At 40.1% G+C, this 238,702-nt stretch overlaps 8 protein-coding genes and 2 non-coding genes across 22 annotated transcripts; 4 read left to right on the forward strand and 6 right to left on the reverse strand.

Moving 5' to 3' along the window:
• Positions 1-2,192: 2,192 nt before the first annotated feature.
• LOC146550213 (uncharacterized) lies at positions 2,193-6,225 on the reverse strand. Its single transcript, XM_085260830.1, has 5 exons — positions 5,963-6,225; positions 5,485-5,622; positions 5,150-5,290; positions 4,514-4,654; positions 2,193-2,747 (listed from the first exon to the last, which is right to left on the reverse strand). Exons 1-5 carry the CDS (start codon positions 6,072-6,074, stop codon positions 2,599-2,601), a joined length of 681 nt encoding a protein of 226 aa, XP_085116956.1. The 5' UTR covers positions 6,075-6,225; the 3' UTR covers positions 2,193-2,598.
• A 7,665-nt stretch (positions 6,226-13,890) lies between these two features.
• On the forward strand, positions 13,891-28,718 carry ccdc30 (coiled-coil domain containing 30). Of its 2 annotated transcripts, XM_085260436.1 has the most exons (28): positions 13,891-13,972; positions 14,693-14,892; positions 15,558-15,740; positions 15,930-16,050; positions 16,244-16,434; positions 16,657-16,737; positions 16,828-16,902; positions 17,511-17,667; positions 17,924-17,995; positions 19,050-19,165; positions 19,278-19,381; positions 19,473-19,665; positions 20,622-20,720; positions 20,925-21,053; positions 21,246-21,383; positions 22,360-22,538; positions 22,782-23,049; positions 23,155-23,259; positions 23,642-23,812; positions 24,279-24,488; positions 24,889-25,046; positions 25,155-25,320; positions 25,813-25,934; positions 26,040-26,181; positions 26,303-26,439; positions 26,751-26,868; positions 27,083-27,147; positions 27,243-28,718. In XM_085260436.1, the coding sequence occupies exons 2-28, from the start codon at positions 14,878-14,880 to the stop codon at positions 27,451-27,453; spliced, it is 3,726 nt and encodes a 1,241-aa protein (XP_085116562.1). In that variant the 5' UTR covers positions 13,891-13,972; positions 14,693-14,877; the 3' UTR covers positions 27,454-28,718. The 2 variants fall into 2 exon arrangements, 1 of the variants encoding a protein (XP_085116562.1); XR_014890222.1 differs by lacking the exons at positions 26,040-26,181; positions 26,303-26,439; positions 26,751-26,868; positions 27,083-27,147; positions 27,243-28,718 and having other exon boundaries at positions 25,155-25,527.
• Positions 28,719-61,087: 32,369 nt separating this feature from the next.
• Positions 61,088-143,384, forward strand: LOC146550215 (TOX high mobility group box family member 2-like). 5 transcript variants are annotated; one of them, XM_085261131.1, is made up of 9 exons: positions 61,088-61,754; positions 90,766-90,858; positions 101,537-101,596; positions 119,272-119,535; positions 135,178-135,408; positions 137,609-137,689; positions 139,477-139,875; positions 140,567-140,706; positions 141,619-143,384. In XM_085261131.1, exons 1-9 carry the CDS (start codon positions 61,650-61,652, stop codon positions 141,662-141,664), a joined length of 1,419 nt encoding a protein of 472 aa, XP_085117257.1. In that variant the 5' UTR covers positions 61,088-61,649; the 3' UTR covers positions 141,665-143,384. The 5 variants fall into 5 exon arrangements, with proteins under 5 accessions (XP_085117257.1, XP_085117258.1, XP_085117259.1 ...); XM_085261132.1 differs by having other exon boundaries at positions 141,622-143,384; XM_085261133.1 differs by lacking the exon at positions 90,766-90,858 and having other exon boundaries at positions 61,089-61,754.
• A 2,452-nt stretch (positions 143,385-145,836) lies between these two features.
• LOC146550216 (large neutral amino acids transporter small subunit 1-like) lies at positions 145,837-158,160 on the reverse strand. Its single transcript, XM_085258935.1, has 11 exons — positions 157,793-158,160; positions 156,771-157,304; positions 156,524-156,649; positions 154,876-154,981; positions 154,744-154,788; positions 154,251-154,374; positions 154,034-154,137; positions 153,744-153,840; positions 149,548-149,697; positions 148,244-148,418; positions 145,837-148,020 (listed from the first exon to the last, which is right to left on the reverse strand). Exons 1-11 carry the CDS (start codon positions 157,854-157,856, stop codon positions 147,944-147,946), a joined length of 1,602 nt encoding a protein of 533 aa, XP_085115061.1. The 5' UTR covers positions 157,857-158,160; the 3' UTR covers positions 145,837-147,943.
• A 1,972-nt stretch (positions 158,161-160,132) lies between these two features.
• Positions 160,133-160,393, reverse strand: LOC146550217 (RNase MRP). Its single transcript, XR_014890306.1, has one exon.
• A 943-nt stretch (positions 160,394-161,336) lies between these two features.
• LOC146550218 (Nuclear RNase P) lies at positions 161,337-161,645 on the forward strand. Its single transcript, XR_014890307.1, has one exon.
• A 5,070-nt stretch (positions 161,646-166,715) lies between these two features.
• LOC146550219 (N-terminal EF-hand calcium-binding protein 1-like) lies at positions 166,716-188,276 on the reverse strand. Its single transcript, XM_085258470.1, has 12 exons — positions 187,731-188,276; positions 182,908-182,932; positions 177,232-177,340; positions 175,867-175,892; positions 175,490-175,587; positions 171,121-171,379; positions 170,925-171,004; positions 170,003-170,056; positions 169,791-169,903; positions 169,550-169,627; positions 169,308-169,399; positions 166,716-167,893 (listed from the first exon to the last, which is right to left on the reverse strand). Exons 1-12 carry the CDS (start codon positions 187,845-187,847, stop codon positions 167,865-167,867), a joined length of 1,080 nt encoding a protein of 359 aa, XP_085114596.1. The 5' UTR covers positions 187,848-188,276; the 3' UTR covers positions 166,716-167,864.
• Positions 188,277-190,091: 1,815 nt separating this feature from the next.
• LOC146550220 (5-aminolevulinate synthase, erythroid-specific, mitochondrial-like) lies at positions 190,092-197,970 on the forward strand. Of its 3 annotated transcripts, XM_085258469.1 has the most exons (11): positions 190,092-190,279; positions 190,360-190,524; positions 192,306-192,660; positions 192,798-192,890; positions 193,029-193,251; positions 193,962-194,146; positions 194,254-194,433; positions 195,291-195,455; positions 196,361-196,629; positions 197,115-197,277; positions 197,548-197,970. In XM_085258469.1, the coding sequence occupies exons 3-11, from the start codon at positions 192,327-192,329 to the stop codon at positions 197,709-197,711; spliced, it is 1,776 nt and encodes a 591-aa protein (XP_085114595.1). In that variant the 5' UTR covers positions 190,092-190,279; positions 190,360-190,524; positions 192,306-192,326; the 3' UTR covers positions 197,712-197,970. The 3 variants fall into 3 exon arrangements, with proteins under 3 accessions (XP_085114595.1, XP_085114594.1, XP_085114593.1); XM_085258468.1 differs by having other exon boundaries at positions 190,092-190,524; XM_085258467.1 differs by lacking the exons at positions 190,092-190,279; positions 190,360-190,524 and adding an exon at positions 191,176-191,319.
• A 60-nt stretch (positions 197,971-198,030) lies between these two features.
• On the reverse strand, positions 198,031-213,735 carry ttc34 (tetratricopeptide repeat domain 34). Its single transcript, XM_085258466.1, has 8 exons — positions 213,429-213,735; positions 209,991-211,737; positions 209,602-209,824; positions 208,956-209,148; positions 207,198-207,364; positions 199,703-199,976; positions 199,314-199,528; positions 198,031-198,967 (listed from the first exon to the last, which is right to left on the reverse strand). The coding sequence occupies exons 2-8, from the start codon at positions 211,706-211,708 to the stop codon at positions 198,422-198,424; spliced, it is 3,336 nt and encodes a 1,111-aa protein (XP_085114592.1). The 5' UTR covers positions 211,709-211,737; positions 213,429-213,735; the 3' UTR covers positions 198,031-198,421.
• Positions 213,736-214,676: 941 nt separating this feature from the next.
• On the reverse strand, positions 214,677-233,499 carry LOC146550222 (tumor necrosis factor receptor superfamily member 1A). Of its 6 annotated transcripts, XM_085260139.1 has the most exons (14): positions 233,300-233,499; positions 233,070-233,193; positions 231,895-232,022; positions 229,033-229,132; positions 225,429-225,525; positions 225,197-225,322; positions 224,387-224,512; positions 224,218-224,257; positions 222,447-222,520; positions 221,837-221,962; positions 221,479-221,625; positions 220,784-220,821; positions 220,458-220,566; positions 214,678-216,627 (listed from the first exon to the last, which is right to left on the reverse strand). In XM_085260139.1, exons 5-14 carry the CDS (start codon positions 225,511-225,513, stop codon positions 216,287-216,289), a joined length of 1,212 nt encoding a protein of 403 aa, XP_085116265.1. In that variant the 5' UTR covers positions 225,514-225,525; positions 229,033-229,132; positions 231,895-232,022; positions 233,070-233,193; positions 233,300-233,499; the 3' UTR covers positions 214,678-216,286. The 6 variants fall into 6 exon arrangements, with proteins under 6 accessions (XP_085116267.1, XP_085116265.1, XP_085116263.1 ...); XM_085260137.1 differs by lacking the exon at positions 229,033-229,132; XM_085260140.1 differs by lacking the exons at positions 233,070-233,193; positions 233,300-233,499 and having other exon boundaries at positions 231,910-231,924.
• Positions 233,500-238,702: the final 5,203 nt, after the last annotated feature.

A 238,702-nucleotide genomic window follows, 5' to 3' on the forward strand; every position in this document is an offset into this window, starting at 1 on the left:
TTGAGGAGCATCTTCCTTCAACAACAAAGAAGGAACTCCAAAGAGTTTGGGGTTTGGAGAGTTATTATAGAGGTTTGTTTTACTTTATTGATTTATTGATTTATATAGCACTCTCCACAATACTATAAAACAGATGAACATAAAACAGTACAGTCAAACTTACAGCAAAAATCTAATTAAAAGCTAGTCTAAATAAATTATTCTTAAGATGATGTTTAAAAGAATAAATACAATCCAGGCAACGTAAAGATGGAGGGAGAGAATTCCACAACCTGGGGGCCACCGCTCTAAAAGATCTATCACCTCTGGTTTTTTAAAACATGTTCGGGGCACTACGAACAGCCTTTGATTAGATGATCTCAGGCTGCAAGAGGGAGTGTGAGGCTCTAAAAGATCCTAAATGTAAACAGGAGCGTCACAATTCAAAACTTTAAAAGTCAGTGAAGCCTGTGAACTTCAAGTTTAGTTGATTTCCAAAGGCGTTCTGCTTTCCTAAAGAGTCAAAGTAAAAACCTTTCCACTGTTGTATTCCCACTGACTGAGTTGTTGAAGTGTGCGTCCTGCATGACACATTGCCGCAGATCTCAAAATGGTGACGCGCGCCTAACAGTTTTATTACCAGCTCTCTCACTCTAGTCTAAACAACAGTGTCTCAGTAACTTTCCCCTAGAAGATGGTCCCCTGTTATCTACTTTTTCCCAGGCAAGCGTAGGTGAGAGTCTACAGCATTCTACGCCCCAAGGACATGTAGTCTAATGCCTTTATTTCAGGGCCGTGTCCACTTAATACTACACTATATGGTTATATGGCATTTTAGTTCATATAAAGCATAGAATTAAGGCACTTGAAATAATTTCATCTCAACAATGTCAGCTAGCGTTTGACAATGTAAAGCCTTTGTTGTGCTTCCCTCCTGTTTTAGCAGCTCCATATTTTGATAGTGCATTTACAATCCTGGTGGATGCCAACCAAGTGAGCACGGGGGCAGTCTTGCTGCCGTTTGTGACAATGTGTCATCAATTTTCTAAATAAATAGCCCCCAAAAGTTGGTTTTATTCATCTAGACAGAATGAACAGTATCATTCTCAGTCGGAGAAATGTTACGTCATTCAACCAATTGACTTCTTGACTTCGAGTGACTGAAATGAGAAACTTTCAGTCACTATGTAAACATACTGTTTACAAGTAGATTTGCTTCTCCCACTGAAAACGTTACGTCCAGATGAATAAAATCAAATTTTGGGGATTTCTTTACCTGGATAATTGAGCATGTAACAAGACTCATTTCTAAAGGTGTTATTGACATGAAATTCTCACCCGATGTCGTCAACAACCCATCCAATTCACACATGCAAAGACATCAACCCATATATGTCCATAAATTACATGTAATAATGAGAAATGACACAGGGGAGCATCCTTGCTGGAAATGTATTTAATACTTCATACAAACGCCTTTCTCGGTGATGATAGCTTCAAGACGCCTCCTGTGTGGAGAAACTAGTCACATGCATTGCTCAGGTGGGATTTTAGGCAAATCGTCTACTGATAGATGACAGCAGATTTTCTTAAAATCAAGAATGTGTCATTACATTTTTCTATTCATCCTTCCTTTAGTTATAGGAAGCATGAAAAACAGCCCCACACTAGGATGTTCCCAACTCCAAACTGTTTGGGGTGAAATGCAGTGCTTTTTGAACTCCATGGTGTGTATTATGGTCTACAGAAATTTCTGTTTTGGGCTCATCTTACCACAGAATATTCTTCTTCCAATATTTCACAGGCTTGTCTAAAATGTTTTTCAGTAGACATTAAACATTCTTCAGCATGCTTGGCAGCAATGGAGTCTGGTGTGGCGAGTGTGCATACAGGGCATGGCCTGAATGCATGACCTATTGTCCTCACCACCAGGTGGAGAACATGTTTCAGTGTTTCTATCAGACTTTTATCTTATTTTTGGTTCTGTTTTTTTTGTATCTGTGTGTGCTTTTTAGCCCTTTACCAAAAATGTATTTTGCACTGATTTTAGTTACATTTTGAATGTTAAATACAAATATTTAAGCATCATAAACGTTTGCATTTGATCTGTTGAACCTCACAGACTTTTGAAATCAGAGGCCTATTACAAATGTGTAGCAAATCAACAGGTGAGGGGCAATTTATATTGTTTTACATAAAGAAACAACACACAATGCATCATTCTATAACTCTTTTATTAGAAGTGGAACAGATATACTACTCATTGTGAAACACTGTTTCTTGAATACAGTGTTTTTACACTAAGGTAAGATTGCATGATGTAAATAAGAAAACAAGAAAATAATGCAAACAGACCGCTTTTTCTTTGTAAGAGACATGATTATCATCAGAAACAGAAAGTCTTAATAACGTTAACGAAAGAAAAAAGGGATTTCTAATCAGCAGAGCTCACCCTCACCCTGACCATCATGATAGTACTACTTGGCACACATGTGGAGGCCTCAAGTGACCACCGCTCGGGGGACTTTACAGATACACCAAAATAGAGAATATGATTTGTTACAAAATGCCTTTAACCACTTAAAAAGTGTTTAGGGAGTGTTAGCTACTTATCATTGTTCATATCTCACCCATGTAAGGCTCTATGCAATGACGACCACATTCACTGAAGCAGCACTTCTCATTATCGGGGCAGTCAATGTCATTAGAGCAAGATTCAGCACACCTTCTGTCATCCAACAGTCTGAGAGGACACACTCCCGGCTTCACTGAAAAAAATAAGAAAACATTAAAGACAAAGAACTTTAACCAGAGAGTGTTACACTTTCCCTCTGCAAAATATCCCATGAGGCTATTAAACCCCAGCAGTGATGGGAATAACAGCGTTACAAGTAACGGTGTTAGTAACGGCGTTACTTTTTTTAGTAACGAGTAATCTAACTAATTACTATTCCTATCGTTACAACGCCGTTACAGTTACTAACAAGAAAACGCGGTCCGTTACTATTTTTCAACAAGCAGACGGTTGAAGCTGTGTTCAGCTTACCGCATTTTATATCAATTGCACGGAAGTAGCTGACTACGTAAGTAATCTGGACGCTACAGCTTTAAGCAGCTGCGCGCGCTCCCGCGGACGGTAATCACAATCACTGTCTACCACAACACCTGGAGCTAAGGGGGCAAAACAATTGCATGAGTGCTGCTGTTTGACTGAGGAAGAATAAAGTAGTCGTGGTGAGCCAATCACACGACCACTTAAAGACAAAGCAACAAGGTGATATATACCAGTTTTTAAATTGTGTCGATGGGCCACGTAAAACCAGAGTCATGATAAACAATATATACGCGGCGTTTTTTCCTCAATAGTTTCGTCACGTTTACTGTCTAAGGCACAGGTGTCGAACTCCAGGCCTCGGGGGCCGGTGTCCTGCAGGTTTTAGATGTGTCCTTGATCCAACACAGCTGATTTAAATGGCTAAATGACCTCCTCAACATGTCTTGCAGTTCTCCAGAGGCCTGGTAATGAACTCAGGTGTGATGACCCAGGGTGAGATCTAAAACCTGCAGGACACCGGCCCTCGAGGCCTGGAGTTCGACACCCCTGGTCTAAGGGCAGCGCTAGCAAGCACTCTCTGCTTATGAGCAAAAAAACAAACAAATTATTTTTTTGGAGTGGCACAAATAATTTGTGTGGCATCTTATTGAATGCAGAACAGCTGATTGTTCTGTAAATAGTTTGAAATGGTTATTTGAAAAATCAAGGTAAAAGGTAAATGGATGCAAATAACTTTGTTGTTTGCAAAACTTGTGCATAGGATTTTAAAACTGACAATTTATATTTGCATTTAAAGTTATGAGATATGATTCATGTTTGTGGTTGTTACAGTAAAAAATATAACTTTTCTACTCTGATTTTATGTTTTTGTCTGATTTTAGATCAGTTGTGTTAATACAGTATGTCAAAATAAAAACATAACTGTAAATTCAGACACGTGAGGTTGTGCTAAAAAGAATAATACCAAACAAGACAAAGTAAATAGTTTTTAAAGGTAAAATGTCGAGGTAAAATCAAAAGTAGTTAAAAATGGCCAATTATACCCTGGACCCCAGAGGGTTAAACGTTTTTTTAAAGTAACGCAATAGTTACTTTTCAAGTAATTAATTACTTTTAGAATATTGTAACTCAGTTACTAACTCAGTTACTTTTTTGAAGAAGTAACTAGTAACTATAATTAATTACTTTTTAAAGTAACTTGCCCAACATTGAACCCCAGTGACCACGTGGTTGTTTGCAGCATCCAAACAACCGCATGGTCATAAAGAAGAACTACTTTTCACAACATGATCCACAACTCATCATCTTTTATCTTCTCTTTTTTCTTAAAAATTTCTTAAAATAAAAATACTGTAACTAAGTTACTGCTGTAACTTTTGAATTTCCCCAGTGTGGGATTAAATAAAGTGTATGTCGAGCTGTTTTATATGATGTGATACAAAAGATATGCTGTAAACAGTCACTTTGTTCATTTCTCACCTATGTAAGGTGCCATGCATTCATGTCCACATCCATTGGAGCAGCACTTCTTTTTATCAGTGCAGTCGCTGTCTTTAGAGCAAGATTCTACACATGGTCCAAAGGTTGGGGGATGCCCGAGAGGACACACTCCTGGCTTCACTGAAAGGAAAACAAAGTCAGTATAAAGATATTTGGAAATATGGACTTGAAGCTGTAAAGCCAGAAATAAGTGTGATCAGCTGTAGGAAATGAGGTATGAAGTCTGTGATTTGTGATTAAAAAATGAACCAAAATCTTATCTAAGAGTGTGTGACAAATATGAAACATTTTATTGTCTTTTTAAGATGATGTGTACTCAGCACTGTCGTCTGATTCAATAATCATTTCTACCCTGCGACTCATTATTTAACTTTTTTTTCACCCTAGTGATCTTTAGTTCAAGTTCTTAGCTCTCTGTTTTGCCCTGATTCTGTTTCCCAGTGGGAGGCTACTGTACCTCATACTGGTGATGAGGTACCATCATGATTAAACTGTAGTTTTAAGTCAAATTTACAATTTATTCTTCATATACATGATACAGATGATATAATAAACAGATATCCTGTAGGTCATTTTCACTTTGGGGTGGTCTTTGCTGCTTTGTTGTTTTTTCACCTATATCTGGAACCATGCACTCATGTCCACATCCGTTGGAGCAGCACTTCTCACTATCGTGGCAGTCACTGTCTGTCGAGCAAGACTCAACACATGGTCCAAGGGCTGCGGGAAGCCTGTGAGGACACAATCCTGGCTTCACTGAAAGGAAAACAAAGTCAGTCAGAAAATATGGACTTGACGCTGTAAAGTGAGAAAGAAGTGTGATCAGCTGTAGGAAATGAGGTGTGAAGTCTGTGATTTGTGGTTGCCAAATTGGTTGCTGAACAGAAAGCAAATGAGAAAAAAATCTACATATTTAGATATAATACAAAGCTACTTTGTTCATTTCTCACCTATGACTGGAGCCATGCACTCATGTCCACATCCGTTGGAGCAGCACTTCTCATTATCGTGGCAGTCACTGTCTTTAGAGCAAGATTCGGTACAATCTGCATGTATGTAGTACCTGACAGGACACACTCCTGGCTTTGCTATTTAAAAAAAAACAAGAACATCCATTTAGACAAGGAGCTCTCGAAAATGCAAATGTGGCTTTTATTAGAAGAAACGTAATTTTTGTACTACTTCGAGTGCTTTTATTTAATGAGATTGTTCACACACACTCTTAAGAAGACATTAAACATTGTAACACGTACTGAAAACAGGAGGGACACAGACTTTTCCACCATCATAGTTACAGCATATTTGGTCTCTACAATAGTTGTCATTCCCATACATTACAGAGCAAGATTAAGGTGCCATGGGCATTCTCCTGATTTTAGAAACAATCAATAAGTAGACAGATTGCAAACAAAGACAAAGGAAACTCACCTGTCGAAATGCCACCTCTTCTCAAAGCATGTGCGTGAAAAACAGTGCCAAAGTGCGGAAATGCACAAAGTGCTACAATCAACACATAAACTGTAGATGACAGTTTGTCCATGTTCACCTCTTGCTCCAAAGATTGTGCACAACCACTGACTGAACAGGCCAGTTAAAGGATGCCAGATCCTTGTGTGTTTAGAGTTTTATTCTCTCTAATAAGGTGTCATATCAGGCACATTTAAGGTTGATTTTTTTGTTCTTTTTGCTCACATGATGATATGAGTCTTGTGTTTACATATTAGTAATGCAACAAGACAGACTTCAGTATCTTCTTTATCCAGCATGACGACAACCACATGGTCATAAAGAAGATTAACACCGCTTCAATGTTAACTTTTTTTCATAGCAATAGACCTTGTTGGCACCCAAGGTTTATCGTTTCTTGGAAATAACATATTTTTGCTTGTACTCTGAAATCTAATTGTTAATCTCTTGTTCAGTACCATATGTCCTTGTTAATGTTTTTAAAATCATTTGTTTTTTGGGGGGTTTTTTGTTTTGTTTTTTTGTTTGTTTTTTTGCCTGTCCCATTTGGTTCTTTAGCCATCAGAATTGTTGTCTGAAGACCAACAAGGATACCCAATGGATTTACTTTGCCAAACGGATCATCATGGCCTTGCCGTATTGGTCCATTTGATCGACCTTTGTTTTTATTATTTATTATATTTTATTTTCAGATGTTACAGACGGGACAGACATGAGTGAGGGATAGGAAAGGGAGAAAGAAGAGGAAGGAAAAGAAAAACAGAAGGGGAGAGGGACAGTGAGAAAGGGGGGGAGAAAAAAAATCTCCTGGATCACCTGTTGAGAGAAGAAGAATAGAAAACAAGCAAAAAAAAAAAAAAAACCAAAGCAACATACTAAACACAACACCATCGCATTAATCTAGCTAAGCGTAAACAGCAGTAAATACTAAATATTCAATGTTGTTGTGCAGCACGCAGGACAGACAGCCCACAATGTGCTTTGAAGTAGCAGCCAAGAAAGGTGTAATTTAAGTCTACGAGCAGTGAACACCCGTGTGCACACCTGTGTGGATCAGCGCGCTTGTATTCAAATGGTTTCCACATGTAATGGTCTGCAAGAGGATGTAGCGAGCCATAGCCCCGTCCCCCAGGGCATGAAGCAGGCATGGAGGAGATCCAGGCCCCAGACATCCAGAGGCCTCAGAGTGCGAGAGCCCAAGGAGGACCACCGGAGGGGCATCCGTGCCACCCTCATGGGAAGGGCTGAGGATCCCTTAAAATCATTTGTTATTTGTTGTTTTGTTTTTTTAGTCTTATTTTTATCGCTAGGATTTCTTTTTATCCCTTCATTCTCTCTCAACTAATCTATACAAGTGAGATTACTATTTTTTAGATAAAAAATGAATACACTAAGATTAATCCAGTCCACATACATGCATTTTAAATATTTTCTTCCCTTTCATATCTTGTTGGTTGAGCATTTCGATTACTGCTCCAAACAGGCTTGTTGCACACTGCTCACTTTTTCTTCTTCTATCTCTTGTAGATTATTCTTCTGTCTCTATGAAACATCAAAAACATCACTATATGATATCATACCCATGAACCATGATAGTAGTGATAGGGACAAATTAATGAGATGATATCAGTCGGCACAATTGTATTTTATTTCTGCATGAGCTGACACAGTCTGTGTTAGACTTCTGATCACTCTGCTGTGAGACTGGACTGCCAGACTATCTGATTCGGTCCCCTGATTTTGATAAAGTGGTGCCAGCACACATAATCTACTGTACTGTGTCATGATGTACAGTACCACCCCGAAAACATAAAGAATGCTTAAACAAAACATGTCTAAGCATTTTTTTATGCAGTAAAATGTAGCCCAAAGTAATTGAAAGTTAAGAAATGTTTCCTACAAAAACAAATAAAAGTAACCATCATAAGATAGATCATTGCAGTATACTAGTATGTTTAAATAATAATACAATTTCATTTAATATAGCACATTTCAAGATAAATATCATAGAGTCAAGTCAACTTTATTTGTATAGCACATTTGAAAGATATCAAATGTCAGCCAAAGTGCTGAAAAGAAGAACAAAGTTCTTAAAAGTTTAACAAAGTTAAAATAAAATAAAAGATTAAAATGAATTATCTCAAAACATTACCAAAAGTCCATATACACGCACACATACCTATAGAAACATATATAGCATATACATGTGCAGTATCTCAGCTGTCCTGGACGGAGATCTTGGATGTTGTTCCTGGGATCTGCTGGAGCCACTCGCCCAGCTTGAGGGTCACTGTACCGAGTGCTGCGATTACCACTGGGACTACTTTTGCCTTCACCCTCCACATATTCTCGAGCCCTTTTTTTTAGCCCTTTGTACTTCTCAAGCTCATGTTCCTTCTTCCTCTGTTTCTCTGAATCACTACATCTATTACTACAGCCGACTTCCTCTGCTTGTCCACTTCTACTATCTTTGGTTGGTTAGCCATCACCAGTTTTTTTGTCTGTATCTGGAAGTCCCACAGGATCTTAGCTCGGTCATTCTCGCCCACCCTGTGGGGTTTGTCCTATTTTGACCTCGTCTTTACGCAGCCTGCATCTTGGGTCTTGCCTGGTGTGGTAGACCCCAGCCTCTACGGATCTTGTACTTAGAGCTTGTTACTGTGCCGCCATGGTCAGTTCCTCTGTGCTGTCTTTCAGTCCAGCTTTGTCCACCCACTGGTAGGATTTATGGATGTCAGCCACTTCTATCTACCGGTGGTACATACTGTGCAGGGGCCTTTCATTCCATGATGGTTCCTCCTCTTGGTCCTTTTCTTACTCTGCTTTCTGCTGCCTGAGGTATTCACTAAGCACGCAGTCGGTTGGGGCCATCGTCCTGATGCACTCATGGATGTTTGATATCTCATTCTGGACAGGTGTTCTGACACTCACCAGTCCTTTAACGCCTGACACAAGCTTCAGTGTGGTACTGAGGGAGATTACTGGCCGGTAGTTTGATGAGACCGGTCCTTTCTGGGGATACTTGGGGGGAATACTGGGGATCTGGCAGTTGGTTCATTTGTGCTGCCAGATGCTCATGGAGTGCAGTCAGCTTCTTCAGCCAGTAGGCATAAATCATGACCAGTTCTTTATAGTGGAGAACCTTTCTTGGATGTCTTGGATGTCTGGATCCTGGCTCAGGGGGTTGGGAAGCGTATCTGTAACCGGAAGGTCGCCAGTTCGATCCCTGGGCTCTCTGTCCTGGTCGTTGTGTCCTTTACCCTGCCTCCTACTGGTGTTGGCCAGAGGGGCTGATGGTGCGATATGGCAGCCTCGCTTCTGTCAGTCTTCCCCAAGGCAGCTGTGGCTACAACCGTAGCTTGCCTTCACCAGTGTGTGAATGCGAGAGTGAATGAATAGTGGCATTGTAAAGCGCTTTGAGTGCCTTGAAAAGCGCTATATAAATCCAATCCATTATTAATATTATTTCTGCAAGCACTCAACTTTTCAGCAAGAATACATTAAACAGCAAGTACTGGCAATTATCCAGGGAGAGGAGTTCAAAACAGCAGCTTACCTGGCTATAACAAGACACACTTTTTGTTAAAAAATATATTTTGTAAAACAAAAATACCCCATTTTGTTGAGACATCAACATTATCTTGAGGGAATAAAAATGCATTAAAAGTGTCAGAATATTTAACAGTAGTAGAAGAAGAGCGAACCATGTAGCAAACAGGAGACAGAGACACAACAAAGGACAAGTGAAAAAGAAAACTGATGATCAGAAATAAAAATGTCCTCAGAACAAATACAGTCACCAACACTTTTTTGTTATTGTAGTTCACATTTTAGGATGAATGAAAGAAATCCAGTCAATTTGTTGCCTTCTAGTGTTTATGGACTAATGAGAAACAAAGAAAACTATGACCTGAGAACAGTAAATAAAGCATGACACTGACAGGGTTTTTTATGTATTCATTCTTTCTGACTTGCCAGATTGTCAGGTACTAAATCAGTATCTTTGTGTTACAGGGTGGAAGTAGTTTTCATGTTTTTATACTGTGTGCTTTGTTGGTTTGGTTTTATAATATAGTTTTATGCATGTTTGTATATTTTTTGCATTTATTTTGAGGTTGTTACATGTACCTACCAGTGACTATTCAAAGAAATTATCCACACCTGCTCACTCTGCATAAAGATAAGAGGTGAGGACAGTCAAGGAGCTTGTACAGAAGGAGTGCAAGCCACAGCGGAGCATCAGCAGCAACAGGATGGATAGGTCAGAAGGATACTAAGAAGATGGGACTGGAATTGTCTGTGGAACCAGTGTTGGAACCCTGTAGAAGGCCTTTCCCAGTGAGACAGAACCAGTGAAAAGTGTGATTTCTGTGATGGTTGGTGCTAGAGCATCTGTTTCAAGACTGTTACACCTGTGCATATAATATATAAGTGGGGCTTCTTGTTTGTCTTTTATTGCTTTTTAAATTCCCTGGGCCTGTTTTATTGTAAATAAATTACTGCTGCTCATGTGTTTTGTACTCCTTGGCTACCTTTTATTTTAGCTCCTCTCCAGCAGATGGAAAAGGACCTCTCTCTTTCTTCTCCTTTTCCCTCTTCATTACATTTAGTCCACATCAGCATAGGTGAGCGCGAACAAGAAGAGTAGAGATTGTATTATACACTGAACAAAAATATAAACGCAACACTTTTGTTTTTGCTCCCATTCCCCATGGGATGGACGTAGAGACCTAAAATTCATTCCAGATACACAATATAACCATCCCTCCCAAACAGTGGTCACAAATCAGTCCAAATGTGTGGTAGTGGGCACATCTGCTATATTGAGATAATCCATCCCACCTCACAGGTGTGCCACATCAGGATGCTGATCTGACATCATGAGTAGTGCACAGGTGTACCTCAGACTGCCCACAACAAAAGGCCACCCTGGAAGTTTACAGTTTTTTGTTCTATTGGGGGTCTGGGGACCCAGAACCGGTCAGTATCTGGTGTGACCACCATTTGCCTCATGCAGTGCAACACATCGTCGCATGGAGTCTATCAGATTGTCAATTGTGGCCTGTGGAATGTTGGTCCACTCCACTTCAATGGCTGTGCGAGGTTGTTGGATATTCGTGGGAACTGGTACACGCTGTCGTATACGCCGGTCAAGCACATCCCGAACATGCTCAATGGGTGACATGTCCGGTGAGTATGCTGGCCATGCAAGAACTGGGACATTCTCAGCTGCCATCTGCCCTGAACAATGTGAACCATGATTCATCCGTGAAGCGCACACCTCTCCAACGTGCCAGACGTCATCGAATGTGAGCATTTGCCCACACAAGTCTGTTACGGCGACGAGCTGGAGTCAGGTCAAGACCCCGATGAGGACGACGGGCATGCAGTTGAGCGTCCCTGAGACGGTTTCTGACAGTTTGTGCAGAAATTGTTTGGTTGTGCAAACCAATTGTTCCAGCAGCTGTCTGGGTGGCTGGTCTCAGACGATCTTGGCGGTGAACCTGCTGGATGTGGAGGTCCTGGGCTGGTGTGGTTACACGAGGTCTGCGGTTGTGAGGCCGGTTGGATGTGCTGCCATATTCTCTGAAACGCCTGTGGAGACGGCTTATGGTTGAGAAATGAACATTCAATGCACGGGCGACAGATCTGGTTGACATTCCTGCTGTCAGCATGCCAATTGCACGCTCCCTCATTGCTTGTGGCATCTGTGGCATTTTGCTGTGAGACAAAACTGCACATTCCAGGGTGGCCTTTTGTTGTGGGCAGTCTGATGTACACCTGTGCACTACTCATGATGTCAGATCAGCATCCTGATGTGGCACACCTGTGAGGTGGGATGGATTATCTCAATATAGCAGATGTGCCCACTACCACACATTTGGACTGATTTGTGACCACTGTTTGGGAGGGATGGTTATATTGTGTATCTGGAATGAATTTTAGGTCTCTACGTCCATCCCATGGGGAATGGGAGCAAAAACAAAAGTGTTGCGTTTATATTTTTGTTCAGTGTATGTACGGCTGGGTAAAATAGTCTGAATATTGCCCATTTAATTTTCCCAAAGGGCCACATGAGAAACTCAGACTGTTTTGGAGAACTGCACCAAATGTTTTTTGGGTTTTTTTCTGATGCACAATGTTTTGGTGTATAGTCTGAATAACACATCTGCCAATCTGACAGCCAACCATGAGCACACATTTCTGTATTGGATCGAATTCACTAAAGGCCATTCTGGAAAATAAATAAATAAATAAATAAAATGAAGGGGTTGTCTTATATAGTTTAATTTCATCAAAAATATATGTCTCATGTAGCTTTTGCATGTACAGTGTGGCTCACACACAACCCTCAGCCAAACAGTCATCAAAAGAACTTCTTAGGCTTTATACCATTTAGTCAAGCAAAATTAGCATATCATATATTCAGCAAGAAGGCTATCATACAGCCACCTCACAGCAACCTGTTTTAACAAGCTTGATTTGGGAGCCACTGGTAGAATGAGATATTAAATATAACAAAACACGTCCTGATCTAAAGGTAAAGTAATAAATCTTTATTTTTTTTTCTTCCTTGCATTACATATATTGACCTCCAAATGAATACACAGACCTTTCTTTGCAGTCTTTAAAGTTGCATGATAACAAGTCTCCCACTTCAGCTGAACTTGTCTGTGTTTAACTCTAAACCAAGGCACAATGTACATTTCAATTCCTTTAATTTTAAATATGTTTATATTGTCTATCCTGTAAAATAGTCAGATATCTATTCATATTAATGTACAGAATTCACCTGCTTGCTGCTACTACTGCACATTCACCCAGTGTGTGTGTATATATATATATATATATATATATATATATATATATATATATATATATATATATATATATATGTATATATATATATATATATATATATATATATGTATATATATATATATATATATGTATATATATGTATATATATGTATATATATATATATATACATATATATAATGTTCTTCCTCTACACCCCCCCCCAATTTTTGCACATGTCGAGGAGCGTGTCAGGCTACATTTCACTGTGTGTTATACTTGTATAACTATGCATGTGACAAATAAAGAACCTTGAACCTTGAACTTGAGCTTTCATTTTGTAGCCTTCTGTCAGTTATGCTTGTTAGCTTAAAGGTGCTGTGAAGGTGAGCTTTGGGGTGCACATCACTGTGCATACCACATTTTGACAGGCCAAAATTGATTAAGAACCTGTAGTGATATGTGGGCAGGATTGAAATTTTGCAAATGGCTGGATTTGGACACAGCTGCACCGGGTTCATGCAGCTGCTTCTTTTCACCAGCAGGTGGAGAACATGTTTCAGTGTTCCTATTTGACATGTTTCTTAGTTCTTTTGGATGATCTACTTGAACTATTGTATAAAGTTTATTAAGTAATCATGATATCAAGTCATATCATTTATAACACTGCAGAAAACTCTGAAATGTGCGTCAAAGAAAATGTGGATGGACATACTACTAGAGTAATTTTTGATGTGCAAATACTTTAACCCTAGTCTCAAGCAATGAAGTTGTTCGATAAGGAATCTTCCAGTTGTCAAACATTTGTCGCCCTCTACAGTTTTCGAGTATGACCTGAGAAATGAGAAATCCTTAAAGACGCTATGAACTAATATAGCTGGAAAGAGTGGGATTCTTCTGTATTCATGGTTATTGACTTGCCAGATTGCCAAGTACAAAGTCAATCTGTACGGCCGTATAATGACGATAAACGTCATTCTCTTTTCATTCTAGATCAGCAAGATCCCTAATAGCTAATCTTCTAAAAGCCTAAGTGTTGTGTTGGTGGTGACGTTTCGTGATCGATTGTCCCCTCTGCATCCTTTTAATGGTACGGTCCGTTGCCTAGGTGCTGGTAGAAGCCAATTTACACTGCCAAGCCTGTCCACAGCCGTCCGTATTTACTCTAAAAGGTTCGTAGAACTTTAACTTTGCATTATGTGCTCAGCTTTACCGCCTCGGAGAAGTTAGGGTTAAGTAGGAGTCTTAAGATATCACAGAGTCTATCTTTTGCTGCCAAGCGGCCAGTGGTAAAAGCTATGGCTACCGTTAGCGAGCTAGCGTTAGCTCAATGTGAAGTATGCCTTGGTAAGTTTGGAAAGAACTTTGCTAACTAGCATCGTGGGAAGTCACATCTGTCTGTTTTCGTTGTGTAATATCTTACTAAAACAGCTTGTCTTGGTTAACACATCTGTGATTGTTACATATCTCTGACTGGAGATCTTGCCAAAAGAAATATAAAAATCCCCGTTTGCTCCTCGTCGTCAGACATTTTGGAAAGAAAGGTTAGCCGGGAAAAAAAGATGTTTTTTTAAACAAAATTAAATGATCCTTGTCTATTATTGGGAAGACACTTGCATTGTTTTTATTGCAGGGAATTTTCATAGATCTCCCTGCTCCATGAAATCTTCCTAAATGTTGGAGAGGAAGCTTAGGGCTAGATGTGTTATCCTTACCATTTAAGGAAACAGCAGATAAAATAGCTCACCAGTTTGGAGTTTTGCATAGCCTCGGGTGATGCAATGTGTGTCAGCTGTTAAAATGCATGTGCCTGTAGTAGGTAGATAATCTCTAAGCTTATGACTGCCTGTCCTACCTGGCAGCACTGTTCTAAAGAATCGCGTCTTTCACAGAGCGGACATGAGATACTGGATGGATTACTCCAGCAATGTGAGTGCTGAAGTTTGAGGATCTGCTGATCTCTGGCGCATCGTTGGAGCCTGAGTTAGCAGAAATGTTGTGTGGGATCAGTACTTCGACTGATGGAGATAAAATTCATCCCTTACAGACGCTGCTGTGCCAAACTTAATTTGTAACGATGGATAATAAAGAGGTAACACAGCATTGGCTACTTTTGAGATACACTAGACCTATCTGCTATGCTCCTATGTGCTGGCCAATGTAACTTTTCTTCAACTATGAAAACACTGTACCTAAACTGGTTTTGGTGGCGAATAAATCTTGCACGCACAATCACCAAATTTCTGATCTTTTAACCATTTAGTCCGCGATAGCATAGACCAGGTGGTGCAATGTTTGACTACAACAAGTACATGAGACCTGATACCCAACCTGTGACAATATGCAAGATGTTGTTGGAGCCGTGACAGCTCCCAGAGTAGTATGCAGTTTGCATGACCGCTGGCTCCAGTTACCAGCCCTACAACGTACAGTGTTGAATTCTGCAACATGTGTTCAATGTCACATCATTGAACCGTGTGCCACTGCAAAAAGATATACCATTGTTCATTATGCTTAGTCTTGTAGTTAGCTAGCAGGAAAACTGTATAGAAAAATACTCAAAATGTAAAACCTTTTCACTCTTACTTAAATAACACTGGAGTTGAATAAACATTAGCAAACAAAGAATTATAATACCCAAAGCTGCATATGCAACGGCAAGATGACTGGAAGGAGTGTACATGTATAAATTCTTAAAAGCTGCAGGTAAACATTGCATTAAAAAATATGATAACTGGACCTTCTCCGGACCTTCAGGTGTTGACGGAGCTGGACAAGATTTCTAGGCGGCTCCAGGAGGATGGCTTATCGCCAGGGGCCAGTGGAGAAGAGAAGCAGTGCCACCTTTGGCAGCAGCTTCTCAACAGTGAGGCGAAGCTTCATGCAGCTACCCAAGAGGTGCAGACCCTACGTGTGCAGCAAGCCAATGAGATGAAGGAGGTGAGACTCTCCTTTGTTGTTTTATTTGACCAACTTTCATCATAGAGTGAGCCAATGATGTGTAATGAAACGCCCAAAAAAACAGTCTAAAAAGAACGTGTCACTTTTCACATGAAGTACAATCATGAACATGTGCGGGACACATCAGTGTCACAGCTAAATTACACTGCAATTCTTTTTGTCTATCAGCTGGAGAGCTATGTTGCACATATTCGTGGGCTGTTAGAAGAGCGAGAGGGCCTGGCTGCAGAATATGAAAGACACAATGAACAGCTGCAGCATGAACTTCACCAGATTCAACACCAGCTGGGTGAATTTTTCACAACTGTAGTACAATGTGTTGGGCATTTTTTCCTTTGGGCTATACCCTAGCTTTGCTTACCAGTGGAAATGTACTTTGTAATTACTATGTTGCTGTAGAGCATCATTTGTTCGTATGTGGGGTTTTTTTATAATTGTACATGACAAACTGCTGACCAGAAGAAAACCCTCCTTTCTTCTAGAGAGTCAGAGCAAGGAGTTGGCAGAGATGCTGGCTCAGGAGGACCTGGTGGAGATGGGCTTGACCAGCCCCAGTGAGATAGTGGCCTATTTACTGGTGGAGAGGGCCACACTGCTGGAAAGGTTGGAGGCTACTGAGAGGAGACTGGAAAGTCAGAGTCTCAGTGTTAACTTGAAGGAAGTTGACCACCAGGTAAAGAGCTGACCTACGTAAATCAAAGGCTTTATTTGGATGTCAGTTATCTCGTGGGACCAACGTAATTTTGAAATGTTTTGAGAGCTAATAGAGTAAAATAGTATGCCCAAAGGCTTCATGCTTGTAGTGAAAAGCAATGGTTAAAGCTAACACGTGCAAAGACTGTATGTGTATGTAAAATGCTAAGTAAGGCCTTGTCTCTTTGTGACATTTGGACAGGAGTTTATTTGCCATATGAGGGGGGATGACCTGAGACAGCAAAAGGAGGATCTCCAGAAGACCTTCAATAACGCAGTGAAGGTGAAGTGGCGTTCATTTTGCCCTGGCTGAGATCCATGTCCGAATAGTGTTTGTTGTGAGTGTGTATACAGTGGTTTTTCCTCTCAGCAGTGCTCATCCCAGAGTCCGTGGAAGAAGCTGTTTGGCCTTCGCAGGTCTGGTCAGAGCAAGCACAGTATTAACCCTGTAGGTCTCCACTTTATAGCTTATGCTAAGTAATTTAACAGTGGTATCATGATAAAGAGCCAAACTTCACCGGCTTGTTTCAGAGGGCCACTGCTTTTTGAAATGTTTTCCACATTAATAATATACCTTGTTATCTGCATGACTGCTGTGCTGCAGAGCATTTCACTAATACATCTATAAATGCATTTTTTAAGGGTGTCCCTGGTTCTTAATGGTTACAAAACATTTGACTGTCTGCGTGGACCTTTGCTGCATGTCATACCCTCCTCTCACCTCAACAATTTCCTGTCTACTGTGGCTGTCACAAAAAAAAACTGATTTAAAGAACATAATTTATCATAGGGCAGTGATGGCATAACACAGGTAACAGCATGTGCACTTTTGGTCTTCCTGGTCTCTCTGTGCAGGTGAATGCTGGGATATAAATATATACTTAATTTCCCCTGCTTTGTTCCAGGCCTGCAGAGATGATTACTCGCAGTCTGAAAATGCATGTCTCTAACAATTGCATGTTGGGTCCATGCATCTCCAGTCTACCATTCCTACCATTTTTCTTTCCTCCCCTTTCTCCTACTCCAGTTGTTAATCCCTTATTTCCTGTACATCAGGCCCACAGTGAGGAGATTTCCCAAGAGCGAAATGAGCGTCAGCGACTGGAACGGGACTTAGAAGAAGCATCCCGGAGGCTGGCGATGGCTCATCAGGATATCCGCAGACTCACTAATGAACTGGATGCTGCCAAAAACAACAACCCAGACCCAAGCGGTATGTTGCAGTTACAGTATGGTCCTAAATTTCTGCCCTGCACACACATCCTATTAACCTTTCCAGTGTTTAAAGTCAGCATAACAGTAGCTTTGATGTCTTCCCCTAATGAAATGTCAGTTACCTGTTATTTATACCCATAGATTTTGGTAACATACCTCATCTTTGACTTTACTGAATGTTAATATGAATAGACACAAATTGGCACCAAGCATATTTGTGGTCCACAGAATTAAAAATGTGCTTTTAATCTCAGGATCTGAGCTTCAGGGAACCGTCCAAGAAGTAGAGAACCTGAGGAAGGAAGTGGAAAATCTTAAACACTCTGGTGAGACAGATTGATGGAAACTTTTCAGATGTTTTTTTTTTTTTTTTTTTTAAACTATTTTTAAATTTAGGTGGACAAAAAAATCACTATGTAGATATTTTGTATCTCAGTATAAACTGTGCTTGTTTAGTTTTGCTTGTATTTAATCTGTATTCATAGGAAAAATAAGGATAATGTAAAAACTTTACTCATCTAGTAAATTGTTTATTTTTTATTCTTTTAGATTTAATACATTTTAAGACTTTAGTCACTGTTAGAGAGAAGCTACTTGTAATTCTACAACACTGGAGTAAAAAAAAAATCATTATATAAATGTTACAAATATTTCCCCTTTGCCTGATATTCAGTTCAGTGACTGCAACATAATTCGTACACCACTATGCTTGACAGTTGCTATGAGGTGTTTGTGCTGGTCTGCTGTGTTGCTTTTCACCAAACGGGGTGCCATGCATTATGGCCAGGCATCTTTACTTTAGTCTCATCTGGGCAGTTTTTTCAGAAGTTTTGCGCTGTTTGCAAACCTAAGCCGTGCCCTTTTCTTTTTTAGATAGAAGAGACTTTCTCTTGGCAGTCCTTCTAAATCACCATATCATGTTCAGCCATTTTTTAACTGTGCTGTCATGAACTTTAACATTTAAAATGCTAAATGAGGCCTGTAGAGTCTGAGTTGTAGCTCTTGGGTTCTTTTGAATTTCTCAGAACATTGCATGGTCAGACCTCGGGGTGAATGACTGGCATTGTTTTAACACATACCTGCTCCAGAGCAGAAAAAACAGCTACTCTTGCTGCTTCCTTGTCTCAAGAGGTTTCCACAATCTGTGCCTCTGCATATTTGATTTGGCAGATTTTTATACCGCTCCTCATGCAACCCTCAGGGGATTTGTATCCTCTCCTTAGATCAAACTGGGCATCTATGACTTGTTAGACAAATATGTAAACCACTATTACTATGGCTATACTGCAAACTGCCAAAACCTTCTGCTTTTATAGGGATGATCACATTTGCTGATCACCGGCATTTTAATCTTACATTAATACATTTTTCACTCCACAGATGTGATGAAGTTGCAGCAGGCTAAAGAGCAAAATGACAAACTAGATGCTGAGAACAGAGCTCTGAGGGACAGAGTGCGTATTTTGGAGTCAGAGAAGAAAAATCTCCTTGACCAGGTTAGTATTTACAGAACATACCTATTAATTTATTATAACAAAATGAATAAAATAAGTTATGATAGAAGCTTGGCACTGACTGGTGTTGTATTTTTTTTTTCACTTGGCAAAGAATGATGCAGCCAAAGAAGATAGAAAAGATAAAAGTGTTTGCAGTGACCAACAAAACAATCTGTCTGCTTTATCAGCTCAAGAAAAAGACCACATTCACAAACGGTAAAAACTTGAATTCCTGGATAATTACATTATGATGGGTATTCACAATCTGCTCTCTCTGGCTGTTTAATTGTAATTTATTGACGGTTAGGTGTCAAGAGGCTGTGGAAGATGGGCTTGTGCAGGTGAAAGACCTGCAGCGACAACTGCAGAGGCTACGCAAGGAACATGAAGAGCTGGAGGAGAGGAACGAGGAGCTGGAGGCCTTGCTGGGGGAAGCCCAGAATGCTAGCAAAGAGGAGAGGCATCGACATGAGGGAGAACTCGAGGGCCTGCGAAGAAGGGTACTTATCAGAACTGGTTCAAATATCAAATATCAAACTCATTTTACATTGTGGGCCACAAACAGCCTGTAAAAACAAATGTGTAAAATTACAGAAAAAGTTCTGGTAGCCCATTGTCCAGACTGTCATGTAATTATAAAACACATTTTTTGTTAATTCACAGAATTTTTTTTAACCATGGACCTGTTGTAAAAAAACAAACAAACAAACCAACAAAAAAAAACATATGCTTCTATAATAGTGTGTGTGTGTGTGTGTGTGTGTGTGTGTGTGTGTGTGTGTGTGTTCCTGTCTAGCTGTCTTTGTGAGGACTGAAATCTGCATTCTACCATACTTGTGAGAACCAACAGTCACTTGTGAGGACACACAACCCGGTCCTCACAAATTTGAAGGCATTTAAAGGCATTTTTGAGGCTCAAAATGTGGTTTTAGTGTCAGGGTTACAATTAGGTTATGGTTAGGTTTAGGGTAAGGGGCTAGGGCAGGGGTGGGCAATTCCAGGCCTCGAGGGCCGGTGTCCTGCAGGTTTTAGATCTCACCTTGGGTCAACACACCTGAATCACATGATTAGTTCGTTACCAGGCCTCTGGAGAACTTCTGGACATGTTGAGGAGCTAATTTAGATCAGCTGTGTTGGTTCAAGGACACATCTAAAACCTGCAGGGACACCGGCCCTCGAGGCCTGAAGTTGCCCACCCCTGGGCTAGGGAAAGCATTATGTCAATGAAGGTCCTCACTAAGATAGCTGAAAGGGGTTGTGTGTGTGTGTGTGTGTGTGTGTCTATTTGTCTGTCTGTCTTTGCCACACCAGTTCTGGCTCCAGACCTTATGTTTGACACCCCTGCACCAGAAACTCTAAAGAAAGCTGTTTTCACAGTCATTAATTACTAATGGCAGTTTACTATAGTTTAGTTACAGATTTACCTAATGACTAATAGTCTTACATTTCTATGCAGATCACAAACCTGGAGGCAGAGATAAAGAAGCAGAAAACCCAAGAGAAAATGTTGCAGAATGGAGAAGAGGTCAAAACCACCGAATCCTACTTAAAGTTGGTAAGAAATGCCCTTTAATCATTACACAACAATGTGCGGTAAGAATGCAGTAGCCGTGGAGGTCACAAATTTAAATGAGTAACTAAGGTAAAGCTCACTACAAAGTACAAAGGGGGTGCGAGTTATGATGTGACATGAATAACTTTTTTGTTTGTTTTTATGCAGTATGTCTGTTTCTGTGTTCTTGTCCCACCATATATGAAGCACCTAAGGAACAGTGGTCAAGAGAGCCTGGCTATGCTTGAGGCTCGTCTGACTGAGGAGAAAGACTGGAGGAAACAGCTGGAGTTGGACCTCAGTGCTGCACAGGCTGCCCTGAAGAAAGAGAAAGAGGTAAAAACTAGACTTTCGCTTTGTGTGAAATACAGAACAGAAACGCCACACGTACACAGAAATTCAATTTAGGACTGATGCAAAGAGTTATGGTTGTATTTTCAGAATGTTTTTAACAATGTTACAAACTAAATGCCACACAGTTACCACGTGTATTCTTTGGGTGTTATTCTTTGGTTCTTTACACCAAAGGCTTTGCAGATAAGTGAGCGAGAGCGAAACAAACTGAGACTTGAGAACAACAGCCTTCATATAGAATGCCAACAGGGGAAAACACTCATCAAGAGTCTCACTCAAGTCAAGGTGGAAAAAACACTTCTGGAAGAAAAGGTTTGTTAATTTTTCATTTTAAACATAATGAAACGGTCACAGTCTTTCTTCAGAGGAAAATGGTTATAGACTAGAAACATTTTGGCAGAAATAGGCCTTTGGTGTAAATGGTTTAAAAAGTAAAAATACCTTGCACACAATACAGCTTTAGAGTATATGAAAACAGGTGTGTGTATAATACTAAAATATCTTGACTCCTAATTAATTAAATAAGTTTACCAATGAGTCTAATAAATCCCAGATAAAATCAAAAAGCTCAAGTGCAAGTGTGCTGTTAAGTTTGTAGGCGTCTTCACTGTGTTTAAATGGTGAATGGACAGAAATTTTAAAAAGCACTACAGAGAGACTGGGGATTTCTTTATTTAATTATTCAAGTTTTATTTATGATTATGGATATATGGGACATTCATTGGGGGCAAGAAATGAAGGAGAAAATTTGGAAGCATAAACAGAGAAACTTGAAGCGGCTTTGGGATTTCTGAAAGACACCCTTCTCTTTCAAATCTGACTTTATGAACTAGCTCTTTACACCCTTGCAGGATGATAACCACTGTATATGCAGGCTATTATGCATATGATAAAATAACAAACTGATATTTGTGTTCTTTGTATTTACTCTATTAAAAAGAGAACATTTCTTGACTAGAATTCCACTGGTTATCATATGAAACAAAAGATTTTCCAGCTTCAAATTGACTGGTTCATGATTATTAGGTAATACAAAATTATAGCATATTAAACAAACTTCAGACTCTTAGCATTAACATAAGGTATTTCTGACACTGAAAATTAGAAGTACATTTATTAACTATTCTCCAAATAATGTACTTATTTTACAAGACTTTCGTGCAGGGCTGTACATTACGTGTCAGTATAAATATGTCAGTATGAATTTATAGCATGCATTAGTTTGACATTTACACCCCCCAACTTGAGTTTCTCATCACCTTACTGTCTTTAACTCTGTGGCTGTCAGGTCTCCCAGATGGAGCGTGCCTATAGCAGACTCCAGGGAGAGCTGCAGTGCTACAAAGACAGTAAGCAGACCCAAGAAGAGATGAAGGAAAACATGCTACACGTCAGCCAGCTGCAGGAACAAGCTGACCGGCTTACTGCTGAACTTAGCAGCCTCCAGACAGCACACAACAGCCTGAGGTTGTTTTTTAGTTCCAGTCCTACAATAAGATAAGATATTTTATTCATTGCATATTTGGGAAATTCAAATAATATATAGTACATGTATGGTATTTATGAGATGTGGATTGAAGTGGATCATTGTTGGATGAGAACTGATATCACTGCCTCAGTTGTTACTTGTACCTTTTTTCATAGTCAGTGATGAGATAAGACTGGAACATTGTAGCTTACTTACTTTGCATATATGTGAATATTTCCCAGAGATGAGATGGCTTCTGAGCGGATGCAGACTGCAGAGCTACAGGCCAGGCTAAGCTCTAGTGTTCAGGAGAAGCTAGCAGCAGAGGGCAAACAGGAGAGATTGGAGCTGGAGATCCAGCGCCTCGTTAAGCAGCTTCAGTGGCACCAAGACCAACTATCCACCACGAAGGAAGTGCTTGGCAGCAGCCAGAAGCCTGAACTGCACATAGCTCATTTTGAACCTAGAGTCAGTCCAGTGGAAAACCGCAGAGAAGAGTGCGTGGCTCAGGTAACTGGATTGGTTTCTTTAGGTGGGTTAGGGTAAATGGGGTATTTCTTATGCCAGAACTATAGAAGATGGATATAAATGTTTTCACTGCCTTCTTTGGGGCAGGAGCTGAGTGATCTACAGAATAAGCTAGAGAAGGAGCGGCAGCAGGGTCTTGAGCACAAAATGGCCCTCGAGGCTCAGGTCAATGAAGCCCAGGCACATATTAAGGTACATATGAAAAACAAAAATCTATTCTGTAGGTTTATTATGTAACTGGCTCTTTATTGCTATAATTGTCATACTGTAGCAGCTGCATTAGCCTTTATGCTTTAAGCAGCTGACATCTTAATATTCTTATTAATTAGCAACTTCAGCAATCTTACTGAAAGACAGAAAGCCGGAATTTTATGGCAGTCTACCTCTCTTTTGTATTGTAGTAATAATAATGATAATAATAAGTAATAATGTTGTAATTATTTTCATCATTAACACAGAAGCTTCAGATGGCCTTCTTTCACTAATGTTCCATTAAAATTACAGAAGTTGACTATCTCTGTTCATTTGCTAAATCAGCATAAACATGAACACTGACAACAGTGTCCATCTTTAGTCCCAAGATTCGGTGCTGAAGCAGAAGACAGAAGAAGCTAAACAAATGAAGCAAGACCTGCAGAGGGCCCAGAGCCTGTTTACCTCAGCGGAGAAAGAGTTACGCTATGAGAAAGAGAAGAACTTGGACCTGAAGAGACACAACACGCTGCTGGATCAGGAAAAACTCAAGGTGAGTATTCCCTGAAACCCTCGGTTTATCACTTAATTTACTTAGCACTTCCTCATCTTCATTCCACTGTTAAGAGATGTCTAAATAGGAAGCGATTCACAGCAACATGACGGCCAAAGACCGCTGGATGATTTTAAAGTGATGATGGGAAAAATAACCACAAATGAAGTGACTACTGTGTTAGCAAATAATACTGTAGATTGACATATGAAACTGGTAACTACATAGGAGTGTTACTTGGGCGATCATAACCTGAAATCTTCGTTATCAACCAACCATCAGCAGCAAGGTGATGCGCGACATGCAGATCACTTTCTGTGTGGACAACCCTCACTTGAGCTACTAGATACTTATATTAACTTATGAACAAATGTGTAACTGCAATCAACATGTAAATGAACACTCAACATCTTTTTTTTGTTTGTTTGTTTTTTTACATCTGCTGTCCTCCCACATGTTTTCTCAGCTTAGTGCAGAAGTGAAGCAGGTCCAGACAAAGCTGGTACAGATGGAGCAGAAAGTCACTGGTCAGGCGGCCGAGTGTGAACATCAGCAGCAGAAAATCAGGCAATTGGAGCTGGAACTGGCTCGTAGCTCCGCAAACCGCAATGCCACTACTAGTCTGCAGGGGGACCTCCAGGCTGAGAGGGCACGACTCATCGCTGCTGACAAGAAGGTTAGCATAACTGTAAAGACTCTAGTCCGGTGTGAAATCTGGATCGCCTGGTTTGTCAGTGTGTCAACTGTTATTAAAGGCTCCAAGTGGTTTTATTCAACAGTTATGTTATTCTTGCTGTAGTTGTTCTTATCAGTGAAATAACCAGTGACACCATACTGAGCGCTTAATGGAATATCCAGTCTATGACATGTTTTGGTCCTAAGCAAATGAAGTTAATGCTTTTCTGAACATTGAGTAAGATGAAGAAGCGGTTGCAGTCAACATTATTTGCGAACATTGTGGAGTATTTTTTGTTTGTTTGACATCATAAGGAAATCCTGACATATTTTGTTGATGGGTGTAAAGTTAGGAGCTTGTGTTTTTGAGCAAAACCTGTGGTTCTGTTGTGGTTTGGAAGGTCCTGGAACTACAACAGCAGCTTAAGTCTGTCCAGCACCAGCTGCGTGTGGAGGAAGCTCGTGCAGGCGAGACCAACCGCTTGGAGAGGGAAAGCAGGGATCTATCTGACGCCTTGTTAGCTCTGAGAGCCCAGCAGCAGGAAGAGCACATCACCAGGTTCCACAAAGTGCAGCACAGCTGACACTGTCCTTTTTCTTCACCTGCTTTTTAAGAGCTTTGAATAGTCTTTTTTTTTTTCTTCTTCTTCTTCCGGTCTCCTCTCAGGAAGCTGTTAGAACAGCGCGAGGAGGAGCTGCAGCAACAGGTTCGCTCCTTGAGGCATAAGGAGGCCTCATTGACCAGGACAAATGCAGAGCTCAGCCACCGTGTCCAGCAGCTGGACACCCGTCTATCCGTCCTGGAGGCTGAGCTTAGCAATGCTAGAGAGGAGGTGAGGAATGGTGTACCGTGCTTCCTAAGATCTGCTGTGGCACTTGAGGTCTCATTGAACTGAAAGTTTTCCCTGAAAAGTGACAGTCAAAACATACACCCATTCCAAGTTTGCTACACGCCTTAAAAGGAGTGTGTTATTAAGTGTCTTGTTTGTTTGTTTTTTAAGGCGCCCTGCTGACAGCCCAAATCAAACATTGTTTGCGCAGTATGTATCTTCTGTCACTTCCTCTGTTTTCGAGCTAAGATTTCAATCCTTTGCTGCAAACCAGAAAGTTTTTCAGAGGAATGCGTACTCAGTTTTGACAGTAAGCTGCTATACAGGGCACATTTAACCTATTAAGTACATTATTTAAGATTGCTTAATTGCTGACAGATATACAAAAAAAATCTATCATATTGCAAGAAGTTTGCTGTCAGCGCTTCACTGTGTTTAACACGATTGTACATTTTATGCACTTGTAATATCTGTTGAAATGTATATGTTCTGTAGGGAAAGGACAGCCAGGCGTCACGTCAAAAGCTGCAGGAGGAGCTGTTGGCCAGTCAGCAGGATTGTAAAGGACTGCAGGATGAGCTGCAGCAGGTTCTCCTCCAACTCGACGTGCATGTCAGGTTAGATGCATCTAACAACCATAATATAAAATAAAGTAAATGGTAATTAGGTTACATTAACCTTTTGCCTTTCTTGCTCTCAATCGCCTCTGCTCCACCAACCAGAAAGTACAATGAAAAACAGAGTCAACACAAGACCAAACTGCGTCAGGCTAAGCTGGTGTTTCTAAAGTCAACCGAACAGAGAGACAGCACCATCCAGAAACTGGAGAATGATCTCGAGCTTGCTTCCATGCTTTCTCAGAAGGTCACACATGAAGCAGAATGCTGACTCCTAAATATTCCTGAAGAGATGTGAAGCACTGTAGAAAAGTGTTCTTCAAAATCTGTTTTCATTCATTTTTCTCTTGTCTTCTGAATTGTGATAGGACAAAGAGAGGATCCAGTTAGTGATGGAAGTCAATGAGAAGCTTTTGGAGGAGAAGAGAGAACTGGTGCAGAAGATAATTGAGGCCGAGGAGATGGGCAGCAAGGCCACGAAGACCGCCTCAACAGTCCAATATAGGTATCCTCAGTCACTGTTTACACATGTACATGATGCAGAACAGTATGAATATTACTCTTTTAATTATTTCAACCAGAAGTATAAAATACTATTTGTTAACTTCATTAGTTGCATAATGCAGTGCTAAGAAATCACATTTACTTGTACATATATTGAGATGGTTGGAAAGCTTTATATTTAGTATTTAACACAACAGAATCATGTTTTTTAGTTGTTAGCCTGAATGTTTTTGTAACTAAAGATGTGAAGAATATGTTGGAAAAATTATTGTGAAGTTGTGAGTGAATGTTGTGAACATTATTGTGTTCAAGGGTTAACCTCTTAGAAGTGGAAAACAAACAACTGCAGGACGAAACCTTGAAACTCTCCAATCAAGTCAGTTCTTTAGAGCGTGCTCTGAGGAATGTCCAGTCACTCTACAGCATGGAGGTAGCTCTTTATACATCTTTATGTTGTTGCAATATTTTTCTATACTCATATTAAAAATGACAGGATTGCCATTTCACTAAATGACTGGTGTTTTTTTTTTTTGTTTGTTTTTTTAATAAAAGAAGAATAAAAAAACTGTAAAAATGTTTCTCATCTCACTGTATTAAAAAAAATATGTTGGCATGCTTGCTAATACATTTTAAATGATCAACAGAATGCCAGAAAAATGCTTCCCACTGATGCTCTCACTGACAGCATCCTACATACGTCTGCACTAAGGTAAGACAACTTTAAGAGAACAGCTTGCTGACCTAAAATATTGATTGATATTTGTAATTTGGGCAATTTTCATATCATCTGTGGTTTGTCATCAGTTTGACGTCAGGTTCTGGTAACAAACTGGGCTTCCTGGATGCAATCTGTCGGGTGAAGGTGGACGATGGTGTGCTGGCAGATGGCACCCGGACACCTTTCACCATACACCAACCTTCAGAGCAGGGATACCTGAATCTCACTTCCCCATTGATTCCTCTAGCCTCTGCCAAAGGGGCGGAGGAGAGCTCTAAAAGCAGTGACCCGGTATAAGAAATGGTACGATGTCTGTCTTCATCTACAGGGAAAAATCTGTGTAGAAGTAATGAATATATATTATATATAGAATCCAAATTATCCTTGTTAAAAGAGTAATAATGAAAGGGAGCTTCCACTACATTTCTGCTCAGGACGGTGTCTACGTTTGATGTGTTAGCAGGTTCTTCTTTGGCTGGGAGGTACATGTGTATATATCAAGTCAGATTTTGGACGAGGGAAAATTTGGGGGGTTTGTAAAAAAACAAAAAATGCCTGTGCTAGTGTCAATACGATATTTTTATTACATATTTTCAAGGGGCATTATCTAAAAGGAGATTTGACTTGGTAGCTGAAGAAGTGAATCGATTTTGTAAAAAAATCTTAAGCCGTCTAAATATTTAAAATCACATTAGTGCTTTTCATGCTAATGCAGTGAATGTCTCTTCATGAGGAATATTTGAATGGTACTAGTTTAAACTGAGCACTTTACAAGATGTTTAACTCGTGTTTACATTTGGGGAAAGTGTGGGATATTAAAGGTATGCATTTTCCCCAATTAAATTTAACCTTGGCAGTGTTCTGATGCCGGTGAGTGCGAGCGTGTGCTGGTGGATGGTGCCCGGACACTTTTCTCCACACACCAACCATCAGGGATACCCGAGTCTCTCTTCCACATTGATTCCTCTAGTCTCTACCAAAGGCACAGAGGTGATAGTAATGAATGTTTCAAAGACATTTTAAAAAGAATAAGCATTTTTACAAATGTAAAAAAATCGTACTCATTTCATATCAACCATAAAGACAGACTCAAGATAGACAAGGCGGACTCACTTTTTCGTTTAATAAGAGATTGCCATACACTGAAAGTAAATACTGGACTCTGTTCAGAGATGAGTACTTGCTACAATCAGTGCTTTATTTACTATTTATAGTTTTATTTTAGTCTGCAAAGTCACACAATTCCAGGCATTTTTTTCCTCTTTTTTTACACTTTTTTTCTGTTCTCCAAGGACCCGCTGTTTAAGGTATTTGTGCTTTAGTCACAAAGACGATCAGCAGTAAGACTTTAGCCATTTGCACATGGTATTAAATACAGGTTTTGTATCCACCGTTATACAGTGTCTTTGGTTTTGTCTTCAACGTGCCTGAAATGACGAAGTGTGAATACATCTGATAACAAAAACGACATGGGAACAATGAGATGTAGTCAATAAGAAACTTTCACTCCTGTTGTATTTGTACAAATGCATTTTTAAAAAAAGCTATTTTCATAAATAAAGACTGATAAATAAAGAATGCTTTTTGTTTGTTTTTTTATTTCCCCTACATCTCAATGTGCACTGTTGTGACTTAGCGAAGGATGCAAAGCTGCTTTAATTTTACACTGATAACATTGAGTTTAACATCTCTGGAGTTGTTTTTTTGTATTTGTAATGAATGAAAATATATGAAATATTTTAGAATGAAATTACTGCTATTACCATCTGCTTTTTAATAAAGTTGCTCAGGAGAGTTTTCACTGTAATTGTTGCCTGACATGCATTAGCTTTAAATCCTCGTTGAGCAACAATATTATTATAACTGCATATTATGCATTTCACACTTCTCATCTGTGTGGGTATCAGTGTAAAAACCAAAAACAGGAAAAAAAACTCAAAAAGCATATCAATCATATTTGGATTTTTTATTGTGGTTTGCTTTATGTTTTTTTGCTGTAACTCGACAACAAGGCGAAGTATGGTATCAAATTGATACCATAGGTGTATCTACTAGAAAATCGTTGAATCTCAGTATCTTCCCCCTTAAAGGTCAGAGGTCAAGTGTTCTGAAAATCTTGTGATTGCAAAAACTTGAGAACAAGGCGATGTAGGATTTTGAAATATAATAGGTGTGTCTACTAGGAGGCTGAGGGGGTAGCACTGGCAGATGCCAGTATTTTTATAATTTATAAAGATATAGAAATAACTTTAAGAGGGTCTCTTGGAAATTTTCCATTCAAATCAATTTAAAGCTGTTTGTCGTTTTATCATTGGAGAAGAAATTCTGTCATAATCCTTAAATTATGATATGTTTTGAACTCAGTTTTGTAAATGAGAACAAAATAATAATTTTATATTTTTATTGTTTGGATGAAAGAGTTCTAAAGTTACTGTTTAGGGTGGGTGTGGTCCTTTTCAAAACTCTTTCCCTTAAAAAAAAAATATATATAAATAAAATGCACAGAATCCTATTTAGTATTATGCATGTGTGGAGGTTTTATGTTGACATGATAGTGAATAAACTGTATTGCAATGCCTGTTTTAAGTTCTTAAATCTTTCCTCCAAATAGCACTAAACAGATACCGAAATGCATGTTACACAATAAAAATGAAACTGAAAAAAAGAAAAAGTAGTTGAAACTAAAATCAAATGAACAATCTGATCTAAATAAATGATCTAAAAAGTACAAATAAAAGGAGCATTAATGTTAAATAAAGTATTAACAAGCACAACCTAAATGATGTGAAATGCTTCCCAAAGTGTTTTAACTAAGTATTATATAGCGAGGCTCTTGCGGTGTCAGCAGCTCTGTCAGCGGTTTTAGTGACATTTCGGCCATCGCAGTAACAGGAAGAGGGCTGTAAACAGGAAGCCTTAGTAGCTGGTGAGCATCCTGCAGGCCACAGATGGGCTGTAATAACAGTTAAAGAAAGGATCTGTCATAACTGGTTTACTTAATAGGAAAAAGAACCTCAGTGTTGATATGAAATATGCTGATAAAGGTTTTGACAAATGCTTTTAAAGTAATAGTGATTCCTTAAAGTGCATGGCAGTGCAGGCAGACATGCACAGGAATAGTTTGGTATTAGAGTAATAGACATGCATGAACTGTAGTACCTCTTTTATCCTCTGGGTGGCTATCTCCATTCGAGGATCTCAGCAAACGAAACCTTTTTTTTTAAATCATCCTCCAGTCAAATAAGTTTATTAGAGAAACATAATTGCTGCTTAAGATGGATCACTTCCTAACAATAGCCAAGATTAAGTGTTTCATTAGATTGCTTTAATGTTTAGATCAAAATTAGGAAATCTGATAGTCTCATAAATCTTGTTCATAAAAATGGCATTATTCAGACAATATTTCTTGTCAGTGTCTCTGAGATGCTACACTGTGGTATAACTATGTAAATATATTCTGTGTTCCTTTGAGATGATTGACAGGCATCCCCTGAATCCTCAAACAAGGAGAGATATTATATATGGGTTATTATACGGGGTGCAGTGAGTAGAGAGGACTAATTTTACCCCCAGGAGTGGAAAGGCCGTGCAATTTACATGTCCAGCCGTCATGCCTATAGCAAGCTTAGTAGCCAGTGGGATTTCATCGGTGGGCTTTTCAAGATCTGACATTTGTTCTTACTGTCAGCTGGTTTCAAATGTTGTGTGGAATACTGGACAGTTTGAAAGGTTTGTATGCTGAATACTTTTGCACATGCATGTTTCAAACCCATAAACAAGATTAGAAATAAATATTTTCATAAATTGGTTTTATTAAAAGAAAATTGAGGTATGTTTCACTTTGCATTCTCAGCCATCCGAACCTTCTTTCATCTCCATTGCTTCCCCTTTTATTCCCTCTTCCTCTCGTCCTTGGGAATTCAATCATGGAATAGTGTTGCTGGAAACCTTTCCTCTATGTATTCATGTAACAAGGCTTGGCTGGTGGGTGTTATTGTATGTCCTTGAAATGATGTAGATGCTATCAGTTTCACTGCTGGCTGTGAATGTTGAACGTGTGAATGAGGTGGAAAAAAAGATGGTTCGGTGCGACTGTAATCGAGCAGGTGACGGTGGTGATGACTGGAGTTGTGAGAGCTTCAAATAAGGTCATCTGCCCACGTTTATGGCCGTATTATTCCTTTTCTACTGTCCTCAAACACAGGCTTATAGATGTGGCCATGTAGCTATGAACAACAGCAAATTGATATATGCACAACGTGGACAGGGGGGATTTTATTTTTTTATTTTTTTAAGGATGTCTAGCTTTCTGAAATTAAATATGGACCTGTTTCATGAACTATTAAAGAAAATGTTGATGTTGTAACAAAGATATAAAAAGCTTGTACAACCTAGGTTTCCTTTCTCCAGCATCATGACAAAATCAAATGACAAACGTGATAAATGGACATAATTCAACTCATCTTGTGCTCTTGTGCCCCAAAACAAGACTCGGAGCCACCTCTTGACCTCTAGGCCCCTCCCCTCTAAGATCTGCTACTGAATGATGTATTGCATTGTGCATTAACCTGCCATTGACCTCTCTATGCTAAACCCAATTGCCATATTATCTCCACTGTAATGTCCCACTCCCAGTGAATCAGATTTTGTCTCCCACTTTACCCCCGGGCTTAAAAAAAGAAGAAGAAGAAAAGTCTTGAATGAGCGAGAAGAATTGGGGGTTGTGGGGTGTGAGGGGTTGGACCCTGACTCACCAAAAAGTCAGGTAAAAGCACACACTGAAGAGCTCCAAATGAAAGGGGAAATTTCAGGTGAGCATGTAAAGCATCATTTTCTGATTAGAAACAGAATTTAGCTCTTTAGCGCTGGCCTCTCTGACGGACACCTGACACTAACGTCTCCAATTATTGCCAGCAGGCTTGACAAATAATTACTTTTCTTATTACGATCAATGTGTTTGACCCACGTGTCCGCTTGCTGTGCTAATACCAAGAATAATGATAATCCCTCAGATAGTGTTTTGAAGTCAAAATAATACTAATGCCTGTAATGATGAAGCATGCTCGCAAATCCCTTCCCGTCATCCCATTGTCTCCTGTGGTGAAGATGCTGGCCCCCACGGCCCCATGGGATATCTGTAATGTATTCAGCCAGGCCTTGGGAGTAAAATGAAAACAAATGTGGTGTAATAAAGGAGAGAAGATGAAGCGATTCTGTGATGATGCTCTCTACTAGCCTTATAAATCAAAATAAAAGTGGAGCAGGTCATATGTGCCCCTACCGTCAGTGGATACACCCACATCCCCCCATACACACACATATATATATATATTGCATGTGTATGTATATACATATATATGTGTGTGTGTGTATAGGCACACATGTGTACGAAAACCTGGGGTAAGAAGAGAAGAAATCAGAGGAAAAGTCTGTGGAACATTGTTTTATTCATTTTCATTCTATTAAATCAGAATACAAGGTTGTATTTATTGTCCACACAGAAAACGAAGCCCAGTTGTTCTTGAATTTTTCTCCTTTACACTTAATCACCAAAACAAGATCGTAGCTTCTTTTTTTTAAAACCTTTACAACAAAGTATTTGTGGCCCATTGTTTTGGTCGTACGTCATTCACGACCTACAAAGAGATTTTTTCTTTTCTATTTTTTATTTTAATGTGCAAGTTTATTTTCCTGCCCTGCCCATCTTATTTTTAGATGTCTAAAGAGGTAAAATTAGCCAGTAATTCACAAGCAAAGATTAATAGAAGCGCCCGGAATCATGAATTTAATTTTGCGCAGTATAAACGTTTTGTCTGCTTCCCTATCCCGTTAATCGTCTCGTGACCTTTTGAATTTATCTTGCAATCAACCTGCAGTTTGGAAACCTCTATTACTGTAATTAAACCTGACTGGAGCTGATGGCAGCGCCGCTGTGTACCTGTAGGGGCTGCTGTGGTGTTGGTGTACTGTATCAACTGGACGGTTGATGATGGTTACAGTAGCAGCAGCAGCAGCACTCATTATACAGGAAATCCAGAAAATTAAAATGTGGGGGGAAGAAAAAAAACAAACCTCACAAACAGCTGGCCCATATTTTAATCAGATGATTGAAGACTCAAAAATGTATTGAGAGGGCGAGTATGGTTGATTTTAAAATTGCCACCCTCACAAATCCGTGGCTTCGTTTGCCAAGTTTTACAGTCCTAAATAATATTATTTTATTCTTCTTTATATTGTTTATGCAACATTCGCAAATACAACGTCCCTTTCAAACCTAGAAACTCTGACAACACATTTGAGACTTCAGCTGACAAGGGGTGCTGCTTATTACATGGATAAAGAATAGTAAACAAAGGGTACGATAAATTATTGATGCCTAATAAGTTGAGGCGACTGCACTGAGGTTCCTTTTATTATTATTATTATTTTTCTTTATTTCTGGCCAAGAATAGAGAAAGCCTCCTGAGTTGTTTATTTCCTTCCTCCTTTTCTTTCTTTTCATGTCCTTCTCATTTTACGAGCCATGAGTCAACACAGCACACGTAAATGATATTTTGACACAGAGATCCATGAATAATGTATTTGAATTTACTTTTATGCCAGAGTTAGACCCCTCTAAGCACCCTTCTCCCCCTCCTCACCTTACCTTTTTTCCCCCAATATCGGTTCCCCTCTTTTCTCCTCCTTCCTCTCAATCCACCCCTTTCCTCTTTACCCCACCCTCTGCTTCCCCCCTTCTCTTCCTCTCTTTTCACTATTCCTCCTCGTCAGAGCCCAACCTCATTTCTCCTCTAGGGGCCCCTCCCTACTCTTCTCTCCTTCTGCATGTGGTTTGCTCTCCACCTATACCTCTGCCAGACAGCAGACAGGAAACAGTATGGTATCTTTTTAACACTCAAGATCACATCAGTGTTTCCTATCCGGGTCGTGCGCAGCTGGCTGCTCACTGATAACATTTTATAATCATGAGATCGGGAATTGGGACAGACACATGTGACTTCAGTAAGCTGGACAAAGGTAAATAAAGTCAAATGAAAAAGGAAGCATAGTTCATCTAGGAAATTAAAGGAAATTCCAAGATAATTTGCTAAAAAGCGAGGATGCTGGGAAGGGGGGAATTGGCTTTAGCATGTCGCCTCGCACTACATAATGAAGGTTTGTAAGGTCAGCAAGGCCTCCAATGAAGCCAACGGCAAGCATTGATTCAGTTTCTAAATTAATCATCCATAACTTGATCTGTTCCGATAAAGTCATCAGCAGCCTGCATACTGCATGATCAGCAGCAATCATTCTTCCCTGCCACGCTGCTGATATTTAGCCTAGGGCCCACAAACTGCCAGGCACGGCTGTGTTTTAAAAGTAAATTAAAAACATTTATTCTCATGCTAAGCTCGCTTGTAGTCATGGCGAACAGAGGAAGTAAGGAGGAAGGAAGTAATGGTGAAGTTCAGGATCCTCTGTCCGTCTGATTGTTCTCTCCATCGCCATCACTCCCAGGCTGTTTCAGTTCCTCCACCCACGCATCATTATTATCATCATCTTTAAGCAAAGCCGAGCAGCCATGTAGCCTTCCCGTTTTTCTATAAACTGAACCGTCACTTTGATCAGAAGCCTGTCTTAAAAGAAAACCCCCCAAAATATATTCGGTCAAAGATCAAAAGTTACATAAATACATTTGAAATACACACACATTAGTGATTCAACAGTGACTAAAAGAAAGCCCTCAGGAGAAGTTTTTTCAGATTAAACAACTGAAGATTGAATCCACCGTATATCGATAGTAGTCTTTGACATTATAAAAAAGTTTGGGGACCCCCTGATCCGCACCATAATCCAGATGGTGATACCAGTCGCTGTCTGCAGCCTGTAATCTACTTACTTTACACTACTGAGTAATACAGTCCTCATCCCTTTGGCGTGAAATCCCTCTGCTGAGAAGTGGCATCGAAGGAAGCAGGGATGAATAATCTGCATCATCCTCTTCGCCCACAGAGTGGTTCTTCATTCATAATTTACTGCCACCCCATTACATTTAATGAAAGCCACTGACCCGAAAACACAGAAGGAATGAGTTTCTACAACTATGGCATCGGGATTGTTTCCGTTACCTCGTAAACATCAGTGAGAGAATCCAGTGTCAACGCTGGGATCTGATGTCCTTTCTGCTCGTGCTCATGGGAATATGAGACTGACCAGAACTTCCAACTTCTGCTTCTGTGAAGAAGTGTAACATCATCTCAAATAGAATGAGCATTTATAGTTCCTTTTAAAAGAACAGAAGAAGTGTCATGTATTTGCGGCTGTCTGATATTCAGTTACCAAATCTGAATTGTAACAAACCGTTGCACACAGAGATGGCTTGTGAGTAATAAGCCATAGGGTGGCATAGGGTGTTTTTGACACCACAATGCAATGCTTTTACAGGGTATGCATGTGTCCATGAAAAATTATAAATTTACTGTATTAAATGCAGTTATACACGGCTCTTTTCTTCCCCCTGCTGTGACCCAGAAACTGCAGCGTTTGAAAAGTGCAAAGAAACACTAATGCATTCATTTCTTTTTAAATTGTGGCGTGTGCTCACATATTTGTGTGTGTGTTTAGCTGCAGCACACAATTAGGGTACCTTTTGTGCTGGCCGTACATTTTCCTGAGCTCAAGCCTGTTTTAGATGGCATCCCTTTGTTCTTCTGTATGATTGCATTGTGACAAACAATGGAAACAGCTTAGTCCACAATAACAAGTAAATAACAAGTTAGTGTATCGCCCTTTTCCTGTAACACCCTGCCCTGAAAACAAAAGTAAGAGTAAGTAGGAGCATTTTAAATGGTGTGAGCTATTTGATGAATTTTAAAGAGAATACATCAATTTTTTTTTTAAGTAGACCCAAAATAATAGTTATAAATATTAGTTATATAACTACCCTTTTCCCCCATGTTTTTCCTTTTATTTCTTGGAAAATGTGACCAGTTTTCACATTAAATATACAGTATAGCCTGTTTAATCACAGCTAAATGCATTAGTCACTGTGCTGGCCCCAGGCATTTGGGGTGCATTCACAGCGCATCATTTGCTGTGATATCTAAAGCTACAATATCCCTTTAAGCTAGTTTAACTGTCTGTATTTCTTGTTGCTGTTAAATGCATATTTAACAGACTTTCTAGTTTCTTCTGCACAGTTATTCATATCAAGCTTTTCCAGAGATAAGCGAGTCTTACACACACACACACACACACACCACCCAACACAGCCATCCCCCAGACAAGAGTTAAAAAGTAGAACAAAAGGAAGAAGCTCCAATCTTGTCAAAACTATACCCATCCTGTATATTGCAAACCTTGGTGTGACTTCAGCTCACCACATGAGTCATCTGGGATTGTGAGTCATATTTTACCTGAGTACAAGAAGAGCCTTACCGCACTCCTACAGACAGGAAAACTTTTCACAGTAGTTACCACTGCAGCATACCTGTGACTGTTGACGCACTAAAACTGGGGCAATAGCTTCTGTTTTTTTAATGTGGTGCAGCCTAAAATTTCAACAGAAGTGATTAGATCCGGTTTAAACTGATGTTGGAAGGTAAACATCCCCTTCAGCTGTGAAAACAACCATGACTGACGTGTAGCAGTTGACCTTTCAAAATATATTTCAAAATTTTCATTCGTTTTTTTTTTTAATCCCAGATGTGCAAAATCCCAAAAGTTGATAGGCTTTTTAGATCGTTACAGGCATATATAGAAACAGCGTCAATGACCTAAATTAAATCATTGTTGCATACAAATTCATAAAACCAAAATAGTTGCATGTGAAATCTCAAACAGTCAAATGTAAACATGCAGGAACAAAAAGCCCTACACTCGCGCTTCATCAGCCAAACTTCATATGAAGTTGCAACCTCTCTTTGAAATGGATGCATCTGTGCCATTATATGGATATAATTGTGGCCACTTTCATCCTGAGCGCAATTAGTATCTCTTCTGTGAAGTTATCAGTCAGATAAAGCACAAGAGCAGACAGAACCTTTATCACTTTAATCATTCCTCTGTTTTTTCCCCCCATCGCTGGAGTGGACTGAGTTTCCTGCAGCTGAATGTCAACAACTCAAAATGTCCTTCAGTCCTATTTCACATCATTAGTGCTCTTCTTTCAGATGATGTTGTGACACCATCAACCTGTGCTGTATATTAGTGTATTTAGAAAGAGTGTGCACTGTGTCTGTTGTATTTCCTGAAACAGCGGTCACGTTGTCTGATCACCATGAAAACACACAGTATATGAAGTAAACTAAGTTAATCTCAGCACAGTTACCAGAATCAGACTTAGTGATGCAGGGAAGATAGGATAATATACCACACTGTGCAAAAGTCTTGAGCAAAAGTCTTGCTAGGAAAACTGGAAATAGGTGCAGCATTTTTTTGTTTTTTGAAACATGTGCAAACATAAATGGAATTACATAAATAAATAAATAAATAAATACATGGAAACATTGTAAGAAGCTAAGAAGCTTAGAAGTCAGTATTTGGCATAACCACCTTCATTCTTCAACACAGCCTGAACTTTCTTAGGTAAACTTTCATGTAATTTCTTTAAGTAGTCTTCAGGAATAGTTCTTCGGGCTTCCTGAAAGACATTCAAAGCTCTTCTTTGGATATTTACTGCCTTTTGTTTTGTTCTCTGTCAAAATGACTTCTGTCATGAGTTCAATCTATGACTGATGGAGACAGTCTACCATTATGTTTGTTTTTTGTTTTTTTCAGTCCAGATATATGGTAGTTGTTTCGGGATTACTGACATGCTGAAAAATTAAGCCATTGTCAATCAGATGCTTTCCAGGTGGTACTGCATGGTGGATCGAAATCTAACTTTGCTGCATTCACAATCTCTTTATTTTTGACAAGATCCTCAACACCACTGGCTGAAATGCAACTACTAACCATGACAGAGCCTCCGCCGTGTTTTACAATGATGATGGTTGTAGACACACACTGTTGTACTTCTCTCCTGACCTCCTCCATATACATACTAATTTGGATTCATCACTCCATAAGACCTGTTGCTAATTTACCATCCAGTACCACAACTGTTTCTCATTGTTTCCTTCCTTAAGAATGGCTTCTTGACAGCCACCTTGAGATCATTTCTGATGAGGCTTCAGTGAACAGGAGATGGCCTGCAATGTGTTCTATTGTCTTCCAATTGTCCAGTTTCCTTGTATTTTTTAAGGATGCACTTGCTGAGATAGGCCAAGTTTTCATCTAAGAGCTCTTTGGGATTCAAAAATATTTCCAAAAATACTCGCTGATGCTTGTCAAACTGTGTAATCTTCGGCACTTTCTGTGGGGAACAAATAATGCATTTTACAAATGGTAGTAACAGCCTAAAAGTAGAATTTAGAGTTAATTTTATGCTAATTTATCTGTTATGTGTTGACACAATGCTGGTTTAACCCTTAAGCTAGGTGCCTTTTTTATACTTGAGTGATTCATTCAAAAAACATTCCCATTGAAATGGTCAAAAGAGTGAAAAAGCATTTCCAAAGGAAACCTGGAGAACTACAGCTCAAGAACACTTTAACTAATTCCAAGGAAGGCGTATTTATCTGTATTTATTGATTAATTAATAGAAAAACATCTGGACCTGATTAATGTTAAGGCATCAGTAACAATACAATAATAGAATGTAATATTCTAAAAGAGCATGCTTGGCATAAAAAAATACCTTTGTTTTTAAAAGATGTGCAGATAATACTGCCATGCTTAAGTAAAAGTCACAGATAATCGTATTCCTGCCTCTTAAGTATTCACTCTCTCATTTTGCAATCTTTGCCCTCCTACAATCACGCATAAAGAAACTTTTTGCTTATGCTGGAGCTACACTGAAGCTGAGTGAATTAAAGCTACAGTTTGACTCCCCACCCCCGTATACCTCCTAATAAAACTGATTTGCTTTGGCATGTATTGTTTTGAAAAATAAATCAGTCGACTCGTTCCACTTCATGCACTCGTGACATCATTTGTTTCCCCTCTTAACTCAATTATTGTCACTTAGTTCATCTGTGGGCCAACAATGACCTGTAGCTACAGCATGCAAGGCCCTTCCCACTCTCTGCAGCACGACACAAATGAGTAGGTAACAGTTAATGCCTTGAGCCTGTAAGTTTGTCAGAGTTAAATGCAGCTGGGAGTATTACTCGCCTTATTATTCTGTCACCCAATCCTCTTTTGCCCGCCTTGAAAATAAGCTTTAAGGTAATTGTGTCATTGTGTCATAAAGCACAGGAAAAATGGTAATCCATTAAATTGTATTCTGTGTTCTTTGCTCCTGTTGTAGTGCAGAGCGACACCAACGGATTTTGGAAAGGTGAATTATGAATAATTACCTTTGATCTGCAAAGCCTGACGAGTAATAACGATCAATGAAACGAAGTCTTTGGCCTTTTCTTCTTTTTGTCGCAAAGATCAGTTTTGCAGAAGGTGCCAGCATGTTTATTATCACACTTACAAAGTGAAGTTGTATTTTACATCAGCTGTACTACCAGGGTCTTTACTTTGGTTTACTTCAGTTTAACCTTTTAACCTTTGCTGCCTGACACTCACATCAGTAGCTGAAATGTTGAGTTGTTACTAGTTTGGATGCCAAACACTGAATTCTATGGCTGGTAAATAATTTAGCCTTAAACATGAGAAGGACCAGATGTTACTGAACGCACACATTTGAAAAGGTCTTTGTTGTGTCAATTAGTTGATTAAGTATCATCTACTCCCCTGCAGTAGGGAAACTTGATCTGTTTTTAAACGGATTCATATTACAGGGGCAGTAGAGAGCAAGAGAACGGCAGCATTTTCAATTACATGTCACCTTATTTGACTGACGGTGAGCCACCATTTGATCAGGCTTTTACTTTAATTGCTTGCATTTCATTGAGCAGAAGCATTTATGGTAGAATTTAATCAGCAAGGATTCAGCTACATGCTCAGAAAAAAAGTAAAAATGGCACGCAGCTATGATCGGGCCCTTTTACCTTTTGTGCTAGGGTGCTACACAGCTAGTAGCAGGCAGGGTGGGTGGGGGGGTCATGTAGATGTCTTCAGGCTTGGGCTTTTATCAATGTTACACAGAGGTGTAATATGCTTGCCTACTAAGTCAGATGATCGAATGAGCAAATCAAGGCAATGTCCCTGCTCGGCCAAGATTCAATTGTGGCCGGGTCCTTTGAGGCATGTCATCCACAGTCAAATCAGATGACTTCCTGTTAACTGTAGGGGGGTACTGTGACAGTGACTGAGTATTGATGTGTGTAGGCTGAAATGATCACCAAGCACAGACAATGTGAATAATGTGCGCTGTATTGCAACCACAACTTTATGCTTAATGGTGCATGTTCCCAGTTTCAAGAGTATCTAGACCCTGACATAATTTTTCTGCTTCATGGTTAAAAATTCATAATTTGCTGTGCTATGTTTTACATGAATGCAATCAGCGGCTACAGCAAAGTTTAGAACTTTTGCCAGTAGGGTACACTATAATTTAAACTGAATATTAAAATTGAAAGTTAGTGTAAAAATAAAAATACCGTAACCCCGCTGCTAGGGGAAAAAAACACAAACTCTTTAGATTTGGATCATTTGAATCATCATCATCAAGTTTCTAAGGGCACACTGTACAACCATGTGCTTCCTGTTTAGTGGGTGGTTCCTCAGAGGAATTTTTTGTAGGTCAAGGTTACTTATGGTTACTGAATTTTGCTTCAGGGGCACCTTCAAGCTGGGGGCCAGGGGGGGCACTGACCCCCACCCAGGAAAAAATGCTGGAACCCAACAGTGGCCCACCCTGGCAAGACTGCCCCATGCTGGTAATAATTTTAACAAACATGACCAAAAGAGAAGACATCGTGCAATGAGTTCAGGCATTTACTTATTATTTATAAAAGATAATTATCAATTCAAAATGTTATTTGTTTTTCATATGTACCCATTTTCAGTGATGTCAGCTTTAAAAGCAGGAAATTAACTAGGCATACAATTCTTTTCTTTCACTCATTTTTGCCATATTTTTAAGTAACATATATTTGACAAAAGCATCATAAACATGGAAATTCTGTTTTCAGTGTGCCACCACAGTTATTTCAGGGTTGGTCCCCATATGGCCACCCCTGAGAAAAAATTCTGGAGGTGCGCCTGTTTTGCGCATGTAGCAGAAACATAGTGCAAGGAATCATTTTTTGAAATTAAAAGGAGAAGGTAAACAGTCATTTTGCCACACTTCTGTAAGAGACAGAAAACATGCAAAATGATGGATAATTACAAAATGTTTTGTTTTTTGAAACAACAGTAATCATACGATGGGGCCTGTAAAATTTTAGCTCTCCTCATTGTTAGTTTTTGGTTTATTTTGGCTCAAAACGCTTAATTTAACATACAAAAAAATCATTTTACATGCCAAAGACATCCATCAGTGATAAAGTGTGTGAAATCAATATTCTTCAGCACTAAAATATGGAATTACCTTTGTTAATATTATTTAATGACAACAAAATTTAACTGCTGGAAATTATCAACATGGTTCATACCAATCGCATCTAAAGCATTCAAAGAAAACTCAAAGTCCTCTCTGAGAACTGAAACCCTCTTTTTTTGTTTGTTTTTTAAATGTTTCTTCCCACACAAAATCTCTTGGATGCCGACAGTAGATGTGATCATATGCGGAACAGAAGACAACGCTGGTAGAGAACAAGGACACACGGGTGAGCTGTATGCAGAGTGTGACTGAGAAACAGCGATGGAAAAGAAAGCCTGATCCAAGCCTTATGATGACTGCTTCAGCCCAGCAGGAAGTCTTTATCCTCCTAAATATTTAGTAAGCACCTGATTCTCAGCTGATAGTCCAGACCTAGCCATATTAGGTCAGGGGCATCACAAGACTTGATCCTCCACCAGCTGCCAGAAGGACACACTTCAACAGCTCCTCTCTTTTTCTGTCAACTACTCAGGTACACCTGCAGGGAGGAGATTTTATTTTTTATTAAACTATTTTCTGTACAGAACCAGATTATCCCTGAAACTCATGGAAGATATGTCACCTGTAGATTTGCAAAAGAAAAAAAGGAAATCCTTGGTTTGCTGATCAAACAAATTTTAATCCAAAGCACTACAGATAATAACTCTGCCTAAGTTCTATCAGTAAAGCAGGAAAAAGACATTCCAGCATAACAGTGGACACACGGTGGTTAAAAAGGGACGCGTTATACCACAGATGTTAATTGGATTTTTAAAGGTCAGGTCTCCAAAGTTGCATTAAAAACACTTACTTCAAGTGGTAATCAGGTTTTGAGATTTATGACTGAGATTCAAGCAACATGTGGTGCAGTTTTGATCTGAGCCTCTTTCTTCCAAAGAAGTAGTCCCCGCTGAGAGCACTCAGTGAATTATTCAGCGTTGCTGGGACAGGTCCTTTACTGTTGAATTTTTACAATGCAGTGTTTTAAAGACACCAAAAACATCAACTCAATTAGTTCACCCCTACACTGGAAACTGGGACTCTTTCCTGAATGTAGCCGATCAGGCTGAGCAACTGCAGATGTGCGCTATGACAGAGCCGCGTCTCTTCCCAAGAGTGGGAAGTCAGAGGACCAAAAAACAACAGAGAGAGAGAGAGAGAAGTAAACTAATGGAAAACAAAAAGGTGACCATGCAAACATTGTTTAACGATGGTGTGAGCTAGGCAGTCAGCCAGAAGTTCTGCATGATAGCTAGATTCATTATATCTGGCAACACAGCAAAGCTTAACATCATGAAACACTGAGTTTCAGAAACCAAGCCATCAAGAATGTTACCAAGCATGCAGTCAAAGTGAGCTCATGAAATGGCAACTAAAGGTTATTAACAAACTGCCTGAGGTGCCGCCAACCTTGTGGTAGAAACTATTCAGCTTTGGAGCACACTTCTCACTTTTTATCACTTTTACCAGCAGGGTAGCCAGTTTGGTATGAATTGATTGATTTTATTTGTGATATAATAAGGCACAACCACACATAACTTTCTACCCTTTACCTAACCCTGGTAAAGAGTCTTATGTCTGAAAATGTTATATTATATTACACTGTAATAAATCTGCTTAGGTTTAGGCAAAAATTATCTAAAGGCAGGATCAGTTAAAATGAAGTCTTTTACAACATTAAATGCATGTGAAGAATCTCTGTTTTCTAGGAGTGAAAATCAAATTTTGCTTACAGTCATTCACACAACCGCTATAGGCCATTTAATTTTGAAATATGTATCCTTTATTTGTCCAGGTAAAAAAAAGTCTGATTGATATTAAAACTCTCTTTTTCAAGAGAGATCAGGAAGGGGAAAAAAGGGCAGCAGAAATTATTAATACAACAATAGGTTTTAATAAGCTGCTTGGTCAAGCGACCTGTGGGATTTTTTTTCTACTTCTTTTGAGGACCTTCATTTTCAAAGGGCTCAAAGTAGGGCAGCTTCAAGAGCTGAGAAGGAGAGCAATTGTAACCCAATTAAAATGGAAAATTTTCATTTTTTTATATATAATATTTATTTTTAGTTGAAATATTTTTGAACTATTCAAACAGGAAAATTATATTTAAAGAAATAGGCTGTAAAAAACCATAGGGAAGTCTGGTAAAGTAATACTATAAGCAGTTCTCCAGTGCAGGTGTTACCAAACTAAGGGGGGACTTGTTTTTAACATTATTTTGTATCTAGGGAATAACAATTAGTCAAATAAAAATGTAAACTTTTTTTTGTCTTTTTGCCTTGAGCACAATGCTGCAAACCTCATTTAACCAGCGTGAAAGTTGGGGGTTAAAAAAATATCAGTATATTGTGTAGTGTAAGTATTGTAGGGTCTTGTAGGGCACTATTGTTGCTTGTGTTTGAAAGATTAGTTTTATATATTTACATATAAATCTGAATTAAACTGAGCTGAATTGACTTGGCTAAAGAAAATAATAATAATACACTCGCACTGACACCATAATGCAGTAAATGAATGCCTTTTTAGTTGTTTTTCTTCTTCACTCTCTCTCACATATTCCATGATGTAACTACATTTAAGTATTACAGAATAGCAGAATCACTATACAGTGATGCCATTGTTAAGGTGTCCTGTGTATAGTAAGAGTACTGTGTGATTCCCACCGCTACGAACAGAATCACACTATAATTGTAGACTACTGGTGAGACTGCACTGACATCACCGGGTGTTGTTGTTTATGTGGTGTGACCTTGATAAGCGCTACAGCTTTGCTCAGTTATTTTTAATATCACTTCAAAAATGCATGAGAGCTATTGATTATAATAGGAAGGGTGCCCACAGAGACTAGTTATAAATATGGCCCAGAATGTTGTGCTACACCCCTGCTCAGCCTCACCGACCCATTGATGCACTGTTTAGACCAGTGACAGCCCTCTCATTTATTAGGCACCTGTGTTCTCATGTTGTTGGGTTCCAACTTTACTAAAACATGCTAAGATCTTACCAGTGCGGTGTAATTCCATCAACCAGTCAAATACATGCAGGGCACAAAATTCTGGTAGATGACTTTTCAATTTCAAACCAATCTGTCTGCTGTGTTTTGCAGTCACTGTAACATGATACTTGCCAGTGGCAAATTTCAGGAGCTGTAAAATACCATCTACAAACCTTTGTCTTTAATATAGAAATGATTCAGTCCTCAGACTGGTGAACATATTAATGATATCTCTCAGCTGGCTTGGATTCATCAGCACAGAAATCTGCTGCAAATGGTTGATGTCAGGATCATGTTTTAAACTTATTGCAGTTTATTCAGTTTTGGACACTACACCCTCAAATCTATCCAGTTATCTCCAAAAATGAACAGGAATTGATGGTAAAACTGCAGGAGACCAGTAAAGATAAACCCTTCCTTCTGCCTACTTTCACTCACGTTGTCTCTAAGGGAGAAACTGGGGGGGGGGGAATGCACGGTTTCATTCATCCTATATGCATAATGCCTTGCGTGGGTGTTCACCTAACAGATGGACACCCTGATCTAAATTATAATCAGGTTATCCAGTGAGAAGATGAACTACTCATCACTGATGGACATGCAATTTGCATAAAAGTGCACACTACCTTAACCTCTTAAGCCCCAAGCCTAACTGATCTCCTGCCTTTTGCCCCCGTATCAGGGGTCGTTGGGGCTTAAGAGGTTAAACACCCCCATCGCCTTTGACATGCGCCTTTACCTCGTGTTTTTAGGAAAGCGTATCACCAAAATCACACAAGACAAGACAACAGGCAGGTGAAAAAGAGAGAGAGACAGAGAGGAAGAGAGAGAAAATAATTTACAAGTGTTGTAAGGAAGCAGTTCGTTTCTCTTGTGCCATTTGCTTTTTCATAAATACCACAGCTCTGAGTGCTGTTAATGCTTTGTGAATCACTTTGTTCTTGTTTGCCAGACAGTGTTCAGAAACAGCCTCTGGGGCTTGTCTACAGTCAAACAGGCTTTTCTTTCGCTTTCTCTGTTTTCTGTCATTTTTAAGTGATTGTAGACAAGGGTGAGGAATGTCAGCAACAAGCACCCGCACAGAAGTGTGTGTGTATGTGTCATGTGTTGATGCTGGTCTGTTCTGGCACATGTAAGAGCTGTCACTTTCCTTTTCAATCACAACATCTTAAAAGTTTCCAAACTTGCAGGAAGAGGTAAAAAAAAATCTCATCTCTGACCAGAGTATTCAGAAATCTTGACAAAATGTTACTTCAAAACTGAACAAAAAGAAATTACAAAGTTGATGCCGGAACCTGTTAATATTCATTAAAAACATGCATCACAAAATAAAAAATGACAAAGAAAAAAAATGCTTTTTTTGTTTTATTTTCTTAGTTTCCTGTGCTTGCTCTTTTGTATCATAATGGCTGCATTTTCACAATGTTCCCCACCATCTGTGGGAATGTGATACCTTTCTATAGCTGAGTGAAAGAAGGGTGGGGGGAGGAAGTGGTGTTCTCTAATCCCAGAATCCCTCACATCGAATCATGCAAATTTGGTGCACTTTGAAGCGAATCCAGCTCCTACCATATGCAGAGTGAAAACAACAATCTATTATGCATGCATTGCACCAAGCTTATGGTAATGTTATTTCACTGCTATTCCTATAAAGTCAAATTTGCAGATGCACCACATATCTAAAGTTTCTTTTAAAATAATATTTGTCTCATTGCGGTGTGTATTTGTGAATAACAAGTGTTCGGAGGTAGCTGCTGAGATCTGCTCGCGTCTTGCTATAGAAGTGATGCTTGGAAATTCGATGGGTGATATTTTCTTCTCCCAGTCTGTGTTTGAGAGGTTGTGTGTATGTGTGTGGGGGTTTTTTTCCCCTCTGTTCACGCAGGAGTACATTCTGGATTCAAGTTATGCTCTTCAGATACAATAGCACAATTAAAAACTTCTTGCAATACAGTGCCATTTGTTTTTCAAGGTTGCTGTCTCTTCTGAGCTCCAATGAGCTTAGCATTCATTACCTCCTTGTCTTGTGATCATCAGACCAAGTTATCCAATCAGACCAAAAATGAAGCTAGAAATCTGCATCGACCACATATACAATTTTAATGACAAGGTATGTATTTAAGCTCCCAGGCTGCTCATCGCAACATGCTGCTTTCGGCAGTCTTACATTTTTATTCCGCAAGCCAAAAAACTGTCAGAGTGCTTTGTTGCTCTCTGTCTACGGTTGGATTGAGAACACAACATCAGTGATATTTCCATTTGTTCAATGGATAATTAGGGCCCACGACATGCCAAGAATCATTTTCCATCTTGGCTCATCCTAATTTGGGGGAGGAATCATGCAAAGTGTAATTGGCAAGACGAGATGTGACTGGTGTCTCCCATGCGGATCCATCCTTTGTTACAACATGCAGTTCCTAATGAAGAGACCAGCAACTTTCTTAATTATGTTGTGTTGAAGGAAATCATATGCATGAGCTTTCGTGTGGAACTAAAACTTGTGTTGTTACCTGGCAATCAATTTATTTATAATAGATAGATAGATAGATAGATAGATAGATAGATAGATAGATAGATAGATAGATAGATAGATAGATAGATAGATAGATAGATAGATAGATAGATAGATAGATAGATAGATAGATAGATAGATAGATAGATAGATAGATAGATAGATAGATAGATAGATAGATAGGTCTACCTATCTATCTGGTTTTAGGTCACATTTCATCTTTTTTTCTCTCTTTCTCTGAGCTTATCTAACTTTACTAAAAGCAACATCAGCAGGTTTGAGACTGCCTGGGTCAGTGTGGGTGGTTGCTTAAGAAAGGATTGCATACCACTGAAAGGACACACACACACATATAGGCAGACAAGCACACTTTGCGGTGTACCTGTGGCAGTACTGTTATGAAAAATGACAGGGTGTCAAACAGTTTCTTGTTGATTATGAAACCTTTTCACAAACTGAAACAATGGCATCCTGCAGTTCTGCATGTGCCCAAACTTTGTACATACACAGTGAGTTCTGAATGTCAGTGAATGTCTCTACACAAGCACTGCATATTGATTTGGTTTGAAATGTTTTCATTTTTCTTCCAGTGTTGGGGTTACTTTAAAAAAACAAATCAGTTTCTCTGACTGAAAAATATCTTCATATTTCAAACTGTCTGACGGTTCTAGCGTGATTCAGCTCTTTATCCAAGTTTAGAATAAAAGATATTGTTAAACCACTAAATCTTAAAAGGTTTTTTTTTTATGTCTACATCATTTATGAAAATAAGCCCAACTTATTTGGCATGCTAATAAAAATTTGTTGGCATAAACAGTATCGTAATTTGGCATTACGGTACTTTTTTTATCTTTATAAGTTTTGGGGGGGGTTAAGCTCTCTGGCTTTGAGCAAAGAATAGCTGCACAGCATTGGTTTGAAATGACTGGGCCACCAACGGATCAAAGTGATTTACATGTTATAGGTTACATAGAGCTCTGGTGTGTAGAAAGCATATAGGAAAACACTGGAAAACAACAGCCACACTCGCACATCCATTATGCACTCAAAGCCCTATGGCGTAAGTGTACACCTTATAAATCCGCAGGATTTGGGGAATAAAATTGTTAACCTACTGTTGAGAGTGAGTGTAGCTCTGCAGGGGCAGCTGCATATCATGCAGGATGAGAGGAGGGACGTGGGGTGGCTTTATCACTCAAACTGGCCTCATGGAGCCCGGTACTCTCTGCCAGCCAGACTCCAAGTTATTCTATGCCAGTGGAGCATTGATTTTCCACACTGTTAGCTCACATTATTCCCCCTTTCCTCAGAGGAAAATTGCTGGGAAGAAAAAAAAAGGACTCCCTGTGATCGATTGGTCCACTGCGCTACTGTATTCAGGTTACAAACTGAGGGAGATGAGGGAGGGGGGAGAGCAGGGTGGAAGGGATGAACGGAGGATGAAGATGGTGTAAGGAGGGAGGTTTGCATATTAGTCTTACTGATGTAAATATGGGCTATAAAACTAGGACTGGGGAAGACTTGAAATACCTCAGTGTATAAGATTTATAAGAAGCCATTTATTATTTTGTATTTTTATAAATAACATTATATATTATTACTGAATAAAAATCATCAATTCTGCACATTTGTATGTAAAAATCAATGCGCTATTAAGTCTTTTGCCAGAAACCTTACAATGGCAGTTTTAATACACACAGTCAGTTACAACCTTGGAGCCTCCTTTAACTGGTTCCTTTTAAATGGCCTTAAATTTAAAAAAATAAAAAAAAAAGTTTCAACTTAAATGTATCTAATAAATTGATGTAGCTCTTGATACTCAGAGATCTTAAAATATCTGTCGCTGTAATCTTCAATGAAAAGACTTCATTTTTGGCCACAGACATGTTACATGAATTATCCAAAAATACCAGATATCAAGCCGACAAATCCAACAAGCAACGGAACTGAAGAAAAACATGGAAACAAAGCCCATCGGCTATACAGGGATGGTATTAAAATAGCTCATGCCATCAACAGCCAGTCACTCAGCCATTTATTAATAATAAATAATGCTCTGTCTTCCACTTAGCCATTGCCTCCACTGGTTTTAAATGGTATACATTTTCATTAATGTCAGTGGGTTCTTCTTTATTGTGCCATCTTGCATGTTAGGTGAGCCATTCTCCCAGCCTTTTAAGAACATTATGTTAGCAGCAATGCACATGAACTCACTTTCTCATGATGGATGGGAAGGATGAGGAGAGGTACAATGGCCCATACAGCAGCTCAGGCTTGAGCGTCACAACAGGAGCTTCTTGTGGTTTTTAGCATTAAACATAGTGTTGTGTTTGACAGTTAGCCAAACACAACACTTTGGTTGAGACTGAATCTCAGTGAAAATTATTTAGTTATTTATTTATTGGACTGACGTGAGGGATGCAGTCTAATTTGCAGAGGTCTCAGCTTAAAAGTATCAAACTTTCCAAACAGTGCACTACACTGTGAGCAGATTAAAATATGCATATTAATCTATTAATAATTATTCCATGATGTTACCGCTGTGTTGGCAGGAGTCTCAGAGATAGATATCTCATAAACAAATTAAAACTAAATAAACGATTTTTATGTTTAGACAGCATTATAGGTAAATTAGAGAGCACGGAAAATGACTGTAAATGAATGTTATTGCAAAGATAGGCACAATGTCCACATGTGGTCTTGAGTAGGCTCGCCTTGCTACCACCAGGGAAACTATAAATGAAGTGTGCATTTTAATACTACAGAAAATGTATTTTATTTTATTTTTTAAAAATTAATTCTAGCTTTACTACAGTGTGTAGTTTTGACCAGATAAAAGGTCTTGCTTGGGTTACAACCATGCAAACTCAAGAACTGAATAACAAATCCAAAATGAAGTGCAAAAAAACTGCAGTTCCTTCAGTGGCCACTTGAGGCAAACAGACAGGCAGAAACGGACAGAAACAGGCAGACAGAATAAAAGATGGACTTCTGTGACGTCGCCCACTGGTTTCTGAAGTCCCGCTTGAAGCCTTTGGATGAGCATTTCCACTGTTGACGTCTTTGTTGCAAAAAACAGATTTGACGAGCAGTGCTGGGTTGAACACATTCCAAAGTATCTCATTACTGTAATCACATTACATTTTAACACACTAAACTAAATTCAGTAATAACATTCCAGTTACAAGTTCCTGTTTCTTGTGTTACAAACATTCTTCAGTTGTTTGTATGCTAGGCATGCAGAAAAACAAAACATGTAAGTGTTTTTGAGTAACAACTGTAACAATTGATTAAAGCATCGTAAAAATCAACATTTAAAAAATAGACTTAATTTACCAGTTAATAGGAATATAATATTTGAGCCCCAAGACTCAATACGAAAATGTTTGTAGTTTATAGTCTTCTGGGGGAGCAAAAACCTTTGTGCAGCAAAAGCTATCGCCACGTGGTGGCCTTAAGAGACGATGCAGATTTTTAGGCACTTCGTCACTAGCCTAATTTTTCCAACTGCCTTGGAAAAGTAACTAATTACCCATTCTGAAATGCTCAGCTTTACTTTAAAGTATTTTAGTTTTATGTTACTTTAATCACTAAAGAGCAGGTATCTCTGTATGTGTGCAGTGCATCCATACATTCTATGTATTTGCTTGTTAATCAGTCTTATCAACCTTAGCTAATACCTTAGTAGACCACACTCCAAATGTCCAAATGTGGTCACTCCTGCTGCCATTGACCATAAAGTTAAACTTAAAATCTCAAAAAGAGACTCAAACTAACAGGGAGGTCATTGTGTCTACAGCTATCTTTTACATTCAGCCTATGGTTAAGACTTACATAAACATTTGATGTTGTTTGATTGAGATTTCCTGTTGCAATGAATAAATCAAGTCACACATTTTCTGTCAGTGATGAGGTAGCACTTTAGTACTTGACTGAGCAGCATGTCATAAAGATTGCACTTTAAATCTTAAATATTGCTTGTATCAAGGCAGAAAGTACACATAGTTTTCTAAAAGCCAAGAGAATTAGTAAAATTGTGTCCAAGAGCATTGCTGAAGATTACCAGAAGATATCAATAGGTCTAAATGTTAAAGTCAATCGACGTGACAGGAGTAACACTAAAATATGTAATGTACCTTTAAGCTATAAGATACACACATAAAGTTAAATAAAACTTTATAGAAACATTTTTCTCATGAAAAGTTAATTTAAATAAGTTATCTTTAGGGTTCCTCGAAACATTGCCAGCTTTATCTCTGTAAGTAACCTTGTTAAGACCAAGATTGTCACTGTATGCAAATAATTCATTAAAGTTCACACTGTTCCAGTTATTATCTCCAGACACAGCAAAAGCTAAATTTAATCTCAACTTGATCTAAAAGGCCAATAATCATTGTTTTCATATTTATCTAAATGGGATAGTCCCTTCTTTTGGGGGCCAGGATGGGTGATAAGCATTGTCACTTTAATTACATCAAAGTAAATATTTCATATTGGCCAAATCAGATCTTGTGGCTGAAACATTCTTGTAAATGGAATTTTATCTGTAGCTCGGGACCATTAGTGGCACTGAGTTCTGAGGCAGCCTAGAGGATGGTAATTAAGTCCACTCAGCCGTGACTAAACATTTTTGACATTTTTCCTAGTCTGGAATGAACTGTCAGTGTGCAGAGAGAGTAACCATCTTGTCACTTTGTGTTTGTATAAGAATAGCAGAAAGCTGGGTGCTGCGCTGCGAGTCCAGAGTTTCATATCCGACATTTTTCATTATCTGAAAAAAAGAGGGAATGAAATGCAGAAAAAGGGAAAAAAATTGCAGTGCCTTAAACATGGGTTTTTCTGTCTTTTCCCCTCTGTGTGTGCGTGTATGTGCACGTGTGCATGTCTGTATGCGAGCGTGCGTGTGTCTGTGTGCGAGACCGAGATAGAGTGAGAAGAAGAGACAGACTGTAACCCATTTCTAATTCTAACTTGCTTCATTTCAAAACAGTGCTGAGGGAGGAGCAGCCTAAAATACTGTATGTGTAAAAATTCTGAAAAATGTTTTGAGCTCAGTCAATGCAAAGAAAAGTAGGGCACATTTGACTTTGCTTTGCATCATGGTTTGCTGATGGATCAAAGCTGTCAGTATAGCCCAGTTTCTCATGGGTGCTTTTGTTAGATTTTCTCTGTATTCATTTGGACCTTCAAGGTGTAAGTTAGCCTGTGTACGTGTGTCCGTGTGTGTGTTTATGCGTGAGTACATTCATTAACTGAAACTAAGAAACTAAGGTCGATTTCAACAAAGTTACTGCATATTGTGGCACATTTTGCATCTCATTTCAGAAAGGTACCAGGGTGCTAATATGTTTCTCCTCTTGTGCTTGCAGATATAATGAGTTACAGTGGTATCGAAGACAAAATCCAGAGATAACAAGGTGACTTTGAACTTGCCTCTGAAGATATTCCACTGGCATCCTTAAGAAGAAGAAGAAAACAAGCAATGCCTTAATAGCCAATACAAGCATTCCATCAACTTTGGTATGCTTGAGTAAATTGAATACCCCTGCTTTGCCTTTTGTTCTAGAAAATGCATCAAATTGATTGAAAGAAGCAATTACGGTTCCAGGGAGCAGTATTGATTTTATGAAAGTGTGCAATTACTTTAATTGGAATAACCGTGTCTCGATTAGATGTTTGTAGTAGACTATGTTCAAAAAAATGTCTGCATTGCATACAGTTGTTTTGATTTTGAGCAAATTCCATTTCCAGTGCAATCCAGCCTTTGTGCCTGATTAGCCTGGTTATTTTTACATATAAGCATTTTTCTTGGGATTCAAAAGACATTCAGTCAACACGAGTTCAATGGTAATGAAAGTCAGTGGGAACATAAGTGAAAATTCTTTTCATTGTCATATAAGTACAATACTGGATATGATTTTTTGCATCACAGCAGAAGCACACTGTGCTGTGAAAGTCCCGTATGAGCAAATGAGAGCTGTGTTTTATCCCTCGGTGTGTTGGTTGCCAGGTACGATAGCAATGCATCTTCTGTTCCAGCAATGCTAAGTTAGAAGCAGTAAAAAAGGGGGGAAATGAACAGTGAAGTCAAGCCTTAAATCTGGCTGCATACCATGTGACCTGACATGGAGCAACCAAATGAAAGAGAGAGACTGAGAGAAAGAGGGAAAAAAAGTGAAAGAGTGAGAGTGAGACAGAGAGAGAGAGAGAGAGAGAGAGAGAGGAGGGAGAGAGCAGAACCCCCATAAAACCATCACTGCTTTCAGTTCAAATAGGTCCTATCATCTCCATGACAACAGTCGTAATGGTAACATGGAAATATATTAATGTAAAACCATGGCAACGTTCTCCAATTGAATTAAGCAGCACCTGTGCACATTACAGAAGAAGATAAAAGACAAAAGGAGCCAGTTCCTGCTTGCCAAGCAGCTGTGGCTTTCAGACCTTAAAAACCCATCTACATTTCCTGAACACATTTGTTTTCCAATGTTTCTCTGCAGCAAATTACCGTAGCGTTGAGCAGTTTTTAAGGCTTTTCTGCCCTATTTGTGCAAACAGATGAGAAACTGGATAATTGTGTTTCTTTTTTTTTTCTTTCTTTTTTTTTAAACCATAGAGTATAAGCCCAGCTCCTCTGCCAGAGTGCTGTAGCGGGATTAAGAGTATATGTTGTTTTGTTTTTTGTGGGAGGTTTTTCCACCATTAAATCACATAATGGTGGGGCAATCATTCGGATAGGTATAAGGGCACGGTGTTTGTGCACAAAGAGACATGTTAGACACACAAACTCGGTACACTGTGCTCCCTTTCATTCAAAACACAGAGTGTGAGAGAGTGAAAGTGCTTGTGTTCTGCCATCTTTTCTGTGAGCTGAGCTAAAAAGAGAAAACATTATCTACATCACCATGCCATCAAATCTGATGGATTTTATCCCATCCCACCCCTCCACCCTACTCCCCCTCCCTCTTTCTTCTCCCTCCTCCTAGCCTCTCTGTTCACTGGTAATGGCAATGTAGCATTCTCTCACCCTTGAAAATATGAGTCTCTGTGTTTGTTTGTGTCTGCAAAAAAAGGAATAAAGAAGGGGTGAGGCTGGTGAGGATACACAGCCTAAGTGAAATTACTCTTAAAAGGATATTGTTGTTCCCTGAGTGTTGAACAGTGTGTTCAACAGCCATATTTTATTCATGCAAGCAGTCAAGTCCAACAGAGAGACCCATACAGTACACGTACTTTGACTCAACTCTGTCTGTCTTTGGAAGAAAATCTTCATCCTGTTGCGAGGTAGCGTCGATAAAACTCTAATCTACAATCTCTCAAGGGATCCACCGACAAACTATGTTCTCCATTCTGCTTTCCAGTGTGCAACAATGCCGCTCCTACCAGGCTGACAGAGCTCCATTCTGTCATTACTAAGTGTGTTTAGACATGATAAGGCACTCAGGCCTCCCTACAGGCACCTTCGCTACAATAGGTCAAAATTACATAACAGATTCTTTCAAATCACCCAGGTGTTTAATGCTGTCAAAAAGGTATGGCGGGGTTTAATAGCACATAAACACTGAGCAAGAATATAGTCCAGATTGGCTTGCTAGCCAACACAAAGCACACCATTGTGTGTCCACTGCAATAAAACCTTGGTTTGACTTAAAGCATTGTACAGTGACGCATAATTGCAATGAGGCATCAGAATGAGCAGTAACCTTTTCAGGAATTTAACCATTTTACCATTTTTTTCTGCATATTTTGTAATTACAGTCATTTCTCTCTACGTGAATCTTCTTGCAGAGTAGGAGTAAAATATTTTTGTCCCTTTAACACTCATAATTCTTATTCTCATGTATATATCTCATGTATATCTCATGCACATATCTTTCTTTCTACATAGCACTTTAATTCTTATTGTCTGCACTGAAGCACCGCAGCAATTTCCTAATGTTGTAAACCTCAACATCTGGCAATAAACCCATTCTGATTCTGATTCTGATTCTGATTCTAAAAAGGCTGACGCGAGAAGGCTTTGGGAACATAGCCTTGAACTGTGAGCTAAACTGACTAACTGTTTTGTGTGCTGGGTAGAATAATAATTTAAGCTTCTTTCATTCAAATTCCTGTCAAAATTTAGCTGTGGATTTAAAATGTTCCTTTGGACAAAATGTTTTGTCTATAAAAACAAACAAGGCCAATTTAGAGTAGTCAGTGTTTCATAGGGAAGAAATATGTTACCTACAAAATACAGGATTGCTATAAACTGCTATAGTACAAATAGCTTTGTAGTTAAATTTATGGACACTTGTATGATCGTTTTAATCACTAGGAACATTTTAACTCCTGCTAACAAAAACATATCCTGCTTGACGCTAAAGCAGTCCTCCCACTCTAGTGTTTTAAGTCTGCAAAGTTACAAAGACATACTGGGTGTACTAGTTTTTCCCAATTTAAAAGCTAAAACATAGAAGAAGAGCTTGTATAATGTAGGCTAAATAAGTGAAATACTTTCCAATTATCCAGTGAATAACAGGATCTCTTTTTGATTATTTGTAATATTTCCTGATCATCCAGTAAACAAACCAATATATTCTAATTGAAATTGTCACTTCTACCACTGTTTTTATTAAAAAGCGCTTTAGTTTGTAAAATGTTTTATACATAAAAAAAAATAAATAAATAAATACACGAAACAATATAAAAATCTGAAACTATTTCGACGTGTCCTTTAAATTTGTGATGTTTTTCTTATTTCAGAGCTTACAGGACCTGGATAAGGCCAGTGCAAGCATCATACTTCAACCCAGATAAAGATCAAGTATGCTTCATTTAATCAGTGGCTGGAACATGGAAACAAAAGAACTCCTTCACTACCGTGCATGATAGAGATTACCTAGTTATTTATTGTTTTACTTACTTACTTACTTCTATAGAAATTTATGGTCGTTCCATATTATACATATACAGATCTAAATAAATTAGGGATACCAGTATCTGTTATATGAAATGAAATGATACAAATATAACATGTTAGCACACTCTGTGTAAATTAAAAAAAAATGCACTGACTGAAAAATAAAATGTGTTTATCAGTTATTATTTCTGCATGAAAAGATGCATGAATCCAAATTAGCCTATTTTTTTCTTTCTTTTTTTTTCTCCCACTTGATAAAAACATATGTAATTTGAGCACTCAAAAAGAGTCCTAATTGCTCATCTGAAAGGGACCATGATTGGATGCTTGAATTTCTTTATATAGAAATGACTCATAATATCTCCGCCTGAACGACAAACAATTTTCGATGTCAAATGATGCCGTGTGCCACGTTGATTAGGAGTAAGAATAGGTCCTGTTTCCCTGCGTGTGCACAAAACATGCACTCGCTCATATGTATCAGATAAGATATGTCCATAAAAATAAAAATCTTGATCGAATGTCGCCGACTTGCTGTGATCGCGCATACTAAACACAGGCAATCAAAATAACGCACTCTTTGTTTTTATTCAGACATTGTTGGCCCTTTTTAATGATGTGAAAGAACAGTGACGTAAGCTCCTGCAGACTTACAGTATGTTCTTACCCAGAATGAGAGCTGAAATGCTATAGGCAATTAAAAGACTCTTAAATTTCCTTGAAATTAAGTGCTAAATGAAACGTGGTCAGACTGACAAGTCTGCTCTCTTTCTCACTGAGCTTCTCTGTCTTCCTGCAGCCATTCATGCAGAGGGGGAAAAGGTATACATGTCTCTTTTACCAAATCAAGAGTCAATGCATGTAAGCCCTGTGGTGATTTTCCTTAATTATGCTTCAGGCTGATTTGCAAGGTGGATGACACAATGAGGACATGATGTCAGTCAAGTAATATCTCAGCATTTTCCTCGCTGCTAGTTCAGATTTACAGGCACTGTGGCTGTTATTGAGTGAGCATTTTCCTTGTATGAAGTAAGTCAGGAAAAACCACACATGGACTTAATCTTTTAGTGGTTCAGATTTTAAAGGCTTAAAGTCCAGCAACAGACTGTGGGAGCTGACCTCTGGGGAAACTAGGTCATGACCTCCTTGTCTGCAGAGCTGCACTGTGGACAATATACCACCACCTCTAATCTCTTCTGTTTCATAATGCATGGTTAAAGTTATATTCGCGACAGATGGAAAATTACCCATCATTCTTTTGTAAATGAATTATTAACATCTTACTTTATCTAATGTTTGTAAACTTAGATCAGGTTGTTGACACACTGCTGGTTAATAATCCAGGTTGGTGCAACCTGACAAAAGGGGTCAAAGGTCAGCACTCCTGGACAAACTGTTTCCCCTTAGGTTTTCCTCAGGTGACAGAGTTACAAATAATAGTTAAACTCACGGCACCAGGGAAAGTAATTGTTTATATTCCTACTCCTTTCTTTTAAAAGAAGAGTAATGACACGGGTCCATTAACAATTTATGAAATGATTCTCAGTAAACTAACAACCTTTTGAATGTATCCCTTAGCCCTGAGATGAATTTAACTGGACGTGCCCTGAAGGCATTCATGAATTTGCTGTTATTTATTATGGAGTGATGGCAAGGCAGGTATGGGAGTAGGTAATGTGTTCTTTGGAAGAAGCTGTATATACTGTAAGGTTTATTTAATGCTCATAAATGACAGAATAATCCTTCCTGGTTAATGTAGGGGAAGTTTTTTTTTAATATTGTTTGTGTCAATAACATGGATACATATCTTAACAAATCTACCATTAGGTACGTAGTTTTCATGAACAGAACTAACTAGTACAAGTAAAGCATGCACTACTCTGGGTTTGTCATATATACACAAGTTCATATGAAACCAAAACCAGAACAATCTTTCCTACACAAAATGGCATGTAGGTCATTCCTTGTTATTTCAGTTTCCTTATATCTAAATGATTTTAAAAAAAAAATCCAACAACCTCAAATTAACTTTTTTAAAAGAAAAAGAAAAAAAATAAGAAATTAGAAGTCATGCTCTCATGTGGTATAATTCATTCAGCTGCATGCAAATGAATGTTTATTTCTAATCTTATTACATAAAAGAATTATAATAATTTAAATTCCCCTGAAAAATACATGTAGTCACACGGGCAAAGTGCTAATGTGCTGCTTTATTTAAAATAAGGTGAGGGGCTACCTGCTAAGAAACGTGTGAGTTTATATCATGTAAATTTGTTTTAGATTCAATGCAAAATAATCACTGGAAAAAAATTTTTAAACACACTTCTTTTAGATCACCTACATTTACCCCCACACGGCTTTCTGTGTGACAAAAACATTGTGCAATTTCCTTCTTTTGTGTGTCGCTTTATGTAGCAGTTATAAGCAAGTCAATGTAAAAAATAAACTAATAAGGATAAAAAATGAGATAATTCAATAATACTAAAAAGCTGGTTAAGAATCAGAATGTAATAAGTAACAACAGATAGATTACTTGGTTTGCTAACACAATGAGGCTGAAGAGGTGAAAAAACACACACTGTATAACCATTACCATAACTTTTTGTGCCTTTTATTCCAGCTTTACCTCTGACTTACTACCTAACTACTATACTGCCTGCTCCTTTATATATTATTTTCTTGTTAGTGCATATCGCAACTATTGTCCTCTTTGCCACGTTTTGTTGCACTCTGCAGTGTGCTAAGAGTTTTGTAACTGAAATTCATCAGCAGCTGTGTATGCATGATTGTTGACAGAGAAGCTAGATTGCCAAATTCCAGATAAATTGCATATTGTTCGACTCTGTGACTTTGTTTATGAATTCTAGTTTTAATTAGTAGAGGCTATCACTGACACGTGTAGCTTCACTTTACTGTATGTTTTACACTAATTTTGAAACTCCTTTAACAATGCATGAACCCGCTTAGATGTTTAAAATGGATATGATACTTTCGAAACTGTGAAAAGTCTGATGCAGAAGGGGGGAGGGAGGGTATTCAGCAACTGCTCAAAGTGAAAACAAAGAGAACAATTTCAAATTTGAAGTTATCTTGTCCCAAGTTGAAATCTTGTCACAGTCTCCTTGAGAATAAACTGATATTGAGCATAGCTACATATTGAGTCCTAGCCACTATAAATATTACACAGGTTCACTTTCCCCTGCCCAAGCTGGGTCTGAACAGTTCTTTCAGTAAAGAAGTAGCTCAGAAAGGTGTAACACAGCTAAAGAGTGACTTTGCAAAGACACTGTTCTTTTTCATAACGGCAACTTTGTAAGTCATATTTTAATGACTTCAAGTGTTGGAGGCTTGCCTGAATATTTTCTACAGTAACTTGGAAACAGGTTTTCAGCATCCACATTTTTTGGCTATTTAGCTGTCCAAGGTCACTGAAATATCACACGCTGAATCTGTTTTGAGATGATTTTCAGTTTAAATTAGCACGGTCCTCAGCAGTTCTTTTGTTGTTCCACGCTTTACCCAAATCAGGCATCATTTCTGCAGAATGAACCGAAAGCCAAATTATCTTATCTACCTTTCATCTTCCAAATTTTTTCATCTGCATCACATTTTATTTGAGATTAAAGTAGGGCTGTGTCTTTGTGCAGCACTAATTGCCATAGAGCTTCGGTAATTAAAGGACAATAAAGCCTTAGTAGTAATTAGTTTCTCTTGTTTGGTTGCTAGCCCATCAATTGTGCTTCAATAATACTGATCATTAGCATGCGCCTGGGCAGTGAGGGATGCTGGGAAAGGAGCCCTGCACACACAGCACTCCACATTCCATTCCCATGAAGCCATGGCACAGAGCCATGTGGTTAACCCTTTGTGTGCCGGGCCGTGGCAGGACGTGCCTACCAGTGTAGGGCCCTCACTGTTAAATAAAGAGGTTGCACTGCAGCATAATAGACCTGCTGGAATAATGACCGGCTTTTTGAATTTCAGAAGGTTGGGAACATAAGAACTGCAGCAGTGGGCAGATGCTGCTGTCACGGTTTGTGTGAAAACAATTACACCCTTCCTCTGTGTTACATGCGCCCTTATTCACATGCAGGTTCACCTAATGAAAGCCTGTCTGCAGCACTATAAAGACTGATAAAGAGTCCAGATTATCACTGTTTTAATGCAGATGCATCCCAAAAAGGATCAAATTAGGTATCTTTAAAGTGAACAGCAAAGCAAGAGGACTGAAGAACATTTCTGTGCAGGCACGGTGTATGGATTGTGCTGTAAACTGTGGCATAGTAATAACGCCAGGCAGCAGAAAATGTGCTCTGTTCTGTACTTTGCCTTGACATGATTGAAAGACAATGGTCCCATGGATAGGCCATTTCAACATCAAATGTGCATGCACATCACAGGGCAAGGGTGTGCTATCCATCACATTCAGTGAGCTGTCAGATACAGCTCTCACAAGCCTAGCTAGTCTCCATACACATTTGCAACTGTGTGGCAATACAAGATTAAACCTCCTTGTACTTATTCCACTCTCAGCACTCCATATCTTATACACCTACAAGGCAGCATCTTTGTATTGCATTGTTGTCTACTTTTTAATGTTTCTGGGTATATTTTTGCAAAACACTATATAGACCCTACATAGATAAACATTTTAATCCCTGTTTCAACACCGAAAACTGTATAAAACTTTAATAAAAAACGAATACAGTAAATCAGAAGATGGGCATACATGTACATTCGTACTGCTTTGGAGGGTGATGGGTCTTTATATAGGCTATAATGGAGGCTATAATGGAGTGATATATATATTGTAAAGCTCAAGGAGCTTTACAATGTCTAAAGCAGATGAAAAATGAAAATACACAAAAAACATGATCGAACTACAGAAAGACTGTGCAATCTCCTCCCTTCCGCCTTGACACAATAACCCGAATGGAAGCCTTTATGAAGCTCTGATGGAAGCAGAGTGCGCTTTATAATGCACGTTCGTGCACACTACTACATTTCCAGCTAATCAGAAGCGCGCAGTTGCAGAAAGGAGAGCGGTTGCCAAGGCAGCCACCAATCTCCCCTCCCCCTTCTCCCTCCGTTCCTCTTTCCCGTTTATTATCGGCAGAGGTCGCATGGCAGAGGGAAGTCCAACCACTTCTGTACTGGAACCAATGCAAGAATATGCACCTCCATAACAAAGCCTGTATGGAGTCCTGAGAGCGGCGGGACAGGACAGGCTGCAGGTTTGCGGGCTGCTGTTCAGCTTTTAGAAATACCCAGTAAGACAGGATCTAAGTTGGATGTTTGCATTGTTTTGCCAGCACGTGTGTTATCTGTGAATTTGTACTCTCGCTTTTGAGTGAGTGACTGAGTGAGTGAGTGAGTGTTTCGCATCCCGGTGCGGGGCTCTGAGGAGGACTGCGCATCACTTAGAGTTGGTGCCGAAGTTCGGCCGCGAACGGATAGGAGGGAAGAGTGCGCCGAGTAAAACTCCCTCACTTCTTTTCGTCTCTCCCGCTTTGGCGCTGTGTTTGCCAGGACAATAGTACGTCAAAGACGCTGAAAGTGATTTCATGCCTTCAGTCTCGCACAGTCTGAGATGGACGTGAGATTTTATCCTGCGCCCCCGGCAAATGTGGGTTCATGCTCCCTACCGACTGATCCAAGTTGCCTGAGCTCGTTGGACTATTATCACACGAACAAGGTAAATAACTATTTGTGTAGTCTCGTGCACTGAAACGATGTCTCACCTGTCTGTCTGCACGTTCACGCAATAAAAATGCGTGTTTTGGAGGCGTTTTATACAGAGGCGCCCACTTGCTCCGAACGCACCTGGGTCAGGGTGCACTGGTTTTAATCTAGTGCGGAGCAAGACTGTCACAATTTATATTACTTACTTTAGAGTTAAACTTGTAATCTTTTCTGTTTTCGTGTTTTTTTTTTAATGTGCGGCACAACTTTTCTTTTTTCTTTTGCAAGCATGTTTATTGTGTTGTTTTCTCGGTGAAACTGCAGTTGAATTTTGCGCAAAGCTAACATTAAGTGTCCCACCCGATGTGGAATACCAGGGACTGTATAGAATCCATACTGCCCCGCTCTGCTCTCTGAATCCAACATTATCTTCCCTCTCAATGATTTCTTATGGCTTACATGGTTTTTCCGCTGGGAGTTCAGCGATTAAATGGATCCGTGCCAGTAATGTACCGTTAATTACTTTGCAACGAGAAACCACAGTCTGGCTTGTACAAGTATCCCTCTTCTCTCCTTCAGTTTTGACACCCGCGCCTTTAGCCTTGTGAACTGCACTGACCCGAGTGAGGGAGCAGGTGGCATTTAAAACAACATTATGAATATTTTGCTGTTTGACATTTTCCAAAACTACGAAGCAGAGAAATAAATCAGCCCATGAAAGAAAGACTTAGCAGTGTAAAAACAACAACAAAAAAAGACTAAACAAAAAAACAAACAAATCCAGAAGCTGGAAAAACACTAGAACTCCAAATGTATTCAACTGAAAAGCTGCCATGAGAGATAAAAACACCACAAAGGAAGAAGAGATTACAGGTGACGTACTAATAAGTACCGCAAAGTGAACGTATGGCCCGTGGAAGTACTAGCAAAACAATTTTTAAACTGCCTAATTTACAGCTTCCGCTAGTGTTAACAGCATCTCAGCCATCTGCAATCACTGAATAAGAGTTTGTTGTTTTCACTCACCGTGCTTGGAATATTACAAATCACCAGGCTCAGGATGCTGACCTGCTGCTGTATACTTCTTATAAGGCAACGGTGCTTTGGAGCTCTTTGGCTTTCTCAAATAAAACACGGCTTTCAGGTATGACAATGAGGGAAATCATGCAAAAGACAGTTGGGGATGTTTTACTTTCACTGTGTGGGCAATGGAAAATCTTTGTAACTGACAGGGACATTCCAGTAATCAAGTGTAGATACATAGATACAAAAAATAAACAAAAAACAGCACAACAGTAATCTTTGTTAAGGTTTGATCACACAACGCCCAAGTGTCAAAGACAGATAAAGTGAACTGGACTTGGTTTTTATAAGCGCCTCCCATTTGATCACAAATAAGGTCCATATAAAGCTTTTATCGATACACCTGTGACACAAAAATGGGCCCATATAACTGTCTCCTCTGCACAGGCTATCTTTTTTTGTAGGTCAAATGAATTGAGATCATCCACCATGCGGATAATCCTAAGAATATGCTGATATCCAGGCACTGCATGAATCTCGGAAACAAAGCCAGTTGATATTAAACGATATAAAGAGCTTTCGCAGAGGAGAAACCAACTATTGTCACTTAGACATAAAGTGTGGTGGCCCTCGAAAATACAAGTGTTCATTTGAATTATTGAAATCCCCCTCACTGCCTTTACTTGGGTTTCTTTCCACCAGGGGAGGAATAATTTGTTATCATCACATGTGTAACACTAACTACCTTCACTAGCAATGCAAATGAGGCAGGCCCCAGCAGGGATCATTTGGTGTCCTGTTGACACAGTGCACAAGGTCAAGTTCCTTTCCTCAAGCACTTGTCAAAGCGACTGCGGCATAAAACAGACATCAGATTTGTTGTGTAGGTACTTTATCTACAGATCACATCGCCTGCTGCTAACCATCTCTGACAAAATTGGTTGGCCAGTTTCAAATCCCATCCCGTGTCTCTTTCTTAAGCTACGCACAGAGCCAAAAAAAAGGCTAATCATAGCATTGAGGTCAATTGTTTTGAAGGGCTTACTTTGCATATTCACGCGGGTATTTTGGTTTGTAGTTGAATTTGTTGGTGGATTTGTTGGCTTTCAGTTTAGCTCAAATATATTCAGTTGGGATTATTATTATTGGAAAAGATTCAAAATAATTTGAATAAAAAGAAACACCAGATGCGATTTAGCATTATTTTTCTATGGCTGCTTTTTTTCCCTTTTTTTTTTTTTAAAGCAATTTACAGTCTGAGAAAACATTTCTCCTTTTATCGCTGTGAAATTAATGGTGTTAATCTGAGTCACGCACGAGTTTAATTGGATAAAATGAGCATGTGTTTGTATTTTAGCTGTTTATTTGCAAACCTCTTTTTTTGTGTGCTGCTGTTGCTGCTGACTCAATTTGGATACTGTGTGCGGACACGAGCTGAGTTTGAGTAATTAGCAACTTTCTGTGACTTCCAGGGCACACGTGCTCCTGTCATGCTTTCGACCTTTGTGATGTTGCTCATTTGGAGCCGTCGTTGGTTTCATTCATGTTTCAGTGCATGTTCTAGGTCAGGTGTTTCTTAGTCTTTCTGTAACATCTTCCAATATGACAGTGCATAAATCACTTCTGTTAAATTGGCAGTGTTGTCCGCATTTTGCAGGTAGGAAAAGTTTTCCAAGGTTTTGGAGCAGTTATCTTTAGTTATCCATTAAAAAACATGAATCATCTGCTAACCAAATCAGTTTGTGGTAAGGCTGTGTTTACTGATCCATTGTTCAGTGGAAAAAAACAGAGGGTATAAAAGCAAAAAAAAATGCACCGAGAAGGTACTTTAAGTGCAGATTGAGGTGATTCACAAAGGTCTATAAATAACCTTGAAGATATCTAGCTCAGTACTTTCAATACTCCCTTTATTTCACTGTGAGAGTCTGTGTTATTACTGGGGTGAACTCCCACAGCCAGGGAGAAATCACACAAAATAATACCATTACAAAAGCTTTGTGCTCTGATGGTGATATGAAACTGTACCGTGTTTTTAATGCTGTCAGCTTCCTGACAGACTGCAAGGCACAGACATTACTCATATATGCTGTGCACAAATTTGCAGTGTAGTAAGCACCGAAAGTAAACAGATACATCTTGTCGTATACAACATGTCCAACTGTAATTGTACTGCGGCTATTCGTTTGTCCAGCACTTTTGGTTTGCTCTGTGAAATGGGAACACAGTGTCTGCTCCTTTATTTGAATACCTTAATCAAACATTGCTGACTGCTGCTGCTTCTGCTGCCGCTGCTGTAGCTGGAGTGAGGTGCTGCCTACAATATAGCAATAGAGTGCAGAGATAGTAAGGCCTGTGTTTATACACTCAGGCCCCACCCAGCTCATATATCCTCCCAACAACTGATATCTGGTTAGATAGAGCAGAACTGAAGAGCAGGCTTTGTTAGTTGGTGGTCTCCCCTGCCTCAGATAAGCTGGGGAATGATGCGCTCCATTTGAATGCCTTATCTCAGTTTTATTTTTTATTATAGGACTACCTTGTCTGTGCTGTGCAAAGGTTTGATTACTTTGCATTAACATAGTCAGCGAGCTTCCATCAACTGATCATTCTCAACTGAAACAAGCTCTTGAATAAACACTGTTCATGAATTTACGGTTCATTTTGCCTCAATCTACTAGGGGCTATTTTTAATAACTTAAGTACTTAAAGATGGCTGACAAATTAGCCAGTGCCTGTAATGCTGGCTGTAGTGCCTGCTCATGTTGAGCAGTGTTTTCACTGTTGTAATAAACTCTGTGGTATGTGACAGAGAGGCAGAAAGGGAGAATCAAAGGATGAGCGTGAGTCAAATGGGTTGAAGTAATCAGTGGCCCAGTGTGGGGACACTGTGAGTGTGTGTGTGTGTGTGTGCCCGTGCATGCTAACTCGGGGCCATTCAAGCGTTTTGCTGACTACAGAATCACAATCACAATTGCTTTCATAGCCCTGTGCAGAGGAAGGCCATGCATACCACAGTAAGGGCCGGTGACACACAGCGAACAGGGGCAGAGCAAAAACAGCTACTAAATCATATTCTCCCTGCCCCGACACACAGAGGAGGTTTTAATAGGGATTCCAACCATCTGAAATCATTTCACTAAAACTGGAATTGGCTCTGACAGTGGCTGAGTCACAGGACCCAGAGTATGGCACAGATATTTCTTGCCATATGATCTTTTTGTTTCATAAGCGACTTTGCTGGACAAGTCTTCTTCCCAAATAAACGCAAGATGCCTGCATTGGTTGTTTTCTGCTTTTTTTGCCAGCTGTGTTTTGGATGGATTTTGACAGATTAAGGAAATGAGACACACGATGATACACGGCTTTAAAATGCCGCATGTTTCTTGGTTTGGCCCTTAAAATGTAGTCGTTGTGTTTGATCTAGGTTATGAGTGTCACAGTATGATTGTGTGAGTGGTGAGGGTGGGGGTGTGGGGGTTCCCTGTGCTAATTATTGGCAATGGCAGCACTAAGCTACTTTCTCGTTGGTGGGCACCAGTGCATCCCCCTCAGCGTCTGTTACAATAATTAAGACCAGCCGCCCCGCTGCAGTGTGCTTACATTTGTCTGCCCGGGCCTTCCCATGGGGCAATGCGATGGCATTCTTATTCTTATGGCAGAAGAAGGAGAAAGAAAAAGAAACAGAGCCAGCACCTGCTGCAGAGTAGGCCCCTGGGTGTTTAGTTAAATGTTGATTATGTTTGTTAATGGCTGAAAACACATTTAGAAGATGCGTAGGGTGGGGGAGTGCTCTATTTGTCTATCTGTATTGGTGACAGAGTTCATTGTGGGTTTATATTTAATAAACTTGCAGCTGTTTCAGCTGGAAAAGCTACACTGAAAAAAATGTAAAGGAGTGCAAAAATGTGCCTTGAAATGATTAAAGACTTACGTATTTAATCAGTTAAGTCATGCATCCAGAAAACAATCCCTCTGTTCTCTGGTTGTGTGAAAAAGGACTTGTCTTCCTTCTTTTACATCACTGTAAATGTGACGTTGTGTAAATGTTGCTTTTTGACTTTGGCTGACTGTGGCGTGGGTCTCTCACTAATCACAGGGTTGGCAGTTCAATTTCCCGCTCCTCCTGTCTTTATATCTTTGTGTTTTGGGGCAAGACAGTTAAATCTTTGTTGTTCCCCGTGTTCTCGCCAAGACGTAATTGGCTGAAATAATGAATTAATAGCTTGATTAACCACAATTTAAAGCGCGTGTGTATTTACTTAATCATTGCATGTAAGTGCATATGTAAATACTCTACATATTTACTGTGTGTATCTAATGTACAGATCTACAGTCTTGGATACATTTACTGTTAATATGTACGGTCATATAAACAAAATGTCCATTATGTGATTTATGTATGTACTGTGCTGTATGTGCTGCATGTATGTGCTCTGCCTATGTATGCATGGAGGAGGCTGAAAGCCGGACAAACACTCTCAGCTGTCTCAGCTTCCTGAGGTATGTCCTGTGCAAACACCATAGGCCATGATATAAGTGCCTTGCCAGGGGTTTAAGGCTCTTTCCCTCCCTTGTTTTGACTCAGTATTCTTTACAAATATTACCAGCCTGGCGTCAGTACCATGATCTTATTGTGGTCTGAAGGGAGAGTGTCCAAACTCAGATTACCTCAGATTATTGTACATGCAGACTGAAATGATCAGAAAGTCTCTAAAGTAAAGCTTGAATTTTGAGATATTTCGACCTCAATGCGGGGCTCATCTGCGTGGATTTATCTCACTCATGGGAGGAAAAATAATCTGTAAGAATGTTTGTTCTTCCAGGGTTGCCATTCACTAGCAGATCTTTGGCTTGCATAATTTGAGCGACTGTTGTCTTTCATGACTTCACTGGCATGCAGTCATTTGGACTGTTAGAGGTTTCCACTTGAGCAAGACCGGGTTGATAAACCCATGTGATCATGTCTTTACTTTCTTTCCTCTTTTCCCCCGACTGTGACTACTTCTTCTTGTCCCTTGTCTGTCAGAAGCATGTGTTTATTATGTGTGACATATTTAGCAGGCAGATATAATTGCCTGTGCAAGGCTGTAATCGTCTGCGTCCAATTCAGTAAGCAGACCATAGAGCCACCGAGGTAATCAAACTGTGGCTCATTCTTCCTCTTCAAGAGCTAATGATGAGCTCCACGATCGTTTACAATGGACAGAAAACGAAGCACAACAGAAAGTACAGAGGTAATAGTTTTTTAGTGGCTTTTTTTTCAGCGCTTTTCGTTTAGGTAATGGGATGGGATTTTCCTAAAATAGAGAAAAAGGGAAAAGTTTCTATAGAGTGATGGAAAAAGAAATGGCTAGAGATAGACGTTTAAGAAATAAGAGGGTAGGCAGATCAGAGGAAGCTTGTGGATTGTGAAAAGGGAGGGAAGGCTAAAGAAAGAGGCCCTGTCTTTGTGTTGTCGACCTATTTAGTCTCATGCTGGCCGTGAGCCATGCTGATGAGTGATGTCGCTAAGAAAAACAAACAGAGGATAGAAAAGTAGGATTTTGGAAATTATGACATATGGTCAGTGGTGTTGCTGCTATTGGGGACTGTCTGCATGTTCGCTAGGCTTCAGCAACCTCATAGCAGCTCAGCAAACTTGTTAACACACAGGAAAGGGAAACTTGAGCGGATCTTTTTATAGAATTGTTAATAACACAGTAGACAGTAGTGAAAAACCATAGCCTAAAGCAGCACTTACTGGCACAACCCACGTGAACCAAGCAAGAATATGTGTATGCATATGCCTGCATGCTTTTATGTACATTGCTGGTGGAACATGTAGTCAGGGTTTTTCACATGCAAGTAAAGAATTCAACATTTTGCCCAAAAGTAGCAGGGGTAGTGTACCTTGTACTTAAACTACATAAACTTAAGCTCATTTTGCACTGAATGCTAGCCAGTCAATGTTATCTTATCTTATTATCAGATCATTACTAGTGAAATACAAGCAGGGTCAGCACAGTGGTGCAGTGGTAAGCACTGTGGCCTCACAGCATGAAGGTGCTGGGTTTAAATACACTGTCCTGCTGTGGTCTTTCTGTTTCAAGTTTGCATATGCTCTCTGTATGTGCACGAGTTCTCTCCAGGTATTTCGGCTTCCTCCCGCAGTCCAGAGACATGCATGCTGGTGTAAATGTGAGTGTGCTAGCCGTGTGATAGACTGGTGACCCATACAGGGTGAACCCCGCCTCTCCGTCTATGGCAGCTGGGAAAGGGATTTAAGTGTTGTTGGCTCAGAGGGTGTGCTAATTTTAACCACTTTATATATTCTTGGGTAGTTTGATGCCTAAGAGTATATAATTTTTTTTAACTCATAAAGCTACTTCCTTTAAAGTTAAAACGAAAAAGCCAGTTCACGTATTGAAAACCAAGTTTAAAGGCCTACAAGGGATGGTGTAATAATTTTACACTAATGATGGGGAATTTGATGATTTAAATTGTGGGTCAACCTAAATGTTAATAAAAACCTCTTTGCCCTATGCTTTTCTTAATGAAATGCCTTTCCTCATTATTTTGTTTTGTAATTTTGTGAGTATTGTATTTTAGTGTCTTGCATCTAACACAATAAATAAGTGTTTTTCTTTGGGTCAAGGACCTTTTAGCTCTAATTGATTTCTTTTTTTAAACCCTGAGATATCACGTGCCTTGGTTGGGCTTTTGCACTTTAATATATTTGTTGCTGCACTTAAAAAGCAACAAGTGCAGTGTGGTTACGAACTTTGCAAAGCGAGTGTCACAACGAGAAACAAGTGTTTGTGGCAGCGGGGCAGGAAAAGCAAGTGAAACTGAGAGATGGTCATGTTTTATTAAGCCTGATAATGCAGCCTAATCTGTGGCTTGGGTTACACATTGCTTTGTGGGTAATTAGAGATCATGTCGTATGCCTGGCCTGCTGAATAATTGCACTCCGCCCTAATCCCCTCCTATCCGCCTTTCACCCGGCACCTCGCTGCTTCTCTCTCTTCATTCTCTCCCTCACGCTCCTAAAATCCTACATGCTTCCATAAGAGCTGCCGTCTTGTCAAGGAAATGCACAAATAAGCAAACATAGCAGCCATATTTCAGGTAGCTAGTCATCCGAAAGTTACCTTGCTGTAAGAGACTTGAAAATGTGCTTATGTGCCTAGAATTCAATAGGAGGAAGTCAACAGTAGAGCACTTTGTGGTTTGCTTTGTGGAACTTGTTAGATGAATGACTAATGCCTCCTGGCAAGTGCCCCAGGTTTACTATTACCAAAACAATGGCACTTGATACAGAGCACCGTAGCCCTGGTTTTCATGCAGACAGGAGCTGCTGTTTTCTTTTGAATCCTAAATGCAGAATGCTCATTCATGCAACATCCCTTGAACACAGAGACGCACACCAAGGAAATTTTCAACGGACACGGTGGCTTGTTGGAAAAAAATCCCACAAATTTCTTTTCACGTGTTGTCCCCAGTTTTCTCATTGTTAAAAACTTAGAAGTGTTTTCCCCCCACTATCTAGATCTATTGCCATTTGTAGAACTGAAACAGTGTTTTGATATGCGCACAGTTAAATAATTGCTGGTCTTACACAGAGCTTGACAGAGCCGTCATTAAACGCTGTACATATTTCAGGTAGAAAGTCGCGGATTCTGTTATTGGTATAGATCAAAAGCATCTACTGCCCCCACCGTACACTCAAGAAACCGTACAGGGGTAAAGACAGGAAGAACTGCAGCTTTAAACTATAAACTCTGAGATGAATTCATACAGTGTTTCCCCTGCAATTTTTTTTTTCACGCCTTGTGGTTTGAGCTCAAAATCCCCATTACATTTAAGAATACATGAAAGTAACAAAATAAAACCCACTGTATAGAAACTAAATGCATTTATCGCCTCTGTATCTCAGACAAAACCTCATCCTACAGTATGCGCTCAATGAGTGACTAAAGAAAGTGTGCTAAAAACTCGTCAAATCTTTTCGCTGTGAGTAGAAATGACAGTATAATCACCCCCAAATAAGTCACAGTACTTTAGTAATGTGTGGTTACCCACATGTGTTGCACTCGAGTTATTAATATGCACAGCCACAATAGGAGGGCTCACTAATAATCATTTATCCAGGTCAGGCCAGTCCATTCACACACACACAGACGCTGGGGTGTCAAATACTGCTGTTTTGTCACAGCTTTCTGCATCTCACAGATATACACAAGGTGTTAGTGTTCTGATGCACCGGGTTACTTCCAGCTTTTCAGGACCCTTGGCATCACATTCAAGACACTGTTTAGGCTTAAGCTTAAATTTTCAAACACCAGGGTTAACGTTGCATATTTTAACTGAAACCACAGTCTCTTTGCAAAGCCCAAACAAGTACTTTTAATGCCTAAACCCTACCCGCGAGTGAAAGCAAAAGAAAAAAAAATCTAGTGAAAACAAAGCGAAAGAACGCGTAAATGCAAATCGGAGAAACTGAGAAACCAACACTTTACAACAGGACTGCAATCTCCCTGCAGTCCAGTGTGTCAAGACACGTTAACGGACACGTTATTCAATTCAATTTATATTGTGCCAAAGCACGATAAAACCGTACCAATTAGATGACCCCCTTTGAGCAAGCATTTGGTGACACTGGGAATGAAAACCTCCCTTTTAACAGGAAGAAACCTCCGGCATTCGAGGGGAAGGAGACAGGACAAAAGACAAAGTCTGGAAGAGAGAAAGAGATTTACGATAACTAATGATTAAATGCAAAGTGATTTATAAACACAAAGTGAGTGAAAAGAGGTGAATGAAGACGAAATGCTATTTAACTGTGAAATTAAGTAAACATGAGATACATTGAATCTAGACTTATGAAGCCAGGGGTCAAACCAAAGCACGTTTGTGTCTGAAAGAACTTTGACCTTGACTTTAGACTCAGTTACAGGATCATTTAGATATTCCCTGACTATACAAACATCCATTTTAAATCGTTGTAATTTTCTAACCTGTGCTATGGGCGAAGTTAGAGATTGTATTGGTTCTCAGTCTTGCTGGAGTTTTAACGTCAATATACCCCGTGCTAGTGATAATTCTTTAATATTTTTAGTATCCTCCCACGAGCCTCAAAGCATCAGATTATTCTTCTGTTTGTCAGTATTATTTATTTAAAGGCTAACATGGTGTTTGATGCCTAAAGTGTGGGATCGTGATGCCAGTCTCACAGAATCATTTGATACATTTTGGATGAAACTGTTCACAAAGACTGCCAATATGGGCAATGATTAGGAATGGATAAGTTCCAAAATTAAGACACGTAAGGCCAAGTTGATACCAGGACCACACGCAGATACATGCACGGGGTCAGATAGACTCGTACTTGCTCACTTTTTCTTCTGAAGCCCCACCATGTGCATGCTCGTGGACACACACACGCACGTTTCCCACATAGCTTCAAGGCATTTCATTTCCTCTCCTCCTGAGACAACATCACAATATAATGGGACATGGTGTCACATGACAAGAGCAAGTACATGTAGCGATCAAATCGCTCTTTCAGTCTCACTATAGCTTGAAGGGCAGAACGGTCAGTCGTTACATAAACTAGGGTTGGTTCAATTACAGAAAAATGTGCTTTGTGTCCTTGTCATAAGGAGAGTGATGAAGCACATAAAAAAAAATCCCAGTTTATTGTTGATGTTCCTTCATGGCTTTGGAAAAATTACCTCACTTTCTATATTCACATCCACAGAAACATACAGTATGGACACACACGTATTTAATTTAGGTTTGCCTGCACTACTGAAGTGTCTGCATGGAAACACACCTGCACTGCTACCTTAAAGAGTGACCAGCTGATATTCAGTGTATAAGGAATATGTGCACAAATGGTAATTCCCGTCAGTGAGTAAAGCTTTCCATCCAGAGGAAAGGACAAACTAATACTCAAGAGTGAAATACCAAATGTCCTATATAAGGAAATGAGTGCCTTGAGAAATATAAACTCACCGACATTTGACCTTTTCCCTCCCTTATGAGGCATCCCAAGAAATAATCAAAGACTATCGGGGTTGTGCATTTTCTATGTAGTTTGTAATTTTTCAGTGCTTAACTCACATCATGCTAAACTAAAGTAAGTCTCAAATTGTAGCAAAACAAAAAAGTGTCTTTATTCCGTTAAGCTCACAATCATCTCTTCTGTCTCTGGATGATTGTCCTTTCTTTTTTCTCTCAGGTGTATAGCAGAAGTTCATTCTTCACATATTCAACCTTGTTGTGGCTGACAGTTGCTCCAGGTATTCACTGTGTGTTGCCATCTCACAGTTTTCAGACACACCGGTAATTAAGTCATCTTGAAGCCTTGAGAGTGCGACTATGGCGTACTGAGCTGAGACCAATCTGCCACTAATTGTCCCGAGTTTTAATTTCTAATGGAATAAAGGCCAGAGGGAATGACGCTTAACGAGACGCAGTTAATGTGTGCGCGCGCGTGTGTGTGTGTGTGACTGTGCGCTCTGTTTACTGTAACTGCTATTGCTCTAGTAAATAGAGGAACAAGAGTGAGAAAAGCAAGATGTTTCCTTTTGATTTTGTTGTCTCATTTTGTTGTTTATTCTACATAGCCCTCAGGATATCACTGTCAGTTCTGTGCTTTTACGTTTGCATGTGAGGAATGCTAAATGTGACATTATTGAGTGTGCTTTCACAGCAGAGGCTAAGATAGCCGCACAAGTTGAGGAGCGCCCTTCTTAGTAGCTGTAACAGTGGAGACCCCTTTAAAAGTGAGAAATGCTTTCTTGCCTTGGCATTCAAGTTATTGCTCAGAAAGCATGGGTGTGCATTGGAACTGGAAAGGTTGTTTACATAGCCTTGGGAGTGTTTGTGTCATGATTTAGATTCCAGGCATTTCAACATCCAAATAAATCAGTTTAGCCTTCTGAGGACGAGTAAACCTCCAAAAGAAGAAATGGGCCAGCTGTGTTTAAAACCTGTTAGGTGGGTTTATCTCTAAAGCGATCTTCTTTTCAGTTACAGGTGGAGGAAGTACCAGAACACTTGGTGATAAAGATATTCTATCTTTTATTTACAACTTAAGATTGCATTTACCACAATTCTATGTTTGTTCTATTTTAAATATGTTTCATATGGACGTTTATCCATTATATCCATGATTCTGATGACAGAACATGCCTCCAAATACAAAAACAGCCGTCATGTCCTGTCAGATTTTACACAAGTGAAAAGTCTGTCACCAACAACATCCAGAAATATACATCAGATCTGGCCCGAGGATGCATGCCTACATGATTATTTTATTTTCAAACACTTTGGTGACTTCACAGTAATTTTTCTACCTTATCGCTTTTTAGTGGGGTTTGCTTTTGCAACTGACTCAAGGCCCTTCCTCTTATTGTTTCAATATGTCTGAGCATTGTTTGAATGAGGTCAAGCATTACCGATCTGGCCTGGGGCCAGCTTGACTTCAGCTGATTTAATTGAATCTACGACATGAGTCAAACTCAAACAAGCAGAGACTGCTTTGCCATGACAGCCTCATTACTCCACATTAAGAAGTCATTTCACAATGCATTGTGACTTTGGGCTTTGACAAATGGTGAAAAGGGATGAAATCAAATAAGTGAGTACATTTTGGAGGACTACTCTTGAAATGCTCTGGCTGGAAATACGCCAGTACTGTACATATATTAGGAGAGAGCGCCCCAAAAAAGAGTCTCTCTGCTGTTTTGTATAAGTTAATGTGAATGCCTTCTGGGTTAAAGTGTTCCCATGTTTGCCATCTGCAGTAATGGAATGACATTCAATGCCATTTTCCCTCTTAAATGGAATTTTTGTCAAAGCGTTATGAATTCAACCTGCCTTGTCACTCAAGCCGCAGACATTGCTGAGAGGGGAGAAAATATGCGAATGAAACCTTTCACTGCAGATTTTACTGTTAGCTGTGAGCAGACCAAATAATGACGCCTTTATCACGTCTACGGCACAACAAACAAAGAAAGCTTTCTTGTGACATACCAGAAGATATGATATCAGGCAGTATAATGACATACATTATGTATATAACGCATACACAACATTCATAGCATCTCTGCAGTGTACTACTTACATTTCTGCATTTCATCATCTCGAACCTCGACTAAATTTCTCAATTAAGCATGCATTCTTTGAGAGCAATTGGCAGCTTGGCTAAAGCTTGTAGGGGGGGGGGGGGGGGGGGAAGAAAAAAAAAGAAAAACATAGAGCAAGCTCAACATGCCAGGGCCTCCCTTCACAATAGGGAAGGAAATGTTGAGACTGCAAGGGCTGTGGAGTGGAGATATGGCAGTGTTTGCTTAGGGCTAGGTATCGGGCACAAAAACAAACATGGCTGCCCTTAATGAGTCTGTTTGCCTGCCAAAGGTAAAGACAGCTGTTGTCTCTTGCCACAATGGAACAGACCACAGTCCCACGGAGCACAGAGGAACACGCCGCGTCCCCATAGTAACACTCACCTTATGTTTACTCAAAAGTCAACTTATGAAGTCTTCTTTACAGATAAATAGTGAGTAAAATGTAAATGATGAGCCCATACGGCACTTTCATGAGGTCTGGCTGTGAAATGGAATGGTCTATTAAGTCATTAGGGCGGTAAAAGCGAATTTGCTTGTGGGAGTGTGAAACGGCTGTGCAGAGAGTTTAGGCTCGTTATAGGTCACAGTAGTAACGAGTGAGAGTTGGGAAAGTGTGACTTTCATTGTTTAATAAAGCAGAGCACATGTTATTGGACTGTTGAAAAGAGCCATGCTTTTTTAGTTTTTTTTTGCATCTGTCTTTCAGGACTAGAGAAAATCTCTCAAAAATCTCTTCTGGTGTCAAGTGGCTTCTCAAAAAGACGCTAATGCAGGGATATAGGCAAAGTGGGGCATACTGAAACCTCAAAAAGCACTTTTCTCCCCTGTGAAAAAAATTAATACATTCTCGCTGTACCTGTCTAACTAAATCAGCACCAACAGCTTGCTGTACTCCAGGGCTAATTTTAGAATTAAGAACATGAGTGAGATGACTGCACAAGCATTTTGTTAAGAAAAGAGAAGCCACTGTGAACATTAAAGTTCCAACCGTCAATTGCATCACAGCTTCTGTTGAACCAAAGCCCTTCCAGCCCCCCACCACCACCACTTTCCTGGCATTGTTTGCTGTGAATGTTTTAGTCGCTGATTGGACGGCAGCTTTTTCCATTGTTACGCTGGCCCCCTGACAAAACCAATGACAATATCATAGATAAATAAAAGTGTTCAATACTATATGGGTAAGTATGATAAATTGACTTTTTTTTAAAGCTCAGCCAAGCTTGTTAGTCAACCTCAGGTATACATAACATTACAAGAACACAGGAAATAACTGAGAGGTAGCATACCTAAAAATAGTCATGCAAAAGGGTAATAACATAATAAAAAATAATTAGAAATTATGTTGTAGCATTAATATTTATGTCTGTATGTGTCAATATTACACCTGAGTTCTAAAATATGACAAATGCATATGTCTTTCCGAAATTTCAAGCTTTAAAAAAACATTATGAATAGACTTTCATCATTTAAGCAGGTTTAGATGAATTTCCATCTTAAGCAAGAGTTAACCTTGATGACTGGAAATCATATCCATGGTTTACATGTTCGCCATTTCCCAGAATGGTAGATTGCAGTTAATTACTCTACAATTATATTGTGGCCGCCAGATAACTGTCAATGACAGCTGAAAAGCACATTTCCTGTTTGACTGTTTCAAAGAAATGCAGCATAACTTAACCAAGGAAGTATTGTGACTAGGCTGAAAATGTACCTGACCACAAGTGGGTTGCTTCAAGTCCTGAGTAGTAACTATAAGTGACTGGCACTTTCTGCCCTACATATTTGCATGAATGCCCCACATTATTTGTGGCCTTTGGTGTTCTTTGCTCTGCAAGGCAATGCTATTGTATAGAACATGTAGTTTCAGGAGACCGTGGTGCTAGACATGTTATAGAACAGCTATAGTACCGTATCCGGCATTTGGTCATGAGGGCAAAATGAATTCACAGACAGTTGAGAAAATTTGAGAGCTTTTCTTCTACCAGCAACAAGTGCCAGAAATTACACTTAATTTTTATTTGGTTCTCCTTTCAAGGGGACTAAGGAAGCACTCAGAACTAAATGAATAATGAATGAAGTTCAAGAGTAAAAGAAATCCCACTGCTCTGCCTTACAGCTGCTATCAGTCTGTCTGCGGTGAATCGTTAAGACATATATTTTGCCGTTGCTTATTTTTCTGGAGCTCGTTTCAGGGTTTAGATCTGGGATATTTGGCGTTCTGGTTCTCTCCATGGCTAAAGTCTCCCCCTGTTTGTTTGCAGTGGTGTTGTTCAATTAAACTGCAGGTTTTTTTTAAGAGATTTGGTTTTCAAGTGACTCCCCAGAGAGACAGCAAAGGAAATGGCTGAACACATCAGACACATTCGTCTTCTCTGCTTAGTTACTTTCTAGGGGGAAGATGGTGATACCTATTTCCTCTGCCTAATGTGTTTGCTTTACACCATATGCCAAGTGTCAACATCCAGCTTCTTGACAGTCATTTTTCATTTACAGCAACTAGCCAGGTTGAATAACCTAAGGCGTTGCACTGTTTTTGTGTTTCGCTTTTATCAGCCGCGTGTTTTTAAGGTAGCAAACTTCTAACATGGTTAAGGTTAAATGTGGTCTAGTCAGAGATTATTGCTTAATAGCCTTGGCTGGTTGTTGATTGAGAATAAAAAGCCAATTATCATAATAGGATATGGGACATAATGACAGAATTAAATGAGTGTGACAGACACACAATAGGCCTGCTCTGTCATCGCCTTAGCCCAGCACGCTTATTAGAATTAATCTGGCCTGATTAAAAATGCAAATGGCTCAAAGTCATTGATGGAGTTTACATGTTGTTTATAACATTTAAATGATTTAATTACATGGAAAATGAAATGGTGGGATGTGCGATTGATTTTTGTTCCTTCCTTTTTCTTTTTTTTTTTGGTTGAATATTCTCTCATGCCAGGAAGAGAAGGTAATGATATTAGTGCTCTCTGTTTCTCTGTTTCTGTCTCCATCTCTGCCTTTCAGAAACTGCTGGTTTGGTTCATCGAACCAAGAAAAGCTGCTTTATTGTTATCACCGAAAACATTTTATCTTTGTCTTAGAAGCACCTACTGTGTTGTGTGGGCAGAGACCTTCAAAAATTTAAAGTGTTTCCTCCTACAATGCATCATTTTAAAAGACCACTATATGATTTATAGCCAAGAAGTGACACGCATTCTTTTGTTTCCTGATGCTATTTTTTTTTAATAAACAGCAGTGTAGATTAGCCACCTGAGATCTTCAAAGACAGATTTTAATAGTCTAAAGGTGCAATGACATGCTGTACAGCCTGTGGCGACTTGTTAATGTACGTGGCATGCTTTGACATTTAAGTTTTGATTCCAGGAAGGTGTTTTCCCCCAAATAATTATTTGTAACATAACATGTAAAGACAGGAAACATACTAATTTATCCCAAAACCTTAGGATAAACACCTCTGTTTCTGTACAGTAATATGGTATGTGTTGATTGTGCAGTTATTCAAATTAATAGATTGTTTATCTCATGTACAATTTTGAGTGTGATAGAAAATTGAATGAACATGATCGGGCAATATTGAAAATTTGACAATAAAACACAAAGAAAAGGGAAATCGATGCCTGAGCATCATAACCTTTCCCTGCAAGTTTTCTTGACTAGTCTGGATGAGTAACACTAATTAAAAAAACTGATTTATACAGCAAAATCCAAACGTTAGGCACAGCAGAAGGTCAACAGCTTGTCCCTTGAAGTGGATCATCAGCTGCTGTTTGGAAATACTTTAGATTTGTTGCAAGTGATGTCAACCGAGAGCAAATGACATGCAGAGTCCATAGGTCTTTGTGTGAACTGCAAAGCAACACATCTAACTCATTCAGCTACCTGAAGTTACACCACAAACTGTATAATGAATGCGTGCAAGGCCAAGAAAAACAATGCGGTGGTTGCTAAGGTGAATCATCAAACGTGAGCTGAGATGTTCATAAAAGCCTGTACAGCACGTCAGGGTATCGATCCATTTCAGAAATACCAAATGACCACTAACCATTCGCATGTGGCCAGAAATAAATTCTCAGAGAGCAACAAAGGCTTTGAGAAAATGGTCAACTGAATGGATGAAAGATATGTTATCCACTCATGCAGTTATTTTCTTAAAGTGGCTTTAGGGATAGCTCAGTAGGTAAAGTGGTCGCCCCATGATCGGAAGGTCGGCGGTTCGAATCCACTTAACGGCTACCCTGAGGTACCCCTGAGCAAGGTACCGTCCCTACACACTGCTCCCCGGGCGCCTGCTTAGTGGGCTGCCCACTGCTTCACTGAGTGAATGGGTCAAATGCAGAGAAAAACAAGTAATTTCCCCATGGGGATCAATAAAGTATCCATTATTATTAGAAGTTTTGCTCACGTCCATCATGCAGGTACACATGAAGGTGAATAAACAGGTTAACTTAGGCCTGACTAACACCTTATTTGTCTTTAAAGATTTATTTCTTAATTTAGCACAAGTAAAGGTGAAGGCGGTTGCCTGTTGATTTCTTGTTACGTTTTGGTGCAATTTTTTTCTTCCAAGATGCATCGGATTTTGTTGCATAAGGATTTAAAAAGCAACGTAGTGTTTACATGACACAATAAAAACACTTTTGTCAGTAGAAATCAGTGAATAACAAATAACCGTGATCTCAATATTGATAAGCTTGCAGTCCGGCTGTCAGGGTGTACATGTTGGAGTGTAAGCAGCAAGCCTGAAGGTAGCAAGCCTACCTTCTTGCCAGTAAAGGTTTCAGAAGACAGTATTTTCAGACTGTGTGCAGTTTGCACACTACCAGTACAGGTTAATAGTTTAGCGTACTTGAAATATGCTTGGTGTTTTTGCACCTTTCACTTGTGGTTAAAAAAACAACAGAAAAACCCTGCTAGCATGGGTTGGACGTCTTGTAGGGGAAGGAAATTGACTTTTTCTTTGCTGGTTTGGTTTTTGTTTTCTTTTTCAGACAGGTTACCTGAAACCAGGGTTTTTGTTGTTAATGTTGCGTTTTTTGTGTGTTTAAAAAAAAAAATATATATATATATATATATATGCACTTGTCAGCCACAACATTAAAACCACCAACAGATGAAGTGAATACATTTTTTTTCTTGTGAAACACTGCGCCCTGGCATTCATGTGGATACTACTTTTGATCCGTACCACCCACCTAAAGTCAGGTTTTAACAGCACTGTTTAATCCTGACTTTAGACTTGGTTTAATCCCAGCCAAGGTGTCAGATCTCTCTTCCAATGGATCAAACCTCCACAGAATGCACCAGAAAAAAGAGTTGCATCCAACCTCCAACCACCATGCCCATATGGGTTAGAGTTGCTCTGTGAGGGGGGATCCTCTGAAAGCAACTTTTTTTTCTGTTTGGATGCAAATCACCTAAACCACTAAAAAGGCACATGGTTTTAACGTTGTGGCTGATTTGTGTACACGCCTTTACTGAGGGTTTTATTAGGGTATTTATAGTCATATCAATTCACAGCTGTTATGGAAAAGTTTTACTTGATTCAGTGTGTTTTTCTTCCAATAATAAAATTTCTGTGAGTGGGAAAGAAGGTTTTTTTTTTAAAATGTTATTCATATGAGGGGGCCACATGTTCAGTTTTGATGTTGATGGGTAGAGTTGTTTCCACAGCTCTGTTTCCCCACCGACCTTGCCAAATGTCATCAGCAATGCCGTTTTTGAATGCCTAATGTAGATGTCAACATTAAGCTGTAAGCAGATGTGAAGTTGTGAATTGTAGCTTCTTTTTTTTTCGTTTAAAGACTTTCCATAAGAAGACATACAGACCTAAAACTTCGTGTTGACAGAACAGGATCAATTCCAACTGTGTGTCCGAACATCAGCTCAGCGTGTTGAAATGGAAAGTATGCTATCGATCTGTGTGCATTAGAGCTCTACTGTAACACGAGCAGTGAGTGGCAGAACAAAAGAGGCACTGTGTGTGTCACACAAGAGGAGACGTGAAGTACAAAGAAGGCCGCTAACTTCAGGCTGTCTGTTGGCATTTCATTGTTTACCATCTTGAGTCTGACCGGTATATAACGTATATTTGTGTTTCGTGGAGGAAATTTAGTCGCTCACGTGCATCTGGATCTGATTTCGAATGGTTTGAACTTTAATTGCCTTGGAGAGAGAAAAGTTATTCAGGTGGGTGGTATCAAAATGCTTCAAAAAGTATGACATGATATGGGCTGACTTAAGAAAATACAGAAGAAAGCCAAAAAAAGACTGCTGTGATAAAGGTCAGGCAGCGCAGTTTACATCCTGAAAATCACATTAACAAACACCCCCTGCACGTTCACAGTTCGAAAAAGCTGCTCACCTAAATTCATTGCAACTTAAACGTTATTCACAGCATCAGTTATATTCTTTCGAAATGTTATCCCAAAGCGCATTTGTTGTTGGTGTCAAAGTCACCATTGCAGCCTGCTTGTCTAACAGCATACTGAAACCACGTGCCCATATGGATAAGAGCTACAGAAAACAGTCTCGCTGTAACTGATGCTCCTGTGATCTGAGCTGTCACAAAGTTTACGTTTGACTTTTTGGTGATCTCCTTTAACATAATGCAGACACAAAACAGCTTCATTCACCTGGTTTCAATTAGTTAAAAATCTACAGTATTTAAAAAACAAACACCCAGTTTCTCATAGTCACTTGCCTCCAAAAACAATGGATCAACCCTGAAAGGTTGTTGATGTAGCACTTTTCTCCTTGTGAGAGTAACACTGACCGTTGACCACTGCTTATTCGAATGAGACCATATCAACCAAATAACTGATGGGTCGACTCTTGAGACTGCAATTTCCAACAGTTTAGACACTTTGTACACTGTAAATGTCTACAAATCACTGGATATTGTGTATTTTGGGACATGGCTGTAATCTCCATGAGCTGGTCTCACTCATAACTGGATTGTCTCATAAGGCTGGGAGCCATACATCCTGTGTTGATATTTCTCCTCTTGCAACTCTCCTAGGACCAGAACACAATTATTCCTTTGTGCCACGCAGTACAGTATATCACATGCTGCACATTTCTGCTAGAGGAAACACAGTGTTGTGTTGTTGCATATGGCAATATGATAAATAGGCCCATGCTTTAGACTATGAGGATAGAAGGTCCTCATAGTCTGAGCACAAGTGATTGGATTATATTGTAAACAAAGTGGGCTATACATTGTGTGATATAAATATTTTAATCCTAATCCTGAGACCGAAGGATTTAGGTTCTCTAGTACTTCCACGTCTGAGATCACGATCTTTAGCTGGAAAAGGGGAGTGCTCAATCCGGGTCAGGGAGGGAGGAGTTGCTTCTGCAAGTGGGGGAGTTTAAGTGTCTTGAGTGAGAGGAGTGGACAAATGGATTGGTGGTCTGTTGTGGTAAATAGAGAGCTGAGTGTGAAGGCAAAGTTATTTATTTACTAGTCAATCTACAGGCGTAACATCGCCTATGTCCACGAGCTCTGGGTACAGACTAAAAAATGAGATTTCGGATACAAGCGTTAAAAATGAGGTTCCTCCAAAGGATAGCTGGGCACTCCCTTAGAGGCATTCGGGTGGGTCTCAACGCAGAAACACTACACCTTCACACTAAAAGTAGCCAGCTGAGGTAGTTCATTTTTCTGGCTAGGGTGCCTGCTTGATGCCTCCTAGGTGAGGGGTTTTAAAGGCTTTCCTACTGGGAGTAGGCCTAGGGCAGACCCTGGACACACTGGAGAGATTATATCTCTCGGCTGATTTGGCCTCGGTGTCCCCACAGATGATGGAGGAGGACGAGGTAGGTCTGAACATCTTTGCCTAAACTGCTGCTTCCATGACCCAAACTCAGATAAACGATAGAAAAATGAATGTATGGCAAACAAATTGAGGATAAAGACCAATATTCCTGGTTTAACTGAACAGTCTAGCACAGCACAGAGGCGATTTTTCAAAATGAATAAACTATAGGGTGTGAAAGACAAAAAAGGCAGCAGTGCATTGGATGTGAAGACAAAGATCTGTGACCACATCTGAGAAGACAGAGAAACAGTCAGTGTCAGGGCCTTTGCAGTAACTGCACTGTTCAACTGTACCTACACACGATGACAGGAAACGTGGCGGTGACAAGGAAAACCCTGAGATGCCACATGGAGGGGTAAAAATAGGCCACTTGGCACGAGAGACGGTAAAAGAGGGGGAGGAGAAGAATCAGAAAGAGAGGAAAATTGGTGCACATTCTTCTTGTAGGGACTTTCTTCTGCAAGCCCGAGATAAGAAACTTAACTGTTGGCAAGTTGTTAGATCAATCTCATTTTTCTCTTGTTCCTTTTCAGAGAGAGAGGCAGAAAGAAAAAAAAGATTTTGTTTCCTCTAGTTAAACAACAAAGGAACATTGAGCAGTGCTCTGTTCTGACTTTACAGTCTACACCTCCTACACCTTCACTGTTCGAAAAGCTGCCCACTTAGACACATTACAGCCTCAAATATGTCATACTTACAAATATGTCATACATACAAATATGTCATACATACTTCTTAACAGTGTCAGTAATAGTCCTGCTAAATATTGACACAGGGAAAACCCACATTTCATGTTGGGTTCAACACTGCTTTTCACACTCAGGTCGATGACAGGGTTAGTCTGCAGTGATTCAATTGACACAAACATAGTTGCACACTGTACTAGAGCTTGACACTGGAAGAAAATAGCGTTGCTTTGTGAATTTAAAGATCCTTTAAGGGTAAAGTGACTATAAAGTGTACGATTTTACAAGAGTTTTTAATAAGGTCACCCAACAGCCACTTTCATTGTCTTGAATCGGCCCATTCAGAACTCTGCTCTATTATACGGTGCCGGCGACTTACAGATACACACAAGGTTGTCCTTTGGCTTCGGAGCAACGAACTCCTCAGGTTATGCTGGTACTGAGATCAGGCCACGCTTGTAAACGAGCCCTTGGCATAACATTTACATAGTCACTTTCAATGCAGAGGGTTGAAATTGCACAAGGGGATAATTCAGCTAAAACCCTGTCCTCCTAAACCTAAACTGCCCAAACCTAGCTGAGTAGTTTTTAGTGTTTAGTTAGAAATAGATGCAAAGTGGGAAAATAAAGCAAATCACTGAGTAAAAATAAAGTGAGCCTTTTGGGTGACTCTAACATCCTAGTGCAGATTTTTATCACTCTTTAAAAGAGGACCCTTATCTCCCAGTGTCTAATATTTCCACTCCAAGGACACCTTGTGTTTATCTGTTCAGCATCTGACAGAGCAGCAGTATTTGACGGCATGGGATAAGAACCAATGATTTTATAAAATCAACTTAGCAAGCACAGCAGTCCTTTAAAATGTGTTACATTAAATAGTAGATTGGAGATGACATTTGCTTCAGATAAACAACAGCTAAACTACTCGTAGGGGTAAATTTCCATAGGTATACGGGCAGACTGAGGGACAGACACGAAAACTGGAAAAAATGTGTTCAAATTGAGTCATCTGCGCACAGTTCATCTGCAACCTTTGACCAGCAGACGTTGCCAAGTGCAGGTGTGTCTACATTTCTACGAGTGGTCGCAGTGTGTACATGTGTCAGCTGAGCCTGTTCTCACTAGGCCGCTGTCTCTGATCGAAGTCGTAGGACCCGGTCATTCAGAGTCCGCTCTTGGCCTAGAGGAATGAAAAAGGATATCTCCTCGTGGCTGCTCCTCCTCTGCATATCTGCTCATTCATCTGGACTGTTCATTAAAGGGTAATTACCTGTAATTAGTGAATTATGTCGCTTTAATGAAGATGTTGAAAGCTGCTGGTGCCAGAAGGGTTGGCCTTAATTCTGAGTGATGTTCAAGATTAGCAGCAGACAGGAATTCAATAGCAGCACAGAGATTAATGAAATGCTAGCATGTTCTTGCCTGTGCCATAGGTGGCTTGTATTATGTTTATATTTCACATTAATTTTCAATTCCAGTGGCATCCACACCTGGCTCTAGAGGGCAAGTACATGTTGCAGACTAATAGGAACAACGATGATGAAGCTGTGTATCTAAGTACGTCTGTGTGTGGTGTCTATGAGAGCAACTGTAATGCTTTGCTCTAATGTGTGCTGTGCTGAGTGTATGTGTGTGTCTGTGTGTGTGTGTGTGTGTGTGTTCCCTGGCGGCGTGGTGAGTGTTTAATCTGGCCCGGTGGCGTGCCGTTGGCCCGGCTAATCACAGTGTGTCTGTAGGAGTGCGCTGAGCCAGGGGAGCACGCCGTCGCTAACAGCGCCTGACAGACTCATTAGAGAGACCTGGCACTGAGCTCGCAAGGCGCACGCACTCACACACACACACACACACACACACACACACACACACACACACACACACATTGAAACACTTTGAAACACACACAGTGGGAAAGGCACTCAGGCTCAACTGCACACACATCAGGCTAAATTCACACACTTACACACTTCTTTTTCTTTCTTTCCTTTTTTTTGATGTTCTTACGCTCTCATTCATATAATTATCCATAGACAAGTGTGTGCTGTCTTTCTTTCACACACACACACACACACACACACACACACACACACACACACACACACACACACACACACACACACACACGTTCTCAGTGCTCCACGTGTGAGACAAGGCAGGCAGTGACCCCTCGCAGTTGCAGCCCAAACACAAGCAAGAGCTGAGAGGGCATCTGGGAAAAGAGGAGGGAGGGGGAAATGGAGGGTGGGAAAAAAGCGAGAGGAGGCGGAGTAGCCGAGTGAAGAGCAGATAAGGGAAGGGTTGGATGCAGCAGCGTTTTCTGTCATTCATGAGGTTTAGAAAGGCAAGTAACATTTTCAGAGGCTAATTATCTGCAATCAGATTACGTGCATCAAGTGAAAAGAATTTAGCGCTGTGTGAATATAGGCCACATTTATAGCTACTGTAGATCTCAGAAGGGTTAGATGTCTCGCCTCTCTTCTCTTCAGAGTGGGAAAGTTAAAGTAAAAAACATTAATTTTAAGACAGTGGGCAGAATGACATTTGGGGAAGTTTGACAAACTGCTTTGAAAAAAAATTACTCAAGACTTCCTTCCCTTGCGCGCACAGCGAGGTTAATTGTAGCTCAGCTGCAGCAGAGCCAAGTGGAAACATTAGGTTGAATAACAGGTGAATGCAAAACAGGTCAATACGTGGTTGAGTGTGGGCCTGCCAGCTGTTCCCTCCCTCCGCTCTGCCACCGCACATAGCGACACACATGCATTAACATGTTCATGGTTTGCGCATAAGAAACGATAGGGAGAAAAGACAAAAATGTAAACAAGCAACAAAAAAAAAGTCATCGATGTTTCTGTATTTATCTTTCAAATGAAATCAAGTGAAGCAATTGGAGTAAAGTAAATAATACAAATGCAGAGTCGCTGCATTAAAAATAAAACTGGGATTTTTCTTATTAACAAATAACAAAAGCAGACTAAACCCAACATGAATTCATTCTTCCAAGTCTTTGCTCAAAGTCAAATACAACTACGTCATCTCTGAGACTTGAAGTCCAAGCTACTGTGCGTGTGTGCCGTCATTTTCCACTGGTGGACCATTAGATAAATGCCGCTTTATTCCAGTGTTCGCTCTCTTCCTCTCCACTAAGTTCAGAAACCAAAAGTTGCTCCACATCGAATAAAACCGCGCAGTACGACCCCGACTTCCCCTTCAGTAAAAACAGGGATATAAAGCATAATGTAAACACATTAATGAACTGTGAAAAATGTGCTTACATTTGGAGAAATGCTAAATCATACTTTTGACACCTGATAACTCTCTGAGAGGAATGTCCTTCACGAAAGCAGACCCTAGTGTGTAACAAAAAAATAGCTGTTATCCTTCACTTTCATACACTGACATCCTTGTCTGGATTTTTAATCTGGCCTAGTAACAGACACGAGTTTTGCTGACAGTCTTGTTTCACCTAAAAGCCAAATAAAACTGTCTTTAATTTTCTCTACCACTCTACCGTATAACAGAGCAAATCTTCTCTCTCTCTCTCACACGCGCATGCTCACACACACACACACACACACACACTCGCAACACACACACACACACACACACACACGCACACACACACACACACACACACACACACACACACACACACACACACACACACACACAGAGTCTTCCTCAAGCACAAGGCTATGACATTGAGGGAATGTGATGTGATGTATTGTAGTGAATAATGTATTCTGCAAGGATTGTACAGAGCGCGTGGAGCAGATGGCAGCAGGTTGATCTCGATGTGTGTGTGAGTGTGTTTAATGATGGCAGCGTGTACATGTGTGATGTGTGTATGTGCGCACGTGTGTGTGTGTGCTCAAACAGAATGGGGGAGGAGGAAAAGGGCGGTAGGGAGGGAGAGTGGGGGTTGTTGCATATGTGTGTCTATGTGAGCCTCCTTTGTGAGATAAAACATGCAAATGGTGGATTATTTTAATGCAGTTTTTTTCTAGAGCCCTGAGCCTTAATCCCTAAAGCAGTTGAAATGAAAATTGTATATGTTTTCTTTCAAACTCTCTCGCTCCCTCCTACGGAGCCCCCCAGGGGACATGGGAGAAAAAAAAAAATTACGGAGGAAAAAAAAAAAAATTAGGGAGGAAAAAAAAAAATTAAGATGGACTTTTGCGAGTATTGCGAGATCTCGCAATAAGTATTGCGAGCGCTCGCAAAAGTATTGCGAGATCTCGCAAAAGTTTTAGCCGCATTCTTCGGAGGCCGCCAGCTCGAAGCCGACCGGGAGGTCGAGGCACGATGTGCCGGGAAAGCGGTGTTCCTCCCGGCTGCAGTAGGTCTCGACCTCCCGTTAGCTTCGAGCTAGTGGGTGTCAGATCTCCAAAAACGTCGGAGCTCTTTTGCAAATATGTGATGTCTTGTAAACCGAGCAGGTATCTGACGTTTACACAACTGCATTCACGCCTCAAAATATCTTAAAAGTGTATTTTGTGACCCAGAAAGAGTAATATTACAACTAAGTAGCTGCCGCCATTGTTGGAGTTTTGCGAGATCTCGCAATACTTTTGCGAGCGCTCGCAAAAGTCCGTCTTCATTTTTTTTTTTCTCCCTAATTTTTTTTTTTTCCTCCCTAATTTTTTTTTTTTCCTCCCTAATTTTTTTTTCTCCCATGTCCCCTGGGGGGCTCCGTACCCTCCTTTTTTTTTGGTGTTTTTTTTTTTTGTTTTTATACATTTTTTTAATTCCCTGATAGGAATTTACAACTACCAGCTGTCTAGGAACAGGATCCTTTGCGCATTAATTTCTCTGACGTAGTTACAGCCAGAGACTTACAGCTGGAGAGCATGGAATTGACTAAAGCTAGTCAGGCCTGACCTGATCTGTTATATAGTGGAAATAACATGGGTGTGATTTTTCTCCGATCGTGCGGTGATAAAAATGTTGAATGCAATAATAGAGCATAACACGGTTTGTCACTCCACGTGAACAGATATAAAGCATGTGCTTTTATAAACACTTGCTAACACTTACATATACGTACGCCATTGCAACTGGTGTTTTAGATGGTGTCTGCTAGCCTGCTTTTCTGATATGTCGCTGCTAACAGCTAACATGCTTTTTTTTAGCATCACCCACACCACAGATGCAAAAACAGAGAAAAAGCCACAAACCTGGTTGTTGCAATTTCTCTGAAAATGTTTTTATCAATTAATCATTGCTATCCGGGGGAAGAGTTTTGCTGAAATATCAAAGCTGAATCAGAGCATACGAGACAGCAAGCAGAAAAAAGCTTGACATTCTTGGCTCTTTAATTGCGGGGACAGTGAGCATAATTGAGTAAATGTATTTAAGTATTTGAGTGAGCTGATTCTGGCTCTCTGGGATGGTTGATATTGTACTTAGGAAGAATGTTGCCCAAGGCAATTCATTAGTGGTAAATAATTGAGAGGCTCGGATAGTGCTAAGGTGAAATGCCTGTTATTATTTCATGGAGTTTGTGTTCTTAGGGCTCTTCAGTTTAAGACTATTAAAAATGCACAAGCCTTCCCACAAATTACTCACTCGAAAGATTCACAATGGGTGCTAATGACTAACCATCCATCTTCCATTGTTTTCAAGCTCTGCGGAGCTGTGTCGCCGCATCATTATCAATTCTATTTCTGCTTTTGCTAAAGTTCTTTCATTTCTTAGACGCTGTTTTGTTACTCTTGTGCTTTTCACTCATTTAGTTTCAGGTAATTAAGGCACATCAACTGCAGCAGGATGCATGCAGAGACATTTTGTCTCTTTCCCTAAATGGTAGCATCCTATAACCAATCAATAGATGGATGAAATTGAGCCATATGAACAGGCTATACACAGTTTAGGCAACTGCAGATTTGGAAAATAAACAAAATTGGCACAATTTCAGTGTTTCAGTGCATCTGCACCTATCTTTAGATGTGGTCGTGTGAATTTCACCTGTGCTCGTAGGAACTTGGTGTTCAGCTAAGTTTTTCTTTGCTGAAAGTTTTTCTGAAATGTTCCTTTGAAGCCGGCTGTTTTTTGGGTTTTTTTTTTTTTTTTACCCCTCTGTGTTATTTGTGTCTGTGCATACTTGAGAACCCATGGACTCTTATCTGGTAAAAATTGTCACCTTTGCGTGTTGGTTTTCTGGTGATGCAACTTAAAGGCCACTGAGGTTTTATTTAACATATTATACACCCACACATCACCACGTGACAACCAAGAAATGGTTGAGAATCTGAAGGCCTAATCAGTTATTCACAGAAGTCTGAGCTCTTTGCAGTAAGAGAATGATATGTATAGCCTTTGGTTTGTGGTCTGGACACGAAATACAATTGTCCCTTAATAAATCGGCTGTTTTATCTATTTGTATTTTATAGTGTTTAGCAAGTTGGTAAAACCTGTGGTTGAATGTTTCTTTTAGCTATATGAGCAGCATAACTTTTTATGGGTTATGAATGAAGAAATAAATGCTCTTGACACGCTGGTAGATACGTTCACAGCCAGGCGAGGATGAATCCTCATAATACCAGATATATGTGAGTCCCAACGCTGCTAAATTTCTCCACTTTTTTTTAAAATTTCACATTATTTTGCATGTCAAAGTGGACCTGTTGCTTCACTTGCTGCCTCCATTCTGCTGTTGGTGTCCCTTCACCTATAGTATAGTACAGTACAAGTATGATCAAATGTAGGAATTTTAACAGCGACTTTTTGCCATATATTTTTATGCCTCTGATTTCTGATGCATAACGAGTCTTGCATCTTCCCAGTTCTTGATTGCATTAGCTGAGGCCATATTTCTAATGTAAATTACATTAGCTCACGTTCACAGTTGTTCATAACCCAGTTACAGCTGTGAGCTGTGTGCACTGTATGTGAAGAGAGTGTAAACTGCGCTCTTGCCACATTCCTTTGGTGCACCAAAACTTGTCTCGCTGCCAGCTTTCACTCCTCACTGTCTTGCCGGGGTTTTTGTGTACATGCTTGTCAGCGTGTGAAAGAGAGCAGGGAGGTTGGCATGGGGAGGAGGCGTGTTCGAGGTGGAGGGTATGTCAGCTCATTAACCTCCATTCTTCCCGTAGCACAGCGCTGCATGTCACTGTGTAATTCTCATGTCGTTACTCCTCCCCCTCCACGCGTGCGCGGCGTACTAGAGGAAGAGCAGGGCAACCGGAGAAAGGGAGAAGGAGAGAAAGGTTCGCGACAGAGGGCGGGAGGGCTTGACATGTTCCCTTTACAAATGCCCTGCTTGTACCTTGCAATCTAAAGCCCTGTCGTCTCCTTTCCTTCTCTGCTTTTGTCTTCTCTTTCTCTTCTTTTTTTCCTGTTCGCTGTCTCTCTCTTTCTCTCGCTCTCTCTAACCACAGGCCCGGTACAGTGTGGGTGAGCGAGGGGTTAGGCTCCACACTGCCCCCTCTCCGGCCATCAATCCATCTAGGAAAAGACTACCCACTGCTGTGGTGAGATAGCCAAGCCCCCTTATTTTTTCCCTAGCCGGTTGATTTGGAAAAGTGTACCTCAAGGTTCTATCCTGGGCCCTGGTCAGTTCTGGAGGCTTTATGCTGAGATGAAATTGCTCTCCGTATTTATGTCGAGCTCCCTATGAGAACCTTCACATATATATTTTATACACAAATGTGTGAACACATATGTATCATTTATAGTGTCTCTATTCAAAGGCAACCATTTTACTGGAATCTATAAATCATGTCAGGAGTTTCTTAATTACGGTATGTGTGAAAACATGAAGAAGGTGCGAAATACGCCTCGGTAGTTGTTATGATCAAGTCACATGGTGATGTGTTATGTTATGATCAGGTCGCATCCAGAGAGACACATTAACTCTAAATAAAGTGCCTTTGACATGTTTAGAGTTTAACTTTACTTTTTATTTAAAGATCTCATGAGGCTCTTTATAACAAAAGCTGTCTTTTTGACAGAATATACCAAAGTTCTTTCTAACAGACCTTGTTTTTTTAATGCATAGCTTCATTTCATATGAAATGTTATCTGTTTACTTAACTCTGAGCTAATAAGTTGTTAGATATTGTTGCTGATAATCAATATTACTTCCCTATCTAGTCAAGTCAGCGTGCTGTGTGTTAACCTGTCTATGTTGCGTTGCTTGTGCTATTCTAAAAGGTTGCTTGAAAGCGAACACAACACCACCTTATTGTCAGGTGTTCTCTTTGTTTATTTGTTTTTTGTGCTAAATGTTTAAATCTGTGGCAACCACCATGAAAATAGATTGGTGCCTTTCCTACGCTCGTAATGATTTATTTTAGTCACTGACTGAACAGTCAAACTTTAGACTTTTTTTTTCTCCCTTTGCTCTTTATACTTCATTCTGTGCAGAGGCAAGAGAACAGTAGATCGCAATGAGATAACCAATTATATGCTAGAGGAAACCAGACTTTTTTTTTTCCTGCAGCAGTTATCTGATGTTGTGGTGAGCAGAAGCAAAGGGCTGGGGTAATGTGACATTCACTCTGCCCTTTATCTTCTCTCATCACTGTTTACCCCAGTCAGTTAAAAGTGGCTTGTGCTCTGCATCCTCTCCTGCTGCCAGAGAAACCTCACTGACAAAGACTCACCTAGTGACATGCACATACTGTACGGACACGCATACTGTGCACACACATGCACAAACGTGCAAATACACATTCACACCACCACAGACAGCGAATGTCAGGTAGTCTGGTGGGATAACTACTTTCCTCTCGTTGTTAAGTATAGCAGTACAGTACTACAGCACCTGCTAGCTGCTAGTTGCATGTGATGCTGTTGTGCTTGATGCTAGGAAGGTGTTTCCCAGGACTGGTTAGCCGACAGGCCGTTGAAGGCTACCACAGTAAGCTGAGGGAGGCCGTGTGGGTGGCACCTTGGTCTGACATTTGAATTCTTCTGTTATACCTCTGCACATGCGCTTGCACGTGGCTCATTTCATGGCTGTGACCTCTTTTGCACTCTGATACATATACTGAACAGACAGACAGATACTAATCAAGGTTCATACAAGGGGTGGAAATCATTGAAAAGGATAAATGTTTAACGTATTGCTTTAAGGTTATTTTTCTCAAAACTGGTTGGAACTGCAGTTGAACTGCTTGCATAAGAAATCTATAAATACTAACCGCGTACTTTTCTAGATAGAAAAATCATATAAATAACTTGTGAGAGCCTAAATAATTTTGTCTTTCAGCTAAAATGAAGACTGCTGGAGTTGGAACTGCCACTCCGAGTCTGAGCATGTTGTTACAGGTTGATCTGCCGGTCTTTTTCATGTTTACCCTCTGATGGAGCATTTAGTGGGACATGACAACGTGCTTGAAGTCGAAAAACAACTACTACACATCATGGTTGAAATAACGACCACATCTTTTAGTAGCTCCTGTAAAGTCTGCAAAAAAAAAATTCTTTTGTTTGTTTGTTTTTTTACAGGAGAGACCGCTAGCTTCTTCAGCAACTGAAAAGGATAGCAAGCATTAGTTAGCCAGGTAGTTGACTTGCTAACTGCTTGACTTGTTGTACACTCGTCGTCCCCCATAATACAGTTGTGGTTTACATACACTCATGATCAGGATGAACGTCCTGGTAATTTTTGGCTTTTAATGAGTTCTTGATGATTTCTAACTGTTCCTTTGATTGTACAGTACAGAATAATTGTGGACAGTATACATCTTTATTGACTATAAATTAGATTTTTTTTCTCAACCACAGAGGGTTAATGTATACATATAGCCCCCATACTATACGGCTAATTTTCCCAAGGCCCCAACCTCAACCCTGTTGAAGATTTGTAGACTGGGTCTGTGACAGGAAACCAACTAATTTAAATGAACTCTGCCAAGAAGAGCGGTCAAATTTCCAGTCAGAATTATGACAGAAGCTTGTTGATGTATACCAAAAGCATACGGTCGAGGTACAACTTGCTAAGGGACATTTGACCAAATATTAGTAGGGGTGTATATATGTATGTGAGCCTGCATGTATACTTGTAGAATTAAGAGAAAATCTAAAATGAGTTTGAACTTGTGCATGTCATTAAAGATGTGTACTGTACAATAATACCATTCTAGAAAAAGAAGAGTTCAAAGACATCATTCAAAGCCCAAAATTGCCATGACACTCATGCTCACAATGAGTGTATGCAAACCACAACGGTGCACAAACAAACCATACGTTGACCATGACGTTGACACAGTACAAACATGCTTCCTCGAACAAGGTGGTCCTTTGAGCGAATGCTTGCGGGTTTGTTTATAAAGAAAATCAGTTGGCTTTTGAGCTACAAACTTGCACCAAAGGACATAGTAAACAATAATACTCATGTAGACTGGGAAGTGAATTGATGCTGAGTAAGTACTAAGACTCAGAAAGTGCCTGGACAGTTGATTAAAAGAAGGATGGATCCATGCTTTCATGATCACACCAAATTCTGTGCCAACCACCGCTGGAGGCAACAAACCAGGCAATATTTGTCTACTCTTCTATTGTCAAATGGTCTGTGCAAATTGTAGCTACAGTTTCCTATTCTTAGGTGACCGTGTGGTCTTCTGCTGCTGTAGGCCATCTGCTTCAAAGTTGAGTAGGTTTCTGAAATAATCAGACCATGTTCAAAGTCACTTAAATCACCTTTCATCCCAATTCTGATGCTCAGTTTGAACTTCAGCTGGTCATTTTGACCACATCTACATGTCTAAATGCTTTGAGTTGCTGCCGTGTGATCGGCTGATAGGATATTTGTGTTAATGAGCAGTTGAACAGATGTAGTGGGTGAGTGTATGTAGCAACATTATCTCTATTTTGTTCTTCCTTGACTCCTGGAGGAATGATTTTCTCTGAAAGAAAGCACCACAGATGAGAGGCGTGAGAGAGAATAAGCAAAAAACCAAAACAATAAGAAAAATGTTTTTCTGAGAACTGACGCATTCTCAGATAAGCGTGAACTAAAATGAGATTTTCCACTTAAAAGCAGTGACACACTCATGATGGATACCTTTTGGCCACGACGGATCATTGCATAGGTTTAAATCTCGCTAATTCTGTGACACAGAAACTCTGCGGCTGGTGCACAGAAAGAGAGAGACGCAGAGGCTGGGGTGTTAGCACGAACGTATGGTAACGTAGGATATACCGAAGAGAAAGCTGAATCATGGTTAACCTCATTTCCCATACAGTAAGAATGAGTTAGCCTTCTCTAACAGTAAGCATAAGCTGAATAGCTGAATGTACGTAACATTTACCTATTTCTTTTTCTAACCTTAAAAAAACTACTTTATAGTTTTGCTAACCCTACGAAACATTACAAAAAGCATTGGCAATGACCCTAATGAGGTAACCAGATAAATTAAGCTTCCTGTATGTATAAAATGAGCAAAACATCTTAAAAATAGGAAATTCCCCAGTGCTTATGCTTAGCTCATTATGAACTTTTTAAAGATACAACAGTGGAAATGCAAGCACGAGGTACTGTAAGCTTCTATTTGACACAGCACGGTTATCTTATGTTTGGTTTTGCCTTGTGTACCTGCATTTGGAACAAAAAAAAAAGATCTTATCTGACTTTTGAAAACAGAAAACAGGAAAAAAAGAAGCAAAACATAAAATTTCATTATATTCTCAAAATCTGTCAACCTGATATTTCCATTAGAAGGTGTGAACTACATTATCATCGCCGTTGAGATTTTTATCGTGCCGTAAACTCACCAAGTCACAGTGAACCCAAGTTCAGGGTGGAAACAAAGCCTTATTTAGCATCAACCGACCTGTCTCCCCACCCACCTCCACCCCCACCCTACCCCACCCTCCCCACTCCCCCCACACCCCTTCCTCCCCGCGCAGTCTCAATCTCCCTTCCCACCTCTCACCACCTTTGCTGCTAACTGTTATTTCTGTTTTGTGGTTGCTCCAGTACAACTGCAGAGTAGATGAATGGGAGCTTTGTGTGTGTCTGTGTGTGCGTGTGTGTGTGTGTGTTTGTACGTGTGTGAGTGTTTAAGTTGCTTCTGGTGGGAAGGGTTCATTGTGTTTCACTAGCACGTGTTGTTTGACTAGTTATGAGTTGATGGATTGCTTAATCAGTAACAATAAAGCCAAATATTTCTTAAACGGCAGCCGTGGGAGAGGTAAGCAAACATGTCTTGTGATGCTTCTGAAACTCTCCTTTGAGGAATGCAACACTAGAACAATTCGTGCTCTCCAGTCCTGTAAACAAATACTATGTAAGATGGCACCAAGCCAGATATAACTCCCAAAAAAATTCCATCAAAATCAGCTGAGATATACAAGAAGCTGCTTGTTGTGTCAATATCTGACCATGCTCTGTGTGCTCCACTGACCAGAGCACAGTGTGTTCAGATAAACATAGCCTGAGCTTTGCATATGAAAATGAACCATGCAGGTGATAAAGGTGAGGGTACATAAGATGCGCGGCGTTGTGGATGTGACCCTAGTGGTGCTGCAGCTCACTCTGCACATGCACGTGTGGGTGTAGTGTGTTTAGTGTGTGTGTCTGTGTGCGCAGGATCAAACTCTCACACCCAGGAAGAGGCCCTGTTTCCCTTATCTAACGACAACAGAGCATGTGTCGCCATGGCCACAGGCTGTGCTTTTTATGGGCTTTGTGTGTCTTTGTGTGTATGTGTGTGTGTGTGTGTGTGTGCCATGTTCATTGTTTGCCTATGTTCATTGTTTGCTTGGGGCGTGGCGCAACACCAGAATTGTTACTATAGTGTCTTTTCTCTTCGCTGTTTCTCTCTCCTCCTCCTATGTAACTCTGAAAATCTACAGCACTTTCTTTCTTTCTTTCTTTCTTTCTGTCTTTCCTCTGCATCTGTTTCCCTCTACTTTTTTAGTCTTTCTGTCTGTCATCCTTTGTGGCTTTGAACCAGCACTGACAAGTCGGGCAACATCAAATCCAGAGCCACATTGTCTCAGGTTCAGGTTCCTACGGCTTAATTGAACAGAGGACTGGTGAGAGAGAGGGAGAGAGAGAGAGAGAGAGGAAGAGAGAGAGAGGGGGAGAGGGATGTAAAAAAGAAATAAAGAGAAGAGGGGGAAGATGAGGAAGAAGGGTGCTCAAACAGGCATACATATTGCATGAGCCCTCACCACCACCACCACCACACCCCTTTCTTCACAGAATAGCTGTGTACTGTTCTGGGCTTATTAATTCCACTCGGTGAGAGAATTATTTTTAGAGACTTGGTGTACTGGCAAAGGCTTTTAAAGTCACAAATATTACATATTCTGCTTATAGATTCTCTTATATTAACTGAAAAAGTAAAAAAAAAAAAGTTGTTTCGGGTTGTTCTTTAACATGATAATGTATGGGGGGGGGTTCTATACAGTTTTTCCTTTCTGAATGCTTTTACATACATTACAAAGGTCTGTAGGGTGTTGATTGCATAAACGTGCAAAGTTGCCGCCGATATCTGATTGTATCTGCGGCCACTGGCGTTGTGCTGTGATATTTAATAAGGTGGTAAACCCCAGTGGGCGTAATGTTCTATGATAATGCAGTTCTCCTGTCATAATGAAAGAAATAATAGGGAAATCTCTCATGTTTGTCTATACTGTATAATTGGTTTGTTGTTATCTATACTTATACATATTTTAACAACATTAAAACTTTACAGCTGACATAGATCGTTCTAATGTTGTAAATCTATAAGTTTATTAAGTTTTGAGCAGTTTATTCTGTACCCATGGTTAGTAATGTATAATTTGATATAATGCATTGCATATGAAAGCTTAGTATGTCAGCTGAATGAGACATTTTCCCTTTAAAGTGTAGCTGGAAAAAGAGACAAGTAGCATAAAATTCCTCAAACTAATCATATCCCAGTATTTATTTATTTATTTATATTCTTGTGACTGACCGGTGACACATGACCTATATATGTTGCTCATTTCTACTATGTGGGCTAAATGTTTAGTACTAAATAAAAGTTACATGCCATATGTGACGGGGGTTTCCTACTCTTTTTGACAAATGTACTGCCTCACACCATTTTCTGGAAGTGTCATTAACTTTCACTGGGAAGCCAGTTCAGATAATGCCATATGCTATTTAGCATATCCATGACATCACTGCACCGTATTTGCATTCTAGCTAGTTCAGCCAGCTGTTTGCGTCTCTCCTACTCTCTGTGCTGACATATACTGTATTTTCATACAGGCAAATTTCCAATAAAGCTCTTCTCATTTACATATTTCTGCTTATGAGACAATGGAACAAGTGTGAAATAATGACAGGAAGGTGACCAATTAAGACTCCCTCGTTAACAGGCAGCCGATTCCAAGATGCACTTCTGCACTGCTGAAATCCTGAGTTTTATAACCTTGACATCCTCTGACAAAAATTACCATACACTTATGTTACAGATAATGCCAATTTGGATATATTTACATGCAAAGTGATCACTTGAAAGGAAGTAAAATGGCTCAGCTGCGGTGCGGACGGTTGAATGTGCTACTGCCACTCAGCGAGCGCAAAGAGTTGTGCCTGCGGCAGAAAAGCAAGAGCTCGTGCTCATGGGGCAGCCCTGCAGCCCAGTAGTAACATAAATGTACTTATGTACTTTTCACAATTCCTGCAGCCCATAGAGACAGGCTTGTAATAAAATGCTTAATGAACCGAACTTGAAATAAACGCAGCCGCTAATATTAGCAAGCATGTGATTGTGTATTTGACATAATTACGTCCAGTTGTGTAAATTCAGCCAAATTGTTGTGATGCTTTGTAGCTTTTGACATTTTTCATTACTACAAGGTGATTTGTCTCTCTAATCACTGAGCAGTTTGGGCGTTACACAGACACCCAGAGCAGTTGAACTCCACCCCACCCTCTTCACAAACAGATGTTTCCTAGAAGTCTCGTGTTGTCCGTCAATCAAACGCGATCCTCGGCGGACTCTGTAATTCTGCCTCCAATTCCGTCATCAGCTGTCTCAAAAATATAAGATAAAAGATCCCAGCATTGTATTGCCCCATTACCACTGTGTAAATATTACATGTTTTCCCTGGATATGCTAGTTAGCATTACTTCCACCTTGTGGCTTCATTATTTTTGAAACGCTCGATGATTGCACGGCATGACCTAGTTCTGGGACTCTGTCTCTCCGTCTCTCTCTGTCACTGTCTTTACTTTCTCACTTCTCTACCTAATTTACTCATTCTGTGTGTCTCTCTTTTTTTATGCCCTCTCTACAGCTCCACCTCATTTTCTTTTCACACTGAACCTGTCTACCTCCTTTTTTTTGTCATTTATTCATTGTCTTTCTCCATTTACTGCCTCAGCATTGCCTTCATCCTTTCAGGCTGCCTCTGTTCTGCCTCTGTGTTACTCATCCTCCTTCTCTCCCATGTATGCATTCTTTATTTCTCAATTTGTCTCTCTTCCACAGCCTATTATTATTTTTCTCTGTTCTCACCCCCTCTCCTTCCCCCCTCTCTCGCTCTCTCTACCCCTCCCTTCTTCTCCATGTTTTTATTCCTCTCTACCAGCACCACGTGTGCCACGGAGGGAAACATCGCGAGCAGTGGTCCCTGCTGAACAATTACCATGCAAAGCAATCCAAATAGAGATGTTTGCCGAAAACAACATGTGTGTAATTACTGCTTAATGAGGCCCTTGTCTCAGGCAGAATGCCCAATTAGACTGCCGATGAGAAAGTGATGCCAAGGCCCGGTGAAGAAAGAGAGAAAAGATGGGGCAAAGAGGAGTAGGCAGGGAGACAGAGAAGTGGAAGTAAGGAGGTTGCAACATGGAGAAAAGGGTGTCGAGGATGAGAAACACGGGGGGAAAATGGAGCAAGGGGAACATGAGAAACTGTGAAAAAAGGAAGGATGTGGAAAGAAAGATGGAGAGACTGAGGGGAAAGGGGAAAGATGAAGAGAAAGGGGAATGAGAGAATTTCTGCGGTGTATATGTGGAGTAATGGCAGAGTTGATAGCATTGAGCCGAGGATAAATTGGCATATTAAGTGGGAGAGTGAGGAACTGCTAAGGAGAGCTATCAAAAGGAGCAAGAGGAAAGAGCTTTACATTGCAGTCTGTGGGCAGCCATGTTGAAGCACAAAATGGTTGACCTTTCTGGGCAGTTTGAGCCTTTTTTTGGTGAATATTGCATTATAGATGTAATTGGTGGAAATAAACATTATCTCACTTCATTTGTTCCTTCAGAGCAGGGCAGAAACAAACGCCGTCGAGGATTCGCTCTCGAAGAATTCACGTGGCAGAGTTAGCTGTAATGAGAGCCGTGGCGGCGTTCGCGGGGTTGAAAATGCCATTGTTCGCAGTCGCTTTTTATCCGAGAGAATCTTATTCTGAAGAAGCTCTCGGAATGGCTTTATGTCACCAGTGATATCAAAGTGGATTTCAATGGAATGAAATTGCTCAGTTAGGCGATGACAAGAGGCTTTCATGTGCGGAGTGAAGAGTTTATTGCAGCTATGTCACCAAGGTCAACATTAGTTTGGCCCTCTCAGCGAGCGGCAGTCACTTCCCGCCGCAGTTCGGTCAGATGATAGACACCGGCATGCTTGATTAAGCAAATTAGCAGCTTTAGCATGTGGCATTGAACAATTATCAGTTTAATGTGAAGATGAGATGTCAGGGTTTTTATTTTCCAGCTGCTGGTGCAGTGATGTTGGATTAATCATGTCAGGTGTGAACGAGGCTTAAATGCACCTCTTGTGTCAGTTTCATGTTTTCGTATGAATTTAATCATTAGAATAACCAAGTGAATCCTCGCCTGGGTTTCCACAGTATGCATCGTTAGCCAAGCATTGCCCCGAGGCAGGAACTCATTCCCCCGTCCTTTCTCCTACAATAATGTACAGTAATTTCTCTTTCTCACCACTCACACGCTCATTTGCTTCGACTTTTTCCTGTCTACAAGCGCAGATATTAGATTTCCCCCTCAGGAATTCTGCCCATTTCCGTCCATTAGTCTACTTATTTGGTCACTGTTTTTGAGCAGGTATGATCCATTTGCGTCCACTCATATCCAGTGCGTGTCTATTTTTCAAGGCTTTGGCCGCTTTCGTTGCCGACACAAAGCAGACCACCCGAAATGAAAAGGGCCTCCCATATCTTCACATCTGAGGAATTTGACATGGAGCGCTGTGTAGTTTGATCGTGTTTTTTCTCCTGTCTGTTTCCGAGTCAACTGCGCAGTCATATTGCAAAGAACGGCCTCCATCAACAAACAAAAAAAGGGAGCTTTATTTGGCACATTGAGTTTCTACGTGTACGTGTGTTCACGTGCAACACTACCCGCTCCAGTCAAGGTTTTTTCTATTTGCCGCAAGTGCGCGGTGACAAACCTTGATGCCTTTGGAAGCCAAGAGCATTTCACAACGATGCTCTCCTTAACGTGGTCACAGCTTTTCAGTCACCTTGGCAGCACACAGGTTCCGTTACCGAGCCGTTTGTGGCGGCTGAATCTTATTTCCGCTTGAGCTAAAAACAGAATCCGTCTGTGGTTTTTTTCTTTATTCGTAGCGCACTCATAGTTGATCTCGATGGGGAATTTAGCTCAGTAACATGCTAGACATGAAGGCTAGCATGTTGCATGAAACTCTGAAATGGTGACCCAGTGTTGCTTCCCAGCATCCCCGTGGGTCAAAAGTAATTTGTTGTTATGTGAGTCCTAACCCCATGACAAGCAATGTTTTGGCACCTGCAGCAAGCGATCCTTCATTGCCTGATTAGCTCAAATCTAAAGACGCAGCATGCCCTCATTGTGCTACACACACACACCAACACACATGTGCAAGCCTCTAAGCCACGCACACTTTACTACAGTAAGCACTCACAGATTCACCCGCACTCATTCTCTTTCTCGCACACACACAGCACAGCCCAGAGGGAAAAGCCCATCTCTCATCACTTTGCTCATGTAGCCTAATTACCGGCCCGCTGACGAAACAGTAATTACCCATGCTGCCATGCCACCACGAGGTTTAACCAAAGTGACAAAGTCATTAGTCTCACACTTCAGGCCACCCATAAAGAGCTTTTCCTCTTTAGTACCTCTTTCACAGACCCACCACCCTTTTTAAAAAAAAAAAAAAACAACCTCTTCTTGCATACAATGTTTATTTCTTTTTTTCTTTTTTCTGTTCACAGTTTGATGGTGACAACATGTACATGAATGACAATAACCAAGAGTTTCGGTCACCAAACCAGGTAAGATCGCCCACGTCTTTTCCTGTAAGCCCTGCAGACTTAAATAAATAAATGTCTGAGTAAGCTGATGTCACCCTTTAACAAGAAGAGTTTATGGATTGTTATGTTTGGGTGTAGACTGGAAAATGTGAAATGTACACATTTCTCAGTGAAGAAAAGTGGAAAATGGACAAACAAACCATGTGGTTAGCATGAGAGGAAAACACAAGTCAAAAGTGATGTGTCGCCTTTTTACCGCCACTGTTGTGGGCACATTTCCAAGTTATGCTCTTGTCTCTGTGGAAATTCTGAACATTAATAAAAAATGACTATGTCCACCAGTTTCTTTCTCATAGGCCTGCATCAGAAATGTTTCCATCATTTGATGTGACAGTCAGTGTGTTTCACAAGGTTTCAGATCAGATTTAAATATTAAATATATGATTGGAAGGTTTGATTCTTAATAACTTAAAAGTTAAATTTTTTTTATATCTATTTAACGTCTGATGGATTAATCCATAAGCCCTCACAGTTTTGGCAACATGTCAGCCCACTGAACCAGACAAAGCAGCAGTAATAGTTTACAATAACAAGCTAGTTGGATCTCTGGTCCCACTCTGGAGCATCATGGTCCCAGTCGCACATAGACTCAGTGAATAAGACAGGATCGGTGCTGAGTGCTCCCAGCTGGTAGATGGGAACACATGGCTGGACATATGGCAGAATTCAGAGCTCCAGGATTTGTTGATCCAGCAGCAAGGTCTTCATGTCCTGACAAAACACGATGAGGTGGAAGCTCCACATCAATTAGCGCTTTTCCAAATAAGTCAGGCCAAGGACAGCAGGATCCATACACACCTTCAATCACACACAGACATAGACACGCACACACTGTTTCATATAAACATACTCGTTTACTGTAAAAGGAAGTGACACGTTTTCTGACACAAAGTAATTCACAAGTTATAAGCTCACGTGCAAGAAGCTGTGTAGTTTCAGTCGTGTGAAAATCGTGCACTTTCTAATATGGGCAAAGCGCCGGTAACTGTGAAAGCACACTGAAATAATGCATTGCCCCCATAAGGATCAGCATAACCATCATGACTATTAAACCACTATCCCAAGATTAAGGGTCAGTTCACCCACTTTGCAAAACATATCTTTTTGCCTATTCCTTTATGATGCAGAGAGGCATTTTCCCGGATTTTTAAAAAGAGGAAGGCGCAATGAGGTCTAACAATTCGGACAGGATCCCACCACAATCTAGCTGCTGCTGGTAAAGATACACATGATACACTGATTGGCTTGCTTGAGGTGGAGGACTAGGTGCACAAAAGAGTCCACATGGGATAATAAAAGATGAGCAGTGAGATTTATAGTACACAGAGTGGAGACAGATTGATTTGAAGTAGACGGGCGAAAAGATGATTGGACTAGAGCAGTGATGTCAGCATTGAGTTTTACAACACGGGAAAGGGGAAGCGATGTGAAGAATAGACTAGCAGCCAAACACCTGGGAAATGGATAGATGTTCAAGATACATCTAAAACTTTTTCCTGGGTATTCCAGATAATCTAAGATTGATGCTTTAATCTGTTTTTCAAAGTTTGCTTTAAATTTTTTTTTAATCTTGTTTTGTAAATTGTGTAACTGACCCTTTAAAAGTTAATGTATTTATAACACCAACCCCTCCCAAAACATGCCTCTACTCTGACAGCCCTTTGAAGAAGTAAAGATCCGGCAAAATGCCCTCACTTTCTAAAAATGTGCTTAGTCTCACGATGTAACATTTAAATTGGGCCTTTTGATGAACAAGAACATATGTACGTGCTCTTAAACACACCCACATATATACCCATAAACCCGTACACACATGTTCTCATAAAAAACCCTCACACATGTATTCACACGCCATCATCCTATAGCCGTAAGATTGCCTTTCCTTTGATGTTGGGATTGAGTAACTATAGTGAGAGGTCGAGCAGGAGCTTTAGCAGCTTATTGTCTACTTACGGCGCACATCGGAGACCTCGACGTCCATCGTTGTTAGCTGCATTTCCAAATCTGCCCTAATTATGTCACTTATATGCATTTGCTTGTGCTAATTGGGATAAATGTCCAGCTTTGTAGTTTCCCAGCTGCAGCGGTCATATGTCAATCACCAACACCCACTCCAGGTCTGCAGTGTTGTGTCAACAAATACCTTCTTAGTGGATAAGGCAATTTGGGCTTTTCAAAACATGTCAGTTGCAGCTCTGTCGGTGCTGTCAAATAGACTCTTACACACCAGTTCTGAATAGCACTCTGAACACAGAGTTCACTGTTTGGTGCCTGATCCTTTAATAGAGAACATTAAACGTGAGATTTCAAAGAGGATGTGCACCTTTTGCTCAGGAGCTAATGGTTGCAAAGGGTTTTTAGCACATTTAATAAACTATATTATGCTAAAAAAAAACCAATAAAGGTGTGACCATTGTGTGAATTTTCTCTTTCCCTTGCACTCTCTCTTTTTTTTTAAACAACCATCCACTACTATTTGCTGCTTTTGTCACCTAATAGATAATATCTTTAGGTCTTGGATTGATGATCAAGTAATACAAGCACAAAAAACATGATACATTGAGCTTTTTTGGGCTATTTTCTTACTAATAACAAAAATAATCATAAAAATGAACCCCTGCTGAGAACTACCTGACTGGCATTTTTCAATAGGGAAGTTTTCTTTAGTCTAACTACATAAAAGCTTCCCTTAACAATTTTGCGAGGGCTGTCCAAATCATTATATTTTAGCTGAGTTGTGTAGTATTTTATTCGTATACTGAGATTTCAGAAGAGGTTAACCCATGTATTTCTTCAAAGCCATAACATTCAGGGAATGTGTCTGCATTTTCTTTTTGCAAAATTCGTTCTGACCGCTCGCTGTGTATACAAGTCAATCATTTCCCAATTGACGCTTATGCATTAGCTGTGCGGCGGTTTGTTACATGTGGTTTTCTTTTGAAGTGAAATCAGGCAAATTAGTATGAGGTGCCGTAAGGGACATTATTACTGAAACGCTCTCACACACACTACTGAAATTTTAGCTCTCACACACACAACTGAAATGCTCTCACATACACTACTGAAACGCTCTCACACACACTACTGAAACGCTCTCACACACACTACTGAAACGCTCTCACACACACTACTGAAATTTTAGCTCTCACACACACTACTGAAACGCTCTCACACACACAACTTTGGGCGTGTGTGTTGTCGACAATGTCGACAATGCTCAGAAATACTCGACCCTCACAATTGGTAAAGCTTTTTGTGAAAGAAGCCCATAAGCTTTAATGCAGGTTTTAACACTGCAGTAAGATACCCAGCCAAGCCTTTACATGATGTGCGCCTGTGAAAAAGGTGCATGTAGCCAGAACAGAGACTCCTTTGTTTGCATGTCTGGGGTCTTCCACGGCGTACACACTGAGGTAACAGTCCAACACAGCCAGAAGATTGCATTACACATAACATCTCTGTGCTTTTTAAAAGTGAAAACCACAAATCAGAAACAGTTTTGATGGGGCAGCTCAATGTACACCTGGACACAGTCCACTCAAGCAAGATGTTTTCAAGGCTTTAAATACTCTATGGTCTCTGTACAAAATATGCATGCATACTGCACACATGGGCAGTTTGATGGAATTAATATTTTCCATGTGGTTTTTCCTGTTGCGATTTCAGCTTATAAGCAAAAGTGTGGGTGGGTTATTATGTTTACTGGCTTTGCTTGTATCTGCCCACACACACAAAGCTAAGTCGATAGTTTGTAGAAATAAAGATTATGAAATATCTCAATTATCCCAATTAACTAAAACATGTTTGTGTAAGCAATAAAGAGTTTTAAATCACTTTCCTGACTCCAGACCTCCAGCGTGCCATATGTCACATTTCTTCTTTTTTTTTCTTTCAGTTAAACACACGGACGTCTAGTGTGCGCTTATTGACTGCTAACTCCCCAGCTATAAAAACAATGAGCCAATCAGCCAATTTTCTGACTGGGGTAAAAAAAGTGAATATTGTTTACAGAAATTCCTAAATCAGCACTTTTTTTTTCCTTCCCAGAAATGTGAAAGTGTTGTTTTGAACAATAATTACTGCAACTTCTGTGTTAACTGAAAGTGACAAAAATATGACAATCTCTGCTGGAGGCAAAATAAACCCCAACTCAGAAAGAAAAACTGTTGAATTTCAGTCTTAATAATATAATGAAAATGGCAGCGTGCTAATATCAGCCTTGTATATGTAAAATAATGCTGGTTGCACTGTATATTTTTGCAGCACTGTAACAGCGGCATGGGAACGATCACAGCCAAACCAAAATGGCTTCCTTCACCCACGCCAACACAAATTCTAATTTTGTATAAAGAGAAGTGCTTGTGATTTGGATTCATATCAGCCCGATCAGTCTGCAGGATTTCACTGACTTTTACGTTCGTATATATTTCTCTAGATTTTTTGCACACCTCCCCTCGCCCTAAAGTGTAATAAGAGTCTGTGTGAAGAAGTCCATGTGTGTATATGTGCGTGCTGAGGATGAAGCCAAAAAACTGAAGATAGGAAGGAAAATTTATTTAGACAAATATTAGAGAAGGAAAAAATGAGCCAGTGGCATGGGGTCGAGGGGGGCATACTTGTTGCATTGTATCCCATTGCAGAAGACAAAGCTTTGGGGCCACTAGTCCTTGGAGAAGCAGCAAGTTTCAGCCTGTTTATGCCATTGCATTTTTGGCTTCAAGGTGTCTCGCTGAGCTGCGCGTCTCTATTGATTTGGCTGACTTTAGGAGAACAGTGGCTGATGGTCGAGATCAGAATAGAAATCTAACTTGTTGGATGCAGACTTGATCTTTTTTCTCTTCATTCTTCTTTTTCAGGCTATAGTTCAGTCTGTTTATTTTTGTATATTTCTTAAGTCTGCCACTCCACCCAGCGCCTTTGTCCCGAAACTGTATTGCTTTCACACATGTGGATTTGACTAAGCTTCATATGCACAAACTAGTACGTCGGCAGTCGCTTTGGATGCACTTCAGTTCAGCTGAGTGAAAATTTGTTGGCTTTATGGTTTGGTCAATAAGGAATTTGTTAAAGAGTTATTATACATCGCATTTCAAACCACTTTTCTTTTGTATAGAAAATTTATTTTCCTTAAAAAATAAAAGTGCTTTGTCTACCTTAAAACTGAAGTTAAATGCTACATTTGTTTATTACTTGTAATGCAAAAGTCAATCAAATGAGTAAATTTACCTTAGCACAGAACGTAAGTTTAGTACATGAATAACTTTTTTTTTAAAGAAGAACCTTTTCACAGGACTCTATGCAATCCTATTGACGACTAAGTACACCCTTACTGCGTTCATCTAAAGTGAGAAGGTAAGTAGCAGCCAGATGTTGAAATCAACTGCACTTGATTAACTGATAATCAGCAAGCAATGCTGCAGTTATCATGTTAAACGCTAAAATTCAATACATTTGGAAAAAAACAGAACAAGTATGGCTTGTTTGGAAGGTTTGCCAGGAGAAAGTGTTTTGTCTGTAAAAAATGAAAAAGAAACCAACAGAAAAACATGACAGCATGGCTTAGATTTGCATCCGAACAAATTACGAGACTTATGGAACAACGCCCTTTTGGCAGAAGAGACCAAAGTGAAGGTGTTTGACCAGAGTTCACAGCTCCCCATTTGGCAAAAATCAAAGACACCATATTAGCACAAAAACCTCACGCAAACTGTCAAGCATGGTGGTGGAGGGGTGATGATTTGGGCATGCTTTGCAGTCATTGGACTGGGGCATTTTACAATTAATGTGTTAACCGTGAATTGCTCTGTATACTAAATTATTCTCAAGTCAAATGTGAGGCCATCTGTCTGACAGCTGAGGCTTTGCTGAAACTGGGTCATGCAATAGGACAATGATAGCAAGCACAGCAGCAATTCTGCAACAGAATGACTGAATAGAGAGAGTTGTGCATCAACTAACACCTGTAAACCTCAATAAAAACTAAGATACGGTGTAAAGAAGAGTGGGCCAAAATTCCTCCACAAAGGTGTGACTGTGATAAAGTCTTACAGAAAACAATTAGTTCAAGCTATTGCTGCTAAACGTGTTCCTACAACCCACTGAATTGTGGGGTGTACCTAGTTTTAAACAGGACTATTTATAGTCCTGTTTAAAACCTTCTCTTTCATATTAATGTATATGAGGTTTGGTGTCTGATATGTGGATTTTATTCTTGCGGATACATTTTAGCCTTACTCATAAAATGCACACTTGCACTTTTGCTGTATTGCCAGCAGCTACATTCACATCAGGATCAGTGCTGACCAATAAAAGAAGTATTTGAAGTACCGTAAAAGGACAGAGTGTGGGGAACGGTTAAAGTGGACATTTCTTCATTTTGATCAGGGAGAAGATGGAAATTCTCTGAGATAAATGTATAAAGGATGAATAGCAAAACCTCATCAAGTAGCAAAGGAAGGCTTTCTGAGTGAAATTAGTCCAAATGCATTGCTTGCTAGGAAGTATGCATATCGCTTCTCTGAGAGAGCTTAAAGGATTAACATTTTAGCAAATGTGCTCATTCACTTTCTTGGCTAGAGTCAGATGAGAAGATTGATACCGTTATAACTTCTGCTGAGTAAATGTGAAGCCAGACAGTAAGTCTAGCTTTTTCAAATGAAATCAAAAGCAGTCTGGCACATAACCCCCATAAACAACATTTAAAAAAAAATAACTTTAATTATCACGTTAAATAAATGAACTATATCTTAACAATTAGTTAATTGAGCTTTGAGTCTGAGGTGCTGCCAGGTTTTATTTCCAGTATTCTCCCAGATTAAAAAAGTGGATAGCTCTCTTAAAAACATCTAACATGATGATATTTTGTCAATCAGTCAGTCGAGCTCCAGATGTTGTTTGCTCGGTATAGATCCAGCGCTCCCTCGCTCTATTTTCTCTACCTCTATATTTCTTTCTCTCTCTCTCTCCTTCTTTCTCTCTGAGTCAGAGATACCTCAGTACACCCTGGCACCGAACACCCAATGTGGGCGATGCTGATGTGAAAAGGCACCGTTACTTAATAGTGACTCACAGTGCACCATTATACCCCCACCACCATGACTGCAAACTCTTCTCACTTCGCAACGCTCTATCTCCCCACCAAGCTTCCCCTTATACTTCAGTCTTTCTATCGTCCATCCTTGCATTCTTCCCCAGCAAGATGAAAAACAGGGGGACATTTGAGACAAAGGATGAAAAAATAAAAATTGAGGGTCTGAAAACGCCAACACGCATCTCACTTCTTCTTTAAAAGCTGCACAGAGCCGCTGGCAAGGTCGGCAGAACGAAGTAGAGATACATATTGCGCGGCGTGTATTTAAATTTCAAGAGAGCGTACAATTCAGGCGGAAAACAGCTATGAACCAGCGCTGAGGCGTCGATATCTGCAAACAATGCTGGAGAAACATCAGAGGAACATCCTCACAACATCCACACCCATGCTAGGAGGGATTGTAAGATACAGTTGGAACCAGGAATTGTTAGTTCTTTATGTAGGTCAGTACATGTCAGCCAATAAGTCCAATTACCATTGCTCTCTGAAATAGAATGGGCAGTGACCTCTACTCTGCTGTCATAGGACTGAAATGGATGGAAGGATGCCTCTGATATAAGTGATATATATTTTCATTCAGAATAATAATAAAAAAAGATAAACAGAGTCTAGAGTAGATGACAGGATGACAAATGGTTCGAGAAAAGGAGTCCAAAGTGATGTGAGAAAGTCAACATTTTCATTGTTGGAATATGAAGAGTTTAATCTATCATCTTTTGATATCGGAGGCTTTAAAGCACGTCTAAACGATCCACTGTCACACTCTTTTTAGTGTACTCCCTCAAATAGTACAGTACATACCCCGCAGAAAGGCAGCACTCCCCGAAAACAGCAACTTATCAGCAGCAAGAGTGCACTCAATGATTCATACACTCTTTTAAGAGAACTTGAAACCTTGGCTCTATTTTGGTCCCGGCCTCTCTCCTCCTCTCTCTCAGTATATGCAGCACAACGGAGCACAGGGATTTAGTGGGACTAAGTAGTTTGATATTTCTATTGGTTTTCTGCATGTATTTCCACTCTCTCTTCCCTTTTCTCCTAGTGATCTTTCTCATCATATGGAGACCAAGGTCATGGCTGATTGAAATATAATAGAAGTGTAGACATCTGGCCTAATACTGTGGGAAGTTAAATCTATTTTAATGGCCCCTGCCGCAGTGGATTCTCTCTGATGCACTCTTGCGCTTCACTGACAGTAAATCACAATGTTCTCTTATTGCCCTGACTGGAATGAGGGCATAGAGAAAGAACAATGAGGGATCCACATCATTTGTTTTCACCCCTCCCTTGCTTTTTCCTCTCCTCTGTGCTCCTCCTCTTCTCCCCTCTCCACTCCGTTTGCGACTCATAAAGCAAGGGGCTTAAAGAGAGTGACATCATGAAAATAAAAATAAAGGGGATTATGGGCAAGCTATTGTGCCATATGTGATTACTGGGGCTTCCATGTTCCCTAGGGGAAGATGAGTGACTACGAGACAACATATTTTATTTATTTATACAATTCGCTCTAATGAATAAGAATAGGAAATGTGGCTGAGCCCACTGTATTGTGCCCTTTGTCAGGAAAAAAAATGAAGAAAAAGAACTGCAGCCCTGGTCCAAACATTAAAGAATTTTCTGCTTCTCTCTGTTGCAGTACAAAGATCACCCTTCATCTTTAACTGAGTTGTTTTTTCCCTTAAATCGAACTGACATAAATGTGCAGCGCATGGCCCTTTTTCACACCTTTTCAAAATACTTCCTTTGCGGCCGTGTTTTTAGAGTTCACGTACAATCTAGTACAGGTCCACCCACATCTGCAATGGAGAGTCAGGTCCTTTTTACCCACCTAAATGAGATCCATTTTGATGTGACATTTGAGAGAATTACCAGTGCATAGGGGAGCAGGGAGGAGGTTAGCTCACTCTTTAGCGATTGGTTGAAGCTTACCACAGCCCACCTGTCCTTTAGTGACGGACGCTACCTATGACCCTGAGCTACTATTGGATGCGGTGAAATAGCCCCCCACACACACACTTCACTTATCCCAGTTCTTTCTTTCTGTCAGTCAACCTGGTGGGTCTGCTATTCCATTCTCCTTCCATTGTACTTCGCTGTCTGCTTTTCTTGATACATCACCCAAATGGAGTTCCTTGGCGTTTAAAAGCCAGGTCAGATAGCCTCTGTAGACCCCGCAGACTGCCGCTGTAATGTTCACTTGTGTGGCACGCTTTAGCTCAAACACACATTGATGATGAGTTTGATTTCTGCCCTTTCTCAGTGCTGCAAGTTTCATCTTTGAAGGTGAATTTTAAAGATTTAGCATTGCCACCCGTCTATCTCGACCACACAGGGTGGACGTGAAAGCCGTTATATATGCATGGCCAGCTGTTGTTTGTCACCAAAACCGTGCTGCTCTGTCATTTTTAACAAAGAAGCATATGGCTGAATGACTTTCCATAGGACGCTTTATACTCATTCAAAGTTATCGAGTTTTGTAATGTATGTGTGTTCTGTTAAAAATAAAAATAAGGGAACACTTGCACAATTTTAACTTTTACTTTTGGTGTAATTTTGAATCCAAGTCTCAAAGTGTTGATGATTATGGTTTCCGCCGACCATTGTCAGTTAAGATCTTAAACTTGAGTATTTCATTCATCGAGTGTTTCCTTAATTGCAGTAAGTGGATAATATCAAAAGAAAGACAGCTAAAACGCTAATAGCAAAGTCCATCCAAGACAAGCCGCTCTTGGCTTTGGACAGTTCACCTCTCTTCAGCCATGACAGGCTCTCTGCGTACTGTGCAACATTTTCATTTTCCTGTATTTGATTAACATGTTATTGTTCCCGCAAGAGCCGTCTTCCACTAAACACCTACAAATGATTCCATCGCCGAGCTAATGACTTCATCTCCTCTTCTCAGCCATTTGGGTAAAGAAAACTTTAAGTTAAGCCAACTAACACATTTATGTTTAATGATAAGTTAATTACTGAAGATTGCTTGACAAACTGGAACGGTGTTTGGCTGCGGAATTTTTAACCTGCAAGTTTACACATAAAAGTGAAATTTTCAGTGTTGAGATTGCCATGTATACTGAGAGTTTAACAGCATCTGCTGTGTGCATAAACTGAGCAAACACAAGTTTAACAGGCTTTCAGGTAAAAACATTGCATAAGGCAGTGACTATTTTGCTGAAAAAAATAATTCATTACTGTTCTGCTAACTCTAAAGGGGGAAGCGCAATATCTTGAAACAATACAAGCAAGAATCAAATAAAATTTAAAAAAATACTTTGACCTTGAGAGCTGTTGAAGGGATCGATCTGTTTGATTATAGCTTTCCACTGAACCCCTAAGCACTGTTGTTTCAGTATAAAAACTACCATTAGCTAACTAAAAGAGAAGTTAGCCGAATTCAAAGCATGAGTAGACTCACAAAAAAACCCTTTAGATGTATTCCCTTTGTACTGGTCATCTCCATCAGAACTCCATAAAAATTTGAGTTGTGCAGCTTGCAACTATGGGAAGGTGTTGTTGTCTGTGACAACTTGCAGTTATAAAGCCTATCTCTGAAGATATTACATGCATGGTTTGTTGTCTTCGCAAGTAATGGTGCAGCTCCTGAGATGAGCTAATAGAGGGTATCAGCCGCACTTTAGATAGAAAAGATTCATCTTAACCCGACCATCATTCACGGATTAGAACCCGAGGTCCAAAATGCCGTAGAGCAGGTTACAAAGACAAGCCATTTTCATATATTCATTACCTCTCCAACTTCAAAAGTCTGCTCCTGATCTCAGTAAATGTAATAAAGCACATTGTTTTCTAACGCTGATATGTATGAATCTACCATAGCGGAATACTTCTTTAATATTTGCAACTGGCAACATTTTTTGTCCTATTAAAAATAGAAATGTTTAATATTATCTTGCATTAAATATTGAATTTAAGCAGCAAGTGTCCAGAAAAAGATAAGTAGAAGACAGATTTAATACTGGCATGCTAAACTGTATTGTTATGTTTAATTGGATCCCATATGTCTAAAGAAGAAAATGTGAGACTGAGGATGCTGTGCAAATTAATTAAATTTTTTAAAAACTACATTACAACATTGTTGTAAATGCTGTGGATAAATGTTTAAGATCTGAACTCCTAATTACTTTGTTAATGTTACACTGGCAGCAATAATAAACAGTCTAACAGAATGTAGAGGACCATTCTGGTTCCTGAATTATTTTAGTAAGGGAAAAACACCCAGTTTTTTTCATAAATCACACCCTGTTTATGAGTGTGTGCTGGACGACTGCTGTATTCCTAGTGAGTTTCTGTGGGTGTACCCATAACCATTGCAAACCTTTTCAAAGTCAGACCATAAAACCTACCATCAGTTAGGCTCGATGGTCACTCCAAGTTTTTTGCATTTTGTATTCTGGATAAGTTTCCTCCCAGATGAATGTAGAGGCCAGATTTATAACTAGTCCGGTACCCCTTTACATCAACAGATAGGTTTAACCTCCAACATTAGCGGTCTGGTGGTTTGTGTGAACAGAGTGGCCACGGATAGAGTCAAATGGCTGGCTTGAATTATTGTTTCATTCTGCCTCTGTTCACTATATATATTATAAGAGTCTGGATCGACATGAATGGAAACTGCAACTCAACTGGTTGGAGAAGACATACAACCACAAGGCAGTAATTCTAGTTGTTTTCCAAAAAAAACAAGGAGTGGTTTAAGCATGATGATAGGTACTTAAGAGCCACAAGTCGCATCTGTGAACTTAGTTATAGAATGTGAAAAATAGGTGTTTTGATGTCAAGTCACAAGTGATGTACAAAAGAGATTTGGTACCATCATGTTTAACTCAAAGAATAAAGATAGATTAGAAAAGAACCAATAGAATCCAAAGTAATGTCCTTGTCTTCAAAAATGACGGATTTGCTGAAATTTCACCTCTACAGAGGAGGGTGAAGGTTAGAGAGAGAGAGAGATGGCTGAATCAACATTTGGTGTTTCTTTTTGACCTGTCTCTCTTTTATCCACTCCTCTCCTTGTCCTGAAAGACAGTATATTTATGAATTATTTATCCATGTTGGAAAATGTTAAACTTGTGATGTCCTTGTCCTGTGTCTTATCTCCAAGGGCATCATAAGAAGCTGTAAAGAAAAAATAAAACATTTAAAAAGCAATGGAAGGCACAGTCATAAAATAGCCTTGACAGAATTCAAATCTTGGTACAGGCGTACAGTATATATGACAACAGCAATGTTTCTTCTTACGAAGAAGAAATGTCCCAAATGCAAGATGTGTTTTTCACTGTAAAATTGTACCAATCCTGAGTTGTTTAAATCCCCTAAATCTCTGATCACAGTTCTAGAGATCGTATAGTAGCAGTATTAACTATTCAGCATCATTTTGGCTATTCAGTATCAGTGTGGTGTCTGGCACATTACTCATCCTGATATGAACAATCATACAGTGAATTTCTTTCTAAAAGTTAATTAATTGGCGATAGTTTAACCTCTATGCCTCTTATGTACCTTTTGAGGGGGGTTGAGGATGACAGCTACTCATTAATACCAAACAAGCCTCAAATTCCATCCTTACATGAAGATTGAGACTTTAATGATACATTGGCAGGGCAGGACAATATCAACAGTAAGCGCGTTAATGACACTTTGTTTGGTTTTTGCACTTTTTGCATTAGAATGTAGCTACTGGTACTTACTTTGGTGTTCATCCACCCATTTTCTTCTGCTTACCCAGCTCAGGGTTGTAGGTGGGGCTGGTGCCAGTCTCAACTCTCATACACCCTGGACAGTCTGTCACAGGGTTTAGACACAAAGGTAGACGGCCATTAATACCCATATACAATTTAGAATCACTGATCAACCAAACCCATGTTTTTGGACTGTGCATGAAAACCACCTGGAGAGAATCCAAGCTTAGTGGAAACTTGCAAACTCCAAAGAGAAAGGCCTCCTGGATTTGAACCCAGGACTTTCTTTCTGTGAGACAACAACGGTAATGACCACAACACCATGCTGCTCTTTCTTAGATGTCACATCATGTCAGAACCTGTTCTCTGGTGACCTCTCCAGCCTTAGTTTTGTGCTTGGATGCTCAGACCATTACCACCATGCTGTATATGTAGCCATAAGTCACAACATTATTATCCTATACAGGGAGTGCAGAATTATTAGGCAAGTTGTATTTTTGAGGAATAATTTTATTATTGAACAACAACCATGTTCTCAATGAACCCAAAAAACTCATTAATATCAAAGCTGAATGTTTTTGGAAGTAGTTTTTAGTTTTAGCTGTTTTAGGGGGATATCTGTGTGTGCAGGTGACTATTACTGTGCATAATTATTAGGCAACTTAACAAAAAACAAATATATACCCATTTCAATTATTTATTTTTACCAGTGAAACCAATATAACATCTCCACATTCACAAATATACATTTCTGACGTTCAAAAACAAAACAAAAACAAATCAGCGACCAATATAGCCACCTTTCTTTGCAAGGACACTCAAAAGCCTGCCATCCATGGATTCTGTCAGTGTTTTGATCTGTTCACCATCAACATTGCGTGCAGCAGCAACCACAGCCTCCCAGACACTGTTCAGAGAGGTGTACTGTTTTCCCTCCTTGTAAATTTCACATTTGATGATGGACCACAGGTTCTCAATGGGGTTCAGATCAGGTGAACAAGGTGGCCATGTCATTAGTTTTTTCTTCTTTTATACCCTTTCTTGCCAGCCACGCTGTGGAGTACTTGGACGCGTGTGATGGAGCATTGTTCTGCATGAAAATCATGTTTTTCTTGAAGGATGCAGACTTCTTCCTGTACCACTGCTTGAAGAAGGTGTCTTCCAGAAACTGGCAGTAGGACTGGGAGTTGAGCTTGACTCCATCCTCAACCCGAAAGGGCCCCACAAGCTCATCTTTGATGATACCAGCCCAAACCAGTACTCCACCTCCACCTTGCTGGCGTCTGAGTCGGACTGGAGCTCTCTGCCCTTTACCAATCCAGCCACGGGCCCATCCATCTGGCCCATCAAGACTCACTCTCATTTCATCAGTCCATAAAACCTTAGAAAAACCAGTCTTGAGATATTTCTTGGCCCAGTCTTGACGTTTCAGCTTGTGTGTCTTGTTCAGTGGTGGTCGTCTTTCAGCCTTTCTTACCTTGGCCATGTCTCTGAGTATTGCACACCTTGTGCTTTTGGGCACTCCAGTGATGTTGCAGCTCTGAAATATGGCCAAACTGGTGGCAAGTGGCATCTTGGCAGCTGCACGCTTGACTTTTCTCAGTTCATGGGCAGTTATTTTGCGCCTTGGTTTTTCCACACGCTTCTTGCGACCCTGTTGACTATTTTGAATGAAACGCTTGATTGTTCGATGATCACGCTTCAGAAGCTTTGCAATTTTGAGACTGCTGCATCCCTCTGCAAGATATCTCACTATTTTTGACTTTTCTGCGCCTGTCAAGTCCTTCTTTTGACCCATTTTGCCAAAGGAAAGGACGTTGCCTAATAATTATGCACACCTGATATAGGGTGTTGATGTCATTAGACCACACCCCTTCTCATTACAGAGATGCACATCACCTAATATGCTTAATTGGTAGTAGGCTTTCGAGCCTATACAGCTTGGAGTAAGACAACATACATGAAGAGGATGATGTGGACAAAATACTCATTTACCTAATAATTCCGCACTCCCTGTATGGAGTACAAAATGGAGCCCAACTGATTTATTCGTGTGCTACTATTAGCTATTTTGCAGATTATTGTATTTATAACAGCTGTTAAATTAAAAATTAAACATTATAATGAAGACACAGGAGAAACACCCTTCAACCATGTTATGGTTGGACAAACCATTGCATCTTGTTAAATGTAGAGGTACTCATATAGTGTCTTTCCACTGCAAGTGTCAGTGTTCCAGTCACATATTCATCCACACAGCACTTTTATCTGTGCCTAATATCTTTCTAACATTTTCACACACTCCGATGGATACATAAGGAGTAACTTGGGATTTGGTATCTTGCTCAAGGATACTTCGGCCTGCGAACCAGAGTTGAAGAATCGATCCACCAATCTTCCAACTTGTAGACTACTGTATATACAGCTGCCCCGAGTAGAGTTGACCAGAGCATAAACAAGTAAATAAATAACTATGCGTAATTAATATTAGGGAAATCTGTTTGTGTTTCGTGTATCAGAAAGAAAAAAATATCGGCTGATGTATCAGAATATCGACTTTTTAAATCACCAAATATCGGTATCAGTATTAAATATTCCATATGCATTAGGCTCTAGTGGAAGGTGCTAGAGTCATTTTATAAGTGGGGCTACACTGGCAGTCTGACCCTGGGAGTTGAATTCACACTGCTCAGCTTCATGAATGTTGAAAACCAAAAAACCAACGAGAACGCTCTCGGTCATGCCCTTGGCCTGATAGACCACCAAAGGGTTCGACTCTTCCACTAAAAACTGCTGTTTGATCTCTTGATGCAGTCCTGTTGTTCTCAAAGTTCTTCTTGAACGCTATATTTCAAAAGCCGAAAAAAGAAAAGTTTATGCTCCACACTCTCCAATTTTTAATTAATCAAGAACAATTTTTTTAAGAAAGATCCAAGAATTTCAGTGAAATAAAGGTTAGCACAATAACAGAAACAGCTGTGACTCAGTGGGGTCTCATGAATCGGGCTTGTTTGCACATACCCTCACAACGTTGGGTCCTGAGCAGGCTGGATCAACACTTTGGGGATTGTTGTGCAGGGAGGGCTTTTACCCTGGGGTGCTGAGCTTAGGTGTGTTTTTTTTAATCGTCGAAGTGGGTGATAAATGTCACAGTAACATTGCCAAGACCCAAGGTTTCTTAGCAGAGCATTGCATTGAAACAAGACAGTCAGTGTCATTCACTTTACCTGTCTGCAGCTTTAATGCTGTCGCTGATCAGTGTGCAGTCAAGTCAGTTTTGTTTGTATTCTTAGTAAATTTAATCGGCAGCATTTGTCTGTTAAGCGTAATAAAAAATGACAACAATAATAAATGTTAGACAAGGAACAGACATTTGCACAACTTTTATCATGGGAAAAGAAATTGTCAGCGATAATATTTCTAAGCAAGTGCCAAACAATGCGAGCGAGTGTTGTGAGAAAGAGAAAATAGCACATCATCCCCTGATGGTAAACATACTCCCTTTTATTATTATTATTTTCTCCCTAATGATAGTTCACATTATGAGACTTTTATCCTATCTTCAAGCACCAGTTCTGCTAGTGGGGACATTGTAGCTGTTCCTCAACATTTCTTGCCATTTGTTTGCTAAAAGTATTTGTTTGCAAGATGAATTGCTGCACTGGCAGGCGAGATGACAGCCTACACGAAGATGATATTGAATTGATTTCTGAAATGTTGCAGAACGGACTAGTTGATGTGTACCACGAGACATGAATAATAAAAATTCTATTAAAAAGCTCTTGAATGGCTGACAGTGGAATATTATTTGTGATGATTAATTTTCTTCAGTCATTATAAAGGGGAGTTGGCATCAGATTGCCTCTGACAAAATTGCTTTTCACTCCCTGGTGAATACCCTCTGTATGCTTTTTGAGAGCACAAAACCATATTTCTCAGCGCAATATTATGTCAAGATAGGCCCTGGAAAAGACATTTCTCATGTATCACCTTATTAGTGCCGTAAAATCTGTGCTGTTTTAACTGCTGGGGTCATTTGGCATATTCTGCATACATTTCACAATGACTCTGAGGTTTGACTAGTCCAGTTTTTTCCTTCCATTTCTAAAAATATGATTGGCATTATAATTACAAGCTTATAAAATAGCCTCTAAGTGACTGTCTGTCAGTGGCGTTTTTCAACGTAATGAATTTGATTAACTGTATCTTAAAGGCGTGCAGGCTGACAGTTTGTTTCTTCAAAGCTGTCAGGATTTCTGAATTATTCTGTGCAACATCTGTTGTCTAACTCTAATTAATTTGCGGCGTACATTTGCGTTGAATGATTTCTTTAACTTTTGCAAGTGCGACAAAAATTTGCATTTCTAATTAATTTTATTTTCAGCAAAACACACTGAATCGACTGCCGCAGTTCAGCGGTGTCTGGAAGTGTCTGCACAAACAACACGGAAACAACAGAAATCAGCAGGTGCATTTAAAAGCTAATTATGAAGCTTTTTATTTACTCAGGAGCGTCTTTTGTTAGCTGTTTCCTTCCCCGGATGATTACTCAAGTTTGTTTTGCCATTCAAATGCTTTCTAATAGCACTGAAAGGGTTTTATTGATATTGTAACTAACTATGACACTGCTTTGACATGCAGGTACATAAGCGCTCCGGGGCGGAAGGATCGCCCATAGACAAGACCTGTCCTTGCATTTTTCTTTGTGTTTGTTGATAGACTGTGTGCTAGGGGGAAAAAAACGAAAGTCTTATTGCGACTTTGTTCCCAAAATAAGTAAACGAACCTGTCTTCCCCTTTCCTCTTCATGCTCTTCTAAAAAACAGATTGCTTTTCTTCTGCTTTTTCAGAGCTACTCCAGTCAGGGCAGAGGCGGCAGTGGTGGCGGAGGAGGAGGAGCTGGGGATGAGGACTACGAGATCCCCCCCATCACACCGCCGAACCACGCCGACCCTTCTTTGCTCCACCTCATGGAGCACGAGTCAGGTTACCCCTTTCACTCCCTGCCACACAATGGCTTGCTCAACACCTACTCCTACCCCGAGCTGCCCGCACTCATGATGTCCAACATGCTGGGTCAGGAAACTCACCTCCTGTCTGGGCCTATGCACTCGGTGAGTACTTTTTTTTTTTTGTCCACCTTTTTAGCTGTGGCACTTTCTGCTCATGCAAGTCAAGCGCTGTGCCAGGCTATTAGTCTTTGTGGTCAGAGGATTGGAAGGTATCCAGCAAGTCAGCATAGAGAGCATTTCGTCTGAAGGTTTTACATGTTCTAGTCCTTTTAAGATTTTATGTGCTGTATCGAACAATATAAACATATATAAACTGTAAGGCCACAAAATAACCAACTCTTCTGCATGCTGATCAGGTTTTTTCGTAATGGGAAAGCATTCTTCTATTAGAGTCATAATTAACTTGGTTCGAGGCCAAGGAAGCAGCGCTGAAGTCTGAGCAAGGCCAAAGTCTAAGCATAAATACAGAGAGCTGCTGTTTCCTTAACACCGAGACCACTGCAGCAGAACTTCTTTAATATCTGCACAGCTGCGCAAGTCAAAGATTTCATTGCCTCGAAAATGAGCCAAGAAGGGATGGAGAAACTCATTGTGGCGCGTTTTCTTTCGTTACAATCAGCAAATCCAAAAAGGAGAGGGGTAAGGATGAGTGGGTGGGGGAGGAGGGAGGGGATCCCTTGTCAGCTACTTTTTTATTTCAAAAGGACGCCAAGGACCTCCATTCTTCCCCTCAGTTAAAGGGACTTTCTCCCGTGTTAAACATGCTTCAGACTGAACATGTAAACACCCCCGGCGAACACATTCAAATGCTTTAATCATAGGATCGAATCAAATGAATTATAGATGGCCCGCGTGGTGAATTATTCAGCGTTATATACTTTCATCTGACATAAATATTACTTTTTTTTTCTCCGTGGCCTCCGTCATGAATATTTATGCTTTAATGTGAGCATCCGTGGCATTTATCCCCCGTTAATCAGGTCTTATGTGATTTTCAGAATCAAACCGCATAAGATGCAGACTCTTATTTTTTTTCCGTGGGTGGTAGCTGAGGCCTCCATTAAAGCCAGTCTTCAGGATTAGGTCACAATCCACTGGCTACTTTGCTGAATGTGCTCGGGTGCAGGAGGACGATGCCGCTGGCTCGAACGTCTGTCTGCTTTTTAGCGCGAGTGAACGCTCGAAACAAAGTGTTGATTAAGCTTTTAACATGAGAGCGCATACCCTGCGTCAAATGCGTGTGCACGGCACGTTTAAAGTTTATGTTATGTCCGTGTATGTATGTTCAATAAAGCCTCCAACCCCCTTTTTTTGGCCGGCAACAATTTCGAAGCAAACAAAGAGGGAGTACCTGCCTCTTAAACCGCTTTTGTTTCACCTTTGCAATTATTTATTTTCAAATAGCCCTTCAGGGTAATGTTCCATTTTCTTATTTCACACCCCCTTTTCTCATAAATGAACCGTCATTGTAATAAATCACCGCACAAACAGAGACTTGCACACACTGTGAAAGGTCCAGAGATTTATGTAACACATTCATGTTTCCCACTTCCACATTTTAGTACTACTCTAGCAGAGGCTGGCTAATAATAGCTGCTATTAATATTTCTTGTTGCCTAGCAACCCCAGCAAGTAATAGCTTACTCTGGAAAAATAGATGACCGATAAGGAAGAAGGAGGAGGGGTGGTGGTGGTGGGGTTGGAATGGGAAGGGGGGGATTCAATTCATTTATTATCTCCTGGGACAAGAGGAGCTTATTTCTGAGGCTGAGGAATAGGAAAGTAGGCTGTATATGAGAAATATTTTAACGCAATTGGAGATGACGTTATTTTCATTTTGCTTCCATTAGGGATGTTTCATTTGATGTTTCCCCAGCAAAGTCAATTAACCTTAATTTCATACTGATAAAGGTATAATAAGGAAGATTGAATTTATGTCTGCTGCATGCTTAAAGAATAATAAGGGTGGATAGAAATAAGCTCTCAGTGTAACCAGGGGCAGCAATGAAGAGACAAGCCTTTACCTTTGTTGTATTGTATTGACAAAAACCTTACAATAAACTCACAAAATTGAAGGAGATAACTGGGAAAAACCAAAACGCTAATCATTCAACAGCCTTCTTTCACCACCGCCGCCGAAGCAAATAAAAAGTCGACAGCATTACCTTAAGGATACGCTTCTCTTCAGTAACAGCTATCCTTCACTGCACATTTAAAACCTCCTACAAGTACAAGCTCAGCTGGAGCAACAGATACGCTTCATCTCGAGGGATGTTGTTGCTGTTTTTTGTACAACATTTAGCCTAAGGCTAATGCTCTGTAAACTTCTCGCTGCTTTGGGATTCGCTTTTTCAGCTCACATCGATCCTACAGCAAACAGAGTTAAATCATTACAGGATTGAGAGCAGTGGATTGACCATCACAGTGCTGCATGGGCACATACAGTAATTTTGCATCAGTTTGTCCTTGTAGCTGTAGTCTGTATTAATAATCTTGAGCTTTCTGACCGCGCGGAAGTCATTTCTCTTCAAAAGCCCTGTTTTTTTTTTTCTTCCTTTAGTCAGACAAATTTCTTTTTTCCATCTAATTGTGATTCCACAGGCAGCTGAACTATTACAGTAGCTGGTGAATCAACGAGATGCGCAGTGGATGTAGGGAACAAAAAAAAAAATCTGTCAAATAGATGCATTGAATGTTTCAGATTCACTGATGTATGTTTTTGTTTTGTTTTGGGTTTTTTTCCATTTTTATTTTCATCTGTCAAATCCAGCACTTAGTTGAGATCCAGAAGTTGATCCTTTTTGCTGCGGTTGCGTGTTGTTCATCATAGCAGTTCTCAACTGCCAGTTTTGACCCATTTCTTAGACTTAAAATTACACCTTTTACAGGAACTCCAACAAGAAGCAGCATCAACACTGCTGTTATAAAAGACAGAGCTGTCTATCAGCGAAGCTCCTACATTCTCAAAACTCCTCCTCACACCGCTGACCTAGTCTGTCAGCTTCTCTGAACCGAGCCAAGTCTTGGATGACTGGATACTGTGAAATGTAACATGCTGTCGTGCGAATGCTCATTGCTGAGGGAGAATCCCTGTCTCATCCTCAGCTGCCAGCATTTCTGCCATCCCGGCACTTGGTGGAAAGGTGGCACCCAGGGGTCTCGTGTTCAACAAGCGCCCTGATCATTCAGGTCTGGCTGATGGCACAGTGGCGCAGGGGAGAAGGGGGGGCTGGGGAGGCGGGGGGGTTGCAGGCAAGGTCAGTCTCTTATAAAAAAATTAAAGCAAGAGGGACCCTCGCTGGGAGGCAGTAATGAGAGGTCGAGGAGGAGTTTGTACAGCGGCCCCAACGTGGAGCCTTGAGGGGGGGCCACTGTGTTTAAATATTCAAACAGAGCATGAGGCCCTGTCTCATTACTAGTGTAATCAGGCCAGTTACAGAGCAGGAAAACCCCTGCCACCAAAAAGAAGAAAAAAAAACACTGGCCAATTTCACAAGTTTCTTACACACATCCAGCCACATGACTCCAGCCAGGAATTGTGTAGAGCTTTGATAAATATGTGGTTCTAGTTTAATATCTCTGGCACAGCGATGTGTGACTAACAGGCCAGTTTTAACCCTCTGCTGACAGGTTGATGTTGATATCACGGACAAGTTGTCAGTCGGAGTTGTTTTGGTTGGTTGGTCGGTTCATTTTTGGTGGCTTGTGCATAGAAAACTACAGCAAGCTCAGCATTCACTTTCATATTTAGCCATCTTGATTGAACATAAGCATTAATTTTAAGATGCAGTGCATCCAATAAAAGGTCTTACTTTAGTGCAGTTAAAGGTGTCTTCACATCATAAGTAGATCGTGTTTGCACCCTGCTACTATTTGTGCAGCATGTGGGAGCTCGGTATATATGTGTGTGTTGACCATGTGCGTGTATATTTACAGATATATGTGCGTGTGTCTTTGTTTGCCTTTGTCTCCAGAAAAAGTAGAAGAGTAAGCTGCAAGGTTAGGTTGGCTTGGCTTAATTTGATTTTGTTTAATCTGGAGAAAGAAATTCACTTGCACCGCTTGGCATTTGCGACAAGGAACGGCTACGGAAAGGCCACAACTGTTTTAGGGCGGTGACATAAAAATCGTATTGACAGCTGTGGTTATGGAGAGTGCATGGATGTAAGATGAAGCTATCGAGCTATCGAAGAGATCAAAGTGAGTTAAAATAAAGTGCACACGGTCATGTTTGAGATATTTAGGATATTCGGAGATGCTGAGTTTACAGAAAGTGTTCATAGTAGAATCTGTTTGTTGAGTACTTAGGGTGAAGTGCAAGGTGTCAGTCTTTCCTTTGTCCGCTATTTAAGTAGATTTATCTAAAATATTTTCTCAATATTTGGAGTTGGGTTTGACATGACATGCTCAGTGAAGCTGGATTTTTTTTCCTTTTAAATTGAAACAGCCATCTTTTTTCCATCGTAGGTTTTTTAAGACATATCTCATATGACCCGCTTGCTCTGCTGCCTTTCACTGGAATAGATATGACATCTTGGTGACGTTCCCAGATAAATCACTTTTGGAACAGTAGAAATATTTTCTGTTGCGGCTTTCTATTTCACAAAAAAAAAAAAAAAATTGAGAGAGGAAAAAAGAAAGAAAAAAAGACAGATGCCCTTCAGTGCTACACTCCACAACAGGGGTGAACAATGTGTCTTGTAGCTGTCAAAAGAAATGACGGCAAGATAATTGGTGGGGCATTCCCGTTTCGTTTAAACCGAGACAAGTAGGCTTCAAAATAGAATCGGGCTTTTTAAAAAAGTAAAGCTTTGTTTTGCGCTGCTCATTATGCAGGGTTCAAAATGGAGTAATGAAGACGGGCATTAACGGATTGAGCTTTAAAAACAAATGCACATTCATTGGGGCTCATGAATATTCATGCCGCTAATTCAAATAACCTTAGGCAACTGTTACATCTAATGAATATTTAAAACAGCTTGGTCACAGAGATTTGAACACTGCATTATATCTGACTTTCTAGGATCATCGTGTACAAGAGTAAACAATTAGTAATGCCAAAAACAGATTCCAGCGGTGATGAAAATACGTCTGGGAAACAGTGTCCCGTGTTGTCACATTAGTTACAGGCCGTTGGCACTCCGAAGGCGAGCGCGATGCCATGCGACGGTGTGAAAAATTGTAAATAATCATAATAATTGGTGAAATGATTTGTTGATTAATCGGGGAGCCTAATCAACAAAATTATTAAGTGGAGCAATTTTGAAATCATAATCAGTTATCACGCAAAAATGCTGCAAATGTGAGATTGTGTTGATTTTCACCTGTTGTGCTTGGGAATCGAACAGGTTCAATGTATTATTCGGACACCGAACCAGTCATCAGATAAAAAAAGTGATATGTTTATTTAGATATGTATGATAAAGAGAGAAAAGTCTTTGTTTTGGGGGGTTTAATCATCATAAAACAAATTAAAATGATCATAAACCTTTCGAGCTCGCTCAGTCAGGAAGGTAGAGTTAGCAGAACGCGGGGAAAAAAGCTGCACCTGGCACAGTGGGCCCTTGGGCGACACGAGGGTTGACTAAACATGTTTATGTTTACCGCCTGGCGCCCTTACATGTTACAAGGCAGAGAATCCCATGCTGGCCACTTAAAAGAGGGCCTTCCTATGAAGGGATCAGTGTGGTGACTCGTCCTCGCCACCACCGCGACGCTAATTAGGCCCACCGCAAAGCCAGCCTGTGGGGATAATGTCCCATTATTAGAGTCATTTGTTTCAATTAACCGCTCTGTGATTCTACAATAGCACTGCGCAGCCCAGCGCAAAGAAGCCATTACTCTCGCCCAGGGAACCAATGAGGTCTGGGACGAGAGTGTTTGTAAGAAGGTTACGGATACCTGCCGCTGCCAGCAGTCGTGCTGTCGTGCTCCGCATTTAGCCCAGTCTCTGATGAGTTGTTTGAGCCCTGGGAGAGTGGAAAAAACTCCTTATTCAAATCTTTTTCTAGAGCTTTTAAAGACTGTTTCTGACTATGCTGCTTCTGAAAACGTGAGATTTTTGCTTCTGTGCATTTGACTGAGAACTGATTGAAGATTTGTTGAAAGATTGTTGACTTAAGCATAAACCGCTGAAAACTATAGGCTGTTCACGTACCCCTTTACAAGCTGAGAGCTTTGTGGTTGACTGAATTACTATTCTGCTACTGTATACTTATGGTCTTTAAGTCATTTTTAGACTGCAATCAAGTTACTTTCAGAACACGAGGCTCTCTTTTTCTTTCCATTTCATGCATTACTCTTGTTAGTCTTGTTACTTTTGTAAATTCAAAGACTGCGTTCGTGCATTTTAATTCCACCAGTGGACAAAGAAGGCAGATTGCTTTGATAATTCCCGCTGCTTTAAATGGGAATTGTGAAATGACAATTAGTCTGGTGCCTTTGCGGCCAACAAAAAGCAAACCCTTGATAAAAGCTGTTTGTGCACTTGTATGGTGCCTGTTGTTGGTCACAGCTGGAGGCCACCACTTACAGGGTACAAAGAGAGATTATGAGAGAGATTATGACTGTGATTTCTAGCTGGTGTAAGAGGCACAACTTTGAGAAAGTCTGTTTGTATAAATGGCTTTGATAACCATCCAAGTGATTCTTCAAGCAGCTAAACCAGGTGAATTATGTCTACAAGAATTAACTCATTCCTTGTAACATCACTCTTTTCTTGTCATTTGCATAAGATATTTTCTTTTAATCAGCCAGACGCTTTTCTGAAAAAAACACCTAGGTGTTTTCGTGCATTTAACAGCACAAGTACAAAGACACTTATCAACTCCAAATGCTTCAAACTGCAATGTTTTAGAGCACTTTTCGGTCCTTTCAGCTCTAGATAATGGAAACTTCGATTGATACCAAGAGGTTGCTGCCCTGTGATGCCTCTGTTGCCAGGCTCTCTCATTGGCTTTCTCCCCCCGCTGCGCAGATGTTTACAAAGAGACATCACCAGCTCACATTAAAGGGTTCAAGTTGTCCCCTCAGGCTGTTGCTATGGAAATAACCCTGCTACGGTCGCTCATTCATGTTTGATTAATTGTTTTTTTCCTTTCTGTGCTGTTGCCTCTACAAAGACCTCATCATGGGAACATATCATCTCGAAAACAAACAATAGGAAAAGATGAATATGTTCAAATCTGCTCTATTTGGACTTGCAGATGCACTCTCTTCCTGCTTTGACATTTTGTGGATGTGGTGATAAAAGTCGAGTAACTGCATTAGCATTGTATTAACACTGATAAAGCTCGCTTGTGAAGCCACGCAATCATACAGATATATTTTTTATTTCGTTCCCCAGACTTACCTGGACAGAAGATAAGCTTTTTTTTCTTTTGCCTTTTTCTCCTCTTAAATTGCACTGTGTAGCGCTGAGATACAGCAACCCACTGGGGCCAATTAGGATGCCAGCAGAGCCAGGAAGTGCATAGCAGATGCTTTTGCCACTATTTATTAAAATCCAATCTGCGGGGGCCCCTCCAACAGCTCGTTAAACTACCGTTAATCTAATTAGCTCTCACTTGCCACTGTTTTCACCACATTACCAAATACAAGGGCCTCGACTTTGCAATTTAGGCTGATTAAGTAGGTCCAGTGCTGTTAGGCAGAGCTTGTAGGGAGGAGCTTCTCAGAGCTGTCAGTCATTCTCCCGAGTCAGATAAATCATGCAGCTTAGTTCAGCAATGGCTTTGGATTTAAAGTATCAGCAATAGGAATGTTAGTTGAAATCAAATCCACATTGCAGCCCAAAACTGTAGAAATACTCCATCATAATGACCCTGTGTATTTGTAATGGCATGGTACCAAAACTGGATACAAATTCCATAATGGCTTCTTTATGTATATATAGATATATGTATATATCTATATATCAGGTCTATACGATTCTGCTAACATCCTTTCATGTCTCCTAGATCAAGATCACGAATGTGCACTTCCGGTTCATTATTGTTTAGGCCAGGCTGTATTTTTTATTTGATGAGTGCTGCTCTCTGGACGAGTGCCTGGTTCCACTCAGAGATCTTTGCAGCGGCTTTGACATGCAGTCCTGCTTATTGCTTACAGATGGGCAGTCTGACATAGAGCTGTAATTGCTTCCAGATGAGGAGGGCACTGCATATATTTTAAGACATATTTTAACCTATCAAGTCTTCATCCTGAGCTGGATGTGGGGAATACAGAGAAACCAAGCTAACATGGCGTTTGGTAGCGTAAGATAAGAGGAATTTGTGTTAACCTGTATCCAAAGTTGACTATGACATGTTGTGTATCATTCAACCTGTGTGGGGGAAAAAAAAGTTTAACGATCATCTGGAATTTTGGATGCCAGTCCTGGTATTTACAGTCACTTTTAATTTAAAGAGGACTGACGCGTTCAGATGTGTTTACATTCTCATGTAGCCTGCCAGCATTTTCTGAGACAACGGGCCTGACTGCATCATGTGCAGGTGCACTTTCAAATGATAGCTGAAAATGATATCTAAATAATGACTAAGAGCATGTTATAAAATAAAAAAAAACAAAAAAACAGCAAAATTACAGAAACTTAACAAAGACTTGCTTATGTTTTACATACATTTTACACAATTGCTGTTACAGATGTTTGGCACAATAGATTTTTGTACTTCTACAGCACCTATAAGAGCTCATTCTCGTCTTATTGCCCTGAGTTCCAGCTTGTGGTGAAAATTACAGGAAAAGAAATTATATATAGCATCTTGAAATCGCATTATTCTCACTGCTGGTGCTTTAACTGTGACTATTTATCTATTTATTAACCCAGAAAGGCTTAAGTGTCTGCAACCGCCACACTAAGCTGTGCAGCTCTTCACTGAGCTACTGTGAAGAGGTCCGCGTTTGTTTTGCTGAAAGATGTATTCCACTGTAGTGCAATCTAAATATATTATTGAATTTCCTTCATTGTTTATTAAATTTAAGGCTGTGGTTATTAACAGTGGATCCTACAAGCACTTGTGTGTAATAGTGGTCGGTCATGGTAATGAACTCAATGAGAATTATCTACACATTCTACTCCCATCAGGTCTGTGAATCATATTTCAGGTGTTTTCCAAAACAAACAATCAAAAAAAACAATAAACACACATTTCCTACACAAAACCAAAAGCCAGACATTCAAGGTTAGCCAATAAAGAGCCAGTTAGCAGTTGGTGAGGAGCCAAACTGAGAGGAAAACAAGGAAATGTTGCATTGAAATTCATCAGATGGACATTAGAGCAACACCAGTAATGAAAAATGTTGCTGTGCCACATTTCCTGTAAGTGTGAAAGAGGAAAGCGGTTTGCTTCAGACTCGCTGTGTTTACAGCTTGTGTCCGCTGCCCCCATGTGATCAAAAAAAAGAAAAAAAATAGTTAGTGCAGGTTGAAGAACGAACCGTTGGGTTTAATCTGCTATTACTCTGCAATCACCACTTTGAACAACAGTCACAGACAGTTTACGCAAATTGCATCTGCAATCGCTTCATCATTTGCTACTTCCCTGTGTATCAAAAACGCAGCAGTTGATTGTACAATGAAAAGTGAATTGGGGATTGCAGCCATTTATATGTCATCGTTCTGCATCATCACTGAGAAGTGTAGAGCGTAAGTGTTGGAGAACCTTTAAAATACGACAGAAAGTAGTGCGCGCATCAGGGATGTCGCATTTCTTTCCATTGTGGGAATTTGTGATGCAGATAGGTGAAGAAACAGTTTACGTTCAGATTTCCAGTAAATAGCCACATCCTCAGTTTTTCTTCATCCGGCACTTCTTGCCTCTTTCAAAGTGTACTTTATTCTGGAGATAACATTAAGGTGCTAATCTGTATCGGGAAAACAATGTTAGATGATTTGTTATTGAGACGTCGGCTTGTTAAATCTGCTTTTACAGTCCTCGGCCAAAGCTTATTTCACTACCGGCTTTCGATTGATGTTCTTAAACTGCAGATTTAAAAACCCTCTCATAGTCTGTTGCTCATTCTCCGGGCCACTGCACACTCACTGCAAAAAAAAAGCATGTAAAAATAGGTTTTTATCTTCTTCTTCTTCGAGCTACTGTGCAGATCAAACTGTGTAACACACTCAAAACCAATAGCGTTTGTGTGTGTGTGTGTGCATCTATGAAACAAGGTGTGTAGATTTTGCAAGTGCATGGCATTCATTTTGATTTAGCGCTGTGCCCAGTATTTGCTTTTGTGTAACAGTCATCATTGTATCACCTTAGAGTAGTTCCTGTTTGTTTTTATGGCCTTTCAAAGCTGATACATTATGCAGCACTCTCCACTTTGCTGTTCACTGTATATGATAATGACTATGATAAGAAGACTGTGATTGGAGAAAGACTTTTATACACTCTCATGCTATTATCGGATTTTATTGTCTAATTTTCATCTGTCTTAAGCTTTGTCAGTCACCGCGCGTGCACACAGTCCTCGTTGCGAGTCCTCTTCTTTCTATATCTTTCCACTCCTGTTTTCTTTAGATCGACTCTTCTTTTCTTTTGCATCTCACTTTCTTCACTATTCCCCAAATCCACCTCCACCCCTCTCTCTCTCTCTTTGCTGTTTTGATAGTGACGCAGTTACCAGGCTGTCAATTCTAATCTTGTCTTGCCAGTGCAGTGCTGTCCATTCAGAATCACAGCTACCCTCCTTTTCCTTATCTCTCTCTCTTCACCTACCACCCCTTCCATCTCTCTCTCTCTCTCTCTCTTTCCATCACTATCTCTCTCGCTCTCTCTCTCCATCACTATCTCTCTCGCTCTCAGACAACAGAAATGCTGATGGGATGAGCAAGCTAAGGCTGACTCTATAGTTCAATCTTTTCCTGGTAAACTAGAAAGCTGTGTTGGAAATAAATTTAGTCTCTGTTGCTGTGTACAGGACACGATGTTTTTTACCTAAGACATCCGCGTGCTGTTTCTGGTCGACCCCCTAATTGCAGTCTTTAAAAGCTTTTTTACCATCAGTGTATGTCTGCTCTGTGAATGTGCATTGTGTCCTCTTGCATGGAGAAAATTGGCAGGCAATTACTTAACTTTAAAAAAATGTTATTAAACGCACTCATCAGCCAATCTGTTAGGTACACCCTGCAGGTTGAACTTCCCTTTGCCTTCAGAGCTACTTTTATTCTTTATCCCAAGGGTGCTCTGTTGGATTGAAATCTGGTGACTGCGATGGCCTCTTGAGTGCAGTGAATTCACTGTCATGATCAACAAACCAGTTTTGTGACATTGTCCATTATCCTGCTGGAAGCAGCCATCAGAAGATGGGTACACTGTGGTCATAAAGGGAAGAACATAGTCAGCAACAATACTTGACAGTGACATTTAGGTGATGCTCAGCTGATATTAAGAGGCCCAGAGCATGCTGAGACAACCCTAACACCACCACCACCACCATTCTGAACTGTTGATACAAGACAGAAATTAAGACTCGTCAGTGTCTTCCAGTCTTCTGCTGTCCAGGTTTGGTCTCGTCTGCTTCAAGATTCCATGCGTTGTGCTTTCAGAGATTCTGCATGCCTTGGTTGCGAAGAGTGCTTGTTTTGAATTATCAGCTTGAAGCAGTCTGGCCGTTCTCCTCCGACCTCTGACATCAACGAGGCATTTTCGCCCACCGGATATTTTTTTGGACTATTTACCGTAAACGTTAGAGATGGTTGTGTGGGAAAATCCCAGTAGATCAACAGTTTCTGAAATACTTAAATAAACCTGTCTGGTCTGGCCTGTCTGTAATGTGAATGCCGGATCTTATATGTAAATGCCAAAGACATCATGGTAAATTGTTACAGGTGGATTTGCTTTGGTACTTTTTTCCACAGTTTGTTATTTACACGTTTTACATTTTTATGTACAATTAGAAGATAAGCCAAAGGAGACCTCTGCACTGCTGCAGTGAATTTAACTGTTGTGGCTGCACTGAATCCATCCAGCACTGTAAATGTGAATACTTATTAAACAAGAAGGCCTGTGTTTAAACTAAAGTTACAGCTTCAGATTGTGAGGGGCTGAGTTTTCCCTCTCATTTCCCTTTGTGTTTCAAAATGATAAAAGATAAAAATGATGGCTAAATAAATTGGCAAATAACATGGCATCATATGTTAAGCTAGCTTTAGCACAATAACAGTGATGCAAGACAAGAAATAAATATCAGTCACGTTAAAATCTGTCTGTTGTAAGCATATAATAAAAAGAGTTTCAAGTTTTGACATTTTGCATAGAGAGTCCATCTCGCAAGAGCACAAGATACCAGTCTTCTCAGTAGCAGTATCAGAAAATAGACCACAATGCACTGGAGCCACGAGATGTTGCATTATGAATAAGGGATGTGACTGTCTCTTTTTCTCAACTGACAACAACAGTCATTACTGTTCACTGCACCTGCACGAGAGAACCCGGCAAAATAAGCTTGATATTGTGTAGTTGGCTGTGTGGTGGGTAAGTGTTTATCCAGCGTCGATAGTTTGTAGGGCCAGAAAGAAAAAACTATAGTGATGAATATGGCTGCGATCACTTTTTCACTTTCTCATTTGAAAGATATTTCGTTTTACAGAAGACTGTGTCGGTTAATGAGACTGGTCTTCTTAAATATAAAGTCAAAGCTGTGGAGTTTTCTCTTAATAGGTGTTCAGGGCTCGAGTGTGAGGAAACCAGGCAGAGCGCATTAAAACAAAAAGATTATTTAGCAGGCAAAATGACAGGCCAGTGGGCCTAGTTTAATATTCTAATACAAAGTGTTTCTCTGTGGTACTTTGTTAAGGAAGAAAAAAGATCCGATGTTAAATTGCCTTTTTTGCAGAGAAGTTTACATTAAGTTGTTTTTTTAATACATATATATTTATATATAAAGGTAATCTCATAAATGAAGGAAACCACTTTCACAATTAGATTTAGATGAAACATGCTGAAGAAAGATGAGAACAAATTAATCATCTGAGGGGGTGATTTTTTTTTTTCCTGCTTATTTTTCTGGGAGAAAATTATTAATACTGTGCAGAGTGCGCAGTTTTCACTTACTGTTGTCTCTTTAGAAGTATGTGAGCCATCTTTATTAATCTTTCAGAGTCACTGTCAGCTTTTTACTGTATATACTTGAGCTGAGAACATGAATCTCTGATTATAAGACGTGGAAATAAAGAAAGAAATGAAAGAATACGCCCTTTATTCTCCTGGTTGATTGCATTCTGCTGTGGGCTGTTGTGTGTCATCATTCTTTCCTCTGTATGAATACATGTGAATTTTCCTGGCGATTATTTAGCCTTCTTCTTCTTCTTTTTTATGTTTTGTCATTCCATTAGCTCTACCTTCAGTTTATTCTATTTTCACTTCAAAGGCTTGGGTGGAACAGATGTCGTTTCAAATGCCTGTCTTCTGCCTCATTGCCTAAAAGTGAGGGATGATTATTTTTTAATGAAACTGCACACACTCGCACGGGGGGAAAAAAAAGAATATTACCTGTAAGCTGTGAAATAGACAAGCAATACTTTCACATCATCCTGAATGGGGAACATTCATTCATTTCACACCACAAAGGCCATTTTGAAGTTTTCCTTAGCTGCCAAATGTGCTTCTGGACCTTGAATTTTGATTAGTTAATTTCATGCTGTGTGGAATACAGTATGTTGTTTGGCAAATGCCTCGCTAAAAACAATGCACTTTTCAAAGGCAGTCGTTTCTTGTTTTCCAATCGACGGTGAAAGGGGAAAACACGGCTTTTGCTTAATCTAGTGATAAGTATGCACTGAATGGAAATGAACGTCTTTAAATGTCCTAAAGTTGCTGTTCGATACTCACGCGGGGACAAATCTTTTTTCACGGTTTGCACCCACACTGAGCTTTACCACTGAACCCCCTGGATGAGTGGATTATGAAAGCAAACATTCAAAGATGGTTAGAAGTTTTTTTAAAAATGCAACATGATTAAACAGGAACTTGGCCTTGGAGATGATGCGCGTTTGCCAAAATAGAGAAGAATTCGCTGTCACTTCCCTCAGAGCTCTTAACAACGTTTGAGTAACTCGGCGTAACCCGACAACCGCAACGAGTGCACATCAGCATCTTTCATTTGACTTAATACCAATGTATATCATCATATATTCCGCATGTCATTATTTCTATGATATGGATGGAAATTAGATTGTTTTTTTTCTGCCTTTATAGCAACCAGGAAATCAGGTTAACTGATGTTTCACTGCTACTAATGGCAACATCAAGCCATCACTTTTTCTTCACCGTCTCTCTCTCCCTCTCTCTCCTGGCTCCCTCTCCCGTCTCCGTTCATCTCCGTAAAGAAGGCAATTTCCATATAGAATCACATCCAGCATCAGGTGACCTGGATTTGACTCCCAGTCAAAGCCCTGCATGGAAAATGAGAATGTATTCATGTGTATTGGATCAAGTACATCACACAGATGTGAACAGTTTTGCCTCCTGAAAATGTCGAGAGATTGCAGTGTATTATTGTTGACAAACTGGGTGTGTGGAAAATTCCCTCTCTGCTGGTTTCCTGAAAACATGCCATTATTTCTGGTACACTTGAAAGAAGCATTTTTTAAAAAAAGGAGGAAAAAAGGAAAATATAAAATATCTATTAATTCTGCAGCCATTAATTTAAGCAACTAGTGACATTTTGCAAACTTACTGGGAAATGTCCCTATAACCCAAACCTGCTTAAATTAAACTGGAACTGAGATTACTGTATTTATCACATAGCTGCATTTAAATCTAAAATCCTGAAGGCACCACAAACAAGGCAAGAGGTCAAGTTCAGTGAGTTTAGTGGAGGTGTAGATGTCTGCCTTCCTCCACCTGTCAGTCAAAGTGAACACACCCTGAACTTTACACCTTAACGTTCACAAGGTTGAGTGGAACTGTAAATCCTCCCACTCAGCTAAGTGGCTAATTAGCTATAGAGACCAAAACCATCTTTTTACAGCTGTTTACCCCTTAGAGGTAAAAAGCTGATGTGGTGTTGTCGTCACACTATTAGGTAGGCTGGCATCCGGGTTGCCAGACAGGCAAAAGGTTCGACTTAATAGTTCAAGAAGGAAGTCATGTGGGATTTTCACATTTATATCAGTAGGTATCACTGGCAGTATTTTATTTATGCTGAAAAGTAAATAACACAGGAATCTAACCAGCTATTTTTTTTTCACATATCCAATTTGGGGTCACTTCAACTGTCATAGGGTGAAAAGCAGGGTACACCCTGAGCAAGTCACCAGTCTGTTGCAGGGTTAACACAAAGAGATGCTCATATTCACAGCTATGGCCAATCTAGAATTGTTCATTAGCCTAACCCATGCCTACCTGGAGAGAAGACATGCAACGCCCACACAGAAAGGCCCCAGCTGGTCGGTGGATCCAAATCCAGGACCATGCTGTGAGGCAACAGTGCTGCTAAGCACCTGACTGTGCTTCCCACAAGAATCTGTGGGACAGTTTGGACACTAAAAGTACCGCCGTTTTTTGCACGTTTTGGTTGCTACTGAAATTTAGTCCAACTTTCTCTAAAATTGTGCAAAATTGTATGTTTGTGCATAACCTACATATACTGTACATGATGCCCTGGAAAAACTAGAGTATCTTGTCCAACCAATGCATCAGGCACATAAAACTTCTTTCTGCGGTAGCTGATATTATGAAGTGATTTATGACGGTTTCCTTGTCTCTCTTTCTCCCCATCCATTTCTTCTGTCTTCAGATAAGCAGTGAGAAGCGACCCTCAGCAGAAATGATGAAGCCCAAACCCAAACCTCAAAAGAAGAAGAAGAAGAAGGACCCCAACGAGCCACAGAAACCCGTGTCTGCATATGCGCTCTTCTTCAGAGACACCCAAGCAGCCATCAAGGGCCAAAACCCAAATGCTACCTTCGGGGACGTGTCCAAGATCGTGGCCTCCATGTGGGACAGCCTAGGCGAAGAACAGAAGCAGGTAAAAACTATTTCGTGTAGGTGCAGAAAGTTTAAAACAACATGCTGTGCAAAAGTCTAGGCACCAAAATGAGCTTTCCAGATGGGAGCACGCACAGTGTGCAATGACGCAAACACGCGTACACATTTTGATTGCGGTCGCTCCAGTAGATGGCGCATGTGCTGCAGCAGAGGCAGGCAGCCTTTCGTTGGCATTATCTGCCGTGTAATTACCAGAACATTGCTGTGAGATACAGCTCACCTTAATGAGCTAGTTCTTCTCTTTCCAAAGATAATCCATCCGTTTATCCCCACTCCCCTGACTCTCATTAAAATGATTTTCTTTCTAAATTTAATTCTACCAAAGGGAAGGAAGCGGAGGGAGGGGGAGTGTTCTCTGCAACAACAGCCATAAAACAGTCTGAGACTAACAAAGTAGGACATTTTATAGGCAGGAAATGGTCAGTATGGGAAAAATATAAACATGCTTGGGGAGATTTAAAGAGTCTAGGACTGATAATGTTATGCAGGAGGTAAATACACACATACTCACGCGCTCGCGCACCTCTGCAAAAGCAAGCAATCACATGTGAATGTGATTACTATCAAAGCCATCTATCTTAGCAGTGTAGTGTCCATAGAAAGTGAAAACGGCTTTTCCAGAAATAAAACAGAAAAATTGAAACTCATCTTTGCCAAAAAAAAACCTCCCACAAAGCGCTAGGCCAAGGTAGTGTCCCATTTCCTCTGTCCCACCAGCCTCCACAATATGTATCTTCATTGGCCCTCTGACAAGCTGGAATGTGTGAAGTTCTCATTTCCACTCTCTTTATTTATATCTCTCGCCTTCTATTTTGATCCTGCCTAGAATACAGAATTAGTGAGCTCCCTCCACTATCGACTCATCCTTGGATTGAGCTGAAGGGCATCTTGGCTATCCAGGAGGAGCAATCTATTGTTTTTTTTTCTCTATTCGACATGATCTCTAGTTTCAGTTCAGCAGTAATAGGTGGGAAGTAATACTGATGACAGATATAGACGGCCATCACTTTATTTTTCGTGGGTTTTCACCTGCAAGAGAAATCGCAGTTGTTAGCTGTTAATTAAATCGTCTGTTTCATGGGATGAACAAAGTGTAATTTTAGGAAAGGATGTAAAAGAGTTCAGACAGGGCTCTGCAAAGCTCCTGTGTAGCTTCTAGACTAGCTTAGTGCTTTACCAGTGTACATCAATCACATAAAAAGATTTCAAGTTCCTGCATTGTGGCTTGTTCTCAGAAAACTTTTAAGATTATTAAAGTTTCACGTCCTTTGCTGAATGAATAGACGTGTTTGTGCAAAACATTTAGAAAAGTATCATTTTGATATCAGTAAATGTGTTCATACCGGCTCCAGTACTGCAACAACAGTACAGTATATAAACACATTTTTTTCCTACTAAGAAGGATTTTTCTCTATCTTTTCTTTTTGTTTTGCATAATAGACATCATTTTGCCTCATTTTGCCTCATAGCCCTTATAGTTAATAGCACCATTTTCCATCATGGTGTTGCATCCTACACAGACACTCATCATTACATATATATATATACACCTATATATGCTGGCAGAAAATACCTGTATAACAGCACACACGCAGAGGTCCATGTGCGCTCACAAACTCACATTCTTCATGCAAACACACTTCAGTCTGTTGGAAAACACATGACATCAGAGGCTTGTACATCCCTCTGACAATATGAAAGGCAGTTTCAAACAAAACTCACATCGTAATGTGCCAAATGACAACAACCATTCTGGTTTATCACTAATGTACTGATAGTGTTATTGTGGAGCTAAAGGGACAGAGAGAGAGAAGTTCCAGTTCATTTCTCTAGGTGGATTGGAATGGAAATGATGTGTCGCTACAATAGAGAGAGACACATTGAGATGAGGGAGTATTAGTGCTGTGATGAGGAAATAGAGGTGTTCTGTACCATTGGCTCTGATGGAAAGGGAAACATTAAGCATCTTTTTATGTGTATGTGTGTGTATGTTTGTGTGTGCGTGCATGTTCATGTGCGCAGGATGTGTTTAAGAGAGTGTTAGAGTTTGCCTTTAAAAAAAAAGTCGTGTGTGTGTGTTTATTGACAGATGTGTGTGTCTGTGTGTGTCTGCACGTTTATGAGCGAGTCAAACTCTGCTCTCACCTGAAGCCTCTTGTTTTGATTTTATTTCTTCACAGGGGTACAAGAGAAAAACCGAGGCGGCTAAGAAAGAGTACCTGAAAGCCTTGGCCGCGTACCGAGCCAGTCTGGTTTCCAAGGTAACGCTTATGACACACAGGCCCTGGCTAAGACTGATGATGGATTGGATGTAAAATACTTGCTAATGGGCTGGGAGGACCTTCTTTCGCATGAGCTGGTGGTGGTGAAAAAGAGTGTGGTTTGGGGGGGGGGGCATGTGATGCTCAAAGTACAGGCCCTATTTGGAACAATACTTGATTTCCATAGGGTGCACAGTGGGGGTAGGGGTTTGTAGTTGGTATGGTGATATAGGGTGAAGGGTTGGGGGAGGGGTCGGCCAGTCAAAGCACACATCCATAATGGCCATAATGTGTATGCGGCTTAGAGAAGACAATATAATAACTCTCTTATGCGCTATGTGGGCTATCAGATACTCTGTACTGTATGTATCTTTGGAAATAAGCAATCATTAATTTACCTGTGTCCTGCATTAGTTCCTCCTCTCGTCATCTAGAGCTGGAAGCACATCCAAATCAGCAGAGGCATTTGTGGGCTTTGCTGCTATTCCCACCTCTGACACTTTCCCGCTAATTCAGATCTATGACATCCTTTTTGCCCCATGAATGATGCCGGTTTGTATAAACCAGCAACGCAGCACAGAGAATAACGAAAGGCAAGGAGGAGGGCTGCGAATTGCATTGTTTAGTGCCGTCTTGTATTAACAACACACAATGTAGTGTGGTGAAGATTCCTTTTGTCATTCCATTTGTTCTGCAGGCAAACAGTCTCATTTCTCTGCCTGGGGTCCTGCATATATGTATGTGTGTGTGTGCACGTGTGTGTGTGGGTGTGTGTGTCCCACTCCTTTTCCCATCTATCTGTCAAGGTGTGTATTGATCATTACCTCGGCCCCTTGCTCTATTCATACAAATGGGCTCCATTACCTTCTAATCAACACTGATGGCTGGAGATGAGCAATCTGACAGCTCATCACAGGAGCCTGGAGAGGGTGGGGTGAAGATAGAGGTGGGGTGTTTTACGGGTGTTGCTCCTGCTCAGTGTGGTACTGTCCAGCCTGGGAAAGGTCAAATTCAGAGGGGTTTTTTGGTGAAGTTTACGATTTTTTTGTTTTTAATCTGTACAATCTTTGCCCATCTGTCAGCTCCTCTACATGGGTGTAGAGGTGACAACTGTCGCATGCTTAAAAGAAAAATCCAGCAGGGGTTTATTCTCATATTTTGCGCATTATGAATATTGATATAGATTATATTTTACGCACAGCCTGGAGCCTCGTAGAGATTTAGTAAACAAATCCTCAGTCAATAAAGAAAGTAATTTGTGCAAGGGTGCAAGCTTTCCACAAATAATTCAGCAGTAAATGTAACGCTTTAGGAGATAGCCTGTTTAGGTTCTAATTAGATGAAAAAGCCTACATGCTTAATAAGAAAGCTAGCTCAGCTTTGCATAAATACTAGATCAGGGGAAACAGCTGCATGGATCTGTTGATTTTTCTCATCGAAATTTTAGAAAGAAAGCAAAGAAGCAAAGATCTCAAACTATTGCTTTAAAAAATAATTCTCTGTAAGTCCAACAAAAATGTATGATGGAAAATAGCAGGATATCCCTGTGGCTGTGATAGGAAACAGATACGACCTGGTTTGCTTGCTGGCACTTTCCTGTAGCATAACAATGCGTGCAGTTTAAAAAAAATAAAACCTATTCAACAATACAGAGCATGACGGGGAAAAAAAGTTTCTCTTTAAAAGGAATGAGGGAGACGTGTTATTATCAGATGAATATTGGCTGATGAGTGCAGTGTCCTTAATGGGGCCTTTCTTGTCTTAATATGATGTATTTTCATCCACAGACATACAATGACCCTGAACCAAAAAGTGCCCAGCAGACCAGCCAGTCCTCCCACATGATGCCCCCCAAGCAGCCTCTGTACAGCGTGCCCCCTCAGCCCTCCTCACCGTACCTGGGCCCGCCGGGCTCCTTTCCCCTGTCAGACCTCCAGAGCTACGGCGGGCCACCCCGCCACACACTGGCGCAGACCCTCGGCCAGTCCCAGATGCTCCCACCCAGCATGAGTGCCTCTCCCCCAGCACCCTTCCAAATCAGCCCACCTCTGCATCCGCACGCTCAGCTCTCCCTGCATCAGAGCTCCCTGCTCAACCAGCCAATCCGAATGCAGCAGTCGCAACCAATCATCTCGCACCAAATGGGGCTCCAGGCACCTCTGCATTCCCCTCCTCTCAGCCAACAGGTTGGTCTAGCTGTTATTAAAATTCACTATGCATGCTTCTTCTACAGATGATCAACAACACACATGCTAGCAGACATCATGAGCTACTTTCAGCTTCTCGATTGTTGGGTCGCCACTCGAGTAGCTCTGCATGTTTCATTTGGCAGATATTTTCCACCAGATGCCCATTCCTTATATAACCCCAAAGGGATTTGTGTTTCCTCTAGACTCACTTCACATACAAATATACAAATATCATCACCTTTATTTACTTCCTAATTAGCTTCCATAGATATTCAGCGTCTAATGCTTCTCCCGTTGTGATTTAATATAAAATCAACAACAGTTATTCATCGGTTACTGCTGTTTTCTAAAGAGGAAAAACTTCCAGTAAAGCCTCGCTCTCTAATAAAGAGTTCTCAATTCCTCTTTTAACGCATAAAAGACCCATTTAGTCTCAATCAAACTGTTTTCTCTTTTCCCTCTGAGTCCATAATGTTTCCATTCCAGCAGCAGGGTGTCTTGCCAAACTAAGAAGGGTGATTTCGTCAATGCAATGGGGCCAAATGTGAATGCGTAACAACTCATATAGACCAGTGGCAACATTTAGCCTTATACAGTATCATGGCTCAGCAAACTCTGATGGCTGGCCATCATAAAGCTGAAGTCGTGTAACATCCTGTGCTCATCTCGCCTCTCCTGCTATCTGCAGGGTTTCTCCCATATTCAAGCTGATTACCAGAACAGTGTTGGGGGCTCACAGTCTCCCGGGGCCCCCAATCCAGTGCACGGCCAGAACCCCGACTGGGATAGCGAGTACTGCAACAGGGACTGCGGACCCAACCATTGCAGGTGAGCTCTTTGCACCGCTTACAATATTATGCTGTTAGTATATTAGTTCTTTCCTTACGGGAATTACAGAGTCAGACACACACACACACAAAAAGCTCTGTCCCTCTGTGAGTGCAATCCAAGACATTTGATTGTTGAGAATACTAAGCAGCTGTCTGACAGTTACTCATTTTCCAAATGAGTTACTCTAAACCACTTCACTTTCACACTCAGAGACTCAGACAGTATTAATCATAAACTGCAATTTCCCTGCTAAAGCAAAGCATCTCCTTGAAATTGAAATGAGTAATGCAGCAGTAGAACAATGCTATTACCAAGCTTGGAAAAAAGTGTGACATCCAATTAAGTTTCCCCGTGTTTCGCTCGGCACACGTTGCCTTATTGAATCAAGATATCCGAGCAGGCACGAGAAGAATGTTTTGTCTCACACCTGAAACGCTGCGTTGCTACTTTGAGAGGCAGCTGAGCTGGAAGTGGGCGTCTCCTGTATTTAGAGCTGATTCATCTGGATGTCAAACGGGATCACGCCTAGGTCAAATCATGTTTGACAGTCTTTGAAGTAATATTGGGTGTTTGCTTAAACCTTTACTCTCAGTGTCAAGTCATTGTAGTTTGTAGTTTTGGAGGGAGCTAAGTTGTCTCCAGTATGTCAGTAGAGATAACTGGAGAACAGACTTTGTGTTTGACATTTCAAGTAACAAGTGATCTTCAAATTTTGGCTTCACGCTTATTGATGTGCGCGCTTCATCGTCAGCTTTTATGTTTGTTCTGAAGCCGCTCTCTAATGCCAGTCCCGCCGTGACAAATGTTTAACAATCCTTCAGCATTTTCCCAGTGAAATATAGGATAACACCCCCGTATTCACACGTATATCCAGCCATACATTAACGCTGTTTTTCTTTCTTTCCTCAGCAGCAGCGGCATGGGAGCTCGAGACAAGCCTCTCTACCTCACTTGAAGTTGAAAGACCTCCAAATGTCAGACTCCAGGGAGCTTTCTAACATAACAACAACATCATCGATGTATCTGCTTCTACACCATTTTTTTTTCTCTTTCTCTCTCTCTCTCTTTTTTTTTCCTGATGGATTTCAAAAATCCCAAAGACTGCTACAGTAACTTCACCTATTTGCCAAGCACTTAGATCGGCCAGAAGCCCGAGGCACTTCTCTTGCTTTTTTTTTTCCTTATCAGTGAACTTTCCATTTTTTGAGGGGGCAGTGAGTTTTAAGCTCATGCCAACATACTGGAAATGAAGACCAAAAAAAAAAAAAGAAAAGAAAAAGAAAGAAAAAAAACATCTTCTCATTTTGTCTAGATTTTTTTTAAAAAGATGATTCCACTCCTCTTTGCTCCATTACGCTGTTTGCCATGGACTGCCCTTGTTTTGGGGAGTTAAAATGCTCAAAGCATACTCCAAGTGTAGGGTCTTGGGTAGAAAAGCTAACGCAGGAAAATAGAATATAGTCACCCCATCGGGGTGGATGTTCTTCGGGACAGACTGAAACACCCGAAGTGAGTGAAAGCAAAGCGACATTTAAAATGAAGGTATAGTCACAAACGCATTTGTAAATCATCCTTGCCCTCAGTAGAGGACTTCATCCTTTCCTTTATTTATCACAGCGTGATTGTAAATATCACCAAAATGGATTCCTCTTATGTGTGTATTTAGCTGCAGTCCCTTGCCTTTTTCTTTTTTCTTTTTTTCCAATTGTTTTTTTTTCTGTGCAGGCGGATTCAGTGAGGGAATACACACACTAAAACTCGTGTTGAAACTGTGTTCACCAGTCTCAAATCTCTCCAAAATAAAGAGGGAAATGCAAAGACTGCAAAATGCTCAATTTCCTCCACAGCTGGCAGAGCTCCGGCAGAGAGTGTCGCACTCTCTTCACATGGCCTCAGGACGCTGCAGAACTGTAGAGGTCAAAGATTGAAACCTCTCCTTTTAGCTCCTCCTACTTACTAGGTCAGTAAAGACCACACCCTCCTCCCCTACACCTGTGACCCCGCCCAGCCACCCCTTAGTCCCAGCACCACTTGTACAGGTGAATAACAAAAAAAAAAAAAAAAGTTGCTAAATGTGAAATGTTACTAAAGGTTAAAAAAGAAAAAAAAACATAACAGTGGGTTTTAAAGTTTTTGACTAGTTTTATTAGGTGTTTTAGAATTGTGTTGAACTCATCTTTATCTTTTTTTTCTGTAAAGAAAAATAATTCTTTAAGATTTTCTTTTTTTTCACTGTAGCAGGATTTTGTTTCAGAGGATTGCTCGTCAGGACAGATATTTTAATTTTGTGTATAAACCTGCCAAACATACTTCTTTTAAAGTTTTAAAGCCAGTGATGAGAGAACCCATTATGTTTTTGTTAAATATCATATGGTCATTCTATTTAATTTGGTTGCAGGTTCCACATCTATTTATAAATGAAATGAAGTAAAATTTTGGCTTATTTTAATCAGGGTGCATTATTATTATTATCATTATTATTATTATTATTATTATTATTACTATTAATGATCAAACTACATGATTATTAGAATAATATTTTTTCAAAAACTGCTGTTGGTGCTAATGTACCAGCATTAGATTCTTTTTTCTTTTCTTTTTTGTGTCACAATTACTTCTTTTTGTTTTCTTTTGTCTGTAATAAAATGTTTAAAGTGAAAAACAAAACAAAAAAAGGTGTGCGTCTCTGCTTGTTTTTGACTGCATGGCTGTCATTAAGTCTTAACAGATTCATTAGTGTTTTTGATGAGCTCTGCCTGATCGCTACAGCAACCTGTAAACGCAACTTTGCATTCCCCCTGCATGTGTCTGGGGTTAATTAGGAGAATTACCTTTGATGTAGCAGGAGTTGATGTAGCTGCTGTCACATGGCTCATTAGGTGAAAAGTTAAGGCTTGATAGTGTAACTTCATTTAACGTGCTTTTAACCTTTTCGCTGTTTCTATTTTTTCTTCCCCACCCCATAAAATCCAGACTAGATCAATATAAAACACCAAGCAACATTTTTTTCCTGCCCCCTGGCCATGTTTTTTTTTTTGCTAAAAGGTGCCATGATGAAACTCAGAGTTGATGCAGCAGTACACGGCCTTTCAGAGAACTACCTGAGAAGAAGAAGAACAAAATCTGCCTTTTAGTTATGAATTTCACAGTTGGATTAAAGGTAAAATAGAAATGGAATCTATCAGCCTTTCGCATCAGCGCTTTCTCTACCCTTTCTACTCCCCCTCTCCCTCTCTCTTTTGCCCTCTTGCTCTCTCTTTCCATCGTGGTGATGGCGCAGTGCCCCCTAGAGCCGATTCACAAAACTATAACCTCCCAGTTTGTTAGTTCCCCTAAAGCGGGTGTCTATCAAAGCGCCCAGGGGCCAGAATGGGCCTGTCAGAGACTCCAATCTGATGCATTACACGGCTTTCGAAAATGTAAAGAACAAAAATATAAAAAATGTTTACAAGCTTATAGTTTCATAAGTTTTATGGCTTTTTCTACTGATAAAGCGCTCCCCCGTGACAAGTCAGAGTAAACAAGTAATAGATATACAATGAAATAACAGAGTGCCTGTTTTTTTTCGCCAGATGCTATAGAAATGTTTGGTTTTTACGGTAGGTTTACTGTCAAAAATCATGTTTAAAAAACGTCATTCTGTCAATTATTACAAATGTTCTGTTTTATAACTCTATGACAGTTTGTGCAATAAGCTAACAGAACATTTATTTCTTGCAGTTTAGGTCCAGAGCAACAGTTATTTCACATGCAGACAAACTGAGATGTACTGCTCAAACTGAGTTTCGTGTTCTTATATTAAAATGTCTCTGGGATTAAATGTGTAGTTAAGCTTCTTTACGCTAACAGCCAGGAGAGTTTCACTGGTCTGTCCCACTTATGATCAAAATGGGTTGTACCAAAATATAAAATGAGTTTGACATCCTTGCCCTAAACCCTCAAAATAGAAAGATACTTTAATTATAGTAAATCAGATTCCTAAAAGTGGGACGCTGATATGTTTTAACAGTGATAAAGGATATCAAAGGCTTCACTATCATTCCCTCTTCAGTTGTGCCCTTGAGCAACCCTCACCCATGGCTCATCTTCATCTGCAGCATGTTCGTCTTAGGAAAAATACTCTGCTAAAACACAGGTAAACTAGCATTTGTTAGACTAATTTAATAATTTGTGAACGGAAACGTAGAGATTAGTAATATTAATAATAAGGTTTGCACAGTTTCAAAGGCAGACGTTCTAAATTTAATATGTTTTGTTGTTTTATTGCGTGGGTGATTACCGTAGTTCGGCAGTTTCCTTTCAGTGATTCGCCATCATCTTTCTATTGATGGGCCTCTATCGCCACCTGCTGGTGAAATCTAGTATTGGCTACACAGCCCTAATGTTGATGCCAAAAGCAGATGAAAGTTTTTTTGTTTTTAGAAGCTGTAAAACGATGATCATATGTTATAACAAAAACATTTGCAATAGTCGGCTTTCTGTAGTCTAAACTAATTGTATAATATTATATACATTTTTTTTTTTTTAAAAACTGATTTTACCCACACTGTCTTCAAGATAAAGAATACACTAACACCTCGACTTCACCACATCTTCTGAAAATGCTTTGAACCCTTTCCCCACTTCCATCTTCACTTAATATATCAAAATACTCTGTATTTGTAGACGTGACTTGCGCATTCATCGGCTCCTTGCCTGTCCAATCCCCCATCACTAATATTGTGTCCAGCAGCTCTGATAAGAGCTCCATCAGCAGCCATCGGGCCGTCTCATTTCCTCTTCAGACGGATATGAAGTCCCCTGACAGCACAGCGGGTCGGCAGCGTCATTGTCTGAGAGCCAACAAACAAGACAGGACAAACAAGAAGCAATGTGCATGTGACACAGAGCACTACCAAACATTTGATGGCTGAGATGATAACGCTATTTTGAGAAACATCCTCATTTGGACGTTAGGATGTCAGGTTCAGAGAATCTTTGTTTTATCTGAAGCCGGTGCCTGAAGAGGGGCTTCGGCCGGCCTTTTGTCGACCAGCTGCTGCATTTCTACAGGAGAAAGCAATCAGATTTTAATCCTCTGACTCCTTTTGTTGGCCGTCTGCTTTACAAAAGCGCAAACAATCAAACTTTGAACAAAATAGTTTTATTTTTTACACGTACAGTACCTACTATGGTCACTCACAGACAACAGTTACAACAGGTACTCTCGATTATAGAATCAAAAATATGAGCTTCCTTTATTCTCAATTACATTTGCGTTATTGATTTTCACATATAGTAATACTTTACACACACAAACGCACACACACCGATGCAGCACGTTGTGCATAAAATAAAATATATCAGACCGCTTATCATCATAACTGGAATCAGTGTGTTTTTAGACACACGTGTGTGTTCAGGGCTTTAATTTAAGTAGATTCATTAAGTAAGGGGCGTGTCTTCGAGGACTGTGTTGTTCATTGGTGTGCTTTCAGAGAGCTCACCTTTAAAGATGGCCACAGTGCCAACTTTGCAAGCATTTGCATTCAGCTATTCTCTTTTTAAATCTGTATGCAATCTGCATTAATAAAGAATCCGTATTAAATACTTTAAGTGGGAGAAATATTGTTGCATGCTAATTGCAAATGTACTTACATGTTTGTATTTAAACTTCACATTTCCATTAACTTATACAAATAAGATTAAAGAGGGTTCCTTTAAAAAAAGAAAAAGAAGAGCTGTTTGTGTCTCACCACGGAAAGTCTGATGTTACCAGTGAGAATGTCAAAGGTCATTTTTCTCACAGACTTTCTTTTGTTCTTGTCTGAAAGCTTCTGCTGCATTAATGTTAAAGGAATAGCAACCAGTATGAATTAGTATGTTTTTTCAGACCTTTCCCTTCACTGGAAAGGGGCCTGTGAAACCTGGACTGCCAGCACAGTGAGTAGGCTGACAATACGTACATCTGTGGTAGATTTGTAAGGAGACTGTCTCTCCTTTGTGTGCAAAAGTAAGAAACCTTTTTCCCACTCCACATGATTCCAATCCCCCTTAACATTCCTCAGAAGCTCCTCCCTTCCCAAGCCTTCACTGGACCAGGAAATACGCTGGGAAAACCTCAAACCTCTCTCCAGGTACATTTCCTACAAAAATTACAAGCAAAGCCAGCATCTCTAAAGTTGCAACATTCATTTTGGTCATACAGTGACAAAAAGAAATAGAATATCAGCACTGGCACGGCTGGCACAGACATCAAATACGTTCAGTACAAACACTAAGGCTAACTACGAACACTACTACGATATCTGAGCATATCTACGCTGTCTCACAACAATGGCGCACAAGCGGAGATGCTGGTATCGTTTTCATCGAGTATCGTCACACGTGGCGCCGATGAGGTATCAGAATGAAATGATACAAGAAACAGACCTGATTCACAGTGCAGCTCAAGCAGACATCACAGACACTCTTTCATCTCCCTTTAGCTTGTGCTTTACGACAGCGCTACAAGTTCATCTTACCAATAAATAAAAAACAATATCAAGTAAAATGTGAGAATGAATTACTATTTAACACAAACATTAGTACCATATGAGAAAATGAAGTAAGTGCTTTGTTAGACAACCTCTTCCTCTTCCAAATCTGACCTTAGTTATAAACTCTAAGTGACGTTATTATAGCAACTATAGCAAAATCCTTTATTTTAACACAATATAAACTATAAATATAAACCCTAAACTATAATATACTATGTCTAGTTTGGTTGTTAGTGGTATTAGACATATATTTTCCCGCCTAAGCTATTCATTTGTACACTTCAGGAGAAAAATATACCTGTATGTCACGGGCCACTGCAGCTCCTGATTGTGTACTTGCAGTACACAAGTAATTATATGCCTGCAGCAGTCATACACTTACAGATGGCTTTCCATTAGCTAACATGGAACATCAGAGCATGTTTGACCATTTAAGGAGATATGCTGAAATATTAAAATCAATTCATAATAAGGAGTGTAAAATGCCCGGTGGTCTTCTTTGCAGAAAAGTTGCAGTATTCATAAAATATTCATAAAACAAATCCTCCATTTGTCAGGCCACTCTTGCGAATATTGAATATGTTCACAGTTACCTGCCTGGTCAGATAAAGTTAAAACAAAAAAAGTCCGATCACATGTGGATGATTGTAAACATTACAGGAATGTCCAGACAAAAATATTGACCCAGTCTTTCATCTTGCTCGGTTTGTCCAGCATTATTCAGCCGCCCCATGTTGCTCCTTCTCTTCAGGAACAGACATGAAGATCTTCTGACAGAACATGGTGAAGATTTCTGAGGAGAAACAACTTGTCACGTTAGCCACGTCTGTTTTCTCTTTGCTAGGCTACTACAGGTCAAATATCGGTCTTTTGCCTGAGTCCTCCGGACCAACTATGTAAACAAAGGAAATGTACCGGTGCCCACAGCAGAACTTGAGCAGATAATCTCACAGGAATTTCACAACAAACCACCTTTGCCTCACTCTAAAAAAAACAAATGAAAATCTCCAACTCACCCAGCATCTTCTTGACCACATGGGGTTTTTTCCACTTGTAGCCCAGTAGGTACGCTGGGACGCCTGTGAGAATAATGCCGCTGCCTAGCAGACACTCGAAGGGAGCTGCCCAAAAGGACACGACGATCATGAAGACGCAGCTCAACACAAAAGTAACGGGGATGAAGAGAGAAATCTGCAGAGAGAAAATACAAAATACATAACAGATGAAGATGTGTTTCGATTTACATTAGACGTGAGCAGATAAGATACAGTTTATAATTGTTGAGTGAAGATGTCTCACACACTGAAAAAGAAGAAAATATCATATTTGGACTTTGGAATAATGCAACTATAGCTAACGATTAGACTAATGTATAATGATTTTGATGACAATACTTCCCAAGTTTAGATTTTAGATCCTGTAACTTCTTCACTGATATCTGTTTTCTGCCACTTTGTTTCCATTAAACAACAAGAGGAGACAAATAATTACTAAAGTTTTTATATTAAGACATTTTCAGTACCGATTACTTTACAGATCAGACAATAATGCAAAAAAAAAAATCAATCAAATCAATACAAATTCAAACTATAAGACTGTGTATGCAAAGTTGAATGATGCCTGACTTCATCTAAAGATCTGATTTTGAAACAATGATATGTGCTATAGTTGATACTAAATACATTTGTACTCTTACTTAAGTATTTTTCTCATACTGGCTTACCCTTTTTCCTTAAGCGTCCCCAACAATTTGATCACAATGAAGAAATTATTATTGGCTAAACTGTTATGTTAAGAGCTCCATACTGTTATTGCATTCAGTTATCAGTTAAACTGCTTGAGCTGACGGTTTGTTTTTCTTTTTTCTGGGTTGAAACTGACATTTTTTATGAATGGTTTACATATAAATAGCTCTCTCTCTCTCTCTCTCTCTTTTAATATGTTTATAGATGATTTTATAAAATAACTGAGCTGAAAGCAGTGTGGGCCAAAGAGAAGATGAAAGACTGGTCAGCCAAGGTAATTTTCCCATGATGAAATAGAAACAAAGGATCATGTATTCCTCCAAATACCCCTCCCTCCTGTCTTGGAAAAACAGTATGTTTCCAGTTCCACCTAATAACAAGAGTAGCGATACAATGGTGCTTTCACTAAAAAAAAATAAAATAGCAGATGCTTTATGAAACTAGAAGACATGTTGATGTTTTGCCAGACAAGGAAGGTAGGGCTAGGGTCACCTTTCAGTGAGACTCATATCCATCAAAATGGATCTTCTCTGCAACACGCACTGAGCAGCTACTTTAACCCCTAAGACGTTCACCTTAATGGGCCTTCTGAGGTCGGGTTTGGTAAAGCGCAGCCAGATCATGCCAGCGATGGCCATCCCAACACACATCCAGGTGAAGAAGCTGAAGAGATTGATGACAGAGAAGATGTCCTGGGAGATGGCATACATCATCGATAGGAAACACTAATACAATGAAAAAAGGAGTAAAGATTGCATTAGTTTGCTGGAAACATTAGATTATAGATAGTAGATGGATAATAGATTATAAACACACACAAGGCTTCTGAATCCTCCTTAGTGATTTTCTTGAATAGAGCAGTTATTTAAGGCAGGTAGGTGTCACAGTACTGGGTCTGTGACCCAGGGTTTTGTGTTTGTTGGTTAATTTTTATTCTTTGATTATTGTTATTCATTGTTTTGGTTCTCTTTATTGTGTTCTGCTTGTGTTATATTCTTAGGTCCTAGGATTTAGGTTTCTGTTACTTTGCCTTCCCCGTGTTCCTCGTCTAGTCACTCATCTCCATGTTCTTTCTGTCTCCTCAGTCAGTTATGTCTCTATGTTTCAGTGTCAAGCAATGTTCCCTCTAATTTTTCATGTGTCTGAGCGAACACACAAACTCCCTGAGCGGTCCCTTGGACCACTGTGAGCAACATTAGACGTGTGCACTGTGGTCACGCCAGCATCAAATCCATCCAAGTTACATGGTTTATTAAAATAATCAAATTACAGCATTTACATTTATGTTAGACTACTTTTAATTAACTGCTTTAGCCCACCTACAATGAAAATTTTAAAAAAAATCTTGTGTAGTATGTTAACACTATTGGAAGTAAAAATAACTTGGACTCCAATTTTGAAAACACAACTTTCTATTTTTATTTTATTTATTTATTTTTTTGTATTATGAGTATGAGTCTGTGGTCTGGGAGAGTCCTGTAACTCTCTGTCTGCAAAATACAGAATATAATGACCAACGTTGGGCAATTAATTATATAGTTACTTCTTCAAAAAAGTAACTGAGTTATGCAAACGACAAAGTTTTTTGCAGCTGCTTACCTAAAAATGCAGCCAAGGCGTTTTTTAAACAAACATCTCAAACTATTTACAGAACAATCAGCTGTTCTGCATCAAATTTGATGCCACACAAATTATTTGTGCCACTCCAAAAATAATTTCTGTCCACTATGAGATAAAGGAGAACAACAGCCTGATACCTGCAAGCCTGACAACAGGAGATGTATCACTGCTGTAACACCTGTAACATTCAGCAGTCACCTCATTGTTCTGACACACACAACAAAACTATTGACTACACTACACACTAACTACACAAGATTTGCGCTAAACGTCGCAAATCTCTCACATCTCAAAACACTCCTAAAACTACCCCCTTCCTAAACATCTGTTGCCATATCACTTGGTACATTTTTCGACCAATAGGAAAGGGTGGGGTTTTTTGGTTTCGGCTTTTCTCACAGGGAGAGTGCTTTCGAGCGTTTTCCTTATAAAACGCCGTTTTTACCGTTTCTTCGGGCAGTAAATATAAACAACGACAGTATTCAGGAAGAAAACCAAACATTGCATATTTTTATCATAACTCCGGTTTTACATGGCCGATCAACACAATTTAAAAACTGGTATAAGGTCCACAGTTTCCCGTTAATTGTTCCGTCTGTCCTGCTCACATCTCCAATGGTTGTACACGTTATTAACGTGGCTTCACTTCACATCAGCCACGCCGCTTTGCTAGCTAAAACACCGGTGTCGGCACATAAGAACGCTGTTAGCCTGTCAACGACGTTGATTAGCTGCGTATATACGAATGTGAATCGCATCATTGGCTGGACTATGGGATAAGGTGGCATCGTTCTAATCCCATACGGGAGCAGCCAGTCACTTACTGACTAACACTGCAAAACTGAATTGTTAAAGTTTTAATTTTAATTTCAATTCAGGTTAGTTTTTTTTTGTGCGCAACGCGTGCCAGCAGTGCGCACGCGCGCAGTTTATAGGGAACATTGGTGTCAAGTCTACATCTTTGTGAATGTCTCTGGTTTCCTGTTTTATTTTTATAGGTCTTATGTCCTGTGTTCAGTGTTTAAAGCTTTGCTTCCCCTTTATCTCGTCATGTTTGATTAGTCCCAGCTGTGCTCTCCATTCCCGTGTTACTCCGTAGCCCTGTGTTTTCCTTTGCCCTTTGTCGCAGCGTAGACCCTCACTGCTGTGTGTTTCTCTCATGGCTCTGTTTAGATCTCTAGTTCTCAGTTCCTGGTCTGTTTTCTTTTGGTCTAATTTAAGTTCCAGTTTCCCAGTGTTTTTCAGTTCTTAGTTCTCATGTTCAGGGTTTTGGTTTGTTTTTTGAAAGTTTATTTAATGGAGGTTTTTCCAATAATAAAGCTGCCATTTTCAGTTAACTTCCCATGGGTAGTCTAAGGAGCTTGGAAAGACAAGCGTCTGGACTTCTTTGAGTTTTCACACACTTTCACACCTTGGCTCATGTGATTAGGTAGAGGATCATCAGGGGGTCCTTTGTCCCCTCTTTGGGGGGAAACTCCCACTGGGTTTATATCTGGGACGCCCCACCATTGACCCTTAGAACTGAAGAAGCTTCTTGGATGAGAGGTGAAACGTCTTCAAGCAACTCAAAGAAGTCCAGACGCTTTTCTTTCCAAGCTCCTTAGACTACGATGATCTGGATGACTGAGAACCTTCACAGACATATTCCCATGGGTAGTTTGTGTGCTTTTTTGCTACTGTTCACCACCACAGCGAATTTTAAACCAAACAATCAACATGTGATTGATGCAGACCTTAATTTGAGAAGACTGCATTAACTCTTTAAGAACTGGAGCCATTTTTAGACATAGTTCCAATTTCAAAGGCTCAAAATGAACTGAACAAGTTAATATCACTTTTAATGTAAGGGTTGATTTTAGTCAGTGTGTTAGTCACCTGAAGTTTAGAACACGTGGACATCACCAGACCTTGTGCTTTCTCCACTGAGATTGTCTACCAGTACTTCATTGCAGCATTCAGGTTTTTATTTAATAATGAAAAAACACGCTTTGTTGGGTCGACATTAGGTGACTGACTTGGCCTTTGAAGTATATCCCGTTTCTTTGCCTTGAGAAACTCCTGACTTGGTTTTACAGTTTTTGGGTCATTATCCACTTGCACCATGAAGCGCTGTCTGATCAGTTTTGCAGCTTTGGCTGAATCTAAACAGAAAGTGTAGCCCTGGACACTTCACAATTCACCCTGCTGTTTCTATCAGCACTCACATCATTAATAAACACCAGTGACTTAGTTCTCCTAGCAGCAACACATGCCAATACCATAACAGTGCCTCCACCTCCATGTTTGACAGATGATGTGGTATTCTTCACATCATGGAGCTGTTTCTCTTTTTCTCCATACTTTTCTCTTCCCTTCACTCTGGTAGAAGCTTATCTTGGTTTCATTTGCCCCCCCCAAATTTTTTTCTCAGAACTGTGCAGTCTCTTTTAGATGTTTTCTGGTAATAATCTAATCTGACCTCCCTGTTCTTGAGTGTAACCAGTGGTTTGCACCTTTCTCTAAACCCTCTGTATATACTTTCTTGAAGCCGTCTTGATTGTAGACCCTAACAATAATGCATCTACCTCTTTGAGACTATTCTTGACTTGGTCAGATGGTTTGAAGTTGTTTTGATATTTAAAATGACAATAAAGAGCTAAATAAGAGCTCGAAAATAAAAATGCACCACTTGGAATCAACCACAGATACTAGATCTGCTTAGTTTGTCATGAAGTAACATTCAAACTGCTTGTCAGCCAATTACTTTTGAGCCTCTGAAAATGAGGCACTGTGTATAAAAAACTGTTGTAAAGTCCAATTCACTGAATCAAAGCTGCAAGTCTGCACTTCAATCACATCTTGACTGTCTGATTTAAAAGCTACTGTGGTGGTGCACAGAGGCAAGATCATAAAAAATGCACAAAAATCCAACAAATTATGGACTTAACTGTAACTCTTCACTGAAATAGTTTTCTCGAACAAAAATAACTCTACAAATGCTTCACAAATGTTTTGTATCATCAAAACAGATTTATATACACTTCCGTATAATACCTCAAAAATGGGGACACTTTTGAGGTTTTTAGCAATGATCATACATGATTTAACACACTAACCTAATCTTATTGGTAGCCAGCTGGTAAAATGTCACTGAAAGTATCAGGTTTCTTACTGTGAATATGAGGGATGGCACTGGTGTGAACAGGTCTGTGTGGACCAACCCCAGAGCAGCAGGGAGTTGACCCTCTCGAGCTCCAGCATAGAACAAACTAGAAGAGAAATTTCTTAAAACATTATTTATTCCAAAAATACAGAGACTTTAATTTCTTAAGCCCCATGCCCACCTGATCTCCTGCCTTTTGCCCCCCTATCAGGGTGCGTTGGGGCTTAAGAGGTTAAACTATTAATACTAAATGTATAAAATGCTGTCTTATGTTTCATTGTACACATGCAAACACACACCGCGCTGAAGTAAAGAGTGATCCATTGACTGCACCAAAGCAGGACAGTCCCACAAAGACAGGAATGAGCCAGGACATCACACCAAGATGGTACTCCCCAAAACTCTGCAGAACAGAAAGAAAAAGCAGATGAGGAGAATTTGTGACCACAAACAACCAATATGCATGTCCCAGTTGAGGATGAAACACATCATATTAAAGAAAAGCAGTACACTCACCACAGCAACAGCCTCTGACTCAATCATGACTTGAGGAGAGATGGTGGTGAAGTAGGCCAGGTTGGTTAGAACATATACCACCGTGACTATAGGCATGGATATGATGATGGACAGGGGCAAGTTCCTATGGGGTGAAAGGTCGAAGGTCATTTGAGGAAAAAAACAACAGCGTGTAACACTGTATGTTCTGGTAATATCAGACTGTGTTATGAGATGGGACTGAATTCATGCAGGGTATGCAGTGAGGAACACGACTGCATAATTTTACTGAATTTTATAAATCATTATTATCACATTTTTTTGTAAAATGTAATATTTTAGTTCATATTTAGTTCATAGTTCAGATTATGTCAGTATCGCTTGGATACTTTATCTCTGTGGACTGATGATAGACAAGCTCAGTCCTGGATGAGAGCAACCATGCTCTTGGCAGATATTTGCAAGACAGTCTGTGCCATCATCACCAAAACAACCGTCATTACATTTAAGTCACCTCTCTGGGTTGATCATCTCCTCCGTTACATAATTCAGGTAATTCCTGGGGGGGGTGAATAGCAAAGAGGTCATAAATCTTTCAAGCAAAAACAAACAGAAGCTAAAAATAATTCAATTTTATGACCCTCACCAGCCTCCAAAAGCAAAGAGACCGCTGTACAGAGCCAGGACAATATTCCCAACTCCCAGTTTGCTCCCTTCAAACGCCTTTTCTGGGGTCAGATATGGCACATCACCTGGTCACATACAGAAAGAAGAAGAAAACATCTGAAAGGGAAGCAGTTCTCCCACTGCCAGGTGTAGCGCCTGGAGGAGTTATGTGCTTAGACATTGAATAGATTCTTTTTGTGCTGCCGACACATTTTGTCTCTTGTACCAGGCCGGCCTGTTGATGCCTGCCCTTTGACATGCTTGTCAATGTACCATGGTAATAACAGAAGCAAAACGCAATATTGTGTCAGGACAATTCACTATTTATGCACAATAAACAAAGGAGCATCTCCTCTGGGGTACAGAATCACGATCAGTTGACATTTAAATATGAGAAGAAAAATGTTCTCATAAGTAAACTTCAATTCATTTACACAATACACTGCAGTCAATGAATCCAATGTGTGTGTGTGTGTGTGTGTGTGTGTGTGTGTGTGTGTGTGTGTGTGTGTGTGTGTGTGTGCATGTGTGAGACAGAGAGAGAGAGCCTGGCATTTTGGTGTCTCTCTCCCTCTACCTGTCGCTTTCAGATGGTAATGACCCTCCTTATTATTTTCCAACTCTGTTCTCTTGCTGGTCTGCTGAAAAAGTGTGACAACAGCCGGCAAGCTTCACTGCCTAGTTTCCATGGTAACAGAGTATGGCGCACAAAGGTGGTAGGCGTGGCCTTGTGTAAGGAGGGGAGCAGCAGATGCAGCGTGGAGCAAGTGTGGCCACGCTGTCTTCCCGCGCTCTTGTATTGTGAATGGCACAGCTCGGACGGATTAACGTGCGTTGCTTTTACAGTCTTAGACGGCACACGTGAACCCACACGCTTAGGGCTATCATATAGAAAAATGTTACTACAATGCCAATATTTCAGGCAGTAAATTACTGTCTGTATAGTCACCTTATTTTCTGTACATTTTCATTTCATTGCAGTTTCATTTGCACGATCAAAACCATCCTGGCACGTTCTGATGCCCATGTTCATGTCTGCTCAGGCTCAATCACGTGGCTCTAGACAGACAAGCTCTGTGTTCCGACTCAGTAAGTGTGCTAACAAGCTGAAAGCAAAGCAGTCTGCTTCGTTAGGCTCATTAGCGCTCGTTAACAACTTGTTTACCATTGGAGATAAAAGAAGTAAACCTCACATAGATGTCGTGTAAAGACGAGAATCATAATAATTGATGCTACTATATAGTTTGCAAAAAGCCACATAATGCAATGGCATTTACTTTACAGGCATGCTGTTCCATAATTACTCCAACTAAAATATTGAAAACAAAGGAGCTGTGTTTCCAACACAATGAAGGGAAGCTGCATGTTTACGAGCAGATCTGAAATGACAGGTTCAAAGTGAGGACACTTTTTGAGCATTTTTTACTGACTATTAAAGTAGGTTAAATATTGTTGAGGATTTAGATTTTATTACACTCACAAAACCTGTTTTTCCAGCTTTGACCTGAAGCTTATTTTACTTCTCTGTTAAAAATTAATAAGTCTTGTGATGAAGGCATAAGATTTGTTCTCAACAGCCTGCAGTCATGCAGCTGACTTGGTTTGTTCTGTGGTATTTTGCCACTCACCTGTGGAAATCTGAATGAAGCCAAAGAGGATGATGATGATCAAGGCTATCAATTTGGAAGCGGTGAACAAGTCCTGGACCTTGGTTGCTGCTTTCACACTGATACAGTTTACAAATGTCAGGGAGGCTACAAGCAGCGGGGAGACACAAAACACACTACAATCAAGAATCTGGTGAATGACCAGCTGCAATGAAGTGTCTAAAATGTGTATTTGACCTAAGAAAGCCCACCAACATCATGTACTCACTAAGACATAGGCAGGCAATGAGCTTGGCTGCGCTGTCGGGCACGACGCAGTTGGGGTAGAGAGGTTTCAGAAGGTAGGTCGCAAACACCAGTGACACCACATACTGCGACGACGGCCGGATGATGAGCATCTCCACCCACAGCTTCAGAAAGGCAGCCAGTTCGCCATATACCTCCAGGATGTAAGTGTAGTCTCCTCCTGACTTGACAATAGTTGTACCCAGCTCTGCGTAGCACAGAGCACCCATGGTGGATATCACTCCACAGGCGGACCAAACGATCAGAGAGAGCCCAGCAGAGCCGGTCTCTTTGACAACACCTGTGGGAGTGACGAAAATGCCCGAGCCGATGATGGTGCCGATGATCATTCCGACACCGTTGAAGAGGGTGATGCTGCGTTTGAGTTCAATCTTCTCCCCCTTGCCTGGCAGGCTGTTGGTGGAACCTGTGGCAGCAGGCGGAGAACCCACGGGGTCAGATGGAGATGCTGGCTGCTCCACAATGAGACCATCTTGCTCAGGCTCTGCTCCAGTCGCTGGTGGTGAGAGGACAGCAGAAGGGGAGACAGTCAAATTACAGAGTCTGGCTCATTTTCAGACAAATGAAAAGAATTTACAAGCTTTCTCGCTGAGTTGTTTTAGGCACTGGTTACTTTGAAAAACTATGATTAATAAAAACAAACAAACTCTTGTGTTACTAAAGGAAGAATTCATATAATTTTTTAAAAATAGACATTTTTGGAAATCAGCACCTATGAGATTTTCCTTCTGAACCTGCTGTCCTTATTGAACTCTTTCTATCCGTGTAAACACACACTGCATCTGATAGTTGTGTTTTCATACCCACGTTCCTAATATGTGCCATTTGTCCACACCTGTCACCTGCTACCATGAAAGCATCTCCTCAGCATCAACTCTACAATTCTACTCTTGCATCATCAATGTTGCATCAGAGCGCATGGTGGAATAATGCAGCGCTGCACCATGTGGCAGTTAGAGGTGCGTGAGCATGCACTGTACCTACCCCCCATCTTCTCCTTAGCGACGCTCTCTCGGCTGCCTCTCGATTTCAGCTCCGGCTCAGCCATCTTCCCTCTCAGTCTGAGACCCCTTGTCTTGTCTGCTTCCTCCTGCAGCCCTTTTTCTTCCTTTCTTTATGTCCTCTTCCTCTTTCTGTTGATTTACACTCTGTCGGTCTCTCTCTCCCGGACACACACACACACGCGCGCGCGCGCGCAGGTCTCTCTACTTCCTGATTCGTCCTCTCTCACTCCTCTCTGTCTCTCTCGCTCCCTCTCTCCCTCCCATCCTATATCAAGCACACAGCAGGGAGGAGCTGAACCTTTGTGATGCTGCTGCTGCTGCTGCGTGAGCCTACGCCCATTCCAGGGAATGATGGGATACCTAAGAGGGGGAAGTAGGTTGTGAGAAGGCACCATTTGGAAGGAATACCATGTGACGCTGTAATCTTTTTGTGTACTGCCTAATCCTGCAGTATACAGTATGCCTATGTGTGTCACTGGGTGCTTTCATGTCAGAGGCGATTAGAATAAATGCTGTAGAGCTGGTTTCCCTCCCTACTGGGGACCAAATGGAAAAAAACAAACTGTCTTTATTCTGCCTGAAAGGTGAGATCACAAAGAAAATGGAGATCCATTGGCCATTTTGAGTGCAGACAGTGTGTAATAACAATGACGAAGCTCGTTTATGTTCCTGTATTCTTTTATGGGTTACAAGGTGTTTAAACTGGACCATACTCAACAAAAATTACAATATCATAACTACTCATCAGGAGTGACTTTTACAATCAATTGGGGAAAGGATTTGGCCTGAAGTTATTGGTGCTTGTAGGGTATGCATGTTTTATCAGAAAGAAGAAGAAATTGGGATTCTAAAGTACATGTAAATAAAATTTAAGTGCGATGATTTGCATAATATTTAAACTCCATATTTAATTGGGAAGGTGTTATTTTGAATCGTTATATCAAAAAATACGCTTATGTTCAAAGTCATTGTAAGGCATATTTAAAATAATGTTTGTTAACATAAAATTGCTTCTCGTGGGTGCATGTAGCGCTGCTAAGCATCTCCCTTGCATTCATTTTTTTGGCAATAATTCACGAAAAAGCTCTTTATAGTCAGTTATTGCCTAAATATTCACCTTTGGCTGCCATCCTTGTTTTGACCTTATGTGGAGTGGTTTCACTTAGACTCCATTCTTCTTCGCAACACTGCTCAAACTCCATCAGACTGAACAGAGATCTGCTGTGAACAACACCTTTAATGTTCAGTGACAAGTTCTCCGGCCTGAGGTCTGGCCTCAGACAAACAGCTCTATGTTAGTTAAAAAAAAATATTCAGGGGGGCTGACGAGGAAAGTGTGAAAAATATTTTTTTGGGAAAATCACAAACTATCAAAAGAGGGAGCACCTGGCTGATATCAGCATCTGCACAGAAGTCTGCATCTGTGCTTGAATGGGAGCATTAGTTCACATTGCATGAGTAACGAACCAAATAACATACAGATTTTAGGGCATCAGTGCCTTTTTCAGAGAAGGCCTTGCTTAATTCACCAGCATTTCTGCTTAAATATGGGAGTATTTCTCACAAGCTTTTCTTTTTCTAAAGTAGGTTGTAAATATCAAATCCTGCAACCTAAAGCCCCCCCAATACCTATATGCAGAAAGTACCCCATACAATAAAACGTTTTACAACTATGTCTGATTATATGGAAATAAATCCGACTCTCAGATTGATTTGCCTAATATATGCCTGGATTTATTGTATGAGCCCTGTGCTCGGCGCTAATGAGTTGCATGTCCAATATTTCACCGCAAGGTGGAGCCCTAAACACAATTCAAAACCTGAGATATATTTTTCTTCTTTCTGAAGATGAACCTGGTCAAACTCACGGTGCTTAAACAGGATTTGTCTGTTTTTTAAAAGCTCAGGGAAACTTACTGAGGAACTTACAGGAACATCTTAACAATTTGTTTGATCAAATAAATAAATATGGCCAACACTACAAAATAAATAAATCAGAGAAATCCTTACACCCTAGACCTGGCATATTTGTTGTTAAAATAAATCACTTCAGACTGTTTTAATCTATAAAAACTATATTGTTTTATAAGCTTTTCTTATATTTTAAATGGTAGAAATGCTAAACAGGAGGGAATGTCTAAATGAACAGTAATTAGGAACCTTACCGTAAGGAAACTGCAGCCTTACCATTTTTCATTCATGTTTATAAGGACCTATTATTATATTGACTGCACCTGTTGCTCCAAACCGCAAAAGTACGTGAAGTAAAAGTGGGCCCATATATTCACAGACATGCTTGGACGAAGTGAACTATAAAAGAAGCATTCGGAGAATGAGCCCCGTTCTGTTAAGGCGTTACTAGCAGCTCTCTTGCATAACTATCAACGCTGACAAATTCGACCTGCGATCACCGAGCTCAGTTCAGCAGAACATCTCAGCTCACTAGTGGTGGAGCGCAGATCGATCCTGGTTTTCTAGCCAGGGCACTTTCTGCCAGGTGTCCGGGGACTTTCCCCTGGGCGAAGAGAGGAGAAACCAGGTTCCCTGTATGTAGCCCAGAGTGCAAGCCTTCTGAATGCCCGGATGTCATCAGCAGGAAGCGGCGCATAAATAGAGGGGCAGGCGGCACATGTTCAACATCGCGGTGTCTCAAAAAATATGAACAGCTGTATCAGTGTTAACAACTATTTTACAAAATGAGAGTGAATATGTCTCAGCTGTTCTGTCCCAGAAAGAGCGTCTCCTCTTGTTTGTAAGGAGCTCAATTTGAACGGATCAAAGCCGCGGGGCATCATGGGAAATGTTAAAGGCGCAGTAATAGGTAAATATCAAGGGGCCAGAGGGGGTGTTTTTTTTTTACACTAGACGCTGTACCCACGTCTAGTGTATCACTTTTAAATAATTCAGTAAACGCAGTAATGTCCCCGGGGGGCTGGAGGGACACTAACATCCCTTTTAGCTTTTCAGAAAATGCCATTATAATTGCTGTAAATTATTCAAAACACCACATCTAAGACAATAAACTCCACACAAACGCCGTGTGTTACGCACACATGCATAAATTCAGAGCTGACTTAATTTACTAATTTGTATTATGATAATTTAAGAAGAAATAATTTGCATTTTTATCCCTTGTTATTTTTCCCGTTTTCAGTGGAATTATCATTTATATTAGCGCACTGACAGTGTCTTTATAAATAGCAGTACGTTGTTTATAAAGGTATTTTAATGAGGCCAGGTCTAATATCATTATGCTGTCTCTGAAGAAGCCATTTGATTCGTCTGCGGTGGTCTCTTTCCCAGCATGCCTTGTTTCCCAGCATGCCTCAGCACCATATTTCCCATCGTTTCAATGGACAGGTCATTTCGGATGCAAAATTAGCGAATATAATTTATTCTTACAATAAAGCAACACTTTATGTCATACACGGCTTTTATTTAGGGAGGAGTCCTCGCACCGTAACAAAGGCTACCGTCAGATTCGTCCCTATATAAATAACATCCAGTGTTGCTTACGTCTTCCGGTGGGAGGAAGCTCATTGTAGAGGTCACGTGCAGAGTGCTCGTCACTCCTCCAGTTACCTCGGGGAAGGTCTGAGACAAGAGCCAATAGCTGCTCTTGCAGGGCATCACCTGATTCGGGTGAGCGAGTGAACAGAAATAGTGGTGCCGACGCGAGCACGTCTCACAGGAGAAGCCAGGTGGAGCAGTTTATCAGCTCCTCCGGTGGATGTGGTGCTCGCTGGCTTGGAATCACTCGCGGCTGGCGAATGAGTGCGATGTATGAGGTGGAGTACAGCTCCAGAACCCAATTCAGACTACTCTCCTTCCACCTTTTCTTCTCAACTCTTCTTTTATTCTGTTTCAAAGCTCTGAAACCCAGAGAGTAAGCATCCTGCGTGGCAAAAGCGTGTAAACGTGCTTTAAACTATTATCCAATCCAAAGTTAGGATCATTGCCCGCACGAAAACAGTATGAAGCACGTCATATGTTTATGGCTGATAGATTTGCATTTGGTGTAGCTGGTCCAATAAATCCATTTTAGCAACTTTATTATAATATTACATTTACAGTATTTTCCCACTAAAAATATAAAGAGGAAAACTCAAATGTAAATGCCTCAGCAATATATTAAAAAAGTAAAATTTCAAGTGACTTGTCAGTAACATTTATAAACACAGTGTGAACTTGTTTATCATTTTAGGAATATCCAGTGGATACAAACTAAACCGTTTGAGCAATATTAATTGCTTGTGTTCCCGCTGTTGTAAGAACATCAGAAGGTCTTAAGGGGCCAAACAGCTGTGAAAAATAATCATTATAATTCTTCCTTACTCTACAGTTCAGCCTAGTAGGTAATGCTTCATTAAGGCATTTAAAAACACACAGGCTGGAAGAAAATATCACGCCTTATCTATAGCATGACTAACAATTCCATTAAAATCTCCTGGATTTATCTAAGACAAGTGATGTAATGTTACAAGCAGTGAATATTATCATTACCATATTACAGTAGACTGGAGTCCTGTCCATTGTGTACTCGCTTTTCCTGCTATCATAGGCTACAGTCCCCAAAACACTGATAGAGGAAGTGATTATTTTAAGAAAACGGTGGCGAATGAGCCTAAAGAGTGTCTTTTAACTTAACAGGATGTAGAAAAAAAAAACATCATTCACAGAGCAAGAACATTTTGACTGTATGTGAAGAAGTCTGCAGAGCAGGACTTTGTTGGGGGCTGGTCTAGAAAGCTGCGTCTTAATTTGAAAGCTGTATTTCAGAGTTGCATTGATGCAACTGCATGCATGCAGCTGCATCAATATTTTCCCCAAAATCTTGCAGATCATTAAGTTGTTTGTTGGGAAATTTGTGTTGTTTTTTTCCTTGGAGCTCTCTCGTTGATGCCATTTTTGTCCAGTCTTTTTCTTATTGTTGAATCATGAACTCTGATCTTAACTGAAGCGAGGCCCGCAGTTCTTCCATTGTTCTGGGTTCTTTTGTGGGCTCCTGGATGAGTTGTTGACACGCTCTTGGAGTCATTTTGGTAGGACGGTCACTCCGGGGAAGGGTCACCATTGTTCCAAGTTTCCTCCATTTGTTGATAACGGCTCTCGCTGTGGTTCACTGGAGTCCCAAAGCCTTTAAAATGGCTTTGTAACCTTTTCCAGACCGGCAGATCCATGGCTTTGTTTCTAATCTGTTTTTCAGTTTCATGAGCTCATTTCTCAGACATGTTGGTGTCTAGGGGATTTCTTGTTTGACCAGGTCACTCAGCTTGCCCCCCCCCCCCCCCACAAAAAAAAAAAAAAATCCCAGTTAATTCATGATATAACAAGATTTTACTTTTTCACACAGGCAGGCAGGTTTGGATAGCTTTCAACCCTTAATGAATGAAATCCTCATTTCGAAACTGCATAATGTATTTACCTGGGTTATCTTTCTCTAATATAAAATTAATTTTGATGAAGCATGTAAGTGTGACAAATATGCAAAAATCGAAGGAAACTCATCTCTTTTTTTAATCAGTGTAATATCCTCCTGTCTCTCTTACAGTTTGCTTTGTGTGATGGCCTACGAATCTGAGTCTATCATTTCTTTTTTATGTTGTTTTCCATGTTTTTCTTGGATTGCTTTCATTTATTTTTGTCTTTGCTATTTTTACAGCCCTTCATTGTTACTTTGATGCTTCCGGCTTTCTTCTCACTTACAGCTATCTCCTATGTGTAATCTTATTTCACAGGCTGCTTCACTCTGGTCTGAATTATGCTTTTTTTAATCATTACATCTTTTTTCTCTCGCGTGCTCTCTTGTGCATTTTCCTCTACGTATCCTTTTGTTGTCCTCCAAGCATCCTGCCTACACTCCATCCTACACGTCCTATACTGCAGATACCTCTTTTTATTGTTGCTACTATATAAATTAGGAGAAGCATTAATAGCTTCATGGTGAATGCACTTTTAAATGACCCAAAGTGAAGCAGAACATCAGAACAATTGGGTCTTAAAAAAATTGCCCCAAAGTTAAAAACAAACTCACATGCAGTACAATGTAGATGTATGAATCTACATTATGTATGTTGCATTTAGAGCACAGTTGTTATTTTTGGCATTTCTGTACGGACCTCATTCAAAACAGGAAAAAGACAGCACCGTAAAATAGAGATGTCCACAAACATTTGGATATTTCCTCTATCTCATAATGTTTCATTCGAAAAGTTTCATGTCCTGTTTCTTTACTCATTTATTTTCCTCCTGTCTTCATCACTAATTTTTCCCATATTTTATGGTGCAAATTAAACATCCCTATAACACTTCAGAGCACAACCACCTCCAGCTGCCATCACCCGCTGGCTTTCCTCTCTGTTTCACATTTCTCTTCATGATGCTTTTCATGAGCCCTCCTCCACCAAAAGCTCTCACATTTCCCTCCGATAACCCCGCTCAGCCTCTGGAAGATAATGATGTTCCAAATTGGATTTACTTTGCCGCCCCCTTTCTTCTTCTCTTCAGTGCTGTACTGTGTTTTTACCATTTTTTCTCCTAGTTTTTCATATAATATGTCTGTGAGCGAGTGGGCTTTTCACTGCGGTGCTCTGGGCTCTCGCTTCCTCTTGAACTGCTCCATTACTGTGAGGGTGCTCTTGTATATTTTGTCTAGGCAAACTGTCCAGCTTGTGACTCAGTATATAATTAACACACTGTGATGCTGCCTCTATTTCCACCCCAAAAAATACAATCACAAATATCTGAAGGTCATTTTTCAGTGATGTGAAGCTTTGTTAGACAGATGTAATTATATGCTTCCAGGATTGTCTCCACTGGCATCTCTGTGGTTGCAAAGCCCTTTAGCAACCCAATATACACACTCCGCTGCTCGCAGGGAAGATTAATGATTATGATGTATAAAATGAAATAGCTCTGACTTAAACCTAATCACGTTGTGTTTTGCAGCTCCACAGCACTGAAAAGAGAAAAAAAAATCCAAAAAGCTACATGGCTTTTGTGTTTATGAGCCACTATCCTCCTCCGTCTTTGTTTGTGTCATCTGCTTCTAATGTAAATGTGTGACCAATGAAAGTAGGCAGTAGAGCCCATCTGATAAGACAGATCAAACGCCTTCTAATTCCAGAAATATATCATCTGCCCTGGGCTGTCAGTAATCCCTCCTTGATCAGCCGTCACTAAGCAGGCCTGGAAACAGCAACATGATATGTAACTGTATCCATTTCTGTATTCTCTCCTTCCTTCTGTTATGCTACAGCTTAGCAGATGTCTGCCCACTGGTCTGTGAGCATATGCGTGTCGAATATGAAGGACTCAGAGATCAGGGTTTCTACTTGACTTTGCTTTCTTTCAGCCTCAACGCTTCTTGACAGTTGACCCTGATTTTCCTCTGCCAGTCTGTCCCAGTCTCTTCACGTACTCCGCCTTGTCCCTTCTCGTCATGTCTCCTTAGCCTGTTTATCCTTCTTCATCTGGTGCTCAACAGTTTTCCCCACTAATTTTTTAATGATATGCATGCACAGACACTTGCAAATAAGCTCCTAATTGATCAAATGACTGTGTAGTGACACTCGGGCACATTAGCGTCATAGACGGTCTGCTAATGGTTGCCAAACATCACAAACAGAATTCATTTACAGGCAATTAATGCACTTCCCGACTTACCTAATTTTGCGTCTGCAGTACTGTCTAATAGATATTTGTTATCTTTTGCACAATTCACACATGGAAATTTTTAAAAGACCATTAATGTGCTTTATATAGGTTTCTGTGGAGACTGAAATCCATGCTGCCTGAGTTTATGTCTGAATTCATGCCTTACAGACACAGTGGAACATATATATAGGCCACATAGCTGGTGGTTGTTCTGTCCCTTGCATCTTGCAGAAGTCCTGCAGTCACCGGGGAGAAAAATAGCAGCAGGGAAGGACTGTGGCGTGAGCTCTGAAGTGAAAGAACGATTTCTTTCCAGCTGTAAAGGACCTCCTGCCGTCACCGTCTTCCTTTCCTATAGTTTAAATCAAAAAAGGAACCTTTGCTTTTTCTCAGGAAGCAGACATTGGGTTTCATCCCATCCACCAGCAGGGCATAAGATTTATATTTTATTATAATCATGTGAGAAACTCAGACTTAATGTACAAAGTACTTCATTTCTTACAAATGACCTGACTAATGCTATAATGAGAGACAACGTGCTACAATGAACCTTCTCAAAGCCAACCTGTGGATAATAAGTGTAATGCAGTAAAACAGTGTCAGCTCTCAAAGGAAATCCTCCAGTGTGAGGTTTATTGTACATATCTTAAGCTTAATGATGATTAGCTCTCGAACACAAAGTGCAAAAGAATCCACAACTTAAAAAGCTTATTTGCTGTACGAGTCCAATGCGACCTGCTACGCGCTCTGACGAATGAAAATAGACGGTGAATGCGAGCTATTAGCTGCTTGGTGCAAAGTTGGGGCTTAAACTTCCCAGGTTCTTTCAGGTTGTGCGCCGGGGGAGGGATTTTAAAGAGTAAGAATGAGCTAATTGCCCCAGTTTCAGTGTGAGGTGGGCTTGAAATTGCTCCGCTGCTTTGTAGACGTTTCTCAAAGGTTCTAGCTGCTGATATGACAAGCTTACATTTAAAAGATATTTCAGTCTGTCAGTCTTACTCAGGCGGGGAGAATGTAAATAATTTCCTCTTTTTTCCTGTTTCTTTGATGGCTTTCTCATATGAATTCTAATGAAATGTAATGCTGAAAGTCTTTTTTTTTCCATTTTAAGAGCAAAGAAGAAGCTTTTATTTGCTTCTTAGGCTGTATAACACAATGGAAGGACACCTTGAGATAAAAATATATAGTGCTCGATACATGGAGTGTGCAATAACAAGCATATTGACCCTTAAGAAATGACGCCTGTCTCCATGTCAGCAACATGTCAAACTTTAATTCATGCCGAAAACAAACATAGCATCCACATAACTGTACAATCTACACAAAGGAAATGAGAAACACTTTAAATGAAAGATCCAGCACATTCGTTCCTCACATTATCAAAATGTAACGTACCGAATGTCTGAATATACATTTACCAGTGATTTACAACAACTACCTACAACCTACAGCTTTCAATAATTACTGTACACGGTTCAATACACAGAACAGATCCTGCCTAATTTCTGTACTCAAAATATAAACTTATATTTGTTTGTACTGTACCATTAAACTCTTCAGATTACATACTGCAAATGTAAAATAATGGCTTTTGTTTTATATCTAGAGTACTGCTCCTCGGTGCAGCTCGACGCCTGTTATTTCTATATTTTCAATAAACAATCTACTATAAGTATCAGTTCTTCACAATAAGGTCCATTTTTTTCTAAAGTGCAGGAGTGACACAGATGATCAGATTTCTAGATGCAGACTGTGACTGATAATTAACTATTTAATGGCTTGTCTACACCATAAGCAAAATGAGCGCTTGGTAGCAAAAGCTTTGAGGGAGACAGCAAAGCACGATACCAGAGAGAGAGAACAAAAGGGGAGGTTAACCCTACCACGATGTCTGTTTTCATCTGTACTGAGGGACAGGTGTTGAGCATTGATGGGTAGGATCAGTTATTGGTCATTGTTGACAATTATAGCTACTCTAATATGAAGCTTTGAGTGGAAAAAAAGAAAACTAGCACTGAGAAATAAGACATCATGCAAATATATTCTTTTTTCTCTTTTTTTAAATATTTGTTAGTCTATTAAATCAGCAGCAGGAAATGTGCCCGCACTGTGAAATGACCATCAGCACAGATCCTGATCACACAATAAAACGTTGCATCGCCTCAGTTCTTTCTCCCCAAGGTTTAGGTTTGTTTCACTGTGGACTGATTTAACTGACCTGCCGTCTTTTTTGTTAGAACCTTGCAGCATAGCTTCGCTGAAACAATCCTGGTCATGCCATTAGGAAAAAGTTAATATCAAATAACGAACAAAAAGAAGAAGAAGAAGAAGACGCGATTGTACAATCGCCTTGTTCTCCTGCTTTCAGGGTGTATGTTAACAGCAGCTCCGCTCCATCAGTTGTTGTTCATAATCCACCAAGAGGCTGTCAAATGAAGCAATAATTAGACGTCAGTGTTTTATGGCCTCTGCACGAGCTAAACGCATAAGCGATGGCAACAGAAAGAGAAGCTTACAATTCATGATCTAATATGGCATGGGGTAATTTACATATTAAAGCACCAATGATTGGTTTTATTGCCATCGGAGGGCAGCAGAAACAAGCTGCAAACACAATAACAACGTGGCCAACTTGTTAACGAATAATTGGCTGCCAGCACATGCAGAGTAATAATTTGTAGTCCTGTTTCAGTTCGGTTAAGGGTAGCATTGACTCTGTTTTCACCTCTGTTAAACCTGTGCAGGATACAGACAGTGATTATGTGAGATTTCTTTTAAGGAAAACATGGATAAATAAAATAGGAAGTACAATGTTGGATGGTGATCATTATCAGACTTCTTTCAAATACTTCAATACTTAATGAGATACATTGTTGACAAATATTATTACACATGAATTACCTTAACTCTACAATTTCCTACAAAAAGAAGAATTAAGCTGATGGACAGAAAGCCTGCATTAACTATGTGGACCTAAGTATCAATATTTTTACATAAGTCAGTGCTTATTTTTTAGATTTAAAATTTAACTAAGAATAATTGACGATTAAGAATAATTATCAATTGCTAAGCTTAATTGGTTCATGAATCAGTTCTTAAAATGATTCATTAATGGCTCAGTCACACTAGAGAAAAACCTGAGGTTTCCCAGTGATTGCACTTCATTTTTTTCATATTTAGAAACTGATTGCAAATACTTGCAGTGGACCGTAGACTGCAGGGTGACAGGGTGACAGCATCAGGTCACCTTGAGGGAGGCCGTCTGTCTCCAAACAACTGCTGCCCAACTTGGACTGACTGCAATCACTCTCAGACAGATTGGCAACGGCTTGCAAATAATTGCTGTCTAGATTTCCAACAAGCTTCCATCAGTCTGAGTCAGTCTGCACCAATAAAAACAACTCATCTTCAACATGCATCTTTGCAATAGGGGACTTGTAGTAGTAGTTAATGTTAATTTCTCTTTAATGTGACATCTGGTTGTGTAGATAGCGACAGACTGAAACAGAACTGCCAATTTATCACAGTTAATCGCTGTATTATCACAAATTGCATGCAACTGTCAAGTCGTTCCCATTCAATTGCAAATTTAATTGCAGACTGACTCTACCTCATTGCTTTTTTTTCCCACTATCTTGACACAACAAAGTTGCTTTGAAGACAGCAGTTGAGCTAGTCCCTGTCTATAAAGCGACGAAAATCACAAGTTGATTGCAGATGTTTGCAGGAATTTTTAATTCCTCTAATGTGACTGTGCCATAAATAATTTGTGATTTCTGTTTATTAAATGAGCAGCTTTCAATGAGCTGCAATAATCAATTTGTTGTTTTGTTGTGTACCTGGGAGAAGCATGGTTGAGACCATTTCTGGCTCTTCCAGCGAGTCAATAACGCAGCCCTGGAAGGTCTTACTGATGGACGACTGCAGGTAGCTGACAGGAAGAAGGGATGAAAAGGATGAGACTGCCAATTTGCACCCAACAAGGCAGGAACACTTTAAAGTGAGTTTGTGAGCAGCTCAGTGTGCTGATCGAATTTCACTTGAGCACTGAAATTCGCAAAAGACATCCTCGAGTTCCTACCTCATCCAGGAGAGACGGTCCTGCCAAAATTCATACATGATGAAGCATGATCTGTCTGGCAAGTTCTGGACTGACACGCTAGAAATGAAAGGAGACAGAGTGAGAGAGGGAGAGAGAGAGAGAGAAAAGAGGGCAGTGGGGTTATCCCATGTCTGGGAAAATTGAAGCAATTTAAAGCAGCTGCATCAAATCACAGAGAGATCCTGAGGCAAACGGCACAGAGGCAGATAAAAGGACATACTGCAGGTTGTTTGGCTGGATGGTAGTGGCATCTGTGTAGATTTTGAGAGCTTGCTGAAACTGCTCCACGTCTCTCTCCTTCACAGACATTTGTCTCTGGACCAGAAGTATGTTCTAGCGGAAATATTAAAGTGGCATCAGTGTTTTACATGCATATACATATAGTATCTATGTGTATATAGTAAATCTGTATTTGGCACACACTAGACTCACTGATTTATATGTCCCTGCCAATGTGTCTTCTTTGAGAGGTTCAAGATGTGGACTCTGAAAATGGGGTCATAAATATTTCAGTCAGCCACGAGCAGAACGAGAACCAGCAGCAGAAATGGCTCAGCCTCCAGTTACAGCCTGTCACAAACCATTGGCTTCCACAAGGAAGAGATCACCATGTTCATATTAACCCTCCTCCAGCCCTCACTTGTACTAAATTCTTTTCTGCAAACCCAAGATAAGAAAATGAACATGTTAACAGGCTATTTTAACATCCCCGAAGCACTGACATCTGTCCTACCTATATTATCACATGACAATTTAAATTCTAAATGAACTCTCACACCTCCAATCAAAATAATGGCTTCCTATTGCAAACTATAAGTAATTCCAAACCTTTGTACTTAAGCACCATTGGCTGTGAATTTAATCAGTGTTCTCCCTGATTGGAGCCCAACACAGTATATATGTATTCTCAGGCTGATGTATTATGCATGCTTTCCATTGTGGGTGCAGAGTCGCTCGGGTCTGCGCTTTCTACAAACTGACTCCTCTGTCAACAAGTATCTTATGCTTCAAGCAGAATTCTTGATTTGCAAACACACAGTAGGCCTTGAATGGTGTGCTCAACATTTCTATATGTAACAGCTAAGCCTGTGGTGAACTTTGATCCTCCCAAAAGCAGACAAAGCCTTAATGCATCTTACACTCTCTCTACCCAGCTTAGCTTCATACAGTTTATTGTTCTCTTAGGTTCAAAGCAAACCGATAAATCAAGATTTAGTGGAACATTTTATTTGCTTTCCCTCTGAGTTGATTCTGCTGTCAAAAATAAAATGCTAAAAATACACCCATGACACAAGACATCAAGCACATCTTTTGAAAAATGGAAGAAAGTGACAAAAACTTCCTTTACACAAACCTCACACTCCATCTTGTCTATGAGCTGCTCCAGCTGGTTGATCTGGGAGCCCCAGTGGTTGTCTGGCTCCACACTGACCCCTGATACCAGAAACATAACTTCAGCCCAGCCCACGGAGATGATTCAATCTTAATTTTTTAATCAAACTTTATGAGAATGACCTCACGCATCCTATTCCCATTTCCCTGAAAAGTACCTGTGGTGAGCATGCCAGAGTAAGGGTCTGTTGGGGAGAGACACATGTTCTTCTGGATGCGTCGACCAGGCCTTTTGGCCATCCTCTGGATGGGCAGGTCAGCGGGCTTCTTCACTATCCTCCGTCCTGTGCAGCCCTGGTCGTGAACAGCCTCCATAGCACAATCCAGCGATGACTGAAGGGACTGCAGCTGGGTGGTGGTTTCCCTCAGCAGGAAGCGTGTCACAAACTGACCCAACACTGACGAGCCCTGATACTCCTTCAAATACAAACGAAGAAAAGGAATCAGCTGTGATAGAAGTATCATTTGTGAAACAACTGTTACCGTAGTCCAACAATTTTTTATTTGGTCTGCTCCACTGTTGTAATAGCTGGTTCAGCCAATTCAGTTTTTATCTGAACTGGTAAGCATTGAAAATTGCTTCTTTAACTATAGAATGCAATTTCTAGAGAAACAGCACTGAGCCTGTTTTTCTGCAGGGCGTGGTTTGTGGCTTGCTGCTAAAAAAGTTAGAGGTACACAGTTTGGCCAGAAAAGCTGAAGGGAGAAAGCATCTCAAAAATTGTCCGGCAATTTTATTAGGCCACAGCGCTACCTAATAAAGTGGCCACACATGCACTTAGTAAAAGTGGCAGCAGTGAATGTAAGAAAATAGGCCATAGGTGTACCTAATAAAGTCAGAAGAGGTGTACTTAATAATGTGGCAAAAGGGGTACCCTATAAAGTGGCTGGCCATAATGATCAGGTTAGGCTATAACCTAATAAAAATAGGTTGCCGGGTAAACTATTCGTCTGAGAAAGACTTGAGTCTGTGCTTGAAAACACATGAAATATTTCTAACCATCACAGAGAGACATGATATTCAAAGTCTTATCCAATCACAGTGAGAGACGAGATTTACATTAGCCTGTCAAACGATAATAGACCAACGAAGCAACTCATCAAGTGTCCCTGCAGTGAGTAACCATGGCGATGGCATGAATCTGAGTAACCAGAGGAATCTGCGTTAATCTGTGCCGAGTTTCACGCAGCACTACTCGATCAATTAGTCCACTCTAACTCTCTCAGTCAGTGGCTCCAAATTTTAGTAGTTACACATTCGCTGAACAAGCAAAAGCTCCCCAGTTTGCAAACCCCTAAAAGATTTGTGTCAGGAAGTGTATCCAGGGTAGAAATCTGCAAATATATGGAGCTACACGCTGTAACGATCGCTTGTGAAAAAGAAGCAGCCAAAAGCAGCGTTTGGGGATTTTTTTTGCAACTATGTTTTTAAATGATTAATAAGCTCTCACCCACCACTGAGCCAGTTTAGTGTGAGAGCTGTGTTTCTATGACAAACCAGATCCGTGCTGAGTAATATGAAAACATCATTTAGCCAACAACAACATATAGTGGGATGTGTTGCTTTGCAGCTATCTCACCAATAATGTAGCCTGGGGCTGATTTTCAGACATCTCTCTGAGCACTGTGAGCTTCAGGGCAGTGTCTGCTGCATTTTAGAAATCTATAAATCTTTTCAAGCTCACTTTTTGAACACAATGACCCTCAACACACTGACCATCGCACTGTGCCATTTCCAAATTGAGTTCAGGAGAAGTGACAGCGAGACGTGATAAATGTTGGCCAGTCTTGTTCAAATCCGTGTTTCTGTACGTGTGATTTATCGGCAGAAGACAAGCTGTGCTGCACAAGTAACCTCTGTCTTTTTTTCTGTTTTTTCTTTTTGATGAGCAGACAGATGAGCTGCAACGCCAGAGTGGATGTGTTCTTTTCACCCCAGGAGATGGTAAAAATGATAAAAATAGCTATACAATTAGTAATATGTTTGGTGTAGCAATTTATTAAGTAACCCTCGTTGTAGGGAGGGCTGAAAAACGCCTCACCTTTTCAGGGAAAAGAAAGCTTTTTGACCAACTTGAAATATGAAAAATGCATGAGCTATAAGCACGTGTGATGCAGAGAAGAGAGATGAAAAGCCAGAAAGCAAGGCTGTGCTGAAGATGAGAGATGTAGAGAGAGAGAAAGCCGAATATCCTCCCGAGTGAATAATAAACCTGGACACTGAAAGAGGAAGAGCAAAAGAAAGAAATGCAGTCATGTGGTTGTGGTGCATTTGCGCGACGTCACGTCAGTTGGACAGCTGCTTGGTTTGTCAGCCTTAGTTACTGTCATCTACACTCCACTACTGCCCAAGCACAGTCATCAGTCACTGCAGAAGCTCCAGTGAAAATAACCTCCTGTAACCGCAGAAAGCAGCCTCATTATAAGTCTGAGTCCACATCCATTTATACTCCACCTGATTCTCATCGTTTGCCAAATACAAAATAAATATTCACCAGTCGGCTTAACAGAAAGGGCTACTCGAGATCAGTACAGACTGAGCTAAGCTATCGATTAAGTCTTAGTGGAAGTTCTCTGATGCTGTTCTCCAGTGTGCCCGCCTAACACAACAGGATTACAGCCCTACTTGTCAGGGCAGGACAATTAAATCCCCACTACATCTCTTGCAATATTAAGCGTGCTGTTCTGCTCGAGCAGGTCTCAAAATAAGATTTTATAACGCTCTAATTAGCATGTTTCACAGTCCAAGGCTACTGTTTCTGTGAGATACTGTTTCTCTTTATCTGAAGGCAACATTCTACTTTGGGGTAGAAGGATGTGAATGAGCCAATATAATGCCGTACTGGTTGCTAGATATGAAATAATGGTGTTCAAAACAAAAACAATGAAGAAATAATGTGCATTTTAATGCTGCAGCTCACTGATGTGTTTGTAAAAAACCTAGACAGGTGGATGAACACACAGCAAGCATTATAATTCATATTTAACTGTTTCACAGTATCTTTGCCTGTGTGCTCTGTTAATTAGTTAGTTTACAACTCATTGCAGTTTTCATAATTAAATTGATTATTTTAGCCATTTTAAAACTGTCATTTTAAGCCATCTGAGCCAATCATGTGTCAAGGATGTTGTTTTTTATTTAAACTTACTGCCCTTCAATTTGTAAAATCCAGGTCACAGTAGCATATGTGATTTGGCTCTGCCATTTCTTTCTTTGCCTCCTCCATATGTGTCTTCTCCGCCTCCAGTATTTCTGCACTTGCTTCAGCATCTTTTCCTGACATTCATTATCTTGATGGTCCATCATATTCTCATTGCAGATCTTTCCTTCCATTCCTCACTTGTCGATTTTCCTATTTCAGATTTTTATTTTGTCGCTTCATTTTTTTGTAGACTGTCTCCTTCCACCTTCTTCTTTGTTATTTATTTAGGCTGTATTTAGTCTTAGCTTCATTCTTCTGCACCACATTTTCTCTCTCTGCTATCTCTTTTCAGAGGTTCTCCTCCTGAGAGCTGCATTTTGCCATCAAAGCCTTTCAGTGAGCCTGGCAGAGAGACGCTCCTTCTCATGCACCAGTTCCTGTATTTTACCGTCCCTATGCCTGAGCTGGTCCTTCACTTCCTTTACCTCCTGCTGGTATTTGCTTGATAGATTTTCTCTGTGTGCCTCCAGCTGTCTGCACAAATAAGTGCACACATTAATATTCCCATCAGCCTCAGCTTTACTTTCTGTTTTATACTAGTTAGACATTTCAGCCATAGTAATATATGTACGGCACCGGCCACTTTATTAGATACGCCGTTCAACTGTTCATTATTGCAAATATTTAACCAGACAATCACATGCATGCAACTCGCTGCATTTAGGCATGCATTCTGATGCAAAGCGAGCATCAAAATGGAGAAAAAGGCGAGTAAAGTGACTTTGATTATAGCATAATTATTGGTGCCAGACAGGCTATTTCAGAAACAGCTGATTTACCTGAGAGCTTGACAGTCACCAGCTCTCAACCCAACAGAGCACCTTTGTGATGTGTTGTAACAGGAAACAAGTATCATGGATTCAGTTTTTTACATCATTAATATTTATATATTCATCTGTGTGGCCATCTTTAATAAGTCCACCAACTCTAATTTGACCATCTGCAAATGAGGTCAAAATGTTGAGGTTGCATGAAAACTGCTTTACTCCCACCTTGCTGGTTAGTTACCCAGGTGATTTACAACAGCAACAGCTGCCATGTTTATCAAGCCTTGTAAGAGAAAGCATCTTCTAAAGGTCTTTGAGCTCATGTTTGAAAATGTACTGCCAGAGTCACTCACGATGGGAAATATTCACTGCAACAGCACACTGATCGCAAAGACTGTGGCAGCGTTTTAAACTGACAGCTGAGACAGTAACAGGAAAGTTTTAACACATCAAAGGATCGAGGATGCTTATGGATTACTGGAAAGATATTGTGCTGTTTATATGTCTTGGCATGCAAAAATCCACACAGCACAGGGGTGAAAGGAACCATAACCAACCTCTTTAGTTTTATCCATGGCCTTCAGAATGGCCACATTCAGCTTTTCCAGAGCAGACAGGACGTTGACGTATTCTCCCAGGTGTGGAGTGAAGTACTCTGGAATGGGAGAAGACCTGTTACTTATTATCATCTGGTTCGTGTTGGACTAGCACAACACAAGTAGTGCTTTTCACAAGAGGATCAGTATCTGGCAACAAATCAGTCAGCAACACTGATGCACACACATCTTTGAGTTATTGTCACTATCAGACCAACATCAACAGCTAAAAGCATCAAAACTTCCCCTGTTCATGATACACACAGTTAAAGTGATCTAATGCACCACATGAATTTTAAAGTAAAGTCGGTAAAATAAAATAAATAAAAGATAGTTACCGGAGAGTTTGTCTATGTCCAGGTTGCTGTGAGGGAGTCACAAAGAGACAAAAGAACCATGTTAATGAAACTTGTCTATCACGCTAAGGCCTCAACTCTTCCTGTCAAAGACCACAAAGACTCTTTTTTAATGGAGTTTGCATGTTTTTCCCATTCGCCTGAGTTCACTCCAGGTACTCTGACTTCTTCCTACATTGTAAAGTATGGTAGGAGCTGATGTTAATTCAAATAGTAGTTGGTCTCATCGTGTGCAAGTCTTTTGATGCGCTGGCATCTTATACATTCTATACATGGAGTTAGCCACCTCTTGCCCAATGCCGGGTGGAGCAGGGATACAACCTCCAAAACTCTAGCTGGATAAGCAGTTACGAGGCTTGGCCTATACTGCAAAGGGGATGATCCCCACTGACTGACTTAAGGTAACTATCTTGTTTCTGTTGTTTCTTCTACTGAGACAGACACATACTCTACAGGAAGCTTTTTGAAGGACCAACTGTTTTTGTTGAATGGTTCTGGTTACCATCTTGGTGAGCAGTTGGAGCTTTGGCACAGGGTGTAAACATGGTGACACTTCACTTAAGATGCTTAGTTTAAAAGCCCTCGGTGTGTGACTCTTACAGTTTGCGCAAAATCACTTTTCCTCTTAGTCATCTCTTAACCACAGACACGATAAACATACCTGTAGATTCTGACAATCTAAGATAATTAATACTGAACAAAAATAGATTAACTGCCCACTGTTAGTAAATGTTATAAAAACACCAGGAATAAAGCAAAATACTCCTCATATTTATATATAGCTGTCCATAGATTCGTAACTATGCTGAAAACAGAAAAAGCTGTTATCTCCTTCAGTCACCTTTCATGGATGGTTATCTGATTGTGTAACCTTATAAAACATTTTGTTTTGTTATAATTTGTTATAAATTTGATAATTTAGCGTTTCATTGCGATGCTGTGCAACCCTCTTGCTAACAGTATAGCAATGAAGTTGAGTAGCATAGATTAAACCACCTGAAATGTCTTCACTGTGACTGGTTGGCATATAAGTGATGCCAACAGCACAGAGCTTCCATCACTATTGTTCTCTCAGACACAAAAAAAGGTTTCTTGGGTGTTTTTATACCAACAGGCATTTTACAGGTGAATGTTTATATATCTTACAGACATATCTTTGCTAATGAGCTAATCAAGCAGGCTGCTGCAAGCCCTCTGGCTTTCACACAAGAATTAAGGCTTTATGAAATATTAGCATCATATTATTTGAAGTGCAGTATTGACATTTCACTGCCAGACAGCAGGAAAGCAGGAGGGGCTACAGATGGCAGCAGAATTGGAGGACATCCAAAAGGAAGATCAGCTTACTCTGTCTGCTGCCTGTCGATGGAGTAATACAGCTCCTGCATCTGCTCATCAGTGAGGATGCCATCGGTGAAATATGACTGGAACTCCTCCAAGTTCAGCTTCCCATCATCTGAAAGGAGAGATGCTTGTGAAAGTTACACCTAGCTGAAGCCTCAGTGTTTCAGCATCTGAATGAAGAGTTTGCCCATAATCGAGTGTAAAGGAACAAAGACACTTTGTCTCTGTGATGCAAACACATTACTGATGAACTCAGAGGTGTTACTGCAAAAAAAATACTTCTGATGAACCGCCCTAGTCCTAAATTCTGTCTTGGTTTACAGTAATGTAACCCTAAAAAGATGGTAAAACTTCCCCTCAACCATTGTTACAATAAATCATCATTCTTTTAATACTGATAAGAGCTGGATTTCCAACTCTCCAGAGTAATAATGATCTAACTGAGCACCAGATTTTCTGTTCAAAAGTTGACTATTAACACCGTCTGATTTCTTCACTGAAACGAGAGAAGAAAATTGGCAAGCCAATGTACCCGCTGTTTCAATTTCTGCAACAGTTCATTTCCATCACTCCAGTTTCTGGACAATCATCACATGAGCACAGTTTGTAACCAGTCTGATACCAACATGTTCAGCATCTGATGCCTTGTGCCGCACAGCTTGCAGGGTCCAGACCTAACCAGTAACAAGAGGTAAACGCAAAGCTCACAAACACGCCACCACCAACGTCTTTCTGTAGGCGCTGAAACCTTCAGAGACCCACATGCCAGCCCTCGCTCACAGCCCTGAGCCAGAAGTAAATCATGTCATATTTTGACTTCGCATCAGCTCGCGCTGTGGATAATTCTGGACACGATTCACTTGCGGGAAAGTCCTCCCAGCAAAATGTATCATCACTGAACATTTGTTGCAGTGTGGCTGTGGAGAAAGAATCGCAGTGAATTTCTCAAACTTTCCCTGTTTAAAAAAAAAAAATCTCCACAAGATGTGGGAGTAAACACAATCTGTTGCACCTCTGACTCACTCTCCAGCCTTCTCCATCGGAGTTGCTTTGGGTTTGAGATTCACACCACATTAAGGCGGCCGAGTGCAGTGCAGCTCAGATGGCGCATTATGCAAGTGCAGCTTTAAAGATCAAAGTGGCAGTGGTATAACGGCTGATCTCCTGGCTATCCGCAGTGTTTATCTAGCAAACTAATAGAGTATATTCATGTACTTCATCTACAGGACTCCTGACCTGCCCTCAGTTTCACTATTTAATGGGCAAAAATGAGATCTAAAGATACTAAGTAATTATAACTGATAGCTCTTTTAGTTGTCCCCCCAAAAAGGATAATAATCAAAGGAAAGGATGGGAGAAAGTACTGGATTGGTGCATCTGGAATAATATTAGTTGATCATATCAGTGACACCTTCAGGTGTTTGATAATTTAAAAAACGACTACAAAATAGACTTCATAATTACAGATATTCTAAATGTACATGCATGTATTTCTCAAACTATAAATACATGCTGTAAATTCAACATAAAAACATAGCAGGCTATGACAGCAGTCTGCATATTTTCCTCCATAACACCCAGGAGCGTGCACAAAATGCACAGCGGTGCATAGCACTAATGCACAACACAAACGTCTTTCTCTGAGGCTGCACACTATGAGAGCGGCCAAATTTCCTCTCAAGAGAATACTGTGAGTTATTTTATTATGAAGCTCGTGCAACACTTTTTCACACCGTTTAGGGTGGATCTATCTCATCATGAACGTGACTTTGTTGTAATGTGTCTTCATTCCACTGTTAGTTAAAGCTGGCTAATGTCACCTCTCAGACAGAGATTTAATTAAAAACTATTCCTGTTTTGCATCAGTTTATTCCAGTTTATTTCGACAAACTAATGTCAATAAACACCTCCACAGGGAAATTTAAAGAGCTACTAAGACAGTTGCAAAATCTCATGACAGAAGCAAAGCAGCTCGCTGGCTTTAATTGTCTCACTTCACACTGACTAAAACTGCAGCTCTAACTGCAACCTAAACGACACGATCGCCCCCGTACTGAAGAGCATTTCTTTCCAGGAACACTTCCCTTGAGGAAATCCTGAACCTAAAAGGGCTAAGACTGCAGCACTGCTAAAAATTCATCAAGCCCATCGGTGCGATTCAGTTGAAAAGCAGAGGTGAGAACAGGCCGCAGATAAAAACATCCTGTATGTGTTGCCTCAAAGAGCAAGTGTATGAAATCGATTACCAATCAGCAGAGGAGCGGAAAAATGAATGCGCAGCAATATTTCCCAAAGTTCATTTCCAACCATGAATGCCAAACAATGCCAACAACAGCGGGTTTATGATATCTTTAGACTATGAATTATTGGTCATTTATTACTAAATAGACTAACTGATGGTTAATTGCAGACCTACTAGTTTATTGAATTTGTTGATAGTGATTTTTGACCACATTTGCATCTCACAAACTGAACAAGATGACAAAGGTGATGTAGCGATACAGCGAGCGCGGCATCACTTTTGCACATCCCTGCAATTCTGCTGCTGTTGGCACCTGTCTCTCTGCTCCAGCACCAAATGCCTTAACAATTAGACAACTGCAAAAGATCATGTATGTGCAGCCAAAAACTTACAAAACACCCTCAGATATCAGCCTTTTTTATATTTTTTTTAATCTACTAAATGCATTTGAAACTTGGTTTTGAAATACAAAAAGAACAAATCAACAACAAAAGGAAAAATGAATGAAAAGAAGCGTAGAGAAAAATCTCTGGGTCGAGAATACACCTCATCATATAGAGCACATCTCCATGAGTTGATTTGTTTTTTCATCTCCAGACCTAATTGCTGATTTGTGCTTTTCATGGCTGTTATTGTTTTTTTCCTGGTGATAAAAGTGAATCTCAGCAAAGTGAATCTCAGCAAACAGCCTGTAGATTAAAAGCATTTAGCATCTACTTCATATTTGTGCAGTTGCATTTTTGGTCTATTAAAAATGTAATTCCTGATTACAATAGCAAAGAGGAGTGTAGTGGGCTGGCAGACAGCCCTCATTAAAATCCACAGTACAAGAAGTATATCATGGCAGCCTACTCAGCACTGATTGGAAGGCGGCACTTTCCTCTTCAGTGCACAGCTCAGTGAGTTTGAGGAAATAAGAGCCAAGCAGAGTTTAGCTGCAAAATGAAGATAACGAACACAAGAATGCTGCAAAGTTTTCGTTCTTTCTACAAAGAGTGTGAGCGCCGGGGCGTGTCAGGCTGAAAACACAAACCACGAGGAGCAGACCTGAACCGTCACAAAATGCTGTCACAGCACTGTACATTTTTATGCTCATTAACATCATTTTCTGAAGAAAAAAAAGGCAGAATTTTTGTAGTTGCACTAGCACACTGAATTTTAATTCATATATTTAAGTGCAGACATTCAGCTTTAATTCAAGGTGTTTAACGGGGTTTTGCATTTACTTTTAAGAATTGCAGTTATTTTTATTCACAGTCCCCTATTTTTGGAGGGTCTAAACTAATTGAACATGCTAATTTTGAATTTAAGGGCTGATTTTATAACTAGAATGAAAAAGCCTCGCAGAGAATGACTGCCTGACTGCCATCACATACCATGGACATCATCAAATGCTGTGTTTCTTCCCTTGACATACTCTGCTAGGTCTTTACTGCAGCAGCCTGTAGTTGCTGCTTGTGTTTGGGTCTCTCTGTATTCATTTTGTATTTGATAACTGACCTGAACTGACTCTGCCTTTGAAGTATATCCCATTTCTTTTTCTTGAGAAACTCTTGGGTTGCTTTTGCAGTATGCTTTTGGGTTGTTATCCTTTTGGACTGTGAAGAGCTGAATGATCAGTTTTACAACATTTGAATGAATGAATCTGAGGAGAGTATAGCCCTGTACACTTCACAGTTCATCCTGCTACTTCTATCAGCAGCTACATCGTCACTTAACGCCAGTGATCCACTGGCAGTCATTCACACCACACCATAACATTGCCTACACCGTATTTGACAGATGGTGTGGTATGCTTCATGAGCTCTTTCTTTATCATTCTGGTACGAGTTAACCTTGGTTTCTTCTGTCTAAAGATTTTTTTTCCAGAACTGTGCAGGCTTTTCTAGAAGTTTAAGTCTAAGTTCTTGACGTAGATGTTTTTTGTTTTTTGGGGGGCAACCAACCAACAGGGGGTAAAGTTGTTTTTAGTATCCAAGGAAATAATTCTGTCATCATGCACTTTACTTGTCTTCTGTGGTCTTTCAGTCTGAACTGGTCAGTTAATTGGTTCCTTGAATAAATTTACCAGATTACAGATTTGGCCGCTTCTAAAATTTTTATCTAATAGGGTTGTATTGGGGGGGGGGGGGGGGGGGGGGGGAGTTAGTTACAGTGAAAAGACACTTACGACATTATGTCATGAAACTCCTCCATGAGCCTCTGGACATGGGGGATTGTGCATTAAATTGGCTGCAGTTCCCAAATAATTGATGCATATTTCTTGTTCAACCCCTTGAATAGAAGCTTAAAGTCTGCACTTCACATATTGAATATTTTATTTGTAATTCACTCTGGTAGTGAACAGAAGAACTACAAAAATTAGGTCTCTGTCCAACAAATTATGCACCTTACTGTACACTCCCACCTTTGCTGCCTTCCAGCTGCTATGCTCTTCACTTATTATCACCTAACACTCAGCCTCAAAGAAGAAAAATCCACCCGCCCTTTATTTCTATTTTCATAACAGACCCAAAGAAAAAAATTCATCTTTTATGTGCCAATTTATAATTCACAAACTGAAGGGCTGTTTTCACATCTCAGTATCTTCACACGAGCTGTGGGGCACCCCGGAAAACCTCTGCTCATGGCGGCACGTTGCATCATTAATCCTGCTCTTACGCAACACGTTCAACGTCCTCCAGAGGGAAGCGATCAGAGTCCGTAGATACTCTACACGCATTAATAACTCAACACTTTTGCATTTTACATTCCATTAAATGAAGATGCAGCGCATGAATACAAAATTGAGAACAGAAACATTTCCCTGTTTGTCAGCTGTGTTTTTCAAGCAACACTAAATTCTCTGCGTTCTCCTAGGAGACATTGATGTAGCAAATTCCCTTTGAAGTAAAGAGGTGAAACTGCATCGCTTTAATCAAGCGAAACAGGGACACGTTTACGAAGAGAAAACATTGAATTTACATTTATTGCAATTCTCAGGTGAGTTTGCACCACTCGAAGTTAAAATGTGTTTTCTACAAAGGAGAGCAGAACCAGCCAAGGCAACAGTTTTTCTATAGTTAGATCATTTGCATATGCATTACCTCACAATATGTGTTATTTATATCCATGACTATCACTGAGATGAGCAGTGGTGCTGGCAATGCACTGATATGAACAATGCTTTTAGGGGGAACTGTAGGAGTTCATCCTGTCAAATCCAATCCCATCACAAAACCAAAAAATAAATAAAAATGCAGCTGGACCTGACCCCAGTTATTCAAATCCTCTGCATCTCACAAGGATGGCGATACAATTAAATGATTAAATGGAAGAATAAGTTCCACCAAGGCCACTGTCTGAACGAAGCCACCAAAGCTACATCCTTCAACAAAATTTTAATTGAGTTTTAATTAACCGTTCAATCCAATTAGATTTGCATTTTGCTTACTCACCGTTTTTGTCTGCACGGCGTAAAATCTGCAAGAAAAGAGAAAAGTTGTGTTTAGGCGTTAAGGTCTGCAAGCACAATATTTTAACACGGGCAATTGAGATGTGTAGCACTAGGCTGACATTAACCGACACAAGGATTTTTGTATTTTGAAGCCATCCAGTGAGAAGTTAAAGATGTATGAGGCAATTTATTTGTGTGAGATGAAACTTAGCCCATTCTTCTCTTTCTGTATGAGCAGCAAAATGTTTAAGGGGAGATGTAATTTCCTCATTTCAATAACAAAAGAGACACGAAATATCTCAGGAAATGCAATACTGACATTTGTGTGGCGCCCAGAGGAGTTTCAGAGTGAAACCTTTCATGCTTTTTTTCCTCCGCAGGGGCTGTCATGCTTACAGTTTTGTGAAAAGACTGCAGAAGCAACACTCCTTTATAGTCACTATTTATACCATGAATAGTAATCCTTCTTATCTAAAGCCTTATCATCAATAACACCAAATCTTTTTTTGCTAATCAGTTACCGTGTGTGGATCAATAGAGTCCAGTGTCTGACGGATTAACCGCGTCATTACACTGGAGTGGTGAAGCTGCATCCAGCTGTCACTTTTCAAGCACATTGGAGTGTGAAGGCTTCAATACACTCTGCTGACATCGAGCATTTAAACAGAATCCCTCCTCCATTGAAGACACACTGTACTGTGCAAAAGTCCCAAGCGTCACTTCTTTTTTTTTAGCATTGAAATATGTGCAACCACACATGGAAATACAACATACAAGGAAAACACAGAGTGCAGAGTTCTAATAACTTGAAAATCAATATTTGGTATGACCACCATTAATAATAATCAATATACCCTAAACTCTCTTAGACAAGCTTTCTCGTAGCCTTCAGGAATAGATCTCCAGGCTTTGAAAGAGCTGTTTTTAAAATTCAGTCACAGAGCAGATAATCAGTCAGCAGGCAATCTTTGGTACATCCCCGAAAAAGGTCTAGGGGGTGAGGAGAGGTAACGTAAAAGTGGAAAGAGGTCAGTTTGAAACGTTTTACTGCTGAGAGGTTAACAGAGGGAAGCATCAAGCATACATGACTTAGCTTCAGGGAGACCCAAGGCCAACACAACAAACAAAACAGCTCTAACTTAAAGCGAAACTTAGCCAAACAAAAAGACTACACTTCAACTTCCTATCACCCAAGGAAAAACAGGGGGAAAGGGTGGATATTAAAAAAATGGCAGCTCTCCCCTATAAGCTTCCTCCAGGCACTGTAGCAGAAGGTAAACAAAGGTCAAACCAGCTGCAGTTTACAATCGACATCAAGCTAGCCAGCCAGAGTCCTAAGTGTTTCTAACAATCAACAGTTTCAACTGTATGACCATGAAGGGTTTGGACATGGTGTGTGCTGGATAGTTTACGGCAATATCTTGCATTTATTTTGAATCAGACTTAAAATCATGTTTATGTGTGATAAGAGATTTCTGAATTTGAGCAAAAGCAGGCTGTAGATTTGCAATGGCCAGATCATGAGAGGACCCAGCTACATAATAAATTATGTCATCTATATAAAATTGCATAAAATTTTATAAAATATTGTATAAAATTCTGTCTCCCTATGCTCTCTCCTTTTCTCCTCACCCCAATCGGGTATGGCAGCTACTCCCTGAGCATGCTTGTACCAGAGGTTTCTTCCTGCTAAAAGGGAGTTTTTCCTTCCCACTGTCACCAAACGCTTGCTTGTATGGGGGAAGTGTGGTTGTTGGGGTTTCTTTCTAATATTCTAGGATCTTGACCTTACAATATATGGTGTCTTGAGGGCACTGTTGTTGTGAATGGCTGCAATATAAACAGAGAACTGGACTGAATTGAGTTTTCTGAAGTGGCAGAAACAATATTGTTTTTGCAGCTCTGAATATTTAGTGGAGGATATATAGACTCAGAGATGCTTTTTCTTTGTTACACAAAAAAAGTCCAGTAGAACTGTAGGGGTGATAAAAAAGCCTTGCAAATATCTGACTTCCTAGTTATGTGCCGATTTTCAAAACAGTTTTTTTAAAAGAAGGGACGGAGGCAGACGTTTTAAAGGCTTTCCAGAGATATTTGTGTAAAAATAAATCAGATTTGGCTTTTCTAATGAGTCTAATACAATACATGTATACTTTGTACTAAAAATGTTGCCAATCAGATTGATGGTTTTTGTCAACTTCCAGACTGCATCTGAAGCATTTTCTTTAGATCAAAACTAAAGAAAATGGAACAAAATGCTTATAGATGGAATTAAAAATATGTCCTATGCTAAGCTGTCTGTTATGTGTAGACACAGGACTGGTTCATGCCTTGAGCAGGGTGCCTTTTATATGCTTAAATGAGTCACAGGTCAGTGCTGGGTGACTTAAAAAACAAACAAACTAAATTCCTCTGAAAAATGTTGGGTACAAGGACTGGACTGAAAAACCAGGAGAAATTTTGCTCAATACCACGTTTAAAAAATTACAAGAAGGTCTGGCTCATTGGCAGGAAAATATTTAAAAATGAGGGGTGTCTCAAGACTTTTGCACAGCATGTACACAACAAAAACTGTACTCACAATTCAATCCAGTGACCACATAAGGGCAATGCTTGAACCCGACTACAAATCATGTATTTGCATTTATTATTGTTGAGTGTAATACCAACAAAATCATGTTGTTACATTGTGTTTTCATCAATAGGTACATCAAAACATTAATGTAACAGGGACAAAGCATAATACAGACCTGATGTTCACTAATGATGACATGTCATTAGCTGACTGGCTAAAGGGTTACTTGTGATAAAGCTAAGATGGCATAAGGACTTGAATACAGGTCTGATGAAGTACAAGAGCTAAGATTTACTGCCCTTCTGTGGGAGGCTGGTGGAGTCGATGGTGGTGTTGTTATCCCACAGAGCCAATGAAGACATTCTAAAAGTAGCAGCATGGATGCTACGCAGTTAAAAAAAAATCAGTCACTGCGGTAAGCTGGTAAGTCACAGTGAGTCCTTAATAAACTACAGAGAGCTACATCTTCTTATCTCTATGCCATCCATTACACGGACGGCACTGAAAATAATTATTATATCAAAAAGACTAAAAAAGAGAAAACTTGGGAATGTGAAAGATTGAAGTCTGAGTCTGTTAAACCGAGTCCTTCAGTGTATCTAATTAAATAGACAAATGGTAAAAAACACAAAAAGCTCCCTGAAGCCAAACGGAGCTGTGAAGTGACTGTGCAGAAAATGAAAAGCATATTAAAAGTAACATATTACGCTAATTTCTGACATTTTCTTTTAGCCATGCATTACTAAACCTTCAAAATAATCCGTATTTCTCTTATAGTGGATCTTGATGCTGCACCTCATGACCTCATGATTCAAATGTTTGTCCATGTTAATTATGAACATACATGCCTGGAGTAGTAATCAAGTATATTAACATGGCAGAAAATAAGAAAAAGCTTACAGGATCTCTTACTACAGATGTAAGTGTGTGTAACAGCATTAATTATTTGTGTGGAAGACAGTAAATAAAAATAGGGGACTCACTGCAGGTTAATGACATGCTATTTGGAGCAGGGATGTATAGAGATCATGACAGTAAACAGAGAAAAGATGCTTTAAAATGAGATCCAACTCTTATTTCCTACAACTAGAATACATGTCATTCATAAGCCTCAACATTAGCAATGCCCACCACTTGGCTGCCACCTGGAAACACATCTGGGCACTGATTTGAGCAGTTATTTTAATGCTTAGTCTCAATGAAGTGTAATTTCAAGTGAGCCAAATCTAATCACTAATACTTTTGTTAATGCAAGTTAACACAGGTGTGTGTTAATGCAGGCTTTAACCGCCTTTTCCTCACTGAAAGCTTTACTTCTGCCACTGTCTTAGATTTTCATTTCAGAATTGCTGAGTCCCATGTCTCTGTTATTATCTCTCATACTGGGTTCATTAAAGAAAACGCCTACTTGGAGGTAACGCAGTGCTGGCTCGAGAGAATGGCCGCTAACTGCGTTTAAACCAATTGTGCACTCGCTGCAGTCTGATTTCCCCGTTGCTGGCCAATGATCTGCCTTGAGGAAAGTGAATTTAATTTGCAGCCTGCTGTCAGAAAGTCTAACACTGGGAAATTATGCTGCTAATTCGCTGTCTTCTTATTTGTGGCTAACTACGGAGTCATTGTGTCACAAAACACAAAGCATTTCTTTGAGCAGCTTAGTTGGGGCACATTTATGTAGTAGGATATTGTAATTTCCAGAGTTAAGAATTAAAAATGTAGGATCTTTTTACTTGTGAAAGGCATTTTTATTATTATTTTCAGAGTGAGGGGAAAATCATATCATGCAGTAATAACATATTTGATCTAGTGCATGACCCTTAATATTTTGTTAGAAATTTGAAATAAAAAGGCTGCACTGCATTTCTTAGCAGGTAAAAGGTCAGTCCCATCAAAGAAAATATGTCAGATTGCTTCGTCCGGGATATCTGTGTTTTGTAATTGATGCAATGATGTGCATGCATTCACCTTTCTTACATAATAGTGCTGCTGCCAAACTCACACGTGAATAGTAGACTGGCATTAACTCAGTATGAACCAAAGAGAAGAATGAAGAACAGTGGATTACTCATCCTGCGCTTTTGTTAAACGACCCCCAGAAGGTGGACACGAGCAGAACACGTTCAAATTCAATCACACACAAGACTACTGAGAAAAATACGTTTTAAAAAAGATGTATTATTAAGAAATGACATATGTGTTTCTTTAAAAAAAAAAAATCTTCCAAATATAAAAACACACTATGTACTTACATCCTGAAATAATGAGATCCCTTGATTGTGCTTGTGGTCAAGCTCCTGCCGCTTTCTCAAGTGTTCGTGCTTGGCAGACTGAAGACACATGGTGATGAGCTCTGTGCAGGCCAGCATCTTGCTGCTTCTCTTCAAAATTTGATGCTTTTTCGTCTTCTTCTTGTTGATGTCTTATGGAGAGGTTGCCCTTGCCAGGGAGGATGATGATGCTGGTCCTGTGATCCAGTCAGGGATGAGCTAAACCCTGCCTGCTGCCCTCTGCCTGCAGCCCGCCGCCTGCGCGTCTACGGCAGCAGAAAAACTCCGCCTCTACACGACCCCGAAGCAGCGATTCATAAAAGTCCGAGGAATGCATCATCTCCACCTGCTGGTGAGAGTACACAGACGCTGTCACGTTATAGGCTGGCTGAAGGAGGATAAAGAGAGAAAAAAAAAAAAAAAAAAAAAAGGAGCTCCTGATATATTGATTTATTACTCGCACTGTGATCAGTGATGCGTTTAAGAGAAGTGAAGAAGAGAGTCCAGGCAGGGTGGAGAGTACTGTCGTGGTAGAGGTGGGGTATCTGTGACAGACGGATGGCAGCAAGAGCTTTTCACTCTTGCTGAGACCTGCTAGATGTGTGGTTTGGTGGAGACGGTGGCTCTAAAAAAAAAAAAGACAGAACGCAGAGGTGGAGGCGGCAGTCAATGTTTCCATTGGGGGTGACCGGGATGGAGAGGATGGTAAATGGTAAATGGCCTGTATTTATATAGCGCTTTACTAGTCCCTAAGGACCCCAAAGCGCTTTACATATCCAGTCATCCACCCATTCACGCACACATTCACACACTGGTGATGGCAAGCTACATTGTAGCCACAGCCACCCTGGGGCGCACTGACAGAGGCGAGGCTGCCGGACACTGGCGCCACCGGGCCCTCTGACCACCACCAGTAGGCAACGGGTGAGGTGTCTTGCCCAAGGACACAACGACCGAGACTGTCCAAGCCGGGGCTCGAACCGGCAACCTTCCGATTTCAAGGCGAACTCCCAACTCTTGAGCCACGAGATGAGTAAGATGGGACAGCTCAGGTTGAGCGGTTTGGAGAGAAAGTTCGAGAGGCAAGGTTGAGATGGTTGGGACCATCTTAACTAAAACTAAACTTAAAACTAAATCTGAAAAACAGTTAGTTAACTAAAAAATTGGAAAACAAAAACTAACTAAACTCACATGAAATTACAGAGGAAATCTGCTTAGTTAGTAATTGTTAGTTTAGTTTAAACATTTTTTCTAATGACAACTTGCCTGATGAGGCATTGATGGAGGTGTTTACTGAGACTTTGGATATCTACAAGAAGCTGTCAGCAGTTAATGGACTCTATATTGTTGTTTATTATGAAATATTCTCTATGTGGTTCTTAGTTTGTTTAGTCTTTACTTTTTCATCTTATATTTCCTTATTATTTTGAACCTTTGTTTCTTAGTTGAATTTGCTGTTAGTATGAGAGCTTATTAGTTCCTTTCATCACTTTGTCCCCATTTCAGGTTTATTACCGTCTGTGTTTACAGTCTGTCTACAGAGTCTCCATTTGGGTCATCTCATTCAACAGTTTACGACTATAATCAGTATGAATTGAATGCTCCAATTATGTTTTTAAATAAACCTTTTAAGTGGCAGTGCAGTGCCGTTGTAAAGTAAGAAATGCCACAATTATTTGTGCTGTTTATGCTCTAGGTAGCCCTTAACACACTTTTAATGCAATCAGCCAAAATTATAATATTTCCAAAGCCTTAAATACACCAAAACCTTTCCTATAGCCAAACCATTGTTTTTATTTGTGTTCTGTAAAGTCTCTTTATAGTCACAATGGAGATAATAACACTAGCGCCCAGAGTATAAACACCCCAAAATACAAGTATTTAAAGGAAAATGCAATACATTTGCAAGTAGAGCAAATAATTTGTGAACATTTATTTTCTCTAACCTTCATCTGTTCTGTACTGTGCTCTACTGTATAAACTGTTTCTGTGTGAGTACATTACAGTATCACAGAGACAGCTTTTGCTATGTTTTTTTTTTTAAAAAACCTATAAAACTGTATGTGTTATGAACATTCATAAAGAAACGTTAATCATACAATGTCCTCATTTCTCTGTTAAAGTAAAACACAAAGAGCCAAAAGAACCTGATAGTGTGGTTTATTATAGGAGATGGCGGTGGTTGACAAATTAAAGGAAAAACACCCATCCTTTGACCCTCTACAGTTGAGGGATCCGGTGTCTCTTTTTCGTAAAGTTGCTGTGAGTGATTAATTAGTCTTTGCTTAAACATTTTTCTCCAAAAGGGAGTGACCTCTTTATCAATGAAAACTCCCCCATCTACAGTGCACTAGTCACTGAATGGTTTTATGACTCTGAAGATTACATACTGGTAAGTCATAAACCATGGCCTTGAGATTCACCAGTTTTCAATCAAATTTAGCATCATTTGGGCTGACATGTTCTCCACCTCCATCATGAAAACACCAGATCAAGGATCAGCTATTGGAAAAGTTGTGCTTTTTCCTTCAGTATGTCACCTGTTTTAGATCTTAAATACTTGCTACTCTTATACCCTGTTGTTCACCTAAACACCGTTCTAATTTTTCAGGTGCCATATGTCCTCTGGAAGAGCTGTGCGATGTAGCCCATCGTTACGGAGCGCTGACATTTGTTGATGAGGTTCATGCCGTGGGCCTGTACGGAGCCCACGGAGCTGGAGTGGGCGAGAGAGACAACATTATGCACAAGATTGACATTGTTTCTGGAACCTTAGGTGAGTTATCCACTTCTCTCACACCAGCAGTTTTGTCCTTTCATCTTGAGGATAAGCTCAGGGGCGATCGTGGCTCAAGAGTTGGGTGTTCGTCTTGTAATCGGGAGGTTGCCGGTTCGAGCCCCAGCTCAGACAGTCTCGGTCATTGTGTCCTTGGGCAAGACACTTCACCTACTGCCTACTGGTGATGGCCAGAGGGGCTGATGGTGCGATATGGCAGCCTTGCCTCTGTCAGTCTGCCCCAGGGCAGCTGTGGCTACAACTGTAGCTTTCATTCACCAGTGTGTGAGAGTGAATGAATAGTGGTATTGTAAAGAGCCAAAAGAACCTGATAGTGTGGTTTATTATAGGAGATGGCATTGCTTTCTATATTGGTAGAAAATTGCAGTGTGACTTGAACATGACATCATGTCATCTGATAATTTAGGCTCATCATCTGCGGCATCTTCGTGCACTCTTTGTTGTGGTGTAATAGATCTCATATTCACAAGCTGTGGAACATGAAGATATTGAGATTGTTACCACAAACTTGTTCTCACCATTATTTTAAGTGGCAGCGCGTGCCACAACACAGCGTGTGCCGATAGGAACCCTATCAGTGTCTTTGCACCTCCCACAAACACAAACAACACCCTTTTGTGGCCCCCCCAAAGCTGAGATCCGCAGACACCTCTGATGGGTGGGAACTGAGCTGATTGCATAATGCGCCTCAACATCTGACCAGTAACTTGTTGACACTTACTGACCCTCTGCCTATTTGCTGTTTGGAAGTTCGTCCTCAGTGCAGGTCAACAGGTGAGTTTTCTTCATTATTAACCCTGCTCTGATCAATTATAGTCATTGTTTTTATTTTATTTTTGTTGTAATTGTATATGCTTGATTTAAATATTCTTAACTGAGATAAAAACATCTGGTGTGGATACTCCATCATTAATTAATAAATGAGGATGTATTCATTTTTTGTTGGTTAGCTGCCTTCTTCTTCTTGTTGCTTTGTGCGTCAGTATTTAAATGTATTTAAAGTAATTAACCAAACAATCATAAGGTGAAAAAATAATTTGACCTACTTTTGTGGTTTAAATGGAAGTAGCAGTTAAAGATAACATCAGACTTCAAGAGAAAACCCAGACTTCACAACAACTGCTTCCCACACTATTTCTGCTGACTACAAAAATAATGTGGGAAATCATAGAACCTGTTCCGGTAGCCAACTAAACTACACATACAGGTGCTCACCAGCAAATTACAATATACATCAGTACATTTGTGTGGTAGAGTGTGCTTTAGTGAGTATTTTTCCTGAGTCTGAAAAACTTTTCGGACTCAGGAAATAATGGCCATTAACCAAAAAGAAACGTCTGTTTTATCGGATTATTTGAAAGCTTCCATGGTAATCAGACTCAGCTGATGATGCAAGTAAGTAGCTCTTACGTGCCTGCAGAGTTAAGATAAGCGGCTGCTCCATGCCGCACCCAGGAGGAGGCACCTACTGCTTTCTAAGCTGAGCCATTACCAGTCAAGTTGCCATTACCAGTTAACATCATTTTGCATTTTTGCATTTTTTGCATTTTTGCATGTTAAGCTAAGGCATGAGCTTTAGATCATTTGTGAAGGGAGTTAGGGAATTACCATATAGTGTATTTGACTAAAACAGGCTATTTTTACCTAAAGTAATTAAATAAATAAATCTGGGTTGTATCACAGAGACTCTATGCTATGTAATTTATAATCTTCACCCACGTAAGGCAAAATCTTCTGTCCCATCTTCTGTCTTAACCCAGAGTAAGAACAGCTTCAGTATCATGGCTGCCTTCCTCCATCACTGCCCCTTCCTCAAGTTGGCTCCAAAGCCGGCTTTAAGGAGAACCGGAGCCGCCTTGCTGTCTCTTGCGAATCACTGCCCCCTCATCGCTCGTCAGATCACCGTGAGCGGCCCGGGCTCTCTGGAAGCCAAGCTGAACGTCTCGGCCCCCAAACCCCAGGATCAACAGCTTCCCACAGCTGAACAAAGGAGGCTCTTTGCTCAAACTGCTACTCAGGTGGCTGTGTCCGTATCAAAGGGATGCCCTTTTGTCAGCTCCCAGATTGGAATGGTCCGAGCCAGCCCTGAAGTACAGGAGGATGTTCAAGAAAGTGGTAGGAATTAAGTACCTGCAGCGATGCTGTCATCAGAGTAGCAGAATTTGAGCTTTAATAGAAGAAAATCTGACGAATTACAAAAATAGGGGACAAAATATTTATAAATTTGACACAATCACACTCCTCTCTGACAGGTTTGATGGCTTCTCTGAAAGGTGTAAAGGATTCTGCGTGCCCAACTTCAGCTCAACCCAACAGTGTTACCCACCTCCTCAAAGACAACATGGGTATGTTATACAAATAAAAGGGCTTTACCCCTCCAGGCATTTCATTGTAATATTCTGTGGTAAATATTCAGCAATAAAAAGCTGTCTATTGGATGCTGTAGAGTAACTGAAGCCCAGTCAAAACTATTCTTTCCACAGCTGGCCCCAGCTATGACTATGATCAGTTCTTCATGGAGAAGATTGCTGTGAAAAAGAAGGACCACACATACAGAGTCTTCAAGACAGTGAACAGGAGTGCTGAGGTCTTCCCGTTTGCTGAGGATTACTCCATTTCTGGGCGGGAAGGCTCCCAGGTGTCCGTCTGGTGCAGCAATGACTATCTAGGAATGAGTCGGCACCCACGGGTCTTCAGCGCCATCAGGTAACAGGACCCAGCAAATATCATATTACTTTTCAGCGGCTCAAAATTTTAATCTATGCACTACTTGGTTTTGGACCACATATTTGCAGATACTGTTTGGATTTGAGTAATTAATTATCCTTATGGCGATACAAAGCTGTAGACTGGCTTGGGTAATCTTATGTTTAAATTGCATCATTCTTGCAAGAAGTGAAACCAAATAAACTCAAAGGACTCGAGAATTTGACGGAAAAACATAAGCATACTGGGCACAGTGTAGAAGATATGCGATTCACTTCAGTTTAATGCAGTTTTATTTATCTATTTTAAGGTATGGTTATAGAGAGAAAACCCCAACAATCAGAAGGCTCCCTTTGAGCAAGCATTTGGCAACAGTGGGAAAGAAAAACTCCATTTTAACAGGAAGAAACTGCCAGCAGAATCAGACTCCGAGATTTCCATTTGCAATGACTGGTAAATGGTGAGGGGCAGAAGACCGGCTGTAGAAGAGAGACAGAGATTAATAATAACTAAAGACTGAATGCAAAGTGGTGTGTAAACACACAGAGAGTGTGATCCACCCCGGACTATAAACTTTATCAAAAAGGAACATTTCAACCCTACTCTTAAAAACAGAGAGTGTGTCTGTCTCGCAAGTCGAAACAGGGAGCTGGTTTCATTGTTTTGTATCTGGGCTTGATGTTGTACCTTTTTGTTGTGGATGTCCACAGAGATGCTCTGGACAAGCATGGTGCAGGAGCTGGTGGGACGAGGAACATTTCAGGCACCAGCAACTTCCATGTGTCTCTGGAGAAGGAGCTTGCCGAGCTACACCAGAAAGATGCAGCGTTGGTCTTCTCCTCCTGCTTTGTGGCAAATGACTCCACCCTCTTCACTCTGGCTAAGATGCTGCCAGGTAAATAATTACCTCAACATTAAAATCAATGTTAACTATTTATTAGTTATTTAGCAGTTAGCAGTTGTTTTTTATTTGTTTAATGATCTATTCACTGTTTTGTACAGGGTGCGAGATCTACTCCGATGCTGGGAACCACGCATCCATGATTCAGGGCATCAGGAACAGCGGAGCCAAGCGTTTCATCTTCCGCCACAATGACAGTCGACACCTGGAGGAACTGCTCCAACGCTCAGACCCTACAACACCAAAAATAGTGGCGTTTGAGACTGTGCACTCAATGGACGGTGAGAACCACGAAGTCAAACGTTTGAAAAAGCACTTTTGGAAACAAGACTCTTATTTTTCCATTATCTCTTTCTCTCAAGCTGCTTCAGGGGGTCATCAGCTGGAATTATAATACCTTGAAGGAGTTCCCTTCTAAGCAGATGTTGGATGCACCTCCTTTAAAAAGTTCAACAATTATCACCAGTATAAGTTTAAAATGATATTTGATAAAGAGTATTGTATTGTTCTCAGCTCAGTTTTTTCAGCATATTACACCAGTGACAGCTCCATAAAGCACGAGCTGATCATACTTTTAAAAGCAAAAACTGATATTAATCATGTTTTTTAAATTCTTTTATGTGTTCTTTTATGATTTAAATATTTGTTTCCAAAATCTGTGAGAATAACTCACCACATACTTCTTAATCACACATTTTGGATGCGGTGGTTGACAAATTAAAGGAAAAACACCCATCCTTTGACCCTCTACAGTTGAGGGATCCGGTGTCTCTTTTTCGTAAAGTTGCTGTGAGTGATTAATTAGTCTTTGCTTAAACATTTTTCTCCAAAAGGGAGTGACCTCTTTATCAATGAAAACTCCCCCGTCTACAGTGCACTAGTCACTGAATGGTTTTATGACTCTGAAGATTACATACTGGTAAGTCATAAACCATGGCCTTGAGATTCACCAGTTTTCAATCAAATTTAGCATCATTTGGGCTGACATGTTCTCCACCTCCATCATGAAAACACCAGATCAAGGATCAGCTATTGGAAAAGTTGTGCTTTTTCCTTCAGTATGTCACCTGTTTTAGATCTTAAATACTTGCTACTCTTATACCCTGTTGTTCACCTAAACACCGTTCTAATTTTTCAGGTGCCATATGTCCTCTGGAAGAGCTGTGCGATGTAGCCCATCGTTACGGAGCGCTGACATTTGTTGATGAGGTTCATGCCGTGGGCCTGTACGGAGCCCACGGAGCTGGAGTGGGCGAGAGAGACAACATTATGCACAAGATTGACATTGTTTCTGGAACCTTAGGTGAGTTATCCACTTCTCTCACACCAGCAGTTTTGTCCAGCTGTGGCTACAACTGTAGCTTTCATTCACCAGTGTATGAATGTGAGAGTGAATGAATAGTGGTATTGTAAAGTGCTTTGAGGGGTCCCGAAAAGCACTATATAAATGCAATCCATTATTATTATTAAGCGGGACAAGGTAAACAGCTTCAAACTCTCACAGGCTCTGCTACTGGCCCAACTCCCATTTACAGCCTCTGCTGCAGTAACTGTCACTGTCGCATTGCCAACAAAGGAGCAATAACTTTTAACAGGCATGATACTGCGCCCCTGTTGGTTCAATAAGGTCAGGAGAGAAGTGAGCTCTCATCACAGGAAGCAGAGGTTTTATCAGCTGAGCGTCAGTTCTACTCCCTCTCTGGCTGTTCTGATAAAACTGTCCACAGGCAGACTGCGTGGTGTCAAACTTGATGCAAGGCTTTTGGTAGAAATCCTTGTGAATTAATCCTGGATTACAACATCAGACTTTTTCAAAGTCTGGTTACAACAGTTCACATGACAGTAAATGAAAAAAATAATGATGAAACTTAACTAAGAAACTGATACAAATTGACTTGGGAGTGTTTTAGCTGGTGTGTTAGAAATATTAAAATTCATTTGATTCAGACTTAATACATTTTGTGTAAATTTTTTATGCATTCTGCTTTTTTCAATGTTTATATATTTATGTCACAATAATCATATTTTTACAATAAAAATGTAAATAACTTAAAAAAAATTTACACCTGTGAAATGTATTAATGTAGAAATAATAAAGTTATACAAAATGGCAATGTAAGAAAAAAAAAAGTATGTCATTTTTATTTACACTTAATAAATGCTCTCCCCACCACTTTACATAGAATCTGTCATTTGTTACTATTTCAGGTAAAGCCTTTGGCTGTGTGGGAGGCTACATCGCCAGCAGCGCTGCCCTGGTGGACACAGTGCGCTCCTACGCAGCCGGCTTTATCTTCACAACGGCCCTTCCCCCGATGGTCCTGGCCGGAGCGCTGGAGTCTGTGCGGGTCTTGAAGAGTGAAGAGGGGCAGGCACTCCGCAGAGCCCACCAGAGGAATGTCAAACACATGAGGCAGCTGCTCATGGATAAAGGCCTACCGGTGGTCAACTGCCCCAGCCACATCATCCCCATTCGGGTAAAAAGATTTAGCACAGCTAAATGGACACTGGATTACAGCCACCGCTATTTCAGTATCACTTGTTAGTTAAACCTGATTTTCCTTATTATATATATTATAATACTTATTCATTTTATAAACCTAGAAAGTACAACGTAGGTCAGATGAAGTCGGGAGGGTAACACAGACTTAGTTATAGTCTTTAATCGTGATTAAATTGCACAAATAAGTAAACAATTAAGTAAACTGAGTCTTAAAATTGTATAATAGGCTTGAACAACTGCATACCAGTTTATTTAATTAGTTTAGAATTTTTTATTATTTTTAACAGATTGAAATTTTGAGTAGAACTAACCAATTAAGCAGCCCATAATTATTCCAGAGATCTAATCTAGACTCTACAGGCTGAGTAAAACGATTCATCCATGTATGCACTACCTAACTGTGCAGAATAAAAGTTTCTCCTAAATGACACGTGCCATCTTTTATGATTTATTTTCCAGGTGGGCAACGCTGAGCTGAACACCAAGGTGTGTGACATCCTTCTGGAGAGGCACAACATCTACGTACAGGCCATCAACTACCCCACAGTGCCTCGTGGTGAGGAGCTGCTGAGACTGGCTCCATCTCCTCATCACAACCCCAAAATGATGGAGTACTTTGTGGGTGAGTGTGAGGCCACTTGCTGTAATTAGGTCAGAGGTGTTCTGCTAAATATCTGGCAAAATATGGGGATAATGGTCAGTGCAAATGTTTTCCCACAAGACATTGTGGCTCTCTTGACATTGACCTGCTCCCCTAAATGACCGTGCTCTATGGGGAGCTTAAAAAATGGCACGTGCTAGAATAATCAGACCAGAACTTTTAAACATTTTAAAAGAAAATAAATATCAACATTTAACTGTTTATTCTTACAAACACTTTTATCATTCACAGGGAAACTGGTGGATGTTTGGCAGGAAGCAGGTCTTCTGCTCAATGGCCCGGCGACCGCTTCCTGCACCTTCTGTGACCGCCCACTGCACTTTGACCTCATGAGTGAGTGGGAGAAGTCCTACTTTGGCAATATGGAACCACAATACATTACTGTGTATGCATAATACCACAGTGAATGTTTCATCTCAGCTACATGAGCAGTATATGCATAAATCTAATGCTATATACATCATACAATGCAAAAAGTCGTAGTAGAGGCACAGTGAAAACTACTTGTGTTTTGACATTATGTTTAATTATTCTCCAATGGCAGCAGTGTGAACTAAATTTCAGTATTTATAATCACATGTACTTCTGAGTGCTAAATTGTGTTTGCCACCATGGATATGATTAAAGATTTGTCTTCATTTGAAAAGCATAAAACCTGCACACTTGGCACTTTCTTATATCACTTATCTAGGTGTGACAGCATTGAACGCTGAATGATTTTGCTTATACATTATGATAGCATAGTTATTGTTTTTTGTGATTATCATATTAATTACATTGCTAATGTTTTATGTCATAAGTGTTTGTGGTGTTAAATATTAATTCACTTACTCCTCTTATAATAAATATTTTTGCTTTGATGTAATCGTAAAGACACTGATGTTAATCCTGTAAGTTTAAACTGAACTTTGAGGGAATAATATGAACAGTAGCAATGGGTGCTCTGGAAGCACCAAACATCCCATGAAATTTAGGAAGCTGAGCATAACAAAATGATTGGGATTAGGTTTTTCTTTTCTTTGTTTCTAATTTTGAGGTAGGACATTGACCTGATTGGAACTTTTGCGGCTCCACTGGAGATTCTGTGTCCAGTTCACAGTCAACACTAGTTCACGTTGCAAGGATTGGCCACTTCTCGTTTGACTTTTGCCCTCAGTCTGCGGAGCTCTGTGTTCTCACTGTCCAAAAGGAGGCCACATTCAATCAAGGTCCAAGCCTTACTGAGATGTTGCTCCCCATAATGCTGCAGCGCCCCCCGCAGGAAGCACTCAGCCAGAGGCAGTTTTCCTAGCCCAGCCTCCACACACTTGATGGCCTGTTCTCTGTTGAGCTCCAGGGCCCGGATGAAGTCCTCCAGAGCTGGCCCTTCTTTGGAGCAGAGCACCAGGCTGCGACCTCGCAAGCACAAATCCTCCACCCGGACTTGAGGGTGGTCTGAACAGCTGTAGTCAGGTCCATCGTGTTTCTGTATAACTCTGTCCAGATCAGATATAGCCCGCTCATGTAAGCCCAGCTGTGCCAGGCACACAGCCCGCTGGTGAAGATACTCCATTCTCTGACTGCCCCCTGATTGTACTGCCACAGTCAGGAGGGTGAGCGCCTGCTTCCACTGACCACATGATGACACACTGTTGGCCTCCTGAGCTGCTTCCTGTCCCAGTGTACATGTAGTTTAGAGTAGATATGTATCAGATTCACATTATTGACTTTGCCATCTAATTTAGGCATCTAAGATAGTCATTGTGAGATGGTGGACCCGCCACATGTTTGTACTGTATTTTACCATAAATGAAAATACATACATAGAATATATACATACAACTATAACACCCATTGGTTCAATAGAGAGAAATAACATGGGGTTTTTGTAATATCATGGAAATATCCTGACATAAACATTTTTTTTTTTGATGAAAAATAACGCTGACAAAGCCAGAACAAACAACTTTGGCAGATCTGCTCATCTGGTACTAAATCTGGGTTTCCTGTACACTTACCTGTGCCATGCATTTCCGCTGATTAAATGGGATGAGAGCCAGCAAGAAGTCAAAATAGGATGAATCCTTCTCAGCCAGTTTGCTGAGCCTGCGAGCTGCGCTGCAGTACTTCTTCTGCCAGGCATCCACCACACCCACCCGAGCCTGGGCCACTGCATCTCTTGGCTCCTGGCCAAATATCTGGCACAGATGCACACCTGCTGATTTGACCTCACCTGGAGCAGGTGGACCATAACAGAAGTATGGATTACTGAGAACAGGGGATGACAGGTGCAATAGTGCTTTTTGTCAAATTGGAAACGTCACACAGCCTAAGCCATAAGCTGCTAGGCAGATGATTTCCAATCCTAGCAAGGATCCGGCTCAGAAAATTTCCCCCACAATCTCACCTTTTGCCAAAAGGATGTCCACATAGAGCAGATGCCATCTGGGGTTTCTACAGTCAGCCCTCATCAAAGCTCCACCAATTATGAAAGCCTCTCTAAGCTGCTCTTCATGGCAGGGAACACCATGAGTGGCCACAATATCTGACAGATTGGTACGACAGAACTGATGCAGCCAATCACAGACCAGCTTCTGTGCCCTGTCCTTGAGTGAAAGAATGTCTTTGGTCACTATGTCAGCATTTATCTGAAGTGCTGCCAGGATATCATGAGTACATTCCTAGAGGGAGAACAGAGTTCAAATGTTATACTTTATTTCAACATGCAGTCCAACATGCATATCATACTTTTCATAATTTTTCTAGACCATGTTAATAAGTGTTAGCATAAGACTGGTATATTTATAAAGATCACAATTCTGTGGCACCCCTTTTTCAAACAGATTTCCCCAGAAAGCCACAAGGTGTCGCTTTATGTTTAGGGGAAAACTCAAATTAGGTTAAAGGCTCAATGATACGAAGAGAGAAAGTAGCCTTGGAAACCTTGGCATTAATTTTTATTCTTAATTCAACATTAGGGTCCCTGTGGGGCATTTCACCGAAAGTGATTTTATTATTACAATATTATAAAACTGAAGCAATTTCTCTAAACACAGACTGATAAATTAACACTTTAATATCAAGGAGGCAAGGTGTAAGAGTAATATGATATACGCTCTCCAGGCTACACCAAAAGGGCTTTAAACTAGCTACCACTGTTACATTTAGTCAGGTCCTGGGTTCATTTTCTGCAATTACTGAAAATAAATACTGAAAATGTCTTTTAAGAGACATTTCTCAGGTCCACCAGAAGAAAAAAAACATATGTGGTGAGGCTTTATCCCATTATATAATTGTACAGGGAGTGCAGAATTATTACGCAAATGAGTATTTTGTCCACATCATCCTCTTCATGCATGTTGTCTTACTCCAAGCTGTATAGGCTCGAAAGCCTACTACCAATTAAGCATATTAGGTGATGTGCATCTCTGTAATGAGAAGGGGTGTGGTCTAATGACATCAACACCCTATATCAGGTGTGCATAATTATTAGGCAACGTCCTTTCCTTTGGCAAAATGGGTCAAAAGAAGGACTTGACAGGCGCAGAAAAGTCAAAAATACTGAGATATCTTGCAGAGGGATGCAGCAGTCTCAAAATTGCAAAGCTTCTGAAGCGTGATCATCGAAATGTCTGTGAAGGTTCTCAGTCATCCAGGTCATCGTAGTCAAAGGAGCTTGCAAAGAAAAGCGTCTGGACTTCATCATCGAACATTCAAGCGTTTCATTCAAAATAGTCAACAGGGTCGCAAGAAGCGTGTGGAAAAACCAAGGCGCAAAATAACTGCCCATGAACTGAGAAAAGTCAAGCGTGCAGCTGCCAAGATGCCACTTGCCACCAGTTTGGCCATATTTCAGAGCTGCAACATCACTGGAGTGCCCAAAAGCACAAGGTGTGCAATACTCAGAGACATGGCCAAGGTAAGAAAGGCTGAAAGACGACCACCACTGAACAAGACACACAAGCTGAAACGTCAAGACTGGGCCAAGAAATATCTCAAGACTGGTTTTTCTAAGCTTTTATGGACTGATGAAATGAGAGTGAGTCTTGATGGGCCAGATGGATGGGCCCGTGGCTGGATTGGTAAAGGGCAGAGAGCTCCAGTCCAACTCAGATGCCAGCAAGGTGGAGGTGGAGTACTGGTTTGGGCTGGTATCATCAAAGATGAGCTTGTGGGGCCCTTTCGGGTTGAGGATGGAGTCAAGCTCAACTCCCAGTCCTACTGCCAGTTTCTGGAAGACACCTTCTTCAAGCAGTGGTACAGGAAGAAGTCTGCATCCTTCAAGAAAAACATGATTTTCATGCAGGACAATGCTCCATCACACGCGTCCAAGTACTCCACAGCGTGGCTGGCAAGAAAGGGTATAAAAGAAGAAAAACTAATGACATGGCCTCCTTGTTCACCTGATCTGAACCCCATTGAGAACCTGTGGTCCATCATCAAATGTGAGATTTACAAGGAGGGAAAACAGTACACCTCTCTGAACAGTGTCTGGGAGGCTGTGGTTGCTGCTGCACGCAATGTTGATGGTGAACAGATCAAAACACTGACAGAATCCATGGATGGCAGGCTTTTGAGTGTCCTTGCAAAGAAAGGTGGCTATATTGGTCGCTGATTTGTTTTTGTTTTGTTTTTGAATGTCAGAAATGTATATTTGTGAATGTGGAGATGTTATATTGGTTTCACTGGTAAAAATAAATAATTGAAATGGGTATTGTAGAATAAGGAGGGGATGTTTTTCTCATTATCATTTAATATTTTAATGTGCCATTATTAGTTCATTAGAAGTATATAACCAGCTTTGCATTAAGCATAAATTGAAGTTTTTGATCTTACATTATTCTTTGCATTACAGTGATGGTGATAACTTTAGTTTGATCTTTTCTTACAGGTACCAGAATAATAACATGATTTTCCATTGCAGATGTAACCATGATCATTCCATACACATTGCAGTTTGTTGCTCATTCTAGAGTTGTGCTCAAGGTAATTAAAGGTTAAAAGCTACAGCCAGTGCGAGTCTGGCTGATCTATGGAGGGCAAAGGCTTTGAGCTTGGAAGGCCGCACGCGCTTACACAGCACTTATAAGATGTCATTCTTGGTGATTTTGTGCTTAGTCATGTTTTAATATGTTTTAAGTAGAAGTAGCTGATCCAGCAATATTCATTTAATATTATATACTTGATTTAGAGCAATACACACTGATGGTCTTAATAAATGAAAGAGTCCTTGTAGCTGCCATGTTGTGTCTCAGCAGGGTACAGATGGTTCCAGGAGAAGGGGGGCAGTTAGCGTCTGCCCTCGGGAAGGAGACAATGTTATTCTTTGTGTTAAATAAAATTGTCAACATTGATTGTATTACACCTGTCACTACGCATGAGGGGGCGTTCTAATACCCTGATTTCATAAAACTATGGAGATGTGTTTTTTGAGATGAGATCTGAGACTGTCTGCATACAGTGTCCATCTCCCACGTGTGTGATCATTAAATCATCGTTTGACTCAACCCGACCGGACCAGTGTTGTTATTGTGGGTTTTTCCTCTGGTGTCCATCCCCAATATTTTTGAACCATAACATTTTGGGGGCTCGTCCGGGATTTGAACCCGGGACCTCTCGCACTTCCACCCCAATACCACAGGACGAGCCCCCAAAATGTTATGGTTCAAAAATATTGAATTAGGCAGACTAACAGAAGGAGAGGAGCTTGCGATTGGCGATTTTCGCGCCATTTCTGCGCGGTGTATGCTCGGTGGTGGGCTAGCAGATGTAGAGGCTATAGCTCGCACAACTCGCCATGCAAATGATTTGCCTTATCATGAAGTGCAATGTGCTTTGTCTGACGCAGTCCGTGAAAAGTACCCAACCCCTAATACAGGAGCCATACCTAAAATAATTTGGGACCCCCAAAACACACCTAGAGAGTTTTTAGAAAAAGCCAGAGATCAGTGGTTGTTAGAAACAGGTACCCATCCGGGTAGAGAAGGTGAGCATCGGGCGTGGTTTCGCTCAGCGGTGCTGGCAGGGCTGCCAAACCAGGTCACAGAAGATCTACAGAAAAACCCAGATTTTGCCGTAGCAGATTCGGTGCAGTGGGAAAGACACGTCTCACATCGTTTGCAGCTGGAGCAGGACAGGGCGAACAAGCAGAAAAAAAAGCAGGGACAGAGGAGGCCTATTTTTAAGAGTTCAAAAGGCAAGGGAAAATTGGGACAGTGTAAAACTGTGACCAAAGCAGAAAAAGCTGCGGGCACTCATTATAATTTGCCTTTAGTGGCTGGTGCAAAAAATGAACCAGTGTACCGCGCATACAAAGTAAGAGATTTGGAGGCATTGGTTAAACAGCTTCCACCTATAACTGGGGGCGGAGCAAGGTGGTTGCGTGAAGTTGGGCGCCACAATCACATGTTCAGCAGATGGATTATCTGTGACTCTGCCAGGGGGCCAGCATTTTCCGTGCCTGGGAACAAGTTCAAAGACTCAATACCTGCTTCAAGACTGTGAAAGAGCAAAACTCAATATCTACTGGGGGAGACTAGTGAAAGAGGATGTTCTGAGGCAATTTCAGCTGTGGAGACCCTGGATAATGAGCTTGGCAGTTTACTCCCCTCCGCGCGACCCTTACCACGTTACCCTGTTTTATGATAAAGAGAATGACGACACCTATCGTGAATGATTTCAATCTGATCTTGAAGGTCAGACGTGGAATGTGCAAACACATGACATCTACATCGGACCAGAAGGTGTAGCCGCGGCTGTGAAATTAACTGATGAACAACTGCCTTGGTACAATGTGGAAGAAAATTCAACCCCTCACATTACATTGGCGGTCCACCAAGGTCATGGTGCAGGTGATCTAGGTCCAATGGTCAGGCGAGCACTGGACGACACAGGGTGGCAAAGAACCCAAATTCCTAACTTATCTTATGCTCCAAATTGTAAATCCCAGTTTATTGATTTCACTGATATGATTGATTCCGGGCCGGGCGGTGTAAGATATTTGCTAGTGTGTGTTGACGCTTTGACCGGCTGGCCAGAGGCCTGGGCTACAAAAAAGGAGGATGCTAAGACTGTCATTAAGTGTTTAATCAATCATTACATTCCCCGTCATGGGTTCCCGAAAAGAATTAGATCAGATAATGGAACCCATTTTAAAAATCAAGATTTGGAAAAAGTAGAAAAAATGTTGGGCGTCCAGCATAAATTTGGAACGGTCTATCATCCTCAGTCTCAGGGGAAAGTAGAAAGAATGAACCTAAATTTGAAAAACAAATTGGCAAAAATCTGCGCGCAAACAGGGCTAAATTGGGTCGCAGCCCTGCCGGTTGCGTTGATGACCATAAGATGTTCTGTTAATCAATCCACAGGTTTTACACCATACGAGCTGCAAACCGGGAGACAGTTTCCGGCACCTGGGACGGTGGGCTCGGGTGAACGGGACAAAAAGGGGAACCGGTCCCACGCAGACTACTGGAACGAGCTAAAGGCGCTAGTGTCCAGTTTCACGAAACAGGCGACTTGTAAAGGGCCCACAGGAGAAGGAGAGGTCCCAGACGCGAAAACAGTGTGGCTGAGAGTCATCAAACGAAAGTGGAAGGAGCCCCGCTGGACTGGTCCATATGAGGTATCGGCTCGGACGGCGACAGCAGTCCAACTGAAGGGGAAAGGCGACACCTGGTATCACTGGACGCAGTGCGCAGCTGCGCACGAGGGCTTGGTGGGGAAGGATCAATCTCAACCCGACGCAGGTGAAATTGAGCGGCACAATAATCCCTCACACCTGTGCAACGGACCGACCGGTAGTCTACCCGGAAGGTCGAAGAAAGAAGAGCAGCCAAGGAGGAGATCGCCGCGCCAACGAAAAGGAGCGGTACCACACTGAACACCTAAAACAAGAGAGAGGCTCTGATAAAGGGCTTTGAACTTTTTACTACACCATAACATTCACATACCACCATGCCATCACAACAATTAGACACTGGTGATGAAAGAAGAGTCTCAAAAGCCATCACAATGTTTAAAATTATTATGAGTTTGATGTTAACTATGTTGCTAATCATGGCTATTTGTTTTTTGATTTGTTTGTTGCAGACCGACCCGGGAAACCAGTCTGAGCACGGAGGCCATGCCAGTCCGGCGTTGTTTGATACACCAAGTACATCACGCGTGGTCCATAGTGATTTAAGGTTGCGGGCAAGAGTGAAGCGCGAGGTCTCTGGTAAAAAGGATGAGTGTCTCAGCACATATGGTGGTTTAGAATTAGATTATGTTATTGGCTCCACAACTTCCTTTACGTTTGATCTGTGTGATGTTGTTAATTGCAGGGACGTCGGCAGTGCTTGGAGGGGATACAATGTGTGGGTCTGTTGGGATTATTCAGTGAGTACGCACTATGAGAGGGGAAATCGTCCGTATGACAGCTGGTGCCGTAATTGGGACCAGGTAAGGGGTTACACTGGGCAAAATTGGGAACCGTTAGAATCAGGATCAGAAAACGGGCTTAAACTACAGAGGGATTTTAGCCCCTCTGGAAACGCGTTAACTTTATCATTGGGGAATTGGCATCGCAAACAATCTATGTATTTAAGTTTGGGGGTGGTAAATGAATTCCCCCACCTGGATCGACTCCATTGGAGTGCCCAGGGGGGTTCCAAATGAATTTAAACTTGTTGACCAAATAGCAGCCGGGTTTGAAAATATTCCAATAATTTCTGCTTTCTTTCCAGTGACTCCAAACAAGAATGTAGATAGGATTAATTATGTTCATTACAATGTACTGAGGCTCTCTAACCTGACCAGAGACGGATTGGAGGGGCTAGCGGAGCAGGTGGGTCCGACCTCGTTAATGGGAGTGCAGAATAGAATGGCCCTTGACATGTTGTTAGCGGAAAAGGGGGGCATGTGTGCTATGTTTGCCGACCAGTGTTGCACCTTTATTCCAAACAATACTGCTCCAGATGGGTCGGTAACCAAGGCTCTGGAGGGCCTAAAGAGCCTTTCTGAAACTATGCATGATCACTCCGGTGTTGGTAATCCGTTAGAAGGCTGGCTGACCTCAGTGTTCGGACGGTGGAAGGGGGTCATCGCTTCGGTCATGTTTTCTTTGTCTGTTGTGGTGGGTATTATGGTTATTTGTTGTTGTCTCATCCCTTGTGCCAGAAGAATGTTCAAAAGTATGTCTGTGAGGGCAGTGGACCCTGGAGTCATTACTCCAATGTCCATGATGCCAATGATGCATGTGGAACTGAATGTGTAGGCCAAGGAGGGACACAACTGTTTGTGACCTCTGGATTCTCCAGAGGTCAACAGAGGGAATTGTAGAATAAGGAGGGGATGTTTTTCTCATTATCATTTAATATTTTAATATGCCATTATTAGTTCATTAGAAGTATATAACCAGCTTTGCATTAAGCATAAATTGTTTTTTGGTAAGTTGCCTAATAATTATGCACAGTAATAGTCACCTGCACACACAGATATCCCCCTAAAATAGCTAAAACTAAAAACAAATTAAAAACTACTTCCAAAAACATTCAGCTTTGATATTAATGAGTTTTTTGGGTTCATTGAGAACATGGTTGTTGTTCAATAATAAAATTATTCCTCAAAAATACAACTTGCCTAATAATTCTGCACTCCCTGTATGTTTTAAAGCTATGATTGTTGCTTAAATTATTCGAATGCTTAAATTCCTGTTATCAGGAAAGCCCAGAGGAGAACATTTTATTTAATAATTGTACAATAATTTAGTTTGACTTAATAGTAAGGAATCTCAGGTTGTTTTACGCTACAGCTGTTTCACAAGCAACATATCACTCAAGCACTTAGCTATAACCACCTGAACAAAAAGGGCAATAGTATCGAGTTTCAATGATAGATAAGACTAGAGGAAAAAAAAAAACCTTTTGTTGATTCAGCATGAGATATGTGAAACCTCTTCCACAGAGGGCATGCACGTGTTTCGGATGCTCCTTCAGAATGGCACTGAAGTCAAATATGGCTGTTTTTCGCTGACCCAGCAAAGTGTAGCACCTCGCTCTTTCTAGTAGTGATTCAGCTGCCTCGCCACCTGAGAAAAACAATGAATTGACTGTTTTTATATGTATGTGTAATCTCATTTTAGTGTCAGTTTCAATATTTGTGTAAAATAAATCATAGATTCAAATACACACAGTAGAAGTTGGTTTCAGGTCTTATTTTTAACCACAAAAGATGTGTGGTTAAATAATGCATGGCTAATCTACCTACGGATGAGGACATAATGCTCAGTTCATTCATTTCTCCCAATGATATTTAAAATTTCAGTTAAAATTATTTCTATTTGGACACAATAACAGAATTATTTCAGAAAGAAACAAGAATTACCACAGTCAATATAATTAGCCCCCTTAAAAACTCAAAGCCCAAACCACTGATGTGATATAATGTAGTTTAACATTGTAATGCTCAAGGCTTGTAAAAATGGCAAACAGTATAAAAACTTCAGCAAGGCTTTGAGCTGTCACTTGAAAAACCATCATGCCAAAAACACAAAAATCAGTTTAGCTTGAGAAAAAAAAATCTTGATGTGCATAAAGCAGGAGATGGAGTGGACTGGAGTGATAAGCATCATTAAGAAATTCTAAGAGAGCCACACAATACAGAACAAGCCTGGTAGAGGTAGGAAGCAAACGATTTCAATGACTCTGGAAAAAAAAAACTACTGAGAGAGATATGTAAAGACACTTGTGAATGACTTAGCCAAGTTGGGAAATGTAGTCTCAAAAAAGACAGTCACTGCAGCCCTGCACAGGAATAGACTGCAAGAAAAAAACTCCACCACTGCACAAGAGACACTTTCAAATAAGACTGTAATATACTAAAGACACCCTGCAGAAAGAATATGCTGCCTGTAAACTAGAGCTCTTTGGCCAAAGAGACGCTGCTGTATAACCCAACGAACACTGTACCCAGAGAAAAACACAGCGGTGGGAGTAATATGCTGTGGGGATGCTTCAGTGCGGCTTGAAATAGGAATCTCGTCACAGTGGAAGGAATCACAAACTAAGATGGATTTGTGAAGATTTTAAAAGAACACCTCAACCAATCAGCAGCAAAACTGGGTCTGGGTCATCACTTTGTCTGACATGATAACGACCCAAAATATATGGGACTCCAGGTGAAGAACTAATTCCAGGAGACCAAAGTGAATGTTATTGACTGGCTTGTAAAAAGCCCTGATTTCAGACTTGTTGAAAACTATAATAAACGACTACACACTACACAAAAATGATGCCCAACTAACTGTTAGCATCATGGAGGCTAATAATTTGACTCTGGCAGTTATTGTGAATAATTTCGTTTCTATGTCCAAAGTAAAAGACATCGCAAAAGTTCATCGTAATTTTTTTTTCTCCCATGTCCCTTGCGGGGCTCCGTAAAAATCAACTAATCATCCAAAATAAAAATAGGATGTTTGGAAAAGCTGTGTCAAAAAGTTGTCTCTCTGTTTACCGGCATCTGGAAATACTTTTTAAAAAATGAAATTTTCATTGTGGGCGTAATTATTCTATCCTCATCTGTAATTTGTGTTATGTTCTGCAAGACATTTTAAAGTGAAATCTAAAAAAAAGCTTGGGTTTTGTCAAATATCAACAACTCATCAAACAGATTCTATTCACCAGAGGCCATAATTGCAATGGAGAGATATGCCACAGCCTCTCTGACAGCACATTCCTCGCTTGCTCGGTCCAAAATGCGTTTTGCAGCTGAGTGGGAGTGTCCCTGCAGCAGTGCTCTGTCTTTCTGTTGTGCCACTGCCAACAGGGGGCGCAAGCAGCTGGTATCACCACACAAGATGAGCTTTTTCAGCAGCTACAGGAAAAAATTGACAGACATGAAGAGTAAATCAGGACAGGTGGTTAAAATCATTGTTAACATTTTTTTTAAACTCAAAGCTACACTTTTCAAAACAAAACTGTAGCTACCGCACACTGAAATCAGACATTTGGATGCTTATCAGGTAATTTTAGAAGTGAATTGATCGCTGAAGATTTTTTCACATTTGAGCCCTCATAGCTCCTTATATCATGAATGTAATTACTTTGAAGGTGCATCCAGAAATTATTCAAAGGAAACTAGTTAAATAAACAAAGGTGTTTCCCCAAAACTACTAATAATGAACTACACTCTGCTTTCACTCAGCTTCCTGCTTTATTTATATATGTTTTACAAAATAAGCAAGTGTGAAATTAGGTTTCCTAAACAGGAAACAAAAAATCCTGAATCCATTTAAACATGAAAAATTGGTACCTCAAACTTATATACCTGATTGGTGTCATAAAGAAAGCCTCTGTGCAGCTGCAGCAAAGCAAGGCGAGCCAAGATAGGTGCCCGAGGATTGGTGGGCCCGATGGACAGCAGCAATCGGTAAGCCTCCTCCACCCGACCAAGCTGGTACAAGGCATCTGCTGCCAAGATCTGAGGCCCATCGGCACTGGGCTGGAGCTCCATCAGCAACAGAGCAAGGGAATGGACACCAGCAGGAGTCCTAACGTACAAAGCAGAAAAAAAACACAACGGGACAACAATCACACTGAGAAAACACACAACAAAGACCATACCATGCAATAAAGTAGACTTTTCCTGCTGTGACATGCCAAAATATTTTCTCTGAGAAAGCATTGCTCAGTAAACCATATCTAAAACAAACATACCTTGATCTGTGGTTGTCCCTCTTTGATAGGGTCTGCATATGTTCCTCCTTTTGGTGCTGTTGGGAGTCTTCACCAGAACTGGACTTGGGTTTGTGATCTCTAGACCCTTCAAGCATGAATCGTCCCTGCTCCAGCAGAACAGTAAACAGCAGCCCACGGTAGTTCCAGGGTACCAAGCAGCGCACAGCAAATGCTGTTTCCTGAGCATGCAGCCTGCTGGCTGTCACATAGTCTAAAGCAGTCAGGTAGTTTAAGCCACCCATCATTCGCAGGAGGCCCCTGCCACAAAGTGCTCGCACACAGCTGGATGGGTGGGGGGCATTGTGTTCAATCACAGCCTGAAAGTCTTCTAATGCACCCTTCTGGTCATCAGAGAGCAATCGTGCATATCCGCGAAGGACGTGGACCGTGCTTTGATAGCTCTGCTGACCTTGTGCGGCAGCTAGCTGGCTGCAGATAGAGAGGGCCTCTTTGTGCTCTCCTCTGAGGAGAAGACAATCAGCCAGTCGGACCCGCAACTCTCTGTCTCCCCCACCAGGTTCTAAATGGCACAGGGTCCGTAACTGAGTGATAACAGGGTCCAGAAGTTCAACTCCTTCAGTAGATCGCAGATCTGCCCGGACAAGGACCTGATCTCTGTAATCAGACAGGCCTCTCTCCGCCTGCTGACGGAGATGGTTGCAAGCTGCCACCCCAGTTCCCTGATCTTTGAACAGCTTTTGGAAGTAAATTCGGGCAGTGGCTGGGTGAGTCTCAAATGCTTTCCCCAAATCTGAGCACTCCTCTGCAATCTTTCCACCTGCTGAAAAGCAAGCAGCTGCTCGGCTTGTCAAGAGTCTGGCTGTCCTCTCAGGAGTTTCTTGGAGCAATTTTTCTATAGTACTCTCTGGTATTTTCTGGCCATGAGCATACTGCAAGAGGGAAGAGTATGCCTCTGCACTGTCCATAAACCTGCCCATCAAAAACAAATATGCTGCATTGAGTTCCTGTACTTCTTTGTTACTAGGTGAAATAGACAGCAAAAACTCAATAACAGTAGCAGAAGTTTCTTCTTCAAGCTTGTCATTGTCCTTTGTTCCCACTCTCCACTTGCTGTCAACTACCAGAGTGGGATGTATGAGCATGATTTGTTCTGCAAAGGCCTTCACTATTTTGGGTAAGTATCCCGCTTGTCTGCTCTTCACCAGTGTGACAGTTTCAGACTTGCTATTCCGGTAAGCTTTGAGGTAAATCTTTAGTCCCTTTAACCTGTGAGATTCTGATAACAAGCAGGCGAGGGCTCGAGTTATCTCTAACAAAACATGAGTTGAACCCTCTGGAGGAAGGTTCCGCTTCCCTTCAAGCATAGCAGTGCAACGAGCAAGAATCTCCTCACAGGCATGCGTGTCACTCTGAAGAAGAGACTCCATTTTGTAAATGGTGGCTAACAGATTGTTGGGACTGAGTGTGGAGAGGAAAACAGCAGCAAGACCTTTATTAAGACCCTCTGCAGGCTGATTCTTCACATGACTGTCAAGCCAGCCCTCTAGAGTAGCGATCACCAAATCCAGACCGGACTTATCCAGTTTTCTCATGTGGGACACCGCAGAGGTGGCGTGAGTCCTGAAGGCAGACATGTACAAGGAGGTGGCTCTCTCCAGCTCACCGCTCCGAAGGAACTTGTCTCCTTCCTTACATATCTCTGAAATATTGACTCCAGGTCGAACCAAAGCAGTCATGATTGCTCAAATGGCGGGATTGTTCATGGCTGTTGAAAGCAATTACAACATTGTAGTCTAATGGTTAACGGAGGAAATGAGGATAAAATATATCTGTCACATGTTGAAATGTAAAAAAAGAAAAAGAAGAAGAAGTAATAAAAACAAGCATAAACAAGCACCTTTACTCTTCAACATAGAGTTCATAATTCCATCAATTTCGACAAGATCCCCAACACCATTATTTGAAATACAGCACCAAACCACGACAGAGCCTCCATCATGCTTTACAGAATGCTGTAGAGACTCATTGTTGTACTCTCTAGACCTCTTCTGCACATACTGACAAAGATTTGAACCAAAAGATTTGAAATTTGGATTGATCTTCTGATCTTCAGTCCAGTTCTTGTGTAATTTGCAATATCTCAGCCTTTTCTCCTAGTTTCCCTCGACAGCCTCCCATACACAAAAGCCATTTCTGATCAAGCTTTGATGAATAATATCATATGAACTGAAAAGCCAGATCCATCTCTCAGTTCCTGTGACAAATCTATGGTGGATTCCCCCCTGTTTCTTAATTCTTATCTTCTTTCTTAAGATACTGTTCATCTCCTGTAATTCTTTTTAGACCTGCCACTTCTTCTTTTCTCCTACTACTAGTGCGGACTCCTGAGTTTTTTATTCAGGATATTTCACATAAGTACAGATTATTCAGGATTTTAGGTAAGATATTGTTATACTGAGTTATACTGATTACTCAGTATGGAACATTTATCAACTAATAGATCTTTGAGAATCACAATTGTTGGTGCAAAAATACAATTGTTTTATTTTTGGTATTTTTAAAAATATATTTAACTAAAGAAAAACACATTATGTTTTATGACAGGCTGCTAGTAAAAAAAAAGATAAAATTGCTAATTTTTCTGTTATGTGTAGACACAACACTAGTTCAACTCTTGGGTTAGAAGACTTTTTATGCTTTTTATTGCATTGTTAAGTTGTTCAAAATAACCGAAAAAAAAAATTTATTTATCTGAAAATTATCAGGTACAAAAACTGGAGTGAAAAGGTGTGAAAAAGTAGCCAACATCCAAAAAGAAAAAAACTTTGAAAGACCTTCAGAAAGCCTGGAGAACTATTCCTCAGTAACACTGTAAAAATGAAAAATGAAAAAAAAAGTCTTGTATGAAGGTAAGTATGTTGCTTAAATTTGTTACTTGGATGCCAAATTTAAAGACATAAGGAGTGGCTTGAAACTTTTGCACAGTGTTTTCTATTATTTATAACTATGTATTTGTATTGTTCTGACTTGATATTAGTTTGGTGAAATTTTACGCACACACAAAATAAGATTACCATTGACAAAAGAAGAAAGACTTTATCTACTGCAAAGGGAACTGGTAAAATAAAATCGACTTGACTGGATTTGTACCAGTGGCTTTTATTGAGCCATTGTTAACCTACTTGTTACTGCGGCTTTTTTGACAACAACAGTATACTGAATCCCTCAAGACTTAAAAATGTCTTTAAAATTCTATTTCACGGGTAGCGTCAACTTATTGTCTTGAATTAGACGTCCCGACAAAAGAAAACTGTCCTCCATGTTTGTAATTCAATAGCTATCCAGGTCAACGCTCACAAAACAGAAGCTGCAGCGGAATTTTTTCAAGTGTGTAACAGGTGGCACTGAGACAGCATAATATATATTTATATAATAATAATAAGAAACCACACATACACAAACCACAAAAACCTTTTTGTCTCGACAAACTCCTCCAGGCTGTGTCGCGTCTCTTCTCAGGACGGGACGGTTTACGTCGCCAGCTGTTGTTTTTGAGAATCCGGGTCCGGTTGCCAATAGAAACCATTAACCCTGAAGCCTGCAGCTTCCTTATTGGCGACACTGCGTAAAATTGTTGATAAAAATCTCCTGCTCCTTCACGCTAACTCGGCGTTAGCGCTTAAAGATATGCTGCTGGGAGCACGAAAAACGGTGCGAAAGGGGGAAAATATGTCATTTGGAAATACCTCCAAAGAGCCGTTCATTTTCCTACAGACATTTTAAGAGATTAAAAAAAAAATGCTAAATCCGTCTTTAGTTAGCCTCTAAACTGTGCTGTAGCTGGTGCTCCCGGTGGTTAACTGTCTTTATTCGGTTCATTTATAGCACACGAAATGATTAAAAGAAAAGAAGAAATGACAAATCGAAAAGGTGTAGGTTGAAGCTACAGCGTATATAACACCTACCCATGATATAAAAGAAAAAGATCAAGACATAAGGAAAATTAAATTAACTTCATCTTTAACCTCTTATTAAAAAAAAAAATTAAAGCCACCCCATGCCAAAAAGTGATTTTCTGTGTTTATATTGATAAATATAAACTGATAAAAAGGCAGTAGTCAAGAGGATTTACAAAGCCTTTATATATACATAAACTAAAGAAATGACCTGTTTTGCAAAGATCTTTATGACTGCTTTATTGTGCCTACTCTGTGTTCAACATTATCATCTGTCCAAACTTTTTTTTGGACACTTAAAATATCTGCTGTGTTCAACTTCTTGCGGTTTCTACTGCCTACTTGGCCAAGTGTGATGTGAAAATCACATTTCTACCTTCAATAAATCTTTTCACCTGGTTAAATAAGTACAAAACCTTTACCTTGTAAAAGAAGTGTTTCTTACTCTGCATAGCTTGTTATATGACGTGATATCATTTGTGAGATATAGGTGACAGTAAAGGCCAACAAGTCATTTAGAGCAGTTTCAGTTCTGGTAATCTTTCATTTATTTATTTATTTATTTATTGAGAAATACTGGAAATCCCTTTTTTGGCAGGTGACACTGGTGTGGTTAAAAACATGGCAAACACATGGTGATGTGCAGCCTGACAGCATATCTACATGACAGCAGAAGAATAATGCTATAAATTTTGAAGCTGCATGTAAACACATAAAGTGAATGTGGTCCTGTAAGGGATCTGTTATTTTTCCATCCAGTAACTATGAACAATATAAGGCAGCTGTTCTTTGTGCTTTTAGCCCAAATTTGCAATTCATGGGTGTAATCCAACTCAAGAATAAAAGCTCTTCAAGTACTGTGCTCCTATTTTCTTTGTAGGTGGGGTGTGTGTGCGCTTACAAATGCACACCAGCTGCTGCGGTTCAAACATACAGTCCATACTCCCACCTTGTGGCCAAACATTTTATTCATGACATATACATATACAGGTGACATTTTGATTTGGGGTTTTACAGTAGCACGTTTTCATAACAGTGTACCACTAAAGACCACAATGAGATGAAAAACATTAAGATTTTCACTTTCAGTTTATTCTGCACCACACAAATATTCATACAAATGGATCATAAATAAAAAAACAATTATACTTTAACCTGTAAAACATATACAAATATTTATATCTCAGGGAAAGTGGCCTACATTCCCATTAAAACTTTCTTAAATAAACATCTTAAATGGGAAAATCCAAGACCTTTACTGTCAATGAAGTATAATGACACACACACATAGACACACAAAAAAACCTCTCAAAGTGAGATACCCAAACACCACAAGTGAGAACCATCCGTTCAAATGGAATATGTGTGGTGAGGAAAAACCCAGCATGCTGAACACTGACACCATTTAGTTGCAGGAAACTGAAAAACTGACGTCCTTTGGGGATTTCAGTTTTCTTCCTTTGCGAGAGTGCACAATAACAATCAGTGGCTGAGTTGTTATACCAAACGAGGGAGACGTCTGCAGCTGTGCTGCACAAACATCCCAGATGTGCACGGAGTGATCACGCACACGCACAGTTTAAAGATTCAGACTGAAAAAGTCTGTCCTTTGACAAGTCAAAAGGGGAAAAAAACAGAGAAATCTCAAGCACAGACTTGTGGAGGTAAAACAATCACGTACACTACACTAAGGAAGTGCAACTTCCTTGCTTACCCTTTAAGCACAAACACCTCCCAATTATACATGTACATTGCAGTACTGCTGTAAAAACCGCAGCCTCCATTGCTGGCATTTAAGAGGCACCACACAAAAAACTGGAGGTTACATTGTTCTAAACAACTTTTGGCAGCAGCCATTAGTTAAGGGAAGGGGACTTCCCTCAGTATTTTTTTATTTATTTACTGTCTCCACCTACTGTAGGCTACAAGAATATTACGAGTGTGTTAAGAGGTGTTATGTGGTTCCTAAAAATGCTAATGATGCTCTTGAGGAAGTAACCTGATGTTCGAAACTGCATTTTGCACTGCTACGAATCCATTATTTCATGTGTTTACATTCAACATTTTAGGTTTCTGTCTTAACATGAAATAAGGGTCCACTTTTTTACATTCCACTTTATCAGATGTTTTTATTTGGCTTTAATCTACGTCTGCATTACTCAGTACGGGATATTTACGACATTGTTCCAGGTTTCTAGGGTTGTACTATATGGCTACAGATCGTAATGTCCTTTCCAGCGAGTGTCTAATCTTTCACACCAGCGTCCATGGCTGAATAATTTATGTTTCCAGTCATGTTATAGATAGCATTACACTTGTGCCGCCAGGTACAGCCTCAGTTGTCCCACACTGCTCCATTCAAATGGCTGTGAGTGCCTGTCTCTGGTCAGGCGTCCACTGCAGCTGTTCCAGGCTTTCCTGGAGCATCTGTGCACAGCCGGATAATTCCATGTAGTGTAAGGCTGAGAAAATATCACTGAGTTTGGAGGAAGAGTGCTGGCTCCACAGCCTCAGCATCTGGTACTGCTTCTCCATGGAGCCGAGACTGAAACCAGTCTCCATCTCGACTCGTGCCATCTGCTGGTCAGTCACCTTAAGCAGACGCAAGAACTCCTTCCACCTATGCAAGGGCACCTCCTTGATGATCGCGTAGAGGACGATGGCCGGCCAGCGATCTGCGTGGTCATTTCGTCTGGCAACTGGAAGGAGAGAATAATTAACAGTCAGAGGACACAGGGCACTGAGCTGCTTGTTTTGCGTTAGTCTGAGGTTAAAATAATCTGTATTTATGTGAAATAGAGCATTTGCGCAGCAGTTCACCTCCTGTCTCAAACAAGTCAATTTTGCTGCTTCTAAGAGCTTCCTGTTTGTGACCACCCTGTTAGGATATCTGTGAGTCACTGTCGTCATCCATTTCCACGATTAGAGAAACTAATGTGAAATGATAAGCAGTGATAACAGCAAGTGTTTTTTAATGTTTTTTTCCCCTTACACTGGACTCACTGGCAAAAACGTTGGTCATGTTTAAGATCAGCATTGTTACAGTGTGCCGTACTGTGCAAATGTCTTGAGCCATCCATCATGGCTCAATATTTTGCAAAGAAAATAGCAAAGAGGTGCAAATATCCACAGAAATGCATTAAATAAGGGCAAAACAGAGTTAATTTGTTCTAATGAGCTTGAAAGTCAAGATTTTGTGTGACCACCTATATTATCTAACACAGCCTGAACTCTCTTAGGTATGCTTTACTGCACTTTCCTTAACTAGTCTTTGGGAATAGTTCCCCAGGCTTCTTGGAGCACATTCAAAGCTTTTCATTGGCTGCTTTTCATTCCGTTCTCTGTCACTGCTTCAATAACTTTGATGTTCAGGCTCTAGGAAAGCCGATCCATGACCTATAGCCTTCTACTACGTGTTTTTCTATCCAGTATGCCTTTATTGCACTAACAGCGTGTTAAGCTGCGTGGACAACAACTGAAAAAAAAACAATTTTTTTGCTAGGTTTTTTTTTTGTCTCTAATGTGTTAACACAACACTGATTCATTCCTTGAGTGAGGTGTCTTTTTTATGCTTGAGTTAGTCATAGGTCAGTGTGAAGTGGCAAAATAAACGAACCAAAAAAAATCGTCGGAAAATGATCAGAGTGAGAATGAGTGAAAAAGCAGCCAATGGCCAAAGACAGAACTTTGAAAGACCTTCAGAAAGCCTGAAGAACTACTGGTCAAGACTGCTTTAAAAGTCTGGCTCCTTGGAAGCAAGTATATAAAGAAATTAGGCATAATTCAAGACTTTAACTGATGATTTGCATATACTGACTCTAATAGAAAGCTTTTTTTAATGATTCAGTGTACACCTTGTAACAGTCACAATTGTGTGGTGTCTCTTTAAGACAATTTAAGTTAATGTTTAGTGATGTCACAAGTATGCGTCACTGCTCTCTGTAGAGTGTGGGAGAAACGTGCTTGCGCATGGATGTGGACTGACATGGACCTCATATATTTACCTCCCTAATTCAAAGTAATGTCACAGGTTGTAGGAACACTGTGTTTCATGTATGACAAGGCAGCAGCTGTTCAACCGGGCCTTGTAAGGTAGGTGATGTGTGTGTCAATTAAAGGACACCACTGTGGAATTCCCAGTACCAGTGTGGTTGTGAGTTTTTGACTATCCTGAGTGTTTTCTGCCGCCTCCTCTCAACCACTGAATACAACCCACGTTATAACCTCCAACCAGCATTATGGTATATTCTGAAAAACTAATTAATTAATAAAGTAATTACTAATTAAGTAATTCAGAAGATATACAGAGAAATTTGACCACATTATATCAGCACTGGTCTGCTAAGTGGAAAAGCTTTCTCACTTTGTAATAAAAGGACAACAACAGTCAAGAGACGTAATGATACAGAATACACAACGCAAATAAAAGTCCCATCTCAAGCTTATGAAGAGGAGAACAGAGCATAATCCTCACCCCAGTTCAAACAGCACAAAACTAAAAACAGGTTTTGATCTTAGCCGTGAATGCCAACAACAACATGACCTCACTAATAACTGCAGTTGTATTTAAAGCACACCTACAGGCTTGAAAGGCTTACATTGAATATCAGGAGTTTACCATATGACACAGTTAACAGGCACATGTGTTCACTATCTGACTTGCCATTTGACTTAATGTCACATTGCTGACTGATGCGAACGAGTAAGAACGCTGTATTTCCTAGTTTCCACCTCCACAGATGTGGTTCTGATAAACACTATGGTGAACAAGAAGAGATGAAAAAGTAAAAACAACAGCACTTATAGATAGTATACCGCGCTTCTATCAGATGGAAGAAACTGCAACAGCAACATTTTTTAATTTTACTAATATAATTCAATTAAACAATTTAGCAGTAGCAAAATAGCGCTTCCTTTTAACAACACAAGCAGACAAGCAGGTATTTGAAGGGGTAGCTATTCTCCTTAACGCTTTAGAAATATTGCTCGTTTAATGTTGATGTTGATATTTTTAGTTTTTTAAAGTGTATGTCTTTTTCATTCATTGTAAAACAACTGAGAAATTTCCCCTGGTTTTATTCATCATACACTATAATCGTGGTATCATTATGTTTTGAAGGTAATCTGCTTGGATCACACTTTATCTGAAAGCATTTGTTAAATTGTGAAACAATGAAATTGAAAAAAAAAAGTATGCCAAATGCCACTTTTTCTGGCTATGACCTACTATCTACCACCTATTTAGGTGCGTCATAAAAACATGTGTCACTGATCATAAATGCTAATAACTTTACTGGAAAACTCAATGCTGAACACTTCCTCTTCTACAACTTTTCTCGCAGTTTTCACATCACTTATCTCAAACATTTACAGCCAAGCCCATCACACCCTCCAGCATTCAATACCTAAGTCTCACTTCGGATGAAGTCCACAGTCATTTAAATGAGGGGAGAAAGTTGAAGCGCTACGAACAATAGGTTTCACCTCCTCTCTAAATTAACACATTTCTTAAGTAATTCAGTGCAGCAGCATGCACCATCTCTACTGCTCACCACAGAAATAAAAAAAATCACACTGTGGTGTAGAAGCAAATTCTTAAGCAACTACATTATTTATCCAGCTTGTGCTGATTGGCCTGTTTTAAACTCCTAAGTGACCAAAAGATAACTCAGCCTTATAGTGTGTACTGTATAGAACTCATTTTGACTTGTCCTGAAGGACGTGATGCAATGACCCTAATCTTCTATCCATCTATCTAAATCTATATCAATATCTCTCTCTCTATATATATATATCTATATGTATATAGGGAAAGAGAGAGATGTTTTTTTCCTGCCTACTTAAAGGATATAATATATACAGAAATGAATAAATGTTGAAAGTTGTTTATCCTTTTATGAGTCATATTGTCTCTGAAAATATGGCAAAAGCTTCCTTTGCACTTCATGTGTAAAAATATCTATAACACCACTGAGTTTCATTTGGTATGTGGTGTTCTTCTTAGCTGATAATCCCATGATTCTAGTAACAAAACTAGTATTTTCTGGGATCGTAGTAGTAGAAGTAGTAGCAGAAGAAATTATTTCCTGCTAAAATGTTGCAGATAAAGTCACATTTATCAGTTTTATATTGCCAGTTATGTCTTAAACCATAAATGGTTACATTTACCCTAAAGTGCAATACAATGGAAGCCTGTGCTGAAGGGCAGAGAAGGATTTCGTCTGTGAATATTTAATACCGAATGACAGAAAAAGAAATGCAGACTGTTTGATTGTTGGCTGTTCTCGAATTTGAGGTTTTTTATCCTTCTTCACTGAACTCCTATTAAAAGTAAGGAATATTTTAATCACTCCTTACATTGGGAATGAGGAAATGACTTTTGAGACTAAAATAAACTTTTCCGAGAATTCTGCAGGGGGTGTTTTTGTTTTGTTTTTTTAATTAGAAATCATCAACACATAATTAACAAAGTCCAGTATTTTGCATGTCGTGCATGTTAGCAAGAGATCAAATACTCAGATAGTCTTACCTATCTGGCCATTGACTGGCACGAGAGTGTTGATGTGGGTTGGATGTTCTGACATGGCTGGACTCTGATTGAGAGTCAACATGGGAGTTTCCTCAGAGAATGTAAGCGTCTTGAAAGAACAAACAAGACAGCATGAGTACAAACTTTGAAGTGCATGACAGGGATGACCAAAACTTTCTGCCTTTCTTGTGTGCTAATTATAAGCTAATGAGCTAATTATCTTGATGAACTATGTACAAGAAATTCTCACTGTGCACCTACAGTAAGTGTTCCTGCCTAGATTGCTATCTTTAAAGAAAACGAAGTGCATGAAACTGAGCACAAACCAGTGTGGTCGGGTTACTGCCTTGATGACTGGGTTGTTCTGTTAAAAAGGAAAGGAGATATTATCATTGAGTTTCCTGTCTGTTAGTCAAGACATGTTCAGTCACTAAGGCACATTTTTAAAACAGAACAAAATATGGATATTCTTCTATTTAATGCACAACTGGACAGTACATTTCACATTGTGAGGAGTAACATGAGAAAATTTGTCCTTGGTTGCGATGTGTCATAGTATCTTAACTTCCCAGAGGTCAAGTAATGTAAAGTGTAGTACTTTACATATTAGTACTTTACATGTAGTACTTTACATAACTTTGATATTAGCCATATGAAAACTACATGAATGTCCCCAGTCAATATCTACCGAACCGCTAAGTGCCTGTACTGTTTACTCTGTGTACTGTATATTAATGCTCAGTGGTAGTTGTAGAAATACTCTGATGAATAAAAGTGATTGTTCAATTCAAAGCACTTGAAAAATAGTAAAACCCTGCACTGAACAAAATACAATTAGGCAATAGAAAAAAAGGACTGACAAAAGTAACAAAAGTAACATTTAACCTTAAGGGTCAAATTTGTGCCATTACGTTTTAAAGAAGATAAAGTTACACAAATCTCATATGAAATGCAAACACTTCAAATGTGTACTTAAATACAACGCACAGGTACTTTGTTGGATTTATTTACTGCAGATTACCGTTCTTGGAGACTTCAGCCTCTTTCCTCCTCCTCCAGCAAAAACTGTCTTTGTGTTTGAATATCTTCATGGTGCAGATCAGCAGGAACCATGAGAGCAACACAAAGCTAATCACGAGAATCGCAAGAAAAATTCCTGCATTCCCCGCTGTGGACACAAAGACACACTCCACATCAATAAGTTCTGACGTAAGCATATTATGTCTTTATCCTCCATGTAAATTGGATAACAATCAGAGGCTGCTAAACCTGATAAAATGTCCTTAGCAAGTGTGATATGTTATAAAACTAAACTACAAAACCAAGGGCAGTAAGTTAATGTATCAAATGTGTTGTCAAAATATAAAATGAGCACTAACGGTTACGTGGAATTTCTGTTATATAAGGATCTGATGGATTCGTGAAAGCCTTGGATGTTGAAACAAGAGCTTTGTTTGGAAAGGGAGTTGAAGTTGAGGCTGGTGTAACAGTTGTAGACATCAATCCTGTCGTACGATTAAAAAAAAGAAGCAAGTTTGGAATTACTTCTCAACATTAGTGGGTTATATAATGTGATGTAATCTTCTGGTATACATGGATAGACAACACAATGCGTTTGCGTTAACATACTTTAAGAAAAATAAAATTTTAAACTTTATTATTTATTATTCTTGGTGCTGGTGCATTTAGTAATCTGGCTCCGAGAGCCTCAGTTGTGTTTTTTAAGTAGTTGCAGATCAAATCTGAAGTACGGTCAGGAGGAATTTTTTCCATTCTTCTAAATAGAGCTGCTTTATCTCAGCAATATTTTTGGGGATGTGTGGACCAAAAAGCTTGAAAAGCAAACCCACAGTATCACATCTTGTTTTCAAATCTCCTTTTCCTAAAGATCTACTTGAATGCTTAGGGCTCATTGTTTTTGCTGGTTCTCCTAACCTTCAGAAGAAGTCAGTCAGACAAAATGACATACATAATTAAAGATTCACTTACTTTTGTTTGCCACTGTGGTTGGAGACACAACTGGAGTTGTAGATGGATTTGTCAAAGCTGCAGTATTCGTTGGCCTATAACATAAAAAAAACAGTATAGAAATCATCTGACAACACATATTTATCCTGACATTAAAAGCTAATGAAGCACCAACACAGGCAGTTATTTCTCCTGTCGTGTGTAAAAATGCATTCCAACATTAATCTGAGGTCCAGATTCAGACTGCATAATTCAAATGAATATATCTGCAAAAGTCAGTCTGTTAGTTTAAGTTCTCCTCTGTGTGCTTGCTTGCAGTGACTTATAGAGAGACTAAAAAAAACTAATCAAAGATTTTTCCATTGAAGGTTGACGTTTTCTAGCAGCATTGGAAAAACATTCAAACATTTTGCAACTAGGATGATCAGACCCCAGTTTGAGGAAAGCAATAATTTTTGTGTGTGACTCCGTGGGGACATGTTAGCAATGTTTTGAGGTAGTCAGAAATTTTCATTACCAATAACAGGTTACCAGATTTTAGTTTATTATGTAGAGGCCAAATTAATGACATTTAAAAGTAACTTTTCCAACGTTTACAAGTAAATGTAAGAATAAAGGGAAGACGAAGCTATGTTCTTATCATGTACTCCTTATATGATCCCATATTTCTCTTTATGTTATTTGTTCTGTCTGTTTGCATTTCAGTAGTAGGGATGAACGTTGATTTTTGAGTGGTTTTTTTTAGCTGACAATTCTATCATTGTCAGCTAATTGTCACTTCATGCTATATTTTTCCTAGTACGAACCTGAAGCATAATTATATCCAAAGAGGCAAAAACGCAAAGTGAAATAAACTTCCCTTTATTTTCTTTGTGGTTGTTTCAGTCTTTTCCACTAAAAGTCAGATGCCTTGTGACTTTTTGGTGGTGTCTTTCCCTGATGGGAGTAGCATTAGAAATTGAAAAATATTAAAAAGCCTTTCCTCCGTTTTTCACACAAGCTTAGTGAAAGCCAGACTTTTGCAAATCCTTTGCACTTGCACTTTCACTCAGTGCAAATGCAAATCCTGCAGAGTCAATCAATATGTGGGACATCGGGGACAAAGGACGGTCCCACATAATAAGAGACATCTTGTGACTCAATTTGTATCCTTAAAAAAGACATTATGGTACAGTGATCAGAAGAAATGGTTATAGAAATGTAAAGGTGGATGTCCAGGGGATCTGTCTATTCTTTAATACAAATGTGTAAAACTGGAAAACAGTGCTTGAAAAGCAACTCTAACCTGCCTATTATCAGGACTTTTGTCATCTGCAGGCATGTTATTTAGCACAGGTAGTCAAGGCCTCAGTCAAACCACAGGAAATATGGGAGGGGGAGAGAAATTTGTAACCATGTTTCCTCCATTCTAACAAAAAGACAACACGTCCCCTGCTGAAATCAGGCCATGTTTAACTCAACCACAAACATATTGTAGATCACATTTTAGTTAGCACTGACAAATAGTTGCCATTTATCTAGAGTAAGTTAGTGGCCCTCTAAACGTCACCAGAAGTTGATACACATTAAATGAACAAACATCACTGAACAAACACTGCAATTTTGGTGCATACCTGTAGACTGTATTCACATACAATACAGCGTAAGCTATCACCACAGTAAGTATATGTATTTTATATCATTGGCGCTTTCATTTGCAGTTCTGTGTTCTTGTCAGTCTGTCGCGAACAAAATTTAAGCACACTGTCTATGTTTTTTTGTTTATTTTCTGTTACATTGTAAAGTCTTCTACCTCCGGGGGTGTGGGCACTTCGTGTAGTAGTCAGCATTCCCTGAAAGGAACATAAGAGTAACTGTGAATGTAGGAATTTAAAGTGAGATTGTTATTATATTAGAAAATGAATCCGTTTGGCTGCAGTGAATATCAGTCTAATGCTTTAAAATCCTTTGAGGTTACTTACGTGGGCAGTGCGGGCAGGAACATATTGAACATTGCCGTGGATAAGATCCTGAATTGTAGTATCCCTCCATGCAGCCACACACTGTGCTCCTGTTAAAGGTGCAGGGCTCTATTACCACCTCATCATCTGGGGGAAAAGCAAAATACAGTGTTTCCATCTCAGTCCAAATAACTGAAAAACGCAGTCCCGATAAGGCCATGGGACCACATGTTGTTTTCTACTGTCACATTCTTTTCATCAATTAGCACATGAAATGATTTTTCCAAGTTCTGCTTCAATATTTTATGTGAAACTCAGTTGAAATGTAAACAGAAGGAATCAATATGTTAACGGCACGCTCAAACTGGTACGCACACAAATTCACGTGTTGTTGTTACAGTGCAAGTCTCCATGTAAAGTGAATACTCAAACTGGCACTGATGTTATTAGTGACATACAGTTACTATTATATTAGGATTTCCCACACTAAATATTTATTTCATTCCACTGCATCAAACTGGTTTAACAGAAATATTAGATCATTATAATTTGCTCATCATTAAAAGAGATCTTACATGCAGTGAAGAATAGCATTGTCTTTTATATGACCAAATAAACAGAAAACACCAGTCTACTGTTTTATTTTAGTCCACGTTTCTCTCTGTGGTTTTCCAGTGAAGGTGCCATCTTCACATGTTTTATATATTGAAATAACCAGAAAATATCCATCTGCTTTATTCTAGTCTAATTTGTACTTGAACGCTCCTTAAACTTTATCACACAAGCTGACAGTATGTGTAGCAGCAAACTGAAAATGAGCAGGATACTTACGATTACATGAGTCACACCTACGACATTTCTCTACGAAGTTTTCTACCTCCGTGAATGTGCCATGCTCACATTTCTTGCATTTGTACTTTTTAACTTGATCATCACAATCACCAACTTTATGATATCCTGGGGAAGACAGAGAGAAAGAGAAAGGTAACGAGTTAATGTGATATTTCCACAATGACTTCACGAAGGACAATAATTGTCAATAATAATCCTATGTATATCTTACCAGCTGGGCATAAATTGTAGCACGAATCATTAGTTTGTTCGATCCCCTCAGTTTGACTCTGTCCACAGGAAGTCAGTGCAAGCATCAGTGGGAAGACCTGAAACAAAAAAAATGAGGTCTGAAGATCTGAGGTGTTAAATGAGGGTTAAGGTGCTTGTGTGTGAGCAGGATTGACATTTCATCACAAAAGCTGAAACAAAATGACAGAAAGAGTAAAAATAATTGACTCTCATCAAGTCACTGGAGAGGAAAAACTTTTTAATTTGCATATATCATCAAAGAGGAACATGTTCATTGAAAATGTAAATGTTCCACTGCCATTAAAGGTTCAACACATTTTCTGAACTCTAGCATGCACATCGTGCAGCAGACAGTTGTTGTTCTACCAAAGCAGAATGACAGAAAAAAATATGCCAAGCAGATCAGTGGAGACTTGGTCCATTTTGAAGACAGAACGGAAAACATGTCAGAGTATTTGGACCATCCTCCACCCAGAGCCAATGAACTAAGACTCTTCTTGACCATCAGAGTTCTCACATAACATGACGCATATTGCAAACCTCAGTCCAAAAACATCCTCATTTTCAAAACTTCCCCAATACATACTGATGAGATATGAACCTGATTGATTAATAACACTACTGTTAAATGTATAAGTAATGTTCGCACACGTCTGCAGTAGGTGAATATCCAAGCAGCTGTAGCTGTACTGCATGTTAAAATCTCTCTCTCTCTCTCTCTCTCTCTCATATATATATATATATATATATATATATATACACACACACACCACTGAGTGAAAAAAAATATTCTCTCTACAAACGTCCGACACAAAGGTCAAATATTTCTGACTCGTAGGTGAGTGAGAAAAGTTCAGAAGAGGAAATCATCATATAAATAATATAATACAACCCTGCCCCACAGATTTGGCCCCACAGAAAAGAGATAAGTTGGAAAACTGTTGAGCGATAGGAAATGACAGGTCAGGGAGCCCAGTGCTACCAGCTTACCGGACTATTCTTCCAGTTTTACACACTGTGGGCTTCTTCATCTTCCTTTTCCTAAACCCCAAAACACTTATATTTATGGATTTATTTATTTATTGGCTGCCCAATGATAACACATAAAACAAAGGGAATCCTTCTGCTAACTTTTCCCCTACATCTGTGATTATTTAGATCCCTGAAATATAGCTTGCAGTATTGTTAAAAGTTCTTCATCTGTGACTCTCCTCTCATTGTTGTGAGTTATTGTCTATTTTCAATTGAGTGATTTCAGTCTCTCAAAGGTAAACCTTAAGAAACCTATTGGCCGTTGTCTTTACATTTATTATTTATTTATTTATTTATTTATTATGACAAGAACCTTGCGATCTTTAAGGTGGGTAAATGTGAATAATGCAAAAAGAGAAAGTAAATAATCATTAGATACAGCTCATGTAAAAGTATCAAGTTATTAAACGTCACGGTCTCACTGCACCCAGAGCTGCAAGACCACAAAAGATAATCCCAGTAATCTACAGAACGTCTTCCCTTCATTCATCCACATACAACTACAGCCTTAACGATTTTGCAGCAACTAACGTACACACGCTACATATGGAGCTCTTATTGCAAACAATAAAAACAGAAGCCACAACAGTGAGGATGTACACTAGCTGTAGTCATGGCAGCAATGAGATTTACGGCCACTCAAGAATATACGCAGGAAAATATTACAAATAATCATAAATATTTATCTTGCAGTCATTAAGACATAACGTTTGCTTCCTCTAATCCAAACATAATCTTTTCCGATAGTTCCCATCACAATGAATAATGAAAATCCACTCAGAGGAAACTGCATTAAAGCACCCTTGAAATTAAACACGCAGATGATCCAGATCAAACCTATGAACAGAATTACTTACCAAGACAAAGTTCATTTTGGGAGAGCAGGCAGTGTGGAAGTTAAACAACCAACTTATGCTGAAATTCACTCATTTGAAAGCAAAACAATGTCGTTTTCAGCAGCAGGACGAGGCACTCTGACTGAGCTGAGGTGTAGATTTCCTTTAAAGCTGACTCAAATTAACGGTTTTAGGAAGGCTTTGTTTGTGCGAGTGTGTGTGTGTGTGAGTGTGTTTGTGGGTCAGGGCTTTCAGTTCTTTGGAGTGTTCAGAGAAGTGTTGCGAGAAACAGGAAACAAAGTCAGATGTAACCACCCACCCCTTACAGACACACGCATACGCACATAGTGACAGTGTAATTCCACTGAATCTCAGTGATAATGATGTGGTTCAGACAAAAGCCCTGGTGACATACATGGGGATATTTCACAAGCTGGACAGTGTGGTTAGATCTGATGGTGGTGCGGAGTGGGGCATGTAAGAGGAGGTGTTGTACACCGTGAAGGTGTTGGCCATGTTACCGGCTCTAAAGCAACCTACTTTTCATTCAAACTTCAAAAGAAGAGAGAAAAAAGAAGGATGGGACCACAATGAGAATCAAACAATTGTGGTTAACTCAGTTGTTTATCATATCAGAGGAGAGAATATTGACTCTTCCTCTTTTAATCCGACATATAAATCTACACCAGTCACATTTTATTGGTTCACAAATTCTGTTCAGCGTGTGTTTTGACAATTTAACTGAACGCCACACTTATGTAAAGGACTGAAAAAATACACCAAAAAAGAAGTATACAGGTTTAAAAATAGAATTTATAATCCAAAGGAATACATTGTTCATATGGCATGGAGTGCTGACTAAGACTTCAGTGTAAATCAAAAAACACAGCCAAGCCTTTTTCAAGTTTGAGAAAGAGCAATGCAATATGCAATAAATAAAATAATGCTTTCCAAAATAAATCCAGGAACTATCAGTGCATCAGGCATTTGGCTTCCTGCTGTAGACACAAAGACACACTGATGTAAGGATGCTACATTCAAAAAGGGGGAAATTTGAGACTTACAAAAATATCCAAAAACATCCATCTCTTTTATAATGTGTCAATACATTTGATCTAATGAGTCATAAAGCGCTGAGGTGGGAGTTAAAAAAGACTACATGAGCAGTAATAACGTCCAGTGGTTTTTAACTCACTAATAGTCATACGAAACTCGATTAATCTGAAGATCTGAAGCATTCATCAAAGCTTTTGATGTTGAAGCTGGAGCTACAGTTGGAGCATCCATCCGCCTATCCATGTACTGCACAAACCCACAGGTACATGGATAGACGGATGGATGCCTAGGTGTTGTCAACCTAGTCGAGAGACTTGTTGGACCAGTAACAGAAAGAGAAAGCCAGCAAACATTGTGTAATAATGCGATCTGACTACATTATACTCTTTTCTGTATTTATTGAACACACTGATTTATCATTCAAGATGCTGGTTGATAATATTCTTTGCCAGCAGGATATTTTAATCATTTCCAGGTCAGATCTGCACTCTGAATTTGGATCCTTCTTTCATGAAGATCGGCTTTAGCTCAGCAACAATCTTGGGATGTGTGGTGCTAAAAGGCTCTTAAAGTTAATCCTCAGCATCACAATGTTTTTTAAGTATCCTTCATTGTACAATTTATATTTGAATGATTAAGATCCATTTTCTTTCATCTTACCTGCTTTCTACCAAATGTCAGAAATCCCACTTAGACACTCTCCAAGTTCTCCCCAGTGATGGCAGCAACAAGTACTGTTAATGTCTGAATAACATATTCACTATAGAGAAGAACAATGCAATGGGTTGGTTTTTTTTTTTGTTAATCCATAAAATAAATGATGTTTTGTAATTGTAACTTAGATAAAGATTTGGCCATGCTTTAAGAGAAACTGTACAGCTGTGGATAGATATGTAAATGATGTGTTAGCACATTTCCTCCTGCATTCTGGTTCAATCTGGTTCAATCTGATATGCTGTCCTATAAATAAGGAAAGAGACTGGTATTGTCAACACAGGAAGCTGATGGCATATCTCAAAAGGTGTTAAGAGATAGCAAAGCCCTGATATGAAGACTCGAATGGTTACTGCTCCTAGAATGGAGCGTCCTCCGAGATGCAGAGGAAGCAGAAGATCCGGGGAGCCTGTTTACTCTTTAAGAACAATGTGTGAAACTAGTATTTCGCATGCGGTTTGTGAGTTAGCCAGGTAACCCATAACCTTCGTATTATTAGACACATTTGGCACTGCTCATCACCACGGTTAATCATGCCCACAGTCAAACCACAGGAGCAGTGAGTGCACAAGAGATGTGCATGGAGGTTAAATTTGCAAACGTGTTTCCTCCATTTTGACTAAAAAGCCTAAAGAAAACATGAAATGCTCGACTCAACCACAAATATATTTAGATCAGAATTTAAAAGCAATTAAAAGTGTTTTTCTAGTTCATGCAAACCCTTTGAAGTCATAAAACTTTGCCTGTACCGTCTTCTACCTTTGGCATTGCTGGCAATTCTTTCTTTAGTGAGCATTCTCTGAAAGGAAAATGAAGGTGGCTGAATTCATATACAGTGGGGCAAAAAAGTATTTAGTCAGCCACCGATTGTGCAAGTTCCCCCACCTAAAATGATGACAGAGGTCAGTAATTTGCACCAGAGGTACACTTCAACTGTGAGAGACAGAATGTGAAAAAAAAATCCATGAATCCACATGGTAGGATTTGTAAAGAATTTATTCGTAAATCAGGGTGGAAAATAAGTATTTGGTCAATAACAAAAATACAACTCAATACTTTGTAACATAACCTTTGTTGGCAATAACAGAGGTCAAACGTTTACTATAGGTCTTTACCAGGTTTGCACACACAGTAGCTGGTATCTTGGCCCATTCCTCCATGCAGATCTTCTCGAGAGCAGTGATGTTTTGGGGCTGTCGCCGAGCAACACGGACTTTCAACTCCCGCCACAGATTTTCTATGGGGTTGAGGTCTGGAGACTGGCTAGGCCACTCCAGGACTTTCAAATGCTTCTTACGGAGCCACTCCTTTGTTGCCCGGGCGGTGTGTTTTGGATCATTGTCATGTTGGAAGACCCAGCCTCGTTTCATCTTCAAAGTTCTCACTGATGGAAGGAGGTTTTGGCTCAAAATCTCACGATACATGGCCCCATTTATTCTGTCCTTAACACGGATCAGTCGTCCTGTCCCCTTGGCAGAAAAACAGCCCCATAGCATGATGTTTCCACCCCCATGCTTCACAGTAGGTATGGTGTTCTTGGGATGCAACTCAGTATTCGTCTTCCTCCAAACACGACGAGTTGAGTTTATACCAAAAAGTTCTACTTTGGTTTCATCTGACCACATGACATTCTCCCAATCCTCTGCTGTATCATCCATGTGCTCTCTGGCAAACTTCAGACGGGCCTGGACATGCACTGGCTTCAGCAGCGGAACACGTCTGGCACTGCGGGATTTGATTCCCTGCCGTTGTAGTGTGTTACTGATGGTGACCTTTGTTACTTTGGTCCCAGCTCTCTGCAGGTCATTCACCAGGTCCCCCCGTGTGGTTCTGGGATCTTTGCTCACCGTTCTCATGATCATTTTGACCCCACGGGATGAGATCTTGCGTGGAGCCCCAGATCGAGGGAGATTATCAGTGGTCTTGTATGTCTTCCGTTTTCTGATGATTGCTCCCACAGTTGATTTTTTCACACCAAGCTGCTTGCCTATTGTAGATTCACTCTTCCCAGTCTGGTGCAGGTCTACAATACTTTTCCTGGTGTCCTTCGAAAGCTCTTTGGTCTTGGCCATGGCGGAGTTTGGAGTCTGACTGTTTGAGGCTGTGGACAGGTGTCTTTTATACAGATGATGAGTTCAAACAGGTGCCATTCATACAGGTAACGAGTGGGGGACAGAAAAGCTTCTTACAGAAGACGTTACAGGTCTGTGAGAGCCAGAGATTTTCCTTGTTTGAGGTGACCAAATACTTATTTTCCACCCTGATTTACGAATAAATTCTTTACAAATCCTACCATGTGGATTCATGGATTTTTTTTTCACATTCTGTCTCTCACAGTTGAAGTGTACCTCTGGTGCAAATTACTGACCTCTGTCATCATTTTAAGTGGGGGAACTTGCACAATCGGTGGCTGACTAAATACTTTTTTGCCCCACTTTAATCATTTATTTATTTATTTATTTTAAGTGACAGAGTTACTGCATTATGTAAGCCAGCATATGAACATTAGTTCATTGGACATTTTGGGTATTTTCTAAATGATATAATTACACCGCAAAGTCTCTAGCCCAATACTCTGCCTGTTCATAATGAAACACAAGTCTGACAAGATTTCCCAGACTCAACAGATTTCATTCAAGAGTTCTGACTTCAAAAAACGGTTGAATGAGATCACCAAAATATCATTGTGAAAGGTTGCAGGAACAAAAGAGCATATTATACTATGTGTGTAGTCAGATTTAACTCCAGATCCTCTTACATTTTCTCACACTACCACATGCGTCTATTCACTGGAAGCAGGATACTTACAAACACATGACTCACACTTTACATTTCCCCGTAGGGTTTTTCATTTCCATGTAGGTGCCATCTTTTGCCCCATCTTTTGAATCTGTACGTTTCAATTGGCTCGTCACAGGTACCATCTTTATGACAACCTGGGACAGAGAGAGAGAAAAGAGGAAAGTTAGTGTTTTACTTCAGGTGTGCACAATTTGTAACGTGAACCATTAGTTTGTTCTGTCCTCTCAGTCCATAAACAAATGCCTGCAAATACAGAGCAAACTGAGCAGGCACTGTTAATAAAAGTGGGGCAAAATTCTCCCATAATACTGACAAAGGTTTATTTTGTGTTTTTATGACTGTAGAGTCCTGTGAAAATTCTTTCAAATGACTGTAGAAATTGTTGTTTTTAGAGCAGTGAGACTATGACAGAGGATCCCAATAATTAAAAAGCCTTCTTTGCCTCAGTTACCTCCATGTGTCTGCTGTCACCTTTAAACACTGCAGCCTTAACATTTACCTGCCAAATGCAGTTACATAGGAGGCTTCATATTAACACTAAAAATGAAGAAGATAACAGTGTGGATGTACACTAGCTGTTGTAATAACAGCAATACGATTTACAGTTACTCAAGAACAGACAAAATAAAAATACTACACTTAATAAACAGAAGACTTTCTTAGTCCAAATAACTGGAATACACAGCTCTGACAAGGCCACAGGACTACATGTTGTTTTCTCAGTCAGTGTCTTTTCATTAGTTTTAGTTTTAGTGGCAAAAAAGGTCATTTCTAAATGCTGTGCCAATATTCATGTGGTCAAGAGTCTCAGTTAGCATCCTCTCAAAATGATACTCTTCGGATTATTTGTAAGATACAATATTAAGGCCGTCATAATATACTCATCATGAAAAGAGATCATTTTGGTCAAATTTAAATTTGATCCCCCTTCAGCTTTATCACACATACTGACAGCACACATCACAGTTAATGGAAGATGAGTAGGATCCTTACACTCACAGACGCTACACCTGAGATATTTCTCTCTGTGCTTTTCTTATGAAGATATTTTATATATTGAAATAACCAGAAAATACCTGTCTGTCATATTTCAGTCCAATTTAACTTGAAAACACCTTAAACTTTATCACACAAGCTGACAGTATGTGTAGCAGCAAACTGAAAATGAGCAGGATACTTACAACTATGAGTCACACCTACGACATTTCTCTATGATGTTTTCTACCTATGTGAATGTGCCATGCTCACATTTCTTGCATTTTTACTTTTTAACTTGATCATCACAATCACCAACGTTATGATATCCTGAGAAAGACAGAGAGAAGGAGAAAGGTAACGAGTTAATGTGATATTTCCACAATAACTTCACGAAGGCCAATTATTGGCAATAATGTTCCTCATTATATCTTACCAGCTGGGCACAAATTGTAACATGAACCATCAGTTTGTTCGATCCTCTCAGTGTGAAATCCACAGGAAATCAGTGCAAGTATCAGTGGGAACATTTGGTCACAAAAGCTGAAACAAAAAGACAGAAAGAGTAATAATGATTGACTCTTGCCAAGAAACTGGAGAGGAAAAACTTGTTTTTTAATTTCAATAACTTTTTAGGGAGACTGAAAATATGGGAAACATATTCTATAAAATTCTAGACTTTCCACTGACAATCAAAGTTTAACATATCTTCTGAACTTTAGCAATAACGTCCAAGAAACACACAACACAGGGAGTTTTTAGGACATCCTGATAATAATGAATTACAGTAGTCCAGCCTAGAAGTAATAGATGCACGAACCAGTTTTTCAGCATCACTCTGAGTTTCTAATTTCAAAAATATTACACAAGTGGAAAAAAGCAGTCCTACATATGTGCTTATTATGCACACTGAAGCACATACAAACATTACTCTAATATCTGTACACTTTCACAGTAGGTGAATATCTGGTAGCTGTGCTGTGAGGCCTCAAGAGATTAAGAAAGCTAAAATCTATGCAAATACATACCAGGGAACACAAACCCTTGTCTAAAGTAAAACAATGCTATTCTCTCTACAGAAGTCCATCACAAAGGTCAAATATTTTCAGACACAGGTGAGAGAGAAGAATTCAGGAGAGGAAAACTGATCATACAAACAATATAGATTTTTTTTAAAAACCCTTGTGATATGGGCTGCACTGTTGAGTGATAGGAGATGACAGGTCTGAGAGCCCAGTGATACCAGCTTACTGGAATATTCTTCCAGTTTTACTTTTCTTCATCCTCCTCTTCCTAAACCTGAACACTTATATTTATGGATGTTGGCTGCCCAATAATAACATATAAAACACAGGTAATCCTTCTGCTAACTTTTTACATTAGATACAGATTATTTACGTCTCTGAAATATGACTTGCAGTTGTACTGTTAGAGGTTCTTCCTGCATTACTATCTTCTAATTATTGTGACAGATTATTGTATATTTTCAGCACAAACGCACCAGGTAAAATCTAAAATTTGAAATAAGCAAACAAAAGATGAATCAATGAATCAAAACTCTGGCACAACGGTAAACTTAACACAAAGGAAAACGAGACAAAGACTGAACATCAAGGAACATATTATTAGAGAAAGAATAAACTGGAACTCGTGTAATAACTACAAACAGACACTGAAATGCAAAAGGTGACAAACCAAGAAAACCTGTGAACAGAAACATGGCAAAACCAAATAGCAAACATCAATTAGAAATGAAACTCATAGCTCCAAAAACACTACATGAACTAAAACTCAAGCAAAAAGTATTTAACAATAAACACAACCTAAAGGTCTGCTAGGTCCAGGACCAATGACAAAAATATGCAGTTACACTTGGAGCTTCAATAACAACACTAAAAATGGAAACCTAAACAGTGAAGATGAACTAGCTGTAGGACTGACAGCAATGTGATTTACAGTCACTCAAACTCTCAAATTTAACAATTAGTCACAATTAACAGATAAATACAACAAGTTATCTTGCAGTCATAAAGACATAATGTTTGTATCCGCTTATTCAATCACAATCCTTTCCAATAGTTCCCATAACAATTAATAATTCAAAAACATTCAAATGAAAACTGCATTTAGAAAAACACTGTTTTTCTCAATCCAGCTCAAACCTATAAAAAAAAGTATTACTTACCAGGGCAAGATTCATCTTTGGGGTTTTAAGTTTGAGGAAGACTCTGATTGTGTGAATGTGTGATCGTGATTGGGGGTACGGGGTTTCAGTTCCTTGGGGTGTCTTCAAAGAAGTGTCAATAAAAGCAGGAAATAAGGTCAGATCATGTGACAACCCACCAGGAACAGTGGTGGAGTTAGGTAAGCAGTTAGATCTGTGGTGGGGTAGTGTTGGGGACTGTTGAGTATAAGAGGGCTGCTACACTGTGAACATGTTACCTATCTTATTGGCTTTAAAACAACCTCTTTCTCATTAACCTCTTTTTATTATAGAAATCTATTACATTTACTATATTGACTCTTCCTTTTTTATTCCAACATAAAAGTCTACTTTGCTGTTAGCATTCGTCTGCTGCAGTAAACCTCAACTATAATCCAAAAAGTGCTTCACTGTTCATTCAAACACAAGAACATATGTGGGTATAGTTGTCATTTAGTTCCTAATTTTATTTTATTTTTTAAATGCAATCACTTTCAGGTAACTTAACACTCTCTCCAATCAACTTTTCATTGTTCCAAAAATCTGTTTATAACCTCTTTGACAGTTTAACCGAGCACCACACTTTTGTCAAGAGGTGTGAAGTTACACCTTCAAGAGGCATATATTCAGAATTTATATTTAGAATACAAATAAATATAGTTTTTAAATGACATGAGGTGCTAGCAAGATGTCCAGTACTAATAAAAAGATGGTACACATCTTCAAGAAGACATGGTTTTCTTTATTTTCTGCTAAATCAGGTTGAAAAGCAACGTTTTTTTAAGCAATTTGAGCCCTAACATAATGCTAGGGCGGTAATATGGACCTATACAAGGCTGCGTCCTACAACGTGCGCAGCGCGGTCCGAAAGGCAAAGCGGAGCTACGGGGAAAAACTAGAGTCACAGCTACGACAGTGCGACTCTAGGAGCCTGTGGAAAGGACTGCGGACTATAACGGACTATAAACGACCAGCTTCTTCAATGATGAATGCAGATGCTTCACTGGCTGATGAGCTGAACACGTTTTATGCTCGCTTCGACGCCGCAGCAATTAAAACAACAAACGGCTGCGCGCGCTCGGAGTGCACTAGTGAAGAAAATGCATTCGTCATCACAGAGCATGCCGTGAGGAACACCTTCAGGAGGGTGAACACCAGGAAGGCAGCAGGACCAGATGCAATCCCTGGCCGGGTCCTTAGAGCCTGCGCTGATCAACTAGCACCAGTGTTCACAGAGATCTTCAACCTCTCCCTGGCCCAAGCTGTGGTTCCCACGTGCTTCAAACAGTCCATTATTGTCCCTGTTCCAAAGAAACAACAGCCCGCTTGCCACAATGACTACCGTCCAGTAGCACTGACTTCAATTGTGATGAAGTGTTCTGAAAGACTGATGAGAGATCACATCACTTCTTCACTTTCTGCCACCATCGACTCACTTCAGTTTGCTTACCGGACTAATCGTTCCACAGACGATGCCATATCTCACCTGCTCCACACATCCCTGAGTCACCTGGACACTGGCAGAGGGAATTATGTTAGGATGCTGTTCGTGGACTACAGTTCAGCATTCAACACAATAATTCCCTCTAAGCTTTTCACCAAGTTGACGGATCTAGGACTCAGCTCATCACTGTGTCAGTGGATCCTCAACTTCCTCACAGACAGACCCCAATCAGTGAGGGTGGGGAAACAAGTCTCCCCCACCATCTCACTCAGCACTGGAGTGCCTCAGGGCTGTGTTTTAAGCCCCCTGCTGTACTCACTGTACACTTATGACTGTGTAGCCACATCCGACACCACCTCCATTGTCAAGTTTGCTGACGACACTGCTATTGTGGGCCTGATCTCCGACAACATCGAGACGGCCTACCTGGAGGAGATTAGGAACCTGGAGACCTGGTGCCAGGAGAATAACCTCCTCCTAAACATCAGCAAGACTAAGGAGCTGATCGTGGACTTCACTACAAAGCAGGCAAGGAATTACAAACCCCTCATCATCAGTGGCCAGTGGAGAGAGTGGACAGTTTCCGATACCTGGGTGTCCACATCACTCAGGACCTGTCATGGTCCTGCCACATCAACACCCTGGTTAAGAAAGCCCGTCAGCGTCTCTTCTTCCTCAGAAGACTTAGAGACTTCCATCTGCCACTGAAGGTGCTCAAGAACTTCTACTCCTGCACCATCGAGAGCGTCCTGACGGCAAACATCTGCACCTGGTTTGGGAACAGCACCAAGCAGGACAGACAAGATCTGCAAAGGGTGGTGCGCTCGGCAGAACGCATCATTCAATCAGAGCTCCCTGTCCTGCTGTCCATCTACACCAAGCGGTGCAAGTCCAAAGCTAGGAAGATTATGATGGACCTCTCCCATCCCAACAATGGACTCTTCTCACTGTTGAGGTCTGGGAAGCGCTTCCGCTCCCTTAAGGCCAAAACAGAGAGAATGAGGAGGAGCTTCTTCCCCCAGGCTATTCGGGGCCTGAACCAGGTGTAGGACTGGACTCTCCCAAACACGTCACTACAAGACTGGACTCTCACACACGTCACCACACGCACCACCACACATTTCCTATAATCCTATAATTCCTATAATTTATAATCCTTATCTTTATAATCTCTCCTGCTGTTTGCACATTCTTTACTGTAAATTCCTAAGTTAATTTGTAAATTTTTGTAGTAAACTGTAAATTATAAATATTGTAAAACTTTTCTTCTGTCATTTAATGGTCGGGCATTGTACAGCTACAAGCATTTCACCCCCATGTCATACTGTGTATGGTTGTGTGTGTGTGACAAATAAAATTTGAATTTGAATTTGAATTTGCTTAGTCATTTCAATGTTTCTGACTACATTTCTGTGTAAATTACACAATACAGCATAACCTCTTTTTTCAAGGCCAGTTGTGTTGCAGTTTGAGAAAGAACAACATATCAGGCACAGAAATAAAATATGACTTTTCAACATAAAAGCAGAAGCCATAATTACACCAGTCACCAAAACATGTGCAAGAAAAGGCATTTGGCTCCCTGCTGTAGACACAAAGACACTCTGACATTACTATATTAATTAGTTAGTAAAGCAACCTTAACCTGCCTGTTATGAGTACTTCTGGTATCTATCAACGTGTTATTCACCACAGGTACTTACATCCTCAGTCTAACCACAGGAAGAGTGAGTGCACAAGAGATACAAGACATATGTGGGGAAATGATGTTAAATTTGCAAACGTGTTTCCTTCATTCTAGCAAAAAGCCAACATGTCCATTGCTGAAATCAGGGCATGCTCAACTCAACCACAAACATATTTTAGATCAAAATTTAAAAGCAGTTAATAGTCAAACAGTGTTTTTGTAGTCAGTGCAAATGTTTCGCTCACCAAAGATATTACCTGTAAAGTCATAAAACACACAAAAAACGTATAGTCACACTTGATAGACAGCAATAACAAATCAATCCAATTCATTTTGATTACATTGTGGTCAAGTAATCATCAATCAGCAATATTAATGACGTGTGCTTAACATTAATATACAATACTGTAAGCCATCAATGCAGTAAGTACAAATATGATTGCTGTCTTCAATTGCAGTTCTCTGCTCTTTTCAGTCTGTTAAAAAAAAATCTCAACATGTTCGA

Source organism: Mchenga conophoros, linkage group LG20 (assembly GCF_057382185.1).
Source record: "Mchenga conophoros isolate Kocher_MC1m ecotype Shallow Benthic linkage group LG20, M_conophoros_male_GT1.1, whole genome shotgun sequence".
Taxonomy (NCBI): Eukaryota; Metazoa; Chordata; class Actinopteri; order Cichliformes; family Cichlidae; genus Mchenga; species Mchenga conophoros.

Bases quoted from the DNA above. Each gene is read 5' to 3' on its own strand.
- LOC146550216 (XM_085258935.1), bottom strand. From the start codon at position 157,856: ATGGCTGAGCCGGAGCTGAAATCGAGAGGCAGCCGAGAGAGCGTCGCT. The intron at 154,789-154,875 runs GTGAGGGTCATA...CACCCCCCCCAG, and splicing joins CTCTTTGCTTTTGGAGGCTG to GAATTACCTGAATTATGTAA. The intron at 148,021-148,243 runs GTGAGTTGGAGA...GTTTCTCCTCAG, and splicing joins TGTGGTCAAGAAGATGCTGG to AAATCTTCACCATGTTCTGT.
- LOC146550219 (XM_085258470.1), bottom strand. From the start codon at position 187,847: ATGCTGGCCTGCACAGAGCTCATCACCATGTGTCTTCAGTCTGCCAAG. The intron at 171,005-171,120 runs GTACTTTTCAGG...TTCTGGTATCAG, and splicing joins CTCTGGCATGCTCACCACAG to GGGTCAGTGTGGAGCCAGAC. The intron at 169,400-169,549 runs GTAGGAACTCGA...TCTTCCTGTCAG, and splicing joins GACCGTCTCTCCTGGATGAG to CTACCTGCAGTCGTCCATCA.
- LOC146550215 (XM_085261131.1), top strand. From the start codon at position 61,650: ATGGACGTGAGATTTTATCCTGCGCCCCCGGCAAATGTGGGTTCATGC. The intron at 61,755-90,765 runs GTAAATAACTAT...CTCTAACCACAG, and splicing joins ACTATTATCACACGAACAAG to GCCCGGTACAGTGTGGGTGA. The intron at 139,876-140,566 runs GTTGGTCTAGCT...TGCTATCTGCAG, and splicing joins CCCCTCCTCTCAGCCAACAG to GGTTTCTCCCATATTCAAGC.
- LOC146550222 (XM_085260136.1), bottom strand. The intron at 221,963-222,446 runs GTAAGTGAATCT...ATCGTACGACAG, and splicing joins AACCACAGTGGCAAACAAAA to GATTGATGTCTACAACTGTT. The intron at 220,567-220,783 runs GTTTGTGCTCAG...TGTTCTTTCAAG, and splicing joins GCAGTAACCCGACCACACTG to ACGCTTACATTCTCTGAGGA.
- ccdc30 (XM_085260436.1), top strand. The intron at 17,668-17,923 runs GTATGTTGCAGT...TTTTAATCTCAG, and splicing joins CAACAACCCAGACCCAAGCG to GATCTGAGCTTCAGGGAACC. The intron at 26,869-27,082 runs GTAGCTCTTTAT...AATGATCAACAG, and splicing joins AGTCACTCTACAGCATGGAG to AATGCCAGAAAAATGCTTCC.
- LOC146550220 (XM_085258468.1), top strand. From the start codon at position 192,327: ATGGCTGCCTTCCTCCATCACTGCCCCTTCCTCAAGTTGGCTCCAAAG. The intron at 192,661-192,797 runs GTAGGAATTAAG...CCTCTCTGACAG, and splicing joins GGAGGATGTTCAAGAAAGTG to GTTTGATGGCTTCTCTGAAA. The intron at 196,630-197,114 runs GTAAAAAGATTT...TTTATTTTCCAG, and splicing joins GCCACATCATCCCCATTCGG to GTGGGCAACGCTGAGCTGAA.
- LOC146550213 (XM_085260830.1), bottom strand. From the start codon at position 6,074: ATGGACAAACTGTCATCTACAGTTTATGTGTTGATTGTAGCACTTTGT. The intron at 5,623-5,962 runs GTGAGTTTCCTT...TTTTTTAAATAG, and splicing joins AAGAGGTGGCATTTCGACAG to CAAAGCCAGGAGTGTGTCCT. The intron at 4,655-5,149 runs GTGAAAAAACAA...TTTTCCTTTCAG, and splicing joins GTGCATGGTTCCAGATATAG to TGAAGCCAGGAGTGTGTCCT.
- ttc34 (XM_085258466.1), bottom strand. From the start codon at position 211,708: ATGACTGCTTTGGTTCGACCTGGAGTCAATATTTCAGAGATATGTAAG. The intron at 209,149-209,601 runs GTATATAAGTTT...TTTTTCCTGTAG, and splicing joins TTCTTTATGACACCAATCAG to CTGCTGAAAAAGCTCATCTT. The intron at 198,968-199,313 runs GTAAGTGTACAG...ACACTGGGACAG, and splicing joins AGCGGAAATGCATGGCACAG to GAAGCAGCTCAGGAGGCCAA.